We start from the raw sequence: 262,906 nt of genomic DNA on the forward strand, positions 1-262,906 counted from the left end.
AGTAAAAGAAGTAAAAGAGAAATCGAAGAAAAAAAAGAAAAATATCCTCGGGTGCGATCGAGGTATACTTTCTAAACAACACATTTCTCGTAGCTAATATTTATATTATAATAATAATAATAATAGTAATAATAATAATAATAGGATCATTCGCGTTTTGACTGCTAGTTAACGTTAGGTAAAATGACCACGAATTCGATATGTAATGTTAACACACACATATACGTAACACCATCATTACGCGTAAACACACACAAGACATTTGCGAAATGCTAAACGCGTTTCCGAAAAAAGAAAGGAATGAGTAAAATAAAATAATTAAAAAAAAAAAAATTAAGAAGATCGATGAAAAAAAAAGATCGTACGATATATTTAACGATCGATCGATCAATTGATAATAAATTAAAAAGAAGAAACATTACGAATCTCGTGAGATTAGATACGCAATATGGATTATTATTAGTTACAATTATTATTATCATCTTTTTTTATCACTATTATGTATTATAATTTTAATTAATATTTTTTGTTATTATTATTATTATACACATATAATATATATATATATATTAATGAATATAAAATATATATATATTTTATTATTGTTATTGTAATTATTATAATAATTATGATTATGGTAATTATTATGCAATGACTCTATTGTATTTGAAAATATTATGTTTTGATCATTTTAATGGTTTTTCCCTTTTAGTCGGCTCTTACGACAAACAGGGACTACTGCTGGCTTATTTTTATTCATCAGGCCCGCAGGAGGTTTATTATTAATATTATTATTATCATTCTTAATTATTATTATTATTATTATTATCATCATCATCATCATCATCATCATCATCATTAATTGTTATTATTATTATTATTATTAATTATTATTAATTATTATTAATTATTATTAATTATGAGGGCAATATATATATCAAAGAAATACGGGCAGCTCTCATCGAATAAAAAAATACAAATAAAAAAAACAATATAGATGCACAATCTCCTTTTTTAGAAGAATTTTATGTGCGAACCCAAAAAAAAAAGTGTCACCGAAATGAAGATGATGAAGATGAATAAAAAGAAAAATAAGGATAAGAAGAAGAAAATGAAGAAGAAAAAAAAGAAGAAGAAAAATAAAAAGAAATAAATATGGAATTATTCAAATACATATTATGTATGTCTCTAAGTAAGATGTAAACTTCTAATGATCGATTTTTCAACAGACAATCGCTCGGCCACTACACTCTCATCTTTTGAATATCCTTTTTTGACACGAAGTCAAGGAGCCCATTAGAGAAAGAAAAAAAAAAAGAAGAAGGGGATGGAAGAAGGAGTAGTAAAAAAAAATAAAATAAAATAAAAAAGAGAAAAGATGTGAAAAATAAACACTAAACTTGTTGCGTGTACTACTTGATACGATGACGATAATGATGGTGTTTTATGACTTGTGCTTCGAGAGGGCCTAATAGATACATATTATATTTATTACAATCTCATAGACCGAATAAGAACATTATTTCATATGCTTTTCTCCTTTCAGGATCTTCTTCGATGACGAAAGAATAAAAAACATTAGAAAAAACAAAAAAAATTAAACAATAATCATTAGGGAAACGAATTTCTTTTCACGAGATAATATTTTATCTTTTTTATTCTATTATATATTTTTATTTTTTTTTGTCGTTTTTTTGCTTCTCTAAATTTCTCTTTATCATAATTGTTAACACACACGACGTGTTTGCGATGAATAATCGAATTAATGATTATCTTCATGCTAAGAGACATACGAATAAAGACAGTAACGATGATAATAGATATTATAAAGGATAAGTGCTTATTGAAATATTTACAGAAAGATATACGATCTCAACGAGACGTCTACCCCATTCCCCAACCCCTTCATCACCCTCTCTTTCTCTCTCTTTTTCTCTATCTCTCTTCCTTTCTCTTTCTTTCTATCCATCTCTATTTTTCACATTAACTCTTTCGTACAAATTTCATCTTCACTCTTCGATCTTTTATAATTCATAAAACAAAAAAAAAGGAAATGCAGCTATTTTTTTATTTATTAATATTAGTATATTATTATTATTATTATTATTATTATTATCGAGAATGTAATCTATTATAAGTCTATTATTATTATTTGTTTTTTAGGTTCCTTCTTCTTCTTCTTTTTCTTCTTCTCTTCCTCTTCTTTTTATTTTATAATTTATAAACGATAGATGATAAAAAAATCCTTTATTTATTATTTCCAATATGTGAATAAGTTTTAAGCGATAAACGTTAGTATATTAATAATTGTAAATTTATCAAAGGAGAAGAAAAATGATTATATGGAAAAAAAAGAAAGAAAGAAAGAAAAGAAAAAAAATAATTCTTCGTTTTATTCCGTATAGAAAAGGACAATTATTAATTATAACACCGAATGAATTATATATATATATAATAAGTATATATATATACTTTAACACTTTTCCGTATTAATAATACTAGCAAGTTAGGTGCAATGTTTTTTCTGACGATCCTGTAAGCTAAATCGAATTGAATTGTTACATTTGTAAATGTTTGTAAGTAACTACTACGTAATAAAATAATCGAGTAATAATCATCGAATTATATCCTAGCAATGCTCATCTGTTATCCATCGATTATTTCACCATACACGTACAATGAATAAAGCTAACCATAACATACCATACTAAACTATCTTAGATTCATTATTAATTTATTATGTTAATACGTCTAATTCCTTTCGTTACTCTCACAGGTTCCATTACCACCTGACGATGACGATGACGATGACGATGATAATGATAATAATGATAATGATATATATTAATAAAAAAAAGATATAAATCACGTAATATTTAATAACATTTTATGATTTATTTACATATTTAAAAATTATGACTTATCTGAATCAATACCATGAGCTTTCTTTATACCTTCTTTAACTTTCTGCTTCTCCTTTTCTAATTCTTGGTAAACGGCTAAAGTTTTCTTAACCAAAGGACTTAATGGTGCATCCAGAGAAGCATAATGCATTATTAATTTAATGGGATCTTCACTTTCGCACTCAGTCATTACAGATTTTGCTTGAGGGTGTATCTTGTGATAAAGACGTATCAATGCCACAGCTTCTTCAAATTTTTCTGATTCTATTATATTGCAAAGCAATTTATCGATATCATTATTCCAAGCGAGATAAAATACAAAGGGACCAAAGTGTCTTGTTGATCTCAAGCATTCGAATTGCTTCTTTCGATTTATGTCCTCATAAACCGCCTTTGTAACTCTTTTATATTCTGGATCATCTGGTTCGTATTGAAGACAAGCACGGTCTAATAAGTACTCATAAGCTTCTTGTCTCAGTAGATTCTGAAATATAATATGTACAAAAAAAATCATAATGATGATAATAATAATAATAATAATAATAATAATAATAATAATAATAATAATAATAATAATGTTAATAATAATAATAATAATAAATGTTTCTATTTTACTTTTTAAACCAATTATCTAACCTCCAAATATTCTCCTTGAAACAATTTAGGAGCTATCATTTCTTTCCCTTTGGTAGACATATACACCTGATTCAATCGATCTCGTTCATTCCACTTGGCATATCTAAGCGTCCCATCGAGCTCCCTAACTACTATGAATCTATCTCTTTCTTTAATACCAAAAGTAATATCTGTAAAGACATATTTACTCGTAGAGAATCCTTCCAATGCTTCATCCTTGGACAATACAACATCTATTTCTTTCCTTGTTTTAACTACAGGAGGCATTTGCAAACGTTTTTCAGCTCTTTTCTTTGCAAGATCCAAAGCTTCTTCTAATTCTTTATCAGTCATAAATTTATATTCAGGAACTTGTAATTTTTCACCAGTTAAACGTTTTCTAACAACCTTTTTGTAATCGATTCTTGTTAATATCCTCAACGCCTGTTGTACTTCTTGATTAAAAAATATTGGTGCTGGATCCACTTCATTTTCTGTGAATATTATAATCAAATAAATCAAATTTAAATAAGGTTTTATCAAGAATCATAACCTAACTTATTTTTATTATACACGTACCTGTATTTATTTGAAGTGAATTAGATGAATATGCACGACACGTTAAAATTCTTTCACAATGTGAACGTCTACATATTTTAATTATGCGTGACAACATTATTTGAATTAGATAAAATATTAATATTCGAAATATAATAATGAAAGAGCGTGATGACAGTAAACAAGACTTTAATCTCAGCTAGGAAAATAGTTACATCGATAAGAACATTCGATTTATTATCTCAAACATCGATTTCCATCACTGACCAATCAGGATGACGCTGACGTAATGTACCAATACTTTGACCAATTAACGACAGTCGGACTAAAAGCTCGATTTTAATTTTATAACTTTCACACATTTGAAAAATATATTTTTATTTTATTTCTTTTAAATGTAATGATTGATCAAATAATTCGCATGTTATATATTTTTTGAATTGTAAATTATTCTAAATAATTATTACAATTTTATAAATTTGAAAATAACTTATTCTTTAAATATTAGGATCTGTGTATTCTTATACGAATTTAGAATGAACAGTAGTACCAAACTTATATAAAGTAAACAGATGAAATTTTCAATATGCATTGACAGAAAAACAAGTTATTTTTACAAATAAAGTATTTTTGTTAAAATTAATAAAATTCAGAAACAATTTGGTACGTAAGTTAATTTTATGTATATGTACACGTACACGATACGTAAAATCGTGTTGATTTAATTTTTTTAAAAACAATATAACATTGTTGAGACAATATTTTTAATTAATTAACAATAGATAATATGTTGATATTTCAAAATAAAGAAAATGAAATGGATTATATGAAAGAACCAGCATTTTATGTGGAAGATATCGAAGATATTGATCTGAAACAACCTCCAAAATCAGGAGAAGACTATATCAAGCGTGTAATGTAAGTATTATAATAATTTAGAAATTAACAAAATAAAATATCTATTCATATAATTTCACTGTACTATAGATTAGAAGCTAAACAATATGCTGATACAGTAGTGGCTGATATTAATCCAGAACTTTGTAAAAAACCTACTATGGATATTCACCATGTAAGTTAATGCAAATACTAATCAATTATATCAACATAATATTTAAACAATATGAAATAAATACAATAATAGTTACCAGGATGTGTCAAAGCACCTTCATCTTTAATTCCTATCATCAAATGGCAAGAGCGTCAAGTAGAAAATTTCAAAGATTTAAAATTATACGTTATTCAAATGCAAGATAGGATTAAATCATCTAAACGCGAATGGAAGCCTCAAGAGACACAATTGGTAGATAAATTTATATGTCGTTCTGAATTATTAATAATGTAATACTGATATTATATTTCAAAATAATACTTTTCGTTTTGGTTTCAGCCTGATATAGATGATAAAGAAGGTTGGATCAATTACTGTTCCAACGAAAGTAGAGACGATAAAGAAAATCATAGTCCAACATTAACGACTATTATATCTATGAAACAACCATTGATAGAACAAGTCTTGGAATATTTAATCGAATATGTACAAACACAAGGAAAACTTCCATTTAAAATTGGACAATGGCTCTATGCTTTATTGGTTGTTCTGCATCTACCATTGAACCCTGACACATGTTCTTGGTTGCGTTCTTTGGCTAGAATATGTTCCATTATTAGAGCTAATTCTGTAATAAATGTTTACTTACAGTGTTATTCATTTTAAGAAAAGTTCAGTATGATTTTATTTCAATAATAAGAAGAAAGTAGCTAACATATTTTATTTGAAAAAATCTCTTTCTTAATAACTAAATCGTTACAACTTTGGTGTAGATTGAAAGTATTAACTTCAAAGTTTTAAATGTAATCTACTTAAATATTTGTTATTTTTTTTTGTTTTTAATTACTAAACTTTTCTTGAATCGTAACATTTGTATAAAAATTACACGTCTAATACTACATTTTTGTTTATTTAGAAAAAGTTGGAAGAACATGAAATAGCAGCACTAAATTTGTTTATATGCCTGGTTGCAAGATATTATCGTCAAATGGATCTCGCTGATTGATATTAAATTGATTTTACACATGTCTCTTTTTCTTTCGTGGTTATATCACAAAATGTAATAAAAAATGAAGAGGAAGTAAAAGAAATAATAGAAAAAAAAATAAAATAAAATGAGAGAAAAAGTATTAAATAAAAAATTAACTAACTATCATCTCCCAATGATATACATAATTCGTGCTATTTTTTTCTTATCCTTTTCTTAAATGCTATAGAATGTAGGGTACAATAAGGCAAGATATCGATTAAATAAAGTTATATTAGAAGTAATCGATTGATAAGCGATATTGCAAAATTGTTGAAATTATTTTAAGCTATATTCTCTTGGTCCTGTAATAATGCAGTTGCAAATCTTTCCAAGTCGTCGTAACTAAGATTATTAACTTTGTTCTTCAAGTCTTTTATTAGCTCGTTAACGATTGATTCTGCTTCTGATTCGGTATAATAATGCCTTAAAACTCTTGTAACCTCATCTCTCAATATTTGAGTTCCAGTTTTTTGATGAGATTTAGCCTCACTTGGTCCTTCTTCCGCTTTCTTTATAACAACTAAGTTAAGTCTACTTCCATCCTTAATCGCTGGATAAAAACTTAGTGGCTGTTCGTCTAAAATCAAATATGTATCAAAGATATTAATATTTATGTATTTACATGTATATATATATATGTATACACATACATATATTACATTATTTTTTTTTTTTTATAATATATGTATACATAATACAAATATAAATTTTGAAGGTACAATTAAATATCATTTTACCGGCCAATGTTTTTCCTGTTAGCAACAATCTTTGTTGTGGTACATCGATGCCTAAAAGGTCACTTAATTTATGCTTCAGTTGTAAAACTGTTTCTGTTGGCATAATCTGAAACAATAGAAATATATCATGCATGAAAAAAATTATATTAAATATATACAACTATTAAATTACAACTATTAAATATACAATATACAAGACAATCAAATCGATTGTAATAAAGTCACATATATATATGTACATATGTATATATATACATATATACATATATATATATAAAAAACATTATAGAAAGGAGACCAAAAAATTTGAAATCAACATCTCCATTACTTACATCGATAATATATTCTTTCCCTTGAAGTTTTTTCACGATAACTTTCATGATGAGTATATTTAGTTTGATTACCCCGCAATAAATAAAGCAATTCGTGTGTTGCTTTTTCCTTTTTCTTTTTCTTTTTTCTTCTTTCTTTTTGGTTAAGTCAAATTTGTCGTAGGAATAAAACTTTACGCGTTGAAAGTAAAAATTGTATCATTTTATTGAAGAAGAGGTTATATTTTGCGACACTAGACACACAGACCGAGAGAAACTTTCGTTATATATTTTTTCACGTCTTTTCCAGTTACAAACGAACACACAGCGGTGTTAAGGGAAACACAAGGAGTACACGAGTAGAAATACACGACGATCGAAGCGCCACCTGCTAGTCGATCTCTCAAGATTTATTATCTAGAACGTCGGAACTTTAAGAATAATCAATAATTATTTGTTATTTATCATTTTTTTCTTATTTAACACTATTATTTTATTTTTTCTTACAATGCATTTAAATCTAATATTTACATGTCTATATTCTATTTAACTAATCCAAATTCTATACCTTCTCTCTAATCAAATAATATTCTTTTCTAATAATAACAAATGATATGCGAAAATATAATAATAATATAACTATATTAACAAGTATAACAATTTTATACTAATACATACAAATATGTACAAGCGATATTTAACCACACAATAATATTTTTTGTTTTTTAATATACTATATTTTTTTAATGTTAATAAAAAAACTAATTATACTAATCCTCTTTATGATAACTAAAGTTACTATAATTGCACATTGACTAACTAGTCCGTAGACCCAACGTCATGAATCCTTGATGAATTATTTCGTAGAAATGTCATTAATCATTAACGAATTATTTCGTAAATATATAAATTATGAAATGAAATTATTTAATTATTTTTATATATTAATTAATGTTTTTAAATCTAATTTTATCGAATACCTTGGTAAATTAATACTTTGATTAAATTGTTAAATTTAGGATTAGATTTATCTTTAGTCACGAGATAGCGCTTATTGAAACGTTTTGATCACTGTTGTCCACGTTTCTACTGTTTATGAATTCTATGATTAAAATCTTTCCCTTTCTCCCATGGTCGGCATGGCTCATTGTGTGTGAACATAAAAATAGTTGACAGACCTCGATAAATATTTGATTTTTTAATTCCTCATAATATAAATTATTACTCTCTGGCAAAATGGCATCAAGAACTCAATCCAGAAGAATTCCTGAAGTAGAGCCACGTATTGATTACGTTCAATGCGATGGATTGGTTGTAATGAAAATGGTTAAACATTGTCATGAGGAGTCTATGAGCAACATGGAAGTTGCACAAGGTGCACTTTTGGGTTTAGTTGTACAAAATAGATTGGAAATTACTAATTGTTTTCCATTTCCCAAAAATGATGAAATTGCTGACGAAGAGGAATATCAATTAGCTATGATGCGTAGGCTTAGATGGTATGTTAGAAGAACATTTTGTAATGTAGTTCGGAATTATTTATTTCATAGTATATATATGTGTTTCTTATTTGTAGGGTCAACGTTGATCATTTCCATGTTGGATGGTATCAAAGCGCAGATGTTGGTAACTTTTTAAACGTATCGCTTTTGGAATCGCAGTATCATTATCAAACATCTATAGAAGAATCAGTTGTACTTATTTATGACACTGCCAAATCAGCTAGAGGATTTTTAACTCTTAAAGCCTATCGTTTAACACCTCAAGCTATTCAAATGTATAAAGAAGGCGAATTTACACCAGAAGCTTTAAGAGCTCTTAAAATCGGTTATGAAACTCTTTTTGTTGAAATTCCCGTTGTTATCAAGAATAGCAATTTAACGAATATTATGATGTCGGAATTAGAAGAAATGGTTCCAGAAGAAGAAGGCACTAAATATTTAGATCTTGGAACTGCTACAGTATTAGAAAATCAACTACGCTGTTTAATGGATCGTGTGGATGAATTAAATCAAGAAGCTATGAAGTTCAATAGATACCAACAATTAGTTGTTAGACAACAACAAGATAAAAATCGATTGTTGGCTAAGAGAGCTCAAGAAAACGCAGCGAGAGCTGCTAAAGACGAACCACCATTACCTGATGATGATATTAACAAGATTATGAGACCATTGCCAGTACCACCAAGATTAAATCCAATGATCGTCGCAGGGCAAATCAACACTTATAGCGAACATATATCACAATTCTGTGCACAAAGCTTAGCTAAATTATATATTACTCAAAGTCTTCAACATGCTAAGGAATCTAAATCTTCCAACTAATGAAGTAACAATCTCTATATTATAAATGATTATATTATTAAGCATTTGTAATGAAATATTAAATCTACATAAAATATTATATAGTAATGTTTTCTTGTTTTATATACACATGTATTATACAAATACGTTTAAGATCATATTTTATTTTCTACAAAGAAATCATTAAATCTACAAGCCTTAGGGAGCACATCCCCGCATCTTCCTTCTATTTTAATATGTACATCATTGTCAGCTCTTGTTTTACCAATATTTACTAACATTATAAACTTTTTAGCATCTAAAGCTTGAAGTACAATTCTATAACCAGAGAATGTACTTAAAGAAGTTCCAAGAATCAATAATGAACTCGATTGCTCTACTATATTTTTAACATTTTCTACAACATAGCGAGGTACATTATCTCCAAAAAACACTATGTCTGGTTTCAATATACCACCACAATTTTCACATGGTGGAACAATGAACCCTTCGGTTTCTTCCTATAAAAACATTTTGATAAATTGTTATAAAAGTAAATATGCATGTGCAAACATTTATTTTAATTATTTTAAATACCTGAGTTAAATCTACGTCTCCATCGGGTCTTATCATTTCAATATGACTATTTAAAAGCGGATTGAGTTCTTTTAGAATATTTTGAAAGTTAGCTCGTTCTATTTTATGATCACAGTTAAGACACATTATTCGAAATGCTGTACCATGAAGTTCTATCACATTTCTATTTCCAGCTTTTGTATGTAAATTATCTACATTCTGTGTAACAACACATGATACCTTCCCAATTTCTTCAAGATTTTTTAATGTCTTATGAGTGTCATTCGGTTGAAATGTTGAAAATCTACATCAAAAACACTCTTTATGTACATTCAATTATAATATGCTTTAGAATTTATTTTATTTAGAATCTAGAAGAATTAATTCAAACCTAGGCCATCCTACGTAATTTCGTGCCCAGTATCGTTTTCTAATAAATTCATTGGAACAAAAATCTTTATAAAGAACTGGCCTTCGACTGCTTCTAGCGTAAATACCAACACCTGCCGATCTATAATCTGGAATTCCACTTTCGGTGGAAACTCCAGCACCGGTTAAAACACATATATTGTTGTTATTTTCTATAAAGTTTTTTAATTGTAGTACATCTTCTTCTTCGACAGGATTGCATACAGGTACAAATGCAAATTGTGACATCCGATATGTTTGAACTATAACAAATTTATGTAATAACAAGACCAATAAAGTTTTAATAGTTTTAAAACCAATAACATTGATAACAATGTACTACTTTATATAAATATCAATAAACTTACATTTTAATATTTGTAAAAAAGATGATTGAAGCATTTTTAAAAGAAACAAAAAATTGTTAAAAATATTTGAATATCTTTTAAAAACCTATTGATCTTGTTTTACAGATTTGTATCCCATTTTTTGTTCTTCTATTCACGAATTTACGCATAGATACATTTAATACCACATAACCTCAACTTTTACGTCAAAAAATGGCGTATGGTAGAAATTTTATGTTTGTATGGCCAAATTTTCATGTAATCAAACTACACATATATATATGCATAATGAGATATTTATAAATCATTATCAAATGATGTGATGAATCAAATTTGAGTTCTCCGAGATTATATTTTATAATTGCAAAGAACTTATAAAAATATCAATTGTTGATACATTATATATATATATATATATATATATGTTACCGTCAAAGCCGGAAATTCGCCATTGCTAGCAGTTTCTAGGCATTGTCAACAATGCAAAGCGCCTTTAGACAAAGTTTGACAGTAACATATACATTATACATTATATACAGTTGATACATTATATACTTAAAATCAACTTGTCAATCATTTGTTTACTGTTCTAACAATAGTATTGCATTTTTGCATATAAAAGAATATTATATGTTAAAAAAATTCATCCGCTAATAATACTTAAAATAAACCCCATTGATTCAGATAAATGAATATCTCTGAACTTGATAATAAAAATTAAGTTAACTTAGCATGTAGAATATAAGCGATACTTAATAAGTTAGTTTATCATTAATTTTGTTCTGCGAGTTATTATTTATTATGCTAATAAGATCTTTAGGTAATACATTGTGCTTAAATGGATATTATAAAAATATTAGGTAGTTCATTCTCTTGTACTTATATTTATATACAATACAAATAACATTAGTCCATGCTGCATTGTACTATACCATATTATGGATAATTCATATAGTATTATGACTCGATAAAATTTTGTATATTATATGAAAACTTTTAAACAAATTTTATAATTCTATATTATTAAATACTTAAAAGTTTATTTCGTATAAAATCTTGATCTTTTAGTTACTGTTTGTCATTTTATACATATCCTTTTTATAACATGAATGTTTATTTTCTTAATACTTTTATCCATATACGCGTGGAAATCAACATGGTTCTTCCAGATCGATAATTTTTCATAATTTTTGTAACTCGAAAAGTATACCCTTATGTAATTTTAGCAGTATTTAATATAAAATTCTTCTTGGAGTACTCGATTCAAAAACTGGACAAATGTTTTATAATTTATTATGTTTCCATGCACCATCAGCGGTGGAGGTTTTCTATTTTTAATTGCAACCAGGTAATCAGAGAAATTGTTTAAACCAGCATCCTTTGTTTATTTTGGTAAAGCTGTACTATTATTTTTATTAAACTTCTCCATATTTTTTGATTTTCTTTCCACGAAATTAAATATTTTAAAATTAACAAGATCCTTTGTTATATATTATTATATATATTATATATTACCTTGTTGTGATTTTTTTTAACCAATTTGTAGGTTAGGCTGTGAGATGTTTGCTAGCTCTGCAAAATTAATGCAAATTAATAATACTTATTAATGTTTATACGCTTAATTAAAATATTATCCTATCTCTGCTAGTACGAAGCTTAAAGAAAGGGTCTAGTTGCTTTAAAAAAATCAAATTCTAGACATGTATAAAAACTTCGCGTATCTGCGAAAAATTGGCGCGAGTCCTCTACCGGAGGCCGGTCAAATACAAACATTTAGCGCATTGTTTTTTAATATTTTATTTTCATTTATGATTAAAATAATATTATAATCAAACACTAATTATTTAATTTAAAGAATTAAATTAATTAATTATTAATTTAAAGAATTAAATAATTTAATAATTAAATTAAAAAACTTGTTTTAATTTAAAAAATAAAAGAATATCTATCAACAATTTATATATTATAATTATTTCTACTGTAACCAGTCTTCAGCAAGATAATTACATTTGTAACAATTGAACGCAGATAATAATACAATTATATAATCCTAACAATATTAAAATTACAATTGTTCTAAGATTAAGAAGAAATGAAAAAAAAGAAAAAATAAAACAACCGAAAAACTCTGATCATTTTATCAGTTGGGTTACGTTTTACAATTAATGTTAAAAAGGTAGTATCGATTGCCATATTGAATTTATCGTAAATTATAATATATGGAATTTTCATATTCAAGTTAAATACAATGACGACCGTCAAAGTTTAATTGGCGAAAGTAATGCAAGTCATAGTAGAGACAGGTAAGCAAACAGGTAAATAAGTAAGTAAGCAAGCAAACACTGTAGAGTCGATTAAAACCGCTCGTGGTGTGTGACGAAACGAGTGCAGGTGGCGGTGCATTGTTGCACAATGCATCAGTGTAACTCCTTCTCCTTGTAACCAGAAGTCAGGACGAGGGTCCTCCGGTAAAGTAGGGGGGAGGAACCTCTCTCACTAAAGGGGGGTGGGGACTTTCCTAAGTTAACCCGGTGAATGTTACTACTCGCAAATGCACACAACTAATTTCTGTCAATGGTCTATTATTCTTTCTCTTGATATCTAATTGTAAGATTTTTTTAAATTTTGGGCATGCATGTATTTACGGTAAATTAAGTCAATAGAACGACCATTTACATTTTGTTTTTTATCAATATTAAGAAAGAAAACTATAATCAAGATGTATTGTTATAACTTATTGTTTACAATGTTGATCTTTTTTTTATATGGTTTCAAACGGTATTGAATTAAAAATATTTCAGAAAGCAAAGAAAGAAAGAATGAAATAGTAACGAGGTCGACTTGATCCTCTCATGTCAGCTCGGTCGATAAGTAGGGAGGAGTGAAGGGCAACATTTCGTTTGTCTCCTTGGCATCAACAACACATCCGGTTGACGTTTCCAATAACTTTCCTGAATATATTACTAAAAGAAAAAAGTGTATTATATAATTTTTATACGTATGTTGTTTATCTATCTATCTATCTATCTATCTATCTATCTATCTATCTATCTATCTATCTATCTATCTATCTATAAATACATATGTATGTATATATTATAACTTTGAAATGATGTTCTCTCTTCTATTAGGCCGTAAGGATTTGGTGCGATGTAATGTAGAATCCTCACCAACTTTCAAAACTCGACCGTTCGTCTACGGCGCAATAACTTTCGCAATTCTCTTCGTGTCTCGTTGATGATCTGCCTTCATGTTACAGCGGCCGTGAGAGATAGATAACTTCGGGTTTTATTATGTCGTTCGAGGGTTAACTTATGATTTACTGATTGATTGGGTCGCCGTTGAATGAGATCAAACGAGAAGAAAGGATCAAAATCAAATTTCATCATGAAACTTTCCTTTTCTTTTATATATAAATTTATTTTATATTTATGTATTGTATAATATAGTCTATAATTCATAATAACTTTAGTTTCACAAGTTTGTTAATTTATTTCCAGATAATCTAACCAATATGATCTAATAAAAACGACGTTAATTATTACTAGATATTTAAACTAATGATCTTACCAACGATTTTACGATATTCCAAAAATATTTGGATATTTGGTAAGATATTTAGTAAGCAATTGAGAACCTCTGTGATTTCGCGCGAGAAATACAAAATAGTCAAAGTGTATTAGAAAAGTTTAATCATCTTTTCGACACGTTTACTCAATTGTAATTCTTCGAAGATTGTTTTGTTAATTCGTAAAATATAATTTTATTGATGAGTTTAACGTAGTTGAAAGTTGTTAACGTTAATAACTTTTACTTATGAAAGAAAGTAAGGGTTAAAGAGAAAGAAAATGGCCGCTCGTTTAGAGGTTTTAATTTACGATACCCCTGCGATGTTTACAACCAGTCGAAGCAATCGTACGAAACACGCAAACACACACGACGACAACGACGACGTAATACGGTTTTAATGTACGACTCACATATGTAATAACACTATACCTTCAACGAGCATAATTCCTGTGAAGCCCTTTATATGGGTGCTCGCGTTCGTCGCACTGTATAGAACGTTAATCTCTCTCTTTTTCTTTTTTGTCTCTCTTTTTGTCTCTCTTTCTCTTTTCAACTCGTGCCCGATCGTATCTACATGCCACTTAACCATTACGGTTTACGAGGTGGATGGATATAAAGTGCTCCCCCGCGGCAACAGGTTACATCGTTTCGTTTTTCCTCCACCTTTTCTCTCTCTTTCTATCTTTAACGATTATGCGAAGACGACACGACGAATGATAGAAAGAGAGAGAAGGGAACAAGAAATTCCTCTTCTTAATGTTTTCTGCTTTTTTTTTATATCCATCACTTCTCTCTCTTTTTCTATCTTTTATACAATACGCATTTCTTTCTATTTCTATCTATCTACATATTTATATATAAATAACATAATTTAACAAAAACGATATTAATTATTCATATTTTTAACAATTGCGCTTAACGACCTCTTGCGAATTTCCAAGATGGAGGATATCACTTTCGATAAATAATTGAGAACCTCTGCCATTTCGTATGGAAAAAATCAAAATGTCTAATAATATATAAACATGTATATATATATATATATATATATATATATATATATATATATATATATATATATATATATATTTATATAGTTACCTTTCTCTTTTCTTTCTTTCTTTCTTTTTCTTATACACACTAGTGCGAAGTTGTCCTTCGTTCAGACGACTTAGGGAAGCTAGTAACCAAGTTCAAGTGACTATCGGTATATCTATATATAAATGCGTAGGGACATTTCTTTGAAATTTATTATCGATCGTCTCGATCTCGTCCTGGACGCCATCAGCCATAGTCCTTATCTTCAGCAGGATGCAATAAGATTCGTTGAGAAATACGCAACAGCAGTCCTTATGTCCGATAAACTGATTCGTATTCTACGCAGTGAATATACTACGAGCAAACCTGAACGGATACTGAATATTTACTTTGGGTATTTCCGTACTATTGTAAATCGACAAATACTCATCTCATTCTAACTTACTTCCCCTCTTTTTCTTTCTTTCTTTTTCATAAATTCGATATTATATTTAAGGGTATCTAATATTCTTTTATTTATACCATTGAATGCAACAAATTGGAAATAAAACTATCGAGAAAAACACCGATCATTTGATTATTCGCATTACGTTTTAGTGTTAAAATTGTGGTATCAGTCGCCATATTGAATCTATCGTGAGAAATATGAAACGATTAAATATTTATTATATTTTTATATTTAAATAATAAATATTTGTACATATATGTGTGAAAAAAAGTGTCTTGAATGATATTGCAAAATTATAGAGGTTCTCAATTACTTATCGAAAGTGCATATGTATCTGTACTTTATTACAATATATATAAAAATAGGTTTTATCTAAACGATATCCTTCGTAATCACGATAACACGATGATATAAATTATTACGTAAAGTTTTATCAGGAATTATCAAAAGGTTTTAAAGTATATTTTTACCGATCAAGATTGAAGCCAAGGTGTATTGTATTATCGATAGTCTATCGAAAGAGTATATTTATGTTCATGAGTGTTGCAACCAATCTGACAAAGAATTGTCCCTGTTTTCTTGGATATATCTACCGATTTAAATATATTTACAACATACTCGTTCACGTATATGCGACTCTGACATAATAAGATTAAATGCAAAACGGACGAATTTACAGGCGTGAAACGTAGACAACAGGTAAATAACATAACACGGAATGAAACGTGAGAAGTTTTGTTCGTTTAGAGAAAGTATTGTCCTATGTCTACTACATTTGACTAAAGTGGTGAGAAATTATGCATGCACGTTGACTAAAGTGGTACTCACTTATGTATTATTCATATTAAAAATGACAAAGTAATCAAAATTATATTAAGAAAAAAGAGAAAATGTGGTCAATTGTTGAATAGTAATAAATAAATATTATAACAAACGTAATAATAAAGTACGATGAAAGGTATTAATTAAGATGTTATAAAAGTTGATAAAATATTAATCGACCGATTAATACTTTTCTGTGTCATGGCCGATATCCGTCATCTGTTCCAGGATATCCGGTTGATGCTGATGTAATATTCGTTCCAATGCAAACACCTTTATCGAATAAACACACACACATATGCGTGCGCGCGCGTTTACAAGGATAATCCTTTTTTTTTTTAATTTGCCGTAAAATTTTTTGCTCGACCATCGAATATTTTTTCTCGTTTTATCTTTCTTTTTTCCTTCTTTCATTAAATCGAGCATAAATAAGAATTGCGCGAAGAATTCGAACGATGAAAGTGACCGGTCTCGGTCGATCAAGGCGAAAGAAGGTTTTTGCGCGCGCGCGCGCGCACGATCCGATTTCCTTGGATGAGGTCGAGCGGAAGATCGAGAGGAAGGATACCTCTTTTCGCTGTTACGTACATGTGAGGCCGATAAATCTCTTTGACAATGAAAAGAAACAACGATTATTCTTTCTTTCAACGCTTATATTTACTTGTTACAGATTTCTACGATACCTGCAAACATAATTTATAATTTTTTTTTATATATATATTTCTATCCTGAATTACAGAAAAATGTATTATTTTTCAAATAATTAGACTATTATAAAACTTAAAATAGACTTATTTATAAAATAATTAGATGATACAAACAAATTATAATAAACGAAACGATAACAAAAATTATCTACGTGAATGTTTTTAAATAGAATAATACAAGTCAAAATTAAATAAATAAAAATGTATCGCATCTCTATCCATATGTACGAACAATAAACAATATAACAATATAAATAATTAATAATAATAATTAATTTACCGATATATGCAATTTTTCACAAAATCGGCAACAATTTTGACACGAGATTGTACAGAAAGTTCTTGCCGATTTAATGAAAAAGATATTCACCGGCACGAAATATTTAGATAGCTAGCTTCCCTGGCTGCGGTAAATTATATAAAAATGTCTATACAAAATAAAACAATAAAGTTGGTGATAAAAGACGAAATGAAAAATACAAGATGCTAGCGGAAGAGAATAGTAGATTTTGGTAGTCGGCATTAAAAGTGAATACTAAAATCACAAAAGGCGGTCTCAACGATAGAAAGGGTCCCCGCTCGGTTGCTAATAAGAAGGAAAGAAAAATATAAAGAGAGAGAGAGAAGTACGATAGGACGGCGGTCACGGCGGACACGGTGCGGATCGACGAGGTATTCAGGCCGCAACAAGGCCGCCCCGTGTGCACCGGAGTAAAAGTGCAGCAAAATAAAATGTAGGCTGTTACGTGGCTCGAGGCGTCTCTCTCTTTTTATCTTTCTCTCTCTCTCTCTCTCTCTCTCTCTCTTTTCCTTACACAAGTAAGTTTATACACTCACATATAAGCGCGCTCCCGCGTGCATATATTTCAGTCATCTCCATCTTCGTTTATCTATATTATCGATATTTCACTCTCTTATATAGATGTTTTCAATATTTATTCTTCTATCATTTTTTTTTCAATTTCTCCTAACCAAATATTATTAGCAAATTATACATCACAGTGTATAAATCAAAACGAAATAATTGTAGATTGGTTAATTAACTAATACACAACTACTAACAGGTGCGTTAGTAATGTTTTACTCGGGCAATGTTTTGCAAGAGGTGAAGGAGAAATATCGCGGATGTATCGCAACCAGGAAGCAACTAGTTTTCTCTTCAAAGTCGATATCGAAGAAGTTGCTTTGTTCGTTAAATTTATTACCGTTATTAAGTATTTTAGATTTTTTTTTTCGATATTTCCATAATATTGTTTAATAATTTCTATATTCATTAATGTTATATATTTTTTAACGCATATGTCTAACGTAAAAATGAGCTTTAATGTTATAAAAATAAAACGTACGTACGTACTCGTACATACACATATACGTTTCAATTAAAAGATGAAAGAAACGGGTTCCATCTACGACGCAGGATGTTCCTCAGAGAAAAGTTGTAGAAAAGGGTGGAAGGTTCCAGTAGATTTGCATCGGCTTTATCATCGTTCGCGTTGGTTGGTATGGTTACCTTGCTAAACCAGTCCTCGAGGAGAAAGAGAAAGATAAAGAACGAGAAGGAGAAACGCAGGTCCTTTCGGTTGGCTCCTAGCCGTGTCTCAACTCAAGTCACCTCGAGAAACGTTTATGACCAATCGTGGTAGAAGAAGAAGAAGAAGAAGAGGAAGAAGCTAAAGGAACTGGTCATTTCCAGGAATCTTGGATCACGCACGATTCTACCCGACAAACTAACCTAACGAATCTTTCGACTACAGTATCTTGTTTAAACTATGCTAAAGGTTCTTCAAAGTGGGAGAGAATTCGAACCTTTCCTTTTAGATTTTTATTCCATTTTCTATCCTTCCATGAATTTCTTTTTATTCTTCAAATTTTCCTTTAATTCCGATTATTTTTAATTTCTTTTTACACTAATTTTATTATACTACACAACAAACATTCGAAATATCAACTAAAATTATAAAATTCATAGCGAAAAATTAAATATATAAAAATATCGGTAATTATATGTTATTGTTAAATTTTTGGGGGGATTTTTAGTGTTGATTGGAAAAAAAAGACAAAAAAAATAAAATATTAGAGATGTAAATAAATCAATGAGGAAATGACAATTTATTAAACGAATTAAACGAGTAACGGAAGGTCAACTTTCATTCAAGAGGAAGTTCAAAGACCGTGTGCTTTCAAACTGCATACACATGTATTATATATACTTACATACACAGTGCATATGCGTTTATATGCACTACGCGGATTTTGCATACAGTGATGCAATAATAATTGCAATGGGATTGGCATTGTATCCGCCTTGTCCTCCACACCCTTGGCTTCGATTCCATTCCACTTGCGTCGTAACTCTATCAACAATCTTATTTGCGAATTAGTTCTCTTTCTCTTTTTTTTTTCCTTTTATTTTTACGCCACTAATTTTCTTTGTCTATTCTTCGGTACCCAATATCAATTACACATTTCTGGCCAATTATGTTTCTTATTAAGTATGCAACTGTACCGACGTATACACATGTATGCTTAATTATTTATTTACGTGTGCGTGTATACGTTAAGTATCATTTATTTGAACACACGTACAACGGACGATGATCAAAATTTCTCGCAATCATTGAAGAAATCCTTCGAGACTCTTTCTCCACGTTAAAGAATTTCTTGCTCGCGTAGAAAGCGAAATTTAAGATTAAAGTATTCGTACTTACTTTACGAATACTTACTAATGTCTACATACGTGTATATACTTACACGCATATATGTACATAAGTAGATAGATACATAGATACTTCACGTAGAATATATTACGTAAGTGTAGAAACGAAAAATTGTGCAAGAGGCGCGTTTAAAACGCTCTCGGCAAGTATTTTAATTCGACGTAAGCTCTATTAACTTTGATCCTGACTGATGGGACTCTAGGATTTGCTGGCACACGGACGAATCCAACAACGAATAAACTTTTTCCGTCTCTTCCGTTTATTTCCCTTTCTAAATAGATGGCCTACGACGAGAGAGGTGCAACTAACTCTAAGTATATGTACACACATGTGTGTATACTTTCACTTTTCTACCTTACGTTAGAGAATCGTTCGAAGTTACCCCTTAAAGAAAAAAGGAGAAAAGAAAATCAGAGATTATAAAAATGATTGATATCATCATTAATAATTATATATTTTGGACGTTTACCTTTAAAAAAAAAAATAATATATTTATGTACACATATGTGTTTGTGTGTGTGCGTGTTTGCTTTTAACAAAATTATTTTTATTGCTGATTTTAATTTATTTTTAATGTCTAACGAATAGTAAAAAATAATTATTTCGAAATATATATGCTTTTATATTTTTTAAAAAGCTATATATTATTATTTATTAATAGCCACTTTCGTACAAAAAGGTTCAGATTTTAAAAGCTACATTTACATACGTTTAATAAAACTTATATATTTTTACAAGTATGCATTATAGAAATTTGCATAACGATAACGATAAAAGTTGCAAATAAAATAAAAATAAAAATAAATGTTAAAGAGGAGCAGGTTTTTTATTTTTCTTCGTAGCCGTAGAGAAAGACATTTTTCTTATTCTGTTTAAATATATATATTCATGCATAGTACGTGCAAAGTTTTTTTGCAGTTTACTTTGTTTCTTATTTTTTGCATCAAAATTATCGGACTTATTGAAAACGTTCGGCCGATATTCAATTGATATTCATTTTATGTTAATATATGTTTCTTATTTACTTACTCATGCTACTGTAATGTATTTAAATATGTATATATATATATAACGTGCATGAGTGTATAAAAGTTCGCGTGAAAAGCAAATTTTACGAGCTCGATTCCGCAGCCGGTGGTGGCCGCAGTAAGAAACGCGCCCGAACGCATTCCGTGGACCAACTGACCGCGACGGCCGAAAAAGAATTCACTTCGTTCAACTGTCGCAACATAAAATACTTATGTTAGTTTCTAACAAGCGACAGCTTTTCCCTTCGTGAGCTTGCGCAAACGCAAAAGCGTTTTAGTTTCGATCCTTGCGTTGCGCTGCGCTGCATTGCGTTTCAATTGCGTTGGCAATTGCGTTTTCCGCCATCCTAACGCTTTCTTAGTTTCTTTATTTATTTCAGTTTTTTTTTTTAAATAATAATTTTCTTATAGTTCACATATTAAATTAGTGTACTTTTTCAATAATTAATTAACCTTTTGAATAGTATGGGCGCATATATGCGTCCAACGAAAACAATCCGTGTGGACACAGAATGTGTATATGCGCTTATCTCTTTTTTTTGCTACCTACCACCTTGGCTCGAGATTCTTTTTTTTTATCGTTTATTTTTATCAAAATAGTTCTCATTAGTAATGAAATCATTACGTCTCCAGCTATTGCAATTGTTAGACGCGTTCCCGCGCTCAAAGGGTTAAAGTAAATTATCTATTGTCGTTAATTTGTACAATTTTATTGACAATTTTTACGTAGCAAAAAAAGTCTTCTTCTTTTCATGCATTTCAAACTACTTTTTTTTTCTAGATTTTTTATTTATTTATTCTATAATTTTTTTGGTATAAATAATTAGCTGAATTATTCGTTACTGTTATATTATAAAATTTGATCGATGATTATTATTTAACACAAAAATATTCTTTCCGTTCGTTTCAAGATTTTAAGATTGTATTTAATGAAAAATAGGATTAATAGTAAACAATACACGATAATATTCTCGGTGTTTACATGATATTTTATTTTCAATTTTTATAGATATCCTTATAACATTTTTATATGTGGGAATATATATATTTATATATATCCATAGGCAAATCAGAGAAATAAAAAAAGAAATAAACCAGGTCTTGGCTCCCATCATTACCATTATAATCATCATCATCATCATCATCATTATCATACTCATTATCATCATCAGCACCACCACCACCATCACCACCACCATCATCATCATACTCATCATTATTACCATCATCACATCATACATCATCATCATCATCATCATCATCATTATCATTATCATTATCATTATCATTATCATTATCATCATCTATGTATTTGTTAATATCGATAAAATAGTAAATATATTTTCCTTTCCCTCTTACACGCATATCCACATGTATTCTATCTTTTATTTCCCTTGCATACACGCAACATACGCGCGAGCCTTTTTTCTCATATATATATATTTGTTTTTTAATTAATCATCACCTTAATATACAAACGAATAATATTAACTTTTTAATATTAACTATCGTAATTACATACCAGTAAATCATCGGTAATTAACAGTATTAAATAGTAAGTAGTAGTACTATAAGTAGAGTAGTAGTAGTAGTAGTAGTAGTAGTAGTAGTAGTAGTAGTAGTAGTAGTAGTAGTAGTAGTAGTAGTAGTAGTAGTAGTAGTAGTGGTAGTAGTAGTCAATACGATTCGCATTCGTGCGATATGCGTGCGTCGTTGTCGATTGTGTTCATGTATGTAAGTAAACAAGTATATGTATGTGTTTGTGTGTGTTTCGTACAATATTTTATATAATTTTATTATTTAAGTGCATCGTAACTTAATTACGCAATACACGTACATTTGTCTTTCATTATTTGTAATAATATATTTATTTATTTATATATGTATATAATATATTTCTATATGTATATTTTAAAGCATTTCGTGAAACCGCGGGCGACTTCTTTAATTATTAATTTTCATATATGTAATATTTGTGTGTGTATGTGTATATGTGTGAGTTACGTGCTAGTATACGCGTATATACGATTGAACTTTGAACCTTTTCTCGCGCCGATAAATTATTTTTAGCAACTCGATAAGTATAAGGAACCACAAAGTTAAATAAAAAAAAAAGAAATAAATGAGAAAATCAAAATCAATATACTTGTTTGTGTGTGTGTGTGTGTGTGTGTGTGTGTGTGTGTGTGTGTGTATGCAATAAAGAAAAGAAAAATTAGTACTACTAAATGGTCGACCATTTTCCATCGTGTATAAATACACACGCATTCAACAATCTCCTGAACGTGCGCGTTACGAAATTCGATTTTTTGTCTACTTTTATTATAATTCTTATTGTTTAAACTTCATTTAAATATAATTTCGATTATAGCAGCACTTTATTATTGGAGCACACAATAAGTTCAAAGTATAATACGAGATTCATCATGATAAAAAATGGTTTTCATATGATCGAGTAAAATGCGAATAGCATATTTTTTATTCCGGTACTACCCTGTGCTCTTTTTATTAATTAATTAATTTATTTATTTATTTAATTACATATTTAACTCTCTTTCTTTTTTGTTTCCTTTTTGTCTCTGCCTTGCCCCGTTGTTGGTGATGCCAAATCGGAAATGCTTTTTCTTCTTTTATCCTCCTATCGCGTTTGCAGTTATAGTGATTTTCTTATTATAATCATTATTTTTATTTCATTATTTTTTATATTTTTTCTCTTTTTATAATCGCTTTTATTTATTTTCTAGCAAATTGTAAGTTAATAACTTATGTAAATTCTGTAAACAACCAAGAAAAAGTTCTTTGTACAATGTGTCAAGTCCAATGCGTGTATGCATGCAGATATGCACTTATACATGTTGCACATATGCACGACGTATATATATATATATGTGTATATTGTATTATATTTATTTATGCGTCGAAGTGGTACGAGATTTGCATATACGCATACGCGTATGTAACATCATTTTATTAGTTTCAGATCGTCTTTTAATCTCTCTCTATAAACATTTTTTGTTTATTAATTTTCTTTGTATTTTCTTTTTAAATTTATTTTTTATCTTTTTATTTGCAACGATCATCCCCCCTGTCCTTCTTCTTCTTCTTCTTCTTCCCTTTGATAAAGTACAATAAAAAAGAGATCGCGTGTTTACAATAATTATTCGATTTCGCTCGTATAAAATAAATGAATTTTGTTTAAAAAATGATCTGGCATCACCGAGAGACACATTCAACGTTAAACAATGACGACGACGACGACGAAATTAAAATTAATATACTTTCATGCACGTTATGATTTTTCAATGTATAGAAGTTCCTTTCGATACACTTTTTATAAGCATCCCATCAAACTCCACCCAATCCTCTCATATCTTTGAAAAATTATTCTTATTGTTTAAATAAAAAAGAAAATATGCGATGAAGCATGATCTTTATTTTTTTAATATTTTTCTCTTTCTCCTTCTATTTTTCTTTTTTTCAATCATTTTTCTCAATTATTTTCTTACTATGAAAATTTCGGGGACGGTACTGTCTAACAAACGATATTTTCTTTGTATTTGTTTTATTTTTAAATTCCAGTCTCTTTCGTTATCACGGGCATGAATGTATTTATTTATAAAATGTATATAATGTATATTTATAACCCTTTGCACTCGAGTATATGGAAACAAATCAAATGTTCTATTTATTTGTTGTTAATCCTTATCGGACGCAGTCACGTCTCCCATGACAACGGTGTTTTGGCGCCATGATCGTCTGTCATATGGAAAGTGACAAGACGAAATATGTCATAATTCATTTTCTGTGAAATGCAGGCAATAATATAATAATAATAATTAATAATTTCATATATTTGTAATACTCCTTCAAAAAGAAAAGTAATTTCTAACAAGAATGTTATTATTACAGTCGTAAAAAGTTTTTGCATATTTACCGAAATCAGCTACAACTAAAATGAGAATCTCATGAAAAAAGCTGACGACCGATAAGGGTTACTTGTAATTCGAGTTATGAAGACAATGCAAATAATTTTCAATTCATAACATAAGGATAAAAATAAATCGTAATTAACTTCATTTATTCTGTTAACAAATTACAAATGAAATCTGTTCAGGAAGGTGTTTGTTGTAACGTAAAATTGTAAAAATATTGTTTATGTAACGATAAACAAAAAACTGTTACTTTCCGCTTATTTTTGTCATACCTGGTATAGAAAAGCCAAAATTACATATTGGTGATTGTTTGGAGAGGTATCACACCTTGGAGAATTACAAAATGTAAAATTTAATCATTAAATATATTATAACTAGACTCTGGATGTTTATGTAAATGCATATTATTTTGATAAAAAAACAGATAAAACAATTAGGCCAAGGCACAAATACTTATCATGATCAGGAGATACTCAAAATACATTTTCTTTTGCATTTTTAGCATAATACATATGTTATTTGTCCTATTTATACATATTTCGTGCTGACCGTGAATATCTTTGCTAAATTAATTTAATTTATCATCTGTCTTTACACTATGATGTATCATATACGCGTGGGTGCATAGTTTACACAGAATAGCTGAGAAAATATGACTGTTTTTCATTTACTAATACACTAAATATCATCTGTGAAGAAAATATTCTTAAAAGCATCACTTGGTATTGAAGTAACAAGATGTAAATGTTTTTCTGAAAACTTGTTTTAACTTTTTTACCGTGTGTAATGGAAAACTTTGAAACAATAAGTTTATCGCTAAATTTTTATTCAGTAGAAAGATACGTAGATTGTATTAATCGTCTAATTAGTATACTTGGTGATTGTGGAGAAAAAATAGAAAACAAAGCTAAGCTTACCAACGAAAAAAATACAGGATTATCTATACTAATAAAAGTATCCAAAATTTAGACCAATCAATTCATTGAACGGGCCGATAAAAGTAACAGAATGTCGTAGGAGTAAATTCAAGTATGCACTGATTACTTCGCTGTGATATGGAACGGTTATTTTCCGCAAATAAGTTAATTTTTATAAATAAACGTTCCCAATAACATCATTAAATATGGGAAAAATGCGTATAATATATTGTAAATCAAATAATAATATATCACAAAAATCGCAAATTATATTGTTAATACATAACATAAAAAATATTTCGTGTATATTTGTTTTTTTTTCGTGCCTAGATATCACATATGCTTCTTACATATTTATCGTGCATAAACATCAGGAGTCTAATTATAATATTTGTATTCATAATCAATTAAAAAAAACAATAACATACAACTATGAATTTTTTTTTTAATGCGTATATCATTTACTTATATGTGACTATGATTTTTCTATTGAAATTGCTTCAAGTGGTTGGTAATAAGAATGAAAAGAAACTTCGAGTTCAAAGGGGTAATACGTAAGTGTGATTAATGTATGCATTTATGTATGTACAGTTAGTCACAAGAATATTCGTTGTTCCCCGCTTCCACCTGTAAATTTGTAATAATTTAAATTCGCTTGTAAATGCAAACTTTTAATATTTGTCTACATAGAAATTTATTCTAGGATTATTTAATTTTCAAATTGATATGAATTTTAATGGAAGAAGAACGTTTTATTGTTCGAGAAGTATAATTTTACATGAATGATACAAAAAAAATTGGTTTTGCAAAGAGTATTTGCATCTACACAAGATATAATAAAAATATAATTAATATTTTTCTCATTAGTACTTGACTCTTCTTCGCAATTTTTAATACTTTTTAGACGATTAAGGGGTTACACCACCTAGAGGTCTTTAAAAAATCTATTCTATTTTTGACTAGATAAATTGTTTATATTTTTAAGAATATTTTAAATGTTTAATTATTTCAAAATTCAAATTATATTTGAAGTTATAGCAATTAGAAGAGAATCGACCCGAAACTCAGGTAGCTATTGGACCTTCACGAGAACTCAAAGTTTTAACAAAAAATATTGTTTTTTAATTATTATTGTTCTTTTTTTAATCAATAAAGGTAATTAAAAAAAATATTGCTTTTTAGGATGCTGACACCGTACTATTTTTTCTTTTGCGTTTTTCTCGAAACTACTTTTTTCTAACTGGTGTACAAGATATCTCAATAACTACTAAACCGATTTCTTTTTAATTTACAACATATATTCTTTATAATATTATCTAAAATTTTACATAGGATTTTTTTGATTCGGTGCTATGTTTAAAAGTTATAAATTTTTTAAACTTAAAATTTCGTTGCAAATTAGTTTTTTTTAAACAGCAGTCATTTCTACAAAAAAATTAAAAAAAATGTTTCCCTACGTCACATCTTAGCTATTCCCTTTCCTACTTAATGGCTCATATCTTTATTTTAATTTTTTTATTTTTTAAATATTTTTATTCGTTATTATTTCAAATTATTTGTAAAACTACTATGTATATGTGTAAAATAAAAATTATTTTATATACTCAATAGTTTAGTCAAAAAAAAAAGTTTTATTTTTATACTTATTTTTCCAAACATCAAGGTGGTGTAATCCCTTAAACCTCTCACTACGGACGTGTTTTTCACGGCGTGTACTCCTACTGAACGGGTCGCTGCAATGTGCAGCAACAAAACTGCATGTCGAGAGACCTATCGTCAGCGGCCAAGACTCATTTTTGAGGCATTTTAGTAGTCGCTTGTAGTTGCGAAAGTATAATCTTGTGATATTATTTATCATTTATATCCAATTATAATTCTATTATAACAAAATGTTCTTTTACAATCAAATTTATATTAATTTCAAAGTTTAATAATTTAAAAATATATTTGTGTGTATACAAATTTGGAAATATTGTATTAAAAGAAACAAATTAATTGTTTTAAAAATTGACAGTTAGGGTACGAATACTTCTGTGACTCACTGTATATTTATTTATTTATATATATATATATATATATATATATATGTATACGTATATATATTATTATAATTATTTTATTACAATCACGTAATAAGAATATAACGAGACATTAATATTTTCTTCTCGATGTATTTTGGCACGAAATTTCTTGTTTCATTCCTTGTATATATTTTTTTATTTTGAATTTTCTTTTCTTCTTTTTTTCTTGCTTGCTTCCTTCCTTCCTTCCCTAATTATTGGTCGGTATGAGAGGATAAGAAATAGACAATACTACAGAATGACGTATTAATGATCGATCAGTGAATAAATTCATTTGTTTTTTTATATTTGATAATATAATTTGAAAGATAAATCGAATAAATCCGTGGATAAATCAATGGGAGAATATATTCGTCATTTTTTTTTTAATAACGGTCATGATTTTTCTTTCCTTCTTTCTTTTTTTATCATTTTTTGTTGTTGTCGTCTCTATTATATCATGAACAAGATTTTTGTTTTGAGCAAGAACGAATTTTTTCAAAGTTTTCAAATGATTGATAATAATAATAATAATAATAATCATTATCATCAGCTTATTTATTTACACTAATACGACATAGAAATGATAGTGTAACAGCAATAATAATAATAATAATAATAATAATAATAATAATAATAATAATAATAGTTGATAGTAGTATTAATAGGAGTAGTAATAGTAATAGCAATAATAGCATAAGTGACGTCGGATGACCAATTAATGTAATTCGATCGATATCTCCAATTTATTATTTTTTCTGTTCATTTTTTAATATAGATATATCGAATAATAATAATACATAAATACATACTTCCAGAGATGTAAAGACGGATGTGTGTTTTGTGTACACGTATATAGATATTATTTAATACTTATTTAATAGTATATATATTGTGTATAATGCGTATCATCGAATATTCCTCGTGCTGTTATACGTATATAGAATATGTAGATTTAGATTTTTATTTCTATTCAGTTCATTTCTAATGAATTATTTTATATAATTAGTGCTGATTTTGCATAAGACACGCGCGCATGCGCATTCATTATTCGCAAAACGATTTTGTTCTTATCAATTCTTCCCATTACTCATCCTCATCCTCATCCTCATTATCATCATCATCATCATCATTATCATCATTATCATCATTCATTTACTTAAGCCAATCTATTTTATTTTTCTTTCTTTTTCTTTTTTTTATTTTCTAATATTATTTAAAACAAATCGCTGTATAAGTATTATAATATATATATCTAGATATCACACTAATATGCGTGTACGTATAACTATTTTTGTGTATATATTTACAGTTTTAAATTATCATATTTCATACCTTCGATTATCTTTCTTACTCTCTCTCTCTCTCTCTCTCTCTCTCTTTTTTTATACCTTTATTTCTATAGATATTTTATTTATTTTATTTCTTTTTTTAGTGAAGAAAGAAAAGAGAATGAAAAAGAAACAGAAAAGAAAATAAAGAAGAAAAGATTAAACGTCATCATGCTTAGTACTTAATTACCACACTAATTACGTTGATGTCCTTGTCTGACGTAACGACCTTGATCTTTCTGATAATAAAATATATATATATATGCGTATATGTGTTGTTATGACAGTTCTCTTGTAGTATACTTCCTGCCTTTTCGTATTTTATTTTATTTTCTTAATTTTAATTCTTCTTACTTTTTTACTATTGTTGTTGTTGTTGATTTATTTCTCATTAAATTCTTATTTTATTATTGGACACACCACACAAATAGGTTTTTTATAGGAAAAAAGGAAAAAAAGGAAAAAAAAACAAAAACCAAATAAATCAACCCCTTCTTTCCGAAGCTTTTTTCGACGCGATAATGATCGAATATTTAAATAAAAACGATTTTAACGAGAGAAGCGGAAGGAAAGTTGACGAATAAATCGATTGTTTAAGCGATAGGAAAGAAAGATTGATATTTTTTTTTCCTTCTTTTACTTCCATAGTACGAGGAAGTAAAACGAACAAAAAAAATTATGAAAACTTATATAATATTAAATTATTTAATATTAAACCTTTAAATATTACAATATCTTTCTTCTCATTTTGTGCTATTGCAATGAAATCTGACAACATAATTCTGCAATTTTATTTCTTCTTTTATATATATATATAATTTTTAAAATTCTTCGATCTTTATTAACATAGAGCTTTTTTTTTATTTTTTTTTCTTCTTTTTCATATTATACGTATAATTATTAAGAGATAAATTATTTTAAATTTATCTTATCTGTTAATATATTAATCTCTCTCTTTCTCTCTCTCTCTCTCTCTCTCTCTCTCTTCCTCTCTCTTCTTATGCTGTTGTCTTGTTCATTTATGAAATCATGCGAGACGAGATCGGTGACATGGAACAGAAGCTCGATGACGTCTTGACGATGACGAAGACGACGACGGACGCATTTGACCTTATGAATTATGCAACTGCACGATGCTCGCAACACTTCGAGGCCTTAAACTCGTTATACTCGATCCCATAAATCCACTTTTTGTTGTTCTCCTCACTCCAAATACTTCAGACACATTTTATTTAAAAAACCTTTCAAAGTTAATTAAAAATCAAGGGAGAGAATGAAAAATAGAGAGAGGGGTGGTTGTGTGTATGTAAAAGTGAGAAAGAAACGTAAAAAACACACATTTTTTTCTTACCAAAGCCTTTTTCTTTTTTTTCTTTCTTTCTTCTTTTATAATTATTCTATCTCTCACGTGTAATCATCAACTATATTTACGACAAATAAATCAAGCATTGTGTTTATTAAAAATTATTATTATCTTTTGATAATCGATTTGTATCGATACTTTCTCTCTTTCTTTCCCTCTCTCTTTTTCTCTTTACGGTTTTATTTCTTTATTTCCTTTTTTTTGTTTTAAAGGATACAATTCATTTAATTAATTTATTAAAAAATATACACATGATAGTATACAACGGTAAATTGTTTGTACGGAAAAGTTAAAAAGTTGAGGATTGATAGTGAAAGAAAAAAAAAGTAACTTTTATAATATATCACGAGCTAGGAAAAAAAAGAAAAGATAATAACAAATAATAATAATAAAATAATAATAATAATAATAATAATAATAATAATAATAATAATAATAATCGGCAGTAATTTTTCGACAGGCAAAAATACGTAAAACAATTCGCTTCGTCTCTTTTTCGCTTTCAAATCTCGTGTATCACTTTGCAAAAGAAAGAAAGAGAACGAAATTAAACGAGTGGAGGAGAAATAAAAAGAAACTAATATATATATATATATATATAGAATTGAGAATAGAATAGAATTAAAAATAATAATAAAAATACACAAATAAGAATATAAATAAAAAGAAAATAATAAAAAATATGGATTTAAAAAAACAAAAAAGTGCTAGAGTGTGTTTGTGTGTGTTTACTTTCACTTCGTGCTCTTTAATCGCTCGTTTACTTTGTTAAACGAATGTATGAGTAAATATATGTACGTATGCTCTTATTTTCTTTGTGTTTATGTTTTCTCTCTTTCTTTCTCTTATATCTGTACTCTTTTTTTATATACACATAAATATATATATATATATGTATATATATATATATATATAAATATATACATAAATATATATCTTGTAATGTATATAATATATTTTTGTATAATATATATTATACATAAATACATACACATATTTTATATAAAATACATAAGAACAGATATATATGTACAAAATATGTGTACATATATATATATATTATACAAATGTAACTATACACATACAATTCGCACGGTTATTCGATTTATTAAATATTCCATTAGTTCATTCATTTAAACGCCAACGACAAACCTTTTTGTTAAACACTCGTCATTGAATTAGAGTGATTCATCATTATTATCATCATCGTCCAATTCGATTATTTTTTTCTAAGCATGAAGTTAGCAAGGTAAATCGATGATTATCGAAGCACATAAGTGTTTGTTTTATGTACGCGCGCGCGTACGTTCAAAAGAGACATTATTAAGAGAACAGAAAAGAAGATTTTCAATTAAAATTGAAAAATAAAAAAAACGTATGATCGAACCATGTCAACATTTTATCGCACCCTTCCTTTTTTATCTATTTCTTTTCTCTTTCTTTCTTTCTTTGTGTATTCAAATTGGGCTCTCGTCTTTGACAGAATTTAAAAAAAAAATAAAGAAAACTATACAATAATAATAATAATAATAATAGTAATGATAATAGTAATAATAATTAATAATCGTAAATAATTGAAAAAGGGACACAACACGAAAAAAAAATAAGATAAGAAAAATAATTATTATAATATGCGAGTAAAAAATAATTACATTTTATCATGTATCACGTGATCTTTCAGTCTCTCTCTTTCTTTATCATCTTTTTTCATATTTTATTTTCCTCTTTTTTTGTCTGAGGGGGTAATCGCATTCGCATAATTTTTTTAATCATTTATCTTAACCCCTTTTTATCAATTCCTCCAATTCGTTTTTTACCGATTGGAACAATATTTTCGATTTGTTTATTCTGTCTTTCTTTTTTATTTTTTATTCTTCTTTATTCTCCACGCGATTGTTAGTTTTTTTCTCTCTTATTTTTTTCTTGTTTAACACCTACAATTCATTAAATTTTAATTAATTACAATTGAAATATCATATACCGTGGTTAGGTGTATAAATTAACATAGGACACCCGGTATATAAATCTATTATCACGTAATATATTTACGCACACTCGCATACAAATAAAGGCAATCTCTCACAAAGAGACACACTTACATAGATATATCGTACGCGATAAATTAAACAAGTCAAGTGCGTGCGTGGTTATTATTTTTTTTTCTCTTTGGTTCGTGACGTTCCATAATTATTATAATTCTTTATTTTTTTTCTATAATTTATTCATTTTTTTTTATTTCTCTTGGTGAATATTTACTCACATAAAAAATACTTCGAAATAAAAACCGTCACGCATCATCTTTTTATTGTATCGAGCTATCACATTCGCTTTCGTATTCATGCCCAACACACGTTACTTAAAAAAAAAAAAAACAAAAATAAAAAAAAAACATCGATTGAGAGGCACAGCCTAATTTATTTTATTTAGAACAAACAATAAAACGAATCAAACATATTTCTAATTCATAATTCTTAATCAAAAAAGAAAATCTTACGTTTTTATTTTTTTATTACTTTTTTATTCTTTTCTTTTTCAATTAATTAATTAATTAATACATGAGCTGCTAATTTTGATAGTGACCCAAGTCTATTTTTTATTTTTTCAGCGAAATGTTTCTTACGACAGTTAACTTCCAGCTGTAGATGTTATTACGATCAACAACAAAAATATAGTAAAATAAAATTAGGCCACTTTCAAAATAAATGACTCGTATATACATAAATACATAAGCAGGAGAGAAAAGAAACATAAATTTCAAATCGAAAAGAAAGAAAGAGATATATATATATATATATATATATATATGTATATATATTAGTACACATACAAATATCATATATATGTCGATAATTATGAAAATGATGAACTAAATGAACAAAATAATAAAAATCTATATTTCATAATTTATTTTATATTAAAAATATTTCTATTACAAAATAAATCATAAAATTAAATTTTTACAATTTTTTTATAGTCCACCACTGTCATAATTAACAGCGGACATATATAAAACACATCACATCAATGATCTTTTTCTTTTTCAAACGAATAATGTAAAGCTAATATGCATGCTTACATGTGATGATAGTAATAACAACAAAATAATAACGCAGGTTACACGCGTATATACATATATGTAAGTACATATATTATGTTAATATATGTATGCATGTATTATATGAAAAATCGGATAACGCAAATTCATTATATATATGTACATATACACACATGAATGTATATATATGTTCTATATATATTTGAAACTTCTTTCCTTTAAGCATTTAACATATACCAGAAAAACCAGTTTCAGAAACTTTTTTTACGCGAGGCCTTTACTTTCGCTTAGAGACCGAAAGGAAGAGTGAGTGAGTGAGTTAAAGAACGAAAGAACGAATGAACGAAGGAGTCAGCAACATTGCTAGGCTAGTTGCTAACTAACGGGGTCACCAGTAGATACTTACATATATACATACATTAATACATACATACATACATACATACATACATACATACTTACATACATACATACGTACGTATCTAGAAACAGAAACGTAACACATAAGTGAACATATGCTTTCAGAAGAAAGAGAGAGAAACAGAGTGAGTGAGTGAGTGAGTGAAAAAAATGAGAAAGAGAGGTGTCTGTGAGTGAGCAAGAGAGAGAATGTTTATGTATGTATGTATGAATGAGTGTGTAAAGATCCGGATATGTATATATATATATGTATATATCTCAGAGTGTCTCCGTGCATGTATAATTCGCTTATACACACATGGACACACGTATGTGCATCTCGTATGATTCTTTTTTGTACTTTATATATTGTTTTAATAGACTTAAATTTTGTAAGTATATACATATCACGATGGTTTACGTGTGTGTGTGTGTGCGTGCGTACTTGCTCGATTTAATTATCATGAATCCGGTATGTTATTTAATATACGGGATAATGGGGTTAAATAATTACGATCTGGTATGTGTGTAAGTTACGCAACTTATAATCTTCTTTCCTTGTTTATAAAAAAAAGAAAGAAAGAGAGAGGGAAAGAGAGAAAGAAAAAATTTCTTTAGTTTTGTTTTTTATTTTAATTATTACTCGAATATTTGATTATAATAAAATCAAATAATCGAAGTTTATTTTAATTATTAAAAATTCGATATATTTTTAAAAGAAATGTAAACGAATAAAGGAATTGTTTATCTTTTATTATTCTTTCCTTATTTGTATAAAAAAAGTAAGAAAGAATTTTTTATTTATTTGCGTTTATATTAAATTTTTAATTTAAAATCAAATAATCGGAATTTATTTTCATTGTTAAAAATTCGATATCTTTTAAATAGGAATGTAGAAAAATAAAGAATTATCTTTTCTCTCTTTCTCTTTCTCTCTCTGTCCCTCTCTCACACACGATTTATCTTTATCTTTCTCTTATTTTTTTTTTCATCGTTATCACACTGATAATGCACGACAATCTCTCTCTTATTCTCATAAACACAGAGGACTTTAATACATCACCTATTTTTTTATCCTTATCGTGTTGATTTAAAGTAATAGTAATTTATTCTTAATGAAATAAATGTCTTATTTACAGTCATACATATTAATATTCATACTCATAGCATATGTACCGATAATTATGACAATGAACTAATTGTAAGCCCCAAAATTTGTTCAATTTATTTTAATTTATTTTGTAATCAAAGTAATTTAAATATGAAATAAAACATAAAATTAATTCATTGAATTTTTTAACTTAGCCCACTATCACGATTACTTTAACATATACACAAATTATCAATATGTGTATTTGTTACGTTAATGTTGTAACATACACGTAGTAAACGTATAATATTAATATCAAACAATATATTTAATTTTAATTGATTTTTGATGCTATGATCTTTCAAACTTTCGTAATTTTCAAAATTTGTGACTTATGTTAATCCACTGTCATAATTACTGACACAATTATCAACGAGTTGTTTTTTTAATATCTTTTACTTTTTCTCTCTCTGTCTTTCCAACATGCAACCCTTTTATCTTCATTAGCCCCCCTCTTTTTCTCACTCACCCTTTCACTGTCTTATTTCATTAATCCTGATCAATAAATCATCTCGCAAGCTTTGTGTTTCACCCCGGAATGACATAGAAATTATCGATATAATACACTCTCGCTTTCTTTCTCTAATGCATACACGTAGGGTATATATAAATACACGTACAATCACGAACACATATACGCACCCTTCTAACTCTCTCTTTGTCCTTGCTTTTATTTTTTTTTTCTATCTCAACCATCAAATGCTAAAAATCAACACTGTCTTCTATCTCTCTCCCTTTCTTTCTTTCTTTTCAACCCTCTTTCTCTCCTATTTGTATTATTACAATTTTTTTTTTCCATTTTTTTCCCTCTTTATCTCTTACTTATAATAATAATAGTAATAACATATACATAATAGTATAACATATATAAAATTAATCTTTTAATTTACCACACATCAGTTTTTATTTTTTTTTGATTATCTAATTTCATAATAATCTTTTTTCTTTCTTTCATACGCACGCATCGGAGAGAGAGTACCTTTCTATCATCATCATCATCATAATCATCATCATCATCATCATCATCATTATCATTATTATTATCAATATTATTATTATTCTTAAATCATTATTATCAATATTATTATCATAAGAATTATTTCACGATTTCTCCCAGTTTCAATATTTTTCGCTTACTTATTAATGACATTTTTTTCTTTATCTCTATCGCGAAAAAAGAAGAAGGATAATTCCTGCTTACGGTATATAATATTTCTTTCCGGGGGAGAAGGAGGAGGGGGTTATTTCGTCTTCTTCTTCTTCTTCTTCTTCTTACAGTTTTTAGCGGTCCTCTCATCTCGATTTTATTTCTTTTTTATATTATGTATGAATCTTTTCTTTATTTTCTTTTTTTTCTCGTTTTTTTTCTTCTTTTTTTCGTAGAGGCACACAACAACAACAATCATAAAAGTTCTTCTTCTATCCCCTAACTCCCTTCCTCTTCCGTCACCTTCTCTTCGGATTCTCATATATATATATGTGTATATATATCTCTTTCTACATCCCTCCCTCCCTCCCGCCCTCTCTCGCGTTCTTTGTTCGTTGGCAGAGCAACCAGACGATGACGTCAATCGCAAGGGTATACCAATGAAAAAGTGGAAAGAGATGGAGAAGAGAAGGGACAAAAAGAAGAAGGGATTAATGACGGGTCGGGAAAGGCAGGTGTGACTTTCAAAAGTGTTCTTTCGTCCTTTTTGTTGTTGATTTTTTTTTTGCTTTCTTCTTCTGTGGCGGCGGTGGCGGTGGCGACGGGGCGAGGACGAGGATCAGCCTCCCCCGCGGTTCAGTAAGCAAGAACTACTTGCCCTTCTTCATCGCTTACGTTTACCACTACCCCATCGGACACTGACGTCATCGCCATGTCGACGCCATAATCGCTGCTGCTGCTGTTATCGCTGGTGCCGTCGCCGCCATCGATGATTTACCAACCCCAACGTCTAGTTGCAGTAATGGTTGAAGTAGAAATAGTAGTAGTAGTAGTAATAATAATAATAATAATAATAGTAGTAGTATAAGTAGTAGTAGTAGTAGTAATAATAGTAGTAGTAATAGTAGTAGTAGTTGTAGATCGAATCTCGTCGATCTCCTTTCGTCGTTCACTTTGTCCCATCGTTTTCTACAGAAGCCACGGGAATACAACGAAGAAGTAGTCCACCACCACTTAGGAGGAGGAATCAACCCGTGGATGATGATAATAACAACGAGGACGGGGTTGGTGGTAGAGTATAATAAGAAATAATTAGCGACGGTAATGGATAGGACGACGGCGGGGTCGCATCACGACGAACACGCCATCCAAGAGTTGCAAGTGCAAGTATAGCACGCGGTAGGTATGACGGGTGTATAATAATAGCCGTTAGCGTAAACGTAGGTCGCTGGTGGTCCCGGTGGTGGTTGTTGATGATTCGTCAGCCGTTGCTGTTGTTCCTGATAAAATACCTGGCATGCCAGATTTTGGATCAATGCAAGCGTCTGTCGCCGTTCGTGACCCATCAGACAAACCGTCGATTCCTCGACGACTTTGTGCAAAAGCATCAGGTACTTGTATTTTAGGGCTTCTTCTTCCGGCCCAACGAAATGATTCCACAAGTAGTTCTCGAGCTTCGCCTGTTGCTGACTTATATCAGGAAAATCAATGAAGAATCTCGAACACATGTATCGCTCGAGGGTCTTTATATAGTCCGGTTTAGCCGGCTTGTACATCTTGACCAAGAGATTGCAATATTTCAATAGACCACCGCCTCTAATCTCCTCAGGATTCCTCGTCGATATGAGCTTCTTGTGAAGGTGGTAGAGTGCTTCTTGGAAATCACCGTAAACAGACTCGCCTACTACGGTAGGATAAAAGTTTTCACCGATCGGTAATTTGCTGCACTCGTAAAATAATAACAGAGAATCTAGGACAATTTGAAAACTGTCCACGGAAAATTCGAATTGTCGTCTCATAGAGTCGACGAATTTCAATTCTACATTCCTGTGTCCTCGTGAATTCCCAAGGGATATCAAAGACCATCTATCGCCGTCGTTGTTCACTTTGACCATCTTGCTGACGTAAGCTTCTTTTAAACTGCACGTTGTTATGCGTTTTCGGCTAACACCCTCGGGTAAAAGATCGAACAAAGAACCCAATACCGCGGCCTTAACCTTGTCGTAGTTACGGCCGCTGGATAATTCAACAGCGAATATCAGATCAAGGTCGTTGTAGGGTTGGGATTCGGTTGCCAATACGTGCGACGCTGCACCACCGTTCAATCTGATGTCCCTTACCCTCATACCAGCACCTCCATTACTAGGGTCACCTTCCAGTTTGCTACGCACAACCGTTACGAGATCTCTCAGTCTAACCTCCAATGTTGGAAAGTTTCCTCTACCATGAATGCTTACAACCTCGTCCATCACATCGTTCAATCGACGCACCTGCTCGAAGCTCAACACGGCCAGCCTTTGTTGAGGATCAGAACAATCTGAATTGTTATTATTGTGACTATTATTGTTGTTCTTATTATTGTTGTTACTTATAGTAGTATTATTATTGTGCTGATTATTAAAATTATTGTTGTTGTTCTCCTTGTTCGAATCATTCCCGTTGTTGGTCTTGTTGTTCACTTGACAGAGGGACTCCATCATAGCGACCCGACGCTGGCGTTCTTCGCCGATGTCCAGGGAGCCACACTGAAACAAACAAACACAAACATATTAATATCTGTTCTATTTTTAACTTTGCATATCGCAAATATGTCATTTTTATCTTCTTAATATAGCGGAAAAAAATTAAGGCAGATAAGATTGTTTAACATAATTTTCAATCGAAGAGGGGAACGTTACGAAACACGATCAATAAATCAATACGATAACGGCATTCTCGTAACCTTCGTTTTAAAAAGAAGGAAAAGAAGAAAAAGAAGAAAAAGAAGAAAATGAAGAAGAAGAAGAAGAAGAAGAAGAAGAAGAAGAAGAAGAAGAAGAGAAGAAGAAGAAGAAGAAGAAGAAGAAGAAGAAGAAGAAGAAGAAGAAGAAGAAGAAGAAGAAGAAGATGAAATGGTGGAACGTAATCGCAAAGGCAAGAAATGCCATGAGGTTACGTCCGGGTAGTTGTGGTGATGGTGGTGATGTGATCGAACGAAGATGCGCGCGCGCGTACAAATACACACACACACACACACACACAGAGAACAATGTTCTCGCCCTACCAACCCAGAGCTGTGACTTTCCTTATGAACTTTTTGTTTTGTGCGAGTCGATACTCGAATAATACAAACGAGCTGAGTTGTCACCGATCACTGTGTTAATCGTTTCATTTTAATCAATATTCCTCTATCTATTTATCTTGAGATGATATATACGGGTTCATTTATCGACCTGTAGCATTTTCATTCACGAGAAACTAAACACGTTGCATAGAACAGGTACCCAACATATGTTTGGAATTTTATACACTTTCGTTCGATTTAATTTTTATATTCCTATTTTGGTTTGCAATAAAAGTACGTACAGATCGATACATTTTTGATGAATTTGTAATTTTATTCAAAATCGTCATAAAGACTACTTTTCAGGCAAGTAAACGATTTTGGTTGACCGAAAAGTTGTTGGTAAAGATTTTGCGAAAAATTGTATTGAACATTTAAAAGTATTTATCTAGGCAAACTTTTTAAGGGAATCCAATAAATGATCGAACAAATACGAGTAATTTATATGGACTAGTTTGAGAATTAAAAATAAAAATTTATTAAATAATAACGATTTGCCATTAATCGGGTCAGCGAACGCGGACGCGAGAACGTGAACTTTCACTAGTCCGAGTCCATCCAACTTCTTCGAAAGCATCCCGATCGATTGTAAGGACGAACTTTTGACGTGTCTGGAATGTAAAGTGGGGTAGAAAGATAGACAGGAATGATCTGTTATAGTAGGAGAAGAAGAAGACTATGGTTAGGTGGGAGTTAGTAACTAGGAAGAGATAGTAGTGACTAGAAAATGATGTGCCAGCTGTGTAACTTCGAACAATACGATTTTAAAATGCGTCACAACGATGATAACTCTTTCCGTCAATTGATATGTTGACGATCCAGATGGATAATAATAAAAAAAATATATATATCTAATACACACATCATATATCTATATCTAATACACACAAATAACTAATAAATTAACATTCACGACGTGCATAAAAAAACTGATTACGTCGTTATAGATTAAAATGAACTAACTAAAAAAAAATATTCTACAATATTTCATACTAACATCCAACAACATTCGAGAATTTAAAGGCCCATTTGTAGGACCCGTCTCGATCATCGGGAATAAAATTAAGCACCAAAAAAAGAAAAAAAAAGAAAATAAAGTTTATATAAAAATATATATATAAAAAAACACTAGAAGAAATTTCTTGGAGTATATCCTTCACCCTCTAGGTAAGTGTCACTTTGACGTATCGGTCGTATAAGATGTGATATATATTCGTCGTGAATAATATCACCGATTCGCACGGAATAAACAGAAAAATTAGTTTCTGGCTCCGATGAGAGTCAGCAGCAAACTGAATCGTACGAAGTGAAAGGTATCTATAGGTTTTCTGGTGGCAGCACAGCAGTGACAGTGGCGACGGAGTTTCGTTGGAGGTGGGAGAAGAAGTTGGAGGTGGTAGGTAGATGGTAGTGGTATTGGGACGTTAGATGTAGGGTGGTGGGTGGTGGTGGATGAGTGAGTAGTAGTAGTGGTGGATACCATCAGCAATGTACCTACGTCAGCAACGTAGCACCGAATTTTATTGGAGGACAACACAAAGCCCTGAGTATACGATTGACATCACTACAGTCACTCCCACCCCCTCGTCATTTATACTCCTTCTCTTTCTTTTTATCATCCTACCACAATTATACAACATTGTCACAATAATATCATTATCCTGTACAAATTTAAATATTATTTTAATAATCTATCACAATGTATTATAATTAAACGTTTCGTATACTCTATCTCTATCTCTGTATTTCTATTTCAGTTTAAAATTCATTGATTCGTTCGTTATGTGGAATGTTAAAGATAGAATTTCTTTGATAGTGTGTGCGTATGCGCGCGCAAGTGTGTGTAGATTCTAGTCGACAAGAGTTTCTCAAACGTGTCCCCTATCGCGCATCCACCCACCACCTATCGCTCGATCTAACCAACCCTCAACCTTCCTCTTCCTCTTCCTCTTCCTTCCTTCCTTTTTTCTTTCTAATGCTGCAGGACTTTCTATGACGTCACAAAGAGCAAGCGGGGGCGTCTCTGAATGAACGCAGTCAAATATATCTACCATCACATATCTTTTACTACTACTACTACTACTATTACTACTACTACTACTACTACTACTACTACTACTACTACTACTTCTACCACTACTGTTAGAAATTCTTTTCATCGTATATAATCTTTCTCTCTCTCCTCATTATTTTCAATTTATTTATTTATTTATTTTATTTTCAACAATTTTTTTAACATCCCCACGAATACCAAACGCGAAGTCTACGATAAATCCATACGTAAAAAATATCCGTATTTAATTATACGAAAAATCTGATTTACGAATAAAAACATGTGTTGTGTGTGTGTGTGTGTGATTTATACAACTTTATAAAAATGTTTATACTCATGTGCATAAATTTTTAAGATCAATTAAAACGATTAGAGTGCATTTTTTTTTATATAACCATAATTTTCCGATAGAGAGTTGGAAGTGCCCTTAACTCGAGTTTGCTTTTAACTTAGCAGCGTGGGGGCGTATTTACCATGACAAAAAACAAATGACACAAAAAAAAGGAACAAAAATTTCTGTGGGGAAATGGGAGATAAAAATATAAAAAAAAAAAAATGAAGATAGAGATAAAAGAGGAGGATTTTCAAAATATATTTTCCACACGCATGCGCGTCCTTACTCTCTTGTTTGTGCTTTTTTTCTTTCTTTCTTTATCGCCAGTTCCCACATTTTGTGGACAGAAGGGAAGAGGAAGAAGGAAAAGACTGAACGCACGACACACGACGGACAAACGTTATCGACTTTTGTATAATAATCGTCGTACTCACGTCACAAGTTACAAACGTGTACATAGATGTGTCATTGATAGATCGTTTAATATAACAATCTTTTATTTCCTATAATCTACAAGTTGGTTCAGTAATTTTAAAATTGTTATTCAATTTTTCATTTTTTTTTTTACGACGATCATCATTATCGTCATTATCGTCGTCATCGTCATCATTATTATTATTATTATTATTATTATTATTATTATTATTATTATTATTATTAAATTTATAATTGTATTTTATATACATTGTACACGTATAATAAATTCAAGTAAATACGATAAGATTTCTTTTCTATTTTTTTTTATAATTTGTAGAAAAAAGAAAAAGAGAAAAAAATATGTAATAAAATAAAAATAATCAATTATATGAACAGTTATTTGTTTTACTTCATTTCCGTTTTCTGCTTTTCCTTTTTCTTTTTTTAAAGAAAACTAACTTTCTTATCGCAGTATGTTTACCCTCGCAGATTTCGAGATAAGGTTATTCTTACTAAACGAAGACTTTGATTAAAATCTAATGGTAAGTACATATATATATGTGATTACGCGGAACGATAATTTCCGGGAATCGAGTAGGATTCGCGTTAATAATTTATTGACAGAGAAAACAAAAGAAGTAGGAGGAGATAGGGAATGAGGGAATTATCGATTCATAATTTAAAAAAAAAATTAAAAAAGGTCAAATATCTACGCAAACGCATGCATACGAGCGCATTAAATAAATTATGATCGATAAATTCAATAATTTTCATTAAACTAGACAGAATATACGTTGTAAGATAGTAACGGAAATTATAAATGAAAATCTATGTAATTAATTCTTAGTAATAAAACAAATAAAATATTTATTATTATTATTATTATTATTATTATTATTATTATCTACGGTTTTAGGTAGACTATTATTTAATCTAAAAATAGTAAACTATAATATTAAATAAAAGTCCGGTTAAAACCTCAAATAATAATAATAAAAATAAAAAACAAATATTATTTTTAACTGTAAGAAATGATAATATAAAAACGGAAGGAAAAAAAAAATGAGAAAAACAAGATCGGAGAAACTGCTTCTCTCTCATTCTCGTTAATGTTAATGTTCGCGGAACCGGAAAATGTAGCAAGCAGCAGCAGCGTGTTTGAGATGCCAGCGTGGCGCATATATATGTATGTGTATGACACACATACTATTTACGTGTATATGTGTACGTAATATGTATATGTCATGTGTATGTAGCTAGTAGCAGGGGTCAGCGAATGGTCGTCCATACGTCATAGAGTCGATTTCGTATGAAGCAAGAGGAGAATGGAATGGAAATGACGACAAGAGGCGGATCAACGTGCGCGTGTGGTATCAAGCACGTTGCGAATTGTAATATCATCGAATACATACATATATACACATATGATGGATATATATACATATATATATTTTCTGTACCGAGGATAGAAATATATACCTAACATTTACATATGCATATGTATGTACGTACGCGCGTGTTCGTGTGTGCGCGCACGTGTGTATACTGACATGAGAGACACTTAACATGTACACGATCGAAGTTACATTCAGTTTTCATCGTTTCTCGCTGTTGCATCAAACAACGTAATCGATATCTCTACGAAAATCCATTTAGATTATTTTTTATATTATTATTATAATGAGAATTGTATTATTAAGATATTATAATAACATACGATTGATACAAAAGGATGATTTACTTTTATAAATACTTTTATAGATAGAATTATAATAAGAATTTATTTGTAGTTAGAAACAAAATTGTATTTGCAATCTTATATACATATTTAATCGCAATCCTATAATAATATATAACAACATATATATATAAATATAGAAATTGAATTTGAATATAAATCAGTGTCAAAATAATTCATCGAATATAAAACGTTCTAAAGATTATATCTATTCGTGTAAGTGTATATGTTAATGTCCGGATATTCTATAAAATGTCCACATTATACATATTGTCCATAACATATATACGTTATAATGGTAATGTACATAAATTGTTACGTTACATTAATATTAAATATGTAAGTAAGAAAAAACCAATTTTCTCTCTCTCTCTCTCTCACTTTATTATTCGAAATGCGTTTTAGTTTTTCCATTCTCGTCCTCATTTTTTCTTTCCTCCCTTATCAGATACTCGTTGACGCGTAATTGTTATAGCAACGAGCTCATACACCCACGCATAAGCTTGATCTCAACATAGAATACTGAGAGCAAATGAAGAGAAAGAAAGAGAGGGAGAGAGAGAGAGAGAGAGAGAGAACACCGGGAAAGTACGCCAACGCAAGTTGCGATACACAACAAACGAACCAAGCAGTAATCTTTCTCGTCCCTCACTTATGGTATTGATTTTTTTTGTTCCATGCGTTTTTATATCTTTCCCATTTTTGCGAGAGTGAATTTTAGAATTTTTTTTTTGTCTTTTCTAATACAATAATTCTTTTACTTGCTTTTTTTTTCGTTTTCGTTCTGATCCAATAAAGAACAAAATTTTTTTAATAAATTTAACACGTCGACATTGCCATTACACGAAGCGATTTTAATGAATAAATTTATTTAATAAAACATAGTTTTTCCTTTTAATTTTGGTCTTTTATTTTTCTTTTAATTTTTCTTTTTTTTTTATAAAATGAAAAAACTTTGAATATTTGTTAACCAATTATATATCCTGTTATGTATAATTTATACCACTTTTAATTTTAAACTTTGTTTTTTATTATATATGAAAGAGAAAAAGAAATTATGAAGCAATAACGACGTTTGACGTTAGCAACTACTTGATAATTGCTTTGAACGATTTCTGACTTTATTACACTGAACAGTAATCAAAGACAACGGTAAAATTGCGTTAACCGTGATTAGAAAAAACGATCTCCGGTATTATCGATTCGATTCGTACGTTATCGTTTACTCGTTAACCTTGAATATGGTTGAACCATTTTATTTTTTCTTTCTTTCTCCAAGATATTCAAAGTTCAATATTTAACAAGGAAAAGATTTATTATGGATGTAACTAAAAAAAAAAAATTGTAAGATTTTGAATCTTATCAAAAAATGAATAAATCTTCACAAATATTTAGCATGCAATTTAAAATATAAAATAAATTATCAGGAACGTGTAACTGAAAAAAAGACAATTTTAATCTTATAAATGAATAAAATAAATCTTCACATTAATTTTTTTTTTTTAACAAAATCTGCATGAACGTATGTAATGCGCGTGCATGCGTGCGTGGAGAGTTTATAAACGTATAAATCGAAATAAATTTGAAGAAGAAGAAGAAGAAAAAAGAATAAGTAAAAGAAAAGTAAAAGAATAAAATTACGATAGAATAGAAAAAGTTAGATGAGAAAAGTCAAGAAAAGCGCCTATAGATGATATCGAACATGGAGTAAAAAGGAATAGATAAATAATAGACGAAATATCGACATGATAAAGAATTTAATGTCAGACTTATTTGTCGTTAAAACATACAACGTAGATAGATACATATACATGCATACATAAATGCATACACGTATATAATACGATGTATCTATCCCTAACGTTACGTTCTTATCCGTGGTAACGTTGCTTTTGCGGCGTCATTTCTTGCCCTAGATTTTCTCGCGGATATTATTCTCTGCAATTCCTTCCCCCCTGATCCCCTCACCGTCATATAAATCGTGATGGTACTAGCTAGCTAGATAGGTAGGTAGCTAGCTAGCTTATTGTTAGATAGAACTAAACTTTAACGACACAGCAGCAGGTTGCTTGCTTTCTTCTTCCGTGAAAATGGATGAACTTCTCTATCCTCAATAAATAAATAAATAACAAAATATAGAAAAACAGTCAAAGAAGAAATCCTTCTCTCTTAGTAAAAGAATTATCCTTCTAAGGAAAAAAGAAAAATTATAAAATGTTCATATTTTTTAATGCATATTTCCTATATTCATACCGGATTGATCAATCGATTTTCTTTCCCTCAACTTATGCTAATAAATAAATTTTAAAAGAAAAGTATAGGCGGGACATTTTTTTTGGACCCATATCAATCATAGTTTTTCTAAACTTATGCTAATAAATAAATTTGGAGAGCAAAGACGGGACATTTTTTTTATTTGGTTTAAATGCATATTATTTACATTCAATTTGGATTGATCTGCATCGTTCATCAAACTTCTTCACGCACGAATAAAGTATCCAATTTAACGATGCATCGATCGTTCCACAAGAGAGAGAGAGTACCTCCAAGATATTCAATTATAACGTGTGGGCGGATCCAATTAATTGGCAGAACCGGCCGTGAATTATTGCTTCTACTTTGGGTCTTTAATCAATGATCGATCAATCAGTCGATCGATCGAATCGGTCTTCGATTGTTTAGTCACGACTTATATAATAAAACGAAAAAAAAAAGAGGAAATATATCCTAACAAATTCTCCTAACATATAATAATTTAATAGATATTAATATTTCATTGAATAAAAGGATATAGAAGAGAAAACACACACTAAAAATGAATGATTAAAATTTATAATGGAGAAGAAAAGGAGAAAGGAGAGAAGAAAATGAGAAGGAGAGTGAATAATTCCGTAGTAAATTTGTGTACAATTGTGCACAATCTGTGCTTGTGCGTGTGCGTGTACATGTACATGTACGTGTATGAGTTTGTCCCCTGAAGCACGTAAGTACTACGACACATAGCCATAAGTAGAAAAGGGGGTCAGTGTGTATAGAGACTATAAGCGAGTAGAAACACAACGTCGCTGAAGAACCCGAGGATGGCCCAGTTTTGTCAGGGGCCGATCGCTAGGTCGTTGATCCGAAGACTCTCCACCTCCGTAAGTCAGACCGACTCGCAAACGATGACTACACAACACACGAGGAGACTCACTCTTCCGACCGACCATGGTTTATTAAATTAACCCACTCGTATTATCTTTTTCTCTCATTTCTAATTGTAATTTTATTTACATATTATCATCATTTAATCAGGATAGTTTTTTCTTTTTTCCTTTCTTTAATCATCTTGTTTAATTACTTATTTTTATTATATTAGCGTGTGTGATTAATTAAATTAATAATAATTATATTGAAAATTTTAATATAAAAATAATTTGGTCATCTTGTGGGTGTGTGTTTAATTATTTTTTTTTATATTATTTATTTCATATATGTGTAAGTGTATGTGTGGTGTATAGGTGAGGAATTAGTTCAATCATTGAAGATTATGTTAGAAATTTTAATATAAAAATAATTTCGTCACCTTGTTAAACAAATTTGATTTGTAGTTTAATTTATTTTATATTAATGTGAGTGTGTGTATGTAGTATATGTAATATAGAATAATTGAATGATTAATAATGATAATATTGGAGTTTTTAATACGCGAAAAATTATAAAATAGTTTCTAAATGATTATTTTTTTTTAGATATTTTGCTTTGTTTTTAGGAAATAAGAACAAATTAGAGGAAATGATAGACAGAGTAAATGTAGGTAACACGAAAGGGGCTTCCACAGTTCGGAAAATAGTTTGACCTTGACGTTGTTGGATAAAAAAATCCTTCCTGGTTGGCTTCACGACTAGACAAATTTGTGACGACTATACTACGACGACGTGTTACGAGCTTCAAAAAATATACAACTACTTTAAGCTTCTAAAACTCAGTTGTTCTTATTAGACTACGGAAAGAATTAATTTCATATGAAAATAAATCTATAAAACATAATGATAATTATAAGTAAATATGAAACAATATATTAATAAAATAAGAATACATAATTTATATAAATTTAATTGAAATCAAACACAAGGAGTCAATTTTTTTTATTTTGTAATAAAACAAACAAAATAAATTATTCCCACTGAATTTTTTTGTAATTACAACAAAAAAATCTATATCACAAAATTGTTAAAGCAAAGTTTTAAAATTGGTGTATAGGAAACCTCTGAAAAACATGAGAAACGATATTGCATACAAGTTACACTTAAGCTTTATTCGTGTTGTCTTATATGCCCTAAGACTTCGGCTTTCGTACTAAACTGTATAATATTACGTAATATGTTTAATCGGCTTTGTTCAACGAAAAAAATTATTTTCTCTATCATTTTTATTACAATATTTTATTGTATACGCAAATCAATGTAAAACGTTAAATAAAAGATCAACAAAATTTGTTTAACGTTGTCACTAAACTTCATTTATTTTGAATAACAAAATTACAAGAAAATAATTCAACATTTTTTATTAGAATTAAACTAATCAAAATGCAATAAGAAGACTGTGCGAAAATGAATGGAAAAGATAAATGAACAAAAAATAGATTAAATTTATTTATTATGAGATTATAAACCAAGTTTCATTCGTGGTTGTGAAACTAAAAATAATTTTTTAATAGAAATATAAAAATAAATAAATTAATTAAATAGAAAACGTGTTGTGTCGTTTCATTCAAAAGTGTCGTTGATTTATCTAATTTTTATCAATTACTTTATCTACTTAAATCTTTGTTTAAATCTCTCTAAAAGTATGCGATCCTATGATCGGAAGATTAAAGTTCTTAACCGATTAAAAGAATAAATCGGCTTTCAACCGATCTAATAATAGATTTAGTATTTGTTCATCTTGTCGTATATCAAATATTCGATTATGTGTGATCGAAATATTACGTAAATTATATGATGTTGATAACATTAAACGATAAACCTGTTCAAAATCATTTAATGTAAGATAATTTATCAAATATATTTATAATGAGGTACATTAAATGTTCAATCTAGTAAACGATATTGAATGCGTCATGTATATTAATATACATTAACTATCGTTAAATGAATGTATTATTAATGAAGAAAAAATATATATATTTTGATTAATTATTTTTGTAATTTTGTATAACGTAGTGATTAAACGATTCCAATTATATTCCACAGTAACGCTTTCACTGATTGTCATTATTGAAAATAATTTTCTTCATAGAAGAATCCTTAATAGATATTTAAGTAATCGGATAATAAATTTCCAAAAAACAAATTAAAAAATACTATCTGTCAAATATATTTAAAAAACGTTACGTAACTTTTGGAAGAAAAAAAATAAACTAAGAGCCTTGAAAAAATTTAAATACTAGTCTACAAATTTACCTTCAACTCGCTAGTATCTCTTAAAAAAAGAAATAAAAGAGAGAAAAAAAGAAACAAATAAATAAATAAAAAGAATATACAAATGAAACACAGTGACACGGATAAATAATAACTAAATTAAAAATTCTCGTTACTCGTGACAAGGTGAAGAAAATAAAAATACCAATACTGATCGAAGCTAAAATTAATTATAAATTGTTGCTAATAATTAAATGTTTAAGGTAAAGAAGATAATAAGAATAGAAGAAAAATAAATGCAAAATGCAAAATACAAAATAAAATAAAACGATGACGACGGCGACGTGGTGTCAAGGTGTTGTTTTCGCTGATGTGAATTAGAGAGAAGAAGACAAGAAAAGTTTGAGCTTTAAAATGGCACTGATCCGAACCGGCAGTCAACTTTGCTTGCTAGCAATAATAAATCGCTATCGCGATATATTCTCCGGTGAACCGAGTCGAAAGCATTAACGTCTCTTAATTACAATGTTACGAACGCGACCCGATAAGATGACACCAGAAAGAAAGGTTATACACGGTGTCTTTGATATAACACGCAAAATACGGCTCAAAGGTTCTACCTTCTTATCGCTCGTATTATTTTTTTTTTAACGTTATTTTGTTAAACATCAAACACACACGATAAAAAATAAAAATATAAAATTAAAACGTATCGCAAAAAGAAAAATCGCTTTATATATGTATTTTCATTTTATCAATGGTAGTTTGTGGAACAATAAAAAAAGAAAAAAGAAAAAAATAAGGAGGACAGAAATAAGAAAAAATTTTTACGGCGAATGATCGATAATTTTGATTTGATTTTATTAAAGTTAGTTTGTTAATGGGGCCATGCAATCAATACGACTATATAAAAAAAAAAAAGGAGGGAAAGATATGTTAGAAAAAAATATGATTGATCATTTATACCTTTTTGTATAATTTGTTTTTAAATTGAGAGATAAGAATTTTTGTTTATTATATTAAAAAGAGAAATGACACATTACTAATATTTTCGTAAACAGCAAAATGATACCATTCGTTCGTTCGTTCATTCGTTCATTCGTTCATATTTTTGTTTTAAATTGTTTTTAAAATACGTAATTGCGCGAGTGAGTGAGTAAATGGATGAATGTGTGAGTGATTTTTTTTAAGTCGCGTGTTCCCTACTCGACATATCGTAACTCTTATTATTGTAAAATAATAGTAATGGACTTCAACAGGTTGATAAGCGATATTCTGAAGGGGAATAACAGCGAGTAGGAAAATAAATAAGGAAAATGATAAGAATGAACGGAATCTATTGGTTTGTTGAATACTTTTATAAATCTCTAACAAAATAGATACATAAATAAATAAATAATTTAATTAATTAATATAAATATAATATATAAATGCAAGAAAAAGAATATATATTACATCTTTAAATAATATAAAAATACAAGAAATACATAGGGAAAGTACTTTTTATAACATTTCCTATAAAAAAAAAAAGGAATTAATCAAATAGATAAATAGCAAGAAATACGTGAGGAAAAAATATGCTATCTGTTTCCAATACAAGAAATAATTAATTAAATAGATAAATAAATAAATAAATAAATAGAAGTATAAGAGAAAGAATAAAATTAAAAATAAAATATGTATGTATTTAGAGTGAAAGAGAATCGAAATATTACAGTTTATGATGAGTTATATACATGAATATACATATAGTATAGAGAAGCCAGTGACGATTCCCGCACAATTCTCTTAACATATGCGCATTTTATCGATTTGCCAAGGAATAATGAAGGTTCGTGAGAACTCATAGATGCATAGTCACACGAATACATTATATACACTCTCTTTTTTTTCTTCTTTATATGCTTTTTTTTTTCTTTTTCTTACGACCGTGAGACTAAAAACACCACCTACCATATTTGTACATAGATTTCCACTTATTTCGCGAGTTTAGAAATTAGGAATTTATTTTCTAAAAAAGAAAAAAAAAATATTCCTGTGGAATATATTACTATATATTACTGTGATACGAATTAAATACACATTAAAAATGGTATTTTCCATTCTTTATTCTTTTTTTATAAACAGGAAATTCTATTCTAATTTGTATGAACAATTTCGTTGGCATTTATTTCACGAGTTAGGATAAATAATAACAAAATGTTTAAAATGTTCACGTAAAAACATGGAACAAATTGAATAATTTAATATATATATATATATATGAAAGAAGAAGAAGAAGAAAAAATTTGGTTGGATCGTTTGTTTCTTCACTATTTCGGAAGATATTTTCTAATCCTTTTCTAATCCATACGAAAATCTTGCCCACTACACTGCGATCGCGAAATACGACGATTTATCTTTCGATGAATCTTCCTGTACGAGAACTCTCACGACACAAACTTCTTTCTCTATCTTTCTTTGCCTTTTTCTCTTATTCTTTCTTTCTCACCTATATCTTTTACCCATTAGTCTCTCTTCTTTATATTTTAGCTCGTTCTGTGAAATAATTTTGATTTATCGCGATAGGGACGCTTAGAAAGAAAACAAGAAAAAATCCCCTATATTATATTTTATATTATTATATTATCTATATTATCAGAATAAAACGATTGAAACTTCCAACGCCACTCTTGTCGTAAACGAATTAATATAATAAATTTAACAAAAAAAATATGACGACTGAAAATAAATTAGATTTGAATTTCGTCTAGTTGGTTTATATTTCATATAGTTAATAGATTACTTGCATTTTCGATTATTGATTAGAACTACCAAGTCGTCAGCCGCGGTCATCGTCGGGCAAAAAATATCGCGCCAGTTAAATGCACATATACAGTTAAATACTATCTTTTACAATTCGAAACTCAAGCTTATATAACTTCTTGTGCCTGTCATGCACCTCGCACGTAAGTAGTCCACACTTACACACACATGCAGAGAGAGAGAGAGAGAGAGAAAGAGAGAGAACATGAGTGAAAGAAGGAGGGAGAGAGAGAGAGGAAAGTAACACAAGGACGAGATGAGAACGAAATTACTATGCACTCTCTCTCTCTCTCTCTCTCTCTCTCTTTCATGTATCGCGTCGTTGACGCTCGTGCGATTATCAGACTTCCGTCCAAGCTACTCAACTGAACTTGACAAACGACCGACCGACCATCTAGAAAACACACATCATACATATACATAAACACACAAGTATGCATTTATACACGCGAAACATGCAACGTACATACGTCTACATACACATTTATTAATATAAAACTAGGGAAATAACAAAGCAAACTTTTTATCTGTTATAATTACGATGTAGGAGGTTTCTATCGTTTAATAATATTTTTATTTTATTTTTTCTTCTTATTATTATTTTTTTTATTCTAAATTGAGTCAATAAGGTATGACGAATTTGTTAAAAGTATTTTATTTTTAACTGGTTTTGAAGTTTTTCCTTTCTACCCTCCTCTCTATTTACGTAACATTTCAATTATCGATTAAGGAAACGTTTTACTATACACGAATGATTATAATAATTTAACATTTTGTTCGTTTGTTCTCTTTTTTTTTGTTTCTTCTTTCTATTTAATGTTTTAATCGTGATTTGATTCTTTTCCTTTTTTTTTTTGATAATTTTCTATCTAATATTTCGATTATCGATTGAGGAAACGTTTTACTATAGACGAATGATTATAATAATTTAAAATTTTGTTCGTTTGTTCCTTTTTTTTTTTCTATTGTTTCAATCGTGATTTGATTCTTCTTCATCTTCAAAGATAATTTTCTATCTTTATTTATTTTCTGCCATGCAAATATATATCCGAGTTTGTGTGACGAAACGTAATTACGATCGCGGATGAAAATCAAAATGGCAGATCGATTTATCGATAAGCCTAAGAGGTAATTGCAAAATATGCCGGATGGAGGATTATTATTGAATTATACTTATCGATTGATCCCTTCTATGGTTTACGTATTCACATTTTGTTTTAAATCATTTGCGACGTATAAAAGATATTCTTCATGAGTACGAACGCGTAGAATTCTAAATGATCTTTTCTGACGATTATATTTTTATTACAAACTACGAGAATAATTAAAAAAAAAAAAATATCAAAAAAATAAACCACGTGATGCATTAACACATTTTCACGTCAGAATGTAGAACCCAGTGATTGATACATGCATGATACACACAAATTCTGCATTAATAGCTTTATCCAGTAGAATAAAATAAAAAACAATAAAAAATAAATAAAATGGCTGTCTTTTATTGGTACCACTAGTGGTATACATACACACACACACAAATGTTATAGTTAAATCATATAATTAAAATATGCGCCGTCCACTGAAGAGAAGTGTAAGAATTTGAACCACTCAACGATGAAACATTGGAAATACGGATCGTAGTCGTAAATTTGTTAAAAAAAACAAGGAAAGAAAATAAATAAAACAAGAAAACAAAATGATTATGGTTTTACTATTTGTTAATAGGGAGAATTGGATTGATTCGTATAAAAATGTGAACAGTTTTAAAGGTGGCAATCTCGTTTCAAACGCGTTTCAAATACCTCGTGAAAGTCAATTTTATTGTTTTACAATTTATACTACTATTCAGGTAACATTATGCGCATTTGTTAAGATTTTCTATAGATTAAAAAATAAAATAGTAATAATAATAATAATAATAATAATAATAATAATAATAATAACAATAATAATAGTAGTAAACAAAAATATGATTTGATACGAGAAACGTGCTGACGAATGGCAGCCATGTTGACTTCTTTTTTCTACGAGGAAAAAGAATACTATGACGACGATGGTTAACACGGTAAATCGATTGAGAATAGTAAGCTAAATTCGATTCGGTTAATGAGATGGCGGACTTTCAAAGAGAGTGAAACGACTTTTACGTGAGTGCATTCCTGGATAGTTGTGAGTGGAATGTAATGATTGTTAGAAAAATAAAGTAAGTAAAAGTTTTTACTACTTATGTGGATTCTACCTTGGATAAAAAGAAAAACAAAGTATGAGAATTTAAAAACCAAGGGGGGGGGGAAACAAAAATAATAAAATCAAATCAAATTGAAGATAGGATTGGAGTGGGATGAGGTGTAAGTGAAATAACGAATTAATTGGTCGACAGGTATTCAAAATTCGTGCGAACATAAAAATACTTTCGAAATTTCTTGAATTCCGTTACCTTAGACGAAGAGAAGAGAATTGGAAGAAGGAAGAAAAAAAGAAACAGGAAAATTAAACTAGAAAGAAAGAAAGAAAAGTAAAAAAGAAAAAAAAGACTCGACGTGATACGCAAACGTAATCTGACTGTTGATTGGCTAATCGACCGGTCTAACTCTTTCTTAGTTTCTAGACAAGAGGAATTTCTAAGGTAGGTAAGGTATAAAATTCCTTTAGAGTTGTGTGTGCCGTTTGCTATCGAAACATAGAACAACAACCCTTTATATCTTCTTACGCCATCAAATTAAGCCGTTCGCGCTTACAATATAACGACCGATGGAAATATTTGAAATAAAAAGATAAATGGACAGAAAAAGAGAGAGGGAGAAAGGGAGAGAGAATAAATAAATAAATAAAAAAAAGAATAAACAAGGAACTGTCTATCTTTCCTTTCGATTACAGTGAAGCTAAATTACGAGCTCGATGGAATGAGAAACGCGCTGACGAATGGCGGCCATGTTAATTTTTTTTCCACGAGGAAAAAGAAACGATTCTTTAGAAATATCTTTTTCTATGTTTTTTTTATATATTATTAATTATAGTTTACCATTTCTTGTTATGTATACTAAATATTATAAATTAAAGGAACGTGTGTGTAATCGAGGAAAGCATGTGTTGTTATAATTTTGCCTTATTATTTCTATATGTTAATCTTTGTATTATTTCTTAAGCCTTTGGGTAACAATGATTATTAATAAAAAAAATATATATATATAATATAAATTATATGAATTATATATATATATCAAAAATTTAAAACACGAATGTGAATATATATTAAATAAAAGTTTTGAATTATTTAGACAAAGATAATGATAAAAATATTGGAAACATAATAAAAAATGTAATTTTGTTAAATTTTAGCTTTCTTTGGCTTAAAGAAAATGATTTACATTCTCGAAATATTATAAAAAAGGGTAAATAAAGATAAAAATAAAAATAAAAATAAGAATAAGAATAGGAATAATAAGACGAATCTAGGCGAGAATGTTCGAGCAAATGTCTCGTATATATCCTAAATACCAGAAAAAGGTCACGTTCGCGGTAACCGATGAGTCTTCCAACAAAATACATTCGCATATCTTCTTCATATACACGTAGACATTTATACAGAAGACAGACATATATATAATACGTATAGCAATACGCGAATGCAAGTTTCTTGGCAAACGAGCTATTCGTGCAACTCACGTCTAACTTCTTATACTTCATATTTATTGCTTATTGCTACGATCATCACCAAAGATGACTTTTTCTTTTCCCCCTTCTCCTAATCTTTCTATGTCTAAGTAGTTTTCCCTTTTCAAAGAGAGAAGGAAGAGAAGGGGAAAGAATTTGAAACGAGTGAAACGTTTTTAACGACGTTTGATTGTGAGTGAATCATTTCCATAAGAATATTTTCTTTTCAATAGTTTCTCTTTAAAAGAAAATCTATTTTTTCGTGTATATTAAATATGTAATAAATTAATTTAATATTTTTTATAAAATATATATCAATAATAATTTAAATCATTAATTCATTAGCCAAATCAGATTATTGTCGATTAACTTAAAGGAACAACGATTAGAAGAAAAATTTATAAAATTATATGCAATAAAAATTTTGTCGTATAATATATATAATATATTAATTGAATATTTGTAATATGTCAATAATTATTTAAGTCATTAATTCATTTGTCAAATTCTATAATTACCAATCAACTTGATGAACTTAAAATTAGGGAAAAAAAAAAAAAAATACATATAAAATTATATACGATTAAAATGAAATGAAACTAAAGTGAAATTAATTTGTTTAAGTTAATTCTACCCCAATAATTTTGAATATTAAATAAAATATAAATGATAGATCAATTTTGAATTTGTCGATCGTAAAATGCACTATGTGTACTAAGAGTGTATCGAAGTTCGAATGTTTCGTAGAACACCTAATCAACTTATGCAGTACTTTGCCGGGAAACGTCTTAATTATCTTGATTACCAAGAAGTAAGTCCTACATCGGTAGATGTGTATGTAGTAACTTTGTGAGTGACGAGGTTAACGATCCCTCGAGACTCATTGACACGTGCGTTAAACTTAACGAACGCTAAGAACTAAAAGTCAACACTTGTTTTCCCTCTTTCACTTTTGCATTTATAAATTTATAGACAAGAAAAAATAAGATAAACGATAATCTAATAATCTTTTCTCATATCACGATATTTTCTACATTGCAAATTCACTTTCTTATTACTAATCGATTGGGTTGAATTTGATTCGCAAATTATATAATTGAAAATTAAAATCATACGCTAAAACTATGGAAAATTATTTGGGGATAAGAATGATTTTATAAAAAATATAAACAGAATATCACATACAAACAAATAATAAATATTGATAATAATAAGGAAAATTCATTTTACATTGATCAGTCATTTGGACTAATTTGGTAGCATCAGTGTTGTTAAAATAAACATTATTAACAAATAATGATCAAGTATGTTTTTTCTTAAATATGAATAGAATATTATACATATATACACTAAAATAAAAAAAATTAATAACATAAATAAATAAATAATAATAATAATAATAATAATAATAATAATAATAATAATAATAATAATAATAATAGTCACTCATTTTACTTTGACCCATCATTTGGACTAAATTTGGTAGTACCAAGTGTTATGACAAAAATTTCTTTTTTAATCGAGCTAATACTCTGATAAAGAATAATATTCTAAAAAAGACAAGAATGTATATAGCATAAGTAGTAACTATCTACGATATAAATATATATAGGACGTGTAACGAAAACGTAGGTTTATTTATGGCAGCAAGAAGAATGGGGGTTACGCCTACAAATCCGCTTGAAAATGATACCGCGAAATCGCGAACACTTTATATCGCTTCGTGGGCCATTTCTTTGTTCCTATCTCGCACACTATTTATTTCTTATCACGGTCACGCAAACACATAAACACACAGACGGACATGGGGAACATGACATACGCATGTATATATATATATACAATACATTTAGAAAAAGTACGTAAAATAGTGCGTGCACGTAAAAGCGAAAATTGCAAAAGTTCTTTTTTTTTCTTCTTTTTCACGAGAAGTAGTAAAACATTTTTTTTCTTAAACAGAAAGAGAAAGAGAAAGAGAAAGAGAGTGAATTTTACGTGCAAGGTCAGCAATCGTGTTTACGATCGAACGTAATATAATCGATGGAGCGTGTAATATATTATCAGGATATTATCGTTGAACGTTTATGTGTATTCTATGCTCATGTACGCGATTTTTTATTTTTTTCTATTGTTTTTATTATTATTATTAGGTTATTTTTATGTTTTCTATAATTTTCATTCTTTTTTTATTTATAATGCTTCTTCTAAAAACGTCATGTTATACGATTTAGAACAACGACTTTATTTATTTATTTGTAAAGGAAAAAAAAAAGAGAAAAAAAGAAAGAAAAGTTTAAGAAAATATTTATGCGAGATAGGCAAATTATTTTCTAACCAATTGGCTAATAACAATCGACACAGTTAGGCAAAAGAAATTGGTCAATCGAGTTTCGATAAATTTTTCCGTAAGGTCTTTCTAAGCTAATGTAAGAGAAATCTTTTTTCCAATTCGATTGGCAACAACATTATAGACGAAGTTGCAACAACCTCGGGGATTTGCTTATGTGGGACAAGTGATTCTTACATTACCTTCTCCGATAAAGAATATGCAAGAGAGACCTTGACAGAGACGACTACGACGACTCCACCCAACGAGAGGATGCTAAACACGCAATTAAGCCACGAGCTTTTAAGTTTAAATACAAATTAATGAGTAATAACATTAAATATTAATCGAATAACTGAATAGATTTTTGAACAAATTCGAATAAACTTCATTAACATAATTGTAATCGGAACATATAATGCTCATTTTCAAAAATAATATAAAATACAATATTACTCTCACAAGGATAATTCGATACATAAAAGAATTAACCGAACAATTGACCAAAAAATGACCAAATTATTCGAAAATTTCGAATAACCTTTTTAATGCATTTATGTATGTAAAAAAACACAAAAAATAAAAAAGAAAATGAATAAAAAATAATTAAAAAACTGTGATGGAAATTGTATCGATTTGAACAGCTAACTCGAATTAAATAAAATCTCTTTATATGGACACATTCCACGTATCCATGCAGGAGAAAAAAAAAACAACCGCAACGAGAATATATGAAACGTACAAAAAAAAGGAGCGTAGAAAAGAGAGAGAGACATACAGACAGAGAGACAGAGACAGAAATAATAAAAAAAGGAAAAAAAAGAGTAGAAAAATTATAGTCGGAACCGGCCGATGATTTGCCAATCATAACGAGATCGGTTATTGCTTTGCCGATTACGTTTAACAGGCGCATACCACACCCTGGTACGTGCTAGTGAACCTTGAAAGGCTGGACACATTCCTTTTACAGGGCTAAACTGGAGCGTTCACTTTAAAACCGTATGACAAATCCTACGAGGTGTTGCTTTTTTTTAACGAAATCAAATGAAAGAAAAAAAAAGATATAAAAATAAAAACAGAATTGGAACGAACAGAAAATGTCAATAATTAGTTTTAAAATGCCACAGGTTATTTTTAAGTTGAAGTCATTCGAATATCTCACTGTCGCTTAATGAAATTTCTTTCGGAGAGAAATTAAAAAAAAAAAAATGATCCAATTCTATCCTTTTCTCATTTTATTCGATAGTCTTTCTTGTTTTTTTTTTTTAAATTAGTTTTAAAAGAATGGTCCCTTTGTACAAGGGTATTAATGTACCATATCAAATTTTAAAATGATTTAATAAAATTTGAACATTTTTTTTTGTTATAAAATAGGAACAATTTTATCGATTAAAATAAAATCAAAAAAACTATAATAAATATAAAAGAAACTAAAACACAAAATATATAAAATAAAATATAAAATAAAATATAAAATAAAATAAAATAATATTTATTTACTTTTATATATTTTATTTTTTTTTACGAAACTTTATTCGTGTTTGTGCGTGCGTATAAAGAGAGGTAGTATAAAAGTTATAGCGAGACGATAAAGTTATTATCTCGTGTCTCGCGGTTTCGTCAAGTTTACACACCGTAGTGGATCTATACGTATACGTGAGAACCCGTGAGAATCATGTTGGAAAGTTATTCGTACGCGTTGGTATGACGTTGCAATTGTGTGCCGTACAGTGCAGTGCAGTGCAGTAAAGTGCAGTTCTACGATGGCATTATGCGTCTCGCAACGACAACGACAACACTAGACAACCGTACTACGGAATTCTAATGCTTTCTTGCCTCGATTTATAGAAAAACTTCATCATCAACACCTGCCTTATCTGTATCTCTTCAAAATAATTTCACTTGTGTATTTGTCCTATACGCTTTTCTAACGTCAAACTGTAGTATACATAAATAAATCATTTCTGTCTTTAAAAAGTAATTCAATGTTATTCCCAAAAAATTCCGTTGGTAAAGAAAATTATAAAAGAAATCAATAAATTCTTTAAGAAGGATAGAAGATTTGTAACTTTTGTAAAAATAATTTTTATTATGTTATAACTTTGAATTATTATTATGATTATTATTATATGGCGTTAAATACTTTAAAGCTCATTGCAGCAAATATCAAATCCGATCAATGTTCTCGTCCTCGAGTAAGATATAACTTTGCATTAGGAAAATAAAAAGAAAAAAATAGTAAAGAAGAATGGTGAAAAATCGTGGAATTACTCCAACAGGAAATAATGATATTAATAATAATAAAAAGAAGAAAAAGAAGAAGAAGAAAAAAAATAACGTAATTTTTTTTCGCAATTGGTGCGCATGCGTTAAAGAGTATATTGTACTTTAAGGACAAGCAAAGTGCATATCGCGCTCGAAGGCGCACTTGACCCCGCTTGGATGAACGTGAGTTAGGGATAAAAGAAGAATGAGAAGAGACAGTAAAAAATAAAAACGAAAGACAGAATAGAAAAGGTCGAATGCGTGGTCGCTGCTCTAACATAGGTAAAGGATAGTGAAGAAGTTAGATGTGCATTACGCTTTAGCGATGGAACGCACGACGTCTTGTTCGTGCACGTTTTAATGTCAAGGGAGGTTCGCTAACAGTTTTGCAACTTTTCTAACGTGGGCTAACGGTTACCAAGGAAACTCGAATACCAAACTGTGTGTAAATTATACACGTGTCAGAACGAGATTGATTTTTTTTTCTTCGTTTTTTTTTTTTTAGATCAATGATCTATGATGTAAAATGATATTTCGAATAATAACAATTAGTATGTCGTGTAATGATTATTTATTGGAGAACACGAATACCATCGAACTATTTGTGTCTAATTTAATCTTGTTTTAGAATAAGTTTAATTTTTTTTTTCATTTAAATACTTGTTTTTAGATCGATTATCTATGAGGTAGGATGATATTTTGATTTATTCTAATTATTTTGTCGTGTAATGATTATTTATTGGAGAACACGAATACACCATCGAACTACTTGTGTCTAATTTAAACTTATTTTATGTTAGAATATGTTTATGTTAGAATAAGTTTGATTTCCTTTTAATTTAAATATTTTTTGAAATCGATTATTTATGAGGTAGAATGATATTTTGAATTTTGCTAATTAATTTGTCGTGTAATGATAATTTATTGGAGACTCGAATACTATCACAAATGTCCTAATTTAAACCTTGTATTAGAATGAGATTGATTCTTCGTATTTTCATCATTTATTTTAAATCACTTATTTATGAGGAAAAATGATATTTAGAATTATTCTACTAATCAATTGATTGTTTGTTAATTTCTTGATATTGTATTTCAATTCTAATGATTAGTAAAAGGATCCCCAAATATCAAATTATATTTAATTTAAACATGTGTTAAAATAAGTTTGATTTCTTTTTTATATCGACTATCTATATGCTAAAATATTGCCATTAGTCATTTGTTAATTTATCAATATTCTATTTCTCGTTTAACAATAATTCGTGAAAAAATTCGAATACCACCGAATTATGTTGAATTCTTTTGGAAATTAAATTTATACTTTTATTTTCTTCTAATTTTATTGCAATTCAAATTGAATGTTATATTTAATCCTACTCAACGTTTATCGATAACACACGCGTTATTTTCTTGTTATCACTAGAATGAAGATTTGTTTTTCTTTTTTTCAAACAGAAAATTCTTGTTTGCATAATAAGTTTAAAAATTCGACAAGATAAAAACTTCTTATCGTGTATTTTTTAATTCTCGTTTTGTTGAAAACAGATCGACGAGGTTCTAATTAGCCTGACTAAAGTTAAATCTCTCGATTGATTTACTTGTATTATATATATATATATAACATTTGTGTTCCAATGTGGATTATAATATAGAAGAATAAATTCTTATCGTATGTCTGTTTACAAGATCGATGAGAGACTCTTAACTGATTCGAGTCACGGATCGTTTAATGCATTTGTTTGAATATATACAGGGTCGATCAAAAGTCATTAGATCGTTACGACAGGTGATGGAACAAACATTCAAAAAAAACTCGCCATTGTCAAGAAATAAAAAAAATTAGTCACTATTTTTAGAACATAATTTACAAAACTAATTAAACATCTTCCCCAAGAAGTATTCTTTATAAAAGAATAAATGTGAATTTTTAATACATAAAAAGAATTATTCTAATTTTAAACGGAACAAAGTTTTTTAACTGTTCGAGCCACTCTATACGTTTGTATATAATTTTGTGAAAGAAAGATATATATAATAAAATCAAATTATCAATCGAAGTTGAGACGATAAGCGGGGACAATTTTTATTAATTTAGATATATTTATATAATTATCTGCATTTTTTGTCCAATTCGACCGATCGATCGAACAACCTTCTCATTCTTATTTTTACAAAGAATATGACGAATGTGACATAAGGATTTAAATTTAATTAAAAGAACATAAAGAAACAAAATGAAAATTAATTAACGGATTAAAATATTTCCTCATAGTCGATCTAAATTGAATATTTTTTTAAATTAACAATAAAATCCATCTAATTTTGCCGTGCGTTTTAAAATTAGAAAATTAATTCGTTACCCGAGAATTGGAATAAAAATAAAATACAAATAAAATTATCAAATAACAAACGAATTAAAATGACTCGATCATTTCAATCATCAACGATCACATCAACAAACTAATTACAAAAAGCAGTTAAATTAAAAAGAAAAGCAAATGTCGTGTATATTCAAATAATTCTTCAAAAAAAACATTCTACATAAATTATCAATCAAAAATCATCGACGAAATTAACAAATAAAAAAAAAAAGAAAGAAAGAAAGAAAAAACAATCGATCTCATTTTAACATACATTTAATTAAAATTCGGCACAATTCATTGACATCAGAATTTTTCCACCAATCGTTGAAATAGATATAAAAATACAAACAACTAAACCATAAAGATAAAAAAACAAAAATCCTATAACAAAAAATATGATCAAAGAGTGGTACTAAATATGTTTTATCTTTTTTGTTTTAATAATTAAAAGATAAATTAAATTTAAAACTAAAACAAAGGAAGAAAAAAGTAAAAATGGTTCGACAATCAAAGGAAGCCGATAAAGAAACTCAATAAGATTGAGATTTTATCATTTTAAATAATTTACAAAAAAAAAAAATTAAAAAAAACGTAAAAATAATTCCCATGTAACGTTGGAAGAGTAACGAAGGAGATTATGAAAAATGTCGCGGAAAGGAGCAAGCAAGTCGTTCTTACGACTTATGCGAGTGAAAGGCAAGCAGAGTCGAGCAGGATGCAAAGATAGAAAGAGATAGATCGAAAGAGATAGTAAGAGAAAGAAAGAGAGAGAGAGAGAGAGAGAGGAGTCGAACACTACATGTCGAAGGCTCTCTCTCTCATTCTCGCTGAAAGAAACGTTTAAAATTTATGCCCGACATATTGCGCCCTCGATCTCTCTCTCTTTCTCTTTCTTTCACTCTCTCACATCAATAGCAAAGCTACCGCCACCGCCGTTCCTCTTTGGTAATCGGTCAGGAATCCCATTTAATTAACAACGAGCCGATGAAACTTTCAGCGTGCCTTCCGAATTTTTAATAAGACACACTTCATAATCTAATTGAGCGGCTAAAAAAAAAAAGAAACGGATAGAAGTACTATTATCGCGTAAATTTATTTTACATTAAATGCAGTGACGTATGTTACTAGATTTAAAGATGTTCCGTAAGAAAGACACATAAATTATAAATAATATTGTATATAGACATTATTAATTAATTGTGAGTCCATTTTTACTCTGGCCAACAGGCTGTAAATTAAATAAATATTTATCTATCTATTAGGTGTAGCAATTAATTCAGTGTTTTGATATTACATCAAAATCGGTATCTTTTTCTTTTCGTCAAAAAATACGGCAATTATTTGAAATATGGACCGAAATCATCGAAAAAAATTATTATAACCATTTTGAAGAATAACAAATGTATGATTATAAATGTTTCATTAATTGCAATAATAAATAAATACTAAATTTATTAAAAATAAAAAAAAGGCAATGAATTAATTACTACGTTCAATAAATAAACACTGGGTCAACGACCTAGTCACGTAGGATTACTAGTTCCCATCAGATTACTGAAGTCAAACAACGTAAGGCAAGGTTAGTAAAATGGATAGGTGATTCGTGTGTTGTTGACTCTAAAGAAGCGAGGGTAAAAAGATACGACCTCTTTGGTAATATTAAATAAGCGTGAGAAGGTGTTCGTAAAGAAATAATTCGTAAAAGAGAAAATATAAATAGACAATATACATATATAAAAAAAGATAAAAAAAAAACAATAATATTACTCGTACCCCTTTCATTTTCAACTATTCAATTTATTTCGAAGTATCCTTTTCCTTCGATAAAAAAATCCATGTTCACTTTTCACAAATACCTATTCGAATGAAAGAAAAAGAAAAAAAAGAAAAGAAGGAAAGAAAGAAAGAGGAGAATGATTAAAATACGTGCACTCTTCTTATCTCTTCCCGTCTCGTCTCGTCTAGTTTCGTCGATAAAAGGTATGGGGAAAAATCGTAAAAGGAGAAAGAAGGAAGTCTGATGATGGACTGACTCTCCTCGGTGACGGGTGGTGAAAGGCGAAACAATAATAATAAAAAAAAAAATTATTCGATAAAAAAATCAGAAAAGTCTACTTGTTGGGATCGCGAACGGGTGAAGGAGGTAAAGGGGGAGGAAAAATAGCATAGTCGATACTTCTCATGTCATATCGTTGCACGTAATTTCTTATCTCGATGTTCGATTCGATCCAACGTTGAAAATTCCTCCTACGGAAGTCTTGCATCGTGATGATGGAAAAAAAGAAAAAAAGAGAGAGAGAGAGAAAAAAAGAGAGAGAAAGGTAAATATATATTACAGATATTATGCATTATGTATATAGATATGCATAGTTGCGATTACAAGCCATTTAAACTTTCTCCGTGTAACAACTACCAGGAACTCGTTCTCATATTATAATGATTTTATAAACTGTTCGTAAAAACGATATATATCGAAGCTTCAATGTTCAATGAACATTGAAATATTTCCTTAAATCAACACCTCCCCCCTTTATCTCTCAACGAACCTCTATCCACCTCTTCTTTCGTATTGGGTGATCAACCTCGGTGTATCACTTGAAATTATTCGTTGTAAGTTGCGTAACGTTTGATGATAACTCAACAGAAAACAAAAATAAATAAATAAAAAATAAGAAAAGGAACGTAAAGAAGAGGAAAAAAAAAAGAAGAGGCATATGTTTCTTGAACGCAAAAAAATTGTGCAACAAATGAGATCGTAAGATCGATGCGTGCAATTTTTGCAAATTTTTTCTCTCTCTGTCTCTTTCTTTCTGCCGTATGAAGTTTGGAAATATTTGTTGTATGTTTTTTGGATTCTTTTTTGTTTTTAAAGCAAGCAACATATTCTTCTTTAAATACAACTCTTACAAATTCGTTAAATAAAAGAATATTTTTGTCGATATAATTATAATCAAGTGGGGGAGGGGGATTTACCTTTTCTTTTTAAATTTTCGATGAAAAAGATTCTATTCAATCGTTACTTGCTTACACGACGATAATTTGTGTCCTTCTCTCTTTCTTTTTCTTTCTTTCTTTCATTATCGGTTATCTCTGACAAGTATATTGTAATCTATACAAAATTACGTAATCAAGTACATTTCAGATAAATGAGAGATTGCGTAATTTCTATGAAAAATACTAAAGGCATAAAAACAAGAGAGAAACAAGAGAAAAAAAGAAGGAAAAATGAAATAAAATATTCACATTATATTTTTGCATCAACTCGTTACAATATAATGATCTTGTAATCTCAACGAAAGATCTCACATAATTAATTTATTATATAGTAATAATGCAACATCCGATGCATCCGATACGATTCATCTTTTCAATTCAAAATTGAAACTCTTAATTTTCCTCTTGGCTAAAACTGTAAACATTTAACTATCTTTTTCTAATAAAAAAAAACATTCAAACGTTTATTTATTTTAAATTTATTAAACGTAGAAATAAAAAAATGCAATCATATATTTATGTTAATCTAATATAATCAATAAAATTTCATACATTTTTAAATATTCTTTTTCAAGACTAGCATTTTAAATTCTAAGAATATATAATTAAAAATATAGAGGTTATCGTGCAAGTGTATTGCATGTTTCTTCAAAAGAGAACATCGTTGCACCGATCAAATCGTCCGACACGAAACAGACTTAATATCGGCCATTAATCTTATCCTCTCTATTTCTTAAAAAAAAAAAAAAGAGAAAGAAAAAGATGGCACGTACAAGATTTAATCTGCAATCGTCTTACTCGTTTCACGATCTCAATTTCGAAATGAAATTGTCACTGATATAACATACGAGATGACTACGAAATTAAACAAATTTATTTCCAGTAAAATTTTGTTTGTTTCTTTGTTTTTTTTTTCAAGAAAATATACAACAAATTATTTATTACATTGCATTGCATCGAATATATTAAAATAAGAAATTAATATCAATTCAATAGAATTAGAAATAGATGTAAGTGTTGGTTGATTAGGATAATACTTTTTTTTAAATTATTACGCATGTTATGAATGTAAACAAAAATTTGAATACAATTTGAAAAAAAATAAAAAATAAAAGAAATAAACATTAATATTAATTGGTAATGATAATATTTTGTTTTCTACGAATTACGTTCAATTGATGATATTTCATCAAGTTAATTTAAAAGAAAATTTGAATAAAATCTAAAATATATATATAATAAAAGTATAAATCATTAGATAGATCAGTTAAATAAACAATGAAATTAAAGATAAGTTTGAGATGAATTGAGATGAGTTCGAGCATATCGTCATCCAGGATGAAGTCATCGTTGGTATATAAAAATAATAAAGTAGACATATGCGAACCACGAAGAGAATAAGAGAATAAGTGTAATAGAGAGAGGAGAGAGAGAGAGAGAGAGTATGTCAAAGAGAGTGTAAAAGAAAAAGAGAGAGAAAAAGAGTGAGAGAGAGAGAGATATGAATATATGTGATATATATCTTTTCAACGAAGTGAGAACTCGAACGAATCATTCTAAACACATTTATGTATTTTATGCATATACATATATATATATGTATTTAAGTATTGCGTGACGTTTGACTATGTAATGTGATTTTATAGACAGACAAAATGATCGTTAAACGACACATACACACACACATATACACTCTTAAAAAATCTTATATACATCATACATCGTTTATTCTATATAATACGATTCCTATAGTTCTTCTTAGAAAAATACCAAATAGTCATTCTTCTTCTTCTTCTTCTTCTTCTTCTTCTTGGTAAAGCTCAGAATATAATTTATTTATAAAAACGACTGAACTCGTGTTAATTTTCAAATTAATTCCAGCTATAATTTTTCTTGTACTACATGTATATACGTATTTTAACTTGTTATGTAATAATTTCAATAAAGAAGTTCGTCAGAAATGTAAAATGAACGCAATACAACTGAACAAGGTCGAACAAAAATTTTCCTCCTACAATGAAAAAATATCGAATGTATATACACCCGGTTATAAAAAGAAAAAATTATTGTGTTATGCGTAATGTTTTGTTTATAGTTTCTTTTTTATTTAAGAAATTAAAAAATAAATATATAAATGAATAAATAATTCGACATTTTACTGGAATATAAACGAAAAGTGAAGAAAATGGCGTTAATCGAAAGTATTCTTGGGTACAGCAAATAAAAAATTGTTTACAAATAATAAATAGTGTGTTCTTAAACAATAAAACTATCGATTGTTAATAAATATACTTATTTCTAGTAAACTAATCGAAATAATTGATAACACACATTTTTAATGCAAAATAATGAACATAAATAAAATTGGAATAAAATTGTGGTTAATTTTTTAAATAAAAGTAATTAAATAAAATTAACTAATTTTGAAAAGAAAAAAAAGAACTAATTGCATCAAATCGATTAACTTTTGGAAAACACAAATTGATTGAATAAAATTGATATATATATAAATATATATATATATATTTTATGAAATCAATTGTATAAAATAGATATATTTTGAGAAACTAATGGATTGCATAAAATTGATGAAGTTTTGGGGAAAAAAAATAACAGAACTGATTACATAAGATATATTTATTTTAGACACAGAATTTGATAAAATAAAATTGATAAATGAATAAAAATGATTAAATAAGAAATGAATGAACGAATCTACATACAAACTTGGTAAGAAATTATTTTAGATTGATTTGATAGATGCCTTGTTGTGTTAAGAATCGTGGGCAATTGAGTGGAAGAATTTATGTAGGAGAAATAATGAAAAGAAATCGAAGAAACTTATACGTTTCGAATCGATAGTGAAAGAGAGCCACCACCACAAGTTTCGAGTTTATACAAAGAAACCGCGAAACGTGGCATATTTGAAAGCCTTCTTTCGCGGTGTCGGACTATCACGTAGCTTACGTAATTCCTTACGAAAGACGAGGATTCCGTGAGTGAGAACATGCGAATAAACATTATACACATATATATAAATATATAAATATATAAACATATACAACAGCTAATGTATGTATGCTCGTGTGTATGCGTGTATGCATGTGTTTCTCTTTCTCTTTCTTTCTCTTTCTCTTTCTCGATATTGGTCGATGATGTACTATAACTAGTATCTCTAAGTTGTCAACAAGATTTTAGAACAAGAAACTTGAGGCACGTGATTTAATAGAAGAAAAACAAGAAAATAGAGTAGGACGTGTCGTAAATTTTTGAATAAACACGATCAGCTATTCCTAACAATAAATTCTGTTTCTTTTAATATAAAATATTAAAAATAAAATTATTCACAATAATTGGAAGAATTGCGTGTTAGTTTGTAACATTTTATATAAATTTACATTAGGAATTATGACTGGTTTGTTTTATTTTTATTTTTATGTTTATATAGTATATATATCTCGAATTGAAGATTCAATTAGTGTACTATAAATAAAACTAGATAAATAATAGAATAATCAGTAGAAAGTGTTATTTTATTTATATTCTAACATATTTAATCTTTAAATTTACCCACGATCAAAAACATATGTATTTTCCAAAATAGAAATTAAATTTCGTTTAATAAATTTATAAAAAAAAATATTATAGAAATATTTGACACGTGTATAAAGATAAATTAATTTTTATTTCGACCTATTTTTAATCTTAAAATATATCAAAAATTAAAAAATATATTTTCCGAAAAACAAAATTTAAATCAAAACCGTAACTAAAACAAATTAACAATATATATTATAGGAAGATGTATTTTATGTCAATACTTTTGTTCGGTATTATATATAAATTAGAATTATAAAACCAAAAATACGATAATAACTAATGTACTTCTAATTGATGTTTAATGAACGATATCGCATTTTCTTTTTCTCTTTTATATATTTTTATTGAATTTTTTAAATAAAATGACAAAACAAAAAATATGTAACGATTAAACGATCTAACAATCTAGCGAATAAACGATTTAAGGAATAAGCAAATGAAGAAATTAACGAATGAACGTTTGTACGCGATTTGATGGCGCTTCTAACGTGACATGCGCGCGAGCGAATTAACGTTCGAGCACCGGCTTCTCGAGATCGTTCTAGAAGGTTGTCACGTTTTTTCTGAACACACACGTATCTATCTATGTATACATATAACTTACAATATCATATAATATAATAAAATATATATTAAAATATAATAAAATATATCATATGGTCTTCATTAAAAAATTTTATCCACGAAATCAACTATAAATATAAATATAAATATAAATATAAATATAAATATAAAGATAAATATAAATATAAGTATAAGTATAAATATAAATATAATTATAATTATAATTATAATTAAAATTAAAAATAAAACTAAAAATAAAAGAATAAAAATAATAATAGAGAAATAATAATAGAAATAATAATAATAATTACATACATACGTACATAGATAGATACATACATACATATAAATATTTAATCTTATTAACTGAAACACAATTACGATGAAATACTAGTTCTGTGCGCGTGTGTGACGTCTTTGGCCGTTCAAGGACACCGAGAGAAAGAGCGTAGAAAAACAGAAAATAAGCTTAAAGAGTTTACTTACATCTAGTTCGAGCTTCTTCCGTCCTCTTGGTCGGGAAACCGTAGGGTAGAAAAAAACGGAAAAAAGAAGGAACAAAAAAATAAAGAAAGATTAGAGATAACAAACAGCACGTTCGTTTTTTTCTAATGAAAGTATCTCTCTGTCTAATATCTCTGCGTGTGTGTATTATTTCTTTCTTTGTTCCTTCTAGAATATCCAAGATAATGACGACGACGACAAAGATGACGATTAATTTTTTCCTCTAACTTTTGATTTATCTTCTTTTCCTTTTTTTTGGCGCCAATTTTCCACTCTTCTTCCTTCTCCTCCTCCTCCGACTGCTAATTGCAAACTGCAACTGCAACTCTGCCGTTCCTCCTACTTCCTTCTTTTGAATATAATACGTGTATTCTTCTATTTGTGTAATAAAATGAATAACAGGAGTTTACGGACAATCTTCCTTTCACCTGTCCTTACTAACATAAGTCCTAATAAAGTTTATTTAATATCGTTCGCGGAACGAGATTTTAAATTAACAATCACGACGACAATAATTCGGAATGAATATAACTTCGCGGGATTGTCCCGCGAATATTTTTATCGACTAAATTCACCGGTTAAAACGACTATTGTTTATTGTTACGTTGCTTCTTCTTCTTTTTCTTCTTCTAATGTTGTGTTGATATTTCAAAGAAACCCGATAAAGGTGGTAACGATACTTAAAATCCCGGCCAATTAAGGCTGGGGGGTTTACTTTTCTCCCTTTTTATAGTCGTTTTTAAAAAATATGCAATAAACGAACGACGATTGTTTCAATTAATTGCCGTGTTAATACGAGGGAAAAATAAAAAGAAAACGTTGATTTTCTTCTGATGAATTTGAAAGGGCGAATTAAAGGGAGAGAAGAAAAATAAGCGCAACGCACAGAAGAGAGCGAGTTTGCGTCTACGCAAACACTAAGTTAACGACGCGACGTACAAACTGACACTGACAACTCCTGTTTCTCGATACTTGGCGGTGCACACACGCCCCCACTACTTTGCGTCATCCCCTCTCCTCCTTGCCATTCTCTCTTATATTACGCTCTCCCCCTTATCAACGTACTGCCACTACCGTGCCGAATAAAACCGAACTCGGCCGAAGCTTTCTCCCTTCCTTCGACCTCTCTCTCACTCACTCTCTCTCTCTATCTCTTTTTCTTTTTCTTTTTCTCTTTCTCTTTCTCTTTATTTCATTCGCTCACTCTTACTCTTTTATTTTCCCTCTCTTTCACTCGCTCGCACCCACTCTCTCTCACTCACTCTCACTCATTAGATACAATTTAACTGCTATTCCTATGCTCTACGTACCATGATAATTTCATTATTTCAAATGAATTCGAATGTTTATCGAAGTTTCGCGATTAGAATCTTTTGTCTATTTTATAAATGCATACACAAATATATAATAAATTTTATATTTATAAAATTTTATCATATGAATAGGAAACTTCTTTTTTTCAAAAAAAAAAAAAAATGAAATAAATTCAACATTAAAATGCATGCATACATATATTTTTAGTTAGAAAATGTACGTACATGATAAAAGCTCTATATTAAAATCATACCGTGAACGTCCGGTAGTATAGAATATTGTTATTTTTTTTTAATTACGAACAGATAGCGCGAGAGTGAGAGAAAGAGAGAGAGAAGGTACAAAGTATCGACAGGCCTTGAGGGAAACAGATTAGAGGAAGCAAGCAAGCAACGTTTAGGTCGATATACTAGATACGATGTATTCGAACGTAAATAGATATACACATAGATACGTATAGAAAATGCTTTAACGAGTGAATCCTGTTTGTGACGGTGATGTTGGCGATGGAGATGAGGATGATCACGCTAAACTTCATATTTGTCGCGTATTTTTCCAATATCGAATCTTTGTTTTTCTTGTTTGAAAATAATATCGACAATTTAATACACACATACACATATGTATTTGTAGATTTAAACATGTATACATCATCAAATGATGATCGGATTCTTTTTAAACGAATATTAGATGAGAAAATATTACGCTCGCAGAAATTGTTCGACCGATTTCTTGATAGTTGAGAAAGTATACAGTAAGTGTTACTTAAAATCGTATATCGTTACACTCACTAAATTTTTGCTTGAAAACTATTAGTATAATGTATTCAGGATGAAGACGACAATTCAGAAATAAATACATTAGTGTACCTTTATTACATATTTAGTGAGTTTTATTTGAAATAATTATTTATAACAAGACGAAAATAACGTATAGAAAACACCCGTCACTAAAAATCATAATTGTTGGTATAATTGTAGAAAGAGAAAAAATATAAGGTCTCTTGTAAGTGTTTAATAATTGGTCATCTTTTATTTTTCACTGTTATTTATATTCGACGAGTGATAAACATTAAAATTCTTTCCTCTATATATCTTTTAAGTTTTAAATAATTATTTTTCAATTGTTTAAATAAAATATATTACGCGGAATATAAATAAATAATGTTTAAACAATAGTACATTTATTCAAACATAATATATATATTAGTGTACTTTGAATATTAAACAATTTCGATTTGATATTTTATTACATAAAAATTTGAGGTTCAAAGTCATCACTGGCAAGGAACGTTAAAACAAATGTTAACAATCCAAATATAACAAATTAAACAATCCAAAATATTAGTGTTCAATATACTTTAAATGATTATTAAACATTTGAAAGAAATATATATATTGTAGTTTAGAAAGACGGAATTTAAGTCCAGTTTTATCTGAAACCATAGGCTAACTCATTGTTTATGAAAATTAGTGAAAATTCTACGCACTAATGTACTTTATAACAATAGTTATCAAAAAAAATCTCAGAAACGTATCGCTATATGATTTTTAGAGACACTTACTGTATATACACTGATGTTATCTATCTGTTTTTAAAGTGTGTGACTCATACATATATGCATACATACATATCTAATGAACTCTTCAACGCAATCCTAAAGAAAAGTTCAATAGATATGAGTGAGAGAAAGGGAGAAGGAGAAAGAGAAAGAGATAAAAATAAAGATGGAAAGTGAGAGAAATAAATTCACTCTCATCTTCATCTTCTCCTTAGTGTTACGTTGGTCTTTCAATTTTTTTTCGATGACTCATCGTCGAGACTCGTAGATTGATAAATTATTCGATAGATTCATGCATTGACTTATTATACAACAAATTTTTGCATTAATTTATTATTTCGTAGATATTAATTAATTTTTTTAAATATATTTTATTAATGTAAAATCGAATCATCGATCAATAATATCGATTTACATATAAAACACGTTTAGGGCTTCGCGTAGTTTCTAGAAATACGCAGAACAACTATAGTCGAGCATCTCTCTACCACAAAAAACGAAGCAAAAGTCATTGAGGATGAACGAATCCCTTCTAACTATAAGGTTTTATTTTTCTTTCTTTTCTTTCTGTCTCCCTTTTTTATTATTTTCTATCTTCTTTCTTTTTTTTCTAGTCTATAAGCAAGGAAAGTTTGGAAAAGTTGCTAGCCTAGTTTTTACCCTTGGATTTCCGCATTTTCATGCCTATGTTCTATTCCTATGTATCTTTACCTATACATATAAAAAAAATACTTGTTGTTCTACAAATATGTTTGTGTGTGTGTATGTGTGTGTGTAACTACATCCATGTATTTTTGTAAAGAAGTAAAGTTATTTCTTTCATTAATAGCTTTTTATCGTATCTACATTACAACTTAATAAATAAACGTAATCGCGAATGATATCCAACATAATTAATTGGAAAATTGATAATAATTATAATGATAATTTAGCCGATGTCGTAACGTGAAATTTTTTTTTCAGAAATTCATTAATATGTGTTTGTCTGTGAACTAAAAGTTTGAATAAGTATTTTTTATAATATTAATCTTTTATTTATTTTGTTTTACTTAATCTCGTTATTATCAATCTTAAGCGAATAAAATATTAATAAATGAATGTTATAAGTAATTATTTGAAATTTAGTCGACCGGATCGGTAGATTCATTCGTACATGTTTCATTTTTGAATTTTTTTCTTTTTTATTTTATTTTCAATATCTTGGCATTAAATGTTCGCACGTAATAAAGAGCATTGTGATAACAATAACCGCATGATATTTCGATGATAAGGACGAAATGCTGACGTAGGATAGATATAAATCGATACACAGCTGAAATCTTATCGAGAACAGAGAGCACTAATGAAAATTTATTGACAAAGCTGAATCGTTGAGTTAACAATTTTATTTTTAGTAGATATTATACTTTACGTATTTTATTGGGAAACAAAAAAGAAAAAAAAAAGGAAAAAAGAAAAATAGAAAAGATTTGATTGATATACATATTCTTCGTTCGTAGGAATATTTCGCATGATCGCAATGTACTCTTGGTAAATGAATTTAATCAAGTATTTCATTATTGATCATTTGAAAAGTCAATCAAGAGAACTTTCCAACTAATTTACGCGAACTTCGCTTATACGAGAAATTTCTATTCGATTTATTCGAGCTAGAAAATAAATAAGCTCTCAACTAGTGTATATATATATGTATATATATATGTATACGTATATATATTTCATCGCTAACATCGAAATAAATGTCCATTAAAAATAATAATAATAATAATAATAATCGACTTTTTAAACCAAACGATAACCTCGTCAACTTGTTTCGCACGATTAAAGACAAATCTTTCGTGGTATTTTAACTTTAAAATAAATGTATTTCTCTCAAATTCCAATATAACGTTGCCAAAGTTACATATCAAGTACGACAAATATTTCAAAAATTCGTTTGCGGATCTCAAAAATAAATAAAAAGAAAAAGAAAACACGGTAAACTACAACACACATTACAAGACTTAAAAAGACACATCAAAAGAATCGATCGAACTATTGATTCCATTCGGCTAAAAAATCGTACATAATTAATTAACTCGAACCGAATGATATAAATATTTTAGCATTAAATTCCAATATGGCGTCTTCAAAGTGCATAGATTTTAAACTCATTGATGGAACCAAACAAAAAAAAAACATCAACATATATAGTACATAAATACATATGTGATAAAATAGATGGTACTATCGATTTCATTCCATCACGAAGAGATCGAAAAAAAAAATAATAATAATAATAATAATAATAAGAAAAAAAATATTAGAAGAAAGTGAAATTTGATTCGACGTGATTCGCAATGTTTTTCGCTCTCATCTAATTCCGACGAACTATCGAAGAAGAAACAAACTGACAATGCAACGAGTGTGCGAAGACAGAAGGAGAGAGAGAAACAGACAGAGAGTGAAGGAGGGAGGAAAGGGGGCGGGAGTGAGAGGTGAGGTCGATGGTGTCGTGCTCGACAAGCGGTGTGAAGAGAAGTGAAGGTGTACCACGTGATGTAACGCGTGCAATCACGATTCGAGCGCGCCTTCTTAAGAGTGAGAGAGAAGAGAGAGAAGAGATAGAAAGAAAGAAAGAAAGAAAGAAAGAGAGAAAGATATAGATATATATAATAAGAGAGAGAGAGAGAGAGTTTCCTACTTGTGGGATCGAGAAGTTAATGCGCTTGCGCTCGTTCTCTATCCTAACAGTCGACCGTCAAGGACGTTCACCAAGAGTGCTAAGAACGGGGAATGAGCCCTGGCCGTTTTCGAGAGAAAGAGAGATACAAATAGAAATAGAGAGTGAGTGAGTGAGAAAGAGAAAGAGGGGGAGGGAGAGAGAGAGAGAGAGAGAGGGAGAGAAAGAGAATAAGCTTTCCGTCTACCCGCGAACCAACGAATTCGAGTCGATTCTCCCGTTCGATTCTCGATCCGGCCTCGATCGGCCTTGGATCGTATACATAAGTATTTATATATACATATATACATATATACCGTTTCTCTATAAGTTGCGCACGCGAACGCACTAGAGAACAAATTAGAGAACAAGATCAACCGATGATACTTTTCTAGTTCTTTCTTCTTCTTTTACTTCTACTTCTTATTCTACTTGTTTTTATTTTTTATTTTCATAGACAAATATTTCTGTTTATTTTTTCTTTTTCTTGTTTTTTTTTATTTAATGTAAAATATATGCAAAATTTATTGATATCCTACTCGGATACTGTCAAATAAAATTAGGTAATATATATATATAAATTAAATAACATTAAAAAAATAATAAATAATAGTTACAATTTTATATAAAAGGGTCATTGACGTACGCAAATAATATTAGCTCGTACCTTATAAGTGTTTTTATTTTATTTTATTACGTAATATGCAGTATAGAAAAAGATAATAGTGATTTCGTATATAGAAGTATGGTATATAGTGTCGAAATCAAAAACATAGTATATATTATTCAATAAAATACCATAAAATACTATGTTATACCTACTAATAAGAAAAAGCAAAAAAATATTTTCGGGTAAACCTAATCTATTAAATATACACGAGACGCAAAATAGAAACAAATAATATTGCACAATTAATTACTCTTAACACATACCATTTGTCTCCTCAATTTATTTCTCGATTAATGTAAGATTATTTTAAAACGCTCATTAATTATTTATAAATAAGATTTCAACAAAAGTATCTTGAATTTGATGTTTGACATTAGGAATTCGATGACAACAATGGCATGTAATAATTTTTTTGAATCAAACAAACAATAACGCCATGAGTATAAGATCGGTTCAGAAAACCGAACGTTCGTTTGCCACTCTCAGCCCACTTTTACTTCGTTAGAAAAGTCTGGCCCGTATTATCAAGGCCATCGGGTTATCGATCAAAGCCGCGAGCGAGTCTCTAATAATACGAAAAACCGATCCCTTTCATCGAGCTCTCTTTCTCTCTCTCTCTCTCTCAATCATTGAAAACTGAAACGTGCCTAACCTTATTTCAAAATTGCGTCTACGCCAAATCAAATCGAAAAAAAGAAAAAAAAGCGACCGCTGCGATGTAAAATCACGCGTGCACCAACGTGCCATTAGGCAATAATTCATTCAATTAACGATTCATGTAATTACTTCATTAATACTTTGAATCGAAAGATTACTTCAACGAAAATGAAGGATTTCGTTTGACGATGTTTAACGTCGAAATTTCATCCACAAAATTATAATAATAATCGTTTGTAAATTTGAAAAAAAAGAGAACAAAAAAACGGATTCAATAATTCATGAGTAAAAAAAGATCGTACAATTGAATAATAGGAGAAGACATCCTGATATACGAATTAGGATAATATATACGAAAAAAAAAACAAAACAAACAAAAAATACCATAAAAAGCAACGAATTTGACGGATATCGGTATTGGCCATATATTATATATAGTTTCTGAATGACTTTATGCAAAAGGATATTAATTAAACGAGATAAACCGCAGCCGTTGATCATAGTCGGTGGTAAGAAAGATTAATTTAATTTCACGTTTCAATCTCCATGATGCAATAACGTTTTGTAAAGATTACCAGTTGTCCAACTAATGTCTTGACTAGATCGATTCTACTACATATTTCTTTTTTTTTATCTAATAATCTGTTTCCCCTCCCTCCCTCCCTCCCTCCCCCCGTCCCCAATCCCTCCAGAAAATTTAAACCGTACGATTATGATATTCTTTTATAACGAAAGAATTAGAACGATATTAGAAATGCGACGCATTTCTTCTGGTGTCTCTGTTTTCAGCACCGCAGGAGTTCTCTCACTCTCACAATCGGTGTACCTGTAAGAGTTGGTCCGTTCGTTTCGTTAACGTTGTGACGCTTTTTGCCGTGTAAACGCTTCTAAACGTCTGTTCTATCCCGATCCGGATTAGACGTTTGTAACGCTTCTGAAACGATCGGGGAAAAAAGTTTTGCATAATGTATAACCGTTCGGTGCAAAGCGGTACCGCGCTACGGTAAACGTACGGACCTAGGACGTAGCTAACTAAATACATGTACTATATGTACTAGTACACATACATAGATATATATGTACACATAGAAAAATATATGGTAGCACCTAAGTACATAAGTAAGTTAGTAAGTAAGTAAGTAAGTAAGTACGTACGTAGGTTCAGTTATGTACGTACGAATGCTGCCAACAAAATCAATGACCCGTACCAAAGCTCGATACGACATTTTCTATAGCAATGCTGAGAGAGAGAGAGAGAGAGTGAGAGAGAGAGAAAACAACGAACCAACCAACCACCTTCTCTATCCTCACGTTTCACTTACTGTTTACCCCCTGCTGTTTCTCTATTTTTGTTTTTTTTTTATTTTAACTTTTACCAGGACAAAATTTGAAATGTTCACATACTACTTCCATAGAGAGAACAATCAACCTACCTCCTTTATCCTCCTCCCGTTTCATTTATTATTTACTCCCTGCTGTTTCTCCATTCTTGTTTGTTGTTTTGTTTTTTATTTTTATTTTATTTTAACTTGTACCAAGAGAAAATTTGAAATTTTCACATAATTCAACGATTGTAAGAGAGAACAAACAATAAACTACTATTTTTTTATTTTTGTTCACGTTTCACTTACTTTACACCTTGCTGTTTTTTACTTCTTTTTTATTTTTTATTTTAACAATTTGAACTTTTACATTGACAAAATGTTTATATTTGTATATTAAATTTTCATATAATTCATCAATTCAACTAATACGTAAGAAAAAGAAAATTATTAAGTTAGAATAAATCAATCGAATGGAAAAATATTATTTAATCTTGTTTTATTGTTGAAATAAGAAAACGTAAGTTATTCCAACACCCCCGATTACGTGTGTGTGCGTTCTTATATTTATGAAATTATAATAAAAATTCAATCGTAAAGTTGTTCGACGAGTCTACGGACACACACCTACCCAAGAGGCTCCTTTCGATTAAACTCAACGACATTTTTACGATAAGTCAACTCGCATAATTACTATGCGAGTTGTTTCGCGGTAGAGTTTGCCTTAATGATTACGCAATTCTTGAATAATTATGATAAAAACCGGAGCTCTCAAGGCAGTGAATACGTTCACCAAAGAAAGTATACTTACGTATAATTTATACTCACCTATATGATTTTTTGGGGGTTTTTATTTTATTTTTTGGCTAAAAACTCACGTCGATTGTTCAAACGATATAATCAAGTACATATTAATAATTAAAAATTATGACAAAGTATATAAATTTGTTTAAAATTGTCCAAGATATAAATTAAAATTCATTTGCATTATGACTCAACATTGGTCGAATTATTTTTTCGAATGAAATTCTTTTAGTAAAAATTATGTTAATTTTTTTAACGAATAATAATAACTTTACTAAAAATAATAACTTTAAGAAAAATGATAATTATTTGTCTATAAATAAAATATATCAATTTTTTTCAAAATTATTTTCAGTAATAAGAACGGAAATACGATTGGAAGATTCATTTGCATAGAATGGGTTATAGACCGATAATTTTTATGGATGAAATTCAGTTGGTACAAGCTGCGTAAATTTTTTAAAACGGTTAATAATTACCTTACGATAATAAAAATGATAAGTAGTCATTTATAAATAAGGTGTATCAACTTTCTTTGAACTATTTAAAGAATTAGAATTTTTTGAAAAGAAATTTAATTGAAACGTTCATTCGTATAAGATTTAAGCCAATTCGACAATAATTTTTGAATGAAATGTTATTTGTACAATTATTAATATTTTTAAGATAAGAATAATTATAATTATTCATTTATAAATAAAATATATCAATTTTCTTTGAATTATTTACAGAATTAAGACAGGAAATTCAACGATTCATTCGCATAACATGCACGTTATTTTTGCAATAATCTTATCATTAAAATTTATTTTGCTAAAGTAAGTAATTTTTCCATTAATAAGTATAAAAAAAAATACTTTGGTCTGGTCGATAATGATGTAGGATAAGAGACGGCAAGCATTCGTTAAAAAAAATATATTTACCAGTCGAGCGAAAGTTAACACAGAAGCAAATAAGAGTTGTCTAACATATTGCTACATTATTTTAGTTGGAAAGTTTAGTGACTTCTGTTCGATAAAGCATAGAAAATTGGTGGTATCGTCCAAGTTTTATTTCTACGTTATAATAATCACAAAAGAGAATTTGTTATTTATAGAAACGTTAGGGTAAAATTGTGTACGATACAAAAGTAGAATCTAACAACTTAAAAGCTTCGTATTACGAAATGATTTTGAATAATTGTCCAAATGCTGGGAACGCGAATAATGTTTACTACAGTGCCAAGATGTTAAATGTAACAACACGTAATTGGCAAATACACTTGCCTTACAGATACGAGCACACATATAAATGCAAATAAAATACATGTACATGTAAATCGAATGTTCCGTATCATACCGGCCGGTACGTCACGTGTTAACGAATCGACTTAGTATAAAATTTTGAATATCATCCAACCAATACAAAGTTCTATCCTTTGTCATATTCAATCGAAACATGAAGCTTGCGTGATCGATCATCACGCGTTCATTCCACTCTTTCTCTTTTATTAAAGTGTCGTACACAAATCTAATCTAAAATAAATCTAATGCCGTTGAACAATGGAATAAAAAGAGTAATCCTTAAAAATAAAATGTAGATTCGTTAAATTACGAATGGTAGTTGTATAATGAAAATCTTTCATTGGGAAAATAGTGTCAGCTAATATATGCACGCACATCTGACCAAAAGTTAACTTTTATAATTTAAATATAATTCGTGGATAAGTGAATGCGTGATAAATAAATAATAGGATTGCGATAAATTGTTAGGAATAGTAAGTGTTATAAAAGAGGAAAAATTTTTTTTCCTGTTACTCGATATAACTGTAAATTCGTTAAATTATAAATGTTAGGTGTGTATACGGAAAATAATTCATTGGAACAATAAGCAAGTTCCATAGTGTCAGCTAAAATGTGCACGCACGTATACTATTAATCAAAAGTTAACTTAATAGTTTAACTACAATATATACGCGGATAAATAAATACGTAAAGTGGTATGTTAAAAGAGGAAAAATCTGTTTTCCTGTCACTTCATATAACTGCAAATTCGTTAAATTACAAATGGTTAGTTGTATACGGAAAATCATTCATTGGAACAACAAGTAAGTTCCATAGTGTCAGCTAAAATGTGCACACACGTATAATACTATTGACCAAGAGTTAACCTAATAGTTTAAATATAATACGTGGATAAATGAATGCGGATAGGATAGCGATAAGTTGTTAGGAAAGAGAAGCGGTTTTAAAAGGGGAAAATTCAGTTTTCCTGTCACTCTGTAGTAATAATACTGTTTGCACAGTTACTGGTCGCTTTCGCGACCTTCCAGTCTTCGAAACTGGTGAAAAGCTAGGCTCATGACTTTTCCATTCAGGATCAGGGTGTGGTAGATAGTAGCTAACGCACAAGGTTGACTACATTCACGTTGTTGGTGCTATTATCTACCTGTTCGAATAAAACGAACGAACGAACGAAGGAACGAACGAACAAATTGTCGTGGGGGGAAACTTGAAACAATTTTTTCTTTTCTCTTTAGCTTATATGTAACATGAGGACAATATTTCGCTATCTTTCATCAACTAACACTAAGTTATATCATTATTTCCGTTAACACGATACAAAAGATTTGTATTATATATATATGAGAATAGAAAGATATAGAATGATATTAGATGGCCTTGTCTTACTGGCCATGGAATCGATAAGAATTCTTAAATAATACAAGTGTAACATCTGTCGTGGGATTAATATGCATTCTTACCAGCTGTTTTATACCAGTAAAAAAAACGATCAATGTTTGATGAATCATTTGATATGTATATCATATGTATGATATATATATATATATATATATATATATATATATATATATATATACACACTTAATCCTTTGATCTCTCCCCTCCTTTCTTTTTCTCAAATGAAAAAAGCAAGAAAATTAAACGAGTTATATAACGTTATAAACTTCAACAGATAAGTTGATATTGTTAAAACATATTAAACCTTTGAATATTTAAGAAACAATTTGATTTTCTTTTAAGAACATATACACGAACTTTTCTACGTAAATGCATTATCATTATAGACTTTTATAAGCTCCATTATAAAAGATTAAACTAATTAAATAAAGATAGTGAATAGGAGATAAACCGTACAGGATAAATGCGTTACATTATACTCGAAATATTCACGTATGATAGCTGAGAGAGAGAGGGAGAAAGAGAGAGCGAGAAAGAGATGTGAAAGGTACAAAAATACCCGGGAGGCTTTAACGTCCAGTAGTCTTTCGAAGTATAAAAGCAGTCGCTGGAGCTATTAAAGTAGCAACTACAATTTACGAAACGCGAACGATGTTGCGATAATGTCAAGAGCAACCGGTGCGTCGTAGGATTCCTCGCACGTGCTCGGCCGCACGACGAATCTATGGAGAAAGAAAAAGAGAAAGAGAGAGAAAGAGAGAAAGAGAATGATCCTTTTTCTACTTGTCCATTTAACATTTAATAGATGACTGTGAACTCGTTTAAAATCGGCTTATAGTTGTAACTTAGTAAATCAATGTGCTCGGATCTATGAAGTTGATTGTTACTAAAATGTTACATTGGTGGTAATCATTTACTTATGTGTTATACAACTGATGATACTGCAAATTGTATAATTTTATTTTTTATAGTGAAATTGAGAATTTGTCAAATCGGTTAATTATTAGAAAGGTGTATTTATTTGGATTTTTTAATTTATATTGCAACTTATGTATATATATTTGTTTTGTAATAAACAAAAATTACAAAGACAAGATCAGTTGATTATTATACAAAAATATATTGAATCTCAAAATTATATTACACTTATATCTTCTTTTTATGGATTATAAAACTGATGACGTAATTTGTATATTTTTTTTTAATAAACAAAAATATAAAGAATCTCGAAATAATATTGCACTAGCAGTTTCCTACATATGCAATAATATACATATATTAATAATATACATATATACATATACTATCCCATATGTAGGAATTGTTCTATAATATGAATACATTACACCTTACGGCTATCGAGACTTGTAATCCTGTTTTTACATTTTACATTAAAAAAAAAAAAAAGTAAAAAAAATGATCATCCTATAAAATAAAATGTTGTCTTAGATGGTCGTATGAAAATGACAAAAACTACCGCTTCCGTCTAGATATGCATTATGCATAAACCCTTCCCCTTTAAAGTTCACACGTCGTTCATGGAAAATGAGTATCTTATGTTAGTCGTTTGTAAGTGTTACACCTATTGTGAGCTATGAAACGGGCATCTTCAATAATCCTACTTCATAAATCATCATCGTGTAGTCGTTTAAATATCATTAGGTTAATGAATATCGTTAATCACTAATTATTATCCTTCTTTACAATCTCGAAAGGCACGATTTCCTTTCTTTGAATATTATCGACTATTATTAATCGATTCCCTATCAGAATGAAATTTTCATTTCAATTAAGTATATAGAATATATTAAATTTAATATCTTAGATAAAATCGATAAGATCGATAGATTGAGATACGAAGAATTCAATAAAAACATTTCTCTTAAATAAATCAAAATTTTCTAATACGAGGAGGACATTTCTAATACGAGTTAAATTTACGTTTTAATTTATTCCATTATTTGAAATTATGTCAGAAAAATCTTTCCTCGTATAGAATTTTATTCATAGAAATATTCGTAATCCGTTTCCACCTGTAATATTAGTAATAATTATTATTCGCTTGTAATGCAAACTTCTAAAATTCCTATTTTAGGATTATTCAATTTACAAATCGATATAAATTTGATTACAAGTAAATCACTTTATTGTTGTAGAAAAATAGCTTTACTTAAATCATCAAAAATTGATCTCGCCAAAATATTTGCATCTACATAAGATACAATAAAAATATAATTAATATTTTTTAAATTACTGCTTGACCCTTTTCCGCATTTTTTAATACTTTTCAGATTATTAATTGTGTGACCGCTTATCATTTATGTCAAATGATATTGCTTTTATAATAAAATGTTCTTTCGCAATCAAATTTATATTCAATTTCAAAGTTTAATAATCTGAAAATATTAGTTAGTGTGTATATACATTTAAAAATTTGTTATTACAAGAAAAAGTTGATTGTATTTTCTTTTTTTCATAGGATGACTGAAAAGAAAAGAGAAACAAATAAAGTTTTATTTAAATTTGAGATAAGTGGATATAAATTAGACTTTATTTAAAAAATGTTACTTGTACCCCTTTCTTTTTCAGCTACTTAATTGACAGTAAGAGTACGAATATTCCTGTGACTCACTGTACACGCGTTAAGTGAATATACATATGTACATATACGCGTACGTAAATATACATACAGATGTGTATCTCTGTCAAGCATCTGTTATTAACATTCACTCAACGACCATTCGCATTCCTTGCCTGCAACGGGTCGTGCCAGATTTACTTAGCCTTTTACCCGATTATTTATTTCAAATACAATATTATTAATATTAATGAATTCTTATCGCGTAAATATTACGTCCGTAATCGTAATTGCGAAAGTTTATCGGTACGAAAGGAAGTTTTAATAAAACGCTTGTCAATCGATCGTATATAAACCTATTTACGAGTTCAACTTTTATTTTATTTTATTTTTATAATTACATTGTTATTATGTTAGAAAATTCAATGCGATTAGAAAGAAAAAGAACAAAAATTATACAAAAGATTTTATTTCTATAAATCATCATCCATAAAACCATAATATTCAAAATTATTTGATTTTTTGTATGTTCATTCTTTCAATTTAGTCGAACAAATAAAATTAAATACAAAGAATTACAAAGTTTTAAAATTATTATAATATTTATTTGAGAAATAATTTTAAATTGAAAATAACAATTAATGTTCTTAGTTTCTTTTTACATTGTATCTAAAGAGGATGATAATTAAAATAGATCTTAAGGGATCGTACACACAAAAATAAATATCATTTTTTTCTAATTATTTCTTTAACTTATATAAAATTAATATTACCTACTCTAAATAACAATTAATATTCTTTATTTTTTTCTAAATTGTATCTAGAAAGGATAATAGATAAAATAAACCCTAAAGGATGATACACACAAAAAAAGTGTCTTTTTGCAACTTATTTCTTTGAATTAGTAGTACCTACTAAAAAAATAACAATTAATATTTTTTGTTTCTTTCTAAATTGTATTTAAAAAAGATAATAAATAAAATAAGCCCTAAAGGATCGTACATAAGGAAATAAGTATCATCTTGTAGGTATGCAACAACAAGACGCCTTTCCTTCCCTTCTTTCTTCACTCTCCTTCTCGTTCCTTTTTCTAATTATTCCTAACTCTCTCTGTCTCTCTCTCTCTCTCTCTCTCTCTCTCTCTCTCTCACTCTCGTATTCTATAGAAGTACGGTAGCAAAACCTTCTCGCGATCGAGATCTGGGTCAATCGGTTGCTTGGCAACCAAACTCGTTGTAAGCTCTCTTCCCACGCGTCATCGCTAACCAATTGCGTTATACGCGTAACGTTTTGCCCATCGTTTTGTATCTGCCTTCTATCTTTTTATTTCCTCATTTCTTTTATTTCATTTATTTCGAATATTTCCATCTCATTTTATTTGAGCTATCCAGAAACTTCATATAACGATTAATATTTTTAATATGAAATTTTTCATTTATCCCAAGACGAATAAAAAATTTTCCGAACAACCAAATAGCATTAGCAATAATGGTTTTACTCGTTTAATTGTTCGTGCAAATAAATATTTTTAAATCAACAAGAATTTTCTCCAAACAATCGTTGATTATATCAAAACTTGTTATTAAAGCGTGTATATAGCGACCCTGTATGGGGTCAAATAATTAAATTTATGTGTTACTGAAATTTGATGCATAGTCCTAATATAAAGTAAAATTATATTCCTATGTATAATAAAAATAAACTAAAAATATGTAGAGATATAAATAACAAAAATGAATAAAAAATATCATAAGAATTCTGTTAGATCAAAAAGGAGAAGATCCAGTAGTAATAGAATAGTTATAAAAATGTATAAATAAAAACATAAAAGAAAGTAGGATGAACGATAAAAATAAAGTAAAAAAAGGAATAAAAGAAAAATAATTAAACAAATATTGTAAACCCCCAACACCACTCATTTAAAACGTCGGGTTGTATTTACGGTTGTAATTTGTAATAAACCGGTCCTATTATGCTTCTAAAAAACTTTAAAGTTTAATATTACAAAAACAAATCTTAAATATGTAAATTCTGTGTATATTTATGCATGTAGATAACAAAAAAATGTCAGTTGTTGATAATGATTGTTATCTAAGTAAAAATAATCAAGAAAAGCCATTTAATGTGACACATAAATTTAGATTACATGTTAATATTACAATTTCGTTTTCAAGATAATGAATAAAAAATTACTTTTCAAAGGTATAACAATTATTCATGTATACTTCCTATACATATGTACAAGCATAGATATAACTATAAATACATATACGCATAAGCACGAAACTAACGCTATTTATTAACTAGTATGTCATTAGCTCGTCGACGACGAGGCGACGATGATTTCATTTTGATGCTTATGCGAGCGTGTCTATAGTCGAGATCATTTAAACAAGAGTGCAAAATGTCTATCGGAAATCATGCGAAACTTCTCTCATGAAAATAACGGTTTTACAATGCATCCATTCACCATTTAGGATTTTACTTGCTAAACTGCATTTCTCTCTTTCTTTCTCTTTTTAATATTTTTATTTTTTTAATTTTTGTATTTTTTTATATTTTCTATCTTCTTGATGTTTCACTTTAATGACATACAAATTTTGGATGTAGTATTTTTATTCGTTAATATATTTGAATATTACATTTTTAATTTATATTTACCTATCAAAATGAGGGGAAAGATAAAACGTTGACGTAAAATTGTTAATATTTAATGATCGTATTCATTCTAATTGCATTTAAAAATATTCACCAATTAGGATTTTAGATATTAAACAACATTTCTCTCTCTTTAACTCTTCAATATTTTCTGTCTTGGTATTTTTCTTTAATGACATACGATCATTTGACGTAGGTTTTTTATTCGTTTATATATTTAAACAAAAATATTAGATTTTTCATTTAAATTTATCTATAAAACGGGAAAATAAATTGTAGATGTAAAATCGTTAATATTTAACAATTTAACTCGTCTGATTCGTTCCAATTTTACATTTAAAAAAAGTTCATCATTTTAGATTTTACCTACTAAACGCATTTCTCTCTCTTTCACTCTTCAATATTTCTATTTTTTATTTTTTTTAATTTTTAAATATTTTCTGTCTTGGTATTTTACTTTAATGACATACAAATTTTTGACGTAGCGTTTTTATTCGTTTATATGTTTAAATATTAGATTTTTAACTTATATTTATTTATAAAAAGGGAAGATAAAACATTGACGTAAAATTGTTAATATTTAATGATCGGATTCGTTCTAATTGCATTGAAAAATATTATCACGACCAATGACATTTACTTTATTCTCTTCGATAATTTCATAATACATTCAATATTCAATCAATATTTTTCCTGTCACAACATTTGACGGGAAAAATAAACATTTGCATAAAAAGAAAAGTAATAACTGTCATTTATAATAACAAAAGATATTAGAACGTGGATTTATTTCGCGATATTTAATGCGAATACAAAATTTTTAAATGATTTTTCTTTAAACAACGAAATATCATCAACTACTATTGATATAAATTTGTGTCCGTACTTCGTCGTATTTATTTTAACTAAAAATTCCTTATTCTTGTAAAATAATATTATATTTGGAAAGGGAGAAGAAATTTGTAAAGAAAATTTTCGAGAAAAATTTACTCGATGAGATAAATATTCCGACGACTTTCTTTTTGTGAAAAATAGTGGTTAAGTGAAAATTCGAAGAACAATTTTCTACCTCGAGAAAGTAACCATTTACTCGAGCTTCCAGTTGGAAGTTTTACAAATACTTACTGTCGAAATAAATTCTTATTTACATTGTAAATAACACTCTATTTAAATAGTTATTATCAACAATTCGACTATGGGGTATAGCATCAATTGAGAAAGTTCAAAAGTCGTGTATGCAATTCGAAAGAAAATCTTTTAACATTTATCGTAAATACTCTATGTACTATTATCAAAAGGACTTTCATCTATAAGAACAAAACAAATTTTTATATATTTAACAAGTTAATTGTCATGTTTATTTTACACTCTTTGCCGTATAATAAGTCATGAATTTAAAAGATAAAATACAAAAGAGTACAGATAACCTTATGATTAAAAAAAAACAAGAAAATGTCGGTCATGGGTGATCAATGTGTTTAATGTGTTAAGTTTCCATACACGTAAATAAATAATTATAGGTTAACACCACTGTAAACGACAAAAAAATTAGCGTTTTTTAAAGAATTTTTTGAGGATGGAAAAAAAGTAATAAAATAATTATATTTAAGTAGTGTTGACAAAAAAAAAATTATTCTTCATAAATATTACAAAATAGCGGCACTAAAGCCATTCTCCCGAGACTCCTAAATTTTTCTGCGACACGCAGTGCAGCTGGTGCAATTTCGAAATTACAAAAACAAAACAAAAATCGCTTAATCAACATGCTTATAGCTAGTGAAATATATATATATATATATATACGTAAGAGATTTTTAAATTATTGATTTTTGTGTGATTATTGACAGAAATTTGAATGATAACGTTCACTTTTCAATGAAAAAAGAGGGTAATTAGCTGTTATAAAAAATATTTAAATTAACTTATCGAAAATCCCGTACGTATTTCACTTCGAAATATTATTTTAAAGATACTGTTAAAAATGCAAATTAATAGAATGAAAATTGTTGGCGTTATGATGCATGACGTTGTAAAAAATTATGTTCCGAGAAAAACGCGTTCAAAGTTTTAAAGTTTGTTATTGACCTGAAAAAATGAAAAAATTGAATGTTACAAAATTTTTATCATTAGTCTGCTATCCCTAGAACATAAAGCTGACCTCTTCTTAGTTGAAGTATTATTCAATATTTTTTAGAGAGAATTTTGTTTAAATATCATTGAAAAAATCCCACCTAAGTGGCGTTAGTAAAATCCAATATCATGCCGGCGGAGAGTTAAATTTGAAATTAATTTGAAATTAATTTGAAATCATTTTATTAAATTTTCTTTTAAACGATACGTATATTAAAGAAAAAGCTTGATTGAAAGAATAAACCAATAGGAAATAATTAAAATATTTCGTAAAAGAGAATATGAAAGAAACTTTCTAGCTGATAAAACACACAAGTTGTTACAACGAATATAGATAAAGACTGATTATTATTTCAACGAAAGAAATCGAGCTTAATTGATGATACTTGCTTGGTAAGGCGTACTCGTCGTTGTTGCCAAAGCATTGACATTGAAATGAACATATGGTTAGAATAACCTTCTTGTTTACGTCGTTTGTCTTTCACGTATGTAGGTGTGGTTTTAACTTTACGTAGAAACACCGACGATATTTAATCGAGCACACTAACACATACACACCCACATGTACGTATATATACAATAAAAGGGATATTCAACAAAATCGAGATATTCAAACTTTCAAAAAATACACTCGCACTTTTTTTATAGAAAGCAATTTACGAAAAAATTACAATAAAAATTCATTGGGAAAAATTTTGAGATAAGAGTGCATTAAAAAAGTGCATAAGAAATTAATTTTACGAAGAAACGTTTATATAAATGTAATATATATTTTCTTTTCGAGAAATAATTATTCCGTTTAATAAAAATAAGGATTTATTAAATGAAAGAGCCTGTAATGAAGCAGATAAATTTATGACAAACTATTGAATGTATCTTTGAAGTTCTTATGCTGAATATAACAATTTGTGCATAAAGCAAGTTTTCTCTTTGTGTAAATACGTGATATTTGAATGATATCTCCTATCTCTCTCTCTCTCTCTCTCTCTCTTTCTATTCTTTTTTAATTCTCTTTCCTTCTCTTTTATACTCCATTCTTGGTTTTATTCGTTCGTCATAATACTATGAGGAAACGTAAAGATATTATTGCTTTATTATAGCTCATTATGATATATTACATCGTCGTTGTAACACGAAACACCTACGAGGACGAGTAAAGAAAATATTATTGCAATTTAAAAGCTATTCCCTGTATATATATCTGCATATTTTTATCAAAATTTTAATCGTAATTAATTATGCAAGTTAATATTACGTAAACAAATTTTAATAGAACACGTTGTTGGCGTTAAACTACAAATACTATTTTATATTCTACCGTACCGACGCAATGTTAATTTAATTAACAATTCTTTCATTATTATTATTAATATTGTTAATTGAAAAATTAAATGATATGATCAACTGAAGAATGAATAAACAGGTAGGCCGAGATTCGATTATTGCGTTTAAAAAAGATATTTCAAGTTTACAATTTGTGACGAAAGTAGTGTGTAAATATATTTTTGCACACTCACACAGATACACACATACATATTGTTAACTAATTTCGATAACGAATAACGCGTAAATAACAGTTCATGCAAACGTATTTCACTAAGATTGAGCTTTCTGTGTTATCGTAACGACACGTGTAACGATAACCGATGTATAATGCTAAGGCAAAATCATGTTCTTCGATGCAGATCGATGAATCTTTTCTTCTTATCGATCGTTTGGATAACCTTTTGATTAAGACGTTTTTACCTTATCATTTTTTATTTTTTTATTTCTTTTCGTGTATATATATTGATAATTATACGTTTATATGTATATTAATTATGTTGATAATCTGAACATTACATTACTGTTTATTTTTTATATTAGATATAGACATTTTTGTTTAAATTATAATTTTATTTAAAACGAAAACAAATTATGTATACACACATACATACATTCATGTATAAATACATATAAAATATATTATATAATTATTAATAATTAAATATAAAAATATAATGACTTCCTTCCCCAAAAATTATTGGATATTTAAAAAATAATTTACTTTAAAATTATATAACACGATGGTTTATAAATCACTCTGCTTTCAATTTGCAACAACAACAACAACTCATTTATTAATCTTGATAAACGTATGATTTATCTTGAAAAAATTTCTATTGCGTAATAAAAATTATTAAATGTCAAATATGTAATATTTTCACCTCAGAAAAATATTTAATCAATAATTTTTCTCATATGTTTCTACTTACAATTAGTAAGATGAAATAATTTTAATACTTCTTATGTATATGTATATGTTACCGGCAAAGTACGAAATGCCTAGGCATTGTTAATAATGCCTGGCGTTTTTAAGCAATGTAGGAAATATAAGAATTATTACGTACTTTTCCTAGACATTGTATATAATACCTAGGCATTCTATAGAATGACAAATGCTATTTAGGCAATGTCGACAAGAAACATTCTCGGGTACATGCACGCACGCACACGCACACACACACGCACGCACACACAACAAAAACGACCGGTTGATCAAACGAGCCGAAAGGAGAAACGATAAAAGGAAGCTGCTTCTGTTGATTTTTGGGCTCCCTCAAAAAGATAAGTAGAATAAGAGACAGGCAAGGGTATCGGTATCGGACACTACGTATCTATCACTACATATTCTCTTCGTTTTTCACATTATTTCACATAATTTGTATTCAGTATAAAGTATTACTTTTGTTCTCAATCGCTCAATCAATCATATAAAAATAGCATCACAATCTAATTATCAAAATTATCACTAGTTTCTGTCTTAACTCTCTTTGAATTCGCGTGTATTATTTAAATAAAGTATCTTTTGAATAAATACTGTGACTTCGCACTGCTATCTCCAACAGGCAAAATATTAAAAAAGGCCATGATAAGGCTATTATATAAATAACATGCATTCCTCAAAAATACAAATGTTATTCAGAAAACATAATAAGAGTGTTTAAAAACGAATCGGAGATGTATTTCTTACTTTGCCGGTTTCTCATTTGGCATTCTACAGAATATCTAGGAAATGTGTGAAATATGAATATGTCACCGTCAAAGCCGGAAATTCTTCTGTTTCCAACTTTGTCTAAAGGCGCTTTGCATTGTTGACAATGCCTAAGAACTGCTAGCAATGACGGATTTCCGGCTTTGACGGTAATAAATACATTTCGTACATTGCCGGCTAATTTTAGACATTATCAATAATGCCTAAGCATTATATAGAATACTGGATTTCGTACTTTTCCGATAACATATATATACAAATATGTATATAAATACTTATTATTAGATGGAATATATACATGAGCAGTTGAAGTCAATGCACCGAGTTTAGAAGCAACAAGTGTTAGAAAGAATGAAAGGAGAAAGAGAGAGAGAATAAGAAAAAGTTTCATCTGTAACCTTTGATCTTTGTTTTTTAAAGCATATATGTACAAAATACTTTTTATCTGTTTTTACATAATAAATCCATAGAAATTCGTAAAATTATGCTAAAACTTATCTATCTATGTAATTGAAAATTTATCACCAAAACTAAATCGATATATATTATTAAATATATATTACGTATGTAAATTAACATATGTTAATAGTATAACACCTATTTATAATATTTCTATAATATTTTCATTACGTTTTTATTATTATTAATAATAACAATGAATTCAAATAAAAAAATATGAAAAATAAATTTTATGACTTATATTTTATATTACAATGATTTATATTATTCAATAAATCATAAAATAAATTTGTATAATTTGTTGACTTAAATCATAATTATCATAATTACCTGTGTAGACATATTGATCGAGATTTTTTATATTTTGCTTACTTTCTACGTGTAAAAGATACAGAATTCGAAATAGGTGTGTTTTCGCCGACATGGCTACCTGTGAAGACCAGATTTGTCTACAAAAGACATATCGAAGTAGTGATTTAGGGAAATAAGAGATTATTTGGACTCCAGAACTGCATGATACCTGGGATGGGCCATAAAAGTGTTTTCTTTGATAGAATGGAATCAATCGCATCACGATCCTTCCTGAAAGGATAGGATGGTATATTCCAATGTCTATGCATCAGCACCGGAGGAAGGACATTCGGGACCAATGGGATGTTCGAGATCAATGGTACGTTCGGGATAAATGGGGCGTTCGGAACCAATGGGACGTTTCATCCTCTCTCGTAACTTTTTTTTGGGAAGGAAACCTCGTTTCCATCTCCATGCGATCCCGTATATATGGGAACTTGTTTCGACGAGCCTAATAAGAATATTTCAAACATCTTGAAGTCCACGAATATATGTTTTAGTTATCACTAAAATTGCAATAAATAATGCTATTCTGACATCTACGGATCATGGATCAACGTATACTTTTAAATATTTCTTGAACTAGCGTATTTTTGAAATAAATTCCTCTGTGTAGATTCAATATGTTGCCAACAGATTCGTTTTAATGATATCGAATGCTCACAAATAATAAAAGTTAATTTATAGCAAAAAGATTAATATCTGTGTGATTGTACGGTCGTGCTGGTTCTCACTTTCGTACTGTGCACGCTCTCGTGCACGCGCTTTCTCACTCTGCTTTAAAAAGGACTGTTATCCTTTTCCACTTCCACGTTGTAAGGGCGGAAGGAGTTGATTCAGAAATAATACACTTCAAATGTGATGAATTGAAGATATATATTTTAATACTCGTTCTACAGCAGATCAGTGTGGCGCTTGGACCCTGTATCACTATCTGCCTTAATCTTGTTGTTTCTTATTAGCAGTAACCTCTGATTTATACTAAATAGCTGAATTTGTGTAATGAATTGAATTATGTGCGGATCACCTGTGTATGATTCCGCTTAACGAGTATGGAAAAACTGAAGCAACTGAATTAACTAAATTGAGACGTTGCGGTCTTCCCTCGCCACTTCTAAGGTATGTCCCACCAAGGGCACCGATGTGACCTTGGAATAAGGGTAGCTGACAAAAATACGATTCTCCAAATAGGTAGCTATCGATAATCTTCTGATGTTTGTCAGCGAAGTGTAACAACGTAATCCTAAACGAATATTCTCTATCTTTTGTAAAACCTTTTCTCTGGTATCTTTCTCTTTCTGAATACGATCAGAATTTTCCATTGCGATAAATTCTTTTAAGTGTTCCGACAAACGACGGAACAATATCAATTAGACATTTCTTAATCATCTCAGTAAGTACTATAATCCTCTTAAATATTGAATCTTATGTTTTTTATCACCCTGTATATGTATCAATAAAATGTATATACTTTATAAAAAAAGTTAAATATAATAATATAAAATGATTTAGTTGCAAAATCGTGGTATAAGTTGCGAAAAAATAAAAAAAAACTGAAAGAAGTTTGCTTCATTCGATTTTCAATTGATTGGAAAATAAAAGTGAAAATCAAATAAAAATAAAAATAAAAAAAAAATAAAAAAGGAATAGAAGTAATCAGAAACGATCGATAGTAGTTAATACGATACTCGTGCTAAAAAAATATTAATAAAAATCTATATGTACAACGAAGAAATCTTATTCCAGTTTCCTCAAAACAAAAAAAAAAGAAATTCCCAAACGCGACAAACGAAGTATAACTTCAAAAAAAAAGAAGCGATAAATTGTTTTTCAATTTTCTCTCGATATGTGTTCGTACAATGTTTTATTCGATTTGATTTTTTTTCTTCCTTTTTTTTTCTTTTTGATTGCAATTGATCCAATCGAAGTATGTATCTCTTTTCTCTTGACGACTAAATCCAACGGAGAAAACGAGTGGATGGAATCGGATCGAACGGTAAACAACAAAGTCTTCTGTGATTGTTTGCTCGTTTATCTACTCGTTCTGATAAGAACCCTTCTCGTTCATTTGTTAGCTCACCACTGTCATACTATTGCAACTAATGATAAACACGATAAACCCGATAAACACATATACACACACACATAAACATTTTTTTCTTCACTATATTTACAAAATATTTGTTATAACACAGACTTTAAAATGTGTACGTTGATGATGCATCGATATAATTAGAAAGTAAAACTTTCGTATGATCTTCATACGATTAGAATTTATACATTAATTAATAGGAGGGTCACCGGTGACCTTCGATATTATATTTTGTTTTATGTAAAATTGTAGCCCTTCTACGTTAATACATATAAAACTTGTGTTGCAACTAACGTTTTAATAATTTGATAAAAACAAAATTAAAATAAAAAAAATAAAAATGAAATTATTATTTACTTAAATTTAATTTAAAAAAAAATAAATTTAATTAACATCATATCTATCGATATTTTTAATGTAAATTTATTTACATACATAACACCGATCAAATGACTCGTCTTAAACATGAATTATATTTTCTTTTCTTTGTGTTTTGTATTAAATGCAATTTTGTAAGCACAATTGTAAAAAAAGAAAGATGCACATTTGATGTCTCAGAAATTCCAAAGAAATTCTTTTGCCGATACATCGACGTTACCTCTTCGATAATTACACAAGACGAAATAAAAAGAATTGTTGACTCGTATCAAAATAATGATTTCGAAACCGAAATAATCGTTTCCTGTTTCTCCTCTTTTTTTTGTTGCTCTCCTCCTCAGCTCCCCCCCCAGGCCTCTTAAAAAGAGGAAATTACTGAGAATAGAACATTCATTCGTCAGGTGTTGGAATATTTTATGAATGTTAATCATATTCCCGCATATTTTAACTAAAAAGAGAAAAAATACAAAAAAAAAGAATAGGACAATAGAAACTTAAATACAACTGTTCATTTCATCTTTTCGTTTTTTCCTCTTTTAAATACATTTTTCGAGCATTCGATGTATTCCGTCGGGTACGTGACATTTTTTATTACTATTCGTTCAGTTTACCGGATGCATAAAATAAAGATCGAACGTGTAGATAAAAGAAAATGTCCTCCGGTGCGTAATTAGCTGCAATAATAAACCAATTTAACGATCTAACATTTGAAAAATCTTTTACACTATAATTTGCCACGATGACCTGACAAGACAATGCAAAAAGCATTAAAAAAAAAAGAAAAAGAAAAGTTTAATCTTACATAAATTATTTCAATTATTTATTCGATAATATTTTACGCACGTTTGCTATATAAATATATTTATGTAATACGTGTTACGAATTAAGCGATTGATAACGAGCATTATTCATAATAACTAACAAATTTCAAAATTGTAATCAACTTGAATGTTACGATTAAGTATTTTCGAACGTTGTTTTCTACATTCAATTAACAGCAACGATGTCTGATTTCGTTGGTCATTATTCGTAATGAATTTATTATTTAATCAATCCGTATCTATATATATATATATATATAGGATAATAAATGCACATCGTAATCAATTACGGTGAATAATTAATGCATGTTATTCGAGAAAATAATCATCCTTGTATACGATTTGCGATTACTATAAATATTTATGGTAACAAATTAGAATTTTCAGAGAATCTTAAAAAAAAAATAAAATAGAACTAGGTATTGTTCGAATATAGTTTTTCTTTTCACACACACACACGGAACCCTCAAATAAATAAATAAACAAATAAATATTTATACATCTACTACAAACTTTGAAAACGAACAAGAAAAAAAAATTAAATAAATACGATTAAAAATAATCCAAAAAAAAACCGATGATAATATCTCAGCTGGTGGTAAAGAATGATTCGTATTTTTGTGTTTCTTACACGTTATTTAAACTTTCCCGTTGTTTACTATGAAAAGAAATATCTTATATATCGACGACGAGATTCGCTTGGTTTTTTTTTATTCTTTTTATGCACTTTCGATCCTCTTTCGATTATCTTTTTCTTTTTATCTTTTTATTAGTACAAATGCATATTGCAAAATAATATCTCGAAAAAAAAGGAGAAGAAAAACGAAACAAAAGCACCGCAAGACTCGATTGTTGATTATCAGCCAATCAAGGAAAAAAGGAAGGTCTCGGTTCGTAGATACGTTGAGTGAAATAAACGATTAACAATTTACAATGTATTTGTGTAGTTAAGTATAGAAAATGATGATACGTATACTACAAATGTATGCATTCATTTACTATAAATGTTCGAGTGTGTGTGTCGTTCGATGGGAATTTACGATGCCATGTTTACTTACTTTTTCAAAACTTTTATCTCTTAGCTGATCGATGATTAGTTCTATTAATAAAATTGGTAATTGAAGATAAACCGTCATTATCTATGTATGTGTATACTTCTTTTTATAAAGATGTATATTGGTTTCATTTTCTAACGTAATTAAAGTATATTTATAAAAAGTATACATTAAATTATCCTGGAAGCTCGTAACGATTCATACTATTTTTTTTTGTTTAATAATAATATATAAATAAAATAATAAAGTATAAATTATAGAAGTGAAGATAAATTTTAATTAAATTTCAATAAAACTTAATCAATGTCGTATCAATCATTTCCATCGTCGTTACATTAACTTCTTGATATATTGAAATTTAATAGATTATTGTTTTTTTTATCTTATCGCTACGTTAATCTGCTAATAGAAAGAAATATTAAAATTAATATTCTTATTTTTTTGGTAATATATCAAAATTAATATTCCATCATTAGAGATATAAATTGAAATTATAAATACACATATGTTTTTATATATAAAATATGAATTCGTATCTATGACTACGTTAATTAAATAAAAACAAATATTTATTTAATAAATATCTAGGGTATATCTCCTAAAGTAATGCAACGATCAAATTTACTCAAAAATAAAAATAAATCAAAATTATGAATAACCTATAAATATATGAAACAGTACACACATAATCACACAATTTAATGATATAACACCTTCTACGTCATCCCTGCGTATTAAAATATTAATTTAATTAATTATTAATTATAAATTGATACGAACTTACCAAGCGATTCAAGACTATTATTATAAAAATAATAGAAACGGAAATGACAAATTAAGATCTAATCCAACAAATTGTGAACATGCAAACTCATTCTCTATCGTTATAGACGACATGATCGGTCGGATGTTTGTCTATCTTCTAATATTTGTTGTTTTCATTTTCCTCTTCTTTCCTCAAATGTCCGACCTTCAGAAATCATACAGCGAAAGTGAATAAAGCGAATGGATTGCAACGATACTGCTGCTGCTATTGCTGCCATATTGTATACACACATATTATGATTTATTATTACTCCTGTATTATTTTCTAAATATCACCAAAGAATACAATGTTTTGTTTTCCTACTTCTTTTTCTATGAGTCTTGTTTTTTTTTTAATGGTGAAAAAGACTCGTTACGACATATCCACAAATTATTCCAACGTTTTTGCGTGTGTGTGTGTGTGTATTTATACGTAAGTATTCATCCTTTGATTACACACTCACATAAATAAACACATTTAATAATTTTCATTAATTCTTCCAATCGTTAAATATACGTCCATATATTTAAATGAATATTTCAATAATAATTGTACGCCGGCATGATTGATGAATGCAAAATCTTCTTTAAATACGTACTATTATTATTATCATCATCATCATCATCATCATCATCATCATGATTATAAACATGTTTAAACGAACTCATCTCATAGTTGGCGGTATCACGTATAATAAAGGCAACAATATGAATATTCAATTTCAAAAAGGGAAAATTTATGACGCCAATGATAATAAATTTATCTTTATAATAACAGATAAACGTAACTGTGTGTAACGTGTAATTAAATATTATCTAATGATAATAATAATACGTTTATTTGATATATGATTAACGGAACAAAAGGATTACTTGCAAATGAAACGAATAAAATGAATAAAATGCGCATTATAGCAGTCATAACCATCGGTAATGAACTAAACATCGATAAAAAAAAATCTTAAAACGTTTAAATAAGGTCGAGAATAATTAGAAAATATGAAAAAAAACCGATAGAGATAAAAATAAAAATAAAACTTAGAAATGAAAATGAGATCACATAATTGCAAGGGATTGTTTGGACCCAACTCTTGAAATATCAATTAATGATTAATCCAAAATCTATCTAATACTACCAAGGAGGTCGTGTTTTTTTACCGCGTTTCTGAAATCAACAATGCATGATTTTATTATATGCGAATGAATCACCCATCCATTTTACTTAACCGTACTCACATTCCACATTGGCTCCAAATCCGCGTAACCTCCAAAACTCAATTTTTTGTAGACTTTTAACCCATAAAATATGTTTAACATACCCTGTAGCATTTTTATCAACCATTTGTTATGAATAAGTGCTTATGCACACCTGTAAATTATTAGTTGAAACTAAATATATAATACACTAAATATGTGTAAAAAAAAAAAGTGTGCAAAAAATCAAATCGATCGGTTCAATAGATTTTGAGTGACAGTGTCCACTGACTTTTAAAAAGCAAGTTGTAGGAAAATCGATATAAAGTTTGACATTGAGAAATTTCACAATTCATCAAAAATAAAGAGGTATTTTTTTTGTTTACTTGCATAGAATCGTCAATTCTGGATATGTACATTATGGAACTGTCATCAGAGGTGTCCAGAATACGTTGTTGCTCTTGTTTTTGTCTAATCCGACCTTCTTTGCTTTGAAGCGTATTTTTTATTTCAGCTCGATTAATCTTTTTTTGTAATATAAAGCATACTAAAAATGCTGTATTTCCGTCAATTTTTCTCGGATCGACTTGAAATTTTCACAGAATATTCCTTAAATATGATACTTTCACCTCAAAATTTTTCAAAAAATCGAAAAAAAAAATTACATATCCTACCCTCCCCCCTTAAAACCAAATATTTTTTTTTTAAATTATCTTCAATCTGCGATTCCTGCACCGTACATGAAATCTCGTATTGTTGCCACGAAAGAACCGACTAAAAAAGAACGATAAAAATTAAAAAACAGTTAATAAAAGTGTCACAGGGAAGTTGGACAGGTTAAAAATTCAGAACGTTATTTCGATCTTATTGAACGTTTTGTCCCTTCATCGGGACTTCTTCAGCAACTGAAATTTTGTTATGAACTTTTTGAAAAATACATATTAGAAAATATTTAAGGATAGTTATTTAATATTACCTCGATCATTAATGTTCAGTCTTTTACATACTATTACGAAAAAAAAGACATACATTCTTATATTTTTTAAATAAACTGTACTTAACATTTACATAAATCGTTATATCCTAAAACTGTTATATTCAAACACGTGATTAAAACAATGCTGATTCAACCTAGACTACTGTTTAATAGTCTAAGTATCCTCACTATTATGGTGTCCTCTCTCTCCTCTCCTCTCCTCTCCTCTCCTCTCTCTCTCCTGTTACTGTGTCCTATTGATGATAATTAAACTTTAATATTTCGTTGTGTAAATGCTATTTAAATTATTTGTGTCTTTTCTCTAATTAATTTTATTGTTATTTACTATGTGGTACATTTCACTTAAATTTCTTTTTTACCAATTGTCTTCTATATCTAAAATAGTTGCTATGTCAAATTAAAAATTATGTCCTGTTTTAAAGTGATGTTCAGCTAACGCGGTGGTATTAGTTTTTTGTGCATTAGTAGGTTTACAATCATTTCTATGTTGATCTATTCTTTTTTTGAGTTTTTGTTTCGTTTGTCCTATATAACACTTGCCACATTTACAGGGTATTTTGTACACTAAGTTCGACTGATCTAATTTATTAACCTTATCTTTTAATTTAGTGTAAATAAAATTCACTCTTACTAAATTATAAAATACTAGTTTAATATTAGTGTTTTTAAAATATTTACTTATTTTATTTGATAGTGGTTTGATCAAAGGAAACTTAATGAATTTTTTATTTTGTTGATTATTCGGATTTTTCAAACGATCCTTGTCTAGTTTAAACTTGTTAAACATCATGTGGATGAGACTAGTAGGATAGTTGTTATTTTTTAATAGTGACTCAATTCTGCTCATATTTTCAACGCGGAATTGCTTACTACTTAATGTTAGTGTTCTAAATAATAAACCTTTTATGATACTAATTTTTTGATTTATTGGATAATTCGAATTGTAATTAATGCATCTACCAGAGCTCGTTGGTTTGACATACCAATTCATTAATATAGAACCATCTTCATTTCTTATAATTGTCGTATCTAAGAACGGTAAGGCTCCATTATTTTCGATTTCGATGGTAAATTGGATCTTCTTATTTATGCTGTTGAAGGTCTTCAGTACTAAGCCTATTCCATCCTTAGGTATTGTTGTGACAATGTCATCAACATAAACCTTTAGGAATGGAACTGAAAAGGGTAAAGTGCCTTCGATTTTTTTCAGTATGTAATTCATTACTATGTTGGCTAGTATCGGGCTTGCTGGATTTCCCGTGCTAGAACCATCAAGTTGTTGGTAAAAGGATCCGTTGAATTGGAAGTAGCTTGATTCAAAACAAAATTGTATTAGTTCCAACAAGATATTCTTTGGGATCTTTATAGAGTTTGAAATTTCTTTCCAATCTTCGTTGATTGTTTGTATCACCAGTTGTTTCGGGATGTTAGAAAAAGGGAGATTACATCTAACGATAGTAGTATGTACTCCTGTGGTATTGTTGTTTTTTGTATGAATTCTACAAACTCAAACAAATTCTTGACGGAAAAAACAAATTTGTTCGAAATTGCTGTGACTAATGTATGATGCAAGAATTTAGCTAGTTTGTAGCATGGTGAACACAGATAGAACTCACAACTGGTCTCATAACACAACCTTGTTTGTGAGTTTTTCTTAATTCATATAATTTTTAAACAACTGAATTGTAAGATTTGAGGTTCTTTTCTACCCTTTTTGAGATAATTGATTCTTTTTTTAATTTTGTTATCAAATTATTCGCTAATTTTTCAAACCTATTAGTAGGATTTTTATTTAACACTCGGTATATGTTTTTGTCCTCTAACAGCTTGTACATTTACTTTATATATTCAATCTTCTTCATAATAACGGTGTTATTTCCTTTTTCTGATCGCGTTATTATCAGATTCGGATTAAATTTCAGGAAACGTTTTGTTGTTAGAAAATTTGATATTATGTCGTTCTTCGATGGTCTTTGATTTCTCTTGTAATAATTTAATATCAAATTTACTGCTTTAGATCTTACATTATTCTGTACATCCTTTATTGTTTTAGCGTCTCTGCCTGTGATGTCAATACGTTTGATACCTTTAGGCCAGTCAAAAAGGGCCAAACTTCCATGTTTTTACCCAACAGTTCGCAAATTTGATCTAAGGGTAATTCGATGACGCTGAATCGAATGGTGCCAATTCTTTTTGCAATCAGATGTGTAGATTTTGAGAAAAAGGGTTAAAAAGAGTAAAAAATGGATTTATCTTAGAATCTAGGCATTTAATCGAAAAAAGTTTCAAACAAAAGTTGTAGAGAATTGAAAAATACATAAAAAATGTTCTATGGTTTATCTTCGTATCTGCAAAAATAAGCGAGAAAAAGATGGTAAAATTAATTGTAAGAGTGGGGAGCAAGTCCCGCCTCTCCGTCGGTTTTTACACGCGAGCGGGCTAGTATGCGTGCGAGCGTCCGTGTTTACTAATTCACAATCTTGTGTCTTCGATAATCTTCGGGTCTCTCGGCCTTGAATGCGAGTGTGAGTGAGAGAAGAAACCGATATTTCTCTCTTTCTATTTATTTAGGCGATAGCAAGTATTTTTTTTCTTGGCCATCTACTGTTGAGCGTTCTGTATACGAGTGCGAGTGGGACAATTTATTTTTTGCTAACGATATAAATTTTATTAAAAAATCAACATTTTTACGTAAGTAATAAAATTACTAATTATAAATTAAATAAAATACAACAAATAACAAAAATTAATTTTTAGCGTGCCGAAACGATACATTTTTCAGGATGATATTTACAGAATGAATTTGTAATTCAAGTAATAAATCTTCCTTTATTTGCGCAAGATGTTAAAAAATGTATTGTTTTCTAATTTTTTGGTAATAATTTTAATTTTGTTTTCCTTATATAATTAAAAATTAGGAAATGTACAAAAAATTTATATAACTTAGGGTTAAAAAACTTATAAAAAATAATAATTCCTCCACGAAGAATCGAACGTTAATAACCAGCACGAGAAGCAAAGACAATACTACTTACGATAGCACGCCACTTGACAAGTATTCAATTTTTTTCTTACAATTTTTATGACTTTGAAGCTGAATAAAAATGCATTATTGTTTTCTTATAACATAAAAAAAATGAATTAAAATTATGTCTAGACAAAAAATAAATTCCACGTTTTTAGAATATCTTTTCCTGTATATCTTGAATTAATTTTATGTTTTGTTATAAAATTCTTTTTTTTCAAATATGTATTCAATTTGATACACAAATAAATTTTTGTGAGGCAAAAAATTTATATCAATTAATTATACTAATTAATTGTATGTGTCGAAACACAAAATTAATTCATTATTTTTACTCTCGACTAAATAATAATGTTAAAATGAATTATTGTTTTTCTTTTATTGAAGGTTCACTATTTTTGACAATAAATAAAAAAACGGCGTGCCATAAGCATCAAGATTCGATTTAAAAACGCCGCGCTTATACGCCGATATATACAGATATACAGAACGCTCGACACTCGATGGCCGAAACGAAAAATGCTTCCTACCGAATGAAAAAATAGAAAGAGAGAAATATCGGTTTCTTCTCTCACTCACACTCGCATTCAAGGCCGAGAGACCCGAAGATTATCGAAGACACAAGATTGTGAATTAGTAAACACGGACGCTCGCACGCATACTAGCCCGCTCGCGTGTAAAAACCGACGGAGAGGCGGGACTTGCTCCCCACTCTTACAATTAATTTTACCATCTTTTTCTCGCTTATTTTTGCAGATACGAAGATAAACCATAGAACATTTTTTATGTATTTTTCAATTCTCTACAACTTTTGTTTGAAACTTTTTTCGATTAAATGCCTAGATTCTAAGATAAATCCATTTTTTACCCTTTTTAACCCTTTTTCTCAAAATTTACACATCTGATTGCAAAAAAAATTGGCACCATTCGATTCAGCGTCGTCAAATTACACTTAAATTAAATTTGCGAATTGTTGGGTGAAAACATGGAAGTTTCGGCCTTTTTGACTGGCCTACTTCCTCTAAATCTTTTATTAAAGTACACACTAGAACTTTATTGGGCTTTAATAGGATACCATATCCTGGTTCTAGGTTTAATATTTTTTCCACTTCGTGTGGTAGCTCAACATCCGTAAAATTAAAAATGCAAGTGTTCTGTCTATTGATATTGTTCTTATTGTGTGAATTATCATCTAATAAATTATTTAATTTTTTAATGTTGTTATTTTTTGTAATTTTAAACTTATTTTCAAATTTTTTATTAAAAAATGTTGTGCAATTTGTAAAATCTACTACTGATAATTTGTTTCTTAAAAATTTACATGTTTTGTTGATGTTCTTTTCAAATGTCTTAACTTTCCAAGCCGTGATTTTTATTTCTATGTTGAGGATCTTGTGTTTTAGAGACTTTATTAGTTTATCCGTCTCTCTTGTATACGGATGAGTTTCTGCTTGGAGAGCGTACATTCATTTTAAATTGTTTATGATGTGTTTAGAACAAACTTGTTTATGTTTACATTGTAATAAAAATATTAGTCGATTTCTAGGTGCTGCCAATTTAATTTAAAGTCATAATAAAATTTCAGTTGCCGAAGAAGTCCCAATGAAGGGACGAAATGTTCAATAAGATCGAAATAACGTTCTAAATTTTTAAACTGTCCAACTTCTTGTGACTCTTTTATTAATAATTTTATTTTTGAACACAATAAACAACTAATTGACCTAAAAACCAATATCTTTTGTTAAGGCTTTGAGTTCTTGTAACGGTCCGATCGCTACCTGAGTTTCGGGCTGACTCTCTGACTTCTAATTGCTATAACTTCGGATATAATTTGAATTTTGAAATAATTGAACATTTAAAATATTCTTAAAAGTATAAACAATTTGTCTAGTCAAAAAAAGAATCATTTTTTTGTGGTAGTGTAATCCATTAATTATTTAGGGTAGTAGTCTGGTAACTTGGGTTCAAAAAATCGAAAAATTTTGTTTTGCTTAATTTGAAAGTACAATGTCTTGAAAATATACTGTGAAAATTTCAGACCGAAATTCGAAATACTTCCGGAGTTATAATGAGTTTTCGAGAGCGCCTCGAAGTCGCACATTGAAGGTCGACCGGCAGCTGCGAGCGGTTGGGCCCTTCTATTGTTTGCGCGCATCCTTTATACCTGGGTTGACTCTGTTGTAGTATTATATTGTATTTTATAATACTTAGAATCTGTACCAACATAATATATATTTATTTTAAAGTATGAAGAGGATGAAGGCATATTATACGCTCCAGGCATAGACGATTAACGTAAGTATAATAATAAGATTACTTATGAAAATCTGTTGTTGAATTTTAAACGCGTTTTTCTCAAAACAGTGTTTTTTTGGTCAGCCCGGGTCCTAACTTTTTTCCTACGGAACCGATTGCTTTCAAATTTTAACAGGCTACTCTACACACATAGTTCTCGTCGGAACTACCGAGAAATTTTTTCACCCCTAACTTTTTATTTTACAACCCCTTCTTTGCTAAAATAAAAAGACTTTTTTTACAAAGTCCGCTATTTTGTTATTTATTCATGAAATTTAAATTCAGTAGTTCCGACCAGAATGACATGTCTATAGATTAAGAATTATCAAGAATTTTTTATTTCAAATAACATCAAGAGCCAAAATCACCGGGGCCACCCACGTGCTTTTTTTCGAGGTGCCAACTTCGATCAATAATAATAATAATAATAAACTATTAAATTTAAAAAAAAAAAATTTTTTTGTATCTTCAATATGTAAAAAAAAACATCCTAAATATCCAAAACAATTCATTTTTATTTTCCTACAAAAAGACGCCCTCCAAAAAAGACATGAAAATCGGCTTAAGTTACCAGACTATTACCTTAAACTTTGTAATACTTCTTCTTCTCTTTCTCTCTCTCTCCTTTATGTTAGTAACCATTTTTTTCTCAGGATCGTTATCTTACGCAATAATACAGTTTTCTCAATAAAATAACGCTGCTCTCGAGTGTCGACCGCAGAACCTCGGTTCTCTCGCATTAAACTCGAGTCCGATTTCTCGAGGGCCTGACTAACGGGAGCTTGTGTGTTGTTATTGTAGAAGTCTCTCACGAGTCATTACTATATCTCGAACAAAACCGATATTTTCTGAGTAATACGTGGTATCAGATTTTTAAATCGTCCTTCCGTTTCTTACGGGTCTACGTACGAATAATACCTGTACACACATATCATATATACGTAGAAATCTTTTTTCTTATCATTTACAATTGAATAAATTCAATAACATTTAATTAATATAGTATTAATCATCATTTTTATCATCGTTATATTCATTAAGTGAAATATATTACAATTAAATAGACTTTTTTTTATTTATCATTTCACATAATATCTCAAAATTGAAATACTAATTTATATCTATCATCTTGTTCATGTTTAATTTAACAAATATTTACAATTGTGATATATTTTTGTTTAATAATATTTCCAAATAAATATTTTATGAGTTGAGATATTAATTATAAAATATAAATATACATGAAATATTAATTAATGTCCATTACTATGTTAATTTAATAGAAATAAATATTAAAATCTTTGAAATATTTTTTTTTACTGATAATTATGTGCAAATTAATATTCAATCATTCGAGATACATATAAATTGAGATCTTATATATATGCATACATTTATTCGAAATGATTGAAAGTCACGTGGGTAAGAAATCCTACACGTGTGTACGTGTGAGCTGGCAATTCCGAATGAAAGTAGAGTTAACTCCTTTTAAAATTCGAGGTAAAGTTATAGTCGATTGAGCGGTTAAAGTCGAAAATCGATCTCGTAAAATAGGTTTTCCTTGCCTTTTCTGAGAAAATCGTATTAAGAGGATCGACCGAATAAGGATTTGCCAAATGCATTTGATGCTTTTATGAGTATGTATTTTATCTGTCTTGTTCTATTTTTGTATATGTAACACTGTGTAGTCCGGATAGTTGGTGTAGACGACAAATTGATCATTCAACGAAATAACTTTGCTTGTCTACGTTCAAGACCTTACGCAACATTTGATACGCTTGCATTCGCTCGACCAATAACTTTTCACGCTCACCTTTTATTCTATATCTGTCTCATTCTTTCTTTCCCAACGAGAATTTCTTAAGTATAATAATTAATAATTACGTTTGATCGGGTTTACAATCGCTAGATCGATAAGTTACTATATGTTCTATCATATAGAATATGACATATAATATAATATTACGGTATAACGGTATGTTTATATATGTACGTATTCTATTAAACAAAACAAAATATGTGTATATCCTGTATAAAGATACACATATATTAAATACAATATAGTATAACCTTTTAGTATGTATTTTAATACAATATAGTAGTATATTTTAGTATATATGTTACCGTCCAAGTAGGAAATCCGGAATTCACCGAAATGCCTAGGCATTGTTGACAATGCCAAAAAAAACTGGCAATGTAGGAAATATATTCATATAATGATCTGGACTTTTATTAAATAACTAATTGTAAGACGTAATTGTGCTGTTCTAAAACAACAAAAGAAACAACATTTAAAGCTTTTACTTCTAATGTCTTCTATCTTCCGGAGCGAACTCTAATCTCTCCCTTCGGAAGATACCTACCAACTTATATAGTTACATCCCAGGTGCCCATCACGACATCTGATAAGCTTGTCAGTGACGCGGCAAATATAAATTAAAGAAAAGCACTTCGATATGTGTAACGTGGTTTTCTTTACATCTCCCCCCCTTAGATAAAAACAATTTCTAGCGACAGTATACGTAAATGTTTATTTTCTAATGAGCACCGGGGGCAATTTCGTAATGTGGTATAGTTTTGATTCTTCTTTCTTGTGTCTAGTATCAAGCTCATATATCGAATTAGAGAACTTTTTTTGGATTTTGTATGGTCCAGTTCTCAGTTCCTCCAACTTCTTTCTATTTAATCGGTTCTTGTTTTCTACGTATACTTCGTCTCCCACTTCAAATTTGTATTCTGTTCTATATCTGTCGAACTTTTCTTTATTATAATTGTGAGATTTTATTGTGTTTTCCATAGCACGTTCTTTATCTTTTTTTTTATACGCTAGAGTTACTGGGGCAGCAAATGGGCTATATGATTCTTCAATCAAATTCTTCTCTAATAATTTCGATATTTGATATTCTATTTGTTTTCTTTCTTTCTCTGTGCATCTGTATGGACGTTTATAACAGAATTTATCTACCTTCAGGTCAATATGAGCTTCATATTGTCTTACAGTGCAGATGTCATACTTGTCTTTGGCAAAGACCGATTTGTAATTTTCTATTAACTTATCAATTTCCGATTGTTGATATAAATTAAGATTATTTGATATCATTTTAAATTTATCTATGTTTATATGTTCGTTAAAGTTTATTTCACTTTTTTTTTATATGCTCAGTCTCCTGCTTCTTAGGATGAAAAAAAACCTTTATTTTGTTTACCTAGTACATCAGGAATTTTAATATTTTTTAAATTTAAACTGTTATTCTTTGAATTATTATCGTTTCTTATAGCTTTTTCATTTTGTTTACCTATTACATCAGGAATTTTAATATTTTCTAAATTTATAATCTTATTCTTTATATCTTTTTCATTCGAGGTCTTTCTCTTTTCTCCTGGGTTGTTTCCCTGTATGATTTTTAATTCTTCATTTTTTATATTCGTGCGCAATGTATGTATGCTAACGCAAATCCGTTTCAAACTAACGTACAAATTTTTTTAGTCGAATTATCGTCTTGTAAGGAATCCCAACGACAATAAATTAATATGATGTGAGTGGTTTTGTAGTAATACTAGAGGAAATTCTTTAGTCAACAATGATTTTTATTATTAAGTCTTGGCAACTATGGTACAATTATTTGAATGCTTGATGTGGACTGTATGAATGCTTATGGACAACTAACTATGTTTAATGTAGACTATATAATATGAGAAAGCTGAGTATAACGTTACAAGGGCACATATGTTTGTGTGAGAGAATATTTGAGGATTTAGTGGTTGTTAGTTGAATACGTGTTTAGGAAAAGAAACAAAGGACAAGGAGTGTATGACGTAGGCGACCGATGACAGAACGAAGCATGGAGACTACACAAGAAGCACGAACTCAAACGTATTAATTGCCAAAATTTGTCCACGTAAATCGTATATTTAAGTTTTCTTTTTTCACCACTAATGTCGCTAATATTCCTTTCGTACTGCTCTGAATATAGTAACGTACTGATGTGTGAAGTGAGCAAATAATTCTTAATCTCCATGACTTGTATGTAAACTATGGAGGGTAGAGGTAAGGAGGATCATCTGTGTATATGAAAAAGAGTCCGTCGAAATGCATTAAATTAGGGTGGCGCCACATTAGCATCATGGTAAATTTTAAAGGAAGCGCTAAATATTATTAGAGTAGGATTGAGAAATAAACAAGGAAGGAAAAATAATAACTAACTTTAGTCGCCAATGATATTAAATTTTTTAACTTGGCATACTTCAATTCTTCTACAATTGCTACATTCATACCATACCCTTTGTCTGCACCAGCCCCATTCTGGAAGGTTTTTGAACTATTATTTTTAGCAAAAGCTGGACACTTTTTCAAATTTTCGTACAGATTACAGATACAAATTGTATCCCATATGAAATGATTCTCCTTACCTCTACTCTCCATAATGTAAACAAAAAATAATAATAACAAAAATAAAATATTACAAATAAGGTTAATAAAAAATTAGAAAAATAAAAATGGGCAGGGTGTGCGCAGTAAAAAATTGCAATCTTGGGAGTGCAGCTGATCTCATACGAAGACGGGAATTACAGACGGGACATTATTTTTATCTGACTAAATTTTATTATTAATATAATTTACATTTAATATTTTTTGTTTACTAAATGATTAGAGGATTTAATCAAAATTTATTATTATTATTATTATTATTACTACTCTATTTACTCATTTTTTTACAATTATTAAATAATTATTTATTTAATTTCAATTATTTATACTTAAACAACCTAAATGATTACCGTTATAGTTTCGTATTACTATTTCTATTTCAAACTGCCGCCTTATTCCCCTCCATTTTGATACAAATGAAACACGGGCGCCTTCTTATTTTTATATCCCATTTGTATACATGGAGTTCGTGTTCCTTGTGTATAGTCTTCATGAAACAAAGGATGAAAGCCAGAAATGTATCGGGAAGGATGCTTGTTAGGATATCAAATATCGAATGAAAGAAAGAAAGCCCGCTGAGAAAGAATATGTGCGTCTGAGATAAGTGCAGTATATGTGAGCCTAGAGAACTAGGAATGTGTGATGTAAATAACAGAGAAAGAAAATGCGTGTATGACATATGCCTATTAAAGAAAGAGAGAGGATTCTTATATGAGAAATGTATTTGATACTGAACATTGTATTAGTTTAACACGTTCACGCCGGGGCGACCCACCGGTGGGTCGCACGTGTCTGTTCTGTGGGGCGGCGTGACCCACCGGTGGGTCGCACTTGTCCATTCCCGTGGGGCGGGGTGACCCATTTGTGGGTCGCACTTTACTATTCCGTGGGGCGGCGTTGCTAGCAACGATACTGCCCCGCCTCACGAAGCCTAACGCGGTAAGACGCTCCCGCCTCAGGCGGCAGAACGCAGATTTTCGCCCCGGCGTGAACGTGTTAAACTTCTTTATACAATCCAACCCAATTAGAAAGTCGTAATTAAAATTTTCGTCTTCTATTACGAATATATCCATAACTTCTACTATATTATAAACTATTATTTTCATAGTTACCATACCTTTCGTTTTCTTTTCACCGTTAATAGTCCTTAAGTTCGCTAAGTTTTGCGTTCTGTATATTCTTTTTCTTTTATTTTCAATAATTTTACATTAATCAATGATACATTTGAGCCTGAATCATAAATTCCAGATATTTATAAAGTATCATTTAGTAATAACTTGATTTTTATTAACGGTAACACTTTCAGTTTTTTGAATCTTTGTCATTCAACTCAACTTCCAACTCAGAATTATTAATGGTTTTTAATTCTGTTTTTTTTTATTTTTCTCCTTAAACCAGCAATTTTCTTCTAGATGATAACGTTTTCCTTATTTATTGTTGGTACAAAATTGGCATGGTTTCTTCTCTCGAATTTGTTTAGGGTATACGGTGTTGTTTTCATATTTATTTTCCCTAGTAAGATGTTCTAATCTCCCTAATTCATTGTGGAGATTTCGTGTTTCTTGCAATTTTCCCTTGTCAATTCTGTCCGCAATATCGTTAGGCAAGCCGAATACTATCAAGCTGATAAGTGTATTATTACACTTAGTGCCTATACCCGCCTCTCGTAATAATCTTTCTTTTTTTATTGCATACTCGAGCAATGATCCTGCTTGGTATCTAAAAGAAAGAGCGCATCTATCGGTTGACCATCCTTTGCCTGTAAACACTTTATAAAATTTTTCCTCCCATGTTTCCTATCTGGAATTCATGGTAAGAGTTATTTGCAGATAGCTGTACCATATTAAGCTGGGACCTACCAAAAAATATCTTATAATTTCAATTTGTTCTCTATCCTCGTTAATTTGAAAGCGATTACATTCCTCATTAAAAGTTTCTATCCACTGTTTCACATTTGAATTTTCCCCAGTGAATTTTCCTATTACGAATTCCTTCGCAACTGTTCCTAAATTATGAATTTTAAATCTAATCTGTTTATGTTCTTTTAACCTTTGATCTGAATCGTTAGATATAGATTCTGTGATGTTTGTTTTTTTTTCTATATTCTCTTCTTCTTCTAGGTAACCGTCGTTAAACTGTAAGTTTAACTCTGTATCTAAATATGTCCTTGATATGTCTTCAGTCAAGGTTATCCATATTTTTCTTGTTTGATGTCTTTTTGTTAATACGCTTTTTATTTTTGAATAGTGATTAGTTTTCATAATTTCTTTGTGCCAACTTACAGGTTGGTATTCATATGGTATTCCAAAAGTTCGTCCATCCGGTGTTCCTATTGACGTTATACATATCGTGTTTGACTTTCCGTCTGCCGTTGGTTTCACCGCAAAATCAAATCTCAATTTCTTCATCTTCCGTAATAGTTGCAGAAAATGTTGTTTTATAATGATCTGGACTTTTATTAAATAACTAAGACGTAATTGCGTTTCTCTAAAACAACAAAAGAAACAACCTTTAAAAGCCTTTACTTCTAGTGTCTTCTACCTTCCGGATCGAACTCTAATCTCTCCCTTCGAAAGATACCTATCAACTTATATAGTTACTTCTCAGGTGCCCGTCACGACATCTAATAAGCTTGTCGGTGACGCGGCAAATATAAATTAAAGAAAAGCACTTCGATATGTGTGACGTGTTTTCTTTACATTCATATTTCTCACATTTCCTAGATAGTCTGTAAAATAACAAATGAGAAACCGGTAAAGTAAGAAAGCAGATATGAAACGTTTCGTTCTAAACCTACTTATCTTCCGCTATAATAAGGAACAAAAGATACAGATTTTCCATGGTAATCTCTATGAATATCGGTCTAAATGTAATAATCTTCTACTACGATAAGTAACAGGTGGCCCTACATAATAACACACCGGCATTGAGTAAGTTTCAGTTTATAGAGGTGCGCATAGTATAGCACACGCACAGTATCAAAAACCCGCGCACAAAAACTCGCGTAGCAGTCAAGGTGTTTGATTTGTTAAAAAAGAATTAGTTTTTTATTGTGCTCCATGATCGCTTTTGTGGTACGCGCGTGGGGGAGGAGGGGCTGTTGTGTGTGTGTGTGTCACATCTTGCCCGATAATGTATTTTTCTCAACTAAATAGCATTTAGTATTCTACAGAATACCTAAGTATTATCTACAATGCCTAGGAAAAGTCCGTAACAATTCTTCTGTTTCCTACATTGTCTAAAAACGCTTGGCATTGTGGGCAATGTCTAGGCATTTAGGTGAATCTCAGCATTTCCCACTTGGACGGTAACATATATATTTCAATAATATATATTATAGTATATATTGTACTATAGCAAGAGAGATCCAAGGGTGGATCGCGAAATGCGGTCACAGAAATTTCAATAAAACTAAAAAAAATTTCTGGACGCTCAACGGCCAGAAATTCAATATAATATTATGATATAACATTAATATGTGTGTATGTGTGTATTTGTGTTATTTAAAAAAAATTAATATCTATATGAAAATTCATATATATGAAATAAAATGTAATATTACATTTTAGTATATATTGTAATAAAATATAGTACAATATTATATTTTAGTATATATATTTTAATAATATATAGTATGTATATTGTATTATAATAAGGCTTCTGAAAATGTGGGTCGCATAACTAAATTTAAAGATCGAAAAACTTTTAACAAAACTACAAAAATTCCTGACGCGTAGCAACCAAAAATTAATTTAAAACTAGTTTGGCAACACTAAACGTATAAATACATCTGTAAATTTATGGTAGTGAAAGAGAATATAATACAAAGTCTATTAATTAAGTATTGTATTAATTTCATATATAATTAGCATAAATATTCATCAATTTGATTACCATGAATATGAATCAAATAAAAAAAAATAACATATAATTTACGAGTATGATTCAAGGATAATTAATTTAGGTGAAATTGTACGTATCTTTTGAGCAAGGTTAACTACCCTTAACTAATTAGCAATATATTTAAGAGAATCTTATAACATTGCGAATTTATACGAGCTATGCGTAAACAAGATTGAATAAAAAAAAAGGAAAAAAAACAATTAAAAATTTTTTTTCTCCATCTTTCTGTCCCTCTGTGTCTAGCTTTTCTACGTAGCCATTCGAGTTATACTGGCAAAGAAATAAAATCACTTTTTATAGCTTTGCTAATTACCGCAAGAATGTTAAGAATCCGAGCGACCGCGAAAACAGAACGTATTTCTTTGATTGTGAGTGTGTATTCCTTGACTTGACTGTGTATATGTGTGTATCGACGAATAATAAACAAAAAAACAATATTGTATGTACGAAAAAAGATGTTTTAAATAAACAAAAGAACATACGTACAAACGAAAATATTTCAAGAAAAAAAGAATAAAAAAAAGCGAAAATGAAAATGAAAATGTACGAGTTGATTTAAAAAAAATCGAAACGAATAAACAAAAAACTGAAAGAAAAATGATAAAGCTAAACAGACCAATGAAAAATATATACGAATAAAGATAAAAAATAAGAAATAAATTAGAAATAAATCGAGTCAAGTTAATAAATAAATAAATTTAATAATCGAATATACAAATCTTAAAGATTCCTCTCTTATATTAATCATTATAGTTTATATCCCTTTGTTAATATAATTAATCACCATTAAGATGTATTAACAGGTTCTTCGATTTTTTAATTAATATATTGTTTTGTTTAATATTTTTATATAGTTATTCTAATTTCTTTTTCCAAAGATTTCAAAGGCGGTGACAATTTCAGAAATTCGCTATCTACGCGTGAAAGATAAAAAGATAAAAATATTTGCGAATTGGTGATATCGCGATAAGTTTATCCCAGGTCCAAGCCTTTGGCTATCAGAAAGAGAGAGGTAAAGGCAAAAGAGAGAGGGAGAAGGCAAGAGAGTTGAAACCAGGCTTGCACCAATCCCCAAGAGATAATTCTCAAAGCTTATTATACGAAATATCAAGGCCTTGCCTTTCTATGCTCTGACATGTAGAAGAACGTGGACCTGCACTTAACTCTGCCTATATATGTGTATATGTGTGTGTGTGTGTGTGTTTGTGTGAGTACCTGCAAAGAGAAAGAGAAATAGAAAGAGATACATATATGCATAATATGTGTATACAAGTGTATTCTATTCAACATTTTTCTTTCTCCATTACCTACACCCACGTTATAAACTTTTAAGTTGATTTTGTAGACAAATATATATTAACCTTTCCATGCAATTATTATGAATAATTATTTTATATTATTCATTTTTTTTTTATTCTATATGTATTAATGAATCTTTCCATATGGAAAACACAAATGAATTTATTGTATATATTAATTTATGATTGATATAATAATTATTTTGAATATATTTTTTTTTTATTATTTTTTCTATATAAAATTATTCAATCCGTTTAATTTTAATTACATACATACTGAAAGATCTTTCCATATGGAAAACACAAATACTATAATATTATATTACTCATATCCAATGGTAATAATATTAATTATATTTTTCCGGAATTTTTTTACAATGTATATAAGATATTACGAAATTGGTTTGGAATGTAAGAAAATTTGGCCTCCTTCGCACGACTTTCTTTGTTTTCGCCCTGTGGCACATTGACCATTTCAAAAGCAGTCGGTGCAAAAAAACAGTTACGGTATTACTCAACTACTCAATCGGTCGGCCTTTCACGAATATCGTACCAACTTATATATAAGCCCATGTACATATATATATATATAAACATAAAATCGAGAGAATGATGAATCCAATAAAGCTTGGAAATTGGCCTGTCTTCTTCTTTACGTGCATACACACATACACGCATACATAAATATATATAATAAATTATATAAGAAAATAAAGGAGAATAAGATGAAATTTACAAATAAAAAAATAACAAAAATTAGAAAATAATAATTAATAAAACAATTGTTCAAGTTATATAGAAATAAATTAAATTAACATTAATTTAATAATAAATTCAAAAAACGAAAACGATTAAAGTCTCTATTTTCTTTTTCATGAGATTGAAAACAATGTCAGACTTTGTTCCTTAACATTTTTATATTGTTCCAAGTTTCCGGGATTAAAGTTCGATTCTACCCAATACTTACAATAGAATAGAATGAAATATTGTAGAAACCAATTGTTGTCCGATAGGCTTGCAGCGTGAAATCAGTTATCTGTTTGCACGCATATATTCATTTATTCATGTGTATGTTGTATGTATTGACTGTCGACTGTAATTGTATTTTTCCTTTAAAAACAGGAAACGTGAAATGAAGACACTGACATAGACATTATCTACTATGATGACTAATATTCTTACAACTTTAACATATTTTTTATCTTTTTTCTTTCTTCTTCTTTGTCAAACAGAAATATGTTATGAGTAAATGATTACCTTAATAGTTAAAAATAGAGCCCAAATTTTTCACGTTATCTACAGGATGTAATAGTACAATGTAAGATGTGCACATTATTATTATTATTATTATTATTATTATTATTATTATTATTATAACAAAAAAATACATATATATCCTTACGACTGAGATATATTTTTTCTTTACTTTTCTTTTCTTTTTTTGGAGAATAAAATATGCAACAGGGAACAGATTATTACGATAACTAGAAATAGAAACTAAAAATAGGACCCAAAAATCTTACCCATACACACACAATGTAATATTAAAATATAACTTAAAATATAATTAATATATTCATGTTATTATAATAACAATAAAAAAAAATTATATATACATAAAACGAAATCTTTTTAAGATAAACAAAATAGATAAAAGACTCAAAAATAGATGACAGGTCGTTACGTTTAAAAAAATATTCGACAAATTCCATATCCTACGCGAAAACAACATAAACGAGAGAAAAAAAAGAAAAAAAAACTTAAATTGGGATACGGGATTCGTAGAATATTATTTTTAGATATGAGATTGCCTTTGCATATTTTCAAACTGACTTTAGTGAACTATCCCCACCCCTACCTCCTCTCACTCTTACTCTCTCTCTCTCCTTCCCCCTCCCTCTTTCTCCCTCTCTCACTGTTTCGTCAATACTTTTACTCCTACTCCTTTTCCCTCGATTAAACTAACGGAAGAGATTACTTAAATTAGTCACGATGAATGACTTTATTAAATATACGCAAATAGAAAGAAGGAAAGAGAAAGAGAGAGAGAGGGAGAGGAGAAAAAGAATGTTGAACGATGGTGGTTGGCATTAAATAAGCGTACATCTCTCTCTCTTTCTCTTTTATATTCTATCTTTCTTTATCTACCTTATTATAATGTATGCGAGATACCGAGCTGATCTTGGCTTATGTGCAAATAGTAAAAGTGAATTTCTGACCAGTCAACTCACGCACCGGTGAGAAACGTTATGGAACCAGTGAATCGGCTTTTCGAGTCCTTGATACGCAAATAGCAATATCGCCACCGGGCCAAAGACACGCGAAAATGAAAACGATGCTTCACCTCCCTTCTTTCCCCCCTCCCAACCATCTCCTCCACCTCATCCTCCTCCTAACTCCTTACCATCTCAACATCCCGTGACTTTATAACACGTTCGTTATATAATAGAATTCTACTAAAAAGAAAAAAAAACACACATTATTTTGACTAATTCGACGATCGTTAATCAATTCGATAAAAAAAATAGTCGTTATCTAATGAAAGATCGAAGTTTCTGTTAACGATAAGAAAAATAAGAAAAAAAAATAAAGAGGAAAAAAAATAACATGAATATATTCATCGTTCAATAAATTCTTGGTACTTTCGCTAATAATTATCATAATAATTGACAATGTAACAGATAGTGTGACAACAGAGTATGGATCTATAGTCCTTAAACCAATAATTACTTTCTTGTATACGAGTCATTTACTTCTCAACATAATTAATTACTCGTTACGTAATTAACATATGTAATTATGTACACTACCATTACAAAGTTTCAAATCGTTAGCTGATTTTCCTAAAAATCAAAATATATCGAAAAATTTATAGACCACGATCCACGATATGTGTTATATCACATCTTAACGATTCGAATTAATGTTTTCAAAAATTCTCAGCATTTTCTTACATCCATAATGGTCACTTAAAATCAAATGTCTTTCCTCCTGTATTCCCCAGTATTAGGAACCATGACTTTAAGCCTTTTATTATTTTTGTATTTGGAATCCGTTTATTGGCGGTGTTCTGGTGAACCGAAAAGGTTAAAGGCATATGCTATTTAACATATAAATATTCTGCTTATTTTTTTTTAATTTACAATTGAAATTTTGGTTGACAGTGTACGTAGTAAACGTCAACGAGTTGTGTTCATAAACACCGATGGTGTTAAAATATTGAAATAAAGAAAAGAAAATAAGATAAAAGAAAAAATGTAATATTTTTAATGCAGATATTGGTTAAAATGACGTGATATCTGTTACGTATTAAGAGACAAATATTTAATGAAACTTATTGATGGAAAGTAATACTCTATTAATTATTCTATATCTATGTAATATACGTGCATGCATATATATGAATAATGTAAATATATAGATCGTATTATGTCCATCGTAGTGGTCATAGTGCAGTATTCCGGTTGGCCTAGTCTCGTATAGGTTCTCCCGAAGGATCGATGGGTCGTTGCCCTCAAGTCTGCTGCAGCTACTGCGAAGGTGGCAGGAGAAGCATTCTATTCTCTACGCTAGGATTATATTCTACGTCTTCTACGTCCTTGACGACGCCCTTTTTACTTTATCTGAAATATATATTATTTCTACTCTAATTGATAACACTTATCGATCATTAATTCAAGTACGATAAAAATGTATTCTTCTTGGTAATATAAATCATTGATTTAAATATAATAATAAATCTTATACAATTATTGTATGCACGTAATTAATAATATATCTAATACTAGCTGTAAAATGTTATTATTGAAAGTAATTCAATTAAAATAAAATTGATTTGTTTTTCTTAAATAATTCTAATAAGATTAATAACACACGAAATATTATATCAATGTATTATGCATAACTGAACTAAATAATTCATAATTAAGATAAATCCTACCCAAATATTCGTATGTTTTTCTCTTTTTTTAACTAAAATTTCATTATTTAAAATAATTAAATTAAAATAAAATTAATTTGTTCTTGAAATAATTATAATAAAATAAATCCTACACAAATCTTTATATTTATGTACTGCATATCTAATAATAAGCTTTAATAATTCATAATTAAGGTAACTAAATAACAGTAAAATTGATTTATATCTTATAAATAATGTTAATAAGCTAACGAATCTTAGAAAAGTTCTTCAACCTATCTAAAACAATTCATTATAATAGAACGATGAATTCCGTATCCGGATTAATTAATTACTATGTAGTTCTCATAAAGTTTCACTCATTTCTAATTCCACGATTCATAGATAGAAAAGGTCGTGTGTTAAAGTCGCGTTCTACACTAAAGTTTTCCGTAAAGGAAAGATCTATCATCTCTAATGCATCACTATGCACACAGTGATCAGATTGTGTATGTATAGTTGTATATATATGGAGAGAGAGATAGGTACATATTAGGTCACTAGTAAATTGGAAAAACTTTCGCCGATTAGAAACGGAGATGCAGAAATACGTATGAAGAAGAAGAAGAAGAAGATAAAAAAAAAGAAGAAAAAGAAAAAGAAAAAGAAAAAGGAAAAGAAAACGAAAAAGAAAAAGGAAAAGAAGAAGTTGAAGTAGAAGAGTAGAAGAAGAAGAAGCCTTTGGCGATACGGAAGCAAGCAATTTATACGAAGATTCCATCGATCGTACCTAAGAAATACTTACTTATCTTAATGTGTCTGTATATGTACTTATATTACTATTGCTGCTTCGAGATGCACGATGGAATGTTTAAAAAGAAAGAAAAATGAGGGACGTTCAGTAAAATGGATTTTATAGCTTGCAGTGACTTTCTCTGATGTGAGAAACTAACGAGCTAAAAGTCTGAGCACCGTTCAATTTTTCTTAATCTACGAGCAAGTTTTTCTTTTGTAAACACTTCGGGAGCCAAAGAAGGATAGATAATCAAAAAGTCAATTAATGTTGCGTCGAAAATGAATGTATAAGTAAGTTTAAGAACGCCATAACATCATGGCGCGCGGTTGCACAAAAAGGCTGGAAGAATGTTTATGATTAGAGTTCCCAAAAAGTAAATCGAATATATTATTTATGATTATTATAGTTAATAATATTGTAAAAATATTTCAAACCCTGAAAGAGAAAACAGAGTGTTTTGTAATTATGAACTCGTATTTGTTATTTTGTAATGGAAAAGATGAAAGGAAGTAATAATTAGGAGTTCTCAAGTGTTCATTCTAGATTTTTGGTTTATATGAAAAACGATTATTATAGAATTATTAGAAAAAAAAATAAAAGTAACAAAAATATGATATTAATTAGGAAGATGAAAGAAACTAATTATGATTTTAATGTTTATGATAAGCGGTCTTTGGCTGGATTTCACTTGCAATGGAATGTATAGCATATAAAAAATAAACATTACATGGAAAGTAATATACCTGTTCCCGCGTCTAACCACATGGAGATTACTGCATCTGAAGACCGTAATTTAAATGAATATTCATTAAATTTTACTATTCAGTAACACCTATCAAAGTTTACACGTCAAAATAAACAAAACACTAATCAATAACAACGAAAATCCCCGACTGTTAATAAAAATTTGTTTAAATATTAATAAACTTTTTGACACTAAATCAGCCGTTTAACAAAGATTTTCGTCTATCTGTCATCGTCAACGACGGTAAGAATTCAAGTAATACTTCATGAAAGAGAAACAAATATAATTAATAAACAATTAGTTTAAAGATTAAATAAAATTTAGAAAATAAAATCGGTTTTTTATGAAAAATCCACTTTTGATTTGATAACAAATTAATATAAAACGATGAGAGAAAGATAACTCAATTTAATGAACGAACGATAATATAATTAATAATGAATAACTATTAATAATTAATCCAAAATCGTTGAAATATTAAAACTATTAATATTTTTACGAAGCACGCGTCATATACTTGCTTACCATAGGACGACCGAACTATAACTGCTTCGAATGTTTACAGGTGTCTCGAAGAAAAAAGTAAACATACGTATAGAAATAGAAATAAACATAATTCGGTAATTTCAATCGTCATGAAAAGGTTGGTAACTGTTTTTAAAATATGTTTTCTTTTTTCTCCACACAACGATTCCAGAGATTGATCATACATTTTTTAAACGAATCTATTCCTTTTCAAATAAATCTGTGTTCTAATTCCTCCTAAAATAAATCTGTGCTTTCTAATATTTTAATTATAAAACGTAATCAATATACATATACAATCGACGAATCAACGAGTGTCTACTAAAATTTTCTATTTAATTTTCTATCTTCACAGTGAGTCGCGAATTAAAGTCAATTTTTCAAATGAATTTTTTCCTCTGTATGACCAAATTATGTTTTTTTTATATTTTCGTCTTATAACTTATGTTAGTCAAGAAAGCATTTACTGTGTTAAAAAATATCTTTTCCTTAACGTCTTCTTAGAAAATCAACGAATGATCGATCTTTTAAACGAGACTATGTATTTCCTTATAAAAACAACTTGCATTCTTATACTTTGACGTTAACAAAATTTATCGATAGATAATCAATGATTGTTTACAGAATTTCTTATTTAATTTTCTATCTTCGAAACGATTAGAATTATCAAAAATTTCTCGAAAGAATTTATTCTTCTGCAAGATATAACAATTATACACAGATTATAACTTTCAGATCAACGTTTTGTCATAGCATGCAAAGGGCATGTGAGTTTGTTAATTCAAATGACGCTGTATGTAAATGTGAAAAGAGAGAGAAAGAAAAATTTTGCATCATGTAACAAACAAAATGAATAAACTCGAGTATAAAGGCTACATAATTTATGTGCTCTTTGTCGCATATGTGTCGCGAATGTGATCATAGACATTGAAAGACAGTTAAACCTGTTTCCTCAAAATTTCTAATAAAAAAAAAAATATGTCATTAATAATTTTTATTTAATCTATTATATTATTAAATGATACGTAATTTCAAACTTTTTAATATCAACAATACTAGTTTGTTTTAGATATTAAATACTAAAAAAGTGTTATCAATAAACAAAATAATCCATAATTTTATTTGTGTGTGTGTGTGTGTGTGTGTGTGTGTGTGTGTGTGTGTGGTGTGTGTGTGTGTGTGTGTGTGTGTGTGTGTGTTCAGATATATAAAATATTAAATTTTTATTTCCAATAAAAAAAAATACGAATATTATTTATTGAAATAAAAATGATGAAAAATTCCAACATTAAATACTCACTTATTGTCCTAACCATAATTTACAATTAACTTTTATCATCATCTTCATTTCTACTTCTCTAATTATTATTATTATTATTATTATTATTATTTAATTTGAAATTGTATAAATCTAATCCTGGAAAATGAACGAAATATACAATTAGATAAATTTGATTACATACGTGGCATACATATCGTACCAACTCCTTTCTTGTTCACGAATTTTAAAGCGAACAGAAAACCAGCTCGATTACCATTTGCATTAACCTTTTCGCTGTTACGCCCGGCTTGTTCTAACATCTACTATACGTGCCAACTCGCTTAGCCGACTTGTGTCTATGTCTATGTAAGCTATTAGAAAATATTTCTTTTTTTTTCTTCTTTCTTTCTTTCTTACTTTCTACAGTTTGGACCAAAAGTTTCCTACGTGATTTTTTAACTAATCAGTTACTCCGTCTCGAGACTTTTTAACTAATTCTAATTTCTTTTTTTTTTACCCTAGATTGTAAAACTACAAGCCTTTGATACTTTTAACTAGTAATTTGTAGTAGATTTTTTTATTAAAACGATTCGAAGAGATTATTATTCCAACGTATCTACAAAGTCATTCGTCAATGTACGAGTCTACGAAGTAGTCAATGCATTTACGTGTTTATTGCGTATATGGGATATACAAAATTGCGCTAAGATATTTCGATGTTTTTTTTCTAATAAATAATAAATATTGATTTAATTAAAGTTACGGATTATATGGGTGGTTGCAAAATTATTAATCTAGCAGAAACAATTTGTTTTATTTTTCCGTCAAACTCACTTTTATTTTTCGATATAATCTTAAAACTTTTCACTCCATTCTCGTATAATGTAAAAATAAAATAATAAAATAAAATAAAATAAATTAAAATAAAAGTAGAGCACGTGCAAGTTCAGTATTAAAGACTTTCATCCCCGAAATTCAATAACATTATATATATATATATATATATATATATTTTTCTTTCTTTCTCTTTCTATTTCATTTTTTCACTATACAAAAGCGATTTTGATCGGTTCCTACGAACTAAATAGGCGTGGCAGCTGCCGTAAAAGTATACCCCGAGACATTTTTAACGATCGCGATAATTTTTCGAAAGTCGAACAGCTGTATATCGACCGATCGATCGAAGATATGACTTCTATACGTTCCTAAAACTCATATCTTTCTTTAGAACTATTTTCATTTATATAGAAAAAAAAGAAATCATAAAAATAAAACAAACAAATCAAATCAACATATCAAATTTTTATAGAAGCTGCATATGATAGAGACATTTCAATGTCGCGAGGACAAATGGAGGAATCGAGGATGGTCCACGTGAGATTTAAAGCCTAATCCTTTCCTTTTATTTCAGAAAAAAAAACAATAAAAAAACTAGAAATTAATTACAAAATAATGAATATCAATTTATTCGATATAATATTGAAAAAAAAAAAATTTTTTTTAAGTAGAATTGACAAGATGATTTTGAAACGCGTTGTATGACTACGTGATCTTTTTACTTCTCTGCTTCCCTCTATATCTCTTGCTAAAAAAAAGTATTGAATACATAAAAAAAGAAATAGACAATTTCGATAATTAAAATCTACTGATTAAGATCGACACAATCGATTATTTAACGTTAATTAAGCTCAAATTCCCTTCTCGAAGGTCATACTCGAAAAAAGCTGATCGACCGGCCTCTTCCTCTTCCTCTCTCTCTCTTTCACTCACTCACTCACTCTCTCTCTCTCTCTCTCTCTCTCTCTCTCTCTCTCTCTCTCCCTCTCTCTCCTTGTACTACGGCGCCATCGAACTCTATATACAGTAGACACTAAAGTGTTACGTAAGTTGAGACTCACCTGCATCAGTGGCACGATCTGAACGCATTCGATGCATCGAGTAATTTTGATCATCGTTTCTTCCACTTTCTTTTTCACCGATTCCTCATTCTCATTCTCGTCCTCCTCCTGTTGTTTATTTTCTTGATTTCGGATATTAATACCAACATCCTCGGACATCCCTTTATTTTCCTCTTTCCTAACCTGTGTTGTAAAAGATTCTTTCTCTCCTTCCTCTTTCTTCTTTTTTTGCTGATCGATGAGATTTTTACACGAAGTCGATGACAACGATGGTTTTTCGTTTGTCAAGTTTATTTTTGTCATATTTGTTTTTTTATTTTTCTCTTTACCAATAATATCACACTAACACTACTTGATATGATTGTTGTTTTTTTTTGTCTATACACCGATTTTAATAACCGAAATAAATAAAACGATAAAATATTGAAGATAAGATTAAGAGAATACGAAAATAAGGGCGTACACGAGAAAAGTTCGAGGTTATGTACGTAATCGATCCCTCTTGTATTCGACTAATTCGCCGCAGCGTGTCTTCTCTGCACTCCCTAACGAGATTCACTTCGATACCGTTCCACGATTGGTTCACGTGTATATACTTCTCCGACACCAAAAGTGGAGCGAGAGAACAAAAGAATTTTCGATTTAATGCCAGTTGTTCCTTCCTTCTTTCTTCTTCTCCTTCTTATTCTTCTCTTTCTCTTTCTCTCTCACACTCACTTCACCGGCTTCCTTGAAGTATCTATTTAATCTGTTTATATCTTTCTATCAATCTCTTCCTACACACAACTCCGAATTTATAAATAATAAAAACAAATAACAAGTCTCTATAAATGGATGCGTGTGTTTTTTAACACAGAGAAAAGAAGAATACCAAATAAGGTTAGATTAACCTCCCGTCTTAATAATAATTATCGTGACGATAATTTTAGCGAATAAAACGAAACAATATCACCGTTTAACGTAATAATATTTAAATAATTAGAATAATAAACGTTTAAATGAAAATGCGGAACGATTGCGGGAAAAGAGACAATTGAATGCGGAACGTGAACGACAGGAAGTATGGAACTGAGATTCTCGAGTCGGTCCATCCGGGGCGCATCCGTCGCCCCACCCGAGCGAGCATCGCCCTTGCCTTGCCCGTCTTTCGTCTCTAACCCCCACCGACTAACAGTCTAGGCTACCGAAAACGACCGAACTCGCGAAGGAACAAGATGAAGATAACACGACGAACGAAATTGAAAACAGGCCAGTCAAAAAAGCGCCAAACTTCTTAAATTTTGGTGAACAACTGAAAATTTGATCTAAGAGTAAGTCGACGACGCTGAATCGAATGGTGCAATTTTCTTTACAATTTGATGAGCTTTGAGAGAAAGGGTAAAAAAGGGCAAAAAATGGCCTTATCTTAGAATCTAGGCATTTAATCGAAAAAAGCTTCAAACAAAAGTTGTAGAAAATTGAAAAATACATAAAAAATGTTCTAAGGTTTATCTTCATATCTGCAAAAATAAGCGAGAAATATTGGAAAAAAAATGGAAAAATAATTGTAAGAGTGGGGGGAAGCAAGTCTTGCCCCTCCGTCGGTTTTTACACGCGAGCGGGCTAGTATGCGTGCGAGTGCCGTGGTACTAATTCACAAACAAAGGATCTTCGACAATCTTCGGGTCTCTCGGCCTTGAATGCGAGTGCGAGTGAAAGAAGAAACCGATATTTCTCTCTTTCTATTTATTTAGGCGATACCGAGTATTTTTTTTCTTGACCATCTACTGTTGAGCGTTCTGTATACGAGTACGAGTGGGACAATTTATTTTTTGCTAATAATATAAATTTTATTAAAAAATCAACAATTTTACGTAAGTAATAAAATTATTAATTATAAATTAAATAATATACAATAAATAACAAAAATTAATTTTTAGCGTGTCGAAACGATACATTTTTCAGGATGATATTTACAAGATGAATTTGTAATTCAAGTAATAAATCTTCCTTTATTTGAGCAAAATGTTAAAAAATGTATTGTTTTCTAATTTTTTGGTAATAATTTTAATTTTGTTTTCCTTATATAATTAAAAATTAGGAAATGTACAAAAAATTTATATAACTAAGGGTTAAAAAAACTTATAAAAAATAATAATTCCTCCACGAAGAATCGAACGTTAATAACCAGCGCGAGAAGCAAAGACGATACTACTTACGATAGCACGCCACTTGACAAGTATTCAATTTTTTTCTTACAATTTTTATGACTTTAAAGCTGAATAAAAATGCATTATTGTTTTCTTATAACATAATAAAAATGAATTAAAATTATGTCTAGACAAAAAATAAATTCCACGTTTTTAGAATATCTTTTCCTGTATATCTTGAATTAATTTTATGTTTAGTTATAAAATTCTTTTTTTTCAAATATGTATTCAATTTGATACACAAATAAATTTTTGTGAGGCAAAAAATTTATATCAATTAATTATACTAATTAATTGTATGTGTCGAAACACAAAATTAATTCATTATTTTTACTCTCGACTAAATAATAATAGTTTCTGTTAAAATGAATTATTGTTTTTCTTTTATGGAAGATTCATTATTTTTGACAATAAATAAAAAAACAGCGTGCCATAAGCATCAAGATTCGATTTAAAAATGCTGCGCTTATACTTATATATAGATATATATATAATAGATATACAGAACGCTCGACACTCGATGGCCAAAACGAAAAATGCTTGCTACCGAAAGAAAAAATCTTATACAGAACGCTCAACTATCGATGGCCAGGACAAAAAATACTTGCTATCGTCTAAATAAATAGAAAGAGAGAAATATCGGTTTCTTCTCTCACTCACACTCACATTCAAGGCCGAAAGACCCGAAGATTATCGAAGACACAAGATTGTGAATTAGTAAACATGGACGCTCGCACGCACACTAGCCTGCTCGCGTATAAAAACCGACGGAGAGGCGGGACTTGCTCCCCACTTTTACAATTATTTTTACCATCTTTTTCTCGCTTATTTTTGCAGATACGAAGATAAACCATAGAACATTTTTTATGTATTTTTCAATTCTCTACAACTTTTGTTTGAAACTTTTTTCGATTAAATGCCTAGATTCTAAGATAAAGCCATTTTTTATCCTTGTTAATCCTTTTTCTCAAAAACGTGTCATCCAATTGCAAAAAAATTAGCACCATTCGATTCAGCGTCGTCGATTCACAGTTTGATCAAATTTTCGAACTTCTTGATAAAAATGATAAGTTTGGCCCTTTTTGACTGGCTTTTTCACTCGATTTCTTTTACCAGCTTTGCGTTTTTCCTTTTTCTTATTTTTTTTTCTTTCTCTCTATATCTCTCTCTATTCTTTTTTTTTATTTTTTTATTTTTGTTTTTACCGACAATTTATCGGTATTTATTTACCACGTTTTTTATCGACATATATAATCTAAACGTTCTCTTTCATCTACTGCTTCTGCTTTTTTCTTTTTTTTTCGGCATTAATTTATTTGGTTTTTTAAATACATCGTTTGTCCATTTGAACGTTTCTGTAATGAAATATATATATTTTATTGGTGTGATAAGTATAGAAGAATCGTGTTCTGCGTTCGACTGCAATAATCTTTCTTATGGATTATTTTCTAATTAATCTAATCGTTGATTTTTTTTTTCCACGAGTGAATTTTAATAATAAGTAAATATATGTATGTATATACGGCATTTATTAAACTGAATGATATAAGAATGAAGTGGATTAATTTTAGACTCTGTTTGTTAGTCTATTTATCTCGAGTGAACGTGATTGTTTTTGCTCAAGGTCGATTGAAGGTTAACACGTTTCTGCTGTCGAATCTCCTCGACTCGCAAGTTTACGACATTATATTCATAAAAATTCTATATATGCATATATGTATATATATGTACACTTTTACTATCTTCCTTTTTCTTTTCTTTTTATTTTATTATCTTCCTTTACGTAGCCATTATATCCTGGTTCGTGGTTTCACAAAATGTGGTTTCTATTTCCTTGCCATGTGTGTATAATAGTATTCTATAGAGATAATGAAATGATAAACATGTAGACAATAAAATAATAAAAAATCTTACGATACAATAAAATAAAATAAAATATTAAAAATAATAGAAAATTATGGTCTTACTTTACATCAAAGTAAACAAAATAATGCTCGACCAAGGAGCAGTATAAAATTAGGAGAAAATGAAACAGGTGAAAGAAAAATAGAAAGAGACAGATAATATCTACGTAAATCGAGCTATTATCGACGAATATGTACAGGTGTTGCATTATCACTTTTCGATTGATTTATCGTAAGACTTGTCGACACACGCGCGATTATTATCATCATTATTGTATACTTCTCTCTGTGTATGCATTGAAAACAAGAAGAATGGCATTTATAGATAGAAAGAGAGATTGTGTGTGTATCTATCTTGTGAAAGTATCGAGGATAAAATCGTAGAAAGGGAAATAGAGCGAAATAGATAAATAAATTTCTGTTTCTGACATAACTTTAAAAAAAGAAAGAAAGAAAGGAAAAAAGATAAATATATAATTTAAACATTATTTCTTACGTTTAACAATATTTTTTAATAGAAATGTTATATTCGATCGCGTGTATATATATTTTTTACTCATAAATGTTGAATGAAAATGTATGAGTAAAAATAACGTATGTTTTAAAGAAAAAGAGATTGTGTTTCGATTGATCAGGGAAAATGTAACGTCGGATAGTAATTATCATATCGTTTCTAAATCCAGTTTATTCAACGTGGAATGGGCACGAAGGGGCTGCAAGGAACTTTAACGTTTTTTATCTACATATTTATATATATATACAAAGTACATAGAAATGTGAGCGTAAGTTGCGTACGTTCTCCGGCTCGACGAAATTGTCGCTCATGCCTTCTGTGCGTGTCTACGGTCGCCTGGCAGGGCCACGTTCAAATGCTACTGTACATATTTATACATATATATATATATATATAAATCTACCCGTCTATCTATAATCTACTTTTATCTACACTTCGGTATGTACCTATGTATATATGTATACAAGTAGCTCGTGCCAGTAATGCTGGCAAGTATTAGATGATGTCAACATGGCCAAGATTGAAAACAGTGGCTTATATTTTACCTTGAAATCTATTTAATATTAATCTTATTTTGACACTTTGTAGAAGTTTTTAAATTAAGTAAAAAAGGTTTATCAAAGTTTGATGTGTCATTATAAAAAACGTAGTCATATTATAATATGCAAATGAACAACAGTAGAATGCGATCAATGTAAATCTACCCTACTTGTAGATGACGATTATTATAATATGATTGATCTGATAGATATCTTAATTACAATTTATTTCCTAATTCCCTTTCTTCGATTATATTTATTTGTAACTATTAGAACGTGTATTGTAAAAAAATTGTTCTAACTATGATTTTCAAGTAGTTTTCGCAATCTGGTAAGATAGAGTAAACTTTCTCGAAGTAAAACTCGAACTAATCAAGATACCACAAAACGTTTTTCTTAGGACCTTAGACGAGTCCAAGTCTTTCCTCTCTTTATATACATATATACATATAAGTGTACATATACATACAAACATCTATGTGTTTGTTTTTCTACAGGTATTCTTGAACCTTCTTGTTAACTCTAACATAAGCTCTTCGTCTAAGAAGGAAATCCTCGTGGTTTGTTCTAACGATGGTAACGAGTCAACGACGTTTACCGGAAAATACCTAAGCTCTTAATTGCCAATCGCTAATCGCGATAATCATGGGCTACAATTTAAGAGGAGACAAAGAAGTCGTTTGTTCCAAAGTTATATAAATTCCTATTGAGAGTCTGCCGTTTGTGGTTAGCTCTCTCTCTCTCTCTCTCTCTCTTTCTCTCTCTCTCTCTCTCTCTCTCTCTCTATCTCTCTTTATTTCTCTTTCTAATCCCCTGCCTTCGTAATATCCACGCGCTATTACGTTCTCGACTAGCTCGAGAAAAGAAGAATGAAAAGAACGGAAAAAGAAGTTATGTATCCTACGCAGACATTGATGGTGAAGGTAGAGTATAATGGATATTTAAAAAGTAAAATAATAAAAAATAAATAAAAATCACAAATAAAACATTTTTATTTAAATTCATAAAATATCATGATGACGTATTTTGTAATAAATTGTATTGCGTAATAAATTAAGACGTAACTTGAAGATAAAAGAAAATAAAAATTTATAAACAGATTTAACACCAATTGTAAATTACCATTTAATTTGTTAATCTTATGCTTGGAATAATATAAAAATACAAAATAACATTTCAAGAAAGTTCTTTGTGTGGACTAAAGAGAACACTTGTTCGCGTCGAACATCTGTCGAAATGATACGAAATGAAAAGAAAAGAAAATGAAAAAGAATGTAGATATAATTGAGAGAAGGGATGACTTAAAAGCGTATGCGTATTATAAATCAATTAATACACGTCATTGCACTCGTGCACTCATACAATTGATTCTTTTTTCAAACGCGACTTAAACACTTGTGTGACATTGACACGTGGAAAAAGAAGAAGAAGAAAACAAAAAAACTTCTAAATCAAAGATAGATCAAGAATGTTTATAACAGAACAAATGAGATGTCTCATATGAATTAATTGATTAATACGTATTATTATTATTATTATCATTATTATTACAATTATTTTTACTATTTCTTTGATTCCTTTCTCTTTTCTTTGTCTGCATCAAAGATATCAGGTTTGTTCATACGATTTCTTCTCTCTCTCTCTTTCTCTTTCTTTTTTTCTTTCTTTGTTTGAAAGAGATTCATCCATGAGATTCGCGAAATCGGTTGCGCGATGGTTCCGGATCGGTGAATCCCTTTCGAATCGTCTACCCACTAACAGGAATCTTTCAAATGAAACGAGGAACACGGTAGGAACCGAAGCATTTAAAGGATGATCCATCCGTTCCAGGTGACCGAGCTATTTCGTGCTGACGAAAATCTTTACGAACATATAAGCATACATGGGTTTCTACGTGGGTTTGCATCTGTACCATATGTTGTTGTTAGCTGGTCTATAAAAGAATAAGAAAGAGAGAGAGAGAGAGAGAGGACAGTTGCTCTATTCCCGCAAAAATCAACGAAATAAAAAGGCAACAGGTCGACCTTCGATATAGTCCATGTCTCACAGTAACGATCACCTCTCTCTCTCTTTCTCTCTCTCTCTCTCTGTCTATCTATCTCTATCTCTTTCTTTAGCTTTTACTCAGTCTTATGTGCCAGCCATTCTCCGTCTCTCTTCAATGTACCTACTGCATCACACCGTAGGCGCTGCGTTGCTAACTTTCACGTATCATAATACGCGGTGAAAGAATGTGGTTTCCCTTTCAAATTACAAAATACGTTACGAACAAGCGTTCGCGTTTCGCGAACTTCCTTCAATTTCGAATATTCTCTATTTTATCCCTCCTCCTATCTTTTTCTTTTTTTTCTTTTTCAACGATTGACAAATAAACAAGATCTCAACCGATTTCTGAACGAAATTAGAAGAGAACCAAAAAAAAAGAAAAAAGAAAAAAAACAGGACAACCGATAAAATTAAGATTCTTTTTATTCAAACTGTGTGCGCGCGCATGTGTGTGTGTGTGTGCGTGTGTGTAAAATATGTTTCAAAATGCAATACAAAATCGATCGATCGATCGTGTTCCGAATGTGGCGGCTGAGGGAGAGAAGCCTTGATTAAAATATTATATTACGACGGTCGTTACGATCGGACGCTTCGTTTTACCGCGACGAAAGATACGGACTTGACCCGATTTATTCCATATATTATTATACTATTATAGTACTACTGTAATACTCTATGTAGATATACACCTTCTAATTATGAATATATCGTTTGGTCGTTGGGGTTACCCTTTCTCCTTCTTTCCACCCTTTTTTCTCCCCTACCGTTCTCAATCTGTCGTTAACTTCACCGTCGCCACCGACGCCGACCGGGCTCGGTATCGTCTTTCTTCGTCTCATTAAATTAGACGCGAAAGGATTTATGTGGGTTTGGTCGGTACAAAACTGGGCCAGGGATATATACCTCTAATGCTCACTAGGAGTTAACCTACCAATAACGATTTACACGCAAGCTTACTACTTAATACTTACAAAAAAATCTTTCTTTCTGTTTTTTTTTTTATTCAATTTATTTTTTACCTGTATATACGAATAATTATATTCCAAGTGTTTATAATTTGGAAATTTGAAGTCTTTTGTTTATTCTTAAGACAAACAGATTTACGAGCGATCTTGATTAGATAATTAAACATCGATAATAATTCATTTTGTTTGTTGTCTTAAAAATCTAAATCTTTTAAGTGATCTTACAATCGAAAATTTAAGTATCGATTATTATCTTATATTGTTATATTATATGAGATAAATGAAAAGAGAGTCACGTTCTTTGATACGAACGGAAAGGGTGCTAAACTAGGATAAAAATAAGATCGAAAGATAGAAAGATAGATAAAACTACTATGATACGATCAAATTGTCGCGGGACCGGTCTTTGAGCACGTAACAAGTCGATGCCAAGACAGTGTAAGTAAGTAAATATATAAGTATAACGCAAATACAAAAAATCGATGTCATGAAATTCATTAAAAGGCATATGTATAAGTATTTGCAAATCTTCTAGAAGTAATGTCGCACGTTCAGAGTAGACCTTTTCTTCCCCATTTACTCCAGCCGTCTTTCTTAAATCTTACCAAATTAAACGATGATCCTTTAATAATCAAGACTTTTTTTTACTGCATCCAAGCAACGCCATTTGTCTGGTAAATAAAATTCTTCGAAAACGTGAGGAAATGGTGTATCCCAACCGGTGACCCTCATAATTGGAGATTCCAAATTTAAAAAGCATTCCTCCTAAAAAATGTGCAAAATATTATAATATTTCATTTAATATATATTGTTATCACATACAATTTAATTTTTATTTGTTTTCTATATTTGTTCCCTCATAAAGTAATAGTAATATTAATATAAATTAAGATAAAGATATTTTTTATGACTAATTGTAAGCTGATTACGTAATACAATTTAAAAAAAAAATTCCAAGAAAAGAATAATTATTTTTTCCTTTGTAATAGTGTTTAATATATTCATTTATATATACGTATATCTACATATATACTTTATATACCATCTATATAATAGCGCGGTATAATTTCAAAGTCGTAAGAAGAAATTCAACGTCTGGTAATTAATTTTATTACCGCTAATTGCACTCAATTGCAATGATCAAAGATATTAACAATCGTAGCGTAGCGTGCGTTGCACCCGAAGAATGGAAAAAAAAGGAAAGAAAAAAATTCTTTCTTGCGAATAACCGTACAAAGAGACGTTCAGTGATATAATACATATATACATATATGGGTATTACATATATCTCCTGCCTATCTAATTATTATTCTATAATCTATAAATTGTATCTTTCTCTCTCTCTCTCTCTCTCTCTCTCTCCTTCCCGATATCTGATCGTATATGTAATAACATTTTACAGCACCTAGTTGATACGATAAAGAGAATGGATTATTTATGAAGTAACATGCATTTTTAAATGTAATCTATTGATCTTATATCTTATTGAAATCAACAAAAAAAATCACGTTAATCATTTTTACCTGGATACGTGCTGCTATTTCTGCTCCAAATCCGTTGGTCCTTGGTGCTTCGTGTGCTACGATTACGCGTCCAGTTTTTTTTACTGACTGTAATAAAAAATAACTAAATAAATAAATAAATAATAATAATAATAATAATAATAATAATAATAATAATAATAATAATAATAATGTGATAATTTAAATTCCCATGATCATTATTCGTGATTATTTACATTCACGAATGGAATTTACATAGCAATATCCTATATATATATATATATATTATATATACATGTGTTACCGTCCAAGTGAGAAATGCCGAGATTCACCGAAATGCCTAGGCATTGCCCACAATGCCAAGCGTTTTTAGATAATGTAAAAAACAGAAGAATTGTTACGGACTTTTCTTAGGCATTGTACATAATACTTTAGGCATTGCCAAATGCTATTTAGCATTTTTTGTCATTACACACAAAAACGATCATGGAGTACAGGGTTTTTGTGCGTGGGTTTTTGAGACTGTGCGTGCGCTGTACTATGCGCACCTCTATAAACTGAAACTTACTCAATGCCGGTGTGTTATTATGTAGGTCCCACTGTTACTGATCGTAGTAAAAGATTATTACATTGAGACCGATATTCATAGAGATTACCATGGAAAATCTGGATCTTTTGTTCCTTATCATAGCGGAAGATAAGCAGGTTTAGAACGAAATGTTTCATATCTGCTTTCTTACTTTACCGGTTTCTCATTTGTTATTTTACAGAATATCGAGGAAATGCGAGAAATATGAATACATTTCCTACATTGCCGGTTTTTTTTGAGCGTTGTCAACAATGCCTAGGCATTTCGGTGAATCTCGGATTTCCTACTTGGACGGTAACATATATAAAAATAAATATGATAATTTTAAGCTATTCACTCATTTGTTCGATTTGCTCATACGCTAATAAAAATTCTTACAAATGAAATAAATAATAACTATAATATCATTTTAAATATTTTAAATAGAAATAACAAAAATATGTATAAAGAGAAAGTTTGTCAGATGATGATTCAATTGGGAAGACAAGTATACATACACACACACATATATATATATATGTGCTTAAGTCGAAGGTAGGATCGAATTATCCATGATTTACGATTAGTGTTCGAGCATGATAATAATTTATGTATATGGGAGGACGGGTGTTAAATGATGCATTAACATCAAGAATCTTACTATCGACTATCAAATCGATGAAAAGTTAGAGCGAGCTAACTGTTGCTCCTGTACGAAACATCTACAAAGAAAGGTACAACACGTTATTATATGTAAGTAAGTACTTACTTACGTACGTAATTAAGACGCACTCTCTCTATATATAGATATATGCGTGTATGTGTGTGTGCGTATGTGTAACGTTGATGTTGTATAGATATAACAGGACGCCTTGTAAATCATTAACAAAGCCGATTGGAAAGCGCGGTAAGGCGCGTGCACGCGACGCAAACTACTGCCATAAAATCACATCGATAATTTCCCCAAGGCTGATCCCGAGCACGGATTACGCGAAACTTCATCCGATTTAGTGTAATTAAGACTCGTGGAAAGAAAGAAAGGAAGAGAAAGAGAGAAAGAGAAACAGAGAAACAGAGAGACAAAGAGAGAGAGGGAGAGAGAGAGAGCGAGAGAGAGAGAGACAGACAGAAAGAGAGAGAAAGATCAAGTCGGTTACAATTGGATTATCAGAGTTTTACGAGGCAATTTGTATTTTTTGAAGCCTGTCAGTGCTTTTTACGTCATCAACGACACACGTCGTACACACGATACCTTTGTCTATCTTTATTTATCGTTAATAACACCTTTGTAGATTCTACTTTATAATACCACTCTCTTTTTCTTCTCTGTGTTTATTCAGACAACTCGTTATGAATTATTTTTTTTTCTAATAGAAAAATAGAATATATACTTACTACGTGCGTGTAAGTATACTTACAGTTTCAACAATTGATCTAATAATTATGCATAGGTATCCTGTATACTACAAAATTATATATCTAACAAAAGAAAATTTTTCTTCCAATTTATCACAATTCGAAAAGTTACATTTTTATTAATCTTTTTTTTTCTAGTATAAAATAATGTATATATTTATAGATGTTAGTATGCGTTGTTAGTATGCTTACCATTATAATGAATGATCTTAATAATTAACGATAACGTATACTACAAAATTATATGATATCTAAAAAATGTATTCTTTCCTTTAATTTATCAATTAAAAAAATTTCATTTCTATCAATCATATTTTTCTAATAGAAAATACAACATATATATATAATTATGCATGCGTGTAAGTATGCTTATAATTACAACAAATGACCTAGTAATTATACAAAGGTATCTTATACTAGAAAAAAAAAACAATTGAAAAAAAAATTAGAAACCCCCTATATAAGAAGTAATATATCGTAAGCGGGAAAGTTTATTGGAAAGATATTCTCGGTCGTTTCGGTCGAGATAGTTCAGCCATATCCATCCAACAACGACGTTCGACGTTCTAACTTGCGCGAATGAGCGAATGCGCACGGAGACATTACGCAAGGAGGAGAGAACACGTGGTGGAACGGAAAAGATAGAGTCCTTATAAACGCTTGCCGTTCGATCGCGGATCTCGAATTATCCGAGCAGGCTGATTTCGTTCCGAAGACGCAAGAAACACGTGCTCTTTCTCACCTTCTCTCTCTTTCTCTCTTTCTCCTCTTCCTCCTCCCTCTCTCTTTCTCATTCTTTTTTCTTCTTTTTTCTTTCTCGTTCTCTTGTGTTGAAGAGACCTAATCTCCGATTAGCAACCTTCTCGATGAGCCTTCGAAACAGTTTCTCAGTTGCGCAAACTACGCCAGTCTCGAGAGTTGAGTACTATCGAGAAATAAAGAGAAAGAGAAAGAGAGAGAGAGAGAGAGAAACGAATGATTTAACCAGGAATATATCTCTATGAATTTACCAATGAAACTAACTTTCCAATTACGATCTGCATCACTGGACCTGAGTCCAGAAGATAACTGCTTGAACCCTGGCCTACCTCTATTTCGTTTCTTATTCATTCTCTATTATTATAGTTTAAAGTTCAAATATACTGAGATCACTGTGCCTGATAAATGAGAAGAGTCTGATATTAGAAAAATATATTTTATACATATTTCTGATAAACTAATTTGAAACGAATTGTAAATATGTAAATTAGAAGAATTAGATTACCTTGCAAACTAGTTGAACATCCCAAGGTAAAATGGAAAGAAGATCTATCACCTCGCAAGATGCACCGAGCTTCTCCTCGACGAGATCGGCTGTTTCTAATAGTACGTGCACCTGTGTGCCCCATCCTACGAGAGTCACGTCTTTTCCTACGTGAAAACAAAAATACATATACAGTAAATATATATTTTTCTGTGTATAAGAGACTTATATGAAAATTGAACAAAAATTTATATATAATTTTAAAAATCAATTATATATATATTTTAGTTTAATATCTTTTTTAAAGCCAATATGTTTACTTCAGATTATAAAACTACTAATCTAGGAAGTTTTGATCAATCCAGACCAATTCATGGTACACTTTTTATATAAATAAATAAATAAATAATAGTAATAATTGATGAGGTATAAATAAAAATACCTTCTTTAACAATCTCTCCTTTACCAATATCAATTTTATAATGTCCAACCGGAACGATGTCAACAGCCGTACGATAAAGGACCTTAGGTTCCAAAATTATGCAAGGATCCGGCTCCTCAATACAACTCAATAAAAGTCCTTTTGCTTGCACCGGACCTCGAGGTACTACGATCTACAAACGAGGAAAATAAAATTAATGATCCGTTCTAAAGAAATTAACATTCACATAAAAAGAAATAAATAATAAAAAGAAAAAGATATATAAAGATAACGTAATAGAAAATTTATTCGCGTTTCATTCGTCCTTTTTTCTTTCCTAGCAGAATCACAAAGCATGTTTTTATTCCCGGAAATATCTTCTTCGAAATAACTCTACTCGTTTGTAATCGTGAGTGCAGTGTAAAGGCTAACGCACGTTGCTGCATGCACTTTATATATATAAATTTACTAGATGGATATTACATGTTTTTGCATATATCACATGTATATATTACACGTTTATATACACAAATATTACATATGTATATTTATATATATATATGTTATAAGAAAAGTGAGACCTCCAGGAAATGTGAGCTTTTCCTAGGCATTGGCCACAATGTCAAGCAGTTTTTGGCAACGTAGGAAGCAGAAGAATTGTTATCTGTATATTTTGTTCCTTATCATAGGGACACACTTCAGCATTAAGTTTTAGTTTATAGAGGTGCGCATAGTATAACAGCACGCACAGTCTCAAAAACCCGCTTCATGCTCGCTTGTGTGTGTGTGTGTGCGTGCGTGCATGCTGTTGCCCGATAATGTATTATTCTCAACATTGCTCAAAAAGTAATTTGATATTCTATAGGATACCAAAGTATTATGTACAAAGCCTTGGAAAAGTCCATAACAATTCTTCTGTGTCCTACCTTGCCAAAAACCACTTGACATTTAGGAAAAGCTCACAATGCCTGAATGTCTCGCTTTTCCTATAATATATATATATATATATGTTATCAACATAGTGGGAAATCCGGCAATGCTAGCAATACGCCGGCATAGTCCTCAATGCAAAACGCCGTTTGATATAGTCGGAACCAGAAGAATTCTTATAGACTTTTCCTAAGCATTGAACATAATACTTAGACATTCTATAGAACACCAAATGCTACTTAAGGAGGGGGAGTAGGGTTAATTCGGTTGAAAAATGGCATATTTTTATGAATTTTTATTGAAGAAACGGTTAATATAAATGATGTTATTCCAATGGGATATTGTCAAGTCACATTTCAAGAATACTCTGTAAAATTTTCGTGAAAGAATATTAGGTTGGGGAAAAAGAAATCCATTATTACTACGTGAACTTTAAGATTTTATTTAACGTGTTTTAGATTGTCCGATTTGGGTCAAATGTAGACCGTTTTGTTCTATAATTTGTTGCCATTTTAAAGATAGCTTCATAATTCCTCTCTCATAACAGGCTTAGTCCTTATTGTCGAAAAACTCTAGAAATCGATTTTTACAATCTTCTCTTGATGTCACTTTCTTATCACTGAGGAAGTTTTGCAATGCAAGAAAAATATAGTAATCGCTTGGTGCCAGGTCCGAATTATACGGTGGATGCATCAAAACTTCCCAACCAAGCTCTCACAGTTTCTGGCGAGTCACTATAGACGTCTGTGGCCTGACATTGTCCTAATGGAACACAACACCTCTCTGTTGGCCAATTTTGGACGTTTCTGGTCAATCGCTAGTTTCAAACGGTCCAGTTGTTGACAGTAGAGATCAAAATTTTTACAGATCCCATTTATCTGAATTTTTTTTTTTGCACATAATTAGCTGTTACAGTATCGAGACCATAAACACCATTCACAATTTCAGCCGCCTGGCTTGTATTTTCGCCTTTATCAAAAAAAAAATTAAATGTACGGAATTTTCTCTCCGTTGACTTCCATTTTTAACACCCTGTAACTCACAACTGAATGGACCAAACGCAAATCAGCAAGATAATTTTGTATTTAGCGTGCAATGTCACCTTTCCAACGAGCATAAATCTGAAATTGCTTGATCTATACTTTACAAGATATCGATCACTGAAGCCATCCATCGAAAAAATAATGGATTTCTTTTTCCCCAACCTAATATAAATATTTAAACCAGTGGCAGCAACTTTTGTCAGGCGCCGTGGAAAAAACGCGTTTTGCGGTGGACATCAGAACTCTAGATTGGATCATCGAAAACAAAAAAACCCAAACAATTCTGTTAGTTTATAAGTTTATCTAGGTAGCCCTGTCGAGAAAAAATTTTTTTTTCATTTTTGGATTTTTTGTGGCATTCTAAAGTCAAAAATCCGATTTTCGACCAAAAAACCAACATTTGAACCACTATAAAAAATACTTAAAATTAAAAAAAAAGAAAAAACTCGACAGCGTTACCTCACTAAATATGTGTAGAAAAAATTTACAAAAAATCAAATCAATCGGTTCAGTAGATTTTGAGTAACAGTGTCCACCGACTTTTAAAAAGCAAGTTGTAGGAAAATCGATATAAAGTTTGACATTGAGAAATTTCAAAATTCATCATAAATAAAGAGGTATTTTTTTTTTACTTGCATAGAGTCGTCAATTCCGGGTCTTTACACTATGGAACTGTTATCAGAGGTGTCCAGAATACATTGTTGCTCTTGTCTATGTCTAACCCGACCTTCTTGCTTTGAAGAGTATTTTTTATTTCAGCTTGATTAATCCTTTTTTTGTAATATAAAGTATACTAAAAATATGTTATACGCATGCGCAACCACAAATTCAAGGCGCAAGCGCACTTTGAAAAAAATCTCCCACTCATGACGTTACCACATTTGTAATTACTAATAGCTAATTAAATAATTAATTAATAAAGTTAGCAATTATGGATTTTAAATAAGCATTTTGTTAGCAATTTAGCGCACTTATTCATTTTTTTTGGTTGTTACAAACTACGTTGCGTTACTTAGAAATAAAAAAGTTTTCACATCTTCAATTATCAATAACTAATTAAATAATTAATTAAAAAAGTTAGCAATTATGGATTTTGAATTAGCAAATAGCTAGCAATTAAATGCACTTATTTATTTTTTCAGCTGTTGAGATTCTATGTTAACTTTTTAATGCTACTGTACATGTAGATATATATTATATCAAATTACTGTTTTACCAACAATAGATACGTAAATTTCTATTAATATCGACCATTAGTAATAAATAGATTTCTGTTTTACTGACATTACACAAATATTAATATAATAAATGTTAAATTTGTATCGTTATTTATTAAATAAAAACCTTTAATCCAGGTGTGTGAGCAAAATAAGCTTCCGGACTTTGTGAATGATACAGTGCTCCATGGCCAACGGCACCGCAAGGTGACCGTATGGTTAATTTTCCGCAGTCAAACATTCCGCCGCTTCTGTATCTGCATTTAGCCGCTTCGTTTACTATCTAATAATAATTAAAAGATAAAAACATATATATACGTATAATATTTTTAATTATAGAATCTCGAAATATTTGAAAGAAAGAAATAATTGAAAAACTTAATAACCTGATCAAATGCAGGAAATATATAATCGGCAAACTGAATTTCTGCAATGGCGGTTGCACCAACATTCGCCAAACCGATACCAAAACCTGCGATACCTTGTTCAGATAAAGGTGTGTTGAATACTCGATCGGAACCATAACGTTTTTGTAATCCTACGGTGCAACGAAAAACACCACCGAATGCAACATCTTCTCCAAAAATGACTGCATTAAAAAATATAAAATTTTATAAAATAAAAAGACTATGCAAAAATATTTGCATAAATGTATGAGAAAATGAATCACTATTGTCAATATATTTTACATTTAACATTCTTTTATTGAGTCTTATCGTAACTATATTTATTATTATATATGTCAATGCAAAATCTTATTTATATTTCTTTACAAAATATTTTTATGTTCAATAATACTTGGTTGTTATCAGTGTCATGTACATTTTTGTAAAATAATCTTATGTAAAACAGACATAAGTAATTCTTGGAAAAAACAACTATATAAATTCGTTTTTGTTTCTATTTACGATAAAATAATGATATATTCACCTGCGGATGGATCTTTTTTCAAAGTAATGTCCAAAGCTTGATTAATGGCTTGAAACATATTCAATTTTTCGGTTTTTCCTACGAATAGTAAATTATTAATTCAGTAGGGTGCGCACGCGTTAATCATACAAACCGCAAAATTTAAATCTCGATTGAATACACATTCGCGTAAAAATGTTTGCTCGTCGTTTAAAAATAAATAAAAATAAAATTAAAATAAAAAAAGACTCAAACGTAAGTAATTATATACACACTTAACGTTCTATGTTATCTTTATTATTATTCATTAACATAATCAGTACGTTAGGTAAAAATAATATTTAAAAGAAAAAATAAAAAATAAAACAATATCTTTTACAAGTTATTCTTTCAACTTGTTATCAATATTTAATAAATAAACAATAAGAAATTTTTGTGTAATAACAGTTTTTACCTACAATTATGGGACATATAATTTACTCACGCTCGGATATGAACGACCTTGCGTTAGGATAAAACTTAAAATGTACATTTCTAAAATGTTCCTTTCTTGCAGTACGCAGCTGTAATATTTTTTTCGATGTTCGAACAATGAACTTACGGATCATTTTAATTGAATACTATTATTACGGATGCTTAGAATATATTTATGTAAATATATTGAGAAAGCAAAGACAAGAAGCAAGATAAGCAAGTAAAATAAAAAAAAATAAAAAAGAACAAGATGCACACTAACTAAGAAATAGAACGATAATAATGTTCCTTATCTCTTCTAAGCGTCACTGTTTATACACGATATCATTTATTTCAAACTTTCGAAAGAATTTCGTAAATAGTAATATTTGAATACACTACACGACAAACGACACAGATACGCCTTGAGATAATGTTCGTTCGCGTATAAGCGTTCGACTGATCTATACTAAGCATTCGCTCGCTTTTAATATATGTATCGTTTATTGCTGAAGCCCTATGAACGACGAGTCATTCATTCATTCGTGATAAGCCGGATGAACATCGTCATTAGCTTAACATAATAACATTTTGGAATTGAAAATCTTTTGTTGTTTCATATTCAATTACGCATTCTATTAAATTTTAAATAATCTGAAATAATATATTTGCTACACATATCTTTTTACTCACACTCATAAATTAAATTATAATATTACATATACATATATTATATATGTATATATTCATACATGCATATGTATTACTGCCGGCATTGTATAGATGTCCGATCATTCTACAAAATGCCCAGAGGGTTGCGACCAATCAATAAAATATGCTTCAGATTATTGTGTTTGAAACACGAGGAAGGAGGGGGGTTCTTAAATTTTCAGTATTTGTTTCACTTACAATAGCTTCAGTTTCTTTCACTTTCCCTTATGCCCTAAACACACCCCACTAAAGTATATTTTATAAATTGAGCAAAACCCTCTGGGCATTCTATAGAAGACCGGACAATCTATGAAATATCTGCTCATTATACATATTGCCCATATGTAACATATACATATATTAGATCATAAATATAATATAATTTTTTAAATAATACTGTGTGCTATGTGCAACTGTGTGTAGAAAAAAATTAGTTTCTTATAATTAATAAATTAAAAAAGATTTTTATTCTATACACTTTTTTTTTTAACTATTAAGCCGTAGATACAGCTTCTTCATAAAACGCCAAGGCTGTTACCGCTTTCTGATGACCTTTATACTCGCGTACTATCGCTCCTGTTGAAACATTCCACAATCTTGCAATGCCATCAGAAGAAGCTAAACGTAACAGACATATTAAATTTTATCATAATGAGATTATTATGCGCATTCTATTTTTACCAGTGAATATATATTGTGAATCCGCGCTGAAGGCTGCATCCCAAACCCAACGTTTAGCTTCGTGTTGAAGTACCTGTACTTCTGAGAAATCTGTAGTTCTCCAAACTCTGGCAGTTTGATCAGCGGATGTAGTCACAAGCAGGCTAAATATTATTATTTTGTAATTTTCATTTCTTCATTATTAAAAAATATCAAAATAAGATTAGATTTTTACGTACGTAGAATCAGGACTAAATTTACAACGTAAGGCATAACGCTTATGAGCTACAAGTTTATGACGAGGAATAGGTTTAGTTGGTTCTTCTCCTATACCTCCTGAAAGTGTCCAGATGTAACAATGACCTTTATTATTTACAGCAGCCATATATGTACCATCTTGATTTATTGTTACATCTTGAATAGAAGCTTCTGTTTCTGGTATCTAAAATAAGAAAATATGTTTGTATAAAGATAGAAGATTATTTATTTATAATTGTTTTTATACCAATTGTTCATTATGATCCGAACGAAGATCCCATAAATGTATAACACCGCTTTGATCACCAACTACTAATTCTGCTTGATTAGGATGTAAACATACACAATTTACAGGGGCTGAGACTTGAAATATTCTTTGGCATTTACCATTGAGAAATCTGAAATACAATCAAACATTAATTTTGAATATTTATTAACAAAGGTGCAAATTCTTTTTAAATTATTTAACATACCTAAGATCCCATATCCGTGCAGAACAATCTTCTCCTCCAGTATACATCCATTTCCCTTCTTCCTAAAAAGATTAATAATAATAATCACAATACGATAACATTTGATTTTACATTATGTTTCGATAAGATTTTAATGTTTTATGAAACCTGAAAGCCAAATCCGCTGATATTCTTGGTACCACCTTCATAGGTAACTATAGGATTAGGATCACTTGTTGCCAAATCATACATTCGAATATGTTGATACCCTGCTGAGCTTATAAAATATTTATCTGGTGTAATGTCCAGAGCATTTATTTGCTAAAATTTATTAAAGGAAAATATTCATATTAATTAAATAAATATATTTAATACAAATATCTAATAAAGATAAATTTTTCATAATGAATTGTACAAAAACATAAAAAGGATACAAATTCTGTCTCTGTAAATGTACGCTCGCAATTTCCTGTATGTGGTTGCCATAATTTAATTGTATGATCATAACCTCCTGTCGCAAAAAGTACTTGTTGATCACCAGTTTCATTATCTACTGTCATCTATATGTAACAAAATATAATTTATTAAATAATTAAATAATTTCTAAATACTGTCATTAATTTATTTGTGTTTACCTGGACAAATTTATAATTAAAGTGAGACCATTAAAAATCAACTGTTCTATAGATAAATATATATTTGTTTATAGCTAACTTTTAAACATTTTTAAATAAGTAAAAAATAATTACGTGAATTCATTCACTTAATTTTATTTCCTTAATATCTATAGTTCTAATTCCAAACTTTCAATTAATGAATTTTCTTAGAATTCCACTAAGAAAACTTCCTGGACAAAAAGTTTGACTTCTATGATTGGTTAATTTAACAATGGTGTTCAATGGCGTAAAAAATCTTTAATTCCTTCATTTCCACTTGCTGTTTAATTAAAGAAAGAAATGAAATTATAAATATAATTATAAATAAAGATTATAGTAATAAAAATGCTTCATTAATGTTATGTAATAAACTAATTTCGTAAATATAAACTACATAGTAAAAACGAATCAACCAATGAGCAAAGAGAATTTATTGGCTTGTCCAATCAGTTAAAAGTAAACGAATGTTAGTATTGAAATATGTGGATGATACAATGTTTAAAATAATTTATATATTTAATGGCATGATCAGTAACGTATCTACGCATCTTAACAAAGCGTGTCCAATAACAGAAGATATAATAGATAAAAGTTATTTGTGAAGTCGAATTCATCGTAGTTCAAATAGTTGTGATTACTAGTACATTGAGTCTTCTACGAAAATGCAAAAAGTTGGAAAATTAAATTCGTCGATTGATATCATACCTTTACAAGGATCTAGCGGTGATTATAAATCAAAAGGCATGGACAATAAACACAAAATCGAAAATTGTCACCGATTTTTCAAAGATCAATTATTAATATCACGCGTACAAACGGTAATGTTTATATTTCATTAATTTATAAGAGAGAAATAAAAGCTAGATTAATTTGTTTGTTTGTATTATTTTCTACTTTCTTTTCTTTCTTAATAAACCGTTTGTAGAATTCGCAACTTTCATTTGTAAAATAGAACAAAATTTGAAATTATCGAACCAACATAACCTACGTTATGTATAATTACTTTTTTCTTTTTTTTTTATATATATACTATTATCATGATTATTACTTTTGCTTATAGATTATTGTAGTAATCTGAAAAATAAAAATATTTTCTTTTCATATGAGATAATATATTATAAATGCACAGTATGAAACATATGTAACATATTGTATTTGTTCTCATCTATTCAAGTAATGAAGAAAATGATACTTTCTGTATGTTTAGATATTTTAAATCTAATAAGCAAATGTATATAATTTCTAATATATACATATTATATTAATAATACACACAATATAAATGAGAAAGCATTATTTTTTTAATATCTCATACCGTTATATTTTATTGCAGTATATGCATGAAAATGAAAACAGAGTATATATTGATGTGAATGAGATGGCTGATACTCTTCAAAGAAAGTATCGAGATTATCGTGGGAAAAAACGCAACGCATTCAGAGCACTTGTACGTAGAGCATACGACGAACTTACAGAAATGTTTGCTAAAAAGAGTTCACGTGATTGGTACTCTTATGAGGATGATGAGGACGAAGATGAAGTTGATGTTGAGGTACATAATACATATTATTCATATTTCCTTTTTGTTTCTCTTATTAATCTTTCAAAGAAAATCAATGAATTTTAGTCAGATTCGCAACCTGCTATATTAGGAGATGTTTTATTGAAAATGTTCAAGAAATCTAAGGGCAAGCAGAATGGGAATTCCAGCGACAAAGAGCTTATTGACATTAGCAGCGATGACGATGTTGAGAAATCTGAGCAAAAGTCTGAGGAAAAGGAAAAAAATTTCGTGGTTGCTAATAAAAGTTTACAAGAAAATGCAAATTCTCAACCAGTAGTCCAAAAGTCCAACGATTCTAAAGAAGAGAGGCAACAATCGACCCAAATGGTAATACACCGATGCATAAGTATATTTTATGTTTTAATTTAAAAATTTAACAAAATAATGTTAATATTTCAGACAAAGATCGAGACTTCTTCTACTTCTAAACCGTTAATAGAAACGACAACTAGAAAAAGACAAAGAGATAAAGAAACTGATAGTGGGCAATTGCCATTAACAAAAAGAGTCAAAACAATACCGATTACGGAGCCAAAAGTAACATTCGCGGATGTGGGTGGAAACGATAAGGTTTTGAAAACGGTATGCAAATTATTGGCGCATATGAAACATCCCGAGATATTTAAACAACTAGGCATATCTCCACTTAGAGGATTTTTACTTCATGGTCCACCTGGATGTGGGAAGACTTTGCTGGCTCATGCTATTGCTGGAGTAAGTTTAATATTTTATTAATACATATTTTTTATTTTATATGGAACGATTTTCTTAAAGTAATATATTCAATATATTTTTCAACAACTTGTGGAAAGATAAAAAAATAATTCATTATAATTTGGTATCTTTACTTTTTTTAAATAAGATTGATTAGTATTCTTTATGTGATTACCCTCTATGTTGTATATTTATATTTTATAAATATTTGAAATTAGGAATTAGCAATCCCGCTATTAAAAGTAGCAGCACCAGAATTAGTGGCTGGAGTATCGGGTGAAAGTGAAGCACGTATTCGAGAATTATTCGATCAAGGAGTTGCTATTGCACCATGTGTACTTTTCCTCGATGAAATCGATGCTGTTGCACCTCACAGAGCTACCGCTCAAAGAGAAATGGAACGAAGAATAGTAGCACAATTGCTGTCGTGTTTAGATGGTTCATTTTTATTTGAAATCATTCTTCTAAATGAAATATCTAAAAAGATATTAAGATCGTGTATTTTTTTTTGTAGAATTAAACTCAAAAGAAAATGGAGATAGAGTCTTAGTTATAGGAGCAACAAATCGACCAGATTCTTTAGATCCTGCTTTAAGAAGAGCAGGACGCTTTGATCGTGAAGTTTGTCTTGGTATACCGGATAAAGATGCAAGAGCTAAGATATTGGCAGTACATACAGAAAAAGTAGCTCTAGCTCCTAACGTTAATTTATCAACAATAGCTTCGCTCACGCCTGGTTTTGTAGGAGCAGATCTCGTTGCTTTAATTAGAGAAGCTGCCCTAGCTGCTGTTGATAGGTAAACATAAACTAAACATTATTTTTTTCTATTACAAAAATCTTATAATATTTTATTTAATTAATAATAATTTATTTTTTCTTTACGATAGAATTTTTGAAGATTTGAATGAGACAATAATGGAGGTTGATGTTTCTAAATCTCCTGAAATAAGTGAAATCAATCCTCAGACTGATAAAGAAGTTACAACATATGAAAACTCAGGAAATTTAGTTGATGAAATTGTGACTGGTGAACGTCCAACGTCTATCGAAGATACTGTATCATCTATTAGTAAAACGCAATCAGAAAATTCCAATGCAGGATTAGAAATGGATGTTACACAAGAGCCATCTAAGTCACCAGAATTATCGAATTTACTTACATGGTTACAAAACGAACCTCCTCTTTCGGCAGAAAAATTATCGAAACTTTGTATCGAGGAAAGAGATTTTGAAGTTGCTTTACGTGTCGTTCAACCTTCTGCAAAAAGAGAAGGATTTGTTACAGTACCTGATGTTACGTGGAATGATATTGGTTCATTACAGGATATCAGACAAGAATTACAAATGGCTATACTTGTAAATATATATATTAACTTACTTGAAATTAAATATAAAGTTATTAATACAGATTATTAATCATTACTATTACTTCTTTTTAGGCTCCTGTACGTCATGCTGAACAATTCGAAGCGTTGGGTTTGAATTCTGCTACAGGTGTATTATTGTGTGGTCCACCAGGTTGCGGTAAAACGTTATTAGCCAAAGCTATTGCCAACGAAGCTGGTATTAATTTCATTTCTGTAAAGGGACCTGAACTTCTCAATATGGTAATGTATTATAAATTTCTTTCTTGTTCATAATTGTATTTGTAAAATACTAAGTAATAACAATGTACTTCATCATCTATCAATAGTATGTTGGTGAAAGTGAGAAAGCAGTACGCCAATGTTTTATGAGAGCAAGAAATTCTGCCCCATGCGTTATATTTTTCGATGAATTAGATGCATTGTGTCCTAAGAGAACAGAAGGTGACAATTCAGCTACGTCGAGAGTCGTTAATCAGATGCTTACAGAAATGGACGGGGTTGAAGGTAGACAAGGTGTATTTTTAATGGCTGCCAGCAATCGTCCAGATATTATTGATCCTGCCGTATTAAGACCTGGAAGATTGGATAAAATTTTATACGTAGGTTTACCAACAGCAGCGGATCGCGTTGATATTATAAGAGCATTGACTAAGGTAAATGGTGATATTAAGTTAGTGTAAGTAAATAATATTTTACTCGTTAACTTGTTGTCTACATATCCTTTCTCATATAGAATGGTACAAAACCAAAATTAGCTGCAGATATAAACTTGGGAGAAATTGGATATAACGATAAGTGTGATGGCTTCACCGGAGCTGATTTAGCATCGCTGATTAGGGAAGCAGGATTAGAGGCATTGCGAGAATTAATGACAGGATTTCATGGACAGCCAGAGATCTGCATGCGACACATTTCTATTGCGTTTGATAAAGTTAGACCATCGGTTCATGAAAAAGTAAGTAATTGTATTTGAAACAAAGGTAATTATTATATAAAATAATGAATTTTGCTTGCTTTAAAAAATACTAATCAACTATTTATTCTCCATTAATTTTTCTTTTTTTCTACATACATATATATTACATATACTTATAATAAAATATTTCTTACAAAAATTATTTAAAATGTTTAGGATATCAAAAACTATGAAAAATTAAAAAAGCTATATTCAGTTAAGAAATATTCGGAGGTAACACCTATGGATAATACTCCGTTAGAAACACCAATAGTGGATGTAGTTATGGAAGCAATAGAACCGATGGAAACATGAAGCAATTTTATTAAAGATTTTGTGGCACTTATCTTCCATTATCAAAGTCCTATCAAAATTTTTATGAACATTAGAAATAAATATTATGTAAGATAATATTTTTACGTTAGAAATGATATGCATTAGAATTTTTAAGTTTCAATGTTTACAAATTATGTAGATATATTCCTTTTTTATTCTGATGTTGATATTATATAGTAAAAAGAATCATTTAATAAACAAGACAAGAGAAGATAAGATAATGAAACGATAATGTTCGGATATCTTATTTGAGGGAACATTATCTTGTATAACAGTTTTTATAAAACATAAATAAATTTTATGTTATCTATAAACGAATGGTATACTTTGTATGCACTAAAATACAATATAATTTTATTTGATTAATTGATAATATTTTTATATAATAACTGACTTTAAAAATTACTTTCATTGTTTAAATTGTTTTGACAAAATGGATTTTTTTTATTATTATTAAAATACCGAAACAATTTACAATACTTACAAATGAAAAGGATTGATTTCTTTTTATCAACGGAATGTGTCTTATATAATTAGATATACGATGATAATATTTTTATTTTGCGTACTAAAATTTTCTTTTTCTTTCTTCTGTACTCTGTCCAATGTAATCACACAAATAAATTTCATTATTCTAATATTTGACGACATATCTAGCGAATAGATGATTGATACCACATCGAAATTTTTATTTTGTAACGTATATATATATATAATTCCGATAATAGTTAATAATAATAAATCATATTAATAATTTTTTGTGAAATTAAACAATTGATAAATATTTCACTATATATAGTCGAAATATATTATTTAATAAAATGAAATAATGCAATTTACCTGTTTTATTTTGTTAAGTTATAAAATTTGATTATAAAATCACCTATACAATTAATCTATCCATTAAATTAAGAAAGATCAACCGTCATTTATTAGATTATTAAAATATAACGACAGTCTTAGAAATAAAAATAATATAATTATCACTGCACATAGGGTTCTGTTGTGCGATTTTTCACTATCCAAGGATGAGTTAAAACATCTTCTAATGGCAGTCTTTTTTCTGGATTAACAACTAGTAACTATAAAACAAACAAAAAATAAAATAAAATAAAAATAGTTAAACAATAGGAAGTAATAAATTAAATAGTTTACCTTTGAAATTAAGTCTCTTGCACCTTCGCTAACAAAATCAGGGAATTTATATTGAGCTTTTTTAATTCTCATATATGTTTCTTCGTAAGTCTGTGCATAGAATGGCGGTTTACCAACTAAACATTCATAACACAGTACTCCCACGCTCCACAAATCTACGGTGTGATTATAAGTCTTTCCAGCTACCATTTCTGGTGGTAAATAATCAAGAGTACCACATAACGTTTCTCGTCTTGATGAAGGTGCATGAACAGACCAACCAAAATCAGCCATTTTTAATTCACCTTTTAAACCGAGCAATAAATTTTCTGGTTTAATATCACGATGTATTACTTTTTTACTGTGACAATATTTTAAAGCATCAGCTAATTGCGACATGTAAGTGGCGGTTCTGTAAATATTTGTATATTTTTTTAATATGCTTATAAATATATTAAAAAAAGAAACTTACCTAACATCGTCAAAACGTTTGTCAGGCTGTGCATTTAATTCTTTATACAATTCACCCTTCGGAGCATACTCTAATATTAAATATACTCTTTTTTCATCATGAAAATAGCCATACATGCGTAAGATATTAGGATGTCTATAAAAAGAAAATATATGAAACAATTATTATTTGTTCTTTTTGATTACGGAATGATGCGGGGGTAATTGTAAAAGAATTATTTAAAATTAAACCTTAGGTGAGTTTGTATTTCAATTTCTCTTTGCACTTGATACAACATAGCTTGGTCTTCAACGCCTTGCTTTTGTATTTGGGCTTTAAATAATACTTTCATCGCTATAATAAATTTAGATTTTTTTTCCCTAGCAAGATAAACGTTTCCAAATTTTCCTTTACCAAGAGGACGTCCTATGTCAAAATCCGTAAGCACCCATTTCTTCTTTTTATTATTTTTATTATTCGCATCATTCTGTTCAGTATTATTCGCAGTCACATCTTTTTTGTCATTATTATTACTAGCAGCATTATCACAGTTATCTTGAAGTTTTACTTCAGTTGACTCAGACGCAAAAGGCAGTTCCTTAGACATTTGTTTGGAAATATTGTTCTGATTATTTTTAGTTGTACAGTTGGTTGAATCAGTTTTATCATATTGCACAACTCTATTATCAGTTTTTTTAATCTCTTGATTGTTCTTCAACACTGAGTTTGTGGTGTTTACAATTCTTAATCGTTTAAAATTATTAACTTGTAGTTTGTCGTCTAATTGATTAGTAGTTGAATTAGTTTGAATATTATTTTCTTTTCCTTTCAGCATCCTTAGAAAACTAGTACTTAATTAAAAAAATAAATTATCTTTCTCTTTCTCTCAAAATAAAAAGAATAGTCTGGAAAAAATATATTACCACACAATTGTAAAAAAATCAATCACTAAAAACATATACGCTAATACAAAAATCTAACTTAAACCTTAATATTAACTAGCATGATAAGATTAATTAATACTTACGAATTAATATGAAATGTGTACAAAATATAAACACATAGAACAAAATTTAACTAATGGTAACGTTAAAGTTAATTCTTCTTAGCAAAACAATATCATTTCTAATGAATAAACTGAAATGTCTTATAATTAAACGTACCAAACGATCATTAGTATCAAATACACTTATTCAGTTGTTTGTATCTATTCACGACATTCGCAAATTATCCGCGATCTTTCTTAGCTTAGAAATACTTCTGCAAACGTTTTAAATCTTTCAAATATATTCAAAATAACGTATTTTTAGTCCTCTCTTCTGATTGGTTTGCGGAAACTACAAGCATTGCATACGTATATTCTATTTGCATAAAAAGAAAGGCGAGTTCTCAGTACAAGCTAAACTTACTTGAAAATCTAACCTTTTGTAAGAATAATGATTTATTGTAAACTAAAAACATAAAAAGTATACTTAAAAGACAATGGAAATTATCCTTCACATTTATTATCTCACTTAAATATTCCAGAAATTTATAATTTTCAATGAAACCATACAAAAATCAAAAAATGATAAAAACAATTTGTCCCTTCGATTTGAATTTGGCACTAAATGTATCGAGAAAGCTGTAGAAACGATTGGACCAATCAAAGAGCTGGATAGCGGGTAAAGAAGTAGTAAGATGGAGGCGGATTAATCGACGAATCAGGAAGCAGGATAAGTTATTCTACCAAAATGACTATGCTTATATTAGTAGGGATCTTGATAGGTGGACACTGCGGAGAAGAGGAGTTGTGTCAGTTGAGGAGAAATGAATGGAGGGGGGCATTGGTAGATGGTTGAACGGTGGGGGGCTGGTCGGGGGGTTGCAGGGGAGGGGCCAGTACCCGGTCTAAGTTTCATTCATGATCGTCGGGTACCAAGCAAGCCATAATATATCTGTAAGTTGTATTGTAAACGGGGTAGACCGCGTTAGTGCTGCCGATGTGCGTGCGCCTAGCAGTTGTACACGTGATTATTACTCCTTTTGTGCTACGTGTTTTTGTTTCGTGTTATACGTGCATTACAACACTTTGGTTTAACCTTTATACCTGCCTCGTGCTATTCGCCACGATAAAACGGGTATGTAGAGAAGGAGAAGAATGAATGAATGAAAGAAAGAAAAAATGAATCATTACAGTTTCAATCTTTCAACATGATAGATCGGGTATATTTAAATTTCGAAATAATTGGACTAATTTTATATTCAAATTTTCTTTCTTCTTTTTTTAAGTTTTAGATGTAATTAAGGATAATTAAGAGTTATTAAGGATATATGTTATAATCGTTTTTCTCTAAGCGTTCGGCTTGCATCGCGTTTTCTTACGAAACACTAAGAACCCTATGATAAAACTCGCCTAACGCCTACGTATCTAACTTTTCTCTCTTCTTTCTCTCCTTCTCTCTCTCTTTCTTTTCTTCTCTTTTCTTCTCTTCCTTTCTCTTTCTTTCTCTCTTTATATGTATTTGTTTTGACAAAGTTCTTCGTTGGCTAGCATCCTATGAGATAGAAGTGAAATATACAGACACACATATATATGCATGCATACATGCACATGTTTAAAATACATAGCCGGTCAAGTTCCTACACATATACATATATTCTATTCTTTAAGAAATGCACATATTCATACATATATTCGTTTAATGAATATCTACGATAATAGATTATTTTGATCAAAATGATTCGTTTATCGAGAAAATAATTGATGATTATTGGTCAAATTCGTATTACAAGTAGGTACATGTGAAGTGTGTATGTGTGTATTATACTTTCCTTTCGTATAATGATTTTTTGTTTTATAAAATTCCTTCTGTATTTAAAAAAAAAATACAGTTAAGATCGATTGACGTAATAATAAAAATTACGCGCATCTATACACACATATATTTAAATTCAAGAGTGTAAGAATATTTTTTTATTTTGAGGTGGTATCGACATGTAAGGATCAACGTGTGATAAGATAACGCTGACTGAGTTAAGAAAACGATTCCTGTTACGAGTGCACTTACACACACACACACACACACACAACACATGGTGTGTAAGTATGCGCGACGTGTACACTTATGATGATGGACTCTGTGACACGTGTGTACATGTGTATATATGTGTTGTGTATCTGTTATGTCGGTAGTAGCAATAAAATGCATAATAAAATAATAAATGAATAGATGATAAGCGATGTGTCTCCCACCGGTTATCACATCGTGTTAGTTCGTACCGCTAGACTGGTAGTGGCATCATTGGCTCGGCACCATTAGCTGCAACACTAACACTGTTGTCACATCATCTCTCCCTCTTTTATATACATATTCTTTTACGATCCCATTTCTCCATACACATGCCATACATATGTGTTACATATGTGACCAATCGAAAATCACGCTTCTTATTCTATTTACATTTGATTTTATATTATCAAATTTTCTTGGTTTTTATATTTTATTTGTTTCCCTATTTTTCTCTTTCTTCTATTTAATATCTTTTTCCCTACACCATTTTTTTTTAAGGCTAAAAATTTGATTAAATGGTTTTTTTTTTATCATTACGATATATAACCAATATAATATTATTAATTTTATTTTTATTATATATAATAAAAGATTTTTAAAGTTCGTTTCTTATTAAACTTGATCGTATCGTGAAAAGAAATAATGATGATGATTATTATTATTCATAAAAGAATGTATATGATTCGTGTTTTTAATGCGTTGCGCGTTTTTTAGTTGACTCACGTAGTAATTACGTAATCTTCGATTAAACCCAAAATGGATAGCTGTTGGTAATTATTGTAAATTATTGTAAATTATTGTAAATTATTATTATATATATATAACGCTTTTTTTGAAAAGCGTTTCGTGCTAAGAAATATTTCAGTTTGCTTGGAGGATAATGTTTTATATTTTATTTAAAAATACGTGTTATCAAACTAAGATTATTAATTTATAAGAAAGAAGATATTTATAAAATACGACGGCTAAAACGATCGGCTTATTGAACGTGATTGTTCGTTGAGTATTCACCATGATAATTCCAATGCATTATAAATTCAAATTTATCGATACGATTTATCGAATTTTTCGTAGATTTATTTAAGATAATTTTGGAAAACGCAAGGGATCCGATTAAAAATATTTATTTTCATGTAAATTATCGGCGATTGGGCGTAACGTTTGTTTAAATTATATTTTAAAGTATTTATATATTTCTTTATATATTTCGATATTATTTAATTAATTAAATTATTGATTGTAGATTAATTTTAAAAATCGTCGAATTAATTGTTAAAAGTTCACATATTTTTAGTTTAATGGATTTTGACTCACACTTTACATGTAAATAATGAGAAAAAAAGTATAATTATAATTATTATTATTATTAATTAATTAATGTTTGTAAAGTGTTAAATTATTTTTGAATTCTGTGAAATTTTTTTGTTAAAAAAAAAATGGCGTGGCAACGTCGCTCCGATCTCGAGGCATCTTTTCTCTTGTGACGCTCGTTGTCCCTTTACCAAAGAAAGACGAACGCGAAGGGTCAAGGGAGAAAAAGACAAAGGGAAAGAAAAAGAAAGCTTGTGCGATGATGACAAAGAACGAGGACGCCCTAAGCCCTCCAAAGTCTTGAAAAACAAAACGACAGAGAGACCGTACAAATGAACTTTGCGAATCGAATTCTTTTAACTTTTAGAAAAGGGATACCTAAAAAAGGGTAAGTGCTAACAACTTGTTTTACTATTCAACCGAATAGTAATGCCGAAATGATTTCCATTCCATTTCGATAATAACGTGAATGAATCGTTTTCCACAAAGCATTATATTAGATCAAAAGGACAATCAATTTTAAAACTTCTATGGGAACCCAACCATTCCTAGATGATCTAAACAAATTATTTTGTATTATTGCTTTGTTCAAATTAATTTTGTTTACAGACTTTAAATGTAAAAGGCTCAGAACTTTTCTACTAGATGATCTTTTCTAGATGATCTGAACGAATCATTTTCTATTATTTCTTTGTTCAAATTAATTTTGTTTAGAGACTTTAAATGTAAAAGGCTCAGAATTTTTCTACAATTTCCCTCAAAAGTATTAAAAAAGAGTATTTGATTTTTAAAACGATTTAATAATTTATGATCTACCATATCGGTTTACGTGCATGGAATTTATTTATGATAGAAATAATTTAACCGACTGAGAATTTAAAGCTTTGAAGTAGAATTTTTGTAAACACCATGGCGAGAGCTAAAATGATCCCAAACGCGTTTGTTTCTTTTTTTTAATTCCGTTTTGTTTTTGCCTTTGAACGTCGCCATAGCTTTGATAAAAATAATTTCATCTGTTTTCTCTCTCCTCTTTCTTTCTCTTTCTCTTTCTTTCTTTTTATGGGGTTCACGATCTTTTTCCATACGGGTCGTGTACTGCGTTAGCCAGAATACAACGATCTAAGCGTCCTAAGAAGAATGTCTACCCGCATCTCAAAATCGCGGTAGCAATAAGTGCATCTTTCTTGTTTTATATACATAGATACATGTTGCCAGAGTAATGTTCTTCACATAATCGGATATGTTTCAGCTTCCTAAAGGACCAATCCTCTTCTTACCACGGCTCCAATTTCGTTTTCAATCCTATCCACTTCCTTTCGAGCTCGTAAATTGAAAAAGTAAAGTGGAATCTTTAGATAAATTTTTTCTAAACCATTCGAATCCAGTTGTTCACTGTAAACTCCCTTTTTTTGTTTATTATTTTTCTGTTTATAAAGAAAGAAAGAGAGAGAGTAAAAGAGAGAGTAAAAGAGTACAAGTCCAATTTTTGTTAAAACAATTAGCAATAAATATACTAATAATTTATTTGATACTATTGTCCTTTTCTTACGATTTATGTATATTTTTTATTTTTATTTTTATTTTTATAAGTTTAATAATACGTACAAAATAAAATTTGATGTTAAATTGCATCTTAAAAAATGCAAAAATTACAAAATTTACAATTTTTATTTTCTCTTTTGTTCATTCATCAAAAATAAATGGATACAAAAGTAGAGTGTGTTGATTTATTTTTATTTTTATTTTATATTTTTTTTGTTGCTCTAATCTATCTGACGTAGGTACTTATATTGTATGAAAAGTTATTTTTAATGTTTTTTAAGTTCAATATTACATAAGATAATCGAAAGCAAGATTGATTAACGTGAAAGTTTTAGTATTTTCAACGTTATCTGTTTTAATATCTAATTGCGTAACGTGGCCTAAATAATAAGAAGTATAGCTCGGTTAATACGAAGAGAAATATTTTATAAGAAATATTAATTAAATTATTAAAATTAAATAAATTAATTAATAGGCTTAACAAATGATCGGAAAAAGAAAATAACATTTTTCGAATAAAACAACAATATACGATGATGATTATATCGATGACATGGTATTTTTTCTTTTTTTTTTACCTACAAGTAAGTATATAAGCAGATAAGCTGTTCGGGGAAACACATGATACCTTTGTTCGCGATTGCGATAATGATCTAATAGATAAACCAGTTTAAACTGACGAATAGATCTCTGCCATGTTGAAATTTTTTATGATAAACAGATAATTTGATTGATTATACGAACAAGATAATTCTTATTTATTTATTTATTCATTTTGTTATTGTTAAGGATTTTATCTTATTTGAATGAGACTATGTGCTGGTAATTATGATTATGATTTATATTAATTGTAAGTATAAAAATTGTTAAAAATAAATTAATTTACTGCCATAATTATCGAGCACCCATTTATATAAATTTAATAACCAAAAATGGCGAATAATTAACATCGATATGAAACTAAATTTTAATATATATATTGATTAAAATCCTTGATTCTATTAATTATTTAATTAATTAAATAAGTTTAAGATTTGCATATATATTTGTAAGTATCTATAAGATTTCTATGGGGTTTTGTTTTTTTGTAAATGGAAGGTAGTAGTATATATATGTATTTAAAAAAGTTCTTTTAGCTCATCCTTGGCATGTAGCATAAAGAGCCGTGAGAGAGTCGATCGACGTTGCTCGAGCACTTTTCCACCTACCATCTGTCGTTTAGACTTTCAGTCGGGGTAACTTGATCTCTGTAGAAAGCAGGGTTCGAAACTTCCTATACTATACACGAAGCCGACAAGATCACGCGTTTGGACCAACCAACCGATCATGTCGATCCACCAAATTGTAGTTTAATCATTTTATAAACGTTATCTTTTGCGAATACTAGAAAATACTCGTTTGATAATCTAACATTAAAAGATAGATCATTTAACAGAAGAAAAAATAACGAGAAAATAATAAAAATTAAGTCCCATAAAAAAGAAAAAGGAAAAGAGTTGTATTTGAACGTGTTATTAATAATAATAAATAACATTAATAATAATAATAATGAGAAGAAGAAGAAGAAGAAGATGAATAAGAAGAAGAAAAAGAAGAAGAAGAAGAAAAAGAAAAATGATAGAAAAAAGTTTTATAGCAATTAAGCAAAAATGTTTACTGAACTAATTTGAAAAAACGAGAATCGATCGTTTATGATTAAAAATGTATATGAATTATTTCTTTTTGTTTGGTTTCTTCCAGACGACATGGATATGGAATCCCTGTACGATTACGGGGAGGAGGATCAGGATTTTTACGAGGAAAATCCTGGTACCCGAAAAGGTGGCTATCCTATCGATCACAGATGGATCAAAGTGAGTTTATATATATATATATATATACATACATATATATATTTATTTACGTAAATAAATATTCATATAATATTCGTAATTCATAAACAACGATTAAATAATATTAATCGTAAAACAACGTGTACGATAACGTGCGTCATCGATAGGAAAACCCACACATTAGAAAAATCGATTTTTTCCTTACAACATATGTTTGCCCTTTTACGAAGAGAATAAAAACAAAAAAAAAGAGAAAGAGTCGTAGAGAGAGAGAAAAAAAATTAATTTTATAAAATAAATAGCTAAGTAATTTATACATAAAAATATCGAGTTTCCACGTAGCATATCAAACTTTCCGAGTCATACAAATATTTAACATTAAACATATACGACAAGAAATAAAATAAAAAAAAAATAATTAATATTGCGAATGGTATAAAATTTTAATAATAAACATACGCGAAAAAAAATGAAGCAAACAGAAGAGAGCGAGAGAGAGAGAGGAGGAAAAAATTTAATTTAATAAAATAAATAGAAAGAAGAAATTTATATATATATATAAATATAAAAAATATTGTTATCACGTAATGTTTAAAGCTTGTAAATCATATATACATCTAATACAGACTCACACACGTAAAAAGATATTAATACCAATGGAGTCTGACAATTGGCTTGCTTCTCTCTCTCTTTCTCTCTTTCTTTCTCTCTCTCTCTCTCTCTTTCTCTCTCTTCCTTTCTTTCACTCACATCAGTCAGTCATTCTCTCCTGCGTTCGTTTCATGAATGAACGTAGAACCGGCGCTCTGGTCTTTCCCTCTCTTCATTCCCCTCCCTTCTCCTTCTCTTAAATCTTGTTGGCCTGCCATCGTCGTCATCGTCGTTGACCTCTCTTTCTTCTCTTTATCTTATACTCTCTCTCTCTTTCTTTCTCTCTCTCTCTCTCTCTCTCTCTTATTCTCTCTTTCTTTCCTTTCTTCTTCTCCTACCTTTACCCATACTTCCCCCTCTTTTTCTATCTTTCTATCTCCTTCCATAAAACAACTCTTGTTGCACATGCTCCACCAAGTTACGGAGTGTAACACACATAGTTAACACATTTTAGACTATTACTACTGCTACTACTACTACTATATTTCTTTCCCAAGGTACGTTATAACGTTGTTATACTTTTTTTTTAAATGTATGAGAAAATCTAAATGAATCAAATCAATTGAATTTTAATATTCTCTAAAAAAAATAAAATCATTCTATTATATACTAGCTGATCATTCTTTGATTTTTTACTTTTTTATTTTATTTCGAAGATTCATTTAATTTTTAGATATTTTTTATTAATCGTTTCAATGATTCTATCAAATATTGCAAAAAGTGTATACGTGAATTGGTTACATTGTTTTTATTTTTGCTTTTTTTTACGTATTTATTTTCACGTATGTTTTTAACATTTAAATGTGTGTTCGATTCGTAAGGTTTTTTTCCATTACTTCATGCAAACTCGATATTTTTTTTATTTAATGTTCATGTAATTAACAAATTATTTTAGCAAAATTAAAAATAAAATTTTATTTATCTTTCAGTAATAGATATTTTTGATATTTTTTTCCCTACTACAGTATATACCTAAATATAAAATAATATAAGAAAGGTGAACACGAAATAGAAATCTTTCCACTAATCCATTTTTTCAATGTATAAATTATTCTCACAAGAAAAAAAAATATTAGTCATACCCCTCAGTGATACACATATTCCGATTTCTTTTTCTTATCATTACATACACCTAAATATAAGATATCGAAAGAAATAAATACACGAAATGGGAACGACTATTTAAAATGATTCATTTTTTTCATTTAAAAATTATTCCCACGAGAAAAAAATATATCTAATTTTTTACATCTCTCAGTAATACACATCTCTTAATCTCTCTTTCTTACAGATTTTATTCATTTAATCGAAAAAATCGTTTCCCTTTTTACCGATTCATTTTGTTGATTAAAAAAATAAAAGAAAAAAAAAGAAATAATTTTCAAACAGCACAAAACATTTTACAAACCTCCCGAGACAACAAACGGTCCTTAATCTATTCCTTTCCTTTTAGTTATACTTAAAAAAAAAAAAAAAAAAAAAGAAGAGAAAGAAAAGAAATAAGGGAGAATAAAAAAAAGTCAAATATTAGACTCGCTCTTTACCTGACCGTTAGCTCGTTGGAAAGTTAATGAAAAGGGAAAGGTTGCAACGGTGAGATCGGTGTAGATAGAAAAAAGAAGAAGAAGAAAAAGAAGAAGGGCAAGAGCATAGGGCACAAAGTTTGTGGTGCTACCGGCAACGTTCAGACACAAATGTGTATGTGTGTATTAGAATGTTGGGGCAGCACTGCATGTGACTAGAACGACGATGACGACGATGACGACGAAGAGGGCGAGGGCGAGGGCGATGACGATGACGATGACGATGACGAAGACGACGAAGACGAAGACGAAGACGACGACGACGAGTGGTGCATGCAGAAGATCTGGCTACATGATGCGGGAAGGGATGCTATTTCTGGCGGCTTAGGTTTCCCTTTCCCCTCCACCGAACGCATTTCCTTCGGCCAGACCTCACCACATCCCGTTTCTCTCTTCGTACTCTGCCTCTGCAAACCTCTTCTCACCCTCTCTCTCTCTCTCTCCCTCTCTCTCTCTCTCTCTCTTACTTTTTTTTCTATTTTTTTTGTTTGTAATGTTCATTCGTGTGCAAAAAAAATGTTAAAAAAAGAAAAAACGTATATAAATACACTGATATACCGTTAATCGGTAATCGTTTAATAGCAGTGTAGTCAATTTTATAATAATCAAACGATGCATTTAATTTTTATTTTTTCTATTTTTATTTTTTGTTTTTGTATGTTTATTCTTGCGTAAGAATATTAACAACAACAAAATATATGCCGATATACACGACAATGGGTGAATCAGTTAAGTATTATAATAAAATATTAAATTCGACGATAAACGAGGATTTATTTTATTTTTATCCCGCTAAATATATCATGGAAAATTTTGCAGAAGAATGGATTTTCTATCTTATGCAATATTTAAACCTTCATCTCCCTTCCCCGTATTATTTAAACCGAATTAAACTTTATTACTTCGGAGTGATATCGATCGTCAAATAAGTTTTATTTGTTAATATTATTAGTCCAACAATTATCTCTTTCTTTCTCTATTTCTTTGTCTTAATTTCTTTTTTTTTTATATTAAAATGATAAACCATTTTAATGACAAAAAAAGAAAGGTTTAGAGGATGATGACTCATGGTAAGAAAGATTCGTGCGATACTTCAAGTACGTTTCCACATTCCCCTACTTTGGTTGTAGAGCCTTCTTCCTCCTCCTGTCCCTCCGCCCTTTCTTCTCCTTCTCGTTCTGACTTTTTAGTTTTAATTGATGGTGATCTTTTACATTGGCGATATATCGGAATGATTGCTTTCGGTAGGACGTTCGTTTCGATTTAAACGATATGGGTGCGGTGCATCCGCTTCCTTTTGCCGTGCTTTCGTCCTACAATAAATTTCGTTCCGTTGCTTGGCCACGAGGAAATCGAAGGGGGAAAAAGAGAAGACTATTTCGTTAGTTCGTTCGTTCGTTCGTTCTTTCGAAGAAAATGCGCGACTCCGTTCGTGGTGGTACCCTTTGTTCGTGCTAGACTATCGGAACGTATTATTTTTTTTCCCCTTTTAATTTCTTTTTTTTTCTTTCTTTTTTGTATAGTATAATTAACACCAAAAGTATCAGTCGAAATAACTATGATTTCTGCATTTTTCAGGTAAAACTTACTTCAAATTTATGACTTTAGATTTTAAGATATTTTCTATAACCGTTGTCATAATTGTCACAGATTTATTTCGCTCTCCTTTAACTCCCTCTCCCCCCTCCATCCTCCACCGTTCTCTTTCTGTCTTTCTTTTTTTTGATCAAAGTTTTATTACTATACTTTGGATGCAACATGAGTTGATTGTAAAGTGGGTTTAATGCCGATTGTTTATCTTCTTTTTCTTCGAATTTTTAATCACGTTCCTTCTTTCGATTATTTGTATTCTTTATTATTTTTTTTCTTTTTTTATGTTTTATGGGATGAGTAATCCTTCCTCTTTTATACTATCGTCCATCTGTCGATGAATATTAACGAGTTCCAATTCGGCAGCTGTCGATGTTGATAAAATCGAATTTGAAATTGGTTTCTAAAGTCGGAAAGAGTAGACGTGTAATGTCGAAGAGATTTTTCATCAATTTAAGCAATCTTTTTATAGTTTCCATTCATAAAGTAAAATGAATGAATAGATGAATGAGTGAATGAATAAAACAATCAATCAGTCAATTAGTCAATCAATCAGTCAATCAATCAGTCATCAATGAATCAATCAAAGTTTGTTTATCGTTCTCAATTGTACGTGTGCATATGTATATCGTATCATAATTTTTTTGCTCAAGAAAATACCATTAAGAGAAAAAGAGAAAGAAAAATAAAGATAGAGAGTTTATATCGCATAAAAAGTTTTTCGTTTTACATCGAGTAGACTTTATCTTATCGTCTGGCTTTTGTAACGTCGAATGTGTGGCACGATTGGCGACGGTCGGTCTAAGAAAATGATACTACGATCATTGATACTATGTTTCGTATAAATTCACTATTATCATATTTATATTTATATTAAATTACGTGTGGGGTCCTTTCTATTCATTAAATCATATTTCTTGATAATTATATTTCTTATAGGAAAAAAAAAATAAATGATTTGAGTTGCCCATTTCTTATCGATAATGTTACAGAATTCTCATTCTTTATAATATAATAATTTATTATATTATATATATACTTATTCTGTATATAATATAATATTGTATATTACAATATAATAGAAAATAATTTGAAAATTATTTGTAATACTTTGATATCTGCTCGAACTTTCTGGACACAATTAAATTATATTATATACTATATATTATTTTATTATATTATTAAATATATATTATATATATGTATTTATTCCGTATATAATATAATAATATATCATCTATATATATTATAATATAATAGAAAAATAATTTGTAAATAATTTGTAATACATTGAAATAGACTCAAACTATTTGATCGACCAAATATATATATAAATATACTATATTATTTTATTATATTATTAAATATATATTATACATTTATCATATATTATGTATTTTAATATAATAATATAATAATATAATAATAAATAATTTTCTTTTCTTTCCACTCATTTCCCTTTCTTTTCATCTTTTCTTTCGAAGATCAAAGTAAAATGCAGAACTCTCGTTTGTGAATGAATGGCCAAAAGCACTTTTTACTTAGCATATATATGTAGACACAGTTTGGCATCGCGAGAGTTCGACCTGCGATATTCTCGGATCAGCTCAGCCCGTTAGCTAACTATCTAGCTAACTCGCACGTTTATTTCGCGCCCTGAATAGATTTACATGTCTGATAGGGGACAATTATTGCGAATCTTCCCCCCCTCGTTCCCCCTTCTCCACCTCCCTCCCCCGTTCGCCCTACTCTTCTCTTTTCATATCTATTTTTGTAGCTGTGAAAAACGATTATTTCCCAATTCTTTCCTTCTTTTTCATTCAACGAAGCAACAATTAAACTGACCACACACGATCCTATCTTTTCTTTTTTTTTTTAATACGAATTTAACAAGAGACGAACTTGTTTACGATCATTTTTTCTTTCTCTCTCTCTGTCTCTTTTTCTTTGGTCGAATCATTTACGATTTCACGATATCGAATCGTTGGCAAAAATACCGTCAATCTTTCGGCTTCGCATCAATCGTTTAAAAGAATATTGACGATACTTCTACCATCATGGATATCCTTGATCTAATTAACGTGAACGTCATGATCTAATTTATTTACACTTTTTTTTTCATTAGAATCTTATCGATTTTCTTTACATTCTTGAATAATTTAATTTCATTTCTTTGAAATATATTAAATAGTCACATTTTTCAATTTTTTTTTGTACTTATTTTCTTCAGTTAATCTTGCGTGGACAATATTGATTTTATATAGTAACGTAAAATAATAATTTTTTCTTTTCGTTCTATAGAACGAATTAAATATAATTCAGTTAAATAATATAAAATACAGAATATAATAGTGTATGTAAAATTTACTAAACAAAAGAAAAAAGAAATGAAGAAACTTTTGAGCGTCAATCCCAATTTAACGTTCACTAAAAAAATAAAATCCATTTAAAAAGTAATGAAATTATTATAAAAGAAATAATTCTACCTAAATAATATATTAATGATTATTGAGTCAGACTATTCGTTGATTAAATAATTTCATTAGACTTGCATATTAAATAAACATAGATCCTATAAAAATCTGACGAACGGATTCCATGGAATATTATTTTCATCCCTCTTATGATTTATGCATTAAGGTAAGGATTCACGTAGAAGTATAACGCGTATTTTGGTCTTTCGTCGTTGAGTTGGCGCCTAGTTAAACGAGTTTCTTCTACGATCATTCTTGCTTCTTGCTTCTTCTTCTTCATCTTCAGCTTCAGCTTCTTCTGGTTGAATCAGTTAGTCAGTCAGTCAGTCAGTCAGTCTAGCAAAGCTTGCTCTCGTTACTAACTTCGTTTCCCCCTTCCAGCTGTTCCTCCTACTCTTTCTCATTCATTTTTTCTTTTCTGTTCGTGCTCTGTTCTCGACCCCTCTCTTCTTTCTTTCTTTCTTTCTTTCTTTCTTTCTTTCTTTCTTTCTTTCTTTCATCTATGTGCCTTTGCTCGTTCATTCACAAGACGTCGTGGAAAGACGTGTGTCTAGAGAGTGATTATAAAATCAAAAAATTCAAAAGATAAATATAAAGAAGAGAAATGAAAAAATAAAAATCAGAAAGAAAGAGAAAGAGAAAGAGAAAGAGAGAAAGAGAGAAAGAAAGAAAGAAAGAAAGAAAGAAAGAAAGAAAGAAAAAACTTTAACAAAATTTTTCTATCTCTGCTTGTTAAAATGAGTTCGTATTCGTTGATAGGAATTCGGTTATGTCCTTCATATGTAGTAGTAGTAGTGTAGTAGTAATAGCTATCCCTTTTTTCAATGAACCAGCGAAAGTTGAACGAAGAAGTAAGTGCTACTCGTGTTACAAAGTATAATAATTCCGTTTTGCACTCTTCCAAACGATGAAACGGACTTAGTCGTGATTAATGTTTCTTTTCTAATTCGTCCAAAGTATTAAACGGTTTATTTTATATTTCTTTTTAACGTGTCAAATTTGTTCTTTCTTCTTTTTTTATTTATAAATTATATTATTATTTTTTCTACACGTGCAATTTTAGTCGTACCTCATTAATCATTGTCGTAAGTATTTCCTTTTGATTTTCTTTTTTGGAAGTTTTCTTATTTATTTCTTATAAATATATTTTAATATTTAATTTGTTCTTTCTACTTTTTTTTTTCTAATTGAAATGAAATTTATTTCTATACGCGTGTTGTTGTTCGTTGACTCCTATCTATAAGTGTTTCCTTTTTATTACTTTCTTGATTTTACTTTTTTTTATAGATATATATTTATGTATCTATTTTGTTCTCCTATCTGATATATCCTATGCTTTTATTATTATTAGTCCGCCATACTCTCATGAGAATTACTAACGCGATAACTTCGGGTTAGGGGTATCGCTCGATATTTTACTCGCCACGAGGGTGAAATGAAAGAGAAAGAAAAAAAACAAGAGAAAAGAAAGAATACAAGCTAATGAAGTTATCTAGAAGAAAAATTCCAAGTAACGTATTCTTCGAATTTCATATCCATTCTTTAATTCTTTTTTTTTATAGTTTCGATTATGGACATAGAATACGAAGTTACGATTATTCAAAGTGTACTCTGATTGTACGTATAAAAATTAATCGTTTGGGTCAAATCAATTACTTAGAAAAAATACTTTATAGTAGAATGCGACGAGTCAAATTAACAATGGTCACGTGTATTCGACTAAGAAGGATCGCATGTATACACAGAAAAGTTGCTTGGCATATGTGCCACGATATGAGTCGCGATGTGCGTCGTAATTACTTCGTACACAAGCGTAATACGCGTCAAATACAACTATGCAATTGTGTTAGTGTATACGTAGGCGTAAATATGTCGCGATACTTAAGTAAATGCACACAGGGTGTACCGTTACAATCCTTGAATTTATTTTCTCTTCGACATATCGTACACATGCATACACAATTTCATACGAAAACGAGACACTAATCTTACGTGAAAAAAAAAGAAATTAAAAAAATATATACAGTTCTACGATACAAACAATAATTATGTATATCTTTCGAATTGAATGATAATTTATCGACACTATATCTACATACATACATTCATTTCGTTCATATAAAAAAGAAACATCAATTTTCATTGTAGAAAAAAAAGTAACTCTGCAATAAAAAAATATTGTCTACTAGACTTCTAAATTAAATGATATTTTTTACAACATCATGTACATGCATACGTACACGCACAAACAATTTTATTTAAAAAAAAGATATTAATTTTCTTGATTAAAAAAAATCAAAAAAGGAAAAAAAAGTTATTCTATGATAAAAAATAATTCTGTAAGACTTTTAAAATGAATGGTTTCTCGATGAGAATTTGTTGTCAAGATAAAATATCCCATATATACGTGTGTATCTTTAGGATGAAAAGAACGATAATAAAAATAGTAAATGAGGTTTTTGTAAGACACAATAGATATAAATACCATAAGAACAAGTATTCGAACACGAGGCACATGTTGTTTCATGTCTCTTCGAATGACGGGAAGTAAATATATACAATACATATGTAAGTACATATATACATATATTCGACAGGTTGAATATCAAAATTGGTCTCTCCAGTGTGTAATACATATTCCATCGGAGTAGGCATACTTTTTGATTATACGTGCGACATTCTCTATCTTTCTCTTTCTTTTTTTTTCCTAAACACGAATCGTTGGTTCGTAAACGTCGTTTGTCATCCAGTGCCAATGGCGAAAGGCAAGAGTTTCGTTTGAATGGTTTGCTCGAAGGGAAAGACAGTGACGCGTGACTGGAATTACTATACATGCATACATACACCCAACAAATACACATACATACATAGTCCATTCACTCGCGCATTCAAAGTATATTTTAAGCTTTTAATAGCTCCTATAGCTAATATCATTATTATTATTGTTATTATTATTATTATTATTATTATCACTTCTTCATTGCGATCAAAATTATACTAATCCTATTATTCTACTATCATTTTAATATCGCCGACTTGGCACGAAAATTCGTACTGATAGATATTTTTAATATATTCTACATACAATTTTTCACAGAATTTTCTAACAAGTTTCCGAACAACAACCGAATGTATTCATATCCGAAAGTATTTTGCCAAATTTTCAGGATAAATGTATTTAATTAATAAATATTACGAGTGTCAATCAAATTTATAAATTAATTTTTTTATAGTCGAATTTTTCAAACAACCCAATATTATTGGATTATTATTAGTAGTATCTGATAATTATTATTTATAATTACTTAAACATCACACTAATTGTAAATGAAAAATCTAGGTTAATTATTAGGAAAAAATAAACGAAAATCTTTCTTCGAGACCGCCATCATATTATCATCGTATTCTGGATCACATTGGTACAACACTACTATAACACTACGACTATACTCTCACAGTGCGTACCGTTGCGTCATTCTCTACAGCACACACACACACACACACAGTGTTTCATTCAACTTGCGAAGTGAACCTACTCGCGCGAAGGTCAAGCGATCCTGACTGTCGTTACGTTGCCCTCCTCCTCCTCCTCTTCTTGCCCCTTCTCATGTTACCCCGCCCCTACACCCCTTTCTCTCGTCTCCTTTCATCTCCTCTCGTTTCGTTCATCTCTTTCTACTACTTCTCCTAACCCTCTGCAACCCCACCCCACCTCACCCCACAATTTTATTCCATTCACTGCTTTCTTCTTTCTTTCTTCTTTCACCGATTCATGATTATCTTTTCTACCAGTTTCACAATACCATCGATGCTATTAGCTTTCTCTTTCTTTCTTTTTTTTTTCTTCCTCTTCTTCTTTATGAATGACACGAGACAGGTGAGATCCATTTTCTTTTTCCTCTTCCGAAGAACGTAAAAAACATTAAATGTTGCGTGTCATTTGTAAATATAAAATTATACGGTGACAAAATGTTAAAGAATTTCTTTTTTATTCTTCTTATTATATACGTGAAAATATAAAAGTATTACCTTGAAATATTTGTCACAAAATTTGTTACGTATTTTTGTGTAGTGATCTTAATATAAATAAATTGAAAGATAGCGTTAGAGCGTTCGAATGACTTTTTTAATCTTAAGGATTAAGTTTTAATTTATGGAGAAATTTACTAAAAATCTATTGAAACATAGTAAGTGTTGCTTTCGAATTATTTTTTTCTATTGGCACAAAATTATTATTTTCTTTTTATTGTATCATTGTGAACAAAATTAGGGTTGTATTAAACGAAAATTCCTACATTCGAATATTTATCCCTAATTCGTATATTGAACGTTCTAGTGCGTTAAAATTGTATGTAGTTTCTTTTAAATAGAATTAAATCGTATAATTGTACGTATAATTGTAATGAGTATTTAATAGCAATATCTATAAAACAAGGAAACACGCTTTTCAGCGGGATGTACGAGGCGTGGGCAGCTTCTTAGGGGGCGGCAGCATTACCGACGGTGGTGGTGGCGGTGGCGGCATGTTGATGGTGATGGCAAAGTTGATGAAACAAGAACAGGCCTCTGATGCCGAAGAAGAAGGGCTGGTGCCAGCCCTATCTGGCAGATTCACCAGCATGCGAAAGGTTCCGTCGTTATCTGACCTCTCCGATCCAGAAAGTTCCTTAGGTAAGTTTTTCCCTTTTCTTTTATTCTTCGTAAATTTTTGTTTCTATTCTGTTTTCTCTCTTCAAATTTATTCAAAATCTTCTCGCACATATCCAACGATGACTGTACGTCCAATTTCACAGGCCTTGTCTATTCAAACACATTCGATATAAGTATCTCACATACATGCAACTCCATTTTTATGTTCACATTTTGTTAGGATTGTTGCAATAAAAATTTGGAAAATCGACGAATAACCTTCAGTCAAGGGGTTTACCCGTGTTCGTCGAACGTGATTTAAATATGAAAATAAGTATTAAGTTGATCAAGATTACAAACCCGCTCCTACAAATTTTGCCTCTTATCGTTTTTGATTATTTAATAAGCGATAAGAAAAATATACGTTTGCGAATTGAGACTAAGAACCTTACGCGTACGTAGCACGTACGTAAATGACGAATATGCGTCAGTCGCATTGAGAGAGAGAGAAAGAGAAGAGAGTGGCGTGAGAACATCTGTAAGTATAATAAAGTAAGCAATAAGTGCGTTTGTCTAGACGGTAATGAACGATTAAGTCGAATGTTTCAATTAGCGTAAGTACATATGCGCGACCATTGAACAATAAACTAAAAGACGTGTCACTTCAAATAACATTTACATCAAATTCTTTACGTTTGTATTTTTATGATTTTTCTTTTTGTTTTTTTTTTTTTCTATTTAAATTCGAAAGTGCAAAAAGAAAAAAATTGTTCATTCGAATAAATACAATAAAAAAATAATGATTAACCAACATTCATCGATGATATGGTCGAGGTTTAATTTTGTATTTTTGTCTTTCAATTCACGTTCGAAATCTCTCGAAGATCAGCAAGTTTTAACGTGCTTTCTTGAAACATGATCGATCAAACGACGATGTAGTAGCATCGTGTGTAAGTAGTTGACACGTAGAAGGTGTATTTACATCCGGTTGACGCTTGCATAATACGATCATCATCTACGTAAGCAAGTACGCGTGTGTTATTACTTGTCGGATTAGTCCAAAAAGGTGTAGAAATTTCACTTTCAATTATTATTTACGATATTTCGATGAGATAATGATTTAACATGTCTACGGAATAGTTAATCAATGATTGGTCAAAGTCGAACTCCGTTATCATTGACAAACTATTCCGTAGATATCAAATTTTATCTGACCTATCGTACGTAGTTTAAGCATCGATGAATTGGATAGAATATAAAAATCGTATAAAATAAAATAATTGTATGTATTAACCATTGAATGATTAATTAATTGAATAAAATATTTTCTAATACTTGTTACCGGTATGATAATGATTACCTTAATGGTTCGTATCAAGGACAAACGAACAACTAACTATCATATGAAGTACTACAATAAATCAGATAGAATCTAAAAAATAGTATAAAGTAAAAGCAATTGCGTATGAAATAAAAGAAAATTGTACGAAGTAAAAAAAAGTCGTATAAACTAATCATTGAATGATAAATTAATTGAACAAAATTTTTCTAAACACTTGTTATCCATATGATTATGATTACCTTAGTGATTCGTTCAAAGGATAGACGAGTAACTAAACTGGAGCATGTAGATGTAATAATGGTGGGGATAGAAAAGCGAGGGCGGATGGGTATTTTTTGAGAGAGTGGTGGTGATAGTTTTAGAAAGAGAAAGAGAAAGAGAAAGAAAGACCGGGAGAGAGAGAGAGTACATGAGTAAGAGAGGGAAAGAGAAGAAGAAGGATAGTAGTCGTTCTTGTTATTCGCGGCTCACCGAGTACGATCAAAATGTAGCGAGAATTTACGAATTGGATAATCAGCAGCATCCTTATTAAGGCCCCCCACTGGACGCCCCCGCCTTCCATTCTCTTTTAACGTATGCGCGTACGTACGTGTGGACGCGCGCGCACGTTACCACACTTCCATACAACATTGTCATCCACCCACTTTGTCTGCTTTCGTTTTAACATTGAGAACGAACATTTTTCTTCCCTTTTCTTTTTTTTTTCTTTTATTTTCTTAAATTAATACACAAGAACAACACGTGTTTCTCAAAATTGACGCGAGTGGATGGTTGGATTTCCTTGTAAGTTCGTGCAAATTAATATTTTTTTACTTTGTAACACACACTTTTCTCTAAATCGGCTTATACTAGACCTTCTCAAATGTTTTCACTTGATACGACCCTCTTTTATTCAAGCAAATATTTTCATGATCCTGGATATGTAGACTCTATATCGTCTTCTTTTCTTTCACTATCATAAATTCACAAACTTATATTATACCTGTAGTGTTGCCAAACTGGATTTGAATTCATTTTTGATCGTTGCACTCGTCCAAGAATTTTTTTTACTTTTGCTTACTTCTGCAATCCTTAAATTTTTAAAGAAATCTATTTCAATGTATTATATATATATATATATATAAATTTATAAGCCAACACGAACTTTCAAGTTAATTCAATACAACATACATTTTTATCGGAACGTTTTTATTTTTTTTCTATAATAATTTTTAATTTTAATTGCCAAGAGAAAGAGAGAAAGTATGCATGTGTGTGTGTGTGTGTGTGTGTGTATGAGTGAATAGTGTATATTTAATTTACTTGCGTATATAAATAGGAGGGAAAGAAATATAAATAAGATATTTTTCAACGAGATTCCTACACTCTCTGTGTCGATCGGTTTGCTCGATGCCGGTCACTCTGCGGAATGTTTTATGTAAATATTCTATTGTTCCCCGACGACATTGACGTGGCTACTGGAAATTTGTTTCTTCTGCATTTCCTTCGATGGATCGATGGACGGCATATAACGAGCTACTACGATCAAGCTTGATACTTTCTTTGGCACGTGTATTGCATGATTAAAAATATACCTGAAAAATATGCATCTCTCTCTCTCTCTCTTTCCCCATACAAAAAAATATGTATTCGAAAATCTCGACACGGAGATTAAAATTTGCGAGATACGACAAAAAGAAGGAAGAAAAAAAAAACAAAATGGCAGACGGGAGGAAGACATTAAAAGGTGTTCGGAACGAAGAGAGGAAATAAAATGAAAAATTAAAAAAGGGCGGCTGTCCCCCTTCACCTCTCCACTCCGCCCTCGCCATCGCCTTCACCCCCTCCTTCCTCGTTGGCAAACGATCATTGCGATGTTAAACGTCGTTTCGGCTTCCGTTGAAGACGTTGTTATATAGCCTCTCCTACAAAAGATAGGTAGAAAAGAGATAGAGAGAGAGAGAGAATCTTTTTCAAACACCTCACGTATCTCAAACGCATCCATCCTTTTCCCGTAAGTCTTGTAACGCTTTACTCTCGCGTAACTCACATCAGAAGACCGTATTTCACGTTTGACGCCTGAAACGAGACGCCATATGATTATGTAAGGAGACTGAGAGTGTAACACTTTTCTTTAGTACACGTACATGTATTACATATTCTAAAAAACGAGATTACTATCTTTGTATTAAATAATTTGATCAATGAGAAAAAGAGGAAAATGTGAAAAATTTCGACTTTAATTTTTTCACACTATCGTTGAATTAGGTTTGATAATGATGAAGAAAGAGGAGAAATATTTATTATTATTATTATTGCTATTATCATAGAAGAATATTTATAGGATAAGGACAATTTCCGAGAAATTACTATCGTTGAATTAGATTTGATAATGAGGAATGAGAAATGAGAAGGAGGAGGAAAAGTATTAGACAAAAATTCTGCTCTAAATGGTAAATCGAATTAATCAAGAATTTATTTTCCCCTAAATTATTCTAATAACCGTTGACCTAAAGATTTATAATCGATTTTAAAATATTTGATTTGGAGAATTTCATTAATCGATTCGAAGAATCGAATTAATTTCCACGTATGATCAAGAATATTGTTCACAGTAGCCCAAAGTGTGCATCTTTACTCGTTTAAGGTGTAATCGTTTGATCGTGAAGACATTTAGTCATTCCAAGAAACGATTCGTTTGCTGACTGGAGAGACTGTCTGACTTGAGTTTCTATGTTGAATTTATTCAGTTGCTACAGGTATAGAATGATATCGGACGGACGAACGTACGGACGAACGAACGAACGAACGAATGAAGGAACGAACGAACGAGAACGAACGAATGAACGAACGAGCAAGCGAGCAAGCAAGCAAGCGAACGAACGAACGGGGCCCAACGTTTTACGTGCTCAGAGTACACGAGAGGAACACGAGAATATGTGTACACGTGTCCCTAAGTATGTATACGTGTGTTTGTATCTGTGTATGTCTCTACTTCCATCTCTTTCTTTCTTTCTTTTCGTTTTTTTTTCTTTCACTTCTTTCCCCATTTAGACCTGCGTTCTAAACAGTGACTCTTTCTCCCAAGAAGTCATCCTAAGAACATCTTCGAGAAGCATCTTTTTTTCAGTACGTTGTAAAGAAAACTGATGATGTTCTTCTCGACGAAAGATACATCGATCGCACGTTTTCATCAGTAACTTTGGTGGTGGTACCTGTTCCTCGAAGGAAGCCCTGCCAGTGCATTGGTTTACGAAGGGTGATGTAGGACAAGAGTAGAATGAGAAGGAAAAGGTTTACAGAGGGGGCCGGGGAACAAGGGGAAGAAGAGGAAAGGGTATACACTGTGTTGTGGACCTTCGAATGGGGATGAACCAGTGTTGGTTGAGAAGAAGCATGAGAGGAGGAGGAAAGAAGAGGAGGGGAAGGGTGCTCGTTCGGCCGGTGCATCGCGCGAAATGCGTAACCGCAGCTGTTGTGCGTGCGGTCGAGAAAGGGGACCTTCCTTCCTCCTTCCTTCCTCCTTCTCTTCGCCCACCTCCTCCTTCATCTTTTTTTCTCTTACCTAGTGGAAAGAGAGAGAGAGAAAGAGAGAGAGAGAGAGTAAAACGCAGATACAATTCTCACGTCCCCGATCATCATCGTCATCATCATCATCATCATTGTCGTGTGTCGTTGTCGTCGTCGTACATGCTGTGCTGTACGACTCGACCGATTTACAGTTTTCAATGCGAGGAACAAGATCGAAGAAGATTTCCTTTTTTAAAAACAAACAGGTCCTCCCTGATGATGGACACGTTTGTATCTTTTTCCCACACATACATATCTATATATACATACACATGGCTTTCGCAAGTGTTCCGTTATTCAAAAATTTTTTTTTTCCTTGAATTTCCGTACGTGTGTATGAGAAAAGGACGTAAAATTTCTTTAGAAAAATTTCAAATCTTTTTGTTATCTTATACGAGGAATTCTGTTTCATTCCCGGTAATTTAGTTATCTTTCCTTTTTTAAATATTTATCGTTTTTCAGAAAACTTAGAGAAGGAGATATTGTGATGATACTCTGGTAAAAATGGCGGAAAAGAAAAGAACTATTTGAGGAATGGATGGATGTAAGAATTTGATTTTTCACTTTCTAACGAAATTATGGTATAGATTATTGATTTGTTAGAAATTATTTCAATTTCGTTGGTACTCTTTTGCAACTTATAGACGCGATAATTGATAAATGAATTTATTCACGAACGCAAATCGTTCTCGGCGAATAAACACACACATATAAATATATATATATTTATATATATATTTCTATCTTTCTCCCATTTTTTTCTCCTTTAAATAACCGCGGCGGTCGATGGCAGCAGTCGATGGAAAAGAGCTTTCTTTGTAACAGCTTATCGAACGGAATTTAAAGATAGTACATTTACTCGTTAAAAAATCCTACTCTCATTCTCTCTCTTTCTCTCTCTCTCTCTTTTTTTTCTTTTTTCCTTTTTTCTTTTTTTCTTTTTTCTTTTTTTCTTTCTGGTTCGTTCTTGCTTCATGATACATGCATAAATAAAGAATACGATTGACGAGAGAAAAGAAATTGGAGTAAAACGAGCTTTCATATGAAATAACGATGCGTGTCTACCTCTGTTGGAATTCTCGCTTGCTCGGTCGGTCATCACCCCTTCGATCATTTCCCAATAGATAGCGTTCTACGAGGAATTCTTTTTATCCGCTACCGATAAAACAGATCTCTCGTTCTTCGACGATTATCGACTATTTTACCCGCGCTACTTTTATGTTTTTATTTTTATTTTTTAATTGAATATTCTTTTTTTTTTATCACCAAATACGAATACGGCAAATTAATATTTATGCTTTATAAAATGTCGTTAAACGATCAGAGACATATTACCTGTGCGAGGTTAGATTAAACAAAAAAAGAAAGAAATCTTACACCTACACCCTCGATTTTTCTTCAAAACTTCGGCCATCTTTAACTATCCTATCGTTAAGTCACGTAGCTGAGGTTGAAGTTGAGGAGGAGGAAGAAAAGGAAGAGGTGGAGGAGGTAAATGGGAGGAGGAAGATGGAACAACGACCCTAACGGCCTATGAATCATCTTCTTCTCGCCTAACAAAAAGCAATTTCTTCGTCGCCGATTGAATGAAACTTTTTCTTTTCCCTCTCTCTCTCTTTCTCTCTTTCTCTTTTTCTCTTTTCTTCGTCTATCAGAAACTTCTTCGAAAAGCCGCGCTCTGGCACGTTTGTTTTTAGCGAAGTTCACGCATTAAATCTTCGTGATCTAATACACACACACACACGTACAACACATCATCCCATACAAACATACTCGTAAGTTAAATGGTGATGTGAGTTAGCTCGTCTAGTGAACAAAAAGAGGTGGGGGAGGTAGAAAGGGAGATAGTTTGGATGGACGGGGGAAGGAAGGATGGAAGGAAGGAAGGGGGTAAAGAGAAAGAGAAAAAGAAAGAGAGATAGAGAGGAATGGCTAGCAACAGGTTGTGACGTCAGAAGGCGCCACGCGACTACTACACAGTTCATTCACGAAGGCAACAGGCAACCAGCAGGCAATAGAGCTTATAGCACAATTCAGCTTAGCTTAACTTAGCTTAGCTTAGCTTTACATGGTATAGCACACAGTGCACAGACTCTTAGGGTTGGAACCTAAGTAGTAGCCAATACCAACAGTAAGCAGCAGGACCGCGAACGTTCTCTTTCGCGTTTCTCACGTGATTCTACGAGCCGGTTTTATTAACGGCTGGCTAACGCGCCACGCGATTAATAGTCCGTAACGGTTTGATTTGCCTTACATCGGAACCGAACGAGGGCTCTCCCGATATTCCGAATTGATACAGGTTTTAATCGATGAAAGAAAAAAAGAAAAGAAAAGAAAAGAAAAGTAAAGTAAGAGTAAGAGAACGAGAACGAGAACGAGAACGTCCTTATTTCTTCTGGATCGATCAATTACCTTCGATGATATTAAATTTATGTCTCATTCGAATCTCTTCCTCGAAGAAACAGAAAAATAAAAATCAATCAAGATGTAGAGTATCTAACATAACAAAGATCAATTTCATTCACATAAATCTTCCATTCAAGAAAAACGAGAAAGATATGATCTTAACTTAAGATTAAGTATTATCCGTAAATTAAAGTAATCCTAACTAAGTAGCTATGAAATGAATGAGATAAGGTTATTTAGAAAAGGGTATTCAAGAGAGATTATCACGCATTATAAGATGCTTCACAGTCTTTTAGACTAGAATGATAGATATAATACGTATAACACATAAATAGATATTCACGCGCACATGGATAGAATTGAACGGACAAATCGATTTGCCGGTCGTTCCCTTGGGAACTCCAACTAACGCTGAGTTCTTTACTTTCGGAGTCTGTAAAAGAAGAAGAGACCAGAACAGAACAGAATAGAAGAGAACAGAAGAGAACAGAAGAGAACAGAAGAGAACAGAACAGACAGAACAGAACAGAACAGAAAAGAGGAGAAAAGAGTTGGTGTTTTATCCCTACCAGAGATCCGATCTAACCTCACCTAGAGTTCCTTTTTTCTTTCTCTCTTTTTCTCTCTTTGTTTCTCTTTCTTTCTTTTTCACTTCAGACTCGCGTCGTTCGCCTCAGGCCGCGACTCGTGGAAAGGAGAACGGGAGCTGGAAAAAGGGACAAGGAGCTCTTAAGAAGTTAGAGAAAGAAAGAAAGAAAAAGAAAAAGAGAAAGAGAAAGAGAAAAAGAAAAAGAAAAAGAAAAAGAAAAAGAAAGAGAGAAAGAAAGAGAGAGAGAGAAACAGAAAGAGAGAGAAAACTTGCTTGGTCTCCCCTCCCCAACGGCCAGTAGCCACGCGAGTTCATTCATGAGAACGTGGGAACGTGCCTCACGGTAGGTCTGCCGTTTTACCCCATCCTCTATCTTTCTCTCTCTTTTTCTTGAAAAAGAGAAAAAGATAGAGAGAGAGAGAGAGAGAGAGCGTACTTTCTCGGCCGATGTTGTGTTACGTCGCGTTGTTGTGTATCTCTGTGTGTGTATATATGTATATATGTGTATGCATGTACGTTGCTTTCCCTCCACCACCACCTCCTACTCCTCTTCCTCCTCCAGCAGCACCTTCGAGTTCTTTCGCGTTCCCTTACCCTCTCGTTTCTCAGTAGACTCGCATCTATTTTCCTCTCTGTTTCTCTCTTTCATTTCTTTCATTCTTTTTCTATTCATGCAACCGTGTAATATACTCTCCGCGTGTATGATAATATTGTATTTGTGTACCTGTATCGATACGTTAGCAGATATATATGTTTTTTTTACGTGAATGTGTATGTCGCATGTTTGTATATATCCGGACAGTCAGTCAGTCACTCTTTACAATGATAAGAAGTAGTAGTAGTGAGTAGTATTACGTTCTTTTCATTTCCAATGAATGACTGTCGCGAAACGTGTTATGTCTATCTGTATGAAACTAGACTGATAATTTTTTCTTTTTTTCCTTCATTCTAATATCCGGAGATTGTAGTAGGAGTATGACGTGGATTTAGATCGGACGCGATAAGTTGTTGAATTATTTCGGATTTTTTTTTCCTTTTTTCCTTTTTTCCTCCCTATTCTTTTTCCTTTTTCCTTTCTTTTTTCTTTTTTTTCTTTTTTTGTTCTTTTTTTTTTACCTTATTACCAAGACGAATTTATGAAATAATTGCAAACTAGGTGTAAGTGTTTTCCATTCATTTCGTAAGAGTGAGATTCTTTTTTTTTCTTTTTTTTGTATTTCTTACTTTCTAAACTTCGTGCTGCTAACAACTTCTACGACTACTACTCTCCCTGTTTACGAATCGCAGTAACTATACAAATGCGATTTCTATCTCTTCTTACTAGGTACACCAGGTGCTACGTTACAAACCAAGCACACAGTTGGTTGGTTACTTGCTTGCTTGCTTACTTACTTGCTTGCTTGCTTGCTTGCTTGCTTTGCTCCGTTCCTAGCACGATGCTAAGAAAACTTTATGCACTTCGGCTTGACAGAAATGATGTAGCGAACATGCCGAGAACGTAAATAATATCTGAATATATTCTATGCACCACTCTCTAGCACGTTGCTTCTGAATCTCTCCTTACACAAAGTTTCGATAAAAGGAACAATTATTCTCGATATTATATTGACTTGCTCTGAAAATTCGTACCGATTTAATGAAACATTTTTTGTTCATAAATTTTCTTAGGAAAGCAGTAATATTTGAATAAAGAAAAAGATAAAGAAACAAGAAAAAGAATTAAAAATAATTGTACGGAATTGATTAAAGGAATACGCACGTTTGTGTGCGTGCGTGTGTGAAATAATTAGAAAACAAAATCAAACATTAATGAGTAATATAATAGTTAGAGATAGAAACAATTAGAGAGAATAGATCGAGATCGATCGATCCGAAAAAATTAATCCTTTCATTTCCGTACCGATCAAAGAAGAAGAAAAAGAGTAGGAAGGTGTATTGAGTGTTGTATAGGCGAGTGTATCGAACGACGGAGACATAATTGCGGCTTGTAAATCGGGCTGGATAGTGCCGGAGGGCACTCCTCCTTCGTACTTACTTTGGAACGAAAGCAACTCGCGTAAAGCTCTTCTCTTTCTTCTCTTTTAACTCTCTTTGCGTTTTCCAGAAAAATATTCTGAGAGAAACAGAAAGAAAAAAAGAAAGAGAGAGAGAGAGAGTTTTCTCATCTTCTTTTAACTACGTTTGCGTTTACTAGAATGAGAAAGAGAGAAACAAGGGTAAGGGGGGGAGTATGTGTGTATTCTTTTATCTTCTTTTAACTTCATTTGTGTTTACCAGAATGAGAACGAGAGAGAGAGAGAGAGAGAGAGTATGTGTGTGTGTGTTCTCTCATCTTTTAACTCCGTTTGCGCTTACCAGAATGAGAACGAGAGAAAGAGAGAGAGAGAGAGAGAGAGTGAGTGAGTTTTCTCATCCTCATCTTCTTCTCCTTTCTTCTTTTCCGTCGTACGCGTTCCTTGAACGAAAAAGGTACGAAGAGAGAGAGAGAAAGAAAAAAGAAAGAAAGAAAGAAATAAATAAAGAGAACCGCGCCTCTTCTTTACGTCTGCGGAATGAAAAGAAAAAAGAAGGAAAGCGAAGAGAACTACCTGTTCGGTGCGTATCACACGCACTATTACTCCTCTCAAGATACAGCTTTGCAACACGTTTCACGAGAACGTACCTTTATGATCTCTCTCTCTCTCTTTCTCTCTTTTGCTCTCTTTATTTTTTTTCTCTCTCTCTTTCTCTCCCTGAGCGCCATTCGTGGCCCTTTCTTGGTATAGCATCGACCGTTCCTGGAATGTGATAAATAACTACCACTATGGTATGAATCTTCATTTTAACATTAGATTTTATTTTTTGTGCTACTTCTTTTATATATGATACGTGCCTCGATACTATACGTAATACTATTTTTACTCAGTGTCAGTAATAGTATATTTACCATGATTTTATATTTGATTTGTGTTTTATACTGTTCGATATTTTTATTCCATACATTCCGTACATTTATTATACGATATATTAGGTAGTTTCTAAAGTTCCTTGCCTTTTATTTTTCTTGTCTTTCTTTTTTTAAACGAAGTTTTACACGAACAATATATTTAATTTTATATTATAAAAATTAATAAAAAATATTTAACATATTGCATATTATCCAGATAGTTCATATTATAAAAATATAATCTTTTAAATTTTTGGTTTCTTGTTAAATAATATTGTAATAAAAAAAAAAGGTAAATTTTCAATAATTATTACGATAGACAAAAAAAACGTTTAATTAGAAATTTTATTGTAATCCCTTAATAAGAAAGTTTTCTAACGAAACGATTGACTTGTCTCAACGTAAGTTGGTACGATCTTTACATGTGTATACATAAATGTTATAATAATTCATGTAGTATCGTCGGTACTCTTAGGAGTCCGCACCGTGGCCGCTCGATTAGGGCAGCCATTAAATATACGTCGTTGTTGCAACAGGTAGAAGACGAGGGCCCGATGCGAACCAAGCGGATGTTATTGCTCTCGGGAAGTCGGTAGCCGGGGTAATTGATTATCTTGCGCCTTTTATAAGTTACAAGTCTGTGCTACGGCGGACTCTTAAATCCATCCTCTGCATCCCTATATCCTCAAATTATATAGCGGAATCGATGTTAGTTTCAAAGAAAAAGGGAGTAAAACTTCAACTAAGGGTATATATCTAATATCAAACTTTACGATGCTTTGAACAACAACAACAAAATTTTCAAACAAAATGGTACAAATAATAATAGAAAAGTATGAAATATCATCCGAATAAGACTGAAAATAAAATCGATTCAATTCGGATTAATTTACTGATCACTATTGCTGTTTTATTACTTATATATGAATATTCATTCATGTATGAGATCATTTATTATATTTTTGATCATTACATTTTGTTAATAAAATTCTTATTGGGTTACAAAGTAATATTTTATTAGAAAAATTCTGATTTAACATTCCTTATAGGAGGGTTTCATAATAATACAGGTATTAGTATAATATTTACAAATATTTTAAATCACTAAATTTGTAATCAAACGAAACTAAACCCACCTTAATATTACCGACAAACCTACCGACATTCATGTATACCTATTCCTACAGTGAGCAATTAAATGACCAAAAACAAACAAACATATATCTTAAAATAGAATAATTGTATTATTTTATTAACCAATCGAATAGTGAACAAAATATTTTCTTTTATTTAGAAATGATTAATATACATTTTACACTTTTTCATCGCTACTTTGTTTGTTTACGAATTACAAGACACGATCATTTTGCCGCGCGTGATAGGATGTATAGTGTTAAAAATCTTTGAAAATATATAAACCAAATGAAAATAAAAAAGAAACAATTACATTTGTTGGATAATAGAAAAAAAATAAAAGATAAAGGTAGTTGATACTATCACTTCTCCTATTCTTCTTCTTCGCAATGATGATGACGATGATCATTATCATCATCATCATCATCATCATCATCATCATCATCATCATCATCATCATCATCATCATCATCATCATCATTATCATCATATGGAGAATAGAGTAGAGCAGAGTGTTCGTACGTCCGCTTCCGAACGGCAAAGTCGGTGAAGCCGCTTTATAAGCCCGTGTATACCTGGCTCATGCCTTCCACGCTCTCCTGGTATATTATGGTTAAGTTGTTGCCGGTGGACAGGCTCCTATTCGAGCGTAGCTTCTGGTCTCGCGAGAGATTATAGAGATAATGGGGGCTCTGGATAGCAGAGTTGCTCGGTCCTCGCTCCCAACAAATTGCAGGGTTCATTCATCCTCTACTCGATAGAGAGAAAAACTAGCCCCGCTACTCAACCTCCTCTTCTCTTTCTTTCTCTCTTTCTCACTCACTCACTCTTATTCTCCTCCCCCTTCCCCCTTCTCACTCTCATCATGCATATACCTCAATGTATGTATTACATATATGTACGTTGTTAGTATACAACTTGACCTCTTGGAATATGATTTCCTTCCTTGCTCTAGGAACGTCATAACTCTTTATTCATCCTTACCCTTTTTTTTATACTTTGTCAAATTTATTTTTTTTCCTATCTTTATTCTTCTTTTTATTTTTAGTTACGTAAAACGTTCGTTTATAACGCATTGATCTCTTGGAATATGATTTCCTCCCCTGTTTATAGGACAATGGTATTCAAACTTTTACGGATTTGTGGTACTATTTTTTGTGAGTGTAAATGTATTTGATGGAATTATTTTTCGTAGAAATATTAGTTTTTTTTATTTGTTCGCATTATTGTGTGCGTTGGTTTTTTATACTATTTGAAAGTGATTGTCAAAATTCTTTGTTTTAATACTAGTTTTTGAAATGATGTTTTCCAAATAAGACGAATGATATTTTGGGAAAGTTTGATGGAATACTGAAGATGCGTGAAACGCAGTTTGATGATCATTACTTTAGGACTTCGAAGCTTTTTCTTACCTTGATAAATTTATTTTTTCTAATTTTTTTATACATGCGTTGTTAGTATGCAATTCGATCTCTTTGAATATAATTTCTGTTCCTTCCACGTGTGTGTGTGTTTTAAGAACATTGTCATTCATTTTTATACTTTCAATCCGCAATCTTTTTTTTGTCCTTTAATTAAAAAAAATATAAAAATAGATTTGACATTGGCGTTGCCTTTCTTTCTAATAAATAAATTAATCGAGTTTTCCCGAGTGATGAATCACGTTAGAGCGTAGCCGATTATTTCCATATTACTCGCTGACTAATACGTGATTAGCTGCTTTAGAATTTTTCCATGTGTAACGCCAAGTGGGGAACCTGTTTTCTGTCTCCTGACGAGATGGATCGATCGTTAATATTTCTCACCATACGTTCTCCGCCATATTGATTTTTCTACGGAATTTGTCTTACCTTTTCCCCTTATAATCATAATCATAATAATAATTAAGATAATCATAACCATAATGCGACATACCATTTATTACTTACTAATTATTATTCATTCATAATTACAACGTATTAACACTTTTAACCGATAGGTCAGACAATTTTTTATTCCTTTTTAAACGATTTTCTACAACAATCTAGAATTTATTTCGTAATGCAAATACCAAAAGAAGAGGAAATACGTTCTAATATATTTTTTTATTTTAAGAAACTTGGTAGTTCATTACAATTTCAAAAATCTAACAATAAGAAAATTTTAGTTAATTGATAAAAATATTTATGTCCAACCACTTTCTATCACAATCTAACATTTAATTCGTAATGCAAATACCAAAGGAAGTGGGAATACGTTCTACAAAATATTTTTATTCTTGAAAATAACTTGGTTTTAGTAGAATAGTATACCTAAAATCTAAATAAACTTGTAGCCTCGTGTTGGGTAAAGGATAGAGAAGAGTAAGGAGGGGTTGAAACGAAGGAATCACGGAAAGGAATCGTTTGGTGCGTTAAAAAGGACCACTTCCTTCCTTCGCGGTAGATAATCGTTCTGTGGTATCGTTCAGACTCGTTAAGAACAACATTGGAGAACCGATAACGGCATTGACTCCGATTGGTTGAGGAAAACGGGATATGGCCGGCCTCTTTTCTTCAAATGAAAAATACGAAAGTGTTGAAAAGTTTCTCAGAGATTCGCGACCGCATCCGCGATCGGAGGGTTGGTTGCCTTGTCTCATACTTCTGATTTTGTTTCTTTTTTTCCTTTCTTTTGTTTCCGTTAAAATCAGCGTGTCTTATAAGTTTACCGTTTATAAAAAAAAGAAGTCATTTTTTTTTCTTTACGATGTCTACTATATTCGTGTTACGTGAACATAATTATTCATCGATGTCGTTATCTTGCGAATTATTATTATCATCATCTTGGCTTGAAATCATTCTCATCATCATCAAATGCTTTTACCGAAAGGTTTCTTCATCCTGTGAAACTTGGACGGAATTAACTTCTCTTCAAAGGATCTACATTTCAATCAGATCACTCGTCTGAATCGTAAGTAAATACATAAACCTAACACAATCTGATAATATTTCATAAACCTTTGTTTGGATTTATTTTATTGAAATTTTCATAATTTTCGAAATCATCTTGCTTCCGAGTATCCTATATTTTTTGGAAACCTTGTTTAATCCTTTTAATTAAGAAAGAGTAAGTGTGTGTTACTTTATTTTAATGCGAATATAGAAAATTGAAGTTTATTCTAAGCTTACGGTTGATTGTTGAATTTGTAACTCTCAATCAATATTTGCCTTTTTCTTATTATTTAAGTTTGATTTAAGAATGACAAATTTCTGTATTTATGAATTTAAAATTTATATCACGCTTTCTAAAGATAATGAGTAAGATATACAAACGTTAATATAATAAATAACGACTACAATAAAAGAATACAAATAAAATAAATCACTCCTAGGTTTGAATAAGCTAACCAAATCTTGACGAGCAAGATCAAATGTAGTATAAATAAGCAAACAAATTTGATTAGCTGATTTCAGTGCCTATTGCATGTATAAAGATTGTCAAAAAAAAGTTTAAAATTTTTGTTTGTAGATCATTGCTTACTCCCGTCATTCATCCAATCGTTGCAAAATTGTTAAATAACAACAAAATATTTGTAGCTTTGCGTTTGAGAATATATATATGTATATATATATATGTGTTTGTGTATGTGTGTATGTATTTTACATGTGTACATGTGTGATGTGCATGTTCCTAATTTAATTTTATGGTGAATAAATAATATTTAGTTACTATAACTAATAATATAACGTAGTACGAATGAAAGATATATTTTTTTCTCAAATTTTCCTAATCAAAGATAAAAAATAAGAAGAAAGATAAGATAAAAAGAAAAAAAAGGTGATAACGATGTTAGAGGAGTCTGTGTCATTGTGTCATGGATCCTGACAAGGCGCCACGTTCCCGATCGAACGGATGTCGTGCTCGTTCTGGTACGTTGATTAGCGCTAGCGATGCTAAACAAATAAAATAAAGAAAGGAAATAATTGATTTTGCCGGGAGGCATCGCGAATGTACCAACGAACAGGCTGGAGGAAGTCGAACAGGTTTTACTAAGAGAGAGAGAAAGAACTAAGGTCATTCGAGTGTGTGTTCTGTATGTATTAGTGTGTGTGTGTGTGTGTGTGTGTGTGTGTGTGTGTGTGTGTGTGTGGTGTGTGTGGTGTGTCAGAAAGAAAGAAAAAAAAGAAAGAAAGAAAAAGAGAAAGAGAGAAATGTACATTTAGAATTCTCTTCCTACACCTTGTAACCAAGCGAGTACTTCTTTCCGATCATATTCCTACCATCAATAAAAATCATAATTTTGATCTATTATAATATAAATTGTATACATTGACTTCTGATGATTTTGTCTTCTCACTTTTTGTACGAGTATTTGAATCATGTTTATGTTATCCTTTATTATTGCGCTAACTTTTAGATTGAAATTATAATAATTTATCTATAACTGAAAAAACAAGAAATTCTTTATTATAGAAATAAGATTATTTGTAATAAAATTTATATATACACACCTATTTTTGCACTTGGAATGTTAAGAGTTAATCCTAATTACATATAAAACTATATATTTATATATACATATATATCTATATTTTAAAAGAAATTAAATTAATATAATTTATAATTTTAAAAAATAAATAATCTACAAAATTTAATTATATTTATTATTTCAAGATAAAAGAGAAAATGCATAAACAATTCGTACGATGACATTAATTATAAATAAAACAATATGCCTGCTTATAGAAAAAATAAATGCAAACATATCCCTAGGATAAGAAGTACCTTTCCCGTATACCCAGGCACGCTTCCGGACGTAAGAGGTAAAAGACGAGGGAGAGAAGAAAGGGGGGGCAAAGATACAGATGCTGGGGGCTTGCATAGTATGGTGGGGAGAGAGCCACGCGATCGAGATTTATTTATAAGTCGACGAACGTGGCCTCCCTTCTCTATCCTTTTGCTTCTTCCTTCTTCCTTCTCCTCTTCTATATCTTTCTCATTCTCTCTGTTGAACTGGCGTGCTCCTCAGTGGTGCCCAGCATCCGTTGGACCACTATTTTCCTATCCTATTACCTCTCTCTTCTCTCTTCTTCCTCTCTCCCCCTCCCCTCCACCACTATTTTTTCTCACTCAACTTCTCAACGTTCACTTCGCGGTTTCTCCTCTCATTAAGCACGACTCACATTTCCTTCCAAAGACATAGGAACAATACCTAAACGCAATCTTCGATATTTCTTTCTATAACAAAAGTAATGCTTAATACGAGTCGACAAAAATTGATTTTATTTCGAATTCGATTTTGAAGTTTGTTTGTTGTTTTTCTTTTGGGGTCGAGGGGAGGGGTATTCTTGTATACTGAACGATTTTGTCGAATTAATTTTCTTCTCATTGTTTTGAATATCGTATGAAAAGAGGATACATATATTGGTATAATTTTGTATAATACTGTTAGAAATGTTTTTAAGTGTCTAGTCAAATCATGGATATATGGCAACTTGTTGCACTCGTAAGTTCTTTATTTACAACACAATTCTATCGAGTCATTCGTTTCCATGTAGAAGCCGGAAATCGACTCTAGTGGGAATTTATTATATCGCCAGAGGATCGGCATATACATATTCTACTACGGGGCTTAGGCCGTTCACCGTTTGCTTCCCCTCTCCACTAACCCCTCCGTATCTATCCTATCCCTTCTACACCCTCCCCGAGCCACGCGCCAGCTCGAGGAACGAGCTACGTGCTTTTTTGCACATATGTGTTTTCCTATGTGTTGTGTGTAGATACGTGGTATGATATTATGTGTATGAGCATCTAGAATATATCTATGCTTATGTGCGAGTTCTTCCAGATGATCCTTGCATCTCTTTTCTCCTTCAAATATATTATTCCTTGCAAATTTTTATCATTTTATTATAATATAAACTAATATCTTCTTATTTGCCTTTTATTATTAATAATACAAAATATTTAAATATATCAAATATAACTCAAATTAACTATGATTGTAAGAAAGGATAGCTATTAAAAAGAATTATTTTCAAAGTCCCTACGCGTATTAATCTACACGAACAAATGAAAATATATTTTAAGTTAAATAAATTAACTGAGAACCGTTAAGATTGGAATTTTTATTAACAAATAACAAAATACGAAATATTTGATATGCTAACAAGGTAAACAAAAATTTAACGACACAGTTTACCATCATTTTTGCAAACGATTAAAACGATTTGTTAGGACACTTCGAGGAAGATTGTTAGGAAATTATCAGAAAATGTTAAAAGGTGTCCTCGCCGGAAGAGTTAGACTTAGGTAAGCGTGATACTGGTCGTATAATACTTGAGGGCAGAAGTACTGGTGAAACAGGTTCGAAGTTGCTCCGAGGAACTGGCCAAGCAACGCGAGCGGGGAAAAACAAGAGGTACAATCGGATTGTGCCAGCCTGATCGTCCTGCCCCTGAGGCATTTTATAACGGTATTAAACGAATGCCGGTGTCGATGTAAACTCACAGTTGCGAACGCTTTTTCCTTCCTCCCCCTACTTCCCCATGAAAAGATATCCTCTTCTGACGTTTTGCTCCGGAGTAATTCCATTTTTATCTTTCGATTTCGTCGATCGATGAAATATCAACAAACAACATACCCATCCGTCAATCTCAATTTCCTATAATTGTTTTCCTTTATTCATCCGTTCGAATTGATTTATCAGAAAAAAATAATAAACATATCTCATCATACCAGATTTTATGTCGCGTATTCTTTATATTTTTCTATCTATTTTTTACCCGTTTATTATTTTTACGACTGGGAACGGAGTTACGATACTTTGATCGAGAATAAAATCAAATTGACAAAATCTAAATTGACACGGGCAACATTTTACATTAATATTTAATTATTTCGTTACATTAATATTATATTATTAGATTATATTTAATTATATCTAAAATTTGTTAAAAACGTTACATATTATAACTCCCCTTTACCTTTCCAGTCATTCATTTAATGAAATACTATATTTAATTAAGAAATGATTTCACCAAGGCGGTTAATTCTCATTAAGTAAATAAATCGGACAAATGTGATGAAAGAGAGAGAGAGAGAGGATGAAGTCATCCAGTTGTGGTAGAGATGTGTAATGTCTTCTCCCCCTCTAACCTCGATCCACCATCTCTCTCCATCTCTCTCCATCTTTTTCTTTGTCCGTCCTCGCGCAAACCGCTGTGCCACTGAATTGATGCGTGGGTGCAGGTTGGACGCAGATAACGCGGGAGGAGTTTCGTTTGTCCAATCCTCGATGATCCTGCTCCTCCTCCACTTCCTCTCCCTCTTCCCCTTCCTTCTTTCTTTCTTTCTTTCTTTTTTCTCTCTTGTTTTTTCTTAGCTCACCTACCTTTCGATTCCTTCTTACCAAAGTGTTTTACGAATGGACGATGCTCGTCCGACAGGAACAAACCCTTTGACTTCTCTTTCTAAGTCTCCCTCTCCCTCTCTCTTACTCTTTCTCTCTTTTAGTTTATACTTTGACTCCGTTTATACCACGCCTGCTCCACACCTATCTTCCTCTTTCTCTCTCTTTCATTTGTTCTCTGCTCGACGAACGATGACCAATTCGAATGGTCCACAACTATGTGTTCATTATAATCTTTTTATTTCAACCAACGATGTTTCTATTCGATGATAATGGTAATGATGGTGATGATGATTATGATGATAATGATTACGATGACTCTGTGCGAATTAAGGTATTTCTTTTTTGCGTTTCGAAATTATTTTCTTACAAATATAATTATATTACGTAGATAATTTTATGCAATAATTTATATAAATGATTAATGCAAATTTAATCGCATATGTTCGATCGTTATACTCTTTCGATTTTATTATTACTATGTCGCGTAGAATCTCGGAATGCCAAACGGCCCCGAAGGGATCCCGAGATCTTCAAATTTCTTTTCATTAGGATTCGTGGAAAATTACGTTTTTTAAATAAATTTAGTTAATATGTCATGATACGAAATTCTTAATTACTTTTCTTTTTGGTTAATAATCCAATGGCAATTTTTTTGAAACTTTTTTTCTAACTTGAATTTGTGGGTCTCGAAATTTCGGGCTTCTACTTAAGTTGATCTGCTACTGTTATTATGAATATTTAAAAATAATAAAATAATATATATATGTTTGTGTGATCGTTGTACATCTATTGTCTCAAGTTTGACTTTCTGATCGAGGGCCACTTTCGTACACGAGGAATACACCACCAACCCTCCTTTCTCTATGACGACGCGTTTCGACGAGCTTGAACACTGCTCAATTGGCGTGCATATTATGCAAACAGTCACGGTTCTTATATTACACGTATATACATATATATTACATACGTATTTGTTATATAGATACGTTAGTGAAATACCTGCTCTCGTGTGTGTGTGTGTGTGTGTGTGTGTTTGTGTGCGTATTACTGAAACGTGAGTCATACCATTTAATTTAGTACGCGTATATACGTCAATACAACACACACAAATACATTATCAATGTATTAGATTATTCAATTCTCGAAACTGTTAAAAAAATATTTTTACTAATATCTTTAATCGAATGAAACAATCAAAATAAATTGAATAGAATTATTTGTTTAAGACAAACGTAACAACTAAATACGAGATAAAAATGAAAAGATATTCGTTCGTGTTTTCGCTAAAATTTCGTCTTATCATTACTTTCAACCTATTAAAAATAATATTTCTACAAACGTCTCTAATCGACAAAAACTTGAAATTAAATTTAAATCTAATAAATACGCGTTTTAAAACACACAAATGGACCGTTTATTTTGAAAGTGGTGTAAGTCCATTTTTAAGATTAATATATCTGTTGTCTGTTAATTTCATTTACCGACCAATTTTAAATTGTACAAAACATGGAAATTTAAAAAAAAATTAAACACAGACTAGTTATACATACAAAATTTACATTAAATTAAGGATGAATTACGTGATATCTCATTATTTTCAAAAATGGACTTACACCACTTTCAAAATAAACGGTCCAAATATAATAATTAAATACAGGATAGTAAGGAAAGAGATATTCGTTCAGGTTCACCAAAATGTCGTCGTCCCAATAGACGCCATGTTGAAGTTAACAAAAGGCAATTGCTTTTTCGTGTTTCCCTTCTCTCCTCCCCCCTAATCCCCCCTTATCCATCTCTTTCCCCGAAAGTGTATAGGTTATTTCTGAGAGTTAAACTATACATAGTTGTTCCATAGTAGATTTCGTATACTGTTTCTCGGAGATAACACGATGAGGATAATGTTAATGGCGGAACAGGTGCTCGGCGAGGCGTGACACAATGACGTCAGTGGAGAGCCTTCGTGCCATGCCACTCGTGCGCACCCACCGACACAAAATTCTACCGCCATTAAAGTCACCGAGGGACGGACGGACGGACAAACGGACTGCACGAAACGTTTGCAATTCTTTTATACTATATATATACACACGTTTCTATATACACGTGCATGTATATAGACACGCGTGTGTGTGTATGTGTATATATGTGTACGTAAATATCTTTTTAACGTCCCGCACGTCTTTCACGGTTAGTTCAATTTCCACTTTCGTATAACGTTCTTTTAACGTTCTCCTATGTGAAACGTTCTCTCCTGTAATTAATGGACATGGCTTAACGCTTACATTTGCAGTTCGGTATATCATTTGTAAACTTTTCCTTTTCTTCTTTTTTATTTCTTTGGCCTTTTTTTTGTTTTTTTATATATCCATTCGAAGAGTTCTTACAAAGTAGATATACAGTGCTGCGAAACCGCGGCAATTATTGATATATATATTTTTTGCATTAATTATTTCGAGATTTATGACAGTATACAATATTGAAAAAAAATGTTCGATGCAAATAAATACTTCTGATCGAATAAATTAATTATATCAAAGTTAAAATATAATATTTATGAATCGAATGGTATTTAATCATCATATTTGAAAATTTTCATCTACAATTTGAGTACGTTTTATATTCTGATAAAATCAAATTATTAGAAAAACAATACACTTTTCACCTGTTATTTAAATTGAAGTTTTATACTTCCAATAAAAGAGCCACCGTTCTCACGAGTGTTCGCCGTAAAAATGATATGGTGGTGGCCGCGTGCATATGTTAAGAGAAAAAAAGAAATAGAGAGAAACGGAGAAAGAATAAGTGCTTGTTGTATGCTTACGTGCGTATCGGATAGGGGCGAGTGATCATAAGAGTGACAAAGTAAAAAAATTATTACCAAGTTGACCAGATAAAGTCATTAAAACGAGTTTTTTCCATGTGGACAACTATTATATTAGTTCGATAAGATATAAAACAAATTCAAACATTTCCATTAGTTTTCTTTTTTCATCTCTTTTCTTCTTATTCCTATCTTTCTCTCTCTCTCTTTCTCTTTCTTTCTTTCTTTCTAATTTTTTTGTATATCGTTAAAAACTATAGTTCGATAATATTCGTTTACCGTGCGAAATAATATATAATAAGGGAGAAGAAGGGACTAGGAACTTCCGGACAACACCTGTGACACATTCTCACGTGCCGTCAGCATGGCTGGCCCTGTGAACACCTGTAACTCACGCTAGCTAACTGTTGCCACTACCAACATGAATGCACACACACATATATATGTCGTTACATATTACACGGAGTATAAAACCGCGATGTTTCTAATTTCTCACACGTTAACACCTGTTAGCTTAAAAAGGTCAAGTATAGGTACATCAACGATACGCGATTAAATAGTAGAAGAAATTGATCATAACAATTATTATAATCATCTAATTCTATACGATATAGGAATGAAATAAAGAATCTTTAATAGATGGAAATTGCATAAAGAAAAAATTTCTTTCAAGACAAAGGGACGACATTTTTGTTTTGTGTGTTAAAGAAATGGGTTCTATACCAGACCTTTTATTTGATTTGATTTATTCTTTTTCTTTCTTTCTTTTTCTTTTCTTTTTTTTTCCTTGACGAAATCTCGATGAGAACCCTTGTAGCAGTTTTAATAGCGACAGAGGGCTGGCCCCGTCGGACGGGCAAACAAAACCGGTGTGGGAGCGAAAGCATGCAGGCTCTCACGAGCGTTCATTGTGCGTGATACACATCTATACGTAATTTACCTACCTACCTACCTACCTACCTTCATACATACGCATATACACATATACATATGTATATATATGTATACCTAACTCCTTTACGTTCTAGAACCTTACAATTCCAACGTGCGAACTTTCGAGACAGTCCTTTGCTTGTCCTTTCGTTTGATCTTCCGACTTTTCGTTTGATTCACGCGTTTGATCCTTAGACCATAGAAAAAAAAAATTGTAGGTTCCTTCTTTTTATCATTTGTTCTTTCAAAAAATAATTCAAATTGTATTGTCATTTTAAATCTGAAATAGTTCATTTAATTATTTATGTATGCATATATATATTGATGCAAAATTTTCTAACAATTCTGACGTGTAATCATTTCAGAGAAAAACAGTACCAATCGATACGGATTTAACAGGCAACTTAAACACGTTATTTGCAATATAAATAACGCTTTTGTAAATTTATAATACTATTGAGGAAAATAAAAAAATGTAGGAAAGAATTATAATAAAATATATGAAACGTAAAAGACTACAAATTGGTTAAGGGTTAAATATTTGATTAAAAGTTCTTCTAACCCTATCTAATGGCAATTGACAGAGATCAAGCGTTAGGAGGGTAAAAGGAACGACTAATGATACCTTCAGGCTACGATTAGCACCTACTCGACGATTGTCCCACTATCACTATGATAGGCATTCTCTCGAATGCCTCGTGGCTGCCAAGCACTTCGGCAAAGCCTTATTTGCTAGGATTTAATTAATCGACCTTTTGCACCCTCCTACACGACAGTTTCTCACTCATCGTGTTACGTTGTCAACAATCTTCTCCAACGGTTATTTGAATTAATTTCACTATTCACATTTTCATATATCTTAATCGTTTTATTTTTCTATTATACGCACCGAGAATTTCTTTTAAATCAAATTACGTTAACTTTGTATAATTTATTTTTTCGATTTTTTTCGTTTTTAATTATGTTTGTTCTTAATTTAATTATTATATATTAATATTTAATTCAATTATTTATTACGATGATTTATTTTGTGAAATGTTTTTTTTATTTTTACTATAAATTAAATGATTAATAATCTAATCAACAGTTTGTCTAACTGTCTTCGAAAAACTTGAAAACTTGTTAACATGGAGACTTAAATTATTTTCTTTTTTATTGCACACTTTCTCTTTCTCTCTGTCTCTCTCTCTTTCTTTTTTATGGGGAATATCCACTAAATTTACAATGGACGCGTCAGAAAAGATCGACCTTAATCGTTGTTTCTCTCATATATATATATATATATATATGAATATGATCTATGTTAGCTTCTTGTTTCCGGCGTCATCGATCATTCTTACTATTGCACGAATCAAGGGAACCAACCAACCAATGTCTCTCTCTCTCTCTCTCTCTCTTCGCGTTTTCATCGTTTATGCATAAATTGCGCGTCAATCTCCTTTATTTTATAGGCCAGCGGAAACAAGGTTAAGCTGTAAATTAAAATTATATATAGAAAAAGTTAAAAAGAAGTCAAATGAATCGAGAAAAAGGAGGAAGTGGCGTGCTGAATGAAATCACGCGAATATCGCCTAAAGGGATTCTACCTTCCTATCAACTATTTTTCCATTACTACTGCTACTACTACTATTATTATTATTATTATTATTATTATTATTATTATTATTATTATTATCGATTAATGAAATCGATGAATAATTATTAATAATTTTTTATCATGATCAAACAAACGTATAAAAATAAAAAATAAAAAAAAAATCAAATCCGGAAAGAGTCAAGTAAAAGGAAATGGCGGTGCTGAATGAAATCATGCGAAAACCGCCTAAAGGGATTCTCTATATTTTCGTCAAATATTTTTCGACGAATAAAATCGACGAGTGATTATAAATAATATTCTATCGCGATCGAACAAAATATTGCATTAGTACACAAATGATATTGTTTTTTTTTGTATTTTTATACGAATATAAATATATAGTAGGAGCTTCGTACATGGTCGTAATTTACTTAGGAATAGAGAGATAAGAAATGACAACGTTTTCCGCTCTGTATCCGTAATACCTACGTAACACTCTTATGATTCTATTATATCGTGTATGTCTCTAATGTCTAATAAAGTTAAAAAAAAAAAGTTTAGACAGGAGCCTGTTTTTAACTGAAACTATACGCTTTCACGAACCGTCACCTCGAGCGGAGGTGGGAATCAAATGACGGAACCTGGCATAAACTTGTTAACGCTAATTTTCTATTTATATGTCTGTGTGTGTGTGTGTGTGTCTATCTGCCTTCTTGTCTCTTTTTCTATGTGTGTGTGTATGTCTATCTATTAGTATGCGATAATTGAAAGTGAAATCTAAGTGTTTTCTATACGTTAGTATTATAATGCATTATCATTCTTGTTACATATTTTTTACTTCTTTTTTTTTTTATCTTTTTTAGATTTAATTTCGAAGCTAAAGCCTACGACAATTATAATCGTTTAGATCCTTCAATTTTTCTTTTAATTTTTCTTTTTGTATTTTTTTTTTACGATGCATTATTGATCTTGTTTCTGTGCGAATCTATTATCTCTGCAATGAATGAAAGTGAAATGAAAATATTTTCTATTTACGTATTAATAATGCAATTTTTTTTATAATTAAAACTTCGAATTTAAGGCCTACGGTGATTAAAATAGTTTAATACCTTCGAGTATTTTTACGATAAATTTTTTTTTATCAATTATCACCTTTTTTGAGCTTTAATCTTAAAGAATGTCTATGGTAATATATATTTCACTGTTTTTAAGATTTCTTTCATGATGCGTCATTAACTCGATTCATTTGTTTTGCTCTGATTACGAGAATGCCGCTCAGCATGAAGATATTTTTCGGTAATATCTTTATTTACGCAATTCTGACGAAAATGTAAGAAATTAAATACGTAGTACGTAAAGATTAAGTGTAGATAAAAATATCCAACAAAAAAAAAATATATATATATATACGTGTGGAAAAAAGGGGTAAAAGAAGAAAAAGAGGAGGAGGTGGGGGAGGGAAGAAATCGTTGAAGAAGAAGCACACACGAGAATGAGCGAATGTAAATGACTATGAATTGGAGGAACGGTCGATGATCGTTAATTAAGTTGCGAGAAGGAGTTTCTCTCACGAGGTGGTCGAGCAGAATGGCGTCTCCTCACGCAGCGAAGAGATTCAGAAAAGGGGATCGAGAGAGAGGGGGAGGAAAAGGGAGAAGAAAAGGAGGGAAGGCCAAGACAATGCCAGATAACAAGTAGCAGTACGTTCGTGGGTATTCTTGCGAATTGAAAGGGTTACCGACTAAAGCTTTTAGTATAGGACGGTATGCAAACTACGAAAGGAAAAAAAAAAGAAATGAAGAAGAAAAAGGAAAAGGGTACCCATTTAACGATGTAAGTATATATATATATATATTCTTAGTTAAGTTCTATAGTGAGAAATAAAAAAAGTTCATTAATTATAATAAAGTGTTTACGAGCGTCTCGCATAATTGATGATTCCTAGTGATAATGAGATTTAATATCTTTCCTAACTTAATTATTAGCTATTTGAGCTCGTTAATTATGGAATGTTGTTATAATTATTTGAATCAGTCTTATTATTTACTTACTATTAGTAACAAAGATTATTAAAATTGTTGAAAATTAGGTTACCATTCGTTGGGACAGTATTTTTAATCAAGAACTTAATCTGCACCCGGATGAAATCTTAACGCAAATATTCATAAATTATTATTTATATCGTAGAAAATGTTTACATACAGATGATTTATCTTTCCAAATATTGCGTTTGCGCGGTCAAGTCCGTGGCGATAAATTTATCTCAAAATCGGCACAAATTTTTAACCCCAACAAAAAGAAGGAAACAATTATAATATACGTTATATAATAGATCGTAATTTTTAATCCCTATCAAAGATATAAAGTACACAAATAATTGATTGTACACGTATATATTGAAAAATATTCTCGCGCGATGCTTCGTTCGCCATTTTGGTTCCTCCACCTTTGATTGTTACTATTGTAATAAATTTTCTTACAAGATATAATAAAAATGTATTTTCGTATATACTTTGAAATAAATGTTCCCGCGTGATCCGAAACTTTCGTTCGCCATTTTGGTTCTTCCATCTTTGATCATTTGCTATTGTAATTAATTTTCTTGTAAGATCTAATAAGAATGAATGTTTGTATTTATTTTGAAAGAAATGTTCCTACGTGATTTATAGTTTGTTTTCATATTCATAATTTTTAATCCCTTTTAAAGATATAAAGTATACAAATAATTGATTGTACACGTATATATTGAAAAATATTCCCGCGCGATCTTAAACTTTCGGTCGCCATTTTGGTTCCTCCACCAACTTTGATCGTTACTATCGTAATTAATTTTCTTGCAAGATGTAATAAAAATATATGTTAGTATATATTTTGAAATAAATGTGCCCATAGTTATGAAAGTGGTTTAAGTCAAAATTTAAAAAAATGAGTTTATTAGTTATTTTACACCACAGTATATATATTTTAAACTAAATTAATTGAATGTAATTTTCACGATATTGTCAAAAATGAACCGTTAGATAGTGTTTGTTATTTCAATATTATATAGAATTCATTTAATGTTAAAATGTAATCTTTTAAATATCTCGAAACAAGAAATATATGACTTAGACCACTTTCATAATTATGGGCACAAATGTTTCCGCGTGATCTTCGAGTTTCGGTTCCATACTTTGGGTCGTTAAGTTTGAGTATAGGACTCAACTCGATTCGCGGCACGTTACGACCACGGCGGGAGCATCGAAGCGTGCTTCCCTTCGCGCTGCTGCCCTCTTCCTACGTCGTAGCCTGACCTCTGTGCCTCAAAAATGATCGTCGAGAGCGTCGTTCCACTTGCTCGCGTTACACCAACGTACAACAAACACATATACACACACATTTTACATGTATATATGATGCTATATTATAACCTAACGTAACCGACGATGACGAAACGTTTTTCTAACGAACGCGACGAAATTAGACGACGATGGATCAGCATCGTAACGATAACAATAATGATGACGATAATCATGATGATGTTGATTATTATTATTATTATTATTATTGTTATTATTATTATTATTATTATTATTATTATTATGAATAGTTAATTTTGTTCATTTCAATCAAGAATTTTTTTTAAGTAAAGTTACCATTCCTTATAGAATTTTTATTCGTTCCAAATTTCATGAAAATAATTAATCTTACCCGATGATAATGATTATGAATTTTAGATTCTATTTATATCAGGCAAAATTATTGAAAATTCTATTCATAGTTTAGTAAACAAATTTTCTATCGAATTTTAATTCGTTCAAAATTTCTTTAATAGTATAAATTTTACTTGAGAATATTTGATAAGAGAGAAGAACGACGAGAGGAGACAAGAGACAGGTCACATAAGTTTCGTTGAAAAAAATAAAAAGAAGGAAAGAAGAAAAGAAAAAAAGAAGGAACGTTAGAGGTATCTACTTTACAACACACGCTTGTAATACTCTCGGAGACTCTCCAACGTTACATACGCTGGCTTGGTTGGGTACGTTTGAGGTGTGCTCATGTAGATAAGCTCCGATAATGACCGGACGTGTGCTCACCCAGGCATAACTCTGCTAGCTCCCTCCCAGTCTCCTCCCCCTCTGACCCCCTCTCTCCTTCTCCTCATTTACCTCTTCTTCTTCTTCTACTTCTTCTTCTTTTCTGTCCTCCACCTAGTGTGCTCCACCTCCTTGTTCCGCATCCACATTCGTTTTTCCCTTCGGAAAGACGAACCCTTCGTATTCCTCCCCCAAACTCCTCCCCCTCCGTATCTATCTATTTGTCTGTCTATCTGTTTATCTGACTGTTTGTCTCTTTCTGGGGTTGTATTTACTTACTTACGATTCCAAAGTTAGCACGTGCGGCAGCACAGCAACTAACGTTCGTGTCCTCCTCTAGAAAAGTCTCGAACTCGCAGTGTGTGGATCACTGGAAACGCGTCGTTACCCAACGACTGACGAATAACAAAGACAAAGAACGTCCTTGGTCGCTACAGTTTGCGAACTTTCTAAGTATACATACGTATATCTGTATCTCTATGTTTTGTATGTGTACAAGCGGAATGAGTCAAACGAAATTTTCTATCAATGGTTAATATGATTATTATTATTATTCAGATAATGCATTGTATATTCGTAATTTTTCGAGCTATCAAGCTGATTATTTTCTTTCATGTTAATTTTAATAATTCAAACACATTTTATCGAGGAAAAAAAAGAATAATGAAACAAAATACAAGAAAAAAATATAAAGAAGCAGGAAAATGCCCCATTATTATAATTGTTGAAGGAAGAAAAAAATAGAAAAAAAAACAAGAAAAATATAAATAAGCAAACCAAATGTGATAATGTGAATAAACCGCAAATGTGCGATATGCATAAAACGTAGAAGACGATAAAGTAATCGCCGTTGAAACTGTGTATTACTACTGCACTGACTCTTCTCGCTTTTTAAACTTTTAACTGCTCGCTTGGCGTTTAAAGCGTGTAATGTCGTGAATTTTTAACGATAACTAATATTCTCGAATAGCCTCGTTGATATTTTTATTGTCTCTTTTGGTTTCATTGTTTGAGAAAATACTTTTTACGGTAGGAATAAAGTCGTTTCGTGCGATTAACGATTTGACATCGTGATTATTTTTAACGGGAATTACTTTAAAGAAAAGTAAATAAATTAACGAAAAATAAATCTAAGCTAATGGATACTAAAGTCACAATTGAAACGAACAAAAATTTATCTTTCTACGTTCTTTCCAATGTACACTTGTATGCAATTTAGAAAAGAAACACATACGAATTTTATTTTATTAAATACAAAATATTAGAGGATATTATTGATGAATTTGGATATAAAAATTCTAAGAACTAAAATCATAGTCAACGCGAACGAAAATTTCTTTCTCTCTCTCTCTTATTCTTTAATATGCATTCGTATGCAATTCATCGAGAGTGCAGAACCATAAAGTGTAGACGACGATAGACAGATAGACAGACAGACGGACAGACGGACAGACAGGCGAAGAGGAGGATCATGGCTTAAGCGTTTAGACGGAGTCGTCCCATTCATTCACTAACTTCGTACTCGAGTACATTAATGTTAGACAAGAGCTCGTTTCCGGCGCTCTGTCGCGCTTCTACGTGTTTCTCATATTTTCGTGTTAGGTATTACCTCGCCGACGATGACTATAACGACGACTACAACGACGACTACAACGACGACTACAACGACGACTACAACGACGACTACAACAACGAAGACGACGACAACGTACCGCAAAAGGAGCGTTTGCTATGATCCTTGTGTTATTTTTAACATAACGGTCCTCTTTTCACCTATTTAACCGATTTCTTTTTGACACCTCATTTAAAACTCTTTTTTTTATTTCTTTTTGTTATAATTTTAAAAGAAGAATTCCTTTATAATTTATGTAATTTGCTTTTTCCTTAAGATTTCATTTACAACTAACTCCGTCGAGTTGATCAGCAAATTTGACGTAGATCACATTAAAACCTTACTACGTATAGTAGGTGGTGTCCGTTTGCACGTTAATAATACCTAACGGTGTTTCTACAAATTGTCTTGTTTTTTTGTAATTTAACTAGAAGTTTCTTGTACGCATAGATGGAATGTAAATAAAAAAAAATCAATAAAAATGAAAATGAGTAACTATAGTACAAACATGACTTCCTCTTGAATAAATGTTAAATCCGACTGACAATTAGATTTCTTGATTGTGAAAAACAGAAAAAAGAAAGAGAAAAGGAGATAAGATCGGATATAGTTGAAAAAAAAAGAAAAAATAAACAAAAAAGTAATATCCTGTGGTTGGGTCGGGACGAGTTAATCGAAAATGTCGATCGATCATGTTAATTTGTTCATCTTGATAGATCATAATTAATGAGTTGATAGGACTCGTGAGTTAATTGCTCGTGGCATTTGCGTTAAACGTCGTCTCTCTTCCATCATTTTCTTTTCCTTTCTTTCCAAACAATCTATCACAATTCGATAGATTACGATTATGATTCCTACTAAGTGCTACGCGAAATAATGTACGGAATCGTATAGAATGAAGAAATACTATTACCAATAAAATATATGCAGGATAGATAATACAACAGTTAGGTTTAATATCATTATCATAATACTTGATTTACATCTCAACAGTGTTCTAACCTCTGTCCTATGAATACTAAACTGAAACATACGTTTGATATGCCGATGTAAAATAGAAAAAGAAAGAAAAAAAAAATAGAGGGAGAAAGGGAGAGAGGTAGGATACCTTCGGATGTCCCTTACCGAATAGTTATATTAAATGATAAAAATAGATGTCAGATCTGTCTCACACGTTCAAAACGAGAGAGAAAAATAAAGCGATAGAAGAGGGGCTTGGGCTTGGCGGAAGGGGGGGCAAAAGACCGGAAATTGTCAGCTCTTTCCCTCTCCGAGTCACCGATAGACTTTCACGTGGTGTGTTCTACGATCCGATGTGCCGCAATTATCATGTATTGCGAGAGGAAAGCATCGATCGTAGTAAGCGAGCTCGTATAATAATAAAAACGTTAAGTTTGGCCGAGAAAGTTACTAAGTGGGAGAAAGAGGAGGAAGAGAAGGAAGAGGAGGAGGGGTGGAGGAGGTGGAGGAAGAGAGGAAGGAGGGAGGAAGAGGTTGACACGTGATAAGAGGGTGGAAGGGAAGAAGGGAGGGTATAAAGCACGAGGAGTAGAGTTAGCTCGACGTTACGCAAGATTCGTGATGTGCACTTCGTGAGAGCGACGGCTCGTTAGCTCTAGGAGAGAGGGGTGAGGGAGAGGGAAAGAGAGAAAAAAACACACAGAGAGAGAGAGAGAGAGAGAATCAAATGGGGAGTCCTCCCGGTTTCGATCGGACGATCATTCGGATCTACGCGTCCGACAGCATAATCGTCTAGGCCTTTGTCGTAACGTTCAGATAAAAATCCTGATTGCATCAAATAATACCTATGCGAAATTTTTTTCATCGTTACGATTGCCATTCGACAAAATATTTTGAAATAAATATTTAAGATAACAGAATTAGAAAGTAAAGAACAATCGTCAATTATGAAACTTTATGATTATAATTTAAAGTAATAAAAATAGTTATTAAATACATCATTATATATAATTATTAATCGAATTATATATAAATAGATAAATATTTTCCAAGATTAAGTATAATATTAGTAATAGTATATAATATTAGTAGGTATATAATAATAATAGTAATATAATACTAGTAATAATAATTTCCATTATTATATTATTATTATTATTATTATTATTATTATTATTATTATTATTATTATTATATATACATATGCCACGTCAAAAATTAATGTATACGCAAATTTAAGAACATCATAACATTACAGCGGCTGCTGTAATGTCACAAATGTCAAATTTCATCGATTAACAATAAACGCTAAACGATGTGCAATGCACACTACCTAATACGCATATACAGGTGCAAAGTACACCGTGCAATCACTAGCACAATGACTGTTACAAATATGGGAAAAAATTAAAACTAAAGCTATACTAACCGTTTGTCACCTATACGTGTAACACCTGAACATATGTATAGATAAGAATGCGAAAAGTATAAAAGTAAAAACAAATGATTATTATATTAGGCTTAAAATTTCGATCTAAAAGTATGATTAAAGAGTAAACACATTTTTATAGAAATTCATTTGAGTGGGCTAAAGATACTACAAGTTATTTTGTGAATAATAACTTTTAATATTTTTTGATATTTTTTCAAAACCATTAACAACTTTTTTCATTAAGTTGGTTGTTCTAATTAAAGAACTGTACTTTGATCCACCGCTTAATTTGCTAAAGTCGCGAAGGGTTTATCTTCTTGTCCATTTATTTTAATATCGAAATAAATTGCGATTAGATATCCTAAGTACAAAGCACGTAAGTGCATTGATTAATTGCATTGTTAATTAAATGAATTTTACCGAGACAATAAGACACTATCCTGAACTAATAAAAGAATAAAATTTCGTGAATAATTTCTTTTTTAGAAGGTGTATTAAGTATATTACTTTCTTTATAATAATAATAAATAATAACAAATATCTTTGTAATAACAAAGAAAGCAATATACACGTTTTAATCTAAATATATTAATAGATACCAAATATGATTTTCATTCTATAATAGAGTATGACGATATTTTATTTATTTTTAAATTAATTAATATTATTTTGAACTGTCAATAGTCGCATTTTAGGATATTTGACTTTTTTTTTTATCCAATTCATTCTGTATCTATAGGATTATTTTTAATAAATTCCAAAAAAAAAATTACTCATGTGCTCGTCAATAATTTATTCAAATAATTTCAATCAGTAATTCATGCCGATTGGGACCTTTTTATCCTCGGCATGATTAAGCAATGGAGGGACTTACAATTTTTTGACTCACTCGTTACCAACCGTTATATCACATAGGTATATATCGCATTTTGAACATTAAAATGATGCATATATGAAATATGAACAGAGAGAGAGAGAGAGAGAGAGAGAGTTAGCATTAGAAGTTCTGCAATGACTCCAAAACACTCCTACTTCATAGCAAATAGTTTAGCCGCTTCATTTCTTTTTGAAGAAATCCCATCGGAGAATTCCTTGATGATTTTCTTTGATGATGCACTCGCGTGAATCTAATAATGCGTTATTAACGAAAATAAAAAACTATAAATGAGTTTCCTATCGCGAGACCGAAATTTTCTTATATATTGAACAACACTGACTCTAAGTCGCGTTTGATTTTAACTTATTATATACCCGATCATTGACTCTACAACTAATTTAAAAACTGCTTTGCACGCAATCAATGCAAATACAAAAATCACACACTTTATTTTAATCCCGAAATGCGGTAAATTTTTAATCTTCTTTGATCTTCATTGATGCACTGACTCTAATTCGCGAACAGTCTGTACGACTATTTTTATATTAAAATATAACTTTAATCGACAAACAGAAATAAGAAACTCTAATACAATTACTGCTTTGCTCGCAATTAATTTAATATTATATATAAATTTCAAAAATAATTCGCGAACACGATTGAATTGAAATCAATGAACGTACGTGCTTATAATCTATGATTTTAATTATATTTAAACAATACAACACTCCCGTACATTACTTCGCGTCACGATTGTAATTACAATCTGAAACAAAAATAAAAAACCATACTATTAATATCATTATTATAATTAAAAAGCATTGAAACTTTTGTGGAATTATTGGATACAAAAATATACTTACTTCGAATCTTCAGTGATAACTGTACGATGGGTCTCCTACCCGTAAGATGACGATGAGCACACGATTACGAAAATAAAAAATTATAAACAAGTGATATAAACGTGACTTTTTTTAACTTGCAGAAAAGCTTGGAAGAATGTTTATGATTAGAGTTCCTAAAAAGTAAATCGAGTATATTATTTAAGACCAGTATAGTTAATAATATTATAAAAATATTTCACACACACAAACCCTAAAAGAGAAAACAGAATGCTTTGTAATTATGAACTCGTATTTTTTATCTTGTAATGGAAAAGATGAAAGGAAGTAATTAGGAGTTCTTGAATGTTTATTCGAGATTTTTGGTTTATATGAAAAACGATTATTAGAATTATTAGAAAAAAACAATAAAAGAAATGAGAATATGATATTAATTAGGGAGATGAAAGGAACTAATTATAATTATAATGTTTATGGTAAGCGGTCATCAGCTGGATTTTACTTGCCATTGATTGTATAGCATATAAAATATGATAAACATTACATGGAAAGTAATATACCTGTTTCCGCGTCTAACCACATGGAGATTACCGCATCTAAAGACCGTAATTTAAATGAATATTCATTAAATTTTACTCACGAATAACACCTATCGAAGTTAAACAAACAAAAACTGACTAGGAAACAACGACAGTCCACGATTGTTAATAAAGATTTGTGTAAATATTAATAATTAATCAAAAATCGTTGAAATATTAAAAATATTAATATTCTTACGAAGCACGCGTCGAATTTGACTTGCTTACCATAGGACGACCGAACTATAATTACCTCGAATGTGTACGTGTGTCTCGAAGAAAACAGTAAACATACGTATAGAAATAGAAATAAACATAATTCGGACATTTCAATCGTTTTGAAAAGGTCGGTGACTGTTTTCAAAGTACGTTTTCTTTTTTCCCCACGCGACGATTCGATCGATCATAAATTTGTCAAATAAATCTATTCACTTTTATCAAATGAATCTATGCTTTTAATATTGTAATTATAAAACGTGATAATTGTACAGTCGACGAATCAACGAGTATTTACTAAAAATTTCTATTTAATTTTCTATCTTTGCAGAGTGTGAGTCGAATAATCGTCAATTTTTTGAACGAATATTTTCCTCTGTGAGATCAATTATGTTTTTTTAATATTTTCGTCTTAAAACTTATGTTAGTCGAAAAAGCATTCACTGTGTTAAAAAATATCTTTTCCCTAATGTCTTCTAAGTAAATCGATCGATCTTTTAAACGAGTCTATGTATTTCTTTATAATCAAAACTTGTTTTTTTTTTATACTTTGATGTTAAAAAACCGTAATCAATAGACGACCAATGATTATTTACGAAATTTCCTATTAAATTCTCCATCATTTCTCGAACTAATTTATTCCCCCTTCCCTGCAAGATAAAGTTCTTTTTGTTATACATATTTTTATCCTGAAACTTATTGGAAAAATCATTATTAGCTGTATTAAAAAATACCATTTATTGAACGATTTTATAAACAAAAAAATCAACAAATGATGGATCTATAATATGTTTCTTTATATTATATAAATGTAGAAATATTTTCCAAGATTAAAAAATTAATCTATAGGTGTGTGTTATCCACTATTATTATTATTATTATAAAGTATCTATAAAATAGATATAGATAGATAGAAAGATAGAGAGAAAAAGAGACCAAAAAAATGTGTAGAGTGTGACGGAAAGGGGAGCGGAAGCATTAGCGAGAGAGAAGTCACGGTTACATGGCCGTGGGCCATAGGCAAACCGAGTGAGAGAACGAAGGAGAGAACGAAGGAGAGAACGAACAAGCCGGGGTTGCCGGAAGTCGAGTGACCGTAGCGGGGCAGGTGAGCTCGATCCCTTCTTTTCCCTCTCCGCGTCCCACCCCCTCCTTCTCCTTTCCCTCCTCAACCTCCTTCAAAGGAAATGACGTGTTCCGCGAGCGACCGTCTCTTTTACGCACGAAGAGTGCCGAGAAAGAAGAGGAACAGAAGAAGAAGAAGAAGAAGAAGAAGAAGAAGAAGAAGAAGAGAAAGAGGAGAAGGATGGAGAAGGGGAAAAGGGAGGTTGCTTCGCCTTCTGGCATCGAGAGCAAACGCTAGGACTACGTTCTTCTCACGCTCTCCATCTCCTTCCCTCTGTCCCTCCTTCTCTTTCTCTCTTCCTCTTTCTTTCTTTCTTTCTCTTTTTAATATAAACGTACGCATCCCCCATAATTCGTTTTCCTGCTTACGGTGAATCTAGCCTAAAAATTGTGCCTAAAAAGTAGTATAGCCTCAGGCACATCCATCCTATGATCTTAAGAGTACCTTATGTTGCTTATACTAGTAGAAAAATTACATTTTTCTATACTCTTCTTTTTCTTCTCATGATTTCTCATGTTCATAGATTAACGCACGGGTATATTATAAATGCACTAACACCATGGAAATCTCTTTTATCAATCTTGTTTCTATAGGTAGGAGGTACTCTTACTTATTCTTCCTTCCTGAGTTACAATTTACTTCTTCTTCTTGTTATTATTATTATTATTATTATTATTATTATTAATATTTTGTTTTTTGATTATCGTTTTTAACATCCTTCCTGTATCTGTTGTTTTTGTATTTTTAATTTGTTATTTTTTTGTTTTCACATCGAATAAGAAAATAAACGGATCTGGGAAATGACTGGAAAGAGCATTCTCGATCATTGATACGAATACTCATGGTGTAACCGGTTACTGGAGTAGATCAGAACTCTCCTTCTTTTTCTTGTTCTTTTTCATTTTTTTTTTTTTTGGTCTTGTCTTACGCAGCGGTAAAAGTTAGCTCGCGTTTGGCAATATCGTGGCTACAGCAACGGCGACGGCAACGGCGACAACGGTGAAGGTGGTGATAGTAGTGGTGGTGTAGTGGTCTCATGACGTTGTGTTGGCAGAGACGGCGGATTTATGAATGAGCCAGCGCTACCGGAAACGCGTGCCGCAAGAATTTTCACCTCTCCACGCGTCTCTCATTAATCAACTTCGTAGTTGTGGAAGTATTCGTATAATAAACTCGGTCATTTTCGCACGATTAGTCGAAAGAATAAAAATGTATCTATATTTTATTTATGAATATAAATGTACGTAGGCATGTGTGTGTGTGTGTGTGTATGAAAGGGTGGAGGGAATTCTTTTAACGAGACAAATATCAAATTAAACGTGAATGATAATTTCTCACGGTCCGAGTTCCAGGTGAACCAGATTTGTATGAACTGGTTATTATGAAAGTGACCTGAGTCATACATTCTTTTTAATGGGTTAGATATTTTTCACTTATACCATTTCCATAATTACCGATACATAGAAGAAAACTAGAGATGATGGTACTTATGGATTGTAATCATACGCATCATCCTCGTCGTCCGCTTTTCTCAACGACAGTTGGTATTATATCGTCCGTTCATAATATTCTCTATCGATCTTTCTATCTCCACTATCTTTCTTATTCATCGTTAAATCTATCTTAAGTCGTAACCATTCGCTTCCGCGTCAGGTCTCTTTCCTTTATCGCGCGTACGATTTAATAACCTACGTCCGTTCGTAACCGGTACTATCTCTCTCTCTCTCTCTCTCTCTCTTTCTCTCTCTCTCTTTCTCTCCGGATATAATAAGTAAAAAGAGAAAGAAAAAAAGAAACGAAATCGAAGAAAAATATTAAAAGACAACCGACGGAATCTCAAGGATAATTACACGTTAACACGAGACGAGGCGCAGATTTATTTTCATTTTTATTTATCCTTATTTCTGCTCGCGCAAAACGATAACGTTCTCGTGTTCGGTAACGAATCATGCAAAACGTTTCTTTCTCTCTGCTCTCTCTCTCTCTCTCTCTCTCTCTCCTCTCTCTCTCTCTCTCTCTCTCTCTCTCTCTCTTTGAAGAAGCAAGGTTAAATTATTTACGAAGTTTCTCTGGTACGGTTTGCACACGGGCTTACAAGGACGTCTTAATAAGTAACGCATTAAATTTCAAACGGGCGTTTACGGAATAATATGTTTTAATATCTTCCTCGAAGAGAAATGTTCTATCCTACATTTATATTTAATTGTTAAATCTATATCTATAATAATATTTGTAATGAAATAAATGAAACTATATAATACGTAATACATATATATGTAATATATATGTGTGTATGCGTTTATGAGCGTGTAATAAATCTTATAGATAAAAAGAATGAGGGACAGTTAAAAAAGAAAGCCGTCAATGTGTTTCTCTCTCGTGTGTGAAGGAAATATAAGTACTCTACTACTGGCCGCTGACTAAACGCGAGCATGAATGAATCCGAGTAAGTGAGCCGCCGCGATTGAAGAAAAGGAACGGCCCTGGTTCATTCGGTTAGCGTCGGTAACGCTCGGCTACGCTCGTTTTCGAGCCGCCGCAATACGTCGCGCGCCTAGGGCTTCTCCACGGGAGAATTCATTCATAAAACTGACGAGCACCGAGTAACTGAATGATGGTGGGGGGTTGCGCGAGTCAAGTGTGCTTCTCCCACTATTTCTCTTTCTTTCTCTTACTCTTCTACTCAATGATGCTTCTTCGTCTTATTATTTATCCTCTTTCGCTCGTATTTCCGAGACTTCTTTGATTTATTATTCATCATAGTTCATATAAATAATTTTTATTCGAATTAACTTAACAAATTATACAAATAAACGATTTAATAATTAATAAAATATTTAATTATTTAAGCAAGTAAGCATATTGCAGATAAAATAATTGATGAGCTTAGCGTATCTTCTCAGAAAAAAAAATTAGAAAATAAAAAATAGGAAAGAAAGGAAGGAAGGAAGCCTTCCGTTGCTCTCCCCGTGTGTCCCCATCGCATATGCATCCCTCTCTCTTTCTCTCTCGCATACACGTATACATAAAAGCGTGACATACAGAGACATAGACGTACACATAGGATTCTTCTTATCCCTTCGTCGAGAAAGGAGTATATAAGTAAGTACTCCCACCCGAACGTCTTGAACGTCTCTCCTCCTTTCTCCTTCTCCCTCTCAAAATCCTCTCCCCTCTTTGACGGCCAGCTCGCACGCGCGCCGTACGCGCGCGCGTTCTCTCTCTTCTCTCTATCTTCTCGTAGCAGCCACGGTGCTTTTGCTTCGCGAACAACTTCGAGCGTCGCGTCGTCCTCGTCGTCGTAGTTGGCGTCGTTTATCTGACTCTTTTATAATAAAAACAACGCAAATGATATTTGCGACGGTCAATTTTTCGGCACTGACCACAGATATTTAAATATCGTGATCATTATGTTGTGATACTGTTTTAGAAAAAAAAAAATAAACTGGAAGTATCGTGACGTAGTAGTAACGAAGAATTAAATTTATCGGCCTTCCTCCTCAACCCCTTTGCCCCAGTGATCGTCATTATCGTTTGTTGTAGTATATACTTTGTTCCCGTTGTGTACGTATATACTTTGATGCGCGAGTGCGCGAGTGTGCATGAGAACACCCCCACCCACCCCTCGAATCCCCCTTCTTTCCCCTCTTCCCCTACTTCTCCTTCTTCTTCTTCTTCTCCTACGCGGATCGTCACGTTCTCGCCGTATTTTCGGCGGCGATTCATATTTTCGTCCACGCTAGCTCATCTCTCTCTCTCTCTTCATCTCTCTTCATCTTTCTTCATCCTTCTTGCTCTTTCTCCCTGGCCTATTGCGCAAGCAGGTAGTCGGAAATAGCACCGTAGCTCCTCGCGGTTATGAATTGATAGCAAACACATGCTGGACACGACGGTGAACTTTTTTCCACCGCTACTTTCCTTTTTTTCTTCTTTTCGTCATATTCGTCATCGTCGTCATATTCAAAAGTCAGAACTCTGTCGAGTGAACAACAACGAACGATGATATTTTCTTCTTCTTCTTCTTCTTCTTAATCTTTTTCAATCCGATTTTTCGTTGTCGAGAATGCGTTATTTGGAGTTTTGTCGTCGTGGTCGTTATCGTGGTGTCATCAAACTGTTCGTCATTGTTTTTGTCGTCGAAGGTGAGTTTTCGCGAAGGAAGGTCTCCTTGCGGGGTGGTCTCAGCTCGCAACGAGTACCGATTGCGCAGCACGTGTATCATCATCATCATCATCATTATCATCGCCACCAACAGCATCATTATAATCATCATCAATATTCGGCTGCCTAATGACAGTATCTCGGGGTTCGTGCATGTTCGCCGATTACACGAGGACTACGGCACACATGTACGTGGACTACGCTACTACGGATACGTACGTCGGAATGGGAATCAAGGCCATGAAGTCGTATGACAGGCCGAGAGGTAAATACGTTCTCTATAGATGTATATACCTATGTATCTGTAAAATCCTATACTCTTTTTTACGTAAGTATGCGCGCAAGTGAAGTTAACGTTTTGCAAAGGAAACAAACTGGAATGCGGAGAAAAAGTTTTTTCTATGATCGGTTGATATAATTGTTCGTTAGATTATGATATCAATTAAAAATTTCCCTTTTTTCTTGTCCCTTTCTTTTACTTTTTACTTAACTCGGTTACCTCGTAACACGTTTCGCCCTCTAAAAGTTAACTCTGACTTTGACATTGGATATGCTGCAATCGTTGCTACTTGCTGCGGATTAAACCGACGAGAACGGTAATACGTATGTAAGTATATACATACTTATGTGTATGTATGTATGTGTGTATCTATCTACCTATGTACATATATATGTGTGTGCGTGTGTGTATGTGTAACGCATGAACGTGATTGCGCGCTGACAGCTCAGCAGAGAGATGTCAATGACGCCTCGCTATTACTACTATTACTACTATTATTACTATTACTACTACCAACAATTTCCTGTACCAAAGAGAAAGAGAGGAAAGGATAGAAAAAGAGAGCAGAAGAGAGCGAAAGATCAGGCGTCTTTTTCTTTCTTTCTTTCTCTCACTCATTCTACTCTTCTTCCATAAGTAGAGTATATACCTCTACTCTGTTAAACTTATCCGCGAACTCTCCGAGCTTCCCCAGCACCGATCGAGCGATCGAGCAGTGAAGCTTCCTGCCAACCGGTTTGAGGGAATGGCTCGATCCGTTTTCTTCGTACATAGATATTGCGGTCGAAGACGGAATCCGAGCGGCGCTCCGATCCGCACCGAGAATCCATTCCGTTCCTTACGGAACGAGCTAAACTTTAACTTTCAAAATTCTACTACTTACCAATTTACTTTCCTATTGGATTTTCTTTTTAATCGGAAATGTACAAATAAATACATACATACATACATATACATACTACCTTTTTATTTTCATGCAATTTTATAATACATATTTTTGGATAAAAATAATAAGATAGAAATTATAATGAAAATAATATCTTATCTATACACGTGTACATTAAATAAAATTCCAACAATTGTATACACGTATATATATATATATACATATAAACATATTATACATTCTCGATATAGAAGAAACATACAAAGTAGGAGCGTTAAAGCTTGCTGGCGAAACGATAAACGAGATGCGATTCGTCGTAATCGCATACTTTATCTGGCACGCTGAGAGTAACGGCTAATCAGCCATGGCACGATAATTGGCCTACGGTCCAACGGCAATATCGTTGAGTGAGTGAGAAAGAAAAAGAAAATCAGAAAGAGAGAGAAAGAGAGAGAGAGAACGAGAACGAGAACGAGAACGAAAGAGAAAAAGAGAGAAAGAGAGAGAGAGAGGCTTACTTCGTTGAGTAGACGACGACTATGACGACGACTACACGAGGAGAACGACGACGACAAAGATGAACCGACCAATGCAAGCAAGTTGGGTAGCGTAGTTCGTATTGGTAGCAGCAGCACCATCAGGAAGTCGGCATGCCGTGCACCACTCCATTATCATCGAACACACTCTGTTTCTAAAGCGTATCTCGGCGAAACACGCGGTTTCTTGATAATCACCGGCCAACAATGGCGCTACCACTTGTTGCCGCTCAACCTTATCGCTACGGCCGACTCCTCCTATCGCCTAAAGCCTCACCCTTCACCCCCTTCTCCTCCTCCTCCTCCTCTTCTCACCCTCTTCCTCCTCCTCTCTTTCTCTTTTAATCTATTACTTCGAAGAAAAAGGAGAAAATGTCAATAGAAAAAACTTACACTTTGATTTAATCAATGTTATATCTATTCCATATATTTAAATTATATTATTTATTTAAATTTATTTATATATATTTAAATTTATATACCCACCTTAGTTGTTATATTATACTATTATTGATAACGCTTTACACGTTTGGTTTGATCTAATTTGACGATATTCAGATATAAAATGTAGAAAATTTATTATTCCTATTCTTTCGTTATTATAATCTTTGCTTTTGTTTTTAGAGGTTGTAAATTAATATTCAAGAGACTCGTTTAAGCTATTAATTTTATTCAATTATTCCGTGTTTTAAAAAACGAAATAATAGGAGTCCTTGGATATTTAAGTCCTCTTTGCTCGGTTGCTTTCTTATCTCATGGAAGCATGTGGTTTTTCTTGATAATCGTGAACGTCGTTATCGGCTCGACCTGTGGCAAAAACTTCTGCTTCTTCTTATTCTTCTTCTTCTTCTTTTTTATTCTCCTTCTCCTTCCTCGAAAGTTTCTCCTATCTGCCCTTAAACCTTAATACGGACAATCTCTGTTGTACCGTGTGTATACGAAGATACGTCTACAAGATACCTAATCTCTAGGATTTATTTTTCTTTCAACATTCAAAACTTTGATTATTTTTCGTTCGAACTACGAAACCAATTTTCTATCGAGAAACGTAATTTCGAATGAAATAGTTGTTTGTCTTATTTTCTTTCACGTAAAATTATCCTCTGCCAGGTTTCGTGTTCATTTTATTTGACAAAGTATTTAATTTTATGAATGAATTAATAAATAAATAAATACAAAAAAAAAGAAATAAAATGTGACGATCGTACCGTGTAAAATTCGATCAATTTTAGTTGGAGGAATACAAAAGAGGCTATCTATTTGAATTCTGTTTAACGAATGAAGAGGAGCCTTTTACGGTAATCGCCGAACGATGCAACAGGTGTACAAATACGTTCCCTAACAACAACCAGACCTGCTTGTGCAGTGCGGGGTGCAAGGTAGACAGGCGCACAGTAGGGCGCTTTGCACCGTGCACGGCTTCTTAATGCACGCAACGAGCTATACTGCTACGAGCGCAAATCGCTCTTTCCAACTGGATCGCTTTTAAAACCTTACCTCGAATTCCTATAACTTGTTCCATCCAGAAAGAAAGAGAGAGAGAGAGAGAAAGAGAAAGGGATAGAGAGAGAGAGAGAAAACTTTGCATAAATGGATACAGAAAATTATCTTTAAATTATCTGGCTAATATTTGAAATTATTTTCTTAAAAAAATATTTTCTTATTTGTTTTTGTCTATTAATTATTTTTAATTATTTTAATATAGTACGTATAGAAAATATTTAAATATTTTTTTTATATTTTTATAACACTAAACGTACAATGACCGGTCAAATGATCGTTTGTAAAATTTTTGACAGAATTTTTTGTATAAGTTACAGTGCTATTTTTGGTAAGTCAAGAGTTCTTGGCTTATAAATGGTATATTTTTTGCTTACCATACATCGTAAAATATATATGGCTTTTAAATACGGGAGGATTATTTGATTCGCTGTGGTAGAAATAAATATACATAAAGTTCGTTACGTACGTATGTAGACACGTGTGTGAGTTGTTCACAGGTCAAAACTTGACTTACAGAAATGAATGTCATAATATAGAAAATAAATTTCTTTAATTATTAAACTAAAACATTTTTTTTTTTAAATATTTTCCCTTAAAAATATCTTTTTTTAAAATGATTTTCAATCATTTTAATATTGTACGTATAGAAGATATTTTAATATTTTTAAATCGTATGGATGAATTATTCACTGTCTAAAAGAAATGACTTAACTGTAAGAACTTTACGAAATTTTAATACCAAAGCATAAAATACAGAGAGAGAGAGAGAAAGAGAGAGAGAGAGAGAGAGAGAGAGTTTATTATTTTTTTTAATATTGAAACTAAACGTCGTAAAATAATTTATAACAATGTATAAAATTGTTCTCCAACCTTTTTATCTAGTAGAATTAATCGATTTAGCAGATAATCGGCTCATCGTGTAAATGTAGATACTTAAACAGCTAAAAAAGGATTTGAATAATGAAATAAATTTTACAAAGAAGAGGAGAAGAAAAAGAAGAAGAAGAAGAAAAAAATGTTGGATCCGAATTAAGAAACGTTTTGGAGACATTTAGGTGCAAGACTGTTAGCTAGTTCGCGACAGCTGCAGTAGGGTTCGTTTAGCTGCTGAGTTTAGAGAAGGAGAAGGAGAAAACGAAGACGAAAAAGAAGAGAAGGATATATAAGAGGTAAAGGAAAGAGAAAAAGAAAGAGAAAGAGAAAGAGAGATAGAGAGAGAGAGAGAGAGAGAGAGAGAAAACGATGGTGGCACGTGTCCTACGTCCGTTATAAGCTTGTCGAGGGGTAGGACCCACTTAAACTGCTGAAAGAAAATGAGCGGTGCGCCCTTGGCTGACACTAACGATGCGGTTATTCTTTCCGTTGTCTTATCCGCCAATGAGATTAGTTACAAAGTAATATACTTTATTATATAGTGCATATATCAGTCAATTTATGCGAAACTTCGGATAATTTACTTTGCAAATGATATTTTTTTATAATGTTCATGGTATATATCATAGAAAAAGTGCAATAGAACAACATTTGATATAAATAAACGTATAAGGATATAGAAAAAAAAATATAAAAATACATTTACATATATTATAATTATAATTATTGTTATTGAATGAACGTCAAATAAGAAGCTAATGTTTATTGCATTAAATCTCATGTAATAAACATTAGCATTTTAAAAGGAACGTTTCGTCGGGTCTGTTATTTATCGTTCGTCAGTATACTCGTCTTTATACTTTAAGATTAATTAGTAATTACAATGACTTCGAAGAGATCTTAAACCCTTTTTCTATTAAACGCATTTACAAAACACAAAAAGAGAAAAGAAATAAATAAAAGTCAATTTCGTGGAAAGAAGTAAAGGGACTTTTTTATTATAGGAATTATTATAAAGCCAGGTTAGAATCGTCTACGAATGGTTTTTTTAAGCGAATTAAGGTTATCGTTTAAAGGGGAATACTTATCTACCGGTATAATTAGTATGGCATACGTATTTTCAAGCTCTACGCGTATGTGTGTGTGTGCACGTGTGCATATGCGTGTGCGTGTGCGCGTGCATATACGTTATACGCGTATGCACGCACGTAAAAGAGCCACAAATAACGCGAAGTTATGGAAATTTATGTTGAACGAGAAGTGGGTTGGTGGTGGTGGTGGCGCTGAGGAGGAGGGTCAGGTGTCGACTGGGTCAAAAGTCAGATTCGAAAGGGATTGCATTACCATTTTGATTCGAACGATAGTTCAAAGCACCTTCGATGAGTTGACAACATTGGTGTTTTTCTTTCTTCTTCTTCTTCTTTAGCTCTTTTTTTACTCTCATTAAACAAAATCTATTGGAGATGTTTTGTAATGCATAAAAAAGCAGCTGGCCTATATCTTACGAATCTTAACGGCGAATTCAAGATAAATAAATTTGATGATTTTATCGAATTTTTGTTATCCAATTTGACAGTTCATTTGTAAAAAAATATAATTATAATAAAATTATAATAATAATATATATCAAAAATATATCATATAAATATAAAAATACACGAGAGAAGTTATGAAAAATATTGTATGATAATCACGAGTAACTATATTCATTATAATTATATATGATTATGATTATTATGATGATAATGATGATGATGAAGATAATGATTATTATTTGAAGAACGTTCAAAAGAAATTCGAAGACGTGACATAACGAATGTGAACGTAATCGAAATAAAAAAACAAAAGTATACATATATATTGTCTTTCGAGAAGAGAATCGCACGAGCCGATAAAATACGTTCCTTAAATGGTGTGGTTTTGCGCGCGCGTTAAATATTATAGAGACTTGGTTTGTAAATATATGTGTATATGAGAGTGTTCGTCGTCGTATTCTCGTCATCGTCTTCGTGGACGACGGCTACGCATGATTGACCGCATGAGCGGTCGTGTAACGCATGCTTAATGGACTTTTGTCACCGTGATTCTTTCGATGAAACGTGCTTTTGTAAATAACGTAATAACAATTCAATTCTTCTATTTTTCGTAATAGTTTTCTACTTTTTTTCAACTCCACGTCTCTCTTTTCTATCCTCATTCTTTTATAATATTATTTTTCTTCTTCTTTGCTCTTGATATATACGTGCACTTTTTACTTTATATTAATTCTATTCATGATTATCTTAATTTTTATAAATTAAATATTTACGTGCGCGCACCCGTGTGTGTGTGTTTGTGTGCGCGCGCGCGCGCGTGTGTGTGCGCGTGTGTGTGTTATTTTCTTAATTTAAAATATATAAGATAATAAAATGTAAGTCAAGTATTGAAATCCATTTTCACGTAATCCCTCTTATATACTTGTGTATTTAACCTATTTGCATCATAACACTACTTAATATCAAACGCTTTTTGTTCTTATATTAAAATTTCACACGCACGGTATTCACATATACACATTTTATGTATGCATTTTATAAGAAAGGCCAAGGATCATGGTAAGACACATGAAATTGACAGGTATATATACGCCATAAGGTGCCACGCCATTTGCTATGGTGCGTATGGCACATAGAGTGCTGTTCGAGAATATATACACATAGATACACAGAAGAGAATAAGAATAAGAAGAAGAAGAAGAAGAAGAAGAAGAAGAGTAGAAGTGAAAGAAGAAGAAGAAGAAGAAGAGTAGAAGTGAAAGAAGAAGAAGAAGAAGAGAGAGAGAGAAGAATACGCACCTGCACCTGCCTTTGCCAGTTGTATTCCTCTTTTACGACGATGCTATCTAGGATGGTGCTCCTGGCCGTTGGCACTGACGCCACACCGCTACGACACCTGACGCACGCGTACACATACATTCTCATGTATACGCAAATGCATAGATGTATAAATATATACACTAAAGTAGCAAGAAATACTTATATACACCTATACATACACAATTACTTTAACCTCGTCTCTTTGGCTTCGTGTATATGCATTCGCGAGAAATACCATTAACTTGCCCTCTCGTGCTTGAAAGAGAGTCTCCTCTTTCTCTAACCATGACGCCGTTCACCATGATTCTCACTTTCCATAGGAAACTATTTGCAAAAATATCACTACTATTTCTTAACAATATGTTTCTTCGTACAATGACATGCGATTTTTATTACGTAAGATAATAATTATTCATAACAAATCATTTCTATTTCTTTTTTTCAATTATTTCAAACACACTGATTATGAAAATGGTTCCAATGTCTTTTATATATATATATTTTATAATATGGAATAGAATATTTTCTTTTATGTAATGTTGACAGTTGTAAAAATATATATTATTGAATTATTTGTATTTTTGTTACAGATATACCGGCACAAGTGCCGCCGTTAACGCCTGGGACCAACAAAAAAATGACAGAGGCCCTAGAGGCCTCATTTGCTTCTTGGGAGAAAGAGAGAGTACGTCTAAATATAACTAAAGGTTAGTCTACATTTCTCCTTCTATCTTAAAATATGAATAAATACTAAAATTAAAGTAAAATGAATCCACAAAACACCACCCACCCACACACAACAAACACACACACATACACACAGAGATACACATACATATAAATATCTAATTATTATTATTAAATATGAAGAAGAGCGTGACTAATGAATTTGAATCCAATAACTGTATTCTTTAGTTTCGTTGTTCTCGTTCGATCGTTTGACTTGATATTCTATTCGTTGAACAATAAAAACCAGAAAGAAAGAAAGAAAAATAAAATAAAAGAACGAAAAATCACGAAAGTGATGGATACGCGCGAAAGAATTCTACTACATTTGCATTAACTTGTATTATTGTATATAGGTAAATACATACATATACAAGGTGTCCTGGCTTTGTGTATATGTGTATGTATGTGTATGTGTGTGTGTGTTTGTATTTGTGTAATACGTTATACTACTGGTTGAGATCGCGTGCGACGCCCGCACTTAGGCACGATGTAATGTGATGTGCGACGAGCCGACGATGTGCAGGAATTGTGAATGTGATGTTGATGGTTCTCTGATGGGGAGCCGATGCCACACATCCGGTATGCGCATTCAGAGCCACGCGGGTGTGACGTTACTTCCGGTCTACATGCCCCGAGTTCGTACCCTCGGGCCAGCAGATCACTTCCATGGTCTGACCTCCGTGAACCAACGATTGCCATTTCAAGCTTAAACCTTGTCTGTCTAAATTTTTCTCTCTATTTTTCAATCTCTTTTTTCTATTTGTTCATCTGGTCATAGTGTAATATTGACTCTAGGATAAACAACAAGTTCTTAAACGCGTATTTTTTTAAATAATCTTACAATTAATATTTAAGAAGAAACTAAATGTTCCTAAGAATAAAATTAATTTTTGAAAATAATTTGACTCATCTTCTTGCATTCTTCAACTCTCTGTAATGTTGATTTGATGAGGAATAAAAAAAAGAAAAGAATTAATCTACAAAGTGTCTGGTATAAAAATAATCGATTTAATTAATTCAGTTGAGAATATTCGATTAATTCTACATTCTCTTCATTTAAAAATCCACCTTTTTGAATAAATCAATTATTACGATTGAGTAATATTAGAAGATTATCAAATTCAATATGTAAGTTATTCATCCACGTGTTTGAATAATTTAAGTATAGTATAACACTGATCTCAATATTATTTTCAATTTCATCGTTTCTTATATATGCACACTCTTCTTGAAATACTTTAGAAAACGAGTGTTACTATGTAGATGTAAAGTAAGTTTGTACAACAGGTATATACAAAAGTTCCAATCCACCTGCGTGAACCTTCCTAAATCAACTAACCAAGATCATATGTGTATGCAGTCCTGTCTTTTTGAAAAACTTTCATTTTCACAAATCTTTCCCTTTGATTTTTATGTACATTTGTATGTGTGTATGTTGATTATCGTCTTGTTTGAGTATCTAATAAGAACGTGATATATTATTATTATCGGTTATTGTACTTTCTAATAATCATTATATCGTCGTCATCATTATTATTATTATTATTATTTCGTTATTTATATACTTCTAGTTGTGTTGTGTGTGTAAAATGATCGTTCATAAATGATGGACATTTCGATTTATAGAATAATCATAATACACTTTATTTTAAATAAAATTAAAAATACATAAAAATTAAAATTTTATAAATTTTGAATCTCGGTACTAAAATGGCGTTGATTGGGCACACAAAGTACAATAAAAATCTAACAATATTAATCAAATTCTTCAAATGATCGATCATTTACGAACCAGTAAAACAGTACAATCAAACGATTTAAAAAATAAATATTATCGATAATGTGTTTGTATAAAAACGTTCGAAAATTCTTATTAACGATAAACAGATCTTGCTCGTTGAAAGTCGATGGTGGACTGAGGAGTAGAGAAGAAGAAGAAGTCTAAGAGAAAAAGCGAGAGTAAAAGAGAAAGATAAAAAGAGAGGAAAAGAAAGAGAGAAAATGAGAGAGAACAACGAAAGAAGGACGAACACAGAGTCTGTTAACAATACTGACAAGGAATAAGTTATGTAAACATCGACACGATCCTCAAACATAGTCGGTCGCTTTGATGACGGTGTGCCGTTAGACACGCTCGCCTTGCTCTTTACTCACCTTTTCTATATTTATATATTATTATCATCCCACGTCTTTTTTTTTCTCTCTCTCTTTCTCTCTCTCTCTCTCTCACTTTTTCCCTCTTCCGATGTGCGAAAGTATCTCATCGTTTTCTACGAATCATTCCGTCTCTTTTTCTCAACCGATCGTCGGCTTCCATTCATAAAAAGATCTTGGTTCTCTCATCACGTATCCCAAGAAAGGCTAGAAAGAGACAAACATATGTGTAAGTATGTATTTCGATCGAAGTCAAGATTTCGATCGTTATATACAAACTTAAAGGGAGAGAGAGAGAGAGAGGGATGTGAATTTTGTTCGGTTCTTTTCTTCTTTCTTTCTTTTTTCTTTTCTTACCTGCCTCGTTTTTCGTCTCGACTTTGTTTAACTCTTCTGAACGTTTATCTTCGCACCTTCTCCTTTTAAATAAAAAGAGAGAGAGAACGTCTTCATTTTCCTTGTTCTTTTTTCTTTTTTCTTTTTCTTTCTTTCTTTTTTAATTTTAACGTCATTCTGTTAAACGATCATCATTGTGCTAAACGATCTCTTAACGAAGCCTATTGCTATTTCATTTGAAATGCACGCGTCAATGTGTTTGCGTTTTCAAAACTAATGAATTGTCAATAAATTTGCGTTATGAGTTTAGTTGATCATGAATTTCGAATTTTTTTTTACGTTCTCGTTCTTTTTCCGTGACTGTTAGTTAAAAATAATGAAAGGGTAGGGCGATATAAGGGAAGTAAAAAGAAAAAGTAAAAGAACGTCAGTTGTTCAAAAGACGTCAGAACGGAGAACGTCAACCTGTAGGGAGAGAGGGTGTTTCGTCTCGCCGACATCATCATTTCTGTTTGCATTATGAGCCGAACTGTACTTTTACGTAGGAAGATACCGCGAAACAATGCAAGACGCGCGTGCAAATATGGGCGCGCACTTCAAATGGGACATTCCAATGTTTCTTGGTATTTCTTTCTACCCAAAGAGAACTCTATATGGATTCGGACGATAGCCTCTAGGTTCCTTTCCATTTTTTTTACTATTAAATTTATTATCAATACATTTCATTACCCATCAGTGATATTAATTTAATAGATTTCTTTTGTTCCATAAGCTAATCATTTTTAAGTAATTTTTAACTTGTAATTGGTTTGTAATGTTTAAATCTAAACAAAAAATCTCGAAAAAGAACAAGGGAAAGATTCTTGATCCATCTAAAAAGTTTCGATCAACTGTAATATCTTTTCAAATATATAATATTGTTAATAAACAATCATAGAGTGGTTTGAAAATTTAAAACTTGTAATCAAGTTTGTGGCTTTTAAATTTAACAAAAATTGCCGTTAAAAAAAATCTTTCGTAAGAGCAATTAATATTAAAAATCATTTAGGAACCATTTTCAATTCTCCCAAAGAGTTTTGTTCAACTCTGCTTTTTTATATTTTATAAAAGAATACGTATAAAGAAATTTATAAAAGAAATATGATATTATTGTTGTCCTAGTTAATCGCAGGAAGTTTAAGTGGTATCCGTGATAACGTATTAGTTGGTATCTTATTTAATGAGATAATCTCGTATAATGTTTTTTCAGACCCAAGGCAATGGTCGGAAGCAGCTGTCGCCCACTGGTTGCATTGGGCTATCCGTGAATTTTCGTTCGAGGGTGTGGCCATGCAACCCTGGCAGCACATGACCGGAAAACAGATTTGCGCTATGGGAAAGGAATCCTTTTTAGCACGTGCCCCAGCCTTCATGGGTGACATTTTATGGGAACACCTTGAAATGCTGCAAAAAGGTACACGTAACTTTTATATCTCATTCTTGTTCTTATTCCTCTTATTCTACTTTTCGTTTTTTTCTTTCCTATGAACACACACTTGCATCTACTTTCTTTCTGAATCTATTTTTGAATCTACGAAGAAGTTAGTCAATGTACGAGAGTATATATATAAAAATAACTTCCACTAAAAGGGTGAAAACGTATGTAGAAAAAAATAAAAATCTATAGGATGAAGATAAATCGTTATAGCACCTGTTTTTCTAATCTTCTTTTTTTACAATAGATCCATCGTGTCGACAAAGAAACTATTCAATGTACCAGCAGTGTCGATCATTGACAAACTTCTTCGTAAACTCGTAACTTCCACGAAATGGATGAAAACGCGTTAAAAAAAAAAAAGTAGAAAAATATCTAGAAAAACGTATACATATACACTCAAACGTGTGTATGTGTGTGTTTCAATACGTGATGGAGATAGATCGTTAGATGGAGGAGTAACAGGAGCAGGATCGGTAAAAACAGATCGAATTTCCGTAAAATCGCAATATCACGGCAGGTACGCGGACAAAGGACAATGACGAAGGGGAAGTACTACTTCTCCCCCTTCCCCCTGTTCCTCCAGCTCCTACTCCTCCAGCTCCTACTCCTCCTTCTCCTCTTCATTCTCCTATGTATATTGAATCGACGTTCAGAGTTTTTATTCGAATGAAGGATAGAATAGAGAAGGGAGAAAGAATTACGAGATGAAGATGAAGAAGAAGTAGAAGAAGAAGGGAAAAAAATAAAAAGGAAAAAAAAAGAGTGTGTGTAAGTAAGAGAGAAAGAGAGAGAAAAGTTTTTCGGGTATAGAAATTCTTATTCCGGATATCCTGCAACCAACAGAATAGCCCCGTGCCAATGTCTCGGCCACTTAGGTGCTTTTACAAGCCAGCAATTGAATACCCACAGGATCCACTCGAGTTTCGATCTCTCGAGATCTATCGTTATCCGGTGATAATAAACGAAAACAAGAATGAGAATGTTTTGTATTAGAAAATAAAAAAGATTTGTCTCTCTTCGAGCATTTATTTTTAATATATCTATATCGATCTGTCGATCTATCAATCGTTTGTTTTATTTATTTATTGACTCGTAGTTACAAATATTTAATAATAATATTTTTTTCAATCGAATGATTTATTATTCTTCACCGAGTTCCATGTGTTTGTCGTATTGAAAATACATAGAAAAAAAAAGAGATAAGAGAAGGAGAATGAAATCGAATCAAAAGGAGGACAGGAAGCGGAGCTTCATCCATGATTTAACTTCCATCGAGTAAACTCCCATACTTCCTTATCGATTATTCGACTTTTTCTATTCGTCATGCTAGAAAATTTACGTACTGCCTGTCTGTCATCTTTCTCTATCTTTCATTGCTTTTATTATTTGTTTTTTTTAATTTAACGTTTTGAGCTTTAACAAAAAATCTTTTATTTTTGTGTTTGACCGTTAAACAATTTATTTCTATGTTAAACTCAACATTTTTCAACCCATTCACGTATTTCATGTTAAATATGTGCCGGTAATTATGACATAAAATAAAATAAGTAATAATAATAATATTAAATAAATGATAGAATATCAATGTGTGTGTTGACAATTTTGTTAAATAATCTACCGTCATAATTACCGGTGTATTATATATATAAAAACTTTGTTTATAAAAATCAAACGTCATACATAAACATGATGATATTACGTTAAGAAAATTTCATTCATAGTCGAGCATATGTAATAATATTCTCATGCGCGTATTACGTTAATCGTCATCATCATCATTATCACCTTCCACGATCATTTTAGATTCTCGCAAATGATCTATATGACTATGGAGGTAATAAAGTGTTTATTCTAGAACGTTATTATATATATATGTATTTGCACACTACCATGACATATACCCGGGGAGCGTGGGTAATCGCTTTGATTCCATGAACGAGAACGGATATTAGGAAACCCGTTGTGTTGCAAAGTGAAAATAACAAATAAAAAAATAAAGAAAAAAGTAGAAACTGAAAAGCTGCATCCTCCTCCTATTTCTAAGCAAGCAAACAAGCAAGCAAGCACGATCGAGTCACGGTGAAACTTGCTGTTTGCTGCTGTTCCGCGCTGACCGGAGCGATCTGCGATCATCGCTGTTGTGTTATTGTTACCTCGCTTTCCTTCAATTTGTCCTATTGTTACTGAAAACTTTTGCGAAATTACCTGACTATAAGATTCTTTACTTTTGGAAGATAAAAATATATTTAGGTTGTAATATATAAAATATGTTTCTCTGCGTAATCAAAAAATGTAAAACACAAAACAGATTTGTTTCCAAATAATATTTGGTGCAATTTCAAGATGTGTGTATACGATTTCAGTCCTATAAGATCTACCATCTTCTTTCCGTTTTGTTATTTTTATTTTATTTTTGTTTTCCTCTGTGGTGTTCAGATTTTACAAGCTTGATAATTAATCTCTTTCTATTTCAAGCATGTATAACGTTAAACATATATATAAGTATATTTATATGTAAATCCCTGTAGAAAAAAATATATCTTCTTCTTTCTTCTTTATAGTATTCACGTTTAGAAAAATTGGTTTTTTAAATAATAGCAACGATCGTAGAACATTTTACAAACTAGATAATTAATCTTTTTCTATTTAAAGCATATACTGCAATGAAAAAAAATATATATTCATATATACGTATGAATGTATATATATATTTGTTCACATCATAACAAAGCAACGTTTTCCAAGCAGGATAATTAATCGTTCCTTCTATCTCGAGCATGCTCCATTTTGTGGTCGCCAATTGCGTCGCATTTATAACGCTATCATACTAAGATAAAAGCTCGTTTCTCGTTCTCGTTGACTTTCGTCCGACATTCTTCTCTCTTTCATCGAATAAATTAAAAAGACAAATTTGTCGTTAGATTTGTTTTAACTTTTCAAATACTAATCGATGATCATTCTTATAAAAAGTATATAAATCTTACACAATTAGGGGTATCTACAAAAAGTATAAAAAGAAAAATGCTGAAGATCGAATACTTTTGTAAGTTTGAATACCTTGAACTTGTGAATACCCTTCGGGATTCATTGGTTTGACGACGTGTTAAATTTTAAATTTAGATGTCGATGCTGAGAAGGCCTCATTGGAGAATACTGCAACGAGCAACTTATACGAAAGCGTATGCGTACCAGATTTAGGTGATTTTTTGGGATACCAAGATTCGTCTGGTCATCAGGATCACAAAAGTCCAGCTACGACACCAGCAAGTTCTAACAGCACTAACTCGTCCGGCCAAACGCACGGTCCTACCACTCAGACAACAACCCCTACGCAACAACAGCCATCGTCCGGCGCTGTTTCTTTGGCCTCGAGACAATATCATAACGACGGTAAGTCGTTAGTTATTTTTCCTATGTATAGAAAAAAATACGTATTCATATTATTTATCTACATGTGTCAACGATGATAAATCGATTAGTCAAATGTGAATGATCTTCTCATGGAAATATTTCTAAACGATTATTAGAATTTTTTTCTGCTTTTCGTTTCTTTTCTTTTTTCTTTTTTTTTAATCGACCAGTCGGACGAAGGATGATGAATGAACGAAACGTTTTCCATTTATTTCTGACAGAATTAACTCTCGCGAATTTAAGAACGATGTTGCTGCCATGTTACGTCAGGCTAAGTGATAGGATCTCTCATTAGCATCGTCTACCGTCACTCACGCCTTCTTATTCTTATTCTTCTTTTTCTTCTTCTTCTTCTTCTTCTTCTTATTTCGCAGATAGTATTGCATATAAGCTATCAAGTTTGAAGAAATAACTTTCGTTTTCATTCTTTTAATCGATCAAAATGACAATCTTTGTTTTTGCTGTTCTTCCATCAATTCGATTTCTAAATGTATAGAAATTTTATTATAAAACACATTAATAATTAAATCATATACAATTTCCTTTTTTAACGTAACAATTAATAGCAAATGTAAAATAATGAAACATGAATACGTTTAGGGAATAAAAACGGTGGTAAAATCGTAAAGGATGTTTTATCAATGAAAATAATTAAAAAAGAAAAAAGGAAAATAGTATCAAAGAGAGAGAGAGAGAGAGACGGAAGTCGAACGAAATAGAATGGAATGGCACGGAATGATGGAGAAGATTATAAAGCGAGACTCTTCTACGCTAGCAGGCCAACAATTATCTAGTCTCTAGTCTAGGGGGGCCTTACGTCATTGCAACAGTGACCGTGGCTGAACGAGGGAAAGTCTGAGCGTGCGAGTAGCCCTCCTCCACCTTCTTCTCCTCGTCACCCTCATCCTCACCCTCATCCTCATCTTCCTCCTCCTCCTCATTCTCCTCCCACACTGCTCGTTCACTCTTTGTACGCTTCACCGCGGACGATGAAGAAGACGATTCGCGAATTACTCTCCAAACAACATATTTTCTTTCAACTCAATGCGATGATTTCTCATTCTCTCGGAAAGATTATGGTCTTTTATTTATATATATATATAGTTAAGTATCTAACTGGTGGTTAGAAAACAAATATTATGTAATATCGCGATAAAGAAACAAGAAGAATAATAAAGGAAACAAAAATATACGCAACGAGTGAAATAGAAGGAAAATTAAAGCTACGCAAAAAAATGATTTCTGTTTGAAATCATTGTAGATATTAAATAAAAGTTAAAATACATATAAGTACACGAATGGAATCCTTATTCGATCGGATATGATCGTAGATCATTAATGAATAAAAGAAAGAAAACGTGTATATATATATCTAGAGAAATGTTTTCTCGTTAAATAATTGATACTAATTCAAGTTAAATGCATGGCGTGATTAGAATCCTAATATTGAAACGGATTGTTATTATTATTATTATTATTATTATTATTATTATTATTATCATTATTATTATTTTAGTATCTAATTAATAATGGAATATTTGAATGATTTATCGTCGAACGATTTCATGGCCGTTCAATAAGATAATCGAGTTAAAAAGAACACCAAAGATTGTTGTTACTCCTTCTATTAATGGTGAGAAAGAAAATAAAATAGGATTAGAGAGAGAGGAAAAGAAAGAATGATCAGAATGCTGTGTGGCCCATCGTGGTTAGTTAAAACGCGATGGTTGCTTAACAAATAATCATTGTACTCGTCGGTACGATTGACTAAGCTTTCCCATAAAGGTACCAATGGCGTCACAATGATACGCCGATCCTTTTTTGGTTAGCGGGACCGACGTCGTGCTTTTAGAGCCTAAGGTAATGGTTTTCAAAGTGATACGTCAATATATATTATTAATTACAAAAATTCAATAATCAGCTTCTCTTCCCAAAAAAATAGGAAAAATCATCATGAAAATGTAATCCAAATAATCGATCATTTTCATACAATAATTCTAAACTATAAAATCAATTCGACCCGTTGTTTTAAATAAAAAGGAAATAAATTATTAGTGATTATTTTTATATATAAAAATTTAATAATATAAGGATGGAAGAAGAGTAGGTTATTTTTGTTATAAAAGTTTGAAAACCACTGGCATGGGGCCCACTGAAGGAATCGATTTTGCACGCACACGATAGAGTAAGAAAGAATCGTCCTTTGTCGTGTCGCGTCTCCGAATGCCAGCAAGTTTTAATTTATACATACGATATATACAGGGTTGCTTGCGAGCACGCGTGAGTTTTCTTATATGTGTGTTTGTGTGTGTGTTTGTGTGTGTGTGTGTGTGTGTGTGTGTGTGTGTAGCGTATGTATATGTTTACGTATGCGTACGATCGTTTGTGGGTCCGTGCACGTGCGACGCGACGCATGTACGTGACGCGAAGCAACGAACGTTTCTCGTCGTCGTCGTCGTAGTCGTAGTCGTCGTCGTAATCGTCATCGTCTTAGAAACAAGCTTCGAGTTCTCAGTTCTTTTCGATATACAAAAAAATTTTCTAAATCTTTATCTTCCGTTTTTATTTTTTTTCCATTTCTAAAAAAATCTTTGTCTAATTTAATAATAAATATCAACTTGGAATAATTGAATATATATTATATTGATACATATTAATTGTTAAGTCATTTCAAATTTAATCAAACAAATCGTCTAATCTTTCTTATACTTTTTGTATAAAAATTAATTATATATTAATATAATTATATACATTATAAATATATTAGTATTAGTAATGTAATATATACATTGATATAATTATATATAAATAAGTTGCATATTAATTAATTTCGTTTATGTATTATATACATAAAATTATTTTTTTTTAATTAAATATTATTAATTTTTATACAAATATTATGAACAAATTTTATATACCAAGAGTAAAATAACGAATGTTTTTCAGAATATTCTTTTCTCACGTGAGAGAGAGAGAGAGAGAGAGAGAGAGAGCGCGTATGAGTGTGTGTGAGAGAGAAAAAGAAAGAAAGAAAGAAAGAAAGAAAGAATCGAAGATAGAAAAAGGTTTTCTACCAAACGTAAGACGTGAGCCAAAAGGCGTAGGGATAGGAAAAGGGACGACGGGGTAGTTGGCGCAGGTTGTATTCATTCGTTCGTTCATTCATACTTCGTACTACAAAGGCTCGAGCTCATTCAGTACTCACGACACGCACACTCACATATCTCACTCTCTCTCTCTCTCCCTCCCTCCCTCCCTCCCTCTCTCTCTCTCTCTGTCTTTCTCTCTCTTTTTCTCTCTCTTTCTATATATGTATGTATTCTTTTCGTCCCTTTTCTTTTTCCTGTGCGTGTTCTTCTCTTCGATATATTCGCTTTCTCTTTTACTCATTCTCGACGTCTTCCTTCATTTTAATCTCTCTCTTTCTTTTTCTTTTTTATCCACGTATCTATATCATCAATGTACATATAACACACACACAAATATATATGTAAGAAGTAAAAGAAGAGGTAAAACGGGATTGGTCCGCAAACGAGTAAGTAAGGCGGGCTGAAGGGCTACGAAAAGGGAGGGTAAAATGTAAGCTCACATTACGACCGGAAGTCGTAGTAGAAGGGAGGCAAAGGGAGGAGCAGTCCTACCCCAATATATTCTTCTAAAGAGCGAGATAGTTTTATAATGTCCTCGAGTGCTCCTCCCTTAATGCATCCAAAAATGCATTCCCCTCTCTCCTTTTTTTTTCATTTTCTTCTGGCGTATAGCGAAGGTATTGTTGCTCATTTCTAAAGGGAACAGGGAATCGTCGAGATGCCTAAAACGTATTGAAACTAGCTTAGAATAGAGAAGTGGCTACCGAATCTTCGTTCGTTTTATATCCAACTCGTGCTGAAAATATGTACTCTCTATTCTTTCGTATATATAATGTAATATAATATATATATATATATATATATATATATATATATATTATCATTTGTGATTCATACAAGTTGTCAGCTTTATTCGTACATTTTTGCATTCGTTATAGAGATAATAATGAAAGAATGATAAAAAAAAAGAGAGTGAGTTAATTATCTAAAATTTGTACACAAAAAATAATAATGATTCACGTTGCGTGGTAAATGTTAAAAAAGAAAAAAAGGCAACAAATGTTATAATAGAAAAACATAATATATGGATATACTTGTCAAGATTCATTTCCGAGACCTAGTAAAAGACTGATCGAGTGTAACTAAGTAAGATGATCGAGAATGTAAAGGTAAAAGGGCTTCCCAAAAAAAAGGACTTATCTTCTCTTTCTCTCTGCCAGTAAATTTTAAATCAATGTATCAAGCAATGTTAGACGTACATCCCACTATTCTTAATTAATTTTAACGTATTTATAATTAAAAACTAAACTAAAAGACATAGATCATAAAGAGAGGGTACTTCTCGTAAGTCCCATCGTTGCTATCGCCACTGAAAAACCTTAGTCTCTCTCTCTCTCTCTTTCTCTTTCTCTTTCTTTCTCTCTGTCTATGAAAGCAAGGCACGAGGCGTAAGGGAAAGAGCACTTCCGGTCCCCTCTACATCACGTGCGAGCCGCCGAACAGAGAAACCCCCGGTTCCCTCGTCCCTCCTTACATCCGGCCTACGTCTCTCTCTCTCTCTCTCTCTCTCTTTCTCTTTTTCTCTCTTTCCCTCTCTTCCCTCTCTTCCACCTCTCCCAACAGTCACGACTCCCTCTCAAAAATAGGCTAGAAGGGCTCCTTCTCATAGCGGCCGTTTCGTCGATGGACGGGAAAAGACGTGCCTAAGCTCTATATTAGTTCTACCCAAAAACGTGACCTTCTTCTTCTTACTATTATTATTATCATCTTTTTTTTCTTTATATATATATATATATATATATATATATATATATATATTGTAACTCGGAGCTCATGAAATTTGTCTGTCTGCTTTATCGGTCATTTATTCCATTTCGAACGACTGATTATTATTTTATTTATATCCGATTCGTAATATAATCGTTCATGTATTTTCCGATATTCGTGACATATCAAATTAATCTAAAGATTTATATACAAAATAGAATAAATAATTGACCGGATAATGAAGTATAGAAAATTCTTGAAATAAATTTAACAGGGCAAGGCGGCAGGTGGTTGAAAAAAAAAAGAAAAAATTGTCCTCCGAAACCCTCCTAAGCTTTTCCAATGACTACGACGAAACGAATTACCTCCACCTTTTGAGAGGGTAACAGTGGGAGGGTGGGAGTGGAGGAGCTTCTCTCTTTCTCTCTCTTTCTATCTATGTTTTTTCTCCCACCATAAGCAACTATTCCCCTCTTTCTATATAACAGCGAGAGACTCACTTGGAAGAAAACGCGGCGTGCAGCTGATAGCAGAACGTGCGTTCATGGTGGGGATAGAAACGCTGTATATATATATATACGATTAGTGCAAGAGAGATGGATGGAGGGGAGGCCTTCTCGAATGGAGAATGGAAAGGGAGAAACAGAAGGAGAGGGAAAGAGAGGAAGAAGGAGCAAAAGCAGGCGTAGAGCGAGAGAGCGGAAACGGTAGGCCGCTTCGTCGCAGTGACACGCGCGCTCACGTCAAGTGGAGAACGCACGCGAGAGGAACCCTCTGAGGAAGAGTGCCTCTTCTCTTTTTTTTCTCTCTCTCTTTCTCTATCTATCTCTCTCTCTCCTCTCTAATTCTATTTTTGTTTTTCTTTATCCATTTATCTACCTCTCTCTCTTCCTCTCTCTCTCTCTTTCCCCCCAGTCTTTATCTATTTTATATTCTCCTTCTTATTATTTTATTCATTTCGTTGTTATTGAGAAAATGAAATGAATTGAAATTAAAAAAAAAAAATATATTTGTGATCGAAGAAAAACTCGAAGAAAGTGTACGATTAATAAGTGCGGTCGATATGAGAAAACATAATATATCATTGTGAAAATATTTCCATTCTTGGAATAGAAGTGTAATAGAAATTTTCTATTATTTTGAATCGGATAGATTTGAATGAAAATTTTCTATGCCGATTGATACGATTTTGTGGTAAAATCCTCTTCGGAGGAGGCACACCTGTTGCGCGATCTAGCGTCGTGGCGCGCGCAGCTGGTGCACCGGGTGCGCTGCACCGGCGTTCGTTCGTTAGTTTGTTCGTTCTTGCACCGGTCGAGCCTTCCAAGGATCACTTTTACTTATTTTTATTCTTCATCGTTATCATCAAAAATTAGACGAGGAATTTAGTGTTGTCTCTATGAAACATGAAGATCCGAAAATTAATCAGTGCAAGTGGATAAACATTTTGGATATCACTCTCGTCGAAATTAAATGAAACTGTATAAAAATTAAAAAGAAACAACTTGCAGAGAGAAGTATTTCTTAATCGTGTGTTATGTGACATGATATTTAAAGAGGAGAAAATAAAAAAAAACTAAAAACTAAAAGTTAAAGTCTTGTTCTGTGGGAAGAGATATTACGCTATTAAATTTTGGATACTCTCATAGGAATGACATGAAACTATATAAAAAATAAAAGAAACAACTTGAAGAGAAGTCTTTCCTAATCGCGTGTTTTTATGTGGTATGCTAATTAAAAAGGAGAATAAGAAAGAAATTAAAAATCAAAGTTAAAGTCCTGTTGTGTGGAAAGTAATCGCGCTTTTAGCGCGAATGCTTTTTAGCGAAGAGGTGTTGTTGTGTTTGAGATTGGAGTTATCAGAGAGCCGTGTCGTGGACTGGCCGGCAGGTTGCCGCCGCCGGCAGGACGGCCGTCACGGCGAGCATCGAGAGGATCGCGACGGGTTCGCGAACTTCTTCAGGTCAGGCATCGCACCCGCTGCCGGCCATCGTCGTCGGCAATTATACGACGACGACAACGAACGGGAACATTTTAGAGACGAACCAACAAACTCCGAGTGCGGTAGCCTCGGCAGCATCCTCGGAGATGGTTCTTCATATGTTAGATACCCTAATGACGGGACACGAACCTTTTTATGCCGATTATCCTTCCTATCAGGAAGCTGATCCACTTACTCATACTCACCATCAACATACTCAACATCCTCATCATCAACATCAGCAACAACAACAACAGCAACAACAGGATGGATTACATCGTAACGCGATCTCATTGAATACCACCACTCATACACCAGGTTAGAATGCAATCGGTTTCTTAATTTTATCCGAAATTTGATGGGCTTTCTAAACAGAATCTATAATTTTCATTTCTTTTGATCGAATCTTCCTTCGTATGAATGGATCTGAAACAGAAATACATTTCTATGTAGTAGAATGTAAATTGACTAATTGAATAATTGAGTTAAATACTTAAAGTAAATGGTAAGTCACTGTACTATAGATAAGAAGTCATAAAATATGATGATTATGTATATGAATACATTTTTCTAATTACAAGTAAATACCTGATAGACTCTTCTAATAATGCAATTCGATAACTGAATATCTATTTACTTATTATTACTTATTATACTTACCAATAACATAATTACAAAAAACATAACATGCTTACTACTACATACAAGACTCTATTTTTCTCTATAAAATTTTAAAAAAAGAAAGATTCGACGATCAAAGATCGTCGTTCGTATTTCGTCATAGAATAAACAATTCTGATCGTCGTAGTTTCGTGGAAGGAAAGATGATAAATAATACGAATGATAGTTCATATTCGATATTGCACTTTTGATATGCACCCACAATAGCTCGTAACAAAACTATATACCTCATTTTTAATGTCTAGATGTGTTTATACGCAATGCACATAGATTGCCGCATAAGGTGCGGCTCTCGTTGACTTGGCAATAAAATCTACCAAGCAAGGTCAGAATTATACGCTTCGTAGAGCAGGAGATTTCAGGCCGTAGTCTGTTCTATGTAGCTTATCCATCTGTAACGAGAAAAAAAATACAAAGAAGAGTAAGGAAAAATACAAAAAGAAAAAAAGAAAATGAAGGAAATGAAAATGAACAATTATTAGTCGACAATTAATTATCCGCAAGAAAATAATGAAAATCTTAACATACCAAATTATCATCCTATTTGTTCAATTTTTCTAAAAATATCAAAAATTCAAAGTGTTGAAAGTAACGAAACGAAACGAAACTAATATAATAAAACAGAACAGAAGTGACTTAAACAAAAAAATAAAAAAAAAGAGAAATCTGGAAAAGAACCTTTGGATATAAATCGTAAGTTTTTCTTAGTCTCTGTTAGTGCGCGTGGTGGGGCGTTCTCTCTAATACATGCGACTCGGGGCGAATACATTTTAATTTAGCACAGTGGCGCGCGTACTTATGCACACATATTAAAAAGAAAGGTATGTAACACGGATATACATAGAGAGCGCGGTGAAGGTAGATTGTGGGAGAGTTCACAGGTCAGCGGTCTACCGAACAATGTGCGATTTCGTTGCCGTCAGAGGACGACGTTTTTTATGAGCGCATCGCACAATCGCCTGGCTTCAACATGCACACGTTGTACGCACTAATATATATATACGTATATACATACATACTTTTACCAAGTGTCTCTCTATGTGCGTATATATGTATGAATGTTTTTAAGGCTCCAATGAGTTTCTAGTTCAATGCATGTCTGACCTAACGAGTCTTTTTTTCTTTCTTTCTTTCTCACTCTTTTATTTCTCTCTTTTTATTATTGTTATCTACTTTTCGAAGTAATAAATATGCATAGGAAAAGTGTAGAAATAAATTAATATCGTATATTAATACAATTTATTAGGTTGGGTAATAAGTTCGTAGCGTTTTATGATGATTGAGAATCGTTTTATGATCGCAGTTCATTTTTTCGGCCAATTCACGACTTGTTTGGTGATCGTCCTCCTTCAAAAGTGCTTTGAGACGCTCTTCGTCGAATTCAGAAGAACGAACGTTCGTTCAGAAGGACGCCCCTTCCGCTGCGGGGCGTGTCGTCGACGTCAAAATCGCCATTTTTGAATTTTGCAAACCATTTCCGTGCTGTAGACTCGCCTATGACACCTTCTCCGTATATGTTGCAAACGTCCCGGGCTGCTTCAGCAGCTTTTTGGCCTCGATGAAAAGCAAAGAAGAGCAGGTGTCGAAAATGTTGATTTTTACCTTTTGGATATTCCATTTCTAGTAATAAAAAATTAAATTACTCAAAAAGATGATTAGCACAGTTTTGTAGAGCAGAAAGAGCTCTATCGAATGAATATTATATACTTTGTCAAATAGCAAAAAAATCGTTGTAAAACAAGAAAATATAAAAACGCTACGAACTTATTCCCCAACCTAATATATAGTATAATTTAACGAATTATCCTATCGTTTTAAATATAATGCTACCTTACATGTTTTTCGTCTGATTGAATATTATATGGATGGAATATCTTATGTGTTTCTCGTAATAATCATATCATGAATAAATTAATTCTATCAATAATAAAACCGTGTATGATTTACACGGTCATATAAATAATAATAATTATTCGTATAATTTTGTAAATGCACAAATGGAAGACGCTACCCAAACGTAATTCAGATTAAAGAGATAATAAAAATATGATAGAGAACATTAAAGACTGTGCTATTAAAGTTCAATATCGATCCTAGAAATTAATTAGAAAGAAGCCAAAAAATCAGCCTTAGCAGCAACAGCAGCAGGAGCACAGTAGTAAAAGCAATAGCAGCAGAAGGAGCAGTAACACAGCAGCTGTGCTTTCTGAAGGAAGAGCTGTGTTACATTCGATTTGGCGCGTGCCACGTTAGCCCTCTGTTCCGTCCTCCTCGTTTCCTACGCTCGTTTTCGTTAAGAAGTTGCCGGCATCGTCCAACTCAAACTCTCTTTCGGGCCTAAGTTGGTTGCTTGCCGGCCGGCACCTGTTCCACAGCTGATGCGTGCCTGCTATGCGGCTGTTAAACGACTGCTGTGCCTGTTATACTGTCGCTCTTACTTACTTATTTACTTACTTACATGCTTACTCTTACTAACTCTCTTTCTTTCTTTCTTGGTACTCTCCACGTGAGCACGATATATCAAAGTGCACGTGCCTGATCGATTACTTTTCCCTCGTCTCATTTATGTCAGTTGGAAATCGAGTTAATTCTAATTATCATGTTCAATTTCATATCTTACATCAATTTGCTAAACGCGTATACATCAGCCTCACTTATATCTCTTTAACATTTCTATAACTTTATTGTCGTCTTCATTATTTTATTTAAATTTTTATACACATTATTGTTCATTATTAGATTAAAATCATAGATTTATTTTTATTTTGTTCTCCTCATTCTTTTGACTTTACATTGAACTTTTTTATGGTATGAACCGAAAAAAGGATTCCTCCACAAGTATTCTCTCTCTTATGTAGATCTCAAGTAAAATTTAGAAAAGAAATTCCTTCTTTAAAAGTACGTATACTTAGACATAATCGTGCGCACCAAAGAGAAGAAAAGAGAAAAGATCTGAAGGCGCGAAGCCAAAAACATGAGTCGAAGGGAGAAAAGGTGAGCGCGAGAAAAGGGGGGGTGCGTTTGAGTGAGTGAGTGAGTGAGTAAGGGACGACGACGTCGTCGTCATCGTTGAGGGCCGACTGTGAGGGCCGCCGTGAGGGCCGCCGTGAGGGCCGACGTCGACCTGCACTCCCACGCTCCCTGTGTGAAGCAACATGGGGTGCGAGCTGCAGTTACGCGCGTGGTGGACTCCGCAGGTGTAGGTAAATCGCCCGTATAAAAACGGAACCCGGTGTATTTTATGAGAGCGAAAACCCTCCTCCTCTTCTCTCTCTCTCTCTTTCTCTTTTCTTCGTTGCTTTTCACCTTTACCATTGTTTTTCAATCTTTGATATGTAAAATATATACTTATACAAATACGTGTATAGGTACTACGCATTTGCCTATTTTTATAGATACAGTGCTAAACAAAAGTATTGACATTAACTTCATTTTCAGTACAATTTTGTTATTCACTTAATTTTTTTCTTTTTTAGATAAATGTCTCTTGAGTTTACTGTTATAATATTATATGTGCCATGAATATTAAGTATTGATTTTAGTACAAACAAAAAAATTTTAGTAAAAAAATGATTATGAAAATGAATGCATAAAGCTAAGAAATTATTTTTAACCATTAAAAGTATTCTAATTTTTTATACAAGATTGTAAAAAAAGAGTTCGATATTTGAAGGGCTTGTAGTACTCACTAAAACGAATAAAAAATATCTAATTAACATTTAATAAATAGAAATCAACTCTTTTACTTTAAATTAACTTTTATTATTTAAGAGCGTTCGATATCGTAAGCAAGTCTTTCGGCAACACATTGAAAATGTATAAATCATAAATATTTGATATGTCTTCCTTCCATTTGAATGCTATTCTGACATCTACGGAACATAGATTGACATACACTTTCAAATATTTCTTAAACTAGTGTATTTCTAAGCAAATTCTTCCGTGAACATTAAAAATGTTTCCAAGTCCTATGATTTTAAGACCCATGATTATTAGGTATTTTTTACTCGTCTCGATAAGTACTATAAACCCTTTAAATATCGAACCTTTTTTTTATCATTCTGTATAATAATAATAGTTATTGAAATATATTTATTCAGCTTCACAAGCACGAACAAGACTTGATTTAATTGCTATTTTTATATTGTAATTAAATAAATATTCGTACTTTTTAACTGATTGAGAAAGAATGTTATAGGAAAATTTAATTCGTGTTACTACTTTTGTTCGGTTTTATATTGTATATATAACGTGTATTAAATTCAACAATACTTATTGTGTTGGGAAATCGTTTCAATTATTTAAAATATCTATTGACTATTTCTAAACAATCGAAATGTATTATTTTTCCTTTCTTCGTGAAATCGTGTAGCTCAACCTAAAAACAATGTATGATGTTAGTACAGACTGAAGCAGCAACGAACATATTATAAATCTGTGGTATATAGATAAGTATATAGATAAGTATATATATATATATATATCTGAATGAGTTTCCTTACCATACGCACCACGATAATAAGTACAAAATGATAGTTTTTTACGTAAACATAGTTTTGCACTACAGACTACAAAAAACTTACGGAGTGTGATAAAAAAATTCGATTGTTTAATTTTTTATGATAGTAATATTCGATGAAAAAAATTGATTTAATTTTTATGAAATTATTACACTTGTTCCTCTAATAAATAACACAATTTTTTGCAACCTTGAATTCCCCATTAATGGAAAATTCAAAAAATGAATTCATTTTTCTATGGGATCTATTTTATGAGTGAAGAAACTGTTAATATTATATAATAAACTTTAAATATATAAATTAAATGAAACGTAAAATAAAAAAACTCGGGAAATCTTTATGAAACAAGTTAACTTATAATCCTACGATTAACATTTAAGTTTATCGATCAAGTAAATATTCTTAAAAAGAAAAAACCAGTGTAAAGATAATTAAACGATATTACATGTGGACGCATCTGCCTTCTCTTTTCTTGCACAGCAATGTTTCTTCTTCTTGCGTCCACCTGCTCTTTCATGATAATATCTTTGTTATGTCTTACCTCTTCTACAGCCATTGTTAATTCCCTAAAATAAATAATATCGAATTGTTTGCAAAATTTCTAATCTTGATTATGCAATGAAAATTCACTAAAAGACAATAGAAAATGATGGCATTTTCAAAAGTATTTGTGAAATCCATGTTCGATGCGTTATCGAATAAAAAGAAAATCTAATATCTAGTAAAGGAGGAGAGTAATCACAGAAAAGGGAGGGAGAAATAAATCAAAAAGAAAAGGAAAGAGAAGTAAAAATTTGGTGCAGATCGTAGAGACAACGATGATGACGAAAACGACGACATTGTCGTGGGCGAAGCTAATGCAGCCTCCGCATTCGGCGAGAACGGATTCTTCGAAGCGAAGGAAAGGTCGTTGAGAGAATAGGCGGAGTTTGTTCGAGCCAATCAGCGAGATGCGTACCGCCCACGTGTCGCTGTGGTTCCTCCCTGCAGACTCCGGAGTTTCACTCTCTCTTTCTAACCGCACTTGAAATTATTACTTTGTTTGTACAAAGAATACGTTAAAAGTATATATCTTAACTTCGTCTCCTTTTACATATTATTAAAACTCATGTTTAGTGACGAATTTCTTTTATATGTATAAACCAATATCTTTTCACGTACATCATTGTGACGAATTTACTTTTTTTTTATTTATATTGGAACTCAAAAAATTATATGAGATCTTTCTAATGTAGATTTCATAAAAAATGAATTGATCTTATCGGTTTTTGGGGGATTTTTTCTAGGAGGTTATGCGCATTTACGCAGTCCCGTGTGTCAGGATGAAAGTCAGAGGGAAGAAACTTCGCCGCCACCCCACAGCCATAGTACACAACCTCCTAATTCTCATTCCAGTACACCCACGGGAAATAACAACAATAACAACAACAACAATGCAAATAATGCATATATACACCTACGAAATTTAAATGAACTCAAAACGGAATGTGAGTATTCTAATGCATTGTTACTGGCGCCACCTGTAGAATAAAAAATCATAATATTAAAAATCATAATATAAAAATGTTTTAACTTCACTAGTAATGTATATCTACTATACTTTAATTTTATTTTCAAATCAAAGTTACGTGGTTGGTTTGAAATATTCGATAAAAAAAATATAATTAAAAAGTAAAGTAAAATAAAATAAAAGATCGATTCAATTTTGCAAAATTTTGTAGCGAACTATAGCAGCCACCATATAGCAGCGGAGCACTTACAAGGAGGAACCGGCGGATTGGCCAGTGGCGGTGATCTCGGTGCAACGGGGACCAATGAGAGCGAGCTTAGGGTTAACAATACCGGAACGACAGAAGACTACATTACTCCCGCGCATTATTCTGGATATGACGAGGCCTCTGATTATCACGGTCTATCGCAGGATCATCAAGCTCCTCATACCTATAATCTGGATAGTTCGCCAGAATTTTACAGTACCAGTGGTATTCAACTCGAGCCGAAGTATCAACCATCGCCTTTTAAAAATTATCCTCGAGGTACTATAAATTACTTCATTGATCTCGAATATCGATCGTAGTCAAAACAACTGATTAAATTTTAACCGATAAAATTCAACAATTCGGTTGCATAACAATTATTCAATTAAATTCTTATATGTAATCTAAATAAAATAATCTTATAAAAAGAGAAGATCTAGAAACGAGATCTATAAAATATGAATGCGCGTATCAGGTGACACGTTTATATGTTGATTTGAAAATTTTCGCGGTAAAATCAAACGGCAATGTTGACATGTTTTCTTTATGTATACAGCACCATCATACTACGTATTGCCTAAAGTAAAATAAATTCTGCAGTATTGCAACTTAAATTTGACAATTTTACATGTATATACTAGTAGCATTGTTTTTGTTTGAAAAAGGAACAATTTATAACGATCTCATATGTGTAATAACAATTGACGATCGGCTTTCCTCTTCTCGTTGCAATTACGTTTTGAATTTGTGTATAATAAATGTACGCTAATCTATTACATTAAACTTTTTGTAAGAACTCACCCAATAATTTAAAAGGCAGGCTAATGATCTATTTTAAATATCTACTATTCGATAATGATAATTTAGATATCGTAGAATTAAACTTACGTTATATTTTTCAGCGAGATATCACGAAGGATACAGTGAAAGCGGTGGATACAGTCAATACGATGCGACACCGTTTCAAACGGTTCCTGGAAGTGGAAACACAGCAACTGGAGCTGCTGGTGTTGGAAGTGAACAATGGGGTGTTGCACCTATCGGTGAACACCTTTCTCATCATCCAGCGTTCATCGCAAGTCTTAGCTCGCGAGATTCATCTGGTGCACATCATCCACCTTCCATTGGTAATAACGCCGATCAAAAGCCTCTCCTGCAAAGTGCAATGATTGCAGCTAGTTATACCGGTAAGCATCTACTACACAATATATTATGATAATTAATACAAATAATAATAAACTAAATGATATAGAACAACTGAATAGAAATATAGGTGATAATTGTGCAGGTGGTGGTCCATATTTCACAGGTTCAGGACCAATACAACTCTGGCAATTTTTATTGGAACTTCTGACCAATAAATCATGTCAGAGTTTCATCTCGTGGACGGGAGATGGTTGGGAATTCAAACTTACGGATCCCGATGAAGTGGCACGACGTTGGGGTGTTAGAAAGAATAAGCCTAAAATGAATTATGAAAAATTAAGCCGCGGTCTACGGTACTATTATGATAAAAATATTATACATAAGACTGCTGGTAAGCGTTACGTGTACCGTTTCGTCTGTGACTTACAAAATCTACTTGGGTATGTGATGCATTTGCATTTTAATATTTCAATATCATTATTGATACATATATTATAATATATATTATATTAAATAAAGTTAATCATTTCCTTACAGATGTAATCCAGAGCAACTCCATGCAATGGTGGACTTGAAACCGGAAAAGAAGGAAGAAGACTGAGCTTTCTATAATGAATGTGTTGTTTTAGGACAATGTTACTGATATAAACGAATATAACTAATTTCTACGGCATCGTGCAAGAGAGTTTAACAAGAAAAAAGAAAATAACATAAAAGAATGATATAAAAATAATAAAGAAGAGAGATAAAGGAGTTAACGCACGAGATAGAGATAGAGTAAGAGAAAGAGTACGAGTAAAAAAATTGTTAAAATTGCATAGGACTATTGTTCTGTGTATCCTTTTGTTTTAAACAAAATGATGATATCTATTCGGTCGCATGTACCAAAGACACAGGGTCTGCATACCATTGGTGCCTACAGTTTAAATGACTAAATTGTCAACTTCTTCTTAAGTGAGTGGGATACACCACCAAGGCAGATTCTTTATCAGAAATATTTTGTTATCTCCTTGATCTAGAATCGACCCCTCTCCCCTCCATGTATTTGTGTGTGTGTGTGTGTTTGACTTACTAAAGAAAAGAAAAAACTAACGCAAAAAACCCGCACACACACAAAAAACAAATAAAAAATAACAAAACACTTGGAAAGATTTAAACAATAAAAGTAAACGACGAACAATCGTTGAAGAAAGAATTATGGAAGATCATTGTTCTCCCCTGTGTATCCTTTGTTTTTTAGATAAAATATTAATAATGATTCGGTCGCACGCGTACCAAAGACAGGGTCTGCATACCATTGGTGCCTAAGGTTTAATGAACTAAATTGTGAAATTCTTCTCTAAGTGATTATATAATTTGCCGAAGCGTCATAATTTAGATATATTTATAAGAATATAACTCAATATTTTATACATGTGTATGTATACATATGTAATGCGCGCATTATGTCTTCACGTATATATGCATAAATGAATGCAGTTTTTAAAACCTGCATACATATATACATATGTTAATGCATACACACGCACACAATAATAATTTCAAGAACTTTCAGATATAATTATACGATGTAACAGTGTAAGAAAATAATGTGCGTGGGAGTCTTCGAATGTGTCTAACGACATCTAATGAGATACTGGTGTCTATCACTTTTTCAGGGCATTATAGATGCTCTGTGTACATACATACATGAATTACATATAACTCTATCTATACACACTCCCATACACACACACGCACCTATGCCCCCATACATACATACATACATACACACACACACATACATTTATATATATAAATATATATTTATATATATATATATATATAAATTTGTTCATGTTACATGATTTATAAGCACTAAGCATCGTCTATTCGATGCCTCTAAATTATTTATATAACTTCATCTTATACGTGTGTTATATATCTCGTTAATAAATGACACAATATGTGATTGTTATTATTACTATAATTTTACTACGATAACTCTCCAAATTAAAAAAATAACTATAGCGAGCTCTTCTCTAATTTGATTCCTTTTTGTTTCTTTTTTTACATTTTATATCGATAGACAATCAGACATTATTTTAAGATTATTATTCTGCAAGCTCGCCTTTGTCAAATATATGAAACATTTATATGCCTTGTATCATTTAATTATCTTCTAATTAAATGCTCGACTTGTAGTAGACACAGGAAAGGATCTACATATTTTTTGTTTGCAATAAAGATCGTTAAATGAATTAACGCGCAATTTAATTTAAAAAAAATGAATCTTGTTTTATTTTTATTTTCGTTTTACTTTTCTTTTTCTTAAATATAATAAATAGAAAGATTATGCCGTTGATATGTTACTTTATAAGAATATCTATTATAGATTGTAATTTCCTGTTAATGCAATGAAAGCGATACAGTAAAAAGAAAATTTTATAATGACTTTAATATATTTTTTAAAATAAAATTCTCACTATTATCTTTAATATATGTAAACATACATACACACACACGTGTCATAAAAAATGAAATTATTTTACGATGATGTTACTGATACATTAGAAAAATCAGACATAAAAAGGACAATGTCTTTTGCGCCAAATATGTCTGTTTTAATTTCAATAGTAACATAAAACCATATATAAACGATACATATAATCTTTGTCTGTGTTATAGCATATGCTTTCATAATTGATGTAATTAAAATAACTAATATAACCTTATGGTACCTGCCATAACTTTTACATAACATCTCTATAGATAATTTCTGAATTATTATATACGTACATATGTACATACATAGTACGATCATTTCGGATACTTTATTTTGTTCATTATTTTATTATACATCAGTAAAATTTTTATCAAATAATGTTGTACAGATTATATTATATGTAAAAAAATATGTACGTAAAATTGACTGCAGCGATTTTTATAGTTTATAAATATCTGTTTGCATTTGGTGATTGGTAAATGAAAAAGAAAAAGGAAAAATCTCTAATTTGTTTTAAAAAATAATACCATAATGGTTATATTATATCTTATATAAGAAAGACGTATGTTCTTATTTTTTATTCTTCTCTGGACGAAGAACAAATTTTGTACATAATGATGAACTATTTATTATACTTGTTCACTAAATTTTCTTAGTTTTCAATTGACAATAATTTAAGCATAGTATGTCTATTGTACATTACACTTTTTTAGCATTCTTTAAAGAACACCGGTAATAAGACACATGTAAAATAAATAACTTAAATCATTGACAAATGTGTGTCATACATTTGGAACGTGTGTTTTTTTTTCTTGTTTTTTTTTTTTTAAATGAAACATAACTTACAACCTATTTGAAAAGATTGAAATACGGTTTAAGAAATATTTGATTCTGGCATAAACATTGAACCAATCTTATAAAAAATTATCATCTTTTTACCTAATTTATATAGCAATAACTTTAGTTCTTTCTTATCGAATATAGAATTTATTTAATATACACTTTCTAATCGTATCGTATATTATATTGATCTCTTGTCTATTATAAGATCAATTTTTATCAAATTTTACATAGAGTAATGAAATTATAAATTATGCGTATGGTCATAAGCGATATGTGGTTTTTTTAATCAACTGATCGATATACAGTATATTAAATTTTCACACAATGTGCGTTTCTAAATTTTATTATAATTAATTAACTTACTTAGTTGACATGTTTCGGCGATTTTTTTATTAATAATTGCGAATGTTTTAGAAACACATGTGTAAAAAGCAATTACAACAACATTAATAATTAATTTTTATAATTCTTATAATTATTATTTATTATATGTTGCTTATACTACTATATATATAAATTTATAGACAATTAGATATATTTAAGTGATTGTAATTTTTTCAGTGCCTATATTTACTGACGACAATTTTTCCAAACTTGTAAAATTAACGAAAATCTGCATAATGCACATCTTCGATTGTTATCATATATATATATATATATGACCGGATAAACATATATACATAAAAATATATAAAGAAAGAATTTTTTAAGAATAAACTTTACAATTTACACTGTGATACGGATAAAGTAAAATTATTCAAAAATCACCGAACATGCTAATTGGCTAAGTAGTTTCTGTTTTTTTTTCTTTCACACATAAACAATGCCTAGTTATTTTTATTTCTAAGTATAAAGAAAGCATTACTGCTTTTCAATATGTTTATTTTGATTTTTATATACAAGAAAGAAAGATAATGCACTTTTAATTACTATTTTATATCTTTAATTTCATTGACTACATATTTTTTTTAATTAACAATAATTGAAACAAACGAATAAGAATTAGTTTTAAAATACGAAAGTTGAAATTTGAAAAATTTCCTAAGAAAAAAACAAAAGACAATCACACATTTAGATCTGGTGAAATTAGTCTTTTCGTTTCCATAAATGGTGTTACACATTAATTAAATTTCTTTATTACAAAAATCATTAGAATCTCATTATAATTATTTTAAAAAGTGTTAAGCCATATTCTTAATTATTTCTAATCGTTCAGACAAGGTCAGGAAACATGGAAATGATAGCCATTACAACCGATCCAGCAAACGTTTTCCCATTGGTACGTATGCATCTTTTGTTCATTTCTTTGTTTTCTTTGTTTGTAACAATTTCAATAATTAGATATACTATAATATTTGAAATAATTGTAAACAAATTTTTATTTTCTTCTTTATATCTCCTCTAATATTTGTGCTGTACAATATTGGAATTTTATGTATGTTTTATTGAGAATTTATTAGAATAAATTAATGAATAAATAGTAGTAAAGATGAACAAATGCTTATGCATTTACATTAAATCTATTATGTATTAATATATTTAGGTTTTAGACTCAATAAATGAAAAAGCAACATACATATGTATAAAACTAAACAAGATAAAAAGACACATTCAGATAATAGATAATGGTATAGGATTATATGTACCCAGCTTTCCAGACTTAAATGATAATAAATTGGCTAATAATATTCAAGATTTGTCTTTTTTTATAAGATTAAGACACCATAATTTGAAAGTTGCATTTAAGCAATTTTATCGCATTTTTCTTACATCTAAATGTACGAGTTTTAAAAATACATATACAAAGGTAAATTGTAGCAATTTAGTTGAATATTATTGAAGATTTTATAATTTATGTTATTTATGTAAATATAACATAAACGTTTTCTCTGTCAGATCTTTGAAAAAGAGATAATTATGTTAAGAGATGAAATAGATCGACCAATGAATGGTACAACATTGACCTTATATGATTATATTATGTCTCCGGAAAGTAACAAAAAAATAATGCATTTAATATGCTTTCTAATTGCAAACGTTTCTTTAAATAATCCTCAGGTAATAAACTAACTCCACTATTAGATTGTACCAAAATTATGTTTTAGCCCATTGTACTTGACCGATAAATAAATATCCCATTTTTCTATCGCTATTTCAATAGATTACTTTCATAATTAATGACGAAGCATATTGTCATTTAAAAATTGAAAAAAACACAAATTCTTGGCAAACATTCCAAAATATATATGGAAAATATATTTTTCTAGAATATACATGGATCATACCATGTATCAATTCATTATCTATTCAGTACCATGGTTATATTGGATTTATTAAAAATAAAGTAAAAAAAATGCACTACATTTACTTAAATAATAAACCAGTTTATTGTCATAATTTTGTAAACGAAATTCTGAGTTATTTCATCCAAAATTATTATTATCTTTTCAAAACAAAATTGGCCAATGAAAATATATTTTTTTTGCTTTTTATTAATTGCTCGTTAATGGATATTTCTATTGATGTAAAAGGAAGTATAATAACTTATAAGTTAGACAATATACAAGGAGTTGTAAAAAGTATCAACCTATATATAAGAGATCTTTTCACACTTGAAACTGTCAAAAAACAATTATCTGATTATTTCGAAAGTTGCAAAAAAAACCCAAAACAAGCTGATGCATCTACAATCTATAAGGTACAAAATGATTTACCTTTATTTTTCTATGAAGAAGATCGCTTAAAGAATATTAATAAAATTGAAAAATCTATTTTATTTAATACTAATATTAATCATAATCCCATGACAGTCTTTTTTACCAGATTTGGGATTTTCCCTTACGAAAGTATAAAACGAAGAAATTCTATAGAAAATTATATAATTAATGAAGAACATTTGAAGACTGGTACTTTTGTCATAAAGAAACCAAAATTACAAAATGTTGATTGCAATCGTAATCAACGTTGCTTTGAAAAGAATATTATTTTTAACATATTTAAAAATTGTAATACAAAAGAGTATATCAATCATGTAAATCCAAGTTCAGTTAAAACTACAGTCAACGCAGAACAAACATTGTCGACAAAACAGGGAAATAGCATAGAAAAAAAAACAGATTTTATAGAAGATTATAATTGCTCTCTTTTTGAGTGGTCTGATTGGAGTTATCATACAAATGAAGTGAAATATAATGAAGTAGAAAAGCACACTTCTCTATCCAAATTGAATAAAAAAAATAAAAGTATTGAGAAATATTATAAAGTTTTTGACTTTCTTCCACAAAAGTTAAATAATCTTGCACAATTTAGATCAATTAAATTAATAAAAACACCTTCGTTCGATAACATTGATACAAGCATATTTTTTAACGAATTAACATGTAATTATCAAGGTATAGTTCAACACAGTAATTCTTATATTTTTTCATTTTATATTTTCATTATTAATATATGTAGTTTGTTAATTGTGTATATTTATTAGAAAATAGAAAACAACCTCAAGATATAGATATACATCCATGCGCATTTACACAACATTTCTGTGAATTTAAATTACAAAGGACTGCATTAGAATTTACAAAGGTAATAAATAATCATAAAAATACGGATAATATTGGAGTAGAGAAGTAATATTAATTATTATAATTTTATTTAGATATTAAATCAAGTTAATAATCAATTAATAGCAGCTTTAATGATTTATGATAATGTAGAGTTATTGCTAATGATGGATCAACATGCTGTTCATGAAAGAATAAGATATGAAAATTTACTTAATGGTAATATTGCACATATTGATTAGTTCAATTATATAAAATAAATATTAGAATGTATTATTTGTTCATTTGTAATTACATTTATTTATACAGGTTACAAAACATCTGATCATAACAATTTCCTAACAAAAAAATTGCCAATTCCGATAAGAATAGAAGTAAAAATGCATATGTGTACATTATTTCTCTCGAACAAAAAGTTATTAGATAAATATGGAATCAAATTAACTGCAATTAATGAAAATACTTTAAGCATATACAGTATACCAAAATGTTTTACAACTAATAAACAGTATTACAATGACGTAAAATTAATAACTACAATCCAGAATTTACTAAATGAAATTGCGGATAATATTACGAATGGAAATGGTATAAATATTTTACCTTTGTCTATTCACAATGCTGTATCAATGGAAGCATGTCATGGTATTTATTATTTGTAAAAATTGGTAATCTTAGAAAAAGTGGCCTAAAAATGTAATCTATATAAATTATTCTATGTTATATCTCCTTAGGTGCCATAAAATTTGGTCAATCGTTATCTGTACAAGAATGCATAGAACTTTTCAATGATTTAAAAACTACAAAATCTCCAACTCGATGTGCACATGGAAGACCTTCGATAATACCTATAATAGATCTTTCAGAATTAAGAAGAAGGTATTATAAAAATATGAAGGTAGGCTTACTTTTTCTTTTATACATATTATACATTTTTTTCCTAAATAGACGGAAATATTTATTATATTTAAAACGTAATGCTATATATATGTTGACTCGTAATTATTTTATTTGATTATACAAGTTTTTATTATAAATATTTTAATACTCATTCAGAATAGTTAAAAAGCAAGTTTTTTTTCACATTCCTGCAGAATTAGGGATATGAAATATAATATATAAATAAGATTATATTTTTAGAAAACTTAAAGAGAAATTATCTTTGATAATATAGATATGCAATATTTAATTAAGAAAAATATAGATCTTAGAAATTAGATTTCTGGAAATGCAGCAACTAATATATCTTTACCAAAGTAATTTACTCTGTTTGCAATAATTATGAAATTAGTTCCACTAAAAGAAACAGGACAAGCAGTATTCGGACGCGCAAAGAAACAAACTGTATAAAGTGCCATTTCTAATTCTGGTGATGTTCCAACAAATATGGAGGTCACCGGTTGAACAAAGCCATTTAATTTAGAACGTATTTTGAGTACAGCTGCCTTCTGTAAAAGGTGTTATAAAAATATATATGTAAATGTGTGATCAAATAAATTAAATTTTCGAATTGTTTCATGAATCTCATCATATATAAACGGTTTAGAAAGAAAAATGAATTAATAATTAATAAAGTAATACATAAATTTATATAATCTTAATACTTACATCTCCAAACGTTAATTCTTTAATATATCCAAGATAATCGATCTTTTTCTCAGCCTCTTTCATAGCGTAATAGATCCAGTTATGTAAACCAATTATGTCAGAATCAAATTGTTCTGCTAAGAAAACAGTTTCAAAGCCGGAACTTGACGCATCTCCGTCTATTCGTTTAAACTGTGAAAACCATACGCGTTTTAACGTGTCCTTGAATTCATATGGATCATCGGGTATATATCCTTTGTTTGCTAAAAATTTCATTGCATTTTGCATAACATCGGTTTCTAATAATTTATCAAGCAATTCAGATTCCTTTTTACGTCTCTCAGGCGTAAGATTTTCTTTCACTTTAACGTCCAACTCATAATCATTGTAAAGATCGATAACAGATTTAATCGTTGGTATTTCATAAGCTTCTGGTTTAACATCCAACAATCTATTAAAAGGAAAGAATATTTATCTTAAAAACAATCATTTGGTAATATATTTATAAAAAAGAGATCACACTTACGGATCACTGGCGTCATCTGTAACACTGTCGTCTTTCTTTTGGCCCTGTAGTTTAATGGTAATATATTTGAACGCATTATTTGTATCTTTATTAAATAATTCTTCAGACAATTTCTTAATATCCTCATCAGAGGTCACAAAACCGAGTGGATTAGGATTATTGCTAGATTCTGGAGAATTTTGAGTGTTGGGTTTATCAGCTCCAGGAGAAGCATTACTATTTGCATTAGTTTCAGTATTTTGTAATGGCTTAACAGTAGGAGGTTCTTCCGGTAGTACAGCAGCTCCATTTGGAGCAGAAGGACTTGCAGCAGGTTGAGCTGCTGCAGGTTGAGCTGCTGCAGGTTGAGCCGCTCCCGCGTTGGCATCAGGAGTTGGAGCAGATTGATTGTTATAATAATTATTATAAGTGATTTGAGTATGAGAAGTAACAGGAGTGCCTGCACTACCACTACTACCACCGCCACCACCGCTATGTCCATAAATTCCACCTGGGAGAATTCTGCTCACTGCTGCATTTACACCTGCACTGACTCCAGCGTAGACGAAAGCTTCTTTCGCGATTTGTCCAATACCTGGCTTGTATGGTTGCGAGGATGGCAAGAGAATAGTTTGTTGTGGTGCTTGCCCAAACGAAGGACTATAGGATTGACCATAAGACGGATTAAAAGGCTGACCGTGTGCTGGATTGTATCCACTACCCATTGGATTATAAGGCTGTCCCATATGAGGTGAACTGTAAGATTGACCTTGGCCTGGATAGCCATGATTATAGCCACCAACTGAAGGATTATAGCCACCGACCGAAGGATTGTATCCTTGACCAGCCGACGGATTGTATCCAGCATTATTATAAGGATTGTGTGCACTTTGTTGAGAACCAATTGGTTGACTCTGGCGGGGATATCCACCTGTGATCATTAAAAAGATGACTATTTTATACCGCAAGTATAATTACTTGAAAGAAATTTACCTGATGGATTATATCCTGATTGCAAAGAAGTTGCACTAGTTTTGGAAGCAATATTTTGATCTAAAGCCGGAGCTGACGGTTTTGACGCCGTATTGCTGCTGGCTTGCCTGTTTGAGTCTGGAACATTCCATCCTATTTTATTTGGAGTTGAACCTTGGAAAAAGGACATCAAAGTTCTATTAGCTATACATACAATCATTGAAATAACTAGAGTAACATACCATGTTCAGTATTTTGAGGTCTACTGTAGGGTGGTTTAGATGTTGTCCTTGACGAACGTGATCCCCAACCCCATCCTCCACTATTTTTACGACCACCGCCACCGGTCTTTCGAGCTTCTCCAGTAGCTGTTAACACAATTATTATAATTATATAGTAGTATAGTTAAATTCCCCTTTATGCTACTTACTATCTCTATTGTAGTAATAATATAAAATCTAGACACTTTAGTAATTTATGTAATAGAGATAAATCATGTTACTTACATTCATGCACTGATGCATGCACTACTATCTATTACGTATTTGACTGATATATCTATACATTTCAAAGAATTTAACTAAATTAACGAAATAACGAAAGAACATGCTCTTCTTAGCGCATGCGTGTTTTTCAATTAAAGTAGAATGCTGACAATTGAATAATAATGCTATCAAGAATAATTTGCATCATGATACTTCTTCTATCATATTTGCTTGTATATCCATTTTGTTTCAGCCTTGAACAATTGTTTATATTTTTATTATTAAACATTCATTTTTATTTCATTAAATAGATGATATTTAAAAGAAACTTTTTTGATCGGTACGAAAGAAACATAATAAAAAATTTCGACGCAGCTATGATACTTTCAAATTCTTTATTTAGAAAGTATACGATCTAAACTTTCGCGAATACTTAATCTATCAAAAATAAAAGTAGTACGATATATTCGAATAAATAGATTTATCTTTACTGTGCATCTTAATTTAATAAATTTCTATCACGTTCGTAGTGTTATATTTCACACTTATACAACCAACAATAACATTTTCAAAGTGTCTTGTTTTTTTAAGCATAAACTACAATTTTTTGATTGCGTCATTTTTCACAAATAACTACATAATTATTCACATTATCATGAATCTTCCAAACAACTTTATGACTCATATTACCTTATTTTACAAACATTATTACATCATTATACACACATTAAACTGATTTTTAATTTTTATTAAATATAAAAAAGTTTTACAATTTTTTCTAACATTTATATATATATGCATATATATATATATATCTTACCAAAAATGAGGAAAGTAGCGATAAAGATGATCAAGGTCTTCCTGATAATCATAATCACTTTTTAAATCCTGGTCAAATGATCTTGTGTTTGTACCTTAAGACAATAATTGATTTAAGATGACAGAGAGAGAGAGAGAGAGAGAGAAAGAAAGAATGAAAACTAAGAAAAACAAAGAAATCTATTGAAGACACTTAGAATTGTTTCACTGTTAGCACAACGAGGTGCTACTACCGTATTTCACAGTTCGTAGCGCAATAAATGCAGGGCTCGGTTTAGCAGCAAATATACAACTCGTCGACATTGAGTCATGTATTCTCGTGGGCTTTCTCTTTTCATTGATCACTTCTAGGAAATCTGAAAGGAGTGGGGATCTCTTTACGACGAGATCTCGCTCATGAAATTACTACGTGTGCAACGAAGTTGATCATTAAATTGAATAGGATTCTTTTTTTTTCTCTCTTCACAAGAAAAACTTAATCTCTCTCTTATTAAAAAGCTGTATTAACTTGAAACTGAATGAATATCCTGAAACATAAATTCTATTTATGAAAAATAAACGGTTTTTCTTTTTTATATTTTTCAGACAAAATTAAATCTTGGCCGTTTGCTGTTGTTACGGTAGAAGGAAATATTTGGAAAATTATCACTTGCTTATATATGGACTTTTCTTAGAAGAATTAAGTAAATGGAATTATTGATTCATTTTTTTATGACAAAATATTGTTTTTTATTTATTATTTAAATTATTATGTATACGAATGAAAGTGTGAAATTTAAATTTAGTTATTACAATTTATTATTTTATTCTATTTTCTATTCGTTCAATTATTTATAATATTTAATATCTTATATTTATTTTTATATATATATCATATATCTTATATAATTATATATCTTATTTTTATTATATTATTTAAAAATCGAGGTGGCAAATAAATCAAATTATAAGACTGGCAGAGCAAGATCTATAACATCCTTCCCATAATATCTGAAGGCATGAGTATAAATATTGAATGTGGTATTACCAAGTGACACTGGACAAAGATTATTCGGTCTAGCATAGAAACATATCGTGTATAAAGACATTTCAAGTTCCGGCGTTGTACCTACGAATATCGTAACGTTTGGTCTGATAATACCGTCCATTTTTAGATGTAATTTAACAAGTGAAGCTTTCTGAAATCATTAAAAATAATAACATTCATTGAATTTGAATAATTCTCTAAATTTATAATTCAAAGATTAAAAAATAATATAATATAATATTTAATTATTTTCATGCATACATTTCCAAGATCCACTTTATCAGTGTATCCCATATAATTGATCGCTTTGGATGATTCTTCGTGATCGAAATAGATCCAATCTTGAATGCCTAAAATATCAGTACCACCATAAATTTCTGATGCAAAGACGCGTTCAAATCCTGAGGAGGTGCCACTAAATTGGGTGAACCAAATGTGACGTAGAATATCTTTCCTTTCGAAATCGTCTGGATCGATAAAGCTGCGCGATGACAACCATTTCATTGCTGTATGCATAACATTAGTATTCAAGATAGTATCGAGGAAAAGATTTTCCTCCATACGTTTTTCAAAAGTCCTTATTTCCTTTTTACTTGCATTACGTTCATAATTGTTGTACAACATGCGCATATGTTTGATCGTCAGAATATTGTACGCGTCTGATTGTACATAGAGTAGTCTGTGAAAAGAAAATTTCATATATATATTGTGCGATCAAAATCATTGTAATTTTATGATAATGTTGTTACATAAATGATTATATAAAAAGAGGGAAGATAATTACGGTCTTTCAGCAACATCTGTTATATTATTAGACGTAGAACGAGCTTGTAGATTCATTACTATATATTTATTTACATTATCTTCTTCTTGGGCAAATAATTCTTCCGATATTTTGTATAAATCATTATCGCTAATGTAATATTTATACATTTCAGCTGTATTATTAATTGGCTTATTTACTTGTTTCTTAGGATCATTTCCTTGAACGTAAACATTTCCATCATTTTTCATACTCGTCAAATTATCAGTTGGAGCTAATTGATTCGGTAATCTCGTATTATTTCCATCCGATATACTTGGAATATTAGATGGTGGATAGTAGACTCCGGAATTAGCCATAGATATAGCTGGATTTTGTTGTGAATTCGATCCAGTAGGATTATACACTGGATTTGAAGGAGAACCTATATTTTGTGGGTTCACTGGCTCACCCGTTCCATTGCCAGGATAATTGTTAAAGTATTGATTGTTATACGTTATATGCGTTGTTGTACCAGGATTGCTATTAGCTGCACTTTCGATACTTGGTCTAGACTCGTAATGATGATGAGGATTGATCAATCTATTTACACCAGCATTAATAGTTGAGAATACCAAAGCTTCCTTAATCATATCACCAAAACCTCTACCGCTACTTTGCTGGCCTGGAACCATTAATACTGTTTGTCCTGGTATATAGGGTTGTGCTGCAGGTTGAGCAAGATATTGTCCTTGTTGTTGAGGATATTGAACAGGTCCAGGTGTATAACCACCACCAGGTGCATAGTGATTATTCATTGGGTGACCAGTTTGCATATTTGGATAGTGTGGAATACCAGGTTGTTGTGGGTAATTATGTCCTTGCGGATAACTCATTGAATGACCACCAAATGGTGATGACATGGGTGGCATAAATGAAGTTGCAGGATTAGAATGAGGAGCTATTTGACTGGGGTGAGATATGGATGGATAAGACACTGAATGTGGTGGATATGAAGGATTATGAGGATATGGAGGTTGTGAACCGAGATTGTTGTTGGGATATAGGTTTGGTTTAAAACCAATTGGAGCATTATTGTTAGGATAAACGTCTGGTTTAAACCCAATTGGAGCATTATTGTTAGGATAAATATTTGGCTTAAATCCAATTGGAGGTTGGTGTATAGGAATTCCAGTTCCTTGATTACCAGGTGTACCAGGAGGTCCAAAAGATGGTGCTTAGAGAAATAAAGCATTGAATTATTATAATTTAATAAATTATTCTTTATCGTCTGTATAAACAAATATATATATATATATATATATATATTACCATGGGGTGGTGCAGATGAAAGAAGAGGCTTTGAATCGTGAACTGGTATAATTGGAGCTGATGGTGCATAAGGCATTGGTGATTTTGCATTCGTGTTAAAACCTATATTAGAAGTTGGATAATTTACCTCAGTTTCTAAAAAATCAAAATGAAGTATTTTAGAATAATATAAAAAAGAGTAAATATACATAAAATTCGAGTGACTCACTCGGTTTAGTTGCGCCCCCTCCTTCGCCATGTAAAAATGGAGTATTGACATCTTTATTTGATTGTGGATGTGTAATTGCACTTCCTAAAATATTAATATGTATGTAATATACTTATCGATCATCAACAAGATGTTTATAAACACATATACGTGGAATTATCGCACTGATTAAAAAAAAATCTTGATCTCTGTACATTTAATCGACTATATCTTACGGTCGATATTTGTTAAATAAAATAATGTTATGTATTAATTTATTATATGATATACATACCTCCAGTATGTCCAGTATTTAAAGGTTTTGAATTTATCGAGGAAATGCTTTTATGACCAAATGAAATTGGAGCATTTCCTCCTGAAGGATGACTCCCACTTGAAGGATATCCTCCTGAAGGGTGGTATACTCCAAAAGGATGACTTCCTCCTAATGGATGACTTCCACTTGAAGGATGATGTCCTCCTGAAGAATGACTCCCACCTGAAGGATGTCTACTCGAGGAAGATGAAGGCCTAGAAATTCGATGACTCGATGATGACCGACTACTGCCGAAACGTGAAAAAGAAAGTCTTTTTGCACTTGTGTAACCTGTTGAAGAGAATATGAAATATATGTATAATAAAATATAACATAAGATAATTACAAGTTATGTCCTGATATTGAACATTAGTAAATATCACCGTGATAAGAAATATTAATAAACGAATAGCACTTTTTGTGTATAGAAGAAACATAATTGGACATACTTATGTGATCGCTCACATACACAAATTTGATGTTACACTTTAGAATTATATTAGGATGTGTACAAATTTGTCAATAAACAATTGTAAGAATTAATATACTAACTTATGTCTATAAATCCAAAAATAAGGAGTAAAAGAAGTATCCTTAGCCAAGTCATTTTAAATCGAGAACATACGACGACGTTTAAAATTACGATTAAAAATGGTCTATCTCGTTTAACTCCGAACTTTCAAATAAACTGCGCGACGCGTTTATTTAAATCAAACTCCGCATTAAAAAATATATTTCTATGAATTAACGATTATGTGTAAATGAGAAAAATAAAAAATCTCTTATCTGTGACCCCAAAGAGATAATGTATGTAAATTATGATGATTTCTCATTAAACCGGCCGTTTATATCGAACATATGCATTCAACATCAAGTATACTAAATACTATAAATATACTACGTTGATGAACATAACATCATACGAGATAAGCCAAAACAAAGTCTAAAGCATCAAAGTGCAATAGTTGAAATGCTTGTTTCGATTGTTATCACATAAACTATATACGTGTCTTGACATAAAAATTAAAATTTATAAAATAAATAACTAATATTAGTATACTTAATAACAATAATAATTAAAATATTTACATCGACGAATTCTGAGTATTCCGGTTGTAGAAAATTGTTGACAATATCTAATCATATTTTTATTTTTATCAATTTTTTGTATTCAGAATTATCTTTGGGAGAAGAATTTAAGGGAAAATTTTCTTCATAATATAATCGATAATGAAAATTCGATATAGTAATTCGTAACTCGTGAAGAATATTAGACAATAATTGATATCTTAGTATTAAGTCTGGAAAATATACGATTTATATAAATTATACATTATTATATATAATTGATTTCTTATTTAAAAATATATATTATTTATATATTTATAAAGCCCAGTATGCACCATCACCAAATGCAAATAATATACATATACATATAAACATCTTTTTCGATAGAAGATAATAACTGATTCATTTTTGACATAATACTGAAAATATTGAGATAATCCAATATTTAAATATTTTCCTTTGCAATGTATCTATCAAGAATTTTTTCACTTGGATAATCTGGAACGGATAATTGACGAAATCCTTCATCATCGACGAAACATATTTCATGATCATCCTAAAATAAATCAAATTTGTTAATAATATAAAATAATGTTTAAAGAAAATATTACATTTTTGACAATAATAAAAAAATATATTTTCCGATTTACTTACTGGATCAGCAAGAATGATAACTCTAACTGAAGCTTTTCCTGGCGTATCTAAAGTTATCAAATCGGTCAATATTTTGTGTCTATTCTCCTTAATTTTTTTCTGTATTTCTGGTTGTTCAACCAATGGTACAGAAAATGCTATACGACCATATGCTTTTGCATGATCCACCGTAGTACCTAGTATATTAAATTTATAATTGAAAAATATTTCAATTATATATATAATAGGATATAAAATAAAATTCTAAATAAATGTAAAAACGTTTACCTATATCTACAAATTCAAGTTTAGTTTGATCATCACTATAAGACATTAGAACTTTATTATCTTCTTGTTCGATTACCTTCATATTTAAAATATCCCTCCAATAAGCTATAGTATTTTGAAGATTCGAACTAGATAACGTTACTTTCTCTACTGGATCTGATTATTATAAATAATTCAATTATATACAAGAGAAGAAAATATAAATATAAATTGTCATCGTTATTAGTGTTACCTTTATCTTTGGGTTGTGGTTCATTAATAATATAATACTTGTAACCACCTGGTGCTTGCAAAACAAACTTTCCATTTTCTTCTTGGATAGGCCATCCATTGCTTTTTGCTCTATCGATTGCTTCTTTAGAACGAATAGTTATTCCACGAAAATCATTTCCACTTTCGTAATGAGAAATTCCATAATTATAAGTTAGTTCGACTACAAAATGATTATCTTCTGGTCCATATCCTATCATCGTTTTACTCCATCGATTTGCATATGGACTATAAATTATAATGTTCATTATAATTAATTATTAACATAAATAATATATAAATAAAAAAAAATTAATAGCAATTCATAAAAATAACCCATTACAAGCAGCCTCGCATCCATCAGCAAATTCTTCATGTCTTAATACCTAAAATTAAAATATTCAATCTTAAAACTATTACACTTAATGATGCAATAACAAAAAATTAAGGAAAAATTAACCTTCATTCCAAGAATTTCTCGATAGAATTTCGCTGTTTGTTTGCGCTCAGCTATTTTAAATACAAAATGTAATGCACGACCACTAATCATTATGAAAATTATTAAGTAGTTTTACTTTTAAGTAAAGAAAAGAAAATTATATTCCAAAATTGGTACAGAGTTCTTCAAAGGAATACACTTATGGTATATATCTTACACCCTGTTGATTTATTGCACATATATGTTGCAATGATTAATCTAATTGCTAAGAAAATCAAGAATTAAATCCACATCACATTGTATGGATTTAAAGATTATCAGTCTTGCCAATATTTATTTTCCTAAACGATTAAATCCCTTTATGAATAGAAACAACTAGATAGTCATAGTGTTGTTTGTTTTAATAAACACTGGGCAGTTGTATTATGAACATTTGATAAATATAAGTAAGAAGAACAAAATTTAGAAATGTCACTTGGTGGTGGTCTTAATATTTTAAAAGCTTTAATATTAAAAAGACGAAGGCGATTAGAAGAAAGTAATGTTTTAGTGAGTATTATTTTCGTATATTATTTCTCCATTTTTAAATGTCGTCTTCTCTTCATCTATAATTATTTGTTTTTATTTAGCAATAAAATAAGAAATACTTTAGAAAAAGAAAATTAGAGTTTTAGTACAAAACAGAAAATATTGAGACTAATGATAATAGTATTAATATTGTTAAATTCAATGTGGGTCAAGAATATAACAAGAATCTTTTATTATTATATAGAAAATCAGAAAAAGAAGTATTTAAAAAATTAAGAAAATATGAGATTTTTTAACTAAAAATAAATAAACTAATAAAATGTTATTTCGGCTAACTGTAGTAGTTGTTAAAATGTACAAAATAATAAAATGATATTATTTGTTTAAAAGGCTTTAGGAATAGTTTCCAAGAAGCAATGATCACAAGACCAAAATGTTTAAGGAAATGTCAATGTACCCAAAGAAGATATCTTTTACAAATATATATAAAAAATGTCTGACAAATTAATCAAACAGTGACAGAGACTTTGATATAAATGTTATTGTCTAATTTATCCAATTCCTAGTACGAGTATGGGGTAATCAATTAGATAGTAAAACATCTGAAGAAAAAATGAATATGTAAAATGATTACTTATACTCAAACAAGGGAATATTTGAAATCGTTTCTATGGAAGTTAAAAAATAAATCGCTTCTCAAAGGTATAATTGGATAGTTTAACTGAAATTTTATAACATTTATTTGAACGTAATTATATTTTGATATGTATTACATTTATGAAATAGATTATTTATTATATATGCGTTTATAACTTATTGTTGGTTAACAAATACTTTATATTTTAGGCTAGTGACTTATATTTACAAATGAGAATAGGAAATTCTACTTGGCTTATTGGCATAACTATGATTGATATTCATGCACATACTGGTAAATAAAAAGTTTTCCAAAAATGTAGCGCATACAATAAACAATGAAAAACAAAGAAAATATATTCAAGCTATAAAAAGATTAATGACTAAATACCAAAAATATTATCTTACAACATATACAATCTTAATAAATATTTAAACTTTATTAATATTGGTACCCGATGTATTATTACCGAACTTTACACCCAAATCCACACCCTTTATTTACACCTAAACTTTATTAATATTGCTATTCGATGTATCTATGTGATAAATAATAATTTAAGAATAATAATTTTATAATCTAGATTTAATAATAAATTAATCTTTAAATTTCATTGTCATTTCATTGGCTTTATTAACAGCAGCTTCAATAGCGTTCATCATAGATCCTCTGAAGATTATATGGAATGAATATTTATAAATTATTATAGAATTTATATATATTCTATTGTTCGTTAATAATATAATATCGTTATGTACCTAACTTGACCACGTTCCATAGCATGAACTCCAGTAATAGTAGTTCCACCAGAAGAACAAACTTCATCTTTCAATTGACCTGGATGTCGTTCTGTTTCTAATACCATTTTACCAGCTCCTACAAGTACTTGAGCAGCAAATTTGATTGCCATTGCTCTCGGTACTCCCATTTTCACAGCACCATCCGCCATAGCTTCTATAATAAGATACGCCTGAAAATGTAATCTTATGAATCAACCATTAATATATTTTTCTACCATTTACATACATAAGCTGGGCCAGAACCCGACAAACCACTAATTGCATTCATCAGAGATTCGGGGACATCCTGACTAATACCAATGAATGAAAATAATGTGCCTATTAATTTAATATCCTCCTCAAGTGCGTTTTTACCACAGTAAACTAAAATTTATTAAGTACATCAATTTTTTATAGCTAAAGTTATGTATATAATAAAACATTTCTAAAGAACGACATACCTGTGATACCTTCTCCAATCATCATAGGCATATTTGGCATACATCGGATAATTCTAGGGTATGAATCAATAGCAACGAGTTTCTAGAAAAATACCAATAAAAAATTCAAAAGAAAACAAGAAAAATAATAAAAAAATTAAATTTTACTATATCTTACTTCTGCTAAAGTATCTAATGAAATTCCAGCAAGTATAGACACGTATAATTTATTGTGAATTTTTTTTTTAAGCGTTTTTGCAACTCCATTAAGAGCTTCATCGAGCATATGTGGTTTAACTGCTAAGAATACAACATCACTATTTTCTACAACTTCTCCATTTTTAAACGTATCATGAGTTCCAAGTTCTTTCCAAGCGGTAAGTGTTTTTTCAGTGCGACTGGATACCCAAACATTCTTAGGATCTAGAATATCTATAAAAAGGTTTTCATTTATAATAATAAATTATTAAAATATACATATATATATATATATTGTTTTTATGTATGTATTTATATTTATTTATAAGACCTTTTAATATAAGACCTGCTCCAATAGCACTTGCCATATTACCACCTCCAATAAATCCAAGTTTAAGAGATTTAAAATTATATTGATCCATAGTTAATGTTATATTTAATATTTAAATTAACTTTGGTTTAAAAAATCTTGTGGAAAGAACTCTTACACCTGTCCAACGTATTTCAGCAATTAATGTTTGCATAAGCATATCATGTGGGAGACATTTTAATTTTTCTTATTATAATTATTCTAATTGTTTAGTAATGTCAATCTATAGACCTAGTTTATATGGATTATCAAGGGCTCTCTTTTTTCTCTCTTATGCATACTCGCGTCGACGTCAGAGAGGTTAATAGTCAATAGTGCACAAGTAAATAAGTAATGAAAATTTTCCACATAAACAGATTCTCTATTCTCTATTCTCTATTCTCTGTCTCTCTCAGTTTTGTTGCCATCAATTTCAAGACGGTATACGGAGTCCAGGTATACCAGGTCCATATGTTAATCCCATATCATAACACGTCTATTCACTGATTGATGCACATTTAAATGAAAAAAGAAGTGGGAGAAAAACATTATTAAAAATATTAAATAAATTAATAATTACTTCAGATTTATTTATATATGTTAAATAATAACAATAGACGTTATATTATAATAAACATAAGCTTCCAAATGTTTACATTTATAAAATTCGTGTAAGAAATGTTGGTACGTGACTTTGAATATTTAAAAACGTATAGTGTTAATCCTGAGTAAAATGAAATTGAAAGGATATTAGCATGGAGACTACATAAGAAGTACGAGCTCAAACGTATTAATTGTCAAAATCTGTCCACGCAAATCGTATATTTAAGTTTTCTTTTTTCACCACTAGTGTCGCTAATGTTCATTTTGTACTACCTTGAATGTAGTAACGTACCGATGTAATAACAAAAATAACAAAAATAAAATATTAAAAATAAAATTAATAAAAATTTAGAAAAATAAAAATAGGCAGGGTATGCGCAATAAAAAATTGCAATCGTGGGAGTGCAGCTGATCTCATACGAAGACGGGAATTACAGACGGGACATTATTTTTATCTGACTAAATTTTATTATCAATAAAATTTACATTTAATATTTTTTTTTACTAAATAATTAGGATTTAATTTAAATTTATTATTATTATTATTATTATTATTATTATTATTATTATTATTATTAT

The 262,906-nt window shown here is 30.6% G+C and overlaps 16 protein-coding genes and 4 long non-coding RNA genes across 38 annotated transcripts in view; 7 read left to right on the forward strand and 13 right to left on the reverse strand.

The window, feature by feature from the left end:
* LOC122522492 (gem-associated protein 2) overlaps positions 1-6,186 on the forward strand; it is a 10,568-nt gene extending 4,382 nt beyond the window's left edge. Inside the window, exons 1-6 of one of the 3 annotated variants that reach the window (XM_043643667.1) lie at positions 4,607-4,739; positions 4,859-4,994; positions 5,064-5,148; positions 5,221-5,379; positions 5,467-5,757; positions 6,044-6,186. In XM_043643667.1, coding sequence (XP_043499602.1) covers positions 4,864-4,994; positions 5,064-5,148; positions 5,221-5,379; positions 5,467-5,757; positions 6,044-6,133 — 756 coding nt within the window. In that variant the 5' untranslated portion in view covers positions 4,607-4,739; positions 4,859-4,863 and the 3' untranslated portion in view covers positions 6,134-6,186. Of the gene's footprint in view, positions 1-4,606; positions 4,740-4,858; positions 4,995-5,063; positions 5,149-5,220; positions 5,380-5,466; positions 5,758-6,043 lie in introns of those variants that run through there. The other 2 variants (XM_043643668.1, XM_043643669.1) reach the window with 2 other exon arrangements.
* Positions 2,876-4,445, reverse strand: LOC122522473 (28S ribosomal protein S22, mitochondrial). The gene is made up of 3 exons (XM_043643644.1): positions 4,098-4,445; positions 3,540-4,012; positions 2,876-3,387 (listed from the first exon to the last, which is right to left on the reverse strand). Exons 1-3 carry the CDS (start codon positions 4,192-4,194, stop codon positions 2,914-2,916), a joined length of 1,044 nt encoding a protein of 347 aa, XP_043499579.1. The 5' UTR covers positions 4,195-4,445; the 3' UTR covers positions 2,876-2,913.
* A 184-nt stretch (positions 6,187-6,370) lies between the features above and the next one.
* LOC122522509 (ubiquitin-like protein 4A) lies at positions 6,371-7,615 on the reverse strand. Its single transcript, XM_043643704.1, has 3 exons — positions 7,227-7,615; positions 6,895-7,000; positions 6,371-6,734 (listed from the first exon to the last, which is right to left on the reverse strand). The coding sequence occupies exons 1-3, from the start codon at positions 7,272-7,274 to the stop codon at positions 6,439-6,441; spliced, it is 450 nt and encodes a 149-aa protein (XP_043499639.1). The 5' UTR covers positions 7,275-7,615; the 3' UTR covers positions 6,371-6,438.
* A 642-nt stretch (positions 7,616-8,257) lies between these two features.
* On the forward strand, positions 8,258-9,608 carry LOC122522475 (eukaryotic translation initiation factor 3 subunit H). Its single transcript, XM_043643646.1, has 2 exons — positions 8,258-8,704; positions 8,782-9,608. The coding sequence occupies exons 1-2, from the start codon at positions 8,442-8,444 to the stop codon at positions 9,527-9,529; spliced, it is 1,011 nt and encodes a 336-aa protein (XP_043499581.1). The 5' UTR covers positions 8,258-8,441; the 3' UTR covers positions 9,530-9,608.
* A 44-nt stretch (positions 9,609-9,652) lies between these two features.
* LOC122522481 (NAD-dependent protein deacylase Sirt4) lies at positions 9,653-11,421 on the reverse strand. The gene is made up of 4 exons (XM_043643654.1): positions 10,840-11,421; positions 10,455-10,734; positions 10,085-10,367; positions 9,653-10,008 (listed from the first exon to the last, which is right to left on the reverse strand). The coding sequence occupies exons 1-4, from the start codon at positions 10,871-10,873 to the stop codon at positions 9,664-9,666; spliced, it is 942 nt and encodes a 313-aa protein (XP_043499589.1). The 5' UTR covers positions 10,874-11,421; the 3' UTR covers positions 9,653-9,663.
* A 25,313-nt stretch (positions 11,422-36,734) lies between these two features.
* On the reverse strand, positions 36,735-126,047 carry LOC122522460 (terminal nucleotidyltransferase 5C-like). 5 transcript variants are annotated; one of them, XM_043643619.1, is made up of 2 exons: positions 124,962-126,047; positions 36,735-39,027 (listed from the first exon to the last, which is right to left on the reverse strand). In XM_043643619.1, the coding sequence occupies exons 1-2, from the start codon at positions 125,262-125,264 to the stop codon at positions 37,633-37,635; spliced, it is 1,698 nt and encodes a 565-aa protein (XP_043499554.1). In that variant the 5' UTR covers positions 125,265-126,047; the 3' UTR covers positions 36,735-37,632. The 5 variants fall into 5 exon arrangements, 4 of the variants coding, with proteins under 4 accessions (XP_043499554.1, XP_043499556.1, XP_043499558.1 ...); XM_043643621.1 differs by lacking the exon at positions 124,962-126,047 and adding an exon at positions 70,610-71,598; XM_043643623.1 differs by lacking the exon at positions 124,962-126,047 and adding an exon at positions 40,766-40,925.
* A 7,159-nt stretch (positions 126,048-133,206) lies between these two features.
* Positions 133,207-143,948, reverse strand: LOC122522480 (2-oxoisovalerate dehydrogenase subunit beta, mitochondrial). The gene is made up of 7 exons (XM_043643653.1): positions 142,389-143,948; positions 141,845-142,047; positions 141,586-141,741; positions 138,290-138,461; positions 137,869-138,014; positions 134,642-134,728; positions 133,207-133,883 (listed from the first exon to the last, which is right to left on the reverse strand). The coding sequence occupies exons 1-7, from the start codon at positions 142,444-142,446 to the stop codon at positions 133,743-133,745; spliced, it is 963 nt and encodes a 320-aa protein (XP_043499588.1). The 5' UTR covers positions 142,447-143,948; the 3' UTR covers positions 133,207-133,742.
* Positions 143,949-143,950: 2 nt separating this feature from the next.
* LOC122522479 (target of rapamycin complex subunit lst8) lies at positions 143,951-145,578 on the reverse strand. 2 transcript variants are annotated; one of them, XM_043643652.1, is made up of 8 exons: positions 145,537-145,578; positions 145,336-145,461; positions 145,070-145,194; positions 144,923-144,984; positions 144,697-144,847; positions 144,431-144,633; positions 144,213-144,355; positions 143,951-144,149 (listed from the first exon to the last, which is right to left on the reverse strand). In XM_043643652.1, the coding sequence occupies exons 2-8, from the start codon at positions 145,385-145,387 to the stop codon at positions 144,025-144,027; spliced, it is 861 nt and encodes a 286-aa protein (XP_043499587.1). In that variant the 5' UTR covers positions 145,388-145,461; positions 145,537-145,578; the 3' UTR covers positions 143,951-144,024. The 2 variants fall into 2 exon arrangements, with proteins under 2 accessions (XP_043499587.1, XP_043499585.1); XM_043643650.1 differs by having other exon boundaries at positions 145,070-145,222.
* Positions 145,579-146,077: 499 nt separating this feature from the next.
* Positions 146,078-151,132, forward strand: LOC122522449 (nuclear valosin-containing protein-like). Of its 3 annotated transcripts, none has more exons than XM_043643585.1 (11): positions 146,078-146,375; positions 146,891-147,109; positions 147,185-147,448; positions 147,521-147,835; positions 148,054-148,273; positions 148,350-148,632; positions 148,724-149,192; positions 149,276-149,443; positions 149,530-149,856; positions 149,937-150,158; positions 150,336-151,132. In XM_043643585.1, exons 1-11 carry the CDS (start codon positions 146,220-146,222, stop codon positions 150,471-150,473), a joined length of 2,781 nt encoding a protein of 926 aa, XP_043499520.1. In that variant the 5' UTR covers positions 146,078-146,219; the 3' UTR covers positions 150,474-151,132. The 3 variants fall into 3 exon arrangements, with proteins under 3 accessions (XP_043499520.1, XP_043499521.1, XP_043499522.1); XM_043643586.1 differs by having other exon boundaries at positions 147,236-147,448; XM_043643587.1 differs by lacking the exon at positions 146,078-146,375 and having other exon boundaries at positions 147,019-147,109; positions 147,189-147,448.
* A 192-nt stretch (positions 151,133-151,324) lies between these two features.
* Positions 151,325-155,563, reverse strand: LOC122522469 (aurora kinase C-like). Its single transcript, XM_043643638.1, has 7 exons — positions 155,342-155,563; positions 153,489-153,530; positions 153,243-153,416; positions 152,331-152,984; positions 152,101-152,235; positions 151,650-152,040; positions 151,325-151,576 (listed from the first exon to the last, which is right to left on the reverse strand). The coding sequence occupies exons 4-7, from the start codon at positions 152,912-152,914 to the stop codon at positions 151,478-151,480; spliced, it is 1,209 nt and encodes a 402-aa protein (XP_043499573.1). The 5' UTR covers positions 152,915-152,984; positions 153,243-153,416; positions 153,489-153,530; positions 155,342-155,563; the 3' UTR covers positions 151,325-151,477.
* Positions 153,951-243,496, forward strand: LOC122522454 (ETS-like protein pointed). 9 transcript variants are annotated; one of them, XM_043643607.1, is made up of 13 exons: positions 154,145-154,199; positions 156,644-156,831; positions 159,726-159,838; positions 170,567-170,786; positions 211,412-211,540; positions 218,799-218,915; positions 222,677-222,880; positions 226,025-226,294; positions 239,640-239,840; positions 240,075-240,389; positions 241,013-241,297; positions 241,384-241,696; positions 241,794-243,496. In XM_043643607.1, exons 3-13 carry the CDS (start codon positions 159,731-159,733, stop codon positions 241,855-241,857), a joined length of 2,226 nt encoding a protein of 741 aa, XP_043499542.1. In that variant the 5' UTR covers positions 154,145-154,199; positions 156,644-156,831; positions 159,726-159,730; the 3' UTR covers positions 241,858-243,496. The 9 variants fall into 9 exon arrangements, with proteins under 9 accessions (XP_043499539.1, XP_043499540.1, XP_043499543.1 ...); XM_043643606.1 differs by lacking the exon at positions 156,644-156,831 and having other exon boundaries at positions 154,111-154,199; XM_043643604.1 differs by lacking the exons at positions 156,644-156,831; positions 159,726-159,838 and having other exon boundaries at positions 153,951-154,199.
* Positions 166,574-173,012, reverse strand: LOC122522553. Its single transcript, XR_006305094.1, has 2 exons — positions 172,326-173,012; positions 166,574-166,665 (listed from the first exon to the last, which is right to left on the reverse strand). It is a non-coding gene; the product is annotated as an uncharacterized LOC122522553 (long non-coding RNA).
* LOC122522543 lies at positions 170,821-171,191 on the reverse strand. The gene is made up of 2 exons (XR_006305085.1): positions 171,105-171,191; positions 170,821-170,915 (listed from the first exon to the last, which is right to left on the reverse strand). It is a non-coding gene; the product is annotated as an uncharacterized LOC122522543 (long non-coding RNA).
* Positions 243,497-245,594: 2,098 nt separating the features above from the next.
* On the forward strand, positions 245,595-246,736 carry LOC122522508. The gene is made up of 3 exons (XM_043643702.1): positions 245,595-245,863; positions 246,128-246,391; positions 246,481-246,736. Exons 1-3 carry the CDS (start codon positions 245,816-245,818, stop codon positions 246,652-246,654), a joined length of 486 nt encoding a protein of 161 aa, XP_043499637.1. The 5' UTR covers positions 245,595-245,815; the 3' UTR covers positions 246,655-246,736.
* A 452-nt stretch (positions 246,737-247,188) lies between these two features.
* Positions 247,189-247,839, forward strand: LOC122522552. Its single transcript, XR_006305093.1, has 2 exons — positions 247,189-247,282; positions 247,395-247,839. It is a non-coding gene; the product is annotated as an uncharacterized LOC122522552 (long non-coding RNA).
* Positions 247,840-249,131: 1,292 nt separating this feature from the next.
* On the reverse strand, positions 249,132-252,816 carry LOC122522458 (poly(U)-specific endoribonuclease homolog). The gene is made up of 6 exons (XM_043643617.1): positions 252,514-252,816; positions 251,451-251,576; positions 251,230-251,382; positions 250,258-251,167; positions 249,753-250,182; positions 249,132-249,592 (listed from the first exon to the last, which is right to left on the reverse strand). The coding sequence occupies exons 1-6, from the start codon at positions 252,563-252,565 to the stop codon at positions 249,359-249,361; spliced, it is 1,905 nt and encodes a 634-aa protein (XP_043499552.1). The 5' UTR covers positions 252,566-252,816; the 3' UTR covers positions 249,132-249,358.
* Positions 252,817-253,386: 570 nt separating this feature from the next.
* LOC122522100 (poly(U)-specific endoribonuclease homolog) lies at positions 253,387-256,231 on the reverse strand (the record flags this gene model as incomplete). The annotated part of the gene is made up of 6 exons (XM_043642904.1): positions 253,387-253,690; positions 253,801-254,218; positions 254,324-255,518; positions 255,614-255,748; positions 255,822-255,905; positions 256,096-256,231. Coding segments are annotated over 6 exons (2,202 nt in total), but the record flags the coding sequence as incomplete, so codon positions are not given.
* A 1,020-nt stretch (positions 256,232-257,251) lies between these two features.
* Positions 257,252-259,056, reverse strand: LOC122522487 (glyoxalase domain-containing protein 4). 2 transcript variants are annotated; one of them, XM_043643662.1, is made up of 6 exons: positions 258,815-259,056; positions 258,691-258,740; positions 258,338-258,603; positions 258,106-258,261; positions 257,839-258,014; positions 257,252-257,740 (listed from the first exon to the last, which is right to left on the reverse strand). In XM_043643662.1, the coding sequence occupies exons 1-6, from the start codon at positions 258,902-258,904 to the stop codon at positions 257,630-257,632; spliced, it is 849 nt and encodes a 282-aa protein (XP_043499597.1). In that variant the 5' UTR covers positions 258,905-259,056; the 3' UTR covers positions 257,252-257,629. The 2 variants fall into 2 exon arrangements, with proteins under 2 accessions (XP_043499597.1, XP_043499598.1); XM_043643663.1 differs by having other exon boundaries at positions 258,698-258,740; positions 258,815-258,906.
* A 127-nt stretch (positions 259,057-259,183) lies between these two features.
* LOC122522531 lies at positions 259,184-260,354 on the forward strand. Its single transcript, XR_006305065.1, has 3 exons — positions 259,184-259,342; positions 259,712-260,023; positions 260,168-260,354. It is a non-coding gene; the product is annotated as an uncharacterized LOC122522531 (long non-coding RNA).
* A 17-nt stretch (positions 260,355-260,371) lies between these two features.
* LOC122522488 (pyrroline-5-carboxylate reductase 2) lies at positions 260,372-262,573 on the reverse strand. The gene is made up of 7 exons (XM_043643664.1): positions 262,305-262,573; positions 261,707-261,865; positions 261,356-261,609; positions 261,199-261,280; positions 260,985-261,121; positions 260,717-260,928; positions 260,372-260,627 (listed from the first exon to the last, which is right to left on the reverse strand). Exons 2-7 carry the CDS (start codon positions 261,795-261,797, stop codon positions 260,555-260,557), a joined length of 849 nt encoding a protein of 282 aa, XP_043499599.1. The 5' UTR covers positions 261,798-261,865; positions 262,305-262,573; the 3' UTR covers positions 260,372-260,554.
* Between the last annotated feature and the right edge of the window lie 333 nt (positions 262,574-262,906).

Source organism: Polistes fuscatus, unplaced genomic scaffold (genome assembly GCF_010416935.1).
Source record: "Polistes fuscatus isolate 324 unplaced genomic scaffold, CU_Pfus_HIC Scaffold5, whole genome shotgun sequence".
In the NCBI taxonomy this organism is placed as follows: domain Eukaryota; kingdom Metazoa; phylum Arthropoda; class Insecta; order Hymenoptera; family Vespidae; genus Polistes; species Polistes fuscatus.

Bases quoted from the DNA above. Each gene is read 5' to 3' on its own strand.
- LOC122522473 (XM_043643644.1), bottom strand. From the start codon at position 4,194: ATGTTGTCACGCATAATTAAAATATGTAGACGTTCACATTGTGAAAGA. The intron at 4,013-4,097 runs GTACGTGTATAA...TAATATTCACAG, and splicing joins TTCACTTCAAATAAATACAG to AAAATGAAGTGGATCCAGCA. The intron at 3,388-3,539 runs GTTAGATAATTG...ATTATATTTCAG, and splicing joins TTCAAGGAGAATATTTGGAG to AATCTACTGAGACAAGAAGC.
- LOC122522509 (XM_043643704.1), bottom strand. From the start codon at position 7,274: ATGAAAGTTATCGTGAAAAAACTTCAAGGGAAAGAATATATTATCGAT. The intron at 7,001-7,226 runs GTAAGTAATGGA...CTATTGTTTCAG, and splicing joins GGAAAGAATATATTATCGAT to ATTATGCCAACAGAAACAGT. The intron at 6,735-6,894 runs GTAAAATGATAT...ATTTGATTTTAG, and splicing joins AACAGGAAAAACATTGGCCG to ACGAACAGCCACTAAGTTTT.
- LOC122522475 (XM_043643646.1), top strand. From the start codon at position 8,442: ATGGCATCAAGAACTCAATCCAGAAGAATTCCTGAAGTAGAGCCACGT. The intron at 8,705-8,781 runs GTATGTTAGAAG...TCTTATTTGTAG, and splicing joins ATGATGCGTAGGCTTAGATG to GGTCAACGTTGATCATTTCC.
- LOC122522481 (XM_043643654.1), bottom strand. From the start codon at position 10,873: ATGCTTCAATCATCTTTTTTACAAATATTAAAAT. The intron at 10,735-10,839 runs GTAAGTTTATTG...AATTTGTTATAG, and splicing joins TTTTTTACAAATATTAAAAT to TTCAAACATATCGGATGTCA. The intron at 10,009-10,084 runs GTATTTAAAATA...ATGTTTTTATAG, and splicing joins GAGACGTAGATTTAACTCAG to GAAGAAACCGAAGGGTTCAT.
- LOC122522460 (XM_043643619.1), bottom strand. From the start codon at position 125,264: ATGACAAAAATAAACTTGACAAACGAAAAACCATCGTTGTCATCGACT. The intron at 39,028-124,961 runs GTGAGTCTCAAC...TGTTTGTTTCAG, and splicing joins AGATCGTGCCACTGATGCAG to TGTGGCTCCCTGGACATCGG.
- LOC122522480 (XM_043643653.1), bottom strand. From the start codon at position 142,446: ATGTTTCAAGCCATTAATCAAGCTTTGGACATTACTTTGAAAAAAGAT. The intron at 134,729-137,868 runs GTAATCTAATTC...TTTTTATTACAG, and splicing joins ATGTTCAACTAGTTTGCAAG to TCAGTAAAAAAAACTGGACG. The intron at 133,884-134,641 runs GTAAAAATGATT...CACATTTTTTAG, and splicing joins AAATAGCAGCACGTATCCAG to GAGGAATGCTTTTTAAATTT.
- LOC122522479 (XM_043643650.1), bottom strand. From the start codon at position 145,461: ATGACAGTAGATAATGAAACTGGTGATCAACAAGTACTTTTTGCGACA. The intron at 145,223-145,335 runs GTATCCTTTTTA...AATAAATTTTAG, and splicing joins CATTTACAGAGACAGAATTT to CAAATAAATGCTCTGGACAT. The intron at 144,634-144,696 runs GTATAAAAACAA...TTCTTATTTTAG, and splicing joins CGGATCATAATGAACAATTG to ATACCAGAAACAGAAGCTTC.
- LOC122522449 (XM_043643585.1), top strand. From the start codon at position 146,220: ATGCAAAAAGTTGGAAAATTAAATTCGTCGATTGATATCATACCTTTA. The intron at 146,376-146,890 runs GTAATGTTTATA...ATTTTATTGCAG, and splicing joins TAATATCACGCGTACAAACG to TATATGCATGAAAATGAAAA. The intron at 149,857-149,936 runs GTAAATGGTGAT...TTTCTCATATAG, and splicing joins TTATAAGAGCATTGACTAAG to AATGGTACAAAACCAAAATT.
- LOC122522469 (XM_043643638.1), bottom strand. From the start codon at position 152,914: ATGCTGAAAGGAAAAGAAAATAATATTCAAACTAATTCAACTACTAAT. The intron at 152,041-152,100 runs GTAAGTTTCTTT...AAATATTTACAG, and splicing joins AAACGTTTTGACGATGTTAG to AACCGCCACTTACATGTCGC. The intron at 151,577-151,649 runs GTAAACTATTTA...TTTGTTTTATAG, and splicing joins CAAGAGACTTAATTTCAAAG to TTACTAGTTGTTAATCCAGA.
- LOC122522454 (XM_043643604.1), top strand. From the start codon at position 154,062: ATGTGCGTGCGCCTAGCAGTTGTACACGTGATTATTACTCCTTTTGTG. The intron at 222,881-226,024 runs GTACACGTAACT...TTTTAAATTTAG, and splicing joins CCTTGAAATGCTGCAAAAAG to ATGTCGATGCTGAGAAGGCC. The intron at 241,298-241,383 runs GTAAGCATCTAC...ATAGAAATATAG, and splicing joins GATTGCAGCTAGTTATACCG to GTGATAATTGTGCAGGTGGT.
- LOC122522508 (XM_043643702.1), top strand. From the start codon at position 245,816: ATGGAAATGATAGCCATTACAACCGATCCAGCAAACGTTTTCCCATTG. The intron at 245,864-246,127 runs GTACGTATGCAT...TAATATATTTAG, and splicing joins CAGCAAACGTTTTCCCATTG to GTTTTAGACTCAATAAATGA. The intron at 246,392-246,480 runs GTAAATTGTAGC...TTTCTCTGTCAG, and splicing joins TTAAAAATACATATACAAAG to ATCTTTGAAAAAGAGATAAT.
- LOC122522458 (XM_043643617.1), bottom strand. From the start codon at position 252,565: ATGATTATCAGGAAGACCTTGATCATCTTTATCGCTACTTTCCTCATT. The intron at 251,383-251,450 runs GTATGTTACTCT...CCTTTTTCCAAG, and splicing joins ACCTCAAAATACTGAACATG to GTTCAACTCCAAATAAAATA. The intron at 250,183-250,257 runs GTAAGTGTGATC...TCCTTTTAATAG, and splicing joins ACAGATGACGCCAGTGATCC to ATTGTTGGATGTTAAACCAG.
- LOC122522487 (XM_043643662.1), bottom strand. From the start codon at position 258,904: ATGATTAGTGGTCGTGCATTACATTTTGTATTTAAAATAGCTGAGCGC. The intron at 258,604-258,690 runs GTTATTTTTATG...TATAATTTATAG, and splicing joins TGCGAGGCTGCTTGTAATGG to TCCATATGCAAATCGATGGA. The intron at 257,741-257,838 runs GTAAGTAAATCG...GATTTATTTTAG, and splicing joins TTATCATTCTTGCTGATCCA to GATGATCATGAAATATGTTT.
- LOC122522488 (XM_043643664.1), bottom strand. From the start codon at position 261,797: ATGGATCAATATAATTTTAAATCTCTTAAACTTGGATTTATTGGAGGT. The intron at 261,281-261,355 runs GTAAGATATAGT...GTATTTTTCTAG, and splicing joins CATTAGATACTTTAGCAGAA to AAACTCGTTGCTATTGATTC. The intron at 261,122-261,198 runs GTATGTCGTTCT...AATAAATTTTAG, and splicing joins GATTGGAGAAGGTATCACAG to TTTACTGTGGTAAAAACGCA.